This window comes from Artemia sp. Qi Xiang Cuo, chromosome 17 (genome assembly GCF_049724085.1).
Source record: "Artemia sp. Qi Xiang Cuo chromosome 17, ASM4972408v1, whole genome shotgun sequence".
In the NCBI taxonomy this organism is placed as follows: domain Eukaryota; kingdom Metazoa; phylum Arthropoda; class Branchiopoda; order Anostraca; family Artemiidae; genus Artemia; species Artemia sp. Qi Xiang Cuo.
Genome location: NC_142810.1, coordinates 37,689,110 through 37,977,467, shown reverse-complemented (window position 1 = coordinate 37,977,467; position 288,358 = coordinate 37,689,110). Strand labels below are relative to the sequence as shown.

Genomic DNA, 288,358 nt, shown 5'->3' with positions numbered 1-288,358 from the left:
ATTCTGAATCAGAATTTTTTTTTGTTCATATTTGAGACGGGAGGGAATATCAGAATGTCTGATATTTCTCCAGCCACGGCACCAGGGAACTTACACCGGATACCTCCTCCCTATGAACAGCCCTGGTAATGATGTCCTTATAGGCCAATTTTGGCTCGTGGTCACAAATTAACCTGTTCTACACCAGTGTGCCCCAATATTCCGAAGCAGTACCATCGATTACCTTAGAAACCACCCTCAAACCAATGGTAGCAGGTGTGTAAATATCCTTGAAATACTATAGCCTCTGGGGGGGGGGAGAATATTTAGGTTAATTTTGTGTCACGAAGGCAATTTACAATTTGGCACATCAAGTTCGTTTGTTTTTCGGCATGAGTCTGAAAATTTTCAAATTACTGAAATAAAAACCTTGATAGGAAACAGTGTTGCCAACTGGACATATTTCATGTCCAAAGGACATATTTCTATGTGCCTGGACATAATGACATAATAGGGCAAAAAATGGACACATTTCAGACAATTGGGACATAAAGTGGACACATTTTCCAAATTTATGAGGTAAAACAAATTACTTTCATAAAAAGATGTCACTCATCACCAAATGAGTGCTAAGACTTATATCTACTTATTTTTTAAGCTCTGTATTGTATTTTCCGGGGTTGCTTGCTCTTCCCTGAAGCAAACGTTCTGAAAATGCCTTCAAAATTCTTTCACCTATAAATGGTATTATTAGCCCTGATTTTTACTCGCCACGGTCAAGATAAAAGACAAGCTGTCGCCTTTTTCATATAAACTTGCTTCCGGCTTCCGAATGTCACACAAAAAGCTCAATGAAAAGTTAACAAAATGGAGCCTTTCGATCGTTGATGGTCTGAAATCAAAACAAAAGCCAAGTTGTCAGACACCCGGGGTAAATTCCTTCAGTTTGAAAATTTTCATCACGGGAAAGGAGCCGAGAGAAATTTAAGTAAGTAAAAATTTAATGTTAGAATATTTAGCTCAATTGTATATATATATATATATATATATATATATATATATATATATATATATATATATATATATATATATAAAGTTTAAACAGGGATAAAGTTTAAACTTAACCTCCCATTTGCATCAGAAATGAAATTTGACCCCCCCCCTAATGTGCAAATATATACCCTGAATTGGTATATATAGGGGTGGGGGTAAAATTCATATCCGACAAAAATGATTATTCTATTTGGAAAGAGCATAAAAATAGGCATCGAGTGGCGTGTTTATTTTATTCATATGCCATAATATAAACTGCGAAAAGTTTACCGACGGGTCCCCATGTCTGGTTTCCTTATACAGTATATAGCGGCGCGTACCGCATAATGCATAAGTACCTATATATACTTATAGTAGTTAATATATATAGTATAAGCCTAAAATTGGGGCTATTGAAGAGGAGATATGTTAATAAGACAGTTCCTATTTTTATAATTTGCAAAAATTGTAGTAATCAAACTTTGAAATCGATTTCACTATACTTACCCCCCAGCGCCTCTAATATGCAAACGTGCAGATAGACGAATTGTATTATTCCCATATGTTTCACTGTTTCTTGCTTTCGTCAGCATTTATTTGATTTACGGTTATACTAGTTGAAAAAAGAGTGATGCATGGCAAAATGCATAGAAAATAATTAATTTTTACTATATTTTTGCACATTAAGGAGGGAAAGCATAGTGGAATCACTTTAAAAATTATATATATATATATATATATATATATATATATATATATATATATATATATATATATATATATATATATATATTTGAGGAGGGGACAGCTCTTTTCATATACGGAATAATTTCTGTTCGTTTTAAGTTTTAATATTGCTCCTAACTTTCAGATAAAAAAAACTTGTTTTTTTTATTTAATTTCTGAACGCTTTTGAGTTAATGCAGCTTTGATGTTGGCTCACTGTACATGAATTATTATACCGAATAATGATTTGTATATTAATTTTACTTTTTTTGGTAAATGGCTTTCGCGTACTTTTGATCTGACGTAACTTACGAATTAACTTACGTAACCCCTAGTCAATACCTCGCTCTTTACGCCAAAGTTCAAATTTTCTTCCAGTTTTCTAAGAATGGCCCCATAATCACAAATGCCATTAATTAGAATAAATAGCTCGGATGAAACTAAAAAAAAAAAAAATAGTGCAAAGAGCGAGTTAATGACTCGGGGGGGGGGGCCCAATTATGTACGTATTAATTTCTGTTTGTTTTAAGTTTTGGTGTTGCTCCTTACTTTAAGTTGAAAAAATTGTATTTTCATTTTATTTCTTATCTTTTTTAAAAAAAATGCTGGGGAATCCGTTGCCCCCTTCATAGCAATGTCCCTTCCTCTATGGAAAGATCCTCCCACGTAAAATCTGACCCCCCCCCCAACTACCAGAAAAAATTTGCCCTGAAAACTTCTGCATACCTCCCAATAACCAATATTATATATAAATATAGGACTTAGTTCATAACTTGTTGAATGTCCCCCGGAGATTGGGGGGGTCATCCTCAAAGACATAGTTATTGTATTTTTCGAACATGCTGAATAAAATGGCTATCTAAAAAATTATGATTCGGTGACTTTGGTAAAAAACGATCGGGGGACGGGGCTTAGTTGCCCTCCATTCTTTTTGGTCGCTGAAAAAGGGCACTAGAACTTTGAATTTCCGTTCTGAATAAGCAAGTCCATCAGTTTTCTGGTCTGCCCTAAGAAAATGTAAGGATGCCAAGGGTAAAAAATACAAGGATCTTTGTGATTTTATGCTAACGTTATGTGGCCTGCCACATTCTTCAGCAGCTGCTGACTGAAAGACAGTTTACGCGCCTTAGTAACATCAAAACTAAATTACTTAACGGTCTTCTAATGCAAACGACCACTTGTTTAATGCATGTCAAGCAACTAATTTGGCGTTCTGGAACGTTTCTGGGATCCTGGATTATACATTTTGAAATGCCCAAGAAATACTCCGATTAGCAAATAGCTAGCAAAAGAAGGAATAAGGCAGACTTGCTGAACATGATTTTCAAGATGAATTATCGCTAGAAGACTAATCTTAAGCTCCCACTTATTTTTAGCTCCCACTTTTATTCCCAATTATTTTTAGTGTTTACTTGTTTTTTATGAGTTTTGTGCTTGTATTAAATGTTTTTTTTTGTTTTAAATATATTTAATGTTGACTGGCCGCTTTGAAAGATGTTTCCAAAGCGTCTTTTGGTCAATATCCCAATTGATACGAAAAATAACCTCTAGGTTCTGTTTTAAGATGGACATGTTTTGGACATATTTAAGACGAAATATGGACATATTTTGGCTAAAAATGACATAATTTTGGATACTCAGGGGACATATTTATGGGCCAAAAACTTGGTAACCCTGATAAGAAACCGTTTAGAATTTGAATCCTAAAATCCACGTTAGGCCAATGCACAGATTGCACATAGAAGTCAGTTAAATTTTTAAATGAGCGAAAAGAATCGGCAGTTTGTTGAGCTATTAAAAAAGCCAGGGAATGATAATTGCGTTGATTGTTCAAGCAAGAGTAAGTTTTCTTAGTAGAGCCCATACTTCCTGGGTTGTGAGCTTCTTTCTAGCCTAGGCTAATTCTCCTTTTCATTTTGTATAGGCTAGTAATAAATGAAGTGGAGTAAAATTTATCAATGATAGAGTAGGTCTATTGGTAAATATTTAGTAGTTGATTGCTTCTGAAACAAACAGACTAGTAGCCCTAGGCCTAAAATAAAAATATTGGCTTCCAATAGCCTAGACCTAGCCTAGATTTCTTATTTAGCCTAATTTTCTTTACAAATATCATGGTTGCTGTTCTGACAATGCACCCTACTAATATTGAGGATGTTCCTATTAATCAGATTAGGCCTATCATATTCTCTTCCATTGTTATCCTTTTTTCAAATCATTTTGAAATAATATTATTGCCCAATATTACAATCAATCACATGCAAAACTAGATTTTATTAAAATGAGACTAGGCTACAGAAACCTGTTTAAAGAAGAACCTAGCCTATGATGTGTCCAAGATTCAAACAATAAAGAAATATTTTATTAGAGCTATGTAGCCTATGGGAACTTCAGGGGATAGGGTACATTGTCAGAAAAGCAACCATGATATTTTGAAAGAGTTGAGCTCTAAGTGGATAGGCTACCTTGAAAAATCTACTAAAGCTAAGTAGAAACAGTGTACAAAATTAGAGAATGGCTGCCCCCTCCTCCATTATACTTTCTGGCTGAAGGGATATAAAACAGAGATTAGCAATGCTAGTTTGGACTTTCATGTCTAGTGTTGCATCATTTACCCTTTTTTTGATATGATAGTACACTTCTTTTATTGCTATGTTTCCTTCAGAAGTGGTCAACTACTAAATATTTATTGAACCATAGCTTCTTCTGAACTAAAGACTTGTCTATTAACAAAACTTTTACTTCATTAAGCTAGAGCTAGTCTTGAACAAAAAAACTTGTTTGGGCTTAAAACCCTGCTAAAATATATATTTTCAAAACTAGATCCCTAGGATGGTTTTGCAAGATTCCTGGAAACACTTTCCTGCTTAGAGCATGAAAACTAGTGGAATACAAATGCTATGGCATATATAGCTTACTTGCACTTTGGAACAGGAAATGGCCTTTTCAGTTGTGGCACATAAATTGTATTTTGCAAATATAGCCATTTTCTTCCATGTTCCTTGGGCTGCTTAAAAATTATACCAGAATTGTGGTTTTCAGCTCCAATTTCCATGGCTTGTCTAGATTCACTTTCCAAAAATGCAGAAAGTATTTCTAAGTTACAATTTCCCAAACAGAAAGTTATTTATGTGTATCTTCACCAACAGTAACACATGGAAAGTGATTTCAAATCTACTTTCCAAGTCATGGAAACTGTCATAATGAAACAGGGAGCAAAAATCAAAATTTTAAGGTTAAATATATTTTGTCAAACCTTAGATAGGTATAGATCTGTCATCCATACAATCTTCTAAGCCATAGAAGTATAGAAAAGGTAAATATAGTATCTTGGTAACACCTTTCCAGGGTATATTTTAGGCCTTGGATTCATTCCTGAAAGTCTCATTCCACTCAATGCCTGTTTAAGTCAGCCCTTATTCCATTCAACCCAGTAAAACTAACTTTTAGTAAAGCACTTCTCTTAAGCACTTGCTTATTGAACCCTATGGCCAGCTTTTGAACAAGTTGTAACTAGTGCAGATTAGAAGCTCAGAAATTATTCTTGTTTTGTTTGCAGTTTCCAGCTTATATTGCAAATTCATTCCCAAGCTCAAAATCATGTCTGATATTTTAATAACAAAAAGGCTTTATGTGAAATCAAAGTTTTTTTAGCAACAGCTTTTTGTGCAAGGATTTAGAAGAGAAAAATAAATAAAATAGGAATCAAAGAATCAGGAATGTATCCAGGTTTTTTTTTGGAGGGGTTTTATAAAAGAATTTGTTTGGTGGAGGGGGAAGGTTTACTAAAAAGGCTTTAAAAAACACATTAAAAATTGATTTGTGTTCACTTTTTGTTATGTTTTTACAAGTTTGACAAAAATTTCAGGGGGAGGGGATCAAACCCTCTACTTCCCCTAGATATGGCTTTACAAAGAATATAAGTCAATAACCAGATTATTTAATTGCAATAAGTTTATTGCACACATCACCTTAGACCTTAGTTCCTCCAATGCCATCCAGGGCACATAGGGCATCAGTGAGACTCTACCATTCTTCTTGAAGCTGGGCAGCAGCTACTGACAGTTGTTTTGAGTTGACAAGTCTTACTACTTTGCTGTTAGCATTTCAGAGTATGAAGGCAATGACAATGATGAACAGGAAGGGGGACTACACACATCCCTGCTCAACCCCTGAAGCAATTTTGAACCATCTTGTGTTACCAGTACTGGTACAAATGCAGCATCTATTTCTTTGTACATGGCCATTGTAGCAATGAAATTTTTACTGTGGTTATAAAAGAAAAGGGACTGGGCTTAATTTTGATTATAAATATTGACCGCGTCAAATGTAATATCGTACCCTAAAAGCTGACAATTTACACTTTATGGGTTCTCCGATAGCGCCGCTTATAGCGCTAAAGATTGTGTCAACTAGGCTAGCGCTGCCCTCAATCAATGGGAGAAAATAGAATATTTAGACATATAAATGTGGCCTTTTTTTTCTTGAGCTATCTGGAGATCCGATTCTCTGGGAACATCCTTGGAAGTTTTTGCAAACTAATTGCCTGTTACTAGACTAGATGCAGACATATAAAGTGAAATAAACACAGGTAAAAAACAATAGATTTATTGGGACTTACATATTTAGGTGCACAGCAGTGAGTCACTTGAAACAACAACAATGGTGACAGAGATATAACAATCAAAGAATTTCCCAGATCGTACTCCGAGTAATTCTGTCTAAGCGGTCCTGATTCTCCAATACGAATATATATAAAAAGCACTTTTACCCCACTATCAAATGTATTTTCTTTCCTCCTGCGCTGCGAAAACTGGGTCACAATTGGTTCGAGTGGCCCCAAGGATGCGAACCCTTCGTCCAAAAATATGTCTTAAATATTTTTGATGATTTAGATGCACACACGGTTCTTATCGTTTAAACTTCCTGCAAAAGTGACTGCACTTTTTCTCTTTGCTGATTAAGGACTTTAAATTTTTGAAACTAGATTTAACTTAATTAGGGGAAGTTGGAATTATCTTTAGAAAGAAGGAACTTTATTTTGGTATTTTAAATATATCGCATTTTGCTCATGGTACATATTACCCATGTACCTATTATGACTTGCTTGCCTTTGGGCTTTTGAATGTTTGTAATTTATTAATTATTTCTTCTACATAATTATTTTATATTTATGTTATGGCCTAATCAGGATTCCTAAAAATTTTCTCTATTACTTTTCTTATTTTATTCCACATCCCTATCTAAAATTAATCTACCGGGCTAAGATTATTCATGGTTCCAGGCTATCTACTATACTAAAGATTTTTTTTTTCCTACACCTAACACTAATTACTTTTACATTTCCAACAAGTTTGGGGCTATTCTACCTTCACAGATTATTTTTTGAATTCACTTTTTACAAGGTTTTTTTTTATTTTGGTGTTTATATGGCACACCATTTTCTATCTACGCTACATTAAATGAATAGCTCGACAACGCTACATATAACTATCTGTATATCTAACATTACATACAAAAATGATTTAAAACATACAATATTGGGTTCACCCTATTCACTGGTAACATTAGAACACTTTCACTGGGGATGTTTTACTACGCAACGTTGATGATGGGATATTGGGATTTTCGAGTTATCAAAGTTATTAAGAAGTAACATATGTAAATTCACATCTATTTCAGTACCTTTGAGTCTTTTTAGCGTACTCAATCCTTCTGTTGTAAATTATTTTCCTTCACTCTTTTCGTCTTGGCAAAATTTTTGAAGCGCTTACGTTATGGTTTCTTCATGGGACAGTTCAAGCACGATTGTGTTCACACGTCAGGCTTTCTCTAATTGTCAACTGGGAAATGATGTTCCAACTACAGGTGTGGGAATATGCCATCAGAGTTCATTATCACCTGCTTTTTGATAATTCAAAGGGTGCCTTATCTTTTGGGATATTTTGAGGCACATAGAGAATGTATTCTCGTATAAAATTGTTCTTTTGTGTCTCTTATAAACTTGTTAGCTCATGGCTTGCGTCTATTAACCTTTGCGGTGATTCCTTGGTTAATCACGAGGGAATTGAAGTTTGGATTTGGACGGGTTGACTTCAAACTATAGTGACTCCTTCAACATATTGTCTTTGACTTCTGGGAGGGGCATATTGTTACTTGCATGATCACTGGGGCTAATTTTGGTTTCTAGGTCCTTTTTTCAGAAATTATCTCGTACATTTATGGCATAACAGAGATATGAACTTTCCACACAGAGGGGATAGGATGGATTCTGAGAGATGGTCGAAAAGGATTCAACGTGTGAATCTGTGTTGTATAAATAATTTTCGGGATCATCAAATATCATCACTATACAGTTAAATGGTTCTAGGGTCCATAATGATTGTCAAAGGCGATATTTATGTATTTATATCTTGTACTGATCGATGGGGTTCTCAGCATTTATGTGATTATATAGTTTGATAAAGCACTGGATACTGAGATTCAAATATAATTTTACCTGATACGTAATATGGTTTGTGGTCGAAGAAACAATGATCAAAGGTAACTGTTGTTTTCGTAGACGAAGCTGGGATGAAAATTGCCTGGAGTGTATCCTACCGACCGCGCCATTTGTAGCGATGAAATTTTTACTGTGGTTATAAAAGAAAAGGGACTGGGCTTAATTGTGGTCATAAATATTGACCACTTCAAATGTAATATCGTGCCCTAAAAGTTGAGAATTTACACTTTATATGTTCTCCGATAGCGCCGCTTATAGCGCTAAAGATTGTGTCAACTAGGCACGTACCACCCTCAATTAATTGGAGAAAATAGAATATGTAGACATATAAATATGGCTTCTTTTTTCTTAAGCTATCTGGAAATCAGATTCCCTGGGAACGTCCTTGGAAGTTTTTGCGAACTAATTGCCTGTTACTAGACTAGATGCAAACATATAAAGTGAAATAAACACAGGTAAAAAACAATAGATTTATTGGGACTTACATATTTAGGTGCACAGCAGTGAGTCACTTCAGACAACAACAATGGTGACAGAGATATAACAATCAAAGAATTGCCCAGATCGTATGCCGAGTAATTCTGTCTAAGCGGTCCTGATACTCCAATACGAATATATATATATAAAACACTTCTACCTCACTATGAAATGTAGTTTTTTTCCTTCTGTGCCGTGAGAACTGGCTCACAATTGGCTCTAGTGGCCCCAAGGATGCGAACTCTTCGTCCGAGAATACGTCTGAAATATTTTTGATGATTTAGACATTCACACGGTTCTTATCATTTAAACTTCCTGCAAAAGTGACTGCACTTTTTCTCTTTGCTGATTAAGGACTTTTCATTTTGAAACTAGATTTAACTTAATTAGAGGAAGTCGGATTTATTCTAAAAAAGAAGGAACTTTATTTCGGTATTTTAAATATATCGCATTTTGATCATGGTACATATTACCCGTCCCAATAATTAATGACGTCCTGTCATTATGACTTGCTTGCCTTTGGGCTTTTGAATGTTCGTAATTTATTAATTATTTCTTCTACATAATTATTTTATATTTATGTTATGGCCTAATCAGGATTCCTAAAATTTTCTCTATTACTTTTCTTATTTTATTCTACATCCCTATCTAAAATGAATCTACCGGAATAAGATAATTCACGGTTCTAGGCTATCTACTATACTAAAGTTTTTTTTTTCCTACACCTAACATTGATTAATTTTACATTTCAAACAAAGTTGGGGCTATTCTACCTTTACATAAGATTTTTTGAATTCACTTTTTCAAGGCTTTTTTTGCTGTCTATATGGCACACTACTTTCTATCTACGCTACATTAAATGAATAGCTCGACAACGCTACACATAACTCTATCTGGACACCTAACACTACATACAAAAACGATTTCACACAATATTGGGTTCACCATATTCACTGGTAAAATTAAAACACTTTCACTGGGGATGTTTTACTACGCAACGTTAATGATGGGATATTGGGATTTCTGAGTAATCAAAGTTATTAAGAAGTTACATATACAAATTCACATCTATTTCAGTACCTTCGAGTCTTTTTAGCGTACTCAATCCTTCTGTTGTAAATTATTTTCCTTCACTCTTTTCGTCTTGGCAAAATTTTTGAAGCACTTACGTTATGGTTTCTTCATGGGACAGTTCAAGCACGATTGTGTTCACACGACAGGCTTTCTCTAATTGTCAACTGGGAAATGATGTTCCAACTACAGGTGTGGGAATATGCCATCAGAGTTCATTCTCACCTGCTTTTTGATAGTTCATAGGGTGCCTTATCTTTTGGGATATTTTGAGGCACCTAGAGAATGTATTCTCGTATGAAATTGTTCTTTTGTGTCTCTCGTAAAATTGTTAGCTCATGGCTTGCGTTTATTAACGTTTGTGGTGATTCTTAGGGTAATCACGGGGGCATTGAAGTTTGAAATTGGACGGGTTCACATAAAACTATAGTGACTTCTTCAACGTATTGTCTTTAACTTGTGGGAGGGGCATATTGTCACTGGCTTGGTCACTGGGGTTAATTTTGGTTTCTAGGTCCTTTTTTTCAGAAATTATCTCGTACATTTATTGCATAACAGAGATATGAACTTTCCACACAGAGGGGATAGGATGGATTCTGAAAGATGGTCGAAAGGGATTCGACGCGTGAATCTGTGTTGTATAAATAATTTTCGGGATCATCAAATATCATCACTATACAGTCAAATGGTTCTGGGGTCCATAATGATTGTCAAAGGCGATATTTATGTATTTATATCTTGTACTGATCGATGGGGTTCTCAGCATTTATGTGATTATATAGTTCGATAAAGCACTGGATACTGAGATTCAAATATAATATTACCTGATACGTAATATGGTTTGTGGTCGAAGAAACAATGATCAAAGGTAACTGTTGTTTTCGTAGACGAAGCTGGGATGAAAATTGCCTGGAGTGTATCCTACCGACCGCGCCATTTGTAGCAATGAAAATTTTATAGCTGCGGTTATAACATAAAAGGGACTGGGCTTAATTGTGGTCATAAATATTGACCGCGTCAAATGTAATATCGTGCCCTAAAAGTTGAGAACTTACACTTTATATGTTCTCCGATAGCGCCGCTTATAGCGCTAAAGATTGTGTCAACTAGGCTAGCGCCGCCCTCAATTAATGGGAGAAAATAGAATATGTAGACATATAAATGTGGCCTCTTTTTTCTTGAGCTATCTGGAGATCAGATTCCCTGGGAACGTCCTTGGAGATTTTGAGAACTAATTACCTATTACAAGACTAGATGCAAACATATAAAGTGAAATATCCTCAGGTAAAAAACAGTAGATTAATTCGGATTTACATATATATATGCAGAATAGTGAGTCACTTTAAACGACAGCAATGGTGACAGAGATACAACAATCAAACATAGGCCCAGATCGTGCGCCGAGTAATTCCGTCGAAGCGGTCCTGATATTCCATTACGAATATATATATAAAAAGCACTTTTACCCCACTATGAAATGTAGTTTTTTTCATTCTGCGCTGTGAGAACTGGCTCACAATTGGCTCGAGTGGCCCCAAGGATGCGAACTCTTCGTCCAATAATACGTCTCAAATATTTTTGATGATTTAGACATTCACACAGTTCTTATCGTTTGAACTTCCTCCGAAAGTGCCTGCAGTTTTTCTCTTTACTGATTGAGAACTTTTCATTTTGAAACTAGATTTAACTTGATTAGAGGACGTCGGATTCATTCTAAGAGAGACGGAACTACATTTCGATATTTGAAATATATTACAATTTGATCATGGTACATATTACACGTCCCAATAATTATTGACGTCCCGTCATTTTGACTTACTTGCCTTTGGGCTTTTGAATGTTCGTAATTTATTAATTATTTCTTCTACATAATTATTTTATATTTATGTTATCGCCTGATCAGGAGTGCTAAAATTTTCTCCATTACTTTTCTTATTTTATTCCACATCCCTATCTAAAATTCATCTACCGGACTAAGATTATTCATGGTTCTAGGCTAACTACTATACTAAAGATTGGTTTCTTTTTCCCTACACCTAACACTGATTACTTTTACATTTCCACCAAGGTTAGGGCTATTCAACCTTTACCTAAGATTTTTTTGAATTCACTTTTTACAAGGCTTTTTTTTTGCTGTCTATATGGCTAACTATTTTCTATCTAGGCTGCATTAAAGGAATAGCTTAAAAACGCTACACATAACTCTATCTGGACGTCTAACACTACACATAAGAACGATTTAAAATACACAACATTGGGTTTACCATATTCACTGGTAAAATTAAAACACTTTCACTGAGGATGTTTTGCTACGCAACGTTAATTATGAGATATTGGGATTACTGAGTAATCAAAGTTACTAAGAGGTTACATATACAAACTCACATCTATTTCAGCACCTTTGAGTCTTTATAGCGTACCCAATCCTTCTGTTGTAAATTAATTTCCTTTACTGTTTTCGTCTTGGCAAAATTTTCGAAGCGCCTACGTTATGGTTTCTTCATGGGACAGTTCAAGCACGATTGTGTTCATACGACAGGCTTTCTCTAATTGTCAACTGGGAAATGATGTTCCAACTACAGGTGTGGGAATATGCCATCAGAGTTCATTCTCACCTGCTTTTTGATAATTCATAGGGTGCCATATCTTTTGCGATATTTTGAGGCACATAGAGAATGTATTCTCGTATAAAATTGTTCTTTTGTGTCTCTTATAAAATTGTTAGCTCATGGCTTGCGTCTATTAAACTTTGCGGTGATTCCTAGGTTAATCACGGGGGACTTGAAGTTTGAATTTGGACGGGTTGACATAAAACTATAGTGACTCCTTCAACATATTGTCTTTAACTTCTGGGAGGGGCATATTGTCACTGGCATGGTCACTGGGGTTAATTTTGGTTTCTAGGTCCTTTTTTTCAGAAATTATCTCGTGCATTTATGGCATAACAGAGATATGAACTTTCCACACAGAGGGGATAGGATGAATTCTGAGAGATGGTCGAAAGGGATTCAACGTGTGAATCTGCGTTGTATGAAAAATTTTCGGGATCATCAAATATCATCACTATACAGTCAAATGGTTCTGGGGTCCATAATGATTGTCAAAGGCGATATTTATGTATTTATATCTTGTACTGATCGATGGGTTTCTCAGCATTTATGTGATTATATAGTTCGATAAAGCACTGGATACTGAGAATCAAGTATAATGTTACCTGATACGTAAAATGGTTTGTGGTCGAAAAAACAATGATCAAAGGTAACTGTTGTTTTCGTAGACGAAGCTGGGATGAAAATTGCCTGGAGTGTATCCTACCGACCGCGCCATTTGTAGCGATGAAATTTTTACTGTGGTTATAAAAGAAAAGGGGACTGGGCTTAATTGTGATTATTTGAAAAAAACTACGTTTTCTAAAGAGTTAAAGAGGCTGAGTTACAAGGTCGAACCTTAAAACGTACAGGGATTAGGAGGCACAGTTGGGGCTGACCCCCCAAACCCCGCTTTCGCAGCCTTTAAATAAAAAAAAATATTTAAACTGAAAGTAAGGAGCGACATTAAATCTTAAAACGAACAGAAATTATTCCGTATATGAAAGAGGCTGTGCCCTCCTCAACGCCTCGCTCTTTACGCTAAAGTTTTTATTGTTTAAAAAAAGAGTTGTGAGAAAGTCAAACTTTAGCGTAAAGAGCGAGGCGTTGAGGAGGGCACAGCCTCTTTCATATACGGAATAATTTCTGTTCGTTTTAAGATTTAATGTTGCTCCTTACTTTCAGTTTAAAATTTTTTTTTTTATTTAAAGGCTGCGAAAGCGGGGGTTTGGGGGCGGCAGCCCCCCAATTGTGCCTCCTAATCCCTGTACGTTTTAGGGTTCGACCTTGTAACTCAGCCTCTTTAACTCTTTAGAAAACGTAGTTTTTTTCAAATAATTTCTGCACGTTTTTGTACAGTTTATTACTTATTTTTGCTTGACTAACTGTTAGCTGATCGTGTCAGGAGTTGAAGTTGGGGGCTGCCGCCCCCCAAACCCCCGCTCTTGAACATTCTTGTGTTAAGGCTTTTAATTCCTGAATACTCAAATCACGTCGTACAGGGTGCCTCCTAATCCCTGTACGTTTTAAGGTTCGAACTTGTGACTCAGCCTCTTTAACAGCCCCCCCAACTGTGCCTCCTAATCCCTGTACGTTTTAAGGGTTGACCTTGTAACTCAGCCTCTTTAACTCTTTAGAAAACGTAGTCTTTTTCAAATAAAAACAAAAAAAAGTTAATAAATTATTTTTTATTAAAATATAAGCGCCGAAATTTTCATAAAAAATCAAGTCTAAACTGTTTATCTGTATTATTTTAAAAAAAATAATGTTTTTCGTAAATGTAAATTCGGGGGATAATTTTTTCAGTCTGAAAATATCAAAAGGCCCTAACAGGTCAAATTCTGCTTCGAATGAGTCCTCATTCAACTGGATCCGTTGCCAACTGTGGCCTGTAGGCATGGCTAAGGAAAAAAAAGAAATGATGATGAATTTTAAGTGGCTATATTTGGTTTTTTGAAAACAGGGAAGGAGTGATCGGATTGAGCTGAAATTTCGAGGATAAGCTCCCGGGCCCTAGGAAAGCTTAACCTCTAAATTTCAGCCCAATCGGACAACGTTAAAGGGGGCTGTGGTGGGAGGGTCCAAACTTCCGGCCCAGTTTACCCCATGAAGATAAAGTCGGCGGAGGATGAAATTTTGCAAGTTTCTTAGTTTGAGCTTGGGCTACAAAATGCGATTACCGCCGTCTCTCTGCGACCTCTAGGACCTGAAATCGCTTAAAATTGTGGTGGGTCGCCTCTTTATAGAGGCACAAGTGTGCCTCCTTGATCATAAATATTGACCGCGTCAAATGTAATATCGTACCCTAAAAGCTGAGAACTTACACTTTATGTGTTCTCCGATAGCGCCGCTTATAGCGCTATAGATTGTGCCAACTAGGCTAGTGCCACCCTCAATTCATAGTAGAAAATATAATATGTAGACGTATAAATGTGGCCTTTTTTTTCTTGAGCTATCTGGAGATCAGATTCCCTGGGAACGTCCTTGGAAGTTTTTGCGAACTAATTGCCTGTTACTAGACTAGATGCAAACATATAAAGTGAAATAAACACAGGTAAAAAACAATAGATTTATTGGGACTTACATATTTAGGTGCACAGCAGTAAGTCACTTCGAACGAAAACAATCGTGACAGAGATACAACAATCAAACAATTGCCCAGATCGTGCGCCGAGTAATTCCGTCTAAGCGGTCATGATATTCAATTACGAATATATATAAAACACACTTTTACCCCACTATGAAATGTAGTTTTTTTCCTCCTGCGCTGTGAGAATTGGCTCGAGTGGCCCCAAGGATGCGAACCCTTCGTCCAATAATACGTCTTAAATATTTTTATTATTTAGACGTTCACACGGTTCTTATCGTTTAAACTTCCTGCAAAAGTGACTGCACTTTTTCTCTTCGCTGATTAAGGACTTTTCATTTTTGAAACTAGATTAACTTAATTAGAGGAAGGTGGAATTATCTTTAGAGAGAAGGAACTTTATTTTGGTATTTTAAATATATCGCATTTTGCTCATGGTACAGCCATGATGAGATTTACTATTTTCTCTGGCAATCCAATGTGGGATAAAATCTTCCACAGGTTTCTTGATTGATTGAATCAAATGCTTTTTCAAAGTCTATGAATAAGATCACCAATTTCCTCCTCTGTTAATTGCTCTCTTCAATCAGCATTTGCATAATGAAGATAAGGTCAGCACACACTCTCCTAGGTCTAAAGCCACTTTGTTGCTTGTGGAGGTATTCATTTTTGTCTGAAAAGAAACTGCCTACATGTGAATAATGTAAAAACTTTTATGTGTCCACAATATATTTTCTCTTTCTATGGTGACCATAATTCTTGACAAGCTCTTGTGTCAGTTTTCATTGCATGGTTTTTTGAATTTAGGGATCCCTGATGTGGGTCAGACAATTTTTTTTCCCTTTTATCAGAGCAACTAAAAGTTCAAGATCTGAAATATATTAATTTCTATTGTAAGCAGTAGCGTCAGTTTGGGAGGGGGGGGCAGTTGTACCCAATAATTTGGAGAAAAAAATATTATATAGCCCATGCCCCTTGACTCCCTGGGTGATTACCCCTCTTCCCCCCACCAACCAATAAAAAGGCTGGAGCTACACCCCTGAGTATAAGGACATCTGGCAGTAGCCTACATATGTCAAAGTTCAAACCAATTTGGTAGCTAAAAGATAATACCTTGCAATTGATCATCTATTATTTTTTTCAAATATAATAGTTGCTACCATATAGTGTAAAGCCAGGTCTCCTTATGGCTTAATGTAGCATTTGGCAATAAACAAAATTTTACTATTATTTCCAAGAACCGGGCCAGAAAACTTAAATTAACCAATGAATAAAGACCATTTCATTTGGGTAAAACTTGAAATAAATTGTTTTGACTTAAGATTTTACTTTTATTGCTGAGTAAAGGATTGAGTTCAGCTATAAAGTAAAATTTCCAAGAGGCTGAGTTTAATGGATGTGGTATACATGGCATTTAGCGAAAGTTCAGATAAATCTTAGGGGTTTGAGTAATGCAATAGTGTGTAATGCAATATGAGATCTAACTTTCAAAAAACAGTAAAAATTGAAATGCATTTCAAATTTCATCACACTTAAGTTTCAACACTAAAAATTCTTTTTTCTTTGAACACAAGTATCACTAGTATTAATTATTGAATGCAAGAAATTTGTACAGCTTGTATGTGAATGAGCAATGGATTTGGTGATGCATGGTTCTTCCTTTGCTTCCACGCCTTCTGTTTTACTGTGAGATCTCATAACATTTTTGAAAGTCAGATCTCATTCTACCAGTAAATATCAATATTCTGATAATTGCCATGTCCAAGCAAATTTTGATTAATTAGCCTATATACAGAAAAATTTATGTTAGTTTTGTTTTGAATTTGGGAAAAATGGCTCAGGCTAAAATAGCTCTAATTGCACACCATGAACCATATAAACTTAAAAAGAAATAAGGTTTTCAAATAAAAGTAAAAAACAACACTAAAAATTAGCTTTAGCTCTACTTTCTCCTATGCAGTGATGGCAATAGTATAGGTTACATTAGCAAGTCAGGGTACATAAAGGAACTCAAGCAAAAAAAAAATCAAATTCTTTATCAGATTTATTCTGTTCCCCTATGCCTAGACTGCAAATAAAACAAATCAGGGAGTTTGTACAAAGATGAAGGTTTTAAATAGTTTCAACAGGGTTGTGAGTACACCAAAATCAAGACATAAGGTTCTTGTCAGGCACAAACAACAATAATTGACAGCGGTCAGCTTGGCTGTAGTTTGGGCAAGGTTCTAACACTGAAAGTTTCTGTCTTTGTCACTAAGGCAATTGCCAGATTGTCAGGCAAAATTTCCACAGGAACTTAAATGGAGCCCTTTTTAAATAACCTATCCCTATCTCTGTCAAGTTTTAAAACCCATAAGCAAAATTCCCAACATCCTTAAGTGACTAAGCACTGACTACTTGGTGACATGAATTACAAAAAAAATGAACAAAAGTTCAAGGGTAAAATAAATCAGAGTACCTTTGACTATGAAAGGTAAAATGCTGGAAGTTGACTATAGTTCAAGCATAGTCAGTTAAGTCCAAATTTACTCTTAGTCATATTCTACCTGATAAAACTAATAAGGATAACATTTGATCTCCCTCTCAAAATGCACCCAAGACAGCCCATAGAAAAATGTTTGCCAACTGAACCATTTCTGATGTCCTTGAACTGAACACCTCAATAACAGAAGTCCCAGTCTATTGTATTAATAAACGTTTATTTATTGGATTTATGGAGATGCTTCCAATTGGGTTTTCATTATTTGTGCACTTGTTTCTCATCAACAGTTGGTTCTAAATAATTTTTGAGACCACACTGGCTAATCATGATAAAACAAAATCGCGAAGAAAGGAAGAAATCAAGGACAATTAACAGCCAGTGAAAAAATTGAAAAATTATGGAAATATTTTGGTCAAGACCTCTGCTTGACCATCCTTAGTGCAGAATTAAACTGATAAAAATATAAAAAACCAAACTTTAAAAAAAACACAGAACTAAAATTGGATGACCCTTTTTCAGTAATTGTGAAAGGGTAACTGAATAAAAATCACAAGTCTAAATGGCATTTCACAATTTTATTTTACATAAAGCACTCTTAAAGGCTAATCGCTTTCCAGTTAGATTATTATCAGAGATTCTATTTGATTGCACAATATAATTTTGTGGATGTATGTAAAAACGATCAGAATTAGCAATTTCATCATAAATGGGACTTAGAGAAGTTCTATTGACCTTTTGGTGAATGTGCTTCACCTAGGCATTTGCATTTTTCCTCCAACCACTCTCCCTGCATAAAAAGAGGAGTTTTTATTTCTTTGGTTGACCAAGTAATAAGAATATGCTCGGAGCCTCACATAGTCTCAGAACTGAACTATATTAAGGACATTTTGTTTTGCAATGGCTACCCCATAAAAATACTTGAGACCATTATAGAAAAAAGACGAAGAAAGGCAGAAAAGAATGCATCAAATCCACAAACCCCAACAGATATCGTCCCATTGGTGGATGATAAGAAACTTTTCACTGTTCTACCCTACATTCCAAAATTGAGTACCAAACTGAAAAAAATCCTCAAAAAACACAAACTTAATGACACCTTTAAAAATTCAAATACTATACAGAGCTTTTTCAACAGTGGCAAAGATAAAACTAGCCCCATTCTGGGTAGTGGTGTTTATTCCTTGTTCTTGTGGCTGTTTTTATGTTGGTAGAGCCCAAAGACAATTGGGGGAGAGGTTATCTGAACATAGATCCTCTATCGAAAAAGCCATGAGGCTACACCAAAGGCCTGAGGTTTTTGATTCCGCCTTCGCTCAACATGTGTATGAAAGTCCAAACCATTTCATTTTTTTGACAAAACCTCCATTGTTGCCCCCGTTAAAGGTCTCACGTAAGTTTTCAGGAAGGTAGTTGAAATAAAAAAAAAACACATTCACCAAAAGGTAGCTCTCAATAGAGACACTGGAGAAACTTTTCTAAGTCCCATTTATGATGAAATTATGAATTCTGATTGTTTTTACATTATCCACAAAATTATATTGTGCAATCAAATAGAATCTCTGATAATAATCTAACTGGAAAGCGATTAGCCTTTAAGAGTGCTTTACATAAAATGAAATTGTGAAATGCCATTTAGACTTGTGTTTTTATTCAGTTACTCACACTGTTACTGAGAAAGGGTCGTCCAATTTTAGTTTTGTGTTTTTATTTTAAGGTTTGATTTTTTATATTTTTATCAGTTTTATCCTCCACTGAGGATGGTCAAGCGGAGGTCTTAATTTAAATATTTGCATAATTTTTCAATTTTTTCACTGGCTGTTAATTGTCCTTGTTGTCTTCCTTTCTTCATAATGCCAGTTGGATACAAAGCAGAAAATTAGTCTGAAAGCAGAAAATCCAGGTATCTTTGGGGGGGGGGGTAAGTCTATATTGTTTAGTTGAGAACAGGACAGAAACTAGACTGCTACCCAGAAAATATTGCTACCTAGCACTTTGGTGCTTTTGCAGAGCAGAATTGGAGCAAATTTTAATAGGGAAAAATAGTGAGCACCCCAGCCTGATGTAGCTCAACGTCAATTTCAAAAGCAGTTCAATGGATACCATGGACCAGATATAAAATGAAGGTATTACTAACAATATGACAGTCAATCCCTCAAAGCCAACAATTTTAGGAATACATTTTTGGAAGACTTGCCCCTCTTTCACTGACTTTACCCCCTCCCGCTCTAAATCTTGATTATAACCAAGAAAAGAAAAAACACAATGCAGAAGAAAATGAGGAACAGGCACAGACACTGATTACTCACTAAAAATCAAACCAGAGCAAAGTGGCATGTTCAAGAAACAATACAAACACAACATTTAGGAGTTAAACACACAATGTGCTAACCATAAAAAACGTCTGCCAGTTCTAAATCACACTGTTCGAGTATTCTCCTCTTATTTGCGCTCCAATCCTTGAGTATGTCTGTCCTCTTTGGCACACACAATGGGTTTTTAGACAGAATAGAGTAAAAGTATAAGTAAGTATGACAGCACTAGACCCTTAAGGTCCAAACCAGCAGTGCTAATCTCCATTTTGTGGCCCTTCGGCCAGGAAGAATAGAGGCAGTCCAAAAAGATGCTTAAGCATTATGTTTCATGAGGGTAAATTTCCTTTTGTTTTTCTTTTCTATACAGGGCCAATCTGGTTACTCATCATAGGCAGTGCAGTAGCGCTGCCTCAGTAAAGAACAGTGTTGGTACAATGTATTTTTTTTTTCAAACCATGGCAGTTCGTATCAAAGGAGTTGTCATAGAAACTGTGAAAAGGGCTCATTCGATTGGAAATTGGAATGGCTGGTGCCCTGTTTAATAGTCGAAAGTGATTGGAAGGCACCTAACATCCCTCTCATGCCCACCATTTCCCCAAACACATTCAATCAAACTTTTGAGATAGCCATTTTGTTCAACGTAGTTGATTTCCAGATAGAAATTATGTTTTGAGGAGGACACTCCCCCCATAGCCCTCAGAGCAAGGGTTGTAAGTTAGGCCCCGGGGGCGAAAAAAGTTTTCATAGAAAGCTTTGTCGTAAGAACTTCAAAAGGCTCATTCGATTGGAAATTCAAAGGGCTATTTCCTTTTTTGATAGTCAAAAGAGATTGGAGGGCAACTAATCCCCCTCTCACGCCCCCCGTTGCCCACAACACAACTAATCAAAATCTTTCTATAGCCGTTTTATTCAACGTAGTTGAAATTTCTGAAAATTATGTCTTTGAGGATGAGAACCCTCTCCCCCAACAGGCCTCAGGGCAAGGGTTATAAGTTATCCCCTGGAGGCATATAAGGTATTCATAGAAAGCGTTGTTGTAGAAACTTCAAAAAGGGCTCATTCAATTGGAAATTGAAATGGCTAGTGCCCTTTTTAATAGTCGAAAGTGTTTGGAGGGCGACTAACCGCCTTTCACGCCCACCATTTATCCAAACACATTCAATCAAAATTTTGAGATTGCCATTTTGTTCAACGTAGTTGAAAGTTCCGAAAATTAGGTGTTTGAGAATAATAACCCCCTCAGAGCCCCAGGGCAAGGGTTATAAGTTATGACCTGGGGGCATATAAGGTTTTTATTGAAAGCTTTGTCGCAGAAACTTGAAAAAGGATGCATTCAATTGGAAATTCAATGGCCTTGTGTCCTTTTTAATAGTCAAAAGAGATTGGAGGGCAACTAAACCCCCTCTCATGCCCACCTTTTCCCCAAACACATCTAATCAAACCCTTAGATAGCCATTTTGTTCAACCTTGTTGAAAGTTCTGGAAATTAGGTCTTTGAGGATGACAACTCCCCCCTCCCCCACAACCGCCCGGGCAATGGTTGTAAGTTATGCCCTGTGGACATATAAAGTTCTTATAGAAAGTTTTGTTGTAGAAACTTCAAAAAAGGCTCCAGAGCCCCCAGGGCAAAGGTTGTAAGTTACGCCCTGGGGGCATATAAGGTTTTATAGATAGCGTTGTCGTAGAAACTTTAAAAGGGGATCATTTAATTATAAATTGATAGGGCTATTGCCCTTTTTAATAGTCAAGAGTGATTGGAGGGAAAGTAACCCCCCTCTCACACCCTCCATTTCTCCAAACACATCCAATCAAAATTTTCAGATAACCATTTTGTTCAACATAGTTGTAAATTCTGGAAATTAGGTCTTTGAGGATGACACTCCCCCCCCCCGGACCCCTCAGGGGTGAGGTTGTAGGTTATGCCCTGGGAGCATATAAGGTTTTTACTTAAATCTTTGTCTTAAAAACTAAAAAAAGTGCTCTTTAGATTGTAAGTTGAAAGAGCTAGTGCTCTTGTTAACAGTCGAAACAAACTGGAGGGCAACTAACCCCCTTATTACCGTTATTTAGGGTATATTAAATTTTAATGTATTAGAAGAGGGTGTGATAGTGAGTATAACCAAAATAAAACATTACAATTTTTCAACTTTTTCAATAGTCGAAAGTGATTAGAAGGCAACTAACGCCCCTCTCACGCCCACCATTTCCCCAAACACATCCAATCAAAATTTTGTTTTAGACTTTTTGTTCAACATAGTTGAAAGTTCTGGAAATTAGGTCTTTGTCAGTGTTGTCATAGAAACTTCAAAAAGGACTAATTTAATTGCGAATTGAGAGGGCTAGTGCCCTTATTAATAGTCAAAAGTGATCAGAGGACGCCCCCCCACGCCCATCATTTCCTCAAACACTTCAGATCAACGTTTTGATATAGCCTTTTGTTAAACGTAGTTGAAGGGTCCGGAAATTATGTTTTTGAGCATGACAACCCCCTTACAGCCCTCATGGCTAATGCTGTAAGTTCTGCCCTGGGGGCATATATTGTTTTTATAGAACTTTTTGTCATAAAAAGTTCAAAAGCGCTCTTTCGATTAGAAATTAAGAGGGCTATTGCTCTTTTTAATAGTCGAAAGTAATCGGGGGGAGAATCGAACCCCCCCCCCCCTCTACGCCCATCATTTCCCCAAACATTTCTGATGAATATATGGCCGATTTGTTCAACGTAGTTGAAAGGTCTGGAAATTATGTCTTTGAGGATGACATCCCTCCCCCCATAGCCCTCAGGACAAGGGTCGTAAGTTATGCCCTTGGGGCATATAAGGTTTTTATAGAAGGTTTTGTCGTAGCTGCTTCAAAAAGGGCTCATTCAATAGGAAATTGAGAGACTAGTGCCTTTTTTATTCGTCAAACATGGTCGGACGGCAAATTTCGATAGAGGCATTTTGTTCTGCCCGTCAGAAAGGTCTGAAAATTATGTTTTTGAGGATAACAAATCCCTCAAGCCCTAAGAGCAAGGGTTGTAAGTTATACCCAGGGGACATAAAGGGTTTTTATAGAAAGTGTGATCATTTAAACTTTGGAGGGGGCTCATTGGATTGGTAATCACACGCTCTAGTACTCTTTTTAAGAGTCAAAGTTATCAAATGGCAGCTACCCCCTCCCTCCTACACACATGTCGTACTGTGCTGAAATGCGTCAAATAGAAATTTTGATCCATCAATTCTATTCACAATGGTTAAAATATAATATTAAAAAGCTTGTGGGGTACAAACAAACTCAAGAGAATAGGGGCAGGGTTGTAATTTTTGTCCAGTGGGTATAAAAAGTTCTTATGGAAGGGATGGTTGTTTAACTTCAGAAGAGGCTCAGTCTTCCTCCCAGAAAAAGATTATTTGAATATAAAACGAACAGAAATAATAAAAAAAAACTTTTTGCACAAAATAGGTTTAAAAAAAAATAAAGAACTCCATTAAACCAGAAATGAAAAAAAAATAGAATCAAATAATCTACCAAGCATACAACTACCACAAATCAGTATAAAATATATTAAACCCAAATCAAACAGAAATTAAAATAAGTCAAACTCAAAACGAGCAGAAATTAATCTGAGTAGGGTTCTAAACCCTATGCTTTCTAAAAGCTAGAATATAATTTGTGCTTAACTGAAAAAAATTCTTTTAAATTTTTTCACTTTTATAACTTTAAGAAACAAAAAATTAATTAAGATTTTAAGGAATAAATATCAGCATATGTATATTAAACTGACAATGCACATTTTTCAGTAAATTTTTTTTAAATTTTTTTCAGTAAAGTACAAATTATATTCTAGCTTTTAGAAAGCATAGGTTTTGATTGTTTTGAGTTTGACTTAGTTTAATTTCTGTTTGGTTTGGGTTTAATTTATTTTATACTGATTTGTGGTAGCTTTATGCTTGTTAGATCATTTGATTCTATTTTTTTTCTTTTTTGGTTTAATTGAGTTCTTTACTTTTTTTTAGACAATCATATTGAGAAAATACTGTTTTTTATTAATCATGAAAGAAGAACAAATGTTTCCTTACATTTCACCAATAGGGCTCTCCGTTGGCCCTAGACAACTCTGCTTTTCCCTAATCCCCCCTCCTCTTAGATCTCCCCTTCTTTGTTGTGCTTCAACAAAAATTCCCATTTACTGCAGTCAAATTTCCCATTCGTCAGATATTGAGGAATCCCCCCCTCCTTACATATAACTGAATCTTTAAATAAATACTTGTCATTTTATGTATGACATATTGATTTAGTTTTTAACGTTTGTTTGTTGTCCTTTGTTGCTTCTATATTTAGTGGGTTTTTTTTTCTAACCTTATTTTGAAAGCAAATTCTGCTCTATTAGAGCTGGTGATAGACTTCGAAATAAATATTGTCCTACCTTATGTTAAGAGTACAAGAGATTTATTTATTTAAAGGGGAATACAGTATGCAAGCTTTACCTTGTTAGATTGATCATCAACCTGTTGACAAAGTATCAACTTGCGTTTAGCCTGTATACAAAAGACAATATAGTATATATTAACTTTAAGCAGGGTATGTAATTACATCTTGAACAATATTTTGTTTAGTATTTAGTCAAACTCATATATCACGCCAAAGAAAAGTAATAGGAAAACGATTTAAATGCCCCTCAGTTGCCACACTCTAGCTTCTACTATCCAGCATGATAGGACAGTTTTCGCCTCCAACACTTTTAACTAGGCCTAATTAAATACTTGATTAAACTTATGGGATGAAATTGAAGTGAATCTATTCAGAAAATAACAGCAGCAACCACATCTAGAAGTATAGTAGTAGATTTATGTCCAAGCACTGGATAATCTGCAGCTTGAATCATTACAAGATAGGCGTGATTAATTAATAATGTCTTTTAGGAAAACGTTGAAGACTAAGTAAATTAACCTTTTGCTAGAGTGTATGTCTAAATAAATCTAAGTTTACATCAGACTAAACATGGGGCTACCCAATGCTTGATATGATGCCGCTGTTGTCAGTACTCGGTGGTTTTTCATTGGTGGATCAATAGTCTTGGAAAGTACTGATAAAACCTTATTATTTGTCTAATCTAGACATGTCTTCAGTTTTCCTGTGGGAACTTTGGGCTTCTCATATAAAAGGATTTCTGTATTTTTTATCACCACTCTCCTTGAAAAACATAAACAGGTAACATCTTACAAGAAAAAAAAGTTATTAGGAAGTAGAACTGAGATTTCATTTTCTTACTTTTTGTGGCAACCAATTGCAGATTCACCTTGCCTGGCACCAATGGTAGACAGAATGACTGATGTTTCTAACACGGTTTGTCGGAAACAGTATCTTTTGCAATCTTCAGTCAATCCTTTTCACAATGGTGCCTACATTGGTGGAAGCCATCACAATTAAAGAATCCAGTTTTTCTTGAATGCCTGCCAGAGATTCTTTCTCTACCACTAGGTCTCTTTTTTTCAAGTTGAATGGAGTCACGGGCAGGGTTGGACACAGAATTAATGTTTGGTGGAGCACCAATGAATTTTGGTCTCCCCCACTGGTATTTTCACCCTTCCATCCATTAACTAGTGCATTTTAAGATCTAATGGGAGGCACATGTTCCTGAAACCACCCCCTAAACTATCCCTTGTGAGGACTTCATGGGATATGATTCAGATTGGTTATTGTAGCGTCTTTTCAATTAATTTTAGCTGTCATTTATTCAAGCAAAGCACTTTTGAGTTTCAGCATTAGGTATTCTGATTAGATTCCAGCTTGCTTTTATCATTATCCCACATGTGGTTGTATCATTTATCAGTATCTCTCTAAAACCAATGTTGGCATAAAATGGTTGAATTTGAATGTCTAATCTGCGTTCACATTCAAGACATAATTATTTACCCTAAAGATAGTTTAATTTCAAGTCAAATAAAATTCAAAAAGTAAGGGAATGGATCCTGGAATAGTATACTCGCATTGCACTAACCATTATCTTATTGGTATTGTTTATACCACTGGCATCTGGCAAGCTAATCACCCCTTTTCTTACATACTGTAACTTATGTATACTCATTTTGTCATATAACCTACTTTTATATTATTTTCATGAAGGATTAACATGTTTTCGTTTAACTATGTCGGTATATCATTCTTCTGATGTAGACAGTGCTCAAGTCTGTATATTTGTTGTGTATTGTACATGTCTGCAAAACATTTGGAAACGAGGAAAACTAGTTACTATATTCTTTAAAAAAAGTTGTCCCCTGATCTTGGAAGATGGCCAGGCATTAGAAACTGGTTATCTTATCACCATTTAATAAGAAATTTAATATGACTCTCAAAGACAACTTGAATGTGTATATCCCTCTCTGGAGGAATCTGGAAGGTTGCCAGCTATGTCTGAACTGCTAGTGCTCAAAGAATCAATTCTACCAAAGTCAGCTTGGAAGAAATAATTGGAAGAGCCCAACAAATTGAAAGCTTCCTTTAAGTGTTGTTGCAGTGATGACCTAAATTTACAGCACATCATGACAAGGAAGTTCATTATTCGTCAAAGAAAGATCACTTTTTAATGTGCCAAGGACATCGAAATATAACTTTTTTTTGCCTCCTGAACCTATTTCAAGTTTACTACTGTTGCCGCATTTAACTGAGAAATTAAATTAGCAAAATTAATTAGTTAAATTTGACAACACTTTTCGCCAATAAAAATTCTAACATTAATAATCCACTGATTCCCAAACATAATTACCCTTCTTAAGCTTTTTGGTGCCATGTTTTTGTTGATTTTCACCCACTTTTTTTTTATTATTTAGCGCCTGCTACTATCTAAAACTGCTTAACTGTATCTGGAGGTCCATCTCAGTGAAAATTCAATTCCTGATTTTTCCTTAGTTTTTAAGATATATGGTGGTTGTTTAAGCTTCTATTTAAACAATTCAAACGATCAGATTTCCTTTTTACTGCCCTTGATACTTTAATGGGTCAATATTACCAGTGGATACTTTAATGGGTCATGTCAGCTAATTATAAAAGTTAACCACTCATGAGGGTGAAAAAGAAAAGGGGACCATTAGGAATTAATCCACATGGCAATGCTGGACTGGAGTATGCTCACCTATAATTTGTCATTTTCAATCTCAATATCCCGTTTTTTTTGTTTTTTTTTAATCTTGTTTGAGCTGTCTCCCATTATTTCCCATTCTTCAGTGGTCAAAATCATAGCCATTGTTATTCATATCCCAGATTTTCTTTTGTCACTGATATCTGTCGAGATTTCAATAGTCTTTAACAGGTTAGGTTATATTGAGGGGAGGAAGAGTATCAAGATTTTGAACAACCCTTTTCCCGAAATACAAGAATTTGAAAAAAATTCTCCTTTTGCTAAGCAAAGGCCAAAAACAGTGAGTCGTGTTGATATTAAGTGCTCTAAAAATGAGCGGGCTTTCTAGCCATTTATTTCTCGCTTTGAACAAAAATTAAATTTGAATTTATGTCCGTTTGACTAAATACCAGAGTTTTTATGCAAGATTTTCTCAAACTTTCCCCAAACGTTAGTTGTGGAGCTTTGAAATCAATCTAAGAGGAAATCTGTTTTGCCATCTATCTAAATATTCGAAAAGGATCTGAAGCAGGTCCTTGCTAGCCAAGCGCCAGCGAAGGTTTTTTGCCAGTGACATTTAAAGTGAATGCTCATCTTTCAGGTGTGGAGTATGCATCATATAATATAGGGGTATTTTTATGTCCAACCTGTGCTGGTCTTCATAGAGGACTTGGAGTTCATCTCAGCAAAGTAAAACACTTAAAGCTTGACCACTGGGAAGACAGCCAGATTAGAAGATTGGAGGAAGTTGGTAATATTAATGCAAACCGTAAATATGAAGAAAGGGTTCCTGCTTGCTATAGAAGACCTGGAGAAGGCGATTCCAGGTAGGTACTATAAATGAGTCGTACAGAACCGGAATGCTGATCTTAATTCAGGCATGGCCAGAAGTATATTTAATTAGGATTTCAACTGTTCCACAATTTAAATACTTTCGCACCGACTTATTAACCATGACTATCATGATTTAGTGTCCATGTATCTGAGAAATTAACTCCAATTAATAGCACAAACTCTCTTAAGTTGAGGAAGCTTTAAATATTTAAACTCATGGACTGCGCAAAAATTTCGAATTAAGGTTGATTTGCTGATGTTCTCCTCGATTTTTACTTCGCATGACACACCTTAAACATCCTTAGAAGAGCATTAGCAGGTTTTATTTTATTTTACATTTTTTCTTTTCATTTTTTACATTTGTACGGAAGCTGTATATTCTGGTATTTTTAAGGTGCCCACTTGTTGCCCTCAGAAGTGCATGTATGCACTTTAAAAATTTGTAATTGTAATCAGTTTTGACTATATAAAACTTCAAATGGAGTCGATGCTACTGAAGCTTATTTTATGAACCCTGGTTTCTTAGAATTGGCGAATATCAGAATTGTAGAGCCGAAAACTATCCTCACTGGAAAAAAAAACTGAGCATTACTTGGTTTATTAATGACCACCTTAACCGAAATTTAAATTTTATGCCTAATATAAGTAGTCATAATCCTGGGTAATATTGAAGTAAAGCAACTTCAACGAAATTTTTCTCCAAATCAATTGGTTGTGTTATTTTCCCTCTTAATGAGTGTTCTGTAAAATATAAAATTATTTTATGAAAATAAATCAATTAGCATTGAGTCTGTTTTAGCTAAATATCCTTCTATGAGCATCATTTCCTTCTTCTAATTTTAATGACCTTAAACTGGAATTGTTGTCTTAAAGTTTTATCTTAAATATGATCTTTACTAGGGTAAATTAATTAAAGTATCTGAAATTTGTATAAAAATAAGTAAAATTGAGATAAGAAAGCATCCACAATCTTTTGTGAAACAAATATTGCTCTTCCTCTATAATATAGCCCCATAAGATGGTATGATAATTTTAAACGCAATTTTGGGGGAATGTGTTATCTTGATTTGACCTTTATGCAATAGATTGGGACGTCAAATCCTTTAAACTTTGCCAATTATTCTAAAATTATTCCTCCCTCAGCCTCTGGTTATCATTTTCATTCCAATTAATTGGAAAGTGAACAGGTATAAGATGAGTTTTAATTTGTTGTAGGACCAGACACGAATTTTTATTTATTTTATTTTTTATTATTATTATTATCTCTCCTCCATACCTTACCCTGGCATTTGGAGGGTATGTAGTTGTGTTAATTTTTTGTTAACAAAATGACATTAGTAAATGCTTCACCCAGCGCACATATGTATTTCGTGGGAATTTATTTAACAAGTTACCTTACCTGTCGACCCTGTGACAGCTTGGATGAAACCCTGGGCCTTGTTTCGCCAAACAGAGCTCAAACCAGTAAGCCACCTTTGGTCTATTTGTGATTGCCAAAACAACTTTTTTTTGCATTTTAGGAAATTTGTGAAAAAATTTTTACTTAAATGTCATGTATTTATTTTTATTTTCCGTATTTTTTTTTTTTTTTTTTTTTCAATTTGTGTGCAACTCGTTGTGCTATATATTTTTTTTATGATGATGATTCAAGTTCGTTTATATTTTTTAGTGATAACTATCCTGGAAATAAAACTTTCCCAAGCTATACTATTTTTCGGATTGAAGTTATACTTATCAAATGGAGGTAACAAACATTGCCTTTGCCCAAACACCATGCTAAAGTACTTTAAGTTTTGAATGCTTAGAATTTTTACATTTTCAACATCTTTTTGCTTGGGCCTGCAGATTCTAAACATGTCGCGTTTAATGTTTATGATTTTCCCCTAGTGACAGCTGAACATGAAATATGATTCTTTATCCCATGCTTAGTTTCATAGATATTCGACCTGTCACACCGCAAAGAATGCTCTATATACAAGGTGTACATTTTATTTGTGATGATTATTCTGTACAGTAACAATGATGTTAGGTTAGTTAACAAATTTACCAACCTGTTTTAGTCTTTCATATCCTAGTACTTCTACTAAGTACTCATTGCATCAGGAAGGCACCTGCAACAAACACAAATGCGCTTGCTCCTTTCCGTACGAAATCGCTGAAAGCTTCACTATCTACGTGACGCAAGATGTCCTAATTTCCTTTGAATTATTTCTTATGACCTCTTGCCACCCGATTCAGGAACGACCTGTTTTTTTGGCCCAAAATAGATGGCTAAAAAGCTCCATTTTTGTCAATTTATTATCCCTCGTCCATAAAAAGTGGCCTAACCATCTCAACTTTTTCTTTCATTGTATTTCTAAAAGAGGGGGGGGGGGTTGAAATACATTTTGTACTGCAAACTCTTGATATACTGTCGTTCAAACGGGTACCTAAAACTATATTTACATTGTTCATCTGGAAAATATCTAGCACATTTTCTGAATCTTTCGAAATGCCAAGTCCTAGGGCTACACTTTACTGCTGTCATCACCGTAGCTTCCAATACTCTAGTCGTAGGTCAAACAGTTATGTTCATATTCTTTGAAAATTTTCTCAACTGCGAAAACTCACCTGACGCCTTGGCTATTTTATTTTTAACTTCTTCACTATATTGCTACCCAGGTATGTATCCACTTACTTGAATTTCTCGTTGCCTTACGGTCAGCTCTTCATCCTCATCTATTCTAGTCTAAGCAAATTATTTTTTCTTAACATAAAGTTTCATGCCTATTTTTGCAACCTTAACCCTCAAAACCTCCAAAAATGTGTTCATTTCGCTGACAGTTTCAAATAGGCCATTCAAATCATCTACATAATCTAAGTGTAGGAGAGTTTCACCTTGTGGTTTGATAGAATGTTCTCCCATACCCTTTGGTGTATGTTTTTTTTCTTCAGATAAAGTCTATCAAAATAACCTAAATGTACTAGCATAAGACATAATGGTAGAAAATTTCAAAGAAAGTAAGATAGTTGATATAACTAATTGGTAATATTTATAGGGCTGCAGCTGAAACTTTTCTCTGACTGATAATTTATTGCATTTTTTTTAAGAATTAAAATCTAATCTGCACAAAGTAGGCTAGTTAATTTCGAGCTGGTGGGCCTATTGGTTAAAGAATTCCACTATATTTACTCTCCCCTACATTTTAAGAGCCTGAAAAAGAAAGTTTATAGCTGTTTATTTTTGAACAAATTCTCCAATTGCTAGATTGCGATGGTGATTATTCTTTTCGGCACTAGCACCAGTTTCAACTCTTATAGGCCTCCCATACTCCTTGGGCAGAACCTTCACTAAAACTGCTTAATCTGCTGAACCGAAGGATTGAGTAAATCAGAAATCAGCTGAGTCGTGCAAATAACATCATGCAAACTGGGTAAACAAACAAAGCATTCTCTTTCGGTTTTAAAGAAAAATTATGGTATAACTGATGAAATACTCAACTTTGTCAGTGTGTTCTTTCTTAATCTTGTATAATCACTCATCCTTACTACCCTCGAGAAAGGTTACTTTTTATAGATGCTGGCTCGCCTCAAGCCGTGCGAACCCATTTTTCAGAAATGATGCAAGTTCGAAAGTATCAGTAACCTAAAGATAAGTTTTCTAGACTTGTATTACTTTAAGAATAGAATCGGAATACATGTCCTGAAAAATATCATTTTTTTGGGGGGGGGGTCAATTAAATTAATAATACTCATAGCAAAACAAAAAAAAAACTAACTTATAAGAAGAAACCAGAAAAAGTCGCAAAGGGGAGAGGTAAAAAAAAAGGCAATTTTAGATTTATCAGGTTTTCTTATTTTATTTTTTGTGTGTGTGTTTGTTTGTAATGTAGGGACGAATGCTGCTTGTACACAAGAAAAGACCAATGAAAAGGTCTCAACTGGTATTGGTGTTTGTGGTTAGGCTGGTAGTTCAGGGTCTAAAGGGGGAAAAGTTTTTTTTCGAAAATAGATCGTTGATCTTAGGGTTTCCAAGTTTATTTCTTTTAAGGTATGGGCACACAGAAGACCAGTTCTTCGATTTTCAAGAATTAGTTTTCTTGTACAGTTGTGAAGAAATGACACATTTGGTATCAAGTGCCATATTTAGAAGGCCCTAAATGATGCATTTAGGACCAGAAAGCTGGTAACCTTGTTCCGGAGTACCAGTGTCTGTTATTTATGTATTTGTTGGTTGCAAAATTTAACCATGTTAAGTTTATATCTGATTCTGTTTCCTTTTGTAGTGTTCTCAGGGATCAGTGGATAAGAGCTAAATATGAAAGGGAAGAATTTATTTATCCAGAGAAGCAAGTTTACAGAAGAGGCTTTATGGAAGGCTACCTCATGAAAAGAGGTAAGGACGGAGACCAGTGTAAATCTCGGAGGTTTGTTCTACAAGAATCAGAGGACTCGCTGAAATATTTTATCAAGGAGGTAAAATATATTTACATCCGTTTTAAATTGTGACGAAGACCACGTCATCGTTTTATATTAATTAAAAAATCGATAAAAATCAAAGGAAAGAGGGTAGTTTTTCTGAAAACGCAAGAAGAGGACAACTAACCTAACATCTGTATTTCAAAGGCTAATCCAATATTTTTTCTCTACTACTAAGTAATATCAAATTTGAAATACAAAAATCGTTGAAAGATTTGAATTGATGAATTTTTATATTATATATTTAAAAACATTTTTAAAATATATGCCGCCCGGGTGTTTTTCCTTTCATTTTGCTAGAAAATTAAAAAACATGGGCTTTTATTTTTTCTTTAAATAAAAAATTGAGGGACGGTTTGTCTGCAGGGACTTGTAGTTCTAAATTTTAATATAAAAGCTGGTATTGATTGTTTATATACTAAAAAAATCGCTTTTCGCATTAATTTAGAATATTATGGTTTGTTTAGTTTAGACTTAGTGCTCAAAGGAATTACAAGACCAAAGTTTGTTTGGAAATCCCTCTTTCCAGAAATATTTTCTAACACAAATTGTTTCTTAGTCGTTATTCCAAAGTTGACCAAAGCTATATATCCAGAATCATCGGAAAAATATGATATCTTCCCATCAGTCAATATGAACCTGAAAAGGAACGTGTGTTTGTTTTGGTTATTTTATGATGTTTATGCTGCTACCGTCATATCTTGAGTAAATGTTATCCACTTGGTTTAAAGTTTAAATAGGATTCTGCTTGCTTGTACAAAAGTACGCTGAGTAAAAAAGCTAATGGTTCAGTTCTAGTTGAGGGGCTTCTTGCTATCTTGCAAGTAGCTGAGTGAGATGAATGAAATTTTTAGGGATGAATGTTATTATCTCTACCCTTTCCTTCTTTCTAGGGCTTAGCAGATTACATAGATGACCTATCTAAACTTTGTCAGAACCTTTAACCTTAGTCTTGGTTTTTCACTCTCTTTTTCATTGACTCTACATGTTCGAAATTGTAATTCTCATTATTTCAACTGGATTTTAAGCCATATCAAGGCTCTTTTCCTAAATTCAAGAAAAAGATGGTTGAATGTTTAAAAACTTATAAATCAATTTATATATCAACCACACCATTGACTGTAAACAAGATACACTCTCAAAGTTATGGCACAAACATGGTATCTTTTAATCAATTAGTTAGCTATAAAATAAAAAAAATAGAATGTGCTCAGCACAAGAAAAGTTTGTCAACGAGCACAGAAGTTACGAACACAATTGTCAAAACCCACAAGCTACGAATTGTTAAAAGTGCGAACTCGGTACAAAGCTTCAAGAATAACATTGTGACCTGGGTTAAACTGTTGTCAGTTTTGGAAATTTTACAGCCGTTTCTCTTGGGAGTCGTGATCTAAAAGGGTCAAATGAAGACAGGAGGAAGTCCTTGTAGATGGGAGGGAGGGTGTAGATGGGAGAGTTTGAGGGTTGAGCCAAATTTCAGGCTCAGTTTTTCCCAAAGCAAAAAAGGGGGTCAAGTTCAAATGCTTTTAGATAAAGTGAAGCAAGGCAACTGGGAACCTCCGTAGATGGTTTTTAGTGATTTCTTCTGGACCTCCTCAATTTTATCATTTTCTTCTTTTGTCAGAGCAGAATGCCAAACAGGGTATGGGTATTCTAATAGTCCGCGGATGAACATGCAAAAAATTAATTTTAGTTTTTCCTTTGAAACCCAGAATTTTCTAAGAGCTTTCAGTATCTGGATAGCACTTTTTGTGTTTTTACAATTAATCTTGTATTGTTATGCCAAGTTAAATCAGAAGAGACTACTACCCATAACAGGATAGTGCTATTGCTGAGGAGGTTTGGGCCTATAGGTGGTTCGAATTCAGGTAGTTTTTTTAAGAAATGAAGATGTCATTACTGAGCATTTATCTTTATTTGCCACCATATTCAGTTTTGGTGCTTTTGAGGCAACTTGATCAATGCAATTGGAATTTTGGCTTTAACCCGCTCCACCGGCTACCTCAGCTAAGGAAAGATCATCTACATTTTTCCATCTTGTCTGCCCTGACCGCTAGTTCATTTATCATGATAAGGAAGCATAAAGGCCGGATCTCTGTTTCTTGTGGGGCACCAGTGAAAAACGGCAAAGAAAAGAAAATTTATTTATATATTCTGTAGTTTGTTTTCTGTTTGTTAGAAATTTTTTTACAATATTCATAATATATCCAGGAAAAAAAATCGCCATTTTTTCCAGCAAAATCTTGTGATCAACGAGATCTGTTTGAAAATTTATTTCAGTTAAATTTATCCATTTTTCGGGCTCGTCTGGATATTTTAAAATGAAACCAAGTAAACTAATGAGATAGTAAACAATTGAGCACTTCGGGATGTTACTAAATTGCTGCTTATCACGTACTTCTCATGATATTTTTTTTTTTTACCCTAAAGCAAAAAACTCCCATAAACTCGGCTGAAGATCGATGTAACTGCCATCGGCAGTATCTCCCTTTACCTTTCCTGTATCTCCCTTATATCTCCCTTTACCTTTCCTGTGCTCCTTAATACGAAATCCATCAAAATAATCCATATAAAGGGAGATATATAGTCATCCTTCATCCTATATGAAGGATGACCTTCGTATAGGATGAATAGGAACAATTTTTTTTTTTTTTTTATTTTACATGCCACTTGCTTTCGAAAATGGCTGGGATAAAAATGCCTTGGTATCAAATGGCTTGGAAATGGGTTGTAAGTTATGAGCTAATACTCTAGTGCCCAATCTATAATAAATTAGCAATATCCTTTTACAGATGGCATTAATGTAATTTTTGTTCTCTTTTTAACTTATACTTGAAATGAAATCGTCCTTGAAAACTTCATTATTAATCTATTTTTACAGAAGAACCGTTGCTCTTAATGGAACTTTTACGTGATAGGGTTTTTTATAAAAAAATACAGCTGAGGAGGGGGATAAGGGTCAAACTTGCTCTAATTTTTACGTTGATTTCAAATTTTCAATTTTGTATCGGGATTTGACTTAACTGCAAAAAATAATTTTCGTGTAAAAGTTGAGTGAATTTAAAAAACGGAGTGAAAAATTAATTTGGTATCCATAAAAATCATGCCAGTGAATTCCTCTGTATCAGAGAATCGTTTCTTCAGAGAATAATATAAAGGAAACATAAACGCATAAAATTTGAAATATTCGCCAAATGTATTTTTAATCTAATCTGTTAAGAAGTATAAAAAGCAACAAAATTAAACTGTCATAGCTCCGAAACTAAATCTTTTGGGATTTAATGTTGTTTGACTTATGTACAACATTGAATTATCCTCTTCGGGGAACTTAGGTCAAGACCCTTTATCTTTTCTGGGTTTCTGTTAATTAATTATGGAAAAGTTGACATCAATATCCTAAATTGTGAATCATAGACAAGATTAAACCCAACATTAGCCAGAAAAAATACATCCGATCACCCCTGTCACCAATCACCCCTCCAGATGGGGTTGTTGGATTTTAACCAAAGTTGGTGGGAAATAAAGGCTAGTGGCATATTATGCAGGCCAGCTGTGTCCTAGCCTGTTGTACGTTTTTTGTACAACAATAGTACAGGAAAAATATAACCTCCAATAAAAAGTCAGAAATCTCCCATCAACTACTAGATAGGTAAAAATACTCTTCTCTCCCTTAACAAGTATCTAGCACAGTGAAGCTACTGACGTTGTTCTTTACATAAGTGCATATTTTTTTTTTAATTAATCAATTGGTTGATTGATTGGATGCGAAAGAGATAAAGTGGAAAGTCTAAAAAAAAGTTTTCTTGATAATTTTGATTTTTTTTTCCGATTTTTCTGTGAATACCATTGTCAATGAGAGATCTGAGAAACAGTGTGTTTGGCAGGGCCATATCCAGGATTGTTTTTTCGGGGGGGGGGGGGGGGGGGTAATCAATTTTTTTAGGAGGGGGGGGCTACACAAAAAAAAACTCAAAGATGCATACAAAATTTGTTTATGTCCATTTTTGTTACGTTTTTACGATTCAGACAAACATTTTTTTTTAGTGGGGGGTCAAAACCCCTAACACCCCCCCTTCCTGGATATGGCCTTGGTAGTTGGGTTTATGCCTTGAAACTTAAGCTTAATTCTGAGGGGAAAATCATCAGTGCCATTTAATTGTCTTGAAAAACATAATTTCTTTTCAAAACAATGAATAGGCTCAAAAACATGGATAATTTTATAATTTGTTGCAATTGGACATCCTTTAAGCTTGTTTTGAGTTTTTCTAATTTAGCTCGATTACGCCATATTGTCTGTGGTCCTGGTAATTTTTAATTTCCATTTGATAAAGGACCAAAGATCGGGATGTGTTTAGTTTCCCATGTTCTTTATCTTGCATTCCTTCTTGTTATTTAAATCTAATACCTTTTACATATTTTCAGAGAAAGGAACCAAAGACAGTCGTTCGAATTTCAACTCTAAATGTCTACTTTGCCCCTGACAAAATTGGTATTCCAACATCCTTGCAGTTCACTTTTCCTCATGGATCAACTACTAGACATATCTATGTGTATCATGAAAACGCGGAAACCATTGTTCAGTGGTATATGGCACTTAGATGCGCCAAATTGAACAGACTTATGGTAGCTTATCCGAGTGCCTCTGAATATATCGTAAGTTTAGCAGTGGTCACTTAGGCCATTTGTCAAACATTTTTTCTGATTACGTTTTGGTAGGAAATCAAGATTTTTAGGGGGGGGGGGCTAAGCTACCAAAATGCTTTTTATTATTCCGTGGAGTAACACTTTAGTTGGGTCTTTTTTTTTCATTTTCCATATACTGCTGGTCTTAGTTGATTACTAGAAAGTGGTAAGTTTCTAATCTCTGTAGTTTTTACGAAAAGTATGGCCTCGGGTCTTATTGATGAATTTGAAATTATATTTTGGGAAGCTGGGTACTATTTGTGCCTGGGACCAAAAAAAATAGTTTTCCCTTGTCCTTGAGCCAGAGCCTATAGCTTGGGCTGAAATAAAGTTCCGTAATCTATTTCAGAGAGGACTATCCGAAGCTGTTCCTTCAAGCTTTCATCTCTGGAGCCATAATTCTATTTCCTAGCGGGAAGCTTCAATCAAGCTGGAAAGCAAGCAGGTAGTAATTTCAAATTGGAGTTAAATAATAATTTTAAAGTTTTAAACTGTGCTACGGTTTCCTTGAATCATCGACAAAAATATTTCCTTAGAATAATGAATAGAACTATTTAGACATAAACAAAGTTGAATTTCCCACAGGTCCCAAAATGCTGCTGGATATTCTAAGCTTTAATAGGTCGCTCATGGGTAAAAAAAAAAATACTGGAGTTTACTCTTTGTTCCTTGCTCAATAGTAATATTAGAAAGCTGGCTTGTGGCAAGAAAATTAACTTTTGAACTAATAGAGATACATTTTTTTTTATGCTTACTGATAATCCTTGAAGAACTAATAATAGTATGTAACATGATTTTTTCTTCTTGTACAGAAATTTGCTCATGAGATACACCAATTTGTAAATTCAAAGGGTTGACCACTTCTTTTCGACATAACACCTTTAAATTAGGTGTTGTTTTCTTAGACCACACTGTCGTTGACCACTTCATTGTTGTAATACATATCGGGAAAAGTTTCGGATAAGGACTTGGCGCAAAAACGAGATAAGGAAGGAGTTGAGGCAAAAACAAGCTAGATGAACTAAGTGGACCATAGCCTTTCCACCATCTCCGTCTTCTTGTCAACTTTTTAACCTTTAATGTAGACATGTTCTACCTTGTTTGAAGCTGAATGACACAAGTATTTCCAACCTGTAGTATTGAAGGAGCAAATTTGGTATATGGTCTTTCCAACAACCCCGCCGCCTCTCGCCCCCCCCCCACGCTTTTTGACGAAATTGGTTATACTGCACCTTGTTTGAACCGTAATCACTCAAATATAGTCAGTACGTATGATTCGAGACTCAAAATTGGCCAATAGCAATCAGTACAAGGGGGCCTTGGTCTTGTCAGCCCGTCTCCCGGCCCTGATCCCACCATCTGTTTTTTTTTTGTTTTTTTTTCAAAAATGACATGTTTACCCTTGGCTTACTGAAATCAGGATCTTCATTTTATAGTTGAAAGTAGAAAGTGGGTTACCTCTCCATTATCCTCCCATCCCTCCTATCCTCGACTCTTCAAAAAAATGCGGCGGAGAGGGGCTGGAGCGGCAAAGAACCCACTTTCTTTCTTCAATAATACTGAAGAAAATCCTATCGTAATTGTGGTTCAAAAACCGCGTCAAATTCCTGGATTTTTACTAATAAGCAGGCGGTGGGGAACGACTAAATTTCGTTTCCCAGTCATGTGTATTGAAAATCCTTTTGAAATTCTGATTCAAACAAGTAAAAAGCTAGGAATTTGACGCGCAACCAAAAACACGCAAGGATTTTCAGTTACTATTGTTGAAGACACAATGAATTCTTGGCCCCACCAGTCCCACTCCCTACTCTTTTTTTCAGAATTTAAGGCTTTCTGTTCCTTACTTTAAGTGGAATCATGGAGGGATTTTCATTATATTGTTGGGGGCATAAAATAAGGTCGTTACCCCTCCAATATCCCCTAGCCACTCGCTTCCCAAACTTAGTAGCAGAACGGTAGGCATGGTGACCCCCGTTTGAGTCAGGGGCCCTTTAATGCCCTTCCACCGTCTACTCTATAAGCTTTAAGGTAGACATGTTGCATCTTGTTTGAACCGAATCATGTAATGGCTTTCAATCTGTAAAGTTTGAGGACAAAGTAAGATAGTGTCCTGCGCAGCAACACCCACATTCTCCCCACTGTCTACTTCCGACTTTTTATTAGAAAAGTAGATACGTTGGAACGTATTTGAGCCAGAATCAATGCATGGATTTTGAATATGTATGATTAGATAATCAAAGTGAACACCTGCCAGCATTTTAGCATGAAGATAAGCATTGTGCATGCGATTTCAAGCGGAATAATACAATGGTTTTTAATCTTTATGATTGGAGGACCAAAGCGAACCCAAAACCCCTCCAACACTCCCGACATCCCCTCTCCAAACTGTTGGTAGAAAGATAGCTATATTCCACCCTGTTTAAATTGAAAACATGCAATGATTTTTTATCTATGTGATTTGAGGGCCAAAGCGGGTCCGTGATCCTTTCAACACTCGATTCTCCATCCATCTCTTCACCAACTTTTTAGTAGAAACTTGTGTATATGACGCCTTGTTTGAAGCCGAATCATTCAAGATTTTTCGCTCTTTACGATTGGAGGTGCAATACCCCCCCCCCCTCAATTTTTTAGTACAGAGGTGGTCATGCTTTTTCCATCAATCTGCATGAAACTTGTAGAAGGAATATGTTGCTCAAACGGGACATGGTGATGACGACTTTCAAAGGCGTGTTCCATAGCTGTAGCTTTTGCACCGAAGTGCTCAGATAGAGTTGAAACGTGTTCGGGCTAGTATATTTGGCTAAGCAATTAGAGGGAATGCGTTTTCCTTTTTCCTTTCCGATTTAAATGTCTTGATTCACTAGAAAGTTGATAGACAACTACCTACATCCGAAAAGTCTAAAAGGAAATTTTAACCTGTCCAAAGTTAAGTTTCATTGTTCGGGGATTTCTCCTCTATCACGGAGAGTGAATCAAACGAGAATCGTTAAATCAGATCTTTTGGGGGCGAAGTGTTTCAAACGTTCGAATTGATGTTTCAGGTCAAAGTACTTTTAACGAAACTGAAAATTTTTGTAATTAAGTCGAAATGAAAATTTTGAAATCGGGTAATATTTTTAATGAGACAATGAAAAAAAACTTTTTAACGAATAATGGTAAGAATCTGAGGATTTTGGCTTCACATCTGGAGGCTTTTATCAACGGGAAAAGACTAAAAACTTGGCTTAAACAAGCATATAAAAAAAGGATGAGAAAAACATGAAAATAACACAAATGCTGTACAAAATAAGTTGAAAATTGAAAGTAAAACTCATCTAAATAAAGTCCAATTGGGTACTTCAGTCAATATATCGTAATGCACAAGATAGGGCAAGGAAGGATGTCTGATATTATAACTATCTTCTGATATTGGAGTATCTAAATGAAGTCCAATATGGCATATCTTAACTATCGCAGTTTGACAAAACATGACAATTTAACTTTGGAAATGATCCTAGTAAGATATTAAATAAAAAAAAAAAGTTTTTTTCAATTGAAAGTAAGGAGCAACATTAAAACTTAAAACAAACTGAAATTATTACGTATATTAGGTGGATCGCCCCTTAGTCAATACCTCGCTCTTTACGCTAAAGTTCGAATCACAAATCCCTGAATTACAAAGGCTGTTTAATTAGAATAGATAGCTCTTTTGAAAGTACTAAAAAAACTTCAGCGTAAAGAGCGAGGTATTGACTAGGGGGCGAACCCCCTCATATATGTAATAATTTCTGTTCGGTTTAAGTTTTAATATTGCTCCTTACTTTCAGTTGAATAGACTTGTGTTTTTTATTTAATTTCTGATCGTTTTTTAAATAATGTTGGGAAATCCGGCGCCCCATTTCATAGAAATGTCCCTTCCTCCAAGGAAAGATCCTCCCACGTAATCCCCTTTTCCGACCCCCCCCCCCCACCCAGAAAAAATTCCTCCTGAAAACGTCCGTATACTTCCCAATAACCAATACTATATGTAAACAATGGGTCAAGTTCATAACTTGCAGCCCTTCCCCTGGGAACTGTGGGGGACTAAGTCATCCTCAAAGACATATTTATTAGATTTTCGACTATGTTGAACAAAATGGCTATCTCAAAATTTTTATTGGGTAACTGGGAAAAATGAGCGTGGGAGGAGGCCAAGTTGCCCTCCAATTTTTTGGGTCACTTAAAAAGAGAACTTAAAACTTTTATTTTCCTTTCGATGAGCCCTCTTACGATATTCTAGGACTACTGGATCGATACGATGACCCCTGGGGAAAAAACAAAAAAAAAACAAACAAACAAATAAACAGACATCCGTGATCTTTCTTCTGGCAAAAAATGTAAAATTGCACATTTTTGCAGATAGGAGCTTGAAACATCTACAGTAAGGTTTTCTGTTACGCTGAGTCTGATGGTTTCATTTTCATTGAGATTCTATCACTTTTAGGGGTTTCCCCCTTTTTTCGAAAATAAGGCAAATTTTTTCAGGCTCGTAACTATTGATGGGTTAGACTAAATTTGGTGAAACTTATTTATTTGAAAGCAGCATTCTTTTGATGTATCTACTGGTATTAAATTTCCGTTTTTTAGAGTTTCTGTTGCTATTGAGCCGGGTCGCTCCTTACTTAAAGTTCGTTGCCACGAACTGTTTGATTCAACTAAAAATATTATTTTACGCTGGATTTTTACTTTTTACTTTTTCTTTATAGTCAATTCACGAATTGACTAGGCTTGCCGAAAAGAAATTTTTCAAATGATGTCCAATATGGATGTCTGATATCTTAACTATCTTGTCCTGCCTTGTACATGTATGTGTCATATTAATAGAAATACCATGTTGGACTTTGTGTAGATGCTAATTTTTTTTTCGTTTTTTTTTTGTATTTTTTTGTATAGTGAATGTATTTAGTTTTTCTTAATTCCCTCCCACTCTTTTATATGTCTGTACAAGCTAATTTTTTGTTGTCGTTTTTCCTGTTGGTAAAGGCTTCCGGATGTGAAGCCGAAATAGATTCGGACTTTTAGTATTATTGGTACATAAAAGTTTTTTTTGTCATTGGCTTATTAAGAAAGTTTGCCCATTTTTCAATATTTTATTGCCATTTTGCTTTAATTGTTGTATATATTCAACTTTGGAATTGAATTCCGGGAAGGGGGGTCGAGAGAGAGGGAGATAGTGGTAGGTATAAAAACAAAACGTAAACCCCCTTCCTCTGAAGCAAAATCTTGTGAGCGGGCTGGCTGCACTATTATTGCAAAAAGAATTTGAATAGGGACTAGAATTTGTTGCAATGCACAAAAACGTTAAGGTGCTACTTATATTTTGTCTATGGGGCAGGGCAGTACAGAAGCTTGAACCTCATAGTCTAAATTCTAGTTCCTCTTCGGTCAGAGGCAGCTAACGCATTGATGTTAAATCTTTTATAGCTAGCCGAAAATGTGATGCGTGATTTCTTAAAAGAAGGATGGCTCACCAAATCTGGCCCGAAACAGAGTGATGGCTACAGAAAAAGATGGTTTTCATTAGATAGAAGACGCCTTATGTATCATGAAAGTAAATTAGTAAGTTCACACTTTTTTAACCGTTTCTAGGGTGACAAATCACTTATTATCAGCGGTTGGTGTCAGATAGAACTTGTTCCCTTAAATTAGTGAGACATCTCAGTCTGCCATATGTGCAACCTCTCAGTGTTTCTCTAGAGGACGCTGTGTGGACAATAATTGGGTTGATTCATAAAAAAAAAAAAAAAAAAAAAAAAAAAAAAAAAAAAAAAACAGCAATGCCCAGAGGCTATATCCTATAAGGGACTAGACACAAAAAGACAGAAGAAGGAAAAAAAGACGAACGAAAGGAGCTTGAGTTTATAAAAAAAAAAAATAAAATAAAAAAAAAAAAAAAAAAAATGGGGACATATTAACAACTGAAGATAGCAAACCAGTCCATCCGAAATTACTACTCGCTGATTCTATTTCACAAACACTGAGGACTCAATTATCCAAATTCTTTGGAAGGGTATTGCATATGTATAAACACGAATTCCTGGAAATAGGCTTTTACTTGTAATCAACAAGCTGGCGTTGGAGAGGCGAACTCATAAACATATGCTGAATTATATACGCCTTCATTTTGCCCAGATTTATAATAATAATAATATATTTCGAAAACAGGCTTGCGCCTCTATCTACAAAAATTTAAATAATCAAATGCTTTATCACTATAATGTTTGTCAATTTTGTTCTTAAATGCATTGACTGAATCTGAGTTAACAGTGTCTGATGATAGTGCATTCCACTCGGAGACAATGCGGTTGCTGAATGCCCATCTCCCAACATCTCTTCTGAAACGTTCTTCAGTTAGCTTAAACTCGTGACCTCTCAGGTTATTATTCTTGAATGTTATTATCTCTTCTGGAGGGATGTTATCGTAGTATCTGTTGCATATTTTGTATACTTCAATAAGATCTCCTCTTAAAAATTAGTATGAGAGGCTTGGGAGCGATAGTTTTTTCAAGCGGTCTTGGTATGATAAGTCTCTAAGTAACGGAAAGAATTAAGTAGCCCTCCTTTGGATTTTTTCTATTGCATTGCTGTCTTTTTGAAAAAACGGTCTGGTTGTTGTATGACCATATTTGATCATTGGTCTCACTAACGATTTGAAGAGTATAGAAATCAGTGTTGAGTCAGTAAGAGAGAAATTTCTTCGAATAATTCCCAAGACTTGTGATGACTTAGAGATGATTGACTCGTAGTGCTTGGTGAAAGTCATATCACTCTCTATTGTCACTCCCAAGTCTTGAGCTTCTTCTTGTATAGGTATATGTTGTCCTTCAAAGCAGTAGTGCCGAGAAATGTGTTTCGGGGCTAGCCGAATATGACTATTTTTTTCTGTATTCACATCCATGCTCCTTTTTTTCATTCATTCTGCTGTCCTGTTCAAGTGTTGCTGTAGTATTTCTGTATCTTCAAAGCTTGTTATTGCGCGAAAGATTTTTGTGTCATCTACATAAAGCAGTATCTCTGAATCTATGTTATTTGGGAGATCATTTATGTAAATATTGAACAGTAAAGGCCTCAGAACACTACTTTGAACTACTCCACTTGTGACTTTTGTCTCGTTGCTACAAGGTATCCCTCCAGTCTCACTTGCGGTGATCATCCTTTCGGGATGTTAAGAACCCACTTTAGAATAGTATCACTAACACCAATAGACTCTAGTTTTCAAAAAAGTTGACTTTGTAAGACTTTATCAAAGGCTTTTCTGAGATCTAAGTATAAAATATCTATCTGCATCCCACTATCCATATATTTTCTCCAGGTGTTTGTAGCGACAAGTAGCTGGCTTTCTGCTGATCTTTTCTTGAGGAATCCAAACTGTGCGGGTGAAATGAGGCTCCTTTCGAGTATGTACTGTAATATATTATCGTGGAGTAAAGATTCTAGTAGTTTGCATGTGATACAGGTTAAACTGATAGGTCTGTAATTACTTGGATCTGATTTGCTTTCTTTTTTGAAGAGGGGTATCACCGCTGCTTGCTTCCATTTATCAGGCAGGTTCCCTGTTTGTAGCTACTTGACAAAAATGTAGTGCAATGGCGCTGCAATTTCTTAGGATGTAGGCCATCTGGACCTTCTGATTTGTAAGGGTTTAGATTTTTTAGTTTTTTGTAGACCATTTGTATTGTCAGTTCTATTTCTTCAAATTTGCCTACGACTAGTGGCTGACATTCCTCTTGACTTTCATCTTTGTCCCTCTCTGTTGTGAAGAGTGTGGAAAACTGCTGATTTAGTAGATTGGCTTTAGCTATTGGGTCACTGATTGTTAAATTTGTTGCTGAGTTTCTAAGATCGGGAATAACCGGCTGTTCTTTTCTTTTTGAGTTCACGAAGTTCCAAAACGCCTTGGGGTTGATCTTTGAGTTTTCGGCTACTTCCCTCTCCTTTTCGCTTGCTTCTTGTCTAGTGGCTTTCCTGACTTTGTTGGTGATTCTGCAATAATTTCTACGATTACTTTCGGTATCAGTCTGCTTGAGCGTCTCCCAGGCTTGCCGCTTGGTTTTTATTAGGTCAAGGATGTCTCGTTTTAGAGGCGGTCGTGTAAATAATTTGTCTATTGGTACATAAATGTTTGTGAGGTCTATTATTACGGATGCAAACTTTCTGTACATGGCATCTACTAGATCTGTGTTATTTAGTATTTCAGTCCAGTTGAAAAATTCTAGCTCCGTTCGCATGGTATTGTAATCACCTTATGAATTAATCCACCTCTCTTTTTTTCTCGTAGTTTCGCAATAATCACCTCTAAATAAATTGTAGCGTGGTCCGATTTTCCAACAGCAGGACCTATAGTAAGTTCTTTTATTAGTTCCGTATTACTGCATAGGACTAGGTCCAGTAGATTTATGTACGCCTTCATTTGCCCAGAATGGAATTAAGGAAGTAAAATTTACTTCCTTTAAAGTGATACTTCGTCATACTATTTGCGAGGAAAATTGTGTAAGGGGATCGGTCGCAATTGCTGCTGTTAGGCGTTGGGAACAATTTTAGTTTGGAACTGGGAAAAAAATATTTAAGTGTTTCAGATTGAAACAAACAGTCTGAACAGTAAATAAGGTTTACAGTGTACAAAAAAAAAATATAGAGATGAATTGTAAAACGTAAAATTAGACAATCGGGAATCGTGTATTAGGCGCACTCAAAATTTATCAGTGGATTTGTTTAATTAAGAATTTTTTTCGCTGATAATTGCTAGTGTTATAATTGTTGGTGTTTGTTAACATATTGTTAAGTTTTTTGGCAATTCATTCTTTTTTTTGTGTGTGCGTAAGGGGGAACCTTTAATTGTCATTACTGTGTACATTTTTAAGGGCTGACTCAATTTAATCTACTGGATGTGAAGCCAAAATAGTCGGACTTTTATTACTATGGATACAAAATAATCTACTCAATTCAACCTCCGAATTCCCGTCAATCAAAGAAGTTTGTAAAATTATTTGTTTAGCGCCTCCAACAACTCCTTCCTGGTGCGATGTCTGATTTGGTTCAAATTCACGATTTAAGGCTATTTAGGGTCTAGAATTCCAGCGCCAAAATTTTGAAAGAAAAAAAAATTAGTCTTCTGTTTTGTTTCCTCAAACAAACTTATCAATATTAGATAAATCACAAACAATTTGTAAAAGACCGGAGGTCTGTAGCTTCATTTTCTCTGAAACCCATGATAAAGCCCTGTTAAAAAATGAGTGCGCTCAAGTTATAACACATATGCCTTTAAATCCATCTAATCTATCCAAAATCACATAGCTTGTACAAATGTGGCAGATATCAATGGCTAATCGAATCTTTTTTTTCATAGGAACCTGTTCCCAAAGGTGAAATCTTTTTGGGACATCGCTCGGAAGGTTTTTTTCTGCGTCTTGGTTCACCTTCTGGTTTCAAAGAAGTCGGTTTCAGCTTCACATTAACTACACCAGATCGCCAATACCTTCTTTCATCCGAAAAGGATGAAGATAGATGTCAGTGGATGCGATGGATTGATTATGTAATTGATCGTGAAATCACCTTCGAAGACTCAATACTATGGGACAAAATAAGGCGACGAAGTTGAATGCTATCGTAGAGATTTTTAGCCTTATTTCTCTATCGCATGGCGGCTTTTTGCTGAATATGTTATGCATTAACAATGCTTATAAATTTAAACCTGAAAAATGTTTATAAGGTGGTTTTGTTCTAAAAAAAATGTTGATTTGTTCATCTAGTTAGTGCAAAAAAACAAACAAAGTTAAGTCTGATTAGTTAATCGATTGTGAATTATAACGATTATAATCGATTTATTAATTGAGCAATTAATCACTTCATCGATTAAGTCGGCTATGAATAAATCTGCACTAATTCGTTAAATTAATGAGAAAAGAGAGACTATTGTCCTATAGTTCGTGTTAAAGAGTGTGCTTTAATTCCATTGAATTATTTCTGTGGTGTATTTTCTTAAGCCAGTCACATTATTCCTTATTTTTGTTGATAAAATAGACCCGTCTTTTCGAATCTTGGCTAATTAATGTTGAATTATAAATTTAGACAGAGAGGGAAATGAAATTTCTGGGGAAGCAATTAACTCCGCCTTACAACGACTATAATCGATTAAATTAATCGTTTAATCGATCAAATTGGTTATGAATAAATCTGCACATGTTAGTTGAATCAATGGCAGAAAAGAAATTGCTGTACTATACTCTATGTTAGAATGTGTGCTTTAATTCCATTGATTCATCTTTGTGGTGAATTTATGACTAGCCAGTCACGCTATGATAAAACAAATATTTCTAAAAATCTATTTCTAGATGAAAAAAAAGCCCACACCTTTTTAGAGCCAGATAGGCTTTTTTGTGATGAATATTTAGCCAATAAAAAAAAAAAAAAAGTTTCCAATTCTCAATATGTTTTCTCTGTGGTTAGAATGTTAAGAGTTTCAAAGCCATAGAGCCAAGAAAAAAAGATGCAGCTAACTCCAGTCCTAAAAAATTGTTGTATGCGTTCTTTTTGCCGGTATCCGTGCTTGATTTCGTTTTCATTTCAGAGAAGAGATTCATTCCTGAAAACATCATAATGATAGATATATGGGTCGCTCAGTTGCAAAATTGATTAACCTCATTAAAAATCAAAGGCATTTAGGAAAGAATTGCTGGTTTTTGTTTTGTTTTTCTGTATTTCAATATGTAGAATTTCGCAGTTCAGCGAAACATTACTATGAAGTTATTCAAATCGGTTCAAAAAATGGTGGTTCTATGAGGAGGGTGAGACTCGTTTTCAGGTTTTATACTATGCAGGATTTAGCAATATTATTATCCTTAAAAGGGTCTGTTATGCTTATCTCGTTAATTTTTTTTTCTTTTGTGAACCCGTTTAGAAAATTGAAGCGGTAATATACGCATATAGCGCTTATTTAAAGCGTATATAATATGGATGATTTTCTCCTACGGAAGAAGGTCGAGCAATGTCTGGGGTAAGGGAATTGGGTAGATGGAGGAGGGGGATCTGAGAGGTTCATTCTTGTGTTTAGCTCCATTCACTTTATCTGACGCCTGCATTGAGTTGATATCAGGATGTGCGACCAGTGTAAGAGCATCTACTGGTGGGATTTGGCCCTATTCCAGTAAGACCGGCGTTGGTCTTTGAGTTTGACGCCACTTTCCAACTCTGCTAGGATAGGGTAAATAAAGATCCACCTTTAGCAAGCAACAGCCAAAATTTTTCTATTTTAATTCGCATTTTAGATGTTGCTTACATCAAATGCAGATAAAGGTAATGCCACTAAAATCAAGAAAAATAGGAACGTTCAATTGATTTGGCATCTGAACGACTCATTTATTTCCAAACTGTCTTTAGACCATGCCAACAAAATGAAATGTAGATACAATGACACACAATTATAACATACACTCACAAATAGACAATATTTTAAAATAAAAAAATAAATAAATAAAAACAAAAATACATTTTGAGTTTAACCACTTCCCATGTTCCAGAGAAACTCCCATGCCCATCCTAAGTTCCTAACTGGAATGACTGCGATGTTTTGTCAAAACCTCAGTTGTACACAATTGACCTTGCCCATACATTTCCTGTTGTTAATGCTTTGAGAAAGAATGTAGCCTTCAATTTTCCTGAAATATATAGATGCAAAGATGGTTAAATGTAAAAGTTGTAGTTTTTTTTAGGTGTTGTAGATTATAATTTTGTACATTAGTTTTTAATTTCTGGATAATTTGATGATTATTTCAGGGCAAATTGGGATTGTTTCGGTAAGATTCCGCATTGTTGAGCTTATAGATGAAAAGTATTGTATTTTCCACTGAGCACAACAAGTTTTTTCAGGCTCAAGTGAAATCCGTCTTTTCCAATTGTACCTTCTCTGAGAAATAATTTAGAGACAGTTTTAGTGTTTCTGTTCTGTCCCCTGAGAGACAAAGTCAGATGTTAATTAGTCGGACTTTGTTTGCTTGGTAGTACAAACTGAGAAATGGTTAATAAGATATCTGAACAATAAATGTATCTTCAGTAAGAGCTCTTCTAATTGTCTATAAAGTTGGAAGAAATATTCTTTAAAATTCATGAGTTGATTCATTCATCTATCCAAATAGCGATATGCTCTTTAAGTATAATATTGTTTTAGGCGGACTAGCAGCTTAAAATATACATTTAAAAAGCCTATGCCAATACCAAGGATAGGTTGATAATTCATGAGAACCTAAATAGCTGTTCTAAAGACGTGAAAGAACCTTCTTTGCACCTGATAGACCTCCCTGCACCAGAAGAAGGAGAAATAAAATAAATTAGCTTAAGGCGTATAACTCTTAAGAAAATTTACAGCTTATACTTTTATCAGGAAATCTGCTGAACTTTAACATTTGTTTATATGCATGGTCATATTTGTATAGAAGTTAATTTTTTATTTTATTTGTTTACTTTTGCGGAGATGACTTCCATAGACCTGATTAAATTCAATCAAGAGAAACAAAATTCAGTTAATTGATTGTCAATTTAGGCTGTGTTTCTTAAATTCAGTTTTAAAGCCCACGAGACAAAAGCGATCGCTCTAGGTCGATTTTTTCGAAACCTCTTCCTTTTACGCTTTTGGTTCGTAAAATGCTTGGAGGTTCTCTTATTATTTTTTTTCCAGGTCGTGGAATAATAAAACGACCTCTTGATAATGAAATTGTTTTTTGCCGTTGCTTAAAGACATTAAAAAACGTTCTTATTAAAAATTCAAGATCGGAAATATTTCATCACTTTCCCTAATTTTTTTTTGCCCTTAAATGCATATTTAAAACTACATGTCTTCATGTTGTCGTAAAAAAAATCGTATTGCTGGAACTATCCTCTGGACAAGGCCATATCCAGGGGGCTACCAGTCTTCATCCCGGCCCCGAAATTTTTTTCCGGCCCGTTAAAGCGTAACAAAAATGCATATAAACAAATTTTTGATGTGTTTTTTAAGTTTCTTTTATACCCCCCCCCCCGTTCCGAAAAATATCCTGGATACGCCCTTGCTTCTAGATATTCTCAGAGCTAATAAAGTTCTTGTGTTAAAGTCATCGTAAAGTTGTATTAAGACTCAATGGAAAACATTCGTTTAATGCCAGTCTGAACTCTACCTTGAATCTATTGATGTCCCTTTACCAATCAACAAAGATGCTTTGATCTTCAAAGCATCCAGGATCTATACTACAACGATACAGCTACAATGGTCTATCAGCTGCGACAGCGCTTATTATACAACACCGAAGATAAAGATCTAGAGCGTATCATTCTGAACTAAATCAGTTACAACTGCAAAAGGAAACCTAATTTTTGTTTACAAAAAAATGCCTCCCTTACAAACTAACCATTTCTTTATGGTTTTGGCAAGTACTGTGACAATTGTTGGATTACAAATATTTTTATGAAGTTCTCAAGTGACAGTAAAGTGTATCACTTTTAGTTTATTTTTGACGGTCATAAAAATTAATTCCAAGCAGGATACATAGGCACATAACCATTGTAACTTTTTGTAACTTCATTTTTATACAATTCTGAAAGAGTTATGCCAGCTTTGCCTCCCACAGAGACTATCTGTGTTGGCTTTACCTTAATTATTCATGGCTCTCAAATTTTTATCATTTCCGCCTACTGAAGATGAAACTTTGATATGTAGCTCAAGGAATAAGGTTTGGGGGGAAAAGGTGTCGATTCTGATGCAGGGTAAGAACAGCGAATGGGCTTACCGGGTAAAAACTTGGGATTATACGTTATTTCATATATTTTCGTGCGAAGTGTGTCGAAGAAGGAAACAAATACGTTTGGTGCAGAATTAAATGTTTATTGAAGCTGAACAACAGATTAATTACATCCTTATATGCATCTTCCTGAAAGTCAGGGTTTGTTCAATTTCACCAGTAAACTGAAATTTGTTAGAGGGCCTATTCTTGGATTGTTGTATAATATTACAAAAAGTGTTACCTATAAAAATAAAAAAAAATTAAACGCAAAATCCTCGGAAACATACATTTAATTAAAGATGACGTCTATATTCTTTTAAAGAGCATAAACAGATCTAGAGATAGTAGTTATTCTTGGTAAGTTCATAGACTAGTTAGACTAAAACTTGATTCTATTGTAAAATAAGGTTTGTGACTATTTTCGTCTTTTTCTTTCTAGTTGATTTCGTTTGGTACATGAGTTCCACCATTTTTGTTGACCAAAGTTCAAGTTCAGTAGCTTAGTAGTTGCCCCCATTTGATACTACCAGGTCAAAACTAAGATTACTATTCATATTATTCTTTCGCAAACCAAAAAAAAATCTATTTTAAGTGATTTACAATACATAGAAGATACATTGTTGCAAAAGTGCATTTGTCCTTTATTATTTAGAAGATTGTTTTGTATGTGTGAAAATAGAAAAATATATATTTGGGGCTTTACATTTTTTTTTTTTAGATGTAAATTGTAAGAATAAAATATTTATACTTTTATCATGTTTGAAGTCTCTTTTTTTTAGTCTATCATTAGGTTGTTTTTACTTATTTGCTTCTCTTTTTAGGGTTGAAACCTTTCAAAAAGTTTTGAAAGGGCTCAAAACTTGATATATATCGTTGCGTAATCTATAAAAACGGGGGATCGTAAAAATAAATGCAAGTTGATTTTTTTTTTTTTTTTTTTTTATGAAAAGCGTACTGTTTAATACTGAGCCAGAAAAAATGCTCATATAGTTATTTTTTCTTCTCTTTGCAATTGAACCCAAAAATAAGGCTTCTGGCTATATTTCCCATGCTCCAAAGTCTCTGGCTAAAATAACGCACATCAAATTATATTCTTAAATAAAATAGTTTCCACAAGAACATGGTTGCAATAGTTAAAAATGGAATCATGCAGCTTTCTTAATTTTTCAGGAGAGGAAAAAAAGCTAAATTCTGAAGAAAACATTATTCAAGGATTTAGGGAACGTTTTCAAAACTTAATTATCACTAATAATAAATAATTTCTTATTATTCTTACATTTCTTATCATTATTCATAATACTTCTAAAATGGTAGAAACCAAAGAATTTAGCCTCCAAAAGGCTTATAGTGAAATATATAACAAGGGTTGATACTGCAGTCTGTTCTATACTTGGAGTAATGCAAATTGCTTATAATGTTGGCTCAGCCGTTGTCTTGGAGCAAAAATAATAATAATCAGTTATCAATGATAACTGAGTTCTGGAAGACGCCACAAATTTCCTTAAAAAAAAAAAGAAAAACGCTTAGATTTTCCATTGGTGGCAAATGTATATGACCGAAATAGATTATTTTTTTTTCTTTCAGTGTGTATACATCCAAACATCAAGTGTTTGTTATGATAATATTATTGGAAATTTCTTTGGCGTCCCCAAAGAAAAGATGCATAGGGATCGCTAAAAACAGTGTCATCTAGTGTCAATAATATTCTAAGATTTTTGGCTACAGTGCATACTGAATAAGGGTTCGGTTGAACTGAGATTTGGCGCAATTGGCTAATTTAGCATTCAAGTTTATGAGTTTTAAGTCATTAAAATTACTTTTCCATTCAAACAAAGCTCGAAACAGTTGAAAAAAATAAGCACAAACTTAAAATATTACCCTTCAAAAATACAGTGTTCGAAAATTTAGTAGATGTTAGTCTTTTTGAGAGGGAGGTGGGGTGTGAAATCTTCCCTGCAGTATATAACTCTTTCAACACAAGCTGATTAAACGCTTACTGCCTGAAAAAAGGCAAATCTTTATTTTTTTCAGTTTTATCCTATATTAGTGGGTAATTAAACTGGCTTTGGCAATCTCAATATTGAAAGGGATAAAAGTCTTTCATCATATACTTTTACAATATTGATGTTTGGTTGGCTCAAAGCCATTTACAAGCCAGCAAGCTACTCCAAAAGTTCTTGTTTCAATTTTCCCAATAAAACCATTGGGAGCTTATCAACAGTAACCGAAATTAAAAAATCCAGTTTTAAAAACAAAATATGGATTATAAGAACCTTTTTTAAGTTGATTCCAAACGCTAGTAGTACAACAATTTATTATAAATCCACGTACAACCTCTAGTAAAACTAAAGCCAAGCTTACAATGAGATGCTTTTTTATTTGATGAATTAGAGTTGAAATCATACACCCAGTTCATTTATATTCAACCAAACACATGATTATCATTACGTTTCATAACCCCAAACAGCATCCGTATTCTTTTGTTAATAAAAAGCAAAATTAAGTAAATCATATAAAATATAAGCAGAAAGGTATATTTCATTAAACCAATCCATATATTATATTTGGAAGGTATACTGATCCAGCAGCAATAACTCGGATTTAAACTGATCAAAATTGTGTAACTTCTTTACAATTGGACTAAGCTTTTTTCAAAGCTGAGAGGCTCTACCTAACTGAGCAAGATTCCTAATTGAGACCAGGATAGGGGCCTCACTTGTATTTCCCTTCTAAGTATCATGATGATGAACGTCAATCCTCTGACAAAGTAAATCTGAAAAGAAATGTGGAAGGTAATAAAAACAGCGTTAACATAAAACCGCGTAAAGCAGTTTCCGGGTTTGTATTAACATTCTATATACTGGTTCATAGACTCCTTACACTGGTCCGTGAATGCGTAGATCTAATAGTACTATTCTGTTTTTCGCATTCAAGGTGAAGTGTCAAAGGCAAGTTTTTGAGCGAAACTGACAAACAGTATAAAATGTATGGATATATCAAGGAAATATGTTGTAATTGTAAACGCTTGTGAAAGAAAAACATGTTTTAATACATGACCGTAGTCTAAGGATAATGGTTTGGAGGTTATCAAAATTTAACCTACGTTTAATGAAGCCCATAATCTCAACTAAGTCTTACTGACTACTCTGTTAATCATGGAAGTGAGAATTTTTCAGGTAGAGCATCACACATCAAGGCTGTATCGTCAGTAAATGAAGGTGTAAGGACTAAAAAATCAATTCAGGGCCCACAGCTCTCGAGTATCATAAATTCTTGGATAAATACAGGTTTTAGAATATGTGATATGACGGGTTAAACCAAAATAGATTGATGATTCACAAGATCATTCTCATTACCAATCCGGAAAACAGAGTTTTTACCCATCAAAAAGAATCAAAACTTACCTTTTTGAAAACTGAATAAATTACTACCGGTCCACCTTCTTTAAATGTTTAAATAGGGTTACATGTGCTTTACTTGTACTTGCAGCAGGACCAGGCGTTTTTTTTACCTCATATGGAATCTGAAATTTAGATGTTTCGTGGGAGTTATATATTTCGTCGTGAATGACTGGTTTCAAATACAATTTTCGTATTCTCCATAAAAAGGTCAAAAAGAGAATCATCCTGTGAATTTATTAAACAGGAAGTTACATCTATACTAATAGTAGTAAAATGTTTAGAAAGAGTATCATATACCTTTCAGAATTATTTGATGTCCAGCCGCTACCAACTAATGCTTCGGTCGGAAATAAAAGACCGGTGTTAATATCTTGCCTTTGGCGACCTTCCTGCTTTTAGAAGTTACCACCTACCAAACGTTTCTCTAAATTTATTTTTAACTAATTTGGTCAAAATGTTTCTCAAAAATTTATTAATGACGTCCCTATATTTTTGTAAATTTTTCAGGAAATTGGAAAGTAAATTGGATTAAGTCTAAAAGCATTCTTCAATAGATACGAGCTTAAGACAGTTTCAACGGTTTTATAAAAAGGGGAAATACATCCCCGACAGGAATGTGAATTTCACGAGAATTATGCTATCTATTTTAGGTTTACTCGGAATAATTTTTAAAGGTTTAGGTTTCGGCTCATGTCCCCCTCCAAAAAGCTAATTTTGTTAATTCCCGAGAATGATGGTCACATATATGTTTGCTTGTTTTCTGTTTGTTGCTGTTTTTCACCGAGAGTTATTTTGTCTGAGAAGTTGCCAGAAGCCGCCAAAATATGTGTCTTAAAGTCCAATTTTTTACCTATCCATGAGAAATCCCTCTGATGTGTACTTACCTCCCCCCCCCCAACTTCGTTTCTTCTCAGAGAGTAAACTTGGAATAAGCTTAGAATAGGGGTTTTGAGGTGCCGGTGGCCCCCCTCTTATTGTGAAAACGCTTAATTCTAAAATTGAAGATAATGCTTCCTAGCTTACCTGCTCGGCTATTGAGGGGATAGGGAGTGAAAGCTTTCACTAAGAACAAGGTTATTCACTTTTCTATTTCAAATCAGAAATATAAATCCATGAAAATGTTAGGGGGGGGGGCAGATTTGACGTTTTTTTTCAATGGAAATACCAAAAAAGAAGTATTTTTGAAATAAAATACCAAAAAAGGCATTTTTGAAAGTTTGGGGGAGTTACCAGATATTTTGGGAGGATGGGGCGCTATATATGATAAGTGAATTTTATCTGTAAGACAAATACATCTAAAACAAACACTTGATTATTTTGAATATTGAAAAAAAGACAAGACAACATTTATCGTAATAAAAGGAAAACTGAGGGGCCAAAGTTTAAAGTCATAACCCACAAAAACTACTGAAATATGATGGGCTACTATACACCTCAGTGTCATTATTTCTGCTAAATTTTACTTTTTACCTCGTTTATCATGTAGATCATGCATGAATTATCTAAAATAAGAGCAATGACAACAATGCTTCAAGAATGAAGGCTATTGTACTGTATGGACTTTAAACAACATGATCTTCAGTTCAATTTTTCAAGTGCAAATGGTAAATAAAGCAACGATGTTTTGCATTCTAATCTGTTTTCAGGAGAGGTTTAGTTAAGTCTTGACATAATCGTCAAGAGGGTTAAGGAGGCGGCAGACCTCCTTACAAATGAGATCTTTCATCAATTTTTGTTTGAACCGATGGCCCCAGAGAATATAAAAATTGGCCCATTAATAATTTTCAATATCTAATTTTAAGCCGTAAACAAAATTGTGCCTCAATAAACTACCGTCTGTACCAGTTCCCTCAACAAAAAGGTGGATTTTTCCATCCAGTTCTACTCTGGTCGAACTTCAGAGTTAAACCAAGGCTTTTTATCAAGTTTAACAAGAGATGGATTAGAGGAGGATGGAAGCAAAACATATTTTCATTGAACAAATCCAGCTCAAAAAAACATAATTCATCCACTGTAATTACGTAATATTTTAGTGACATCTATTTGAATATAAAAAAAAGTTTTTCAGTCTAACTTCTTATGTTTTTAATTTGGGGAAAGTTAGTTAAGAACTTCGAAGAATAAATTTGTTTGCTAAGTTTTTTTCACCAGTTGATTTACAGATCCTTGTGAGCTCTTTGGCATTCGGATATTTTTGTAGAGCTATATTCTGGTGACTCATCCTCCAGCTTCAAACTATGAATTATAATTTATAACTCACACAGATTCCTCTAAAAGCCAAATCAAGCAAGACGCAGGGTGAATGTAATTCTAGCCATTTTGGCTCGATTTTGTGAAAAATCCAAGTTTTTAGTGTCTTTCCAGAATGCCAGTCAAAATTGAATATTTGCCAGCAATGAGTGGATCATCAATCAAGGGGATGCCAAGGTAATTTGGTATGCAGCAAGAGACTTAACCACAACAAAGGTACCTTCTAGGCTATTCTTCTTGGCTGAAAAGGCTTTAAAAAAAAATCATAGCAGAAAAGAGATGAGAAGAGTGAAGCTCAGAAAAGAGACAAGAGTAATATGCAGTTTTCACCATAATATAGCCTAGCTAAGATGAAAGTGAACACACCACTGATGCCTTTTTGTGCTCTTTCATAATTCAGTAATTGCTTCTGGAAGAAGTTAACATTTTAAGCCCTTAATGAGGCCTCAAAGGTAAAACATTCCATAGGCCTAGCCTAGTAACCAGAAGTTGAAAAACATGTTTCTAAAAAACTGTATAGGCTGGTAGACTAAGACAAATATGTGGGGATTTTTAGAAAAGCCTGAAATCCCTCAAAATGATCTTACAGTAAAATCTGTGTGTTAGAAAAGTGAAACCTTGCAAAATAGATCTTCTGCTTAAATGGAGTACAACAAAATTGTCTTCAGCTTCACAAATTTGCACAACTTTGGCAGAATGGTGCTGCCTCATATTTTGTATTTTGTTTTGAGATTTCTATTAGCCTATACAGCATTGGAAGTGCCAATTAGACCAGCTAAGCCCCCCCCCCCTAAAATTCAGCTCATGAGCACCAATGGTTCCAGAGAATAAACTAAGCCCCAAGAAAGTCTTAAAGTATCTCCCTCCAAAACACACTGTCCTTTGATGAACTGGGACAAGCTTTGTGTTATAAAGTGAGACTTTCAGCTGGTAATCTATACTACACATGAGGCACAAGGAAAATGTTTGGTACAATCCCTTTATATGGGCCTCCTAAAGAAGTCCAACAAGAGATGCTACAGTCAAACAGCAGAGACTCTTTAAAAAACCCCTTTTTACAAGATGATTCAAGACACAACTGAGAGAAATACTTTGTCTAGCATGATTTTAATTGCATATATGATATTAAACTGTGGTTTTTTGGAGTTTAGATGGGGAAAAAAGTACCTAGGTTAGGTTATGTATTTAATATATGCAATGCTTCTTTTTGTGCCATAGGAATTCATGTATTTTCTTTCTTTATTTTTAGGGGGGGAGGGTGAAATATTTTGCTCCTGAAAACATAGAATGTTCTTTTTTTGGCAAATCCTGAATATGCATTTTTGTAGCACTAAAAAATAACATAAAAATCAGCAACAACAAGGCTACAAGGAGTCCAAAAAGTAACTGCATGTGCATGCAAACAACAAGATTGCTCTTAATTGGCACAGGTACATTAGCATAATTTCTGCTGTGGTGCCATTAATATGTAAGAGCCATATTGTGTTTTCAAAACCTAGAATTTAAGGGAAATAGATTCAAACCAAAATTAAGACAAAACCTTTTTTTTTTGTAAAAAAAAAAGTTTCTTGTAAGCTTAGCTCAACTTCTTTCCCAGATGGCATAAAACACCAGATCTAGAATTTTAGTAGCAGAATTCTTACTCTCTTGAAGTCAATACTGTATTTCTCATATTTTTTTTGATTTGCTACTACTACAAACACCTTTAAAATATAAACACTATAACAATCCCCCTCCCTCTCTATTGTCTAAATACAGCCCTATGGTATATCCAAAAGTTTCCTGATTTTGTTTTATATGACATTTCAAATACAGCACAATACAACATTTCAAATTAGGGCATGGAAAGGTCCATAAATAGCTTGCTAGGATTGCAGTTTAAGACCTGTAGACTTTAAGCTGTCCCATGTTTATTTATTAGATTGTTTCAGCTCTTTTTTTATTCCCTAAATCAAGCCACTGCACTAAGATAACAATTCTAGAAGCAGTTACATAGTAACAGTGACTTTTCCCCTGCAAATTCCACCAGGTTCAATAATTGGCTCCTGCAGTGACTGATGAAAAAGGTAAGATTATTTTGAATCCATTGCTGAATTTTGTGACCAGATTGATGCTTGATGGTACAAAAATTGACTTGACTATAGGGGAAGTTGTTAGCTTCTTTGATCATGGCACTATTATCAGTGCTAAAGAGATTTTATAAAGGTAGCTGAATATTCAGAGTCACTGTATGAAATGGTGGTTGGTGTTTACCCCTCCCCATCCCCTAGAAAATACCCCCCCGGCAGAAAATACCCCTGTGGAAAATAAGGTTTTCCAAATTTGAGAATCCTATTTGAGTTTTGTTTTTTATTTTCTGTAGGGAGAAGGAATTTTGGTGCTTGTGTATTGTATGCCACTTGCTCAAGTTTATGCAATGTAAAACTTGAGAACAAACCAGTTTCTTCATTAGTTTGTTTTAGCTTAGCATGAGACAAGACAAAGACAAGTAACAGAATAGATGGGAAATATATACTTTGGGCTATATATTTGCACATGAGGGGGGGGGGGAGAGTGTAAAGTATTTTACACTTTGAAGTCAGAAATCTTATTCTTATTTCATAATATGCAGAATAGTTAGAATTTTTCATGAAGAGAGAGCCAGATTTCCCAGTATTATATAAAACCAATCAGATTTTTTTTTTGTTTAAACAACAAGTTTTTCTAGCTGAAAGTAAGAAGCAACATCAAAACTTAAAACAAACAGAAATTCTTCAAAAACTCTTCAAGCTAAAGTTGTTTTTTTTTGTCCTAATTCCTAGGAACAATTCCTGAAACACAGAAGTATTAAGACTATAAGGAATAATCAAAAGAATATGTATATTAAACTGACAATGCATGATTATTCAAATTTTTTTTTTAGTAAAGTCCAAATTATGTTCTGGTCTTGATAAGACATGGGTGTTGTCAGCCCTACTCCTTTTAGTTTTTTTTCGTTTTCAGTTTGATTAGGTTTCTATTGTTATTTCTGTTTGTTTTGGGTTTCATTTATTTATTTATTAATACCAACAGCGGTAAGCTATACAAAAAGCTTGTTGCACTAAGGAATAACATAATAAGGCAACGATAGATCTTACATAATTTATTAATTGTTTAATTTATTTATTAATGATGATTTGTGGTAGTTTTACACTTGGAAGGTAAGAAAAACAAACTTGTAAAATTTGACAATGCCTTTATCTGTAAAACCTTAAACAATAAGAATTTTTTGGTTCCCAAAGCCAATTACCCTTTCAAAGGAAAGCTAAACCTTCTTGAACTTTTTGGTTCCATATGTTTTTAAGCTTAATTTTGATGATTGTTTGCATACATTTTTTTTCTTGATTTGGCGCCTGCTGCTGCCAAAAATTGCAGAAGTTTATATGAAAGTCTTTTCAGCAAAAATGAATATGTGGTTTTTTTCTGAGTTTTTAAGATATTTATGGTGTGTAAATTCTTCTTTTTCCCTTTCCTTAGCACTTTTCAACGAAATTAAAGAAAAACAACAACAAAACTCAAATAAATTTCTCAAATTTGGAAACAATATTTTCCTCGGGGGGGGGGGGCGTTTTTTCCTGAGGAGTAAGTGCCTAGAACAGTATGAAACATGCAATGGATGAAGATAATGTGCTCAATATATGCAAACAGCTAAATCAGGTTGCACAGGACAATCTGTCTATTCCTACTTTTGTGATCTTCTTGTCATCTGAAACCCCATCATTTGGAAACGCAGTTTCAGCCATATTATTCTCAAAAGTGAATGAACTCTCCAAAAACGGATGGCTTCCTAGAGAGCATGACACATTCAGGCCCATTCTGGCTGGCAAGAAATGATGCCAATGTAACACCTATCCTAGCCCCAGCTTCATTGTATTCAGTTGTGTTAAAGAACTGTCTATCCAATGTGTCCTCATCTAGTGCCCATAAGAACTTTTGTCAACCAGCTGTGCCGTGAGGCCTCAGGCGAAATCACTGAACTTAAAAAATTGTCACCTGAATGTAAACTTGTTTTTAAAACGAACGTGCAGCAAATAAAATAGCCAAGATCAAGAATGATAAAAACAGTGCTTCTGGTATTTCAGTAAGTGTACAATCTCCACTATTTATTGGTGTCCTGAAAGTATTCTGACTGACTACAATGAGGACCAAGTCAAATCTCATTGTTCCAATCTATGTAAAAGTGTCTTAGTGTGGAAAGTCTTGGGTATTTAAGGTCTATTTCGAATCAAAACAAGGTTTGGATCAGTTCTTGAAAGTGTCCATGAAAGTTGAATGCAAGAAGCTTTTTGCACAAGAATATGTTTTGCATGTCACAAAATTGGACATCTGGCCTCTCAGTGCTCAAACCCGGCGCTCTGTTCTCGATGTCTATTGCTTGACCATACTTTGAACAGTGCATCCTCATGTAAAAAAAAAAAATTCTGCCTAGAATGTGAGGCTGCCAGCCATATGTGCTATAGCATAAAATTATTCAAAAACAAGAGTCAAACGGCAAAGCCCACAGTATAAAATGGACTCACCTACTCTCCTGCAAGCTGTATCTCTTTTACCATGGAATATAAATGGTGGACTTTCAGTTAAACTTCCTGTAATAAAAGGCTTGCTGTCCAGTTGTGATATTCTTAAGTCATAATTTAGGCCTTCTAAAAGTTAATTCTAGTTTTGGGAATTATTTGGTGCCAGCTGAACGATCTGCTTCCAGAAGTCGCTTATTATTTGGTATTGCGACCCTTGTTAAGTGTTCGTTCTGTACAGTTCGCTATGTTACTCCATACAGCAAAACGTATGTGTACTTTGTTTTGTGTTTTGATCCTCTTACCTTCCGCAGGAGTCTAAAGCTGTTATTAATGGAGTTTAATTAAAGCCGTTTATTTTTGGGAGGTTATGTTGTTTCAGTTAGACATCTTCTTTTCTTTTTTTCCCTACTTGGTTTTCTTAATATTGCTCTCTAGCTGCTGTTGCATGTTGTAACTTTGCCTTAAAATTGATCAATATTAGTTGTTTTGTAGTAGTAATTAATTTTAAGTAAATGACTATGGTACAGGTGGAAACAGGGTTGACAATAAGGGAGAAAGGGGGCTTAGAGTTTCCTGGTGTTTGTAAAGGAGTTTCTTGGTGTGTGTAATCAAAATTTAAGAAGGGTATTCTCAGGTCACATTTTTTGCTATCAGTTTAGCTAATTTAAGCACCTAAAGGAAGGATAATTTTTTGAAATTCTTGAAAATAATACGGAAAAGAATATTGCTGTCAACACTGCTTTATCCGATTTTCACTAGGCCAATGTTTTTTATTTTTTATGTATTTTATTTATTCAAGAAGATGTTTCTTAATATTTTTTTTCCTGTTCCAGAACGCTTCTTTATAACGGCTCTCGTTTTCGAGGTCAACAGAAATCAAAGGGGAGTTCGTATGATGTTGAAGTGGTTTTACAGGTTTGTAATGCCATTATTATTATCCTGATCATCTACGACTGTTGGTTGTATTGTTATTCATGTAAAAATATGGAAGCTCAGCATAATTACCATCCGAAATCATGTTTCTTTAACCTATAAGCAAAATCAAATTTTTGTAGACAGGGAAGGATAAAGTTATTCCTTAATATTATTGGCGTATATAAAAGGATAGGCATGCAAGAGTAATTCCCAGGGCAAGATTCCCCAAGAGCCAAAAGAGCCAAGAGCCAGGGTAATAGGCCTATCATTAAATACTTCGAAATGTGAATATTTACTCTTCAACGCTGTTAATCCCCCTGCTACTCCCCTTGCTTGCAACACCTTTATGGTACCTAGTGTCCCTGTTATCAAATGGCTTGGTATTTCCATATGTGAATCCGTAGGAAGCATCCGGCGTAAATTTATTTGTGATTCGAAGGATAAGCTTAAAGCTGGCTATGCGAAAATAGTTGCAAACCGTGGACGTTTTAATAGGCATAGTCTTGCTAAACTCTACTGTAGTTTCTGTGACCATGCGATTTTATCCGCTTCTGGGCTGTATCCGCTTTTTACTAAGCATGATCTGAAACAAATAAAGGTTAATTATTTTAGATACTGTAAGTTCCTATTGTATTTGCCGCTTGCTGTGCGCAATAGGCGCCTTGTTGGTCGTTATGGTGCAACAGCAATTCTGTCCTCGCTTGAAACGGTGCAAGCGAAGATTAGTCAGGATACTAGTTTTCGGTTGGGCCCACATCACAGTCTTATCCGTTTTTTTTATTAGTGATTATATTTGTGGTTAGATCTTTTTCGTTGTTCTTTTTCTTTTTTTTTTGTTTGTATTACTCCACTATTTTACATTTATTGTACAGTGGGTTAAAAATAAAATAAATAAATAATATTGGTATCAGACTTTAGCTGATGCTAATAGTTTTGAAGTCATCATGAAAACAGCCATACAGGAGGGTCACATTACATAGTCCAGAGTTGTAAATTGCTTTTATTCTACCCTTGAAGAGAATTCCCCCTTCTCCTTAGTAAAATCCTGTAAAGGTCTTAGTATCTGTATGGCTGGAGAAACAATTGAACAAGCATAGGATCTAAAAAATGTTGCAAATTACGTTTTATTTTTCTTATTATCACTGACGCTTCAGTGGAAATCTTCCTGAGTAAATTTGATTCTTTTATGGTTTATGACATGGTAAAATATTACATTTAAGTATCAAAGATACGATGTCTAAGTAATATGTTATGTGTTCCGATAACATTATAAACAGAAATTTACTAATTTATGTAGTTCTAAACTTTCAACTGAATTTGATAATGAGTAGTATATGTATTCACTTATTGAGTTCATATCAAATAGATTTCTATGTTGTATCTGTATGATTGAGGTAATAATAAACTAATGGACCAGATATTCTGAATTTTATAGATATACTGAAATTGAACGCTATAAAAAGCATTGGTCAATCAGTTTTATTTGCAAACATAATATAACGGAAAAATTTCTAAAATTCCCATTAAAATGACGTGGCGGTATATGACGTAGCATATTTGCAAAGGCTGAAGATCCAGGTTGCTTATGATCTTGTCCGAGCGAAGGAAGGGCCGTTTAAGACGCAATTCTATAATCGTATCTATGATATCTAATGGAAATATGATATTATTCCTATTATACAGTATGGTGTTTCATGCTTTCCTTTGTGTCCGACGTAAATGTGACTTTAATTCCGTGGAATAATTGTTTTTTTTTTCAGTATGTCGACGAAGAGAGGTCGTATTTATGTGGGTATCTGAAAATCAAAGGTCTAACTGAAGAATTTCCGTCCTTAACAACGTTTTTTGATGGAGAAATTATCAGTGCAAAATATCCATTTCTTACAAGAAAGTGGGATGCAGACGAAGAAGTTGATAGAAAACATTGGGTAGGTCTTCCTTTTTTTTTGAGGGGGGGGGGGATTATAAGCAATGATATAGTAGTTTGCTCGCTCTAAAACGAAAATCATCTCTGTGCATAAACTCTGTTGTGATCATATTAGATAAATAATTTTAATAGGTAAGTATATAATTTCATTGGCTTGGTTTTTTAGTTAGAATCTGATATAATTATTTAATTTAGAATTTTCGCACTTCTTTATTAGACTATATTTTTTGTAGTTGATTTTTGCAACTCTGTGATTGCGTCTTGGGGTCGTTCCTATAGCCTATTTGACAAATTTTCATTTTGGATAGCGTGTCAAATAAGAAGTCCAATAAAACATTATGCCCTTCACAGTTTTTTTATGGCTTTGCATTTTAAAATGTGAATATTGTGTAATTATCGACTTCGAATTGAAGACCGACTTGGGCCTTGCTATTTTATTTGGCAGGTATTAGCATTCTTCGTTTAAAATGTGAAAGAACCGCATTTATAGGTCTAATTTTAAATTTTCCTTGGCTCATTTGGATCAGTCATAGCAGGATCTTGTGTTCTGGTATCTGCTCAAATCCAGTGGAAGGGATTACACAAGGAATCTCCTATTTAATGGCCGAGCTTTAATACCTTTATGTAAGATGAGTGAGTAGAGAGGAGGTTCTCTCCAAGAACATTCTGGGAATTCGATCCTGGCCATGCTATCTGTTGATGTAGACGCCATCTATTTCAAAGTTTGAAAGATAAGTCTACCAGCAATTGAGGCCAAACAGAATGTTGTCGATTTAACATCAGGACTACTAGCACCATTTGGAGTGTAGCGTCTGGCGACTTCATTAAAAAAAACGAAAATTTTAAAGAAAATTGAGTATTTGATATGGTTAATATACAATGCAATAAGATTAAAGCTGAAATCTCTCTTGATGCAATAAGATTAAAGTGATAATTAATCTGTTTTTTTTATTTTTAAGGATAATTTAAAGTCAAAATCGAGTTCACATAAACTGAGTCTAGGCTACCTTTGAAATAATCTTGGCTGGTCAAGTAGGCTAGTTGATTTTAAGCGGGTCGGCCTACTGGCGACGGAATTCTGGTTTCTCTATCCTCCCCTGCATTTTAGGAGTAGGTCTACCTAAGAAGGGGATTATGCAGCAGTTTTGGGTTAAACAAAGTCGCAGAACTCTAGATGACGCTGTTGATTTGTATTTTTTAGGCTCGTGCCAATTTTTACTCTTATAAGTTTTCCATGCTCTTTGGTCAGAAGTTCAAATCTGACCCAGCTGAAAATTAGAGGAAAAAACATATCTTTAGTGGAATAAGATTTAAGATCTTCGAAAAAAATATCTTAACGAAGTCTTGAAATCCCTTGCTACAGGGTGGGCTGCCATTAATTGAAAAGGCATTATATTACATATAATGTTTCTTAATAGAAACCAGAAAAGCTGAACAAGGGGTTTTTGGTTTTAAGGCAGTTTTCAATTGTTACCAAAATATTTGATAGTTGTAGTGACTTTTGAATTCGCTTTACTAAAGCCGCTTTGGTGACACCCCACATTGCATTCTTGATGCAAAACCATGTTAAAAACTACCCTTTTTGACTCACATTGAGATAGAGCTGCTCCTTATTATGCATGCACATAACGACAGAATGGAATTAGGAGCCCTGGCCTCCCAAAAGTATGCCAAAAACTTGTTTTGTCGACTTCATGCTTATATCTGTATGGTTCTTAGGCTAAGGCAACCGCAATGCACAAAAATGAAGGTCCAAGGGACCCAAATGTACAAATAATTAGGTTGGGGATACAAATAACTGTATCTGAAAACCTTGGTTTTTTATTGATGTAAAACTTATTTATAAAATACCGAAATCGGAATCTAGACACCGAAATCGTTGAAAAATTGTCATCTAGTGATTTTTTTTTCTTTTAGTTAATAATTCCGCTCGACAAAATCTATCGCACAGGTTGATGTATTGCTTTGAACTGTCTTAAATACATCTGAAATCTATATCTTAAATACATCTGAAATTCGCATATGGGGCCGTAAGCCGTATATATTATCACTTCGGGTACAGTCCTATATATTATCACTATCACTTCACTGTGGGTACATTATCACTTCACTATATATTATATATATATATCACTATATATATTATATATTATATTATCACTTCACTTTAGGTACATTATCACTTCACTATATATTATATATATATATCACTATATATATTATATATTTATATTTTATATTATCACTTCACTTTGGGTACAGTCCTCCTCGGTGGTATCTTCATTGAGTACAATCTCCTTGAACAGAATCGTTTTACTTATGTTAAATGATGAATGAAAAAGCATTGGATTTTATTCTGCTTGTAATACTTTTCTTGATTGACCAGTTCAAAATCGTATTAATTTCTTTGATATATATTTTCCAGCCTTAGTACCTTGATTGAATGATTTTGTTTCTACATGGGTATACTATATTGTAGCTGAACTGACACATTTATTGGAAAGTTAGGCGATTTTATCGAAATGTGGCAAAGATAAAACCGTTAGAGCTTACTTACTAATATTTTCTAAAAGACCTAAGATCCATCATAACAAAGTAAACAGAAAACAAATTGATAATCTAAAAAACAACCAATACACAGAAATCAAAATAAAACTAGGTCTTGTATTATTCAGCTGATAAATTCAGTATTAAATCTAAAAAAGTTTTAGTTTTTAAAATAAAATCCGAGATATTGAGTTAATATTTTGATGGATCGATATTCTTATACGGAGTAATTCGATCGTGTGAATAACCCTTCACCTTGACTGTTTATATTATTATTATTTTTTAGGAAAAATTCAAGCATTTTGGCTACAGCAAGTCCTTTAATTCAGACTCGTTTGACTATGAAGCCACAAAAGACACCGACTTTGTCTATATGCGTTGGAAGGAACATTTTTTGGTACCAGATCACACAATCAAAGACATCACTGGTGCTTCCTTTGCTGGTTTTTATTATATATGTTTTCAAAAATCAACCGCCACTATTGAAGGATATTACTTTCATCGAAGCTCAGAATGGTATGTTTAAGTGATCTTAAAGTGAATTGAGAAGGGGGAGAAGGGGGGGGGGGCTCAACATCAATACAAAGAAAAATCTAAAATAAACAGAGTTATATGGAGAGTATGGGAAATTACTAAGGAAATTGGAGGGTATTAAAGGTGTTTCTTGGAGGCACAGTCGAAAACAAGAAAAAATTGCATTTTCTGGTCCAGATTTTTCTAGGGAGCTATCTTCAACGAGTTTAGGTTGAACTCGACTTCTCCTCTGTCCAGATATTGTTCTTCAACACTTACTAGGAAGGTATTTACGTCCATATTCAGTTTGAACTAGTACAAATGTGGGGAAATTCTAGTCTCACATTCACAGTCGGATTTTACGCTTTAGGATAGTCTTTCTTGACAAGTCAAAATTTAAATTTTATAATGTATGTGTCTATAGATTTGCTGTTGCATAAATTACTTACAACAAGGAATATTATATTTGTGGTTTCGCGTATGAGAACAAATATTGCGCGGTGGGATTTTATCAAGTATGACAATTACCTTATATAATTTTTAAAATGTTCTTTCAGTGAGATTCCTAGGTTCTGTAATATTAAGACGGAGCGAGACCGTGCTGTATATCAAAGGGGTGCGGCCGTGAGAAATGGTTGGAAACCCCCTAGTTTAAGACTACATGATACCTTAAAAATGATTTTGCGAGGCCCTGCGACGCCTGATCGTCTTGAAGATAATGTATCCCTTAACGAATTCTCATAGGGACTAGCTGTCCATAATATGTGGTTTGACTGGGAAATTTGACTGAAAAGACTGTGAAATTTTACGTCGCTTTTGTTGGCGTGGTTGTCAATCAAAGGAGGTGGCACCATGAGACACTCCAAAGTGGCCACATTACTCCAATAATAATTCTTTTGAACTGATTTTTAGCGTTTTCTGAGTTGTTATGCTACATCTAAGGAACTGCCCTTTCCTAAGAGAAAAGAAAATTTTTCTCCGTTTAATCGAAAAAACAAAATTTAAACTTTTGAATGATGTAATTTTCATCGAAACAGAACATTCCTATCTCCGGTACAAAACAGGGGAAGTTGAATGGTTTTCTAAGATCTTCGGGAAAGTAGGTGTTGGCTCTGTTGTTTATTAGAATTTGTTATCCATGCCCCACAAGTTGGGCTAAGACCTCCCAATCAATTCTAGATAGTTTAGCACAATAACTAAAAAAAAATTATAATTGGCGTGAGAGAGTATTAATGCTTGTCCATCAATACAGTGCGCGGTTTTACGTACGTGCTTTCTCCGGGGCAATATTTCAATTAAAAAACAAAACACATTGGGCTCACATTGTACCTAGCTGCAATGGGAGTTTTGCAAAATCAAGTGTTCTTGTAAGCAGGAGCAAAAGCAACGTTTATGCTCTGACGAGTGTATTAAGCTCATGGCACATGCTATGTTCTTCTACCTTTTAGACCTCTTAGCTGAAAGATTGCTTCTTAGGTAATTTGATTTGAAAATTTAGAAAATGGAATTTGTAGTAAAGTTAAACTCTGTCGAAGACTTTGAATCAAGTTTAATTTACAAGAAGAAGTCTGGGGATTTCCCAGGTTTCAGTAGACAATGTTATAACACCAGTTTTTTTTTTATTTACAGTGTGTTTACCATGCACTAATCTTTAGGATTTTAAAAAAGTGTTTATTTTTTAATCTGAAGCCAGATACCGTCTTCACTGACGTTTTCGGACTATTGGCTGCTTAGCAGTCTTTTATTTTTTCTAGAATATTTGAGAACAAATATACAACAACAACACTGTGTTGCCTAACAGTGGTCCTTTTTTTACAGTACGTAAAATTACTTCGGAAAGAAGTGATGGCCTGTATCATCTGTATGTATGTGCTCTTGATTTATCAAAAGCTTCTGGGTCACTTATGCATTCTCAAACCTCTTACTCCCTGATTTCAGGGATACTAATTTTTATATTCTTCGTCCTAAATTCTTCGTAAGGCAATTTTTTTTTCTCCTTCTTATAACTGGCAATGTTTTTTATTCGAATTCTCGTTCATGTGAGACAGGGAAGGGCTCATCTCCTTCTGTTTTCAAACTGTAAGGTCTCTTGCTCTTTAGCAGTGATCTCACATACCTAGCTTACGCGGACGGTATTCTCCAAATTATTCAAAGCGGGAAGGGTTTTTTCTGTTTATTTTGCTGCTTCTTCTCGTTTCACTATTTGACTTTCTCTTAATGTTGATAAATGTGAGTTTCTTTTAATGGTAAGGTTTTTCCACATCGCCACTTATTTGTAATAATGTTTCTATACCCCTCTTTGGGCCTATCAGCTGGTTGGGAATTACGATTACAAATAATTTACGATCATTTCCTTTGCGTTGGGTTTCTGGAGATAAGCTGAAACTCCAGACTAAGGCTGAAAAAAATTCGGTTATAGAATGAATTTAACCGTAAAGCGCTGACAGATCTATGCGACCTGCTGTAACTACTCTGTGTTGTTTGTTTCTTATTTTTATCTAGAAATAATATCCATGTCCTCTGTTCAGTCTATATTTGGTGTTTGAGATTTTTACAGTATTTGCCTCGGCGGTATAAGAAAAAAGAAACTGTACAGTTTTAATACTCCAGATATAAGGGCAAAGCTGGCTTTGCTATAGAAGGGGCTGTCTGAGTCTGTTATTTCAAATATTGGACCATCTCATGGTATTTTCCCATGATTGTATTGTTTTTCATTTAGGTTTCTTTTTTCCTTTATATTTCTTTATTCTGCTTTGATTGGTGTTTTATAGTAGGCTGTAAGCAAATTATTATATCAAATAATGAATTATATACACCTATGCAATTGGAAAATGAAGATCCACTGGGAGACTTTTCCCTTTATTTCATTGGCTTTCGAGGAAAGTGTGAGACGCATTTCTAGGTTTTGACTGTGACTACTTTTGTGTGTTCAAAACATGTATGAAAATAAAAAGCAAAACTGTTAAACATAGAAGCAGTATACGATTATTTCTCAAAGGAAGAAGTTCATTAGCTTTATCTTCATACTCTTTTGTTCTTTTTTTAATTCTACCCAAAATCTACAAACAAATTATTCTTGAAATGTATCTTAGTTCTTCCTCTTAGTTTAAGCTTTATGGGCTGTCAACATTTTATCTTGTCGTTTTTCCCTCACACTTTATTCGAAATTTGTTTCGAGCTAATCCCGTCTATAGGGCTGTGGGTACTTTTGTTCCCCCAGAAAGCCTGTGTTCAAACCTGACCTTTAATTTTTATTATATTACACAGAGTTAGTTGCCTATGTCTTTACTATGACAATATCTCAGTTAACTAGTTGAATTATTTTTGTATGTACTAGATGTTTATGATACAATTGCTTTTGCAGGTATCAATCTCTGACATTGAAACATGTACCCGACCACAGTACCCAAGTATTTGAATTTAGATGAGAAACAAATGTAAGCAGATGTGATATTTTTCATATGTATAAAACATTGTTTAAAAAAAGAAAGTATATAATTGTGTCCTAAGTTTGATTTCTTGTATTATAAGTTCTGGAGCATTTCACTCTGTTTCGGTTCGCCGTGTGTCGCCTGGATGAACTGTTATCAGTGGCAATTGTTCTGAATAGGAATTTGTCACACAATCGAAATATAATCGCATTATAGCCCATTCGTCATAAACCACAGAATTTGCCCTTAACAGAACGTGCGTTTCCTTTACATACTACCTGTTTCTACCAATGAGACTCAGGATAAATATAACCCACCAATAAGGATATTTCCGTTGAAAGATAGTCCACATTGACTATTTTTCGTATTTCAAAACTACAAAATCGGAGCAGGAAGTTATTACTCGAAAAGGGGTTTAACACATGTTATCTTCTCAGATGATACAATAGCATACTGCTTTGTTCCTTTAAGGCGACGAACGGCGAATAGAAAGGAGACACTAGTAAAAAAAAGAGCCCACAGCTTTGAAATCCTTGAAATTTTCATCTCGTTCATTGTAGTCTTGTAAATGCTCAAGATACGATTGCTGATCATGTGTAAATTTGAAAAGTAAAATACTGTTGATTTTTTTTCATGTATTTTTTGGGACCTTCCTTAGGACTTCGTTTCTTGTGGTAAATTCAGACACTCTTGAAAAAATCGTTTTATAACTCATTAAAATAGCTGCTTGGCCTGGAAAACAATTGTATTTTTTTTTGGCACGAAAAAGGGCTAGCTTTATTTTTCAGTCCAGTTTGTACATTCATTTGACTAGTTCCATTTTTTCCTGAAGAAAACGTCAAAGTAAAATTAAAAAAAAATTAATATGATGCAGTCAAATGATGGTCAAAATAATTTTAGAATAGTTATTATAACGCATAGCGGCAGTGGGGAATACCTTTGCATGAATGTCACTATCCGTAGTCTGTACAACACTGTTTTCACAAGCCGAGTGACCCTTTTACCTGATTGTCTGAATTTGCTATTATTATTTTTCAAGAGTGTATTTCAGCTTTTCACAAGCCAAATAGATCCATTTTACAAATTACATGTAACCTCTCATAATGTTTTTGCAGTATCTTTATCAAAATACAAGTCCATGAGAAAATCTTGAATATCCTGTGCATTATAAACATGTCAAAATAGAATAGCAGTGAAGCATCGATCTCGCGGGAAGCTGCCAGGAAAAACAGTCACAAGCTAAGAGGCTCAACCAGAATGATAAAATCCTGGTATTACTGAATCCCCCTTGGTCCAATGTGCTTACATTCGACCATTTGAATGTTTCCGAGCCAAATTCCATATCATTTCACTTATTCATTCATTCAATAAAATAAATCAGGAGTATGTCCTCAACCAGAATTTTGGCATTGAGTTCGAACTTGAGTCAGAAACTAGAGGGGTTTTGCCGCCGTCCAATTAAAAACTTTTAGCTAACATTGTTAGAGAATATCTTTAACAAATCAAATACTTGTTAGAGAATTTAAAGCGAAATATTTCTGTCAGCTAACAATTCTGTTTCCTCCGTCCAAACAAATGCCTGTTAGCTAACGTTGTTAGCAAACAATTGGACAACAGAGAAACCCTTTAGTGTACGCAAATTCAACCAAAAAGAGTTCAGAGTTGCAAGTTTTTTTTTTTTTTTTAATCTAAACTAGTTTACCTTTTCGGACCAAATACGCTGGTCACATCCAGCCATGAGTTCCGCGCGGAAGCTAAATTGAGCCCGTGGGACGTTGTTGTCACCTTGTTCTGGTACGTAACTACTTGGTGAGTTTCCCACTTTAGTGGCGGAAAGCTAAAGTGCTGAAACCTCTTTAGAGCCTAAACGAGTCGTCAGCTTTACAACAATCCTTGCACCACTGGACTTCCTACAGGTCTGTTTCTCCGGTAACCAGGATCTTCGCCTGGAATTCAAACTAATTTGATCCAAACGATTGATAGATTTGTTGATTTCAGTATTCAAATCACCAGTTCAAACTTCAGGCTAGTTCGCATACTCTTTGCAGCCACCCGGAAGCTCTGGGATGAAGCAAAACTTGGTGGTATCCAACAGTCACCTACGCAGGAGATAATTTCAGAGCGGAAGATTCTGAACGCCCCCAAAATAGACGACTTGTATTGTCACTTCAATGGGGTGGACTTGGCTCAAGCGCCCCCCCCCATCCCACACTTGCACACACATGTTCACTACCTATATATATATATATATATATGGTACACATCCTGCATTTGGTATTTCAGATTATGCTCTAGAACAGGGTTTGGTCAACCCAAATTATCTAGTGGGCCACTTTGGAATCGCATCATAACTCCGCGGGCCCTATATAAAATTATATATCCCATATTAGATTTAAATCTATTATAGATATTTTTTGGAGTGACAAATTGAAAAATAATGAATTTTTATTAATTATTTTTACTACTATTTTTACATATAAAGATAAATAATATAATAATAATGATACTAAATGCACATAGTAAAAAAATATAATACTAAAAAAAAAAAAAAAAAACGAAATGAAAAAAATAAAATTAAAAAAAAACAAATAAAAAAAAAAATATTTATTTCATTAGTGCGATATTTGTTTCTCCACTTTTCAACTTAGCTTTTTCAAGTCGATCTCAATTTGGGTATTTGCACATTGTAATTGGTGTTGAAGGTTAGTGTCCGTTATGTTTGAGCTGTTTTGTGTTTGGTCAATTTCATTTTCGAAAAAAAAAAACATTCGCAGGTGTAACTTGAACCAAAAGCGCTAACAACTTTTTTTGCCAAATTTCTTAAACTGGATAATTTTTCTTTTTTGACGTAAATGTTTAAAAAAATCTTTTTTTGATTCTGAATTTTCAAACATGCGTTTTAATTCATTATCGCACTGTATGTCAATCAGACCCATTTGGAGATATTCTTGGACAGACTCAATTTCAATATGAAAAGGAGATGAATATATTTCATAAACTTTGGTGTTTTTTTTTTTCCAACTCTTAAATTATTGAATCGGCTTTCAAAAGCATCTGTAATTTTTCTAATTTCTTTCGCATATTTGATACAATTGTTAAATTTGCATTTTTTAAATTCTTTCAACATTGGAAAGTGGTGAGCATTATTAATTTTCAATTTTGATTCAAATAACAACAATTTCTTCTGAAATGCTCTGATGCAATTAAATGTATCAAATATGAGGTTATCTTTTTCCTTGCAATGATATATTTATTTCATTGATTTTGTTGACAATATCCACTAAAAAGCATGAATCCAATAACCACTCATCATTTCTTAATTCTGGCACACACCTTTGTTTGTCATTCATAAACAAATCAAGTTCTTCTCGTAACTGATAAAATTGCTGTCAATATCTTCCACTACTTAACCATCTGACTCGACTGAAGTATGCAACATCGCCGTATTCAGAACCTAATTCTTTCAGAAAATCCTTAAATTGTCGAAGCGCAAGTGCATGTGATCGAATGTAATTCATTGTTTTTATAACTACTTGCATAACATGATACGTCGACAATACTTGGGCTATACAACATAATATAATAATACTTGGGTTATGTACGTCGATAAACAACATTGTTAAGAGTGAAACATCGAATCTGTGATGTTCCAAGATGTGCGACCATCATGAGGGCACAGAATATAAAAGTGTGATGAATCTCGCGGGCCGAAAAAATGTTTAAGGCGGGCCGCATGCGGCCCGCGGGTTGCCCACCCCTGCTATAGAATGTGAAAGGTTGAAGATATCCGGTTTATACTGCATAGGAGGGGGGGGGGACATTGGATTTATACTACCACACACACAATGACCTACTTCTCTGTATAAATATAAGCAATCAAGACCTGACTTTTTAAAATTGTATATTATAAAGACTGGCACAAAAAGAAAAAGGAAACAAGCGACATAGTGTAACTTTACGAAGCACAAGGCAAAACTTTGTACCGTCACCAACAATCTACGACAACAATAGAAATGAAACTTAAAAATACATAGCAAGTAGCAAATCTTTGGCAGAAATAACTTTCTTTTTTTTGTTTTATTGTTCGTATGATAGAAAGAAAAAAAAGTAGAACGAGATTACGCAAATATTCATGTTAGATTCAGATTTAACTGAAAGGAGATGTCAGTTTATTTAAAGCAATAAACGCAATTTATCGTGTAATTTTCTTTTCCAAACCTGTTAAACTACAAAAAATAAAATTACTAAGAAATATTAAAATGGCTTTTAGAAGGACTTTTCGTTATCCACTCCCATCTAAAAAAAAACAAAAACAAAAAAGCCCCCCCCCCCAATCACAAAAAAAACATAATTAGGTGCACACAGGCCTTTTTCTGGCGGGATGGGGTTACATGGGAAGTTTTCCTAACCAATTCTTTTTAATTTCATAGAGCTCTTTAGGACAAGTTCTATAACAGATGATACTTATCCGACACACAAGATCAGTCCCTGAGACAAAAGCTAGTCTGCAATTCGAACACTAAAATCTGACAAACTAATTTACATAAATAATCTTTAAAAATTTGACCAAAATAACTGCATGATCAAGAAAACTATAAACCAATCAAACTTAAAAAAGTAATGATTAGTGATACCTCTAACAAAGTTAAAACAAAGCCTAGGCCAGAGCTTAAAAAGGAAGAAAAATAGATTGCGACAAAAAAGCGCTTTTTAAATTATCGTAATTAGTATTTGTTGAGCCAAGTTCCTTCCACCACTTCCCATGAACAATTCTGGAAATTTTGATCCAAGCTATTCCCAATCCTAATTTTGGGCTAAAGTAGACACATTGTGCAACAAAGAAAGGGAACAAGGCAAACTTTCAACTGGGTATAAATCTGGATGAGTAATCCTTTACATTAAGAACGACGAACCGTTTGACGGCTCCTGACTTAGGAGTCAGGAACCAATTCTTTGATGACTTGTAAAAATGACAACTTCTGCTAGCTTATGAGTCTCACTTGAGCCCAACCCGAGGATAACAAACAAGTCGGGTAGAAGCAAAATTACTTCAGTCTAAGTTTCTTTTTTGTTTTTAACACCGAGTACTTGTTTGACTCTTAAACTTGATTAATTTTAAAAATAGAGATTAATACAAAAAAAATATTTTGGCCTTCAAATACTCAATATTTTGTTTTAAAGCAAATTTCGATAGCAAAGCATCAAAAAATTTCAAACCTTTGTTTTCTTCGTTTTGTTTCTCCAATCAGATGATGGTATATTGAAATAAAATGATAAACAGATCCTTTTTTAATTTTCTCCTTTTTTAATTTTAATTTTCTATCTGATTCAGAAATATTTTTCTGAATCAGATAAAGAAGGCTTGCACTTTCTTTCTCTCCGTTTGATCTACATAGCTCGAACCCGATTCGGAACTTCATCAAATCACGGAAATTATTACCTTGTTTAAACAATATTCAGCTCTAGTAAGAGAACACGGAGATACAGAAACGAATAGTCTAGAAAAGTGGTTCTCAAATTTATTTAAATACTGCACTCCTTTTTACCCACAAAACATTTTAGGTACCCCTTCTCAGTTACGTTGGCACTCACTGTACGACACTTAGTACGGCACCAAACTAAAGCTAAATTTTAAATAAAATTGCCAGTCTAGAGTTAAAGGGTTGTTTTATTTTTTGTTGGCCAGTCGCGTATCCCCTAAGAATTTTTCCGTGCCCCCAAGGGGTACGCGTGCCACAGTTTGAGAACCACTGTTCTAGAAGAAGCCTAACAGTTTCTTTCCTAAATCACTAAATCGATTTATTGTTGCCCAATAATTTTTCTGATATAAATTAGATTCTACGAATAAACCTGTAACTGACATCTTCTTCATTCCAACTGAACTGAAGTTCAAACGGATAAAGACACAAAACTGTTGTAAAGCTGAATGTTTCTCTTCAAGATTTCACTGCAAGGACCCAGAACACGCTCGAACCTGAGAAAGAAAACCACAATTACCAACTGCTAGCCATATTTTCAACATTTTGGGAAATTTAGAAATAATATTACCTTAAAGCATAAAACCCATTAGTGAAATGGTAATCAATTTGTTTAGTGTGGAGCTGAAACAATTCCTGATACATTGTTAGAATTAGCAAGGATTCAAAATACGCATACCACTTAATAATACCTTTAGGGCACCTCTGGTAGATCTGGTCTTTTTCATATCTCCCATCTTTGTTGTCATATCAAAAAACGAAGCGTATCCAACCAAAGGCTATATTAAATGCCTTAAAGTATAGCAGCCATTGTTTGTTTCCGATGTACTTAATTGTAACAACAATTTGATTCTGTCTATCTCCAAGTGATTGCTACATAAATACTTGGTTGAGGGGTAGATGACTACAGTTTTTATTCTATGGTGTAGAAACAAAGCGTTAATCAGCAGCATTTTTGTCGGCAAGGCCGAACAAAACTTTCAGTTATGTTTATGTAAAACGAAAAAAGAAAAACAACTTCAAGACTAGAAACAGGTAAATAGATCTATAAGGCTTCAGCTTGCAAGCTAACTCATTCACTTCTTCAACTTCTTTGAGACATTAGTCAACCTGCTTATCAGTTATGACTTCCTGTTTTCTATCTCCTTTTCAGCCCGCTCTTTTTTTATCTGTTTCTTTTTTTTGTCTTCTCGTGTTTTCATGACACTCTCTAGTAGGGAATTGGCCAAGGCGATGTCAACAGAATCCTTTAAAGCTACTGCTCTCTGTAAGCGATCAGTGGTCTCTTTCAAGAGGGCATCAACAATCGTATGTTTTGTTTTTCAGAGGTCCCCTTTTGTTGCAATGATTCCTCAAGTCTATCTAGCTTTTTTTGCTAAAGATATCAACTAGGTTCAGCTCCCTTTCTTTCTTTTGGTCTTGAACGCTTCATTCAGAAGCTTGTTCTTCTGCCTTGCTCTCCACATAGTCTTAGTATTTTGAACAAGTCAACCTAGCCAACGGGAATAGGAAAACTTCCGGGTTTGCCTCCATCTGCGTTGATTTCGTCAATCACACACAGCTTCGCATTCAGGACTCTTTCTGACATGGAGGCTCTACCTAACAGAAGAAGTCTTCCCGAGACCGAAAAACTCCTCTCTACGTAAGCCCTGCCATGCGATAATGTCAACGCAGCTTTTACAAGCTTCGACAAAAGCGTATATTTTCGCCCACCAACAGCACCCGTCATAGAGAAGATTTGATGCCAGTAATGGTCGACGCTTGATGGCGTTGGTTCTACTGCATTCTCGGCTTGTAGCAATATCCACTCACTTCTAACATCATCAACACTTACTCCTATTGGGGTCTCTAGATGCTGCAAAACTATATCTGAAGATTTCTAGCTCTTTTTGTTTCCGTGGGATCCAGGCACCTAAGCGTTTCTAGAAGGCTATTAGAAGAGATGGGGCATTTTTTGATAAAGTGTTTAGCAGCTGCCCTTAAATGCCTTCATATCCTTTGACGGAACCCTTGTTTTTCCCCCAAGGGGAGTTTCTGAGCATCTAACACAAGCTCAACCTGCTCACCTACAATAGTGTCCTTCGAATAGTTGTCCAAGTTCAAGCAAACATTTCAAGGTAAACATTTCATCAGCAGACCTGAAAATGTCAGGTTTCAGATGTCTCGCTAAAACAGTGAGAAGTAAGTTTTTCAGATCAGTGTGAAGAGCGTGATAAAGGGGTTCATTCTTCTGAAACGCCTCTGCGAATTTCATAAAAAGCTCAGACAATGAATGCATAAATTCGAGTTCTGCAAGCATATATTTCCTTTTTAGGTAGCTAGCAATCTTGAGGTACTTTGTTGACGTTGACGATTCTTCAAATGTTTCTTTGATGGGACGTAATGGGACAAATACTTCAAGAATGCCGGCCACTGGTCAATTGCTCAGCAAACAATAGGACCCACTTGTTACATGCAAATATGTGTTTCTAGCGTTATAAGTTTTACTACATTTCAAATTATATATATTTTTCTTATCATATTAGGTAAATGATCTTTCCACCGATTTGTGCGACTGTGTTCGACTGGTTGCTTTAGTTTCTTCCCTTCAGAAGAAAAGATTAAAATATGTGAAGAGGCCTCTTAACCAGCACCAGTCGCTTGAAAATGTGACAACAGCCTTGAATGCAATCACTGATGATGGCATTCGTCCGACTTACTATACCTGAATAAACCAAAAAAAAATATACACAACAGATTGTAACTGTAACGGATTAAGATGGATTGCAACCTGTTTCTTGTGCTTGTCCAACAAAACATGCTGATTCAAGGTGTAGAAGGCTTTACAACAGCCAAGATTTTTCTTGCGTATTTTGCAGTAAAAAGAAAACTCATCATCACCAATCCTACACCAATTGGTTATCTTTCTGCCACTCTTGTCTCCTTTAGTTAACCTGGAGCAACAACATTTGCATTTGCACATTGTCTGTCCTAAATAAAAAGAGAATCACTGAGTACAAGAAATCATGTACTCAGAGAAAACACTGAGTACATGATTTTTGTTATCTGAATATTCCATTCATGGTGCTCTCCTCTTCTTACTCAACCTGCTATTAGTTTATACACTAACATTTAGAGGGCAAGAATATTTAATTTGTACCATTGGAATATAAGTCAATTCAAACAAATTCATGCTGAAATGGTTCATTTGATGAAGCTACAGGAAACTATCTATCCTTGAACGTTACCATGATACGACCAGTCCATCCCAACCACAGGCCAATGTCACTCTCTATCCTTGAACGGTACGACAATATGACCCATCTATCCCACCCACCATATAGCCTAATTTTGTGCTGTCATTACCTGCCAACGTTTACAACAGTTAATAGACACTTAGGCCACAGACATAGTTCCCACCGTTTTGTTGCTTCTTTCTGAACTGCAACAATGTAACCCAGTGACCAGTACAACCACATTTGTGGAGAAGCTATATTATCTAAAGCGGGTCCTTCAAATATATCATGCTTCATTTTTAAAATATAAAATGCTCCCAAATAGGGAATTTTAGGGACTTTTGGGGGAGTTAAGGGACTTACTGCATAAAAAGGGACTTAGGGAGTAATTCCGAGCCCTGCAATTGGTTTTATCGCCATATAATACAATAAGTCAAATATTCGGCCGGCAATTATTATATTTCCTAAGAAATAGACTGAGAGGCATGAAGATACGACAAGGGCCAATACAAGAAGAGGAGATAGAATGTTCTTAGCAGTGTATTATTTATTTATTTTAAGCTTTAAATTCTGTTGGTTCTACAAAGCTAGGAGGAAACGGGGGAATATATCGCAGCCTTCGGTTTTCTGGCAGGCTGGCCCATTTATTGGCGCCTTTCCTTTTTGCATCCAGAAACAGAAGAATAGGGGGGTAGTAGTGGTCTACCGTACCCATTTTCCTGACTTCCTGCCCAGTTTTCCAGAAAACGCCAAGTGTAGACGCACTTTAATAGAAGACCACCCACACTCATTCAAACAAGATATTATATTTATACGATTACGCTGTTTGAGTAAAGAGCGATGTGGGCATATTTTATTATTATTATTTTTTTTGGACCAGGGCACTTCGCATTGAAGGAGTTGTGATAGAAACTTCGAAAAGGGCTCATCCGATTGGAAATGGAAAGGGCTACTGCCTTTTTAAAAGTCGAAAGTGATTGTAGGGCAACCAGCGCCCCCCCAGCCCATTATTTCACCCAACACATCCAATCAAAATTTTGAGATAGCCATTTGTTTAGCGTAGTTGAAAAGCCCGGAAATTATGTCTTTGAGGATGTCAACCCCTCCCCCAAAGCCGTCAGGGCAAGGATTTTCAGTTATGTCCTGGGGGCGAATAAGGTTTTTTATAGAAAGAGCGGTCGCATCAACGTCAGAGGAGGCTCATTGAATTAATAATCAGATGTTCTAGTGTCCCTTTTAAGAGCTAACCCCCCCCCCCCCCCACGTCGTATTTTCCCCAAACGCATCCAACAAATATTTTGCATTTTCCCAAATGCAACCACGGAGCACCGGGGTTGCTAGAGGAGGGAGGGGGGGGGTCGAAGTTTGCTTCCTCGCGAATGTGTGGATTGTCAAACCCTCAAAAGTACTTTATAATAGCAATAATAATAAAAATCACCAGAAATATGACCAGCCGACATTCCAGCTTTACATGTTCACAGTCATAAATTGTTCCTTTTCCATTTTCTTGTACAGATCATGAAAAATTACATACGAATATACATTTTTTTTTTTTTTTACAAAAAAAGTCGCCCCCCCCTCTCCTAGATTCAAATGCTTAGGACAGTATTCTTTCATATCCAACAGGTGGGAAGGGAGGAGGATCACCCCTCCCACAGTTGCTCCAATTCTGAATAATGTTTTTTCTCAGAGGCTTCTAGCAATCTGTGTACTTTTTTGTTTCCTGGTTAAGACCTGTTTTAATAAATGTTATAGTTTGTAGATATTTTTTATTTACTGAAAATTAAAAAAAAGAGGTTGTATCCGAAACCACTTAAAGAAAAGAAAATTCCCCTGAACTTTTGAAAAGCTTGCTAGTTCTGTTACAATACAACGTTAGTAGATTTTAGTTTCTAGTCATGTTTTGTCTAACCTACTTTTTATAGGGAAACTAATCCTTGCGCCAGCTTTCAGCCTCCAATAGTACTGGTCGAAAACCTTGTACGATTCCATTTGATTCAATGTACAATACGCCTACCATTTTTACCAAAAGCTGGGAAGTATGGTGGTGGTTGTTAGAGAGACTAAAGACACACTTTGGATCTTCCAGTCACAAGGATTGAAAATATCAGCACGACTCCAGTTGAAATAAGATGTAAAACGCTTATATTTCTGCTAAAAAGTCATAGGCTTGAGGGGCGGGGGTCTCTGAGGAGAGAACGAGGGGACTAAATTTGGGTGTCGAGCGTTAGCCATTTTTAGAAGTTAATGTGACTAAGTTTATTGCAAAACTACGTAAACACGTCCTTCATCCTCATACAGTTACACCCACGCCATTAAATCCTGTACACTTAAAACCCTATACAATTAAAACCCTTTTATAATTTCCTTTGCTGTTCGTTCTACAGACTAGATGAAACTGGTCTCTGAAGGGACCATATGATATATATATATGAGAAAAGCAGACAAAGAAAGGTTAAATCTTCCAATACCACTCCAAAGAGAGAAGTCTTAGATCTTTTTCGTTGATATATAACAAGAGATAACACGCTAGGACCTTCTCGTCAGAACAAGGGAAAGGAATCCTTCATTCAACACGAGTAAGAGATGAAATCTCAGTGCAAAAATAAATAAAATAAAGCGTTCCCTGAAACATTCTTTGTTTCCAAGGGAACGCCACAAACCGAATGAGTAAAATAAGACTAAAATAGGACATCTTGCAACCTCACAACTAATTTTCTATGACTCATTCTATTTTTAGAACAAGATATTTATATAGTATCTTTGTGCCTAAAATCATAGGGTCTACCTTGAAAATAGTAGTGTCATTTTACTGGAATGGGGGGGGGGGGAGTGGTAAAATAGACATTTAAGTTGTTTGCAAGACAGTTTTTTAAACTTTAACTTGGATAAAAACTGTAAAAATACTATGCATAGCTGAATAATTTGGATTCATTTGAGCATATACAACAGTTATTTGATCTCAATCTTAGAAAAATATTATTCAATCAATAATTAGATCAATGCAACATTTTTCCATCCCTCAAATGAACACTACTGGAGATCAAGGCCCTTTTATTCATCAGTTTGGATTAACTGCAAGGGAGAGCAAACAAATTTAGTCCAGCAATACAGTACACAAGTAGACGAGTGCATTGTTTCAAGGTAGAGTTACATGAAAATGGGGAGGAGATTTCAAATCTTGAAATAATTTCATCATTTTCCGCCCTTATTTTAGGAGGACAACAACAATTTAAACTAAAAGTACAAATTTGCGCAAAATGTCTTGAATTTCTTCCATCTACATTTCACCAAAGATACTTCTTACACCACATCCATGCTGCAGAGGGTCTAGCTCTTACAAAGGTCAGAAGGTTTTTTTCCACGCAGGATGTTCCCAAATTTTCAAGAGGTTCTTTTTAGCCAATTTTGGGGGACTTAGATTTACACCTCACCACGCCAGCTGGTATATAAGGCGGCAACAGTGCAGCTTCGCACAACGACTTTACCAGATTTTCGGGACTATGATCTTCTAGGTATGACCTCAAATGTTCAGTATTCTTTTTTAGATAACGTCCAAGAGTCACTGTCTGCCGTCCACGTACGCTGATTCCCGGAGGGACCCAACACAAAAATCATGAAGTAGGTGACCTTTGGTCATTCTCACTAGGTGTGCCCACTAACGCCAACTAATGCTTTTAAGTTTATACGTCTCAATTGAGTGTTTCGTTTTTTAACGAATAAAGGCGTTGGCGATCTTGTCTGTTCATTTTTGATCAAGGATGGGTCCACAGTAGTTATTCTCAAATCCCTGAATTCACTTTTCAACCTGCTTAGTCAACGCCCATGACTTGTACTCGTACATCAGAACGGAGAAAATGTTGCTGTTACAGAGCTTAAATATTAGTCCCATGGATTAGGCTGCGTTTCTCCACACCTTCCTTAACTTGTCAAACGCGTTTATTCGTGCAAATTTGGGGGAAGAGGAAAATCTTTCCCTTTCTACCCCTGCCTGAACATAAGCATGGCTCTTCCTAACAAGGCATGACAAAGGTCACATGACATTCAGCCATTATCTGATTGAGTATTCTATCTTTCATCAACGAAAGTTCTTCAATGCAAAACCTGTCCAGAGAAAAGACGTATGCCTAGTATGTACTTTTTTCAAGTTTTTAGCAAACCTATTATCATGATTTTTTTTATTGTTAAGTTATCTTTAGCTTAGATAATTTTTTTAATAGCTCGATAACTATTTGTCTTTATAGCAGGCTGCAGATAACCGACGTGTCTATAAAAAAAACAAAAAAACTATATTTTCCACTAGTCATTACTGGACAACTAGGAGAAATAAAAACCGATGCTGCCGAAGCTGCGACACAAAAAAAGATCGTATGTCAGCTGTATTAGATTTCCAAAACCAAGTATTTAGGGGGACCCCCCCCCCTCTGTGGGCAGGTATAAAAGCGAGTATATTCCAAGACAGCTAAATATTGTAATCGTTTAAACACTTCGTTTTTTTTAGCTGGCTTGCTTTCAGAAAAGATGTGAAAAAGAGCAAAGTTTCCCTTCTGTCAGAATATTCGGTTCATTGCATGGATCTAGGAAACATTAAATCTATTTGGTCTTCTTTTAAAAGTATAGATTTCGAAATTTATTATGATGTTTGAAGTTTGCTCCATGGTTCCCAAGATGCTCCCTAAATAAAAAAGAAAATAGGAAAAGACATATTAACATTGTTTTAATGGCATTAAAACTCCAAAAAAAAATAATCACAAAATGCACGCATACTGGGTAAAATTAGCATATTAATTTACTTAAGGCTCATTTACAACGGGATTTCCTAACGCCCAGATATTAGCTAACGCCATACCGATTCAAAATGCAATTTAGTTAAATCCTGAAGCGGGCTAGATCCGACGCCGATATGTTCGACCCCTTAAATTTAACGACGGTCGGCTAATAAAAGCACCCAATTATAGACCCTAAACCACATAGAATAAAATTATATGGGAAGTTAACAATATGGTGAATAAATTCTATCCTAACTAGTCAATCAGATACATCTTTTTATGAATAGGTTAGGCACTAGCTAAAACCTCGTTTTTGGCTAAGGCTTTCAATTATCAACTTGGTGGAAGTAATGTAAGACCTGAGAGCCATGGCTAATTAAAGTAAAGCCAAGATATATCTGTAGAGACATAAGAGTTATGTGAACCATTTGAAGGCAATTTGAGACCAAAAAATGATTCGAAGATTTATGACCAACCATTTTCACAGGACTTGCAGGCAAGTGGGCAACTGAGATCGCAGCGGGACGACCAAGATTCTTAGGTTGACTTATGACTGACAAATCTGACAATGTCCAATGGACTTGTAGGCAAGCGGGCAACTGAGATCGCAGCGGGACGACCAAGATTCTTAGGTTGACTTATGACTGACAAATCTGACAATGTCCAATGGATTTGTAGGCAAGCGGACAACAGAGATTTTTTTTAAAACTCTGAGCTTTGCCTATTGGAAAATCTCAGTATTTTGGTAAATCTCATTGTGAATGAGCATCCAAGAGGAAAACGGTTTTGACCCCTTGATTTATCTTACTGTGCATTGAAGACGATCCCTTTGTTTATTTGATTGAAATATTTGCAAATAGTTATTGCATTCAATTCATTGTATCACGATAAATACGTTTTTTGGTTCTATTCATATTTAATTAATCCCCAAATGTTATTAGACCCATATATATGGGTATAATATATATTTTATTAGACCCACAATATATATATATATATATATATATATATATATATATATATATATATATATATATATATATATATATATATATATATATATATATATTTGTCTGTCCTAAAGAAAACATAAATCCTAAAGAAAACATATAAATTTCTTCTAACCTGGCTCTGTCAAGTTTTACACATTTCAATGTGCCTCTGGCAACTACTGTAGCAGCACGGGGTCGGTCCAACAGCAACGCTATTTCTCCTACAAGAAAAGACACAATTCACCAACAGCCTCTCATTTCAAAGTAAAAGTGCAATAAAATGATTAAATAAAATAAGAACTAGCAGCTTTGCTAAAAAAAATTGAAGAGAGCAATATAAAGTGATCTGATAGACCATTTTTACTATCAGAAGGGGGAAATAGTCCAGGGCTGAAGGAGGAGAGACGGAACGAACATGACTCAAATTTTAGACCTCAGACTGAGAAGTTCCTCGGCTGCTGAAAAACTGAGAAGGAGCAGTGACTTTACAGATCACCCAGTAAAAGAATAAAGTTAATAAAACCAATTCTTGTCTTCGTAGATGTGCAAAACCAAATAGCATAACCCAGGGTAGGACAGAGGTTTTTTCAAGTTAAAAAGTGGTAGTTTTGTTCGATATGTGTGTATTTTACGCCAGCTTTTAAACAAGCGATTTTTACTAGATTAATGGTCATGTTCAGCTCTTTTCACGTTGACTTATTTTATTCTAAGAACTTGACTAAAAAAAAAAAAAAAAATTTTTTAACACTGTATTTATAAAACTACTTACTAAAGTAGGTTTAAGTTCTTCCAATTTGAATTAAAACACTGCCTAAAATCTTGGGTAATGGAATTTTCTTCTTTAATTTTCTCCAAGAAATAACTGCGTTTTCAGTAAAAAAAAAAGCAACTGTTATTCACGCGCGCATTCTTTTAAACACTGTAAGGAAACGCTACATCTACATAACCTTTTGAATTTTTTAACAGAACGAATATCTGAGAACTATTTTCATACCCCATTTAGCTAAAAACAGCCATACAAAATTCTAAGAAATGGGGTACAAGAACTTTCACCCCCTATGATTAAATGTCTCCAACTTTCTAAGTTTAATTAAAAGAAATTACACACTTCGTTTCCTCAAGAAAAAAGAAAAGTTGCTCAAATGACAAGCCCTAAATTACTGATTCTTTGAAAAGGTTAATAAGATGAAAAACAAACCTTTTCAACAAGGAAAAATAAAATTCTTTAAACAGCGCAGAAAACATTTTTTTTTTCAGGGTCTTAAAACGCAATAAAAAAAGCGAAAAGTCCTGGTTTCTTTTGCCAGAACCTCAAAACATTTAAATCAGCCAATAATCTTAATAATCACTTTAGTTCTATTTCAACACCCCCTCCTGTCCTAGGCAACCTCCCCAGGTATTATAACCCCTTAAATTTCCCCCAATACTTCATCTTTGAACAGCGAAAACAGAAAATAAAATTTTGGTACCTATCCCATAGACATCCTTGTTACACTTCACAAGACCGCTTTCCTTGATAAATTATCAAGAGGTCTTTAGCAGATATTTTTATGAAATCGGAAAAACCGCTACACCCTCTTATTGCTGGAAAAATGGATACAAAGTAACTAGGATAGGTGATGAAAATTGATTGAAAGAATAGGTAACAAAATTACTCTTGGCGACGTTTCACCGATTACTTTAACTGTTAGTTTTTTCCATATTTTACAAGTTTCTTTTTATGGATACTGCTAAAAGTAGAGATTATATCTAATATTGGATCCCTGCATTTTGGTAGTCTAGGCAGCACTTCAATAACACCATACCTTACTCATTTAATAGGCACAAATCTATGACCCGGTACGCTCCTAAACTAATGAACCAAACATTAAGAATATTAAGTAAAACTAGTCCTAAGTAAATAAGTCCACTTACGTAAAACTAACACCATAGTTTTCTGCAAACAAAGAAGAAAGGGAATATTCTCAAATTCCTATCTAACGACGTGATTCACTGAAAGGGTTCAAATTATGCAAAATAACAGTTAATTTAATATATACTACGGAGACGCATAGAAAGAAAAGGTACAGAAATTGCCGTCCAGGTTTCAAATTTTAACAACATTATTATAATGATTTCAAATACGAGGCTTGTCAGATAAATGCCAGAAATTATGTCTGGAACATCAAGTTTTAATCAATTGTCATGATTTTCATCCCTTCAATAAATAATGTCAAATTTCAGCCAGATCCGATAATTATTTTGGGTATGACATCCACTTAGGACAAAGAAGCTTTAGAAAATGTGCTTTTAAATCAATGCACATGTACAGATGAGTGTACTGTCCATGGCAAAATTTAATGAACTATTTTATAAACAAACCCCACCAGATTTAGCCACAAACAATTTTATCCTGTTTCCCCAACCAGAAAAAAACCGGCTCAGCTGGAAAAGAGTTACCTACGACATTCGAGTCGTTAATGAAATCACGCTCATTTTGAAGGTTCATAAAAAGATGTTTTTTATAAAAAGGATCCAAGCAATAGAACTTAAAAAATGTCGAATATAATACCCCGATTCAGGCTGTGCGCAGAGTTTTTTCGTAAGGGAGAAGGAATACTAAAGACGGAAAAAAAAAATTGACAACTTAAATGAAAATGTATGTATAGACTGCGTGCCAGTCCCGAATCATTAAAAATTAAAAGTGCGTTTGTGGGCACCCGTAGTCATGTTTCCTTTTTTGGGAGGGGGAGGGGGAAGAAGCAATGAAGAATTTCTAGGGGAAGGAGGCGAAGTTTTGGAATATGCCAGAAGAGCCAATTTTTACGGAATGCAAACAAAACTGATTCATTTATCTGCAAAATCTTGCCATAAGGGCATTGACATCTAGCAGTGGTATAACGAAGCCGCACCAGTCGATTCAGAAGTGTTTTTGACGTCTGAGGCTACTAGCACCTGACTAAACTTTGCTCCCGCTGGTTATCTTCACCAGGAAACTTGTAGATGGAAGCATTTAGCAAAAACTCCATCCTAGGGTAAACAATCACTTTCCTCAATAACTGATATTTGAGCTGATACCTTAAAATTCTATTGACCTAACGCTACTAATTTTTTAACATATTAAAGAGTTGGTCCAGAAAGCAGTAGTTTACCCTAAGGTTAATGGACAAGTAAAATCATCCTGAAAACAAAGGTCCTAATCGTTAAGACCTTTGTTAAACAAAGGTCCTAATCATTACGTTGTTGAATGTAATGTTGTCCATCAAGGATACAAGTAAACAGGTCCCATACCAAAACTTAATTACTGCAGTCTCGGTCCGAACTGTCAAGTAGATGGCAATATTGAAAAGTTCTGAGCACGGAATATAATTTTACATGACATATTTTTCCGATTCAAAATTTTTGAACAACTGTCTTTAAAGTATTCCAATATCTTTATTCCTTTAGGGAAGAAAATGTCTTCCAACTATTTTTCTATTCTTATCTATTTTTCTAATCACGGTAGCAATATACTCTTGATTGGTGCCGCGGTGAGTTTTTAGTAGTAGTAGTAGTAATAGATAAAAGTCCCTTTCAAATAATCAAGGTTACTTCTAGACATACAAATCTATAACAGAGTGGCCAAAATTGCCGGGCCCTGCCTCACTGCTCAAGAATCTATAATGGTTTAGTCTAATTTTTAGAGCCATACCCTCCCCCCCCCCCCTCCAATTTTTAGTACTGTCTGATGTCGCTCTACCACAAACTAACCACTACCATCCCGCCCAGCCATCTCTCCGTTCCACCTCACCTCCTCTTGACTATATCCTACCACTCACCGTCATTGTTTACCCCGCAGAAAAATGTAAAAAAAGAAAATATATATATATATTGATTCCAACCGAGACTGAACCATAGACCTACATCATGAAAAACACACGTGAGAACCACCATACTGTGAAACCATGTACACAGATCTTATTTAAACTATAATTCAAGTACATGAATGACCAAACTCCTCCCCTCCCACCCTCTAACCAGCCTTCTCCTGTCAAAACGGGTTACATGTATCAAAACGAAGCACATAAATGACACAAAGCCAACACCCTATCTGGGGTGAAGGGGTTTGACCCTCTCCCGCCCCCCCTCCCGAAAAAAAAAAGAAATATAATTGTCCAACTCGTAAAAACGTAACAATGTTTCATTTAAACAAATTTTTGATGCTTTTAAAAGTTTTTTTGTACCCCCCCCCTCGAACAAAATCCTGGCTACGGCCTTGCACACAGCAAGGTTTTCCCAAGCCCTATGCACTTTCCTCCTATGCCTCCAAGAATGGTTTTCTAAGGTTTCTTTATAGAAGTTTTTCTATTATTCCATGTTTCCTGGGAGGATCCGCCATTCTTGTGAGCTGTCTGGTGGCTGATTAGCTCCACATTGCAAAGCGTATTGCACTGATTTTCCCACACTATCTGGTGCCTATTCAAGTAATATTTCTATGACTGTGCCTCAGCATCACTATATGAAAAGGTACAGCCCAGCATTTACAGAGAGGGAGTCAGGTCGGGTTGTCACAGTACATTCGGCCCGGCAATAAAAGTAAGTAAGTTGTCACGTAGGAATTGTCATATCAATAAAACATCTTAACGCCTGAAACTTGATACTATATATTTCCGTGTTTCATGTGAAATTTAAAAAATTGATACTTTTCTTCATAAATATCGTTACACGTTCTTCTCTCAGATCAAAGTTTCTCAAAGTGTTTCAGTAATGAATTTCATTATTTTAACTATGCAATCTCCTGTCTAAAATGAAAAAACTACTGTTTGTTTTGGCTATCCTCGGAGATTTGGCACACAAGCTAAAATCAATTTGTTCTGCATCAAGTTATTGGCACATAAATATCCATCACTGGGTCTTCTAGTAAACAAGTTTGTTTTGTCGAACGTTACGAAAAAACCACAGAATTCGGGAATTTTTTTTTTGTTAACGTTAAAAGTAAAAATAGAAGAAGGAAGGGTATTTGAAAAACTCAATTGTTTCAATTCACTAACGCAAAATATTTTTTTTTCCTTTTTTTTCTCTTTTCATACTTGATTTGAAGCTTTTTATCTGACTTCTTTCACGAATTTAGGTAGCACATACAAGTCTTTATTGCCTATTTGATTCCTGTAATACTTCTACGTATCTAGATGACCCGCCGTTTAAACAAAAAATGCCTTGTTGCATTCATCTGCTGCACGAATGAAGACCCCAACTGCAGGTATTTACCTGCAGCTGGTAAATACCTAACTCCTAGGACAAGCAATTAGTCAAACCAGTGAAGCAATTAATTTGGTCAAACTATTAATTTAACAAAATAAAACGATCTTTTCATTTAAATATCTCACAACTTACCCAGGTTAATAAACAATTTAAAGTAAGAATATGTCAAAGGTATTTTAATGTATTTACGATAGAAAGATTGAATGCATTTCTCATTTAATAATCTGGCGGAAGAGCATTGACTTCTCACACTAGAATCATATATATTTCATTCTACTTACATATTCATTCTACTTACACATTGCACAACCGAATAAGCTTCTTTATTTTGCAAAAAGTATAATATAAAAAAACAGCAACTCCAGGAGTACATACGTCATTATAGAACAGACAAGCCGAAAACATATCATTAAGTAAAAACATCGAACCATTGTCGAACAGAAGATTTTACAGTGGACAAGACTAAATAACAGAAACTGCGTATTAAAAGCTCATCACAGCATTAAGCCGTTTGAAACCGAGCCCCTTACGAACAATTCTTTCGTTGCATCTTGTTTAAGCTTTACGTTCAAAATGAAATATGCTATTTTGCGACAAGATCACAGCTGTAACTTCCACCAAAAGACAAGATACTTATTTTATTCAATAGTTTTGGATCCATTCATTCACTTTTTATCAAAGAATGATCTTAATTTGCTTAAATAATAGGACAATTTTCCAATTTTTGCAAGCTTTTCATCTACACTCACCTTGTTTTGAATCTAAAAAAAACCATCTTATATTGAAACCGGAAGAATCCTTTTGAAATAGTAAGAAAAGTAAAACATCAAAAACTTCCACGGGGAACATAAGCCTTAACCCACCTGCTTTAGGCACCTAGCAAGAAATCATTTTCGGAATCCAAATTTACACAAAATGGCCTCTCTTTAGACAAAAGGCTCAAAAAGAGCCTTTAAATCCTTAATAGTCTTAAATAAGCCTTGATTCGGCTTCCGCTCCAACACAAGTTCTTGAAGCCTTTCTTTCTTCTTACAGTCGAACTCGATAATATTAGTACCATATTACCCAAGCAATAACTTTACTTAAGGTAATTTATGCAAATTTAACCAAGTTAATAACTTTACTTTATAGGACAAAAAATTAGAGATATACAGACCCCATAATTAAAGGAAACAATATTCGTAGTGGTCTATAGATGAGCCCAGAAGTGATACCACTGAACTCATGCCTGAGGCTCTAAAGATAAGGACAACACTCCTAGATAAACTTCATTAGATTTACTGAATTAACACAGAAATTTCATAACCGGTTTACCTAGCACCTAGATCCGGTGAATGACCTACATTTTCCTGTCAGGACATGATAAACATATATTCAACCTTGGAATGGTAAAATTGACGTAATCAGAGAATGAGCACTTAAGTAAACTCTTTTACAGACTAATTAAATTTTGTGATATAGTATTAGACTTTGCTTGATAGCATCTATAACCTAGGCGAAGTGTAAACACTTGTGTCCTTGTATTAATGGGAATGAGTGCTTATGTCAACATTTGGCCCCTCCGAAAACTTTTTCCTCCCCACCCCCCCCCCACAAAAAACGAAAAATAAAAAACGAATTTAAAAATGAAAACAATAACAAAAAATAAAAACAAATTTAAAAATAAAAAAAAACGAGAGGAATATTAGAAGCTACAGTGATGACAGTGGTCAAATATGGCTCTGAAGTATGGACACTCCGAGAAGCGGATGAAGATTTGCTAGACGTTTCCCAGAGAAATTGCTTAAGGCTTGTTCTGGGTACCCAGCTGACTAACCTTATTTCAAACAATAGGCTATAGAAAAATGTGGTTCAATATCGGTCTCTAGGGCTACAATGAAAGAAAGGTTGAGGTCGCTAGGGCACGTTTTGCGGATGAAGGATGATAGATTGCCGAAGATTGTTCTTTTCGGCCAACCGTCTAGGTCTAAACGGAAAGCAGGTCGTCCTCGACTGGGGTGGGAGGATCTCATAACGAAAAATTTAAAGGAAATGGGAACTTTGTGGTTAGGTGTAAAAAGGGAGGCTTTAAGTAGATTGGGATGGAGGAGGAGCGTCCTTAGCTCTGTTGGCCTCAGGCGGATTGGTGCTTCGGTGAGTAGTTAGTAGTAGTAGTAGTAAGAATAATTTATGATCTTTTAGGACGTATTTTTTTTATAAGAAATATTTTTGGCTTTGGAAGAAGTATTTTTTTTAAAAGAAGTATTTGTATTTTGTAAGAACAATCTCTAATTGTTTAGGATGTATTTTTGCTTGTAACTATTTTTTTGTATTGTAAGAAGTATTTTGTTTTGTAAGAAGTATTTTGTATTTTGTCAGAACAATTTGTGTTTTTAGGATGTTTTTTTGTTTTGTAAGAATTTTTTTGTTAGAAGTATTTATATTTTGTAAAAACAATTTGTGATTGTTTAGGATATATTTTCGTTTATAAGAATTATTTTTGTTTTGTAAGAACTGTTTTTTGTTTTGTAATAAGAATTTGTGATTCTTTAGACTAAGTAATACTTTTCAAAAGGCTTTAATGTATCATTTCTCTCATAGGGATATCGTATCATCGCCCAAAATATATAAGAACTTTATTATTTTTTACTTTATGCATATCCCCAATACTAAGCAATACTTTTCAAAAGGCTTTATTCCATCCTTTCCCTCATAGGGCTGTCGTATCTTCGCTTAAAATATATGCGACTTTATTAATATCAGTTTTATGCATACCCCAATAATAAGCAATACTTTTCAAAAGGCTTTATTATGTGCCATTCCCCTCGTAGGGCTGTCGTAGGTTCGCTTAAAATATATACGACTTTATTAATATAAATTTTATACATACCCCAATACTAAGCAATACTTTTCAAAAGGCTTTAGTGTGTCATTTGCCTCACAGGGCTGCGTATCATCGCTTAAATATATATGAATTTATTAATTTAAACTTTATGCTTACCCAAATACTAAGCCATACTGTTCAAAAGGCGTTATTGTATCATTTCCCTCACAGGGTTGTCGTATCATCGCTTAAAATATATACGACTTTTATCAATTTCGAATTTATGAATACCCCAATACTAAGGTATACTTTTCAAAAGGTTTTATTGTATCATTTCCCCGATAGGGCTGCCATATCATCGCTTAAAATATAGAAGACTTTATTAAGTCCGACTTCATGCATAGTCCAATACTAAGCAATACTTTTCAATAAGCGTTATTGTATCATGTTCCACATAGGGCTATCGTATCATTACTCAAGATATATATGACTTTATTAATTTCGACTTTATATATACCCCAATACTAATCTATGCTTCAAAAGGCTTTATTCTTTCTCCTCATAGGGCTGTCGTATCATCGCTTTAAATATATACGCTTTTATTAATTACGATGGTATGCATACCCTAATACTCAGCAATATTTTCAAAAGGTTTTATTGTATCATATCCCTAATAGGACTATCGTATCATCGCAAAGAATATTTACGACTTTATTAATTTCAACTTTATGCATACCCCAATACTAGACAACATTTTTCAAACAGATTTATTATTACATTTCGCTCATAGGGCTGTGGTATCATCACTTAAAATATATTCGACCTTATTAATTTCGACTTTATGCATACCTCAATATTAAGCAGTACTTGTCAAAAGGCATTATTTTATCATTTCCCTCATAGGGGTGTTATATCGTCGCTTAAAATATATACGACTTTATTAATTTCGTCTTTATGCATACCCCAATCCTAAGCAATACTTTTCAATAGGCATGAAAAATCACGAGTGGCATATCTAGAAAGCTTGGAAGGTGATTGTGCAGAAATACAAGAGGTAGCACACACCCAAGAGATGGTTGTTTATCCTATGAAGGAACATGATAATAATTTAGTAGGGGAAGTGAATAATGATGATATTAAGTTTGTATTCAAGAATTTAAAAAGAGGTTCGGCTTCAGGTGTTGATGGTGTACCAATAGCGTTATTTAAGAATTTTCTTTCAATTTCATGTCGACATTTGTTTATGGAATGATGGTCTTGGTTCCCGTGATCTACCAACAAATTTAGTAAGCCAGGTACGATTTATCTTAGAGGGTCAAGAAACTCTGTATCGGCAAGGGCTGGTTTCAAATTCTACTACATTGAATCATTATAATCAGGTTAAAACTAGTTTCGGAGAGGAAATTTATTTTAAATTTAATTTACCGGCCATTATTTTAAGTCGATGGATACAGCTTAGGGCGAATTGCCTTCCAATTCAGAGCAGGCAAAAGGTGTTCGACAGGGGGGTAGTTGATCCTGAAGGTTTGGACCATTTTCTCCGAAAATGCCTGGTGCTCTCTGATTTAAGGGAAAAATACTTACATGGGATTGTTTTGCTGCTTCCTGGTATTCTACAAAATAGTAATCCAACCACAATATTTCGTACTGGTGCGTAGATGGAGAAGGGATTAGAAAGAAAGAAAAGTTTATAGAATTAATTACTATTTATTATATAGAACTACAATTATTTTCTCGATAAATTACCATTGGTATTTTTTGCTATGTATCATGTTTCTGTGTGTTATAATTTGTTCTGTTCGTAATTTTTTGTGTGTATATGACTCTTGGGCTTTGGAAATACATGATCTATCTATCTATATCTATCTATCTACATTAAGCATTGTCATTTTTAAATTTGTTTTTATTTTTTGCTATAATTTTGATTCTTAAATTTGCTTTTAGTTTTCGTTCTTTTTTTTTTAATTTTTAATTTTTCTTTTATTGTTCGTTTTTTTTTAAATTGTTTTATTTTTCGTTTTTTCCTTTTTAAATTTATTTTTATTTTTCTTTATTTTTTCATTTTGAAATGTTTTCGTTTTTCGTTATTTTTTCATTTTTAAATTTGTTATTTGTCTCATTTTTAAATTTGTGTTTTATTTTTCGTTTTTTTGGGGGAGGGGGTAAAGTTAGGGGAGGGGCATTGGGGCCCTTTGATGTGGGGCATGGATGGCCATAACTTCCCTCTAAAGGAAACCGGTTACGCAAATTCTGTACTAATTCGGTTATGCTAATGAGGTTCGTCTGGGAGTATTGTCCTTATCTTTAGAGCCTGAGGCGTGAGTTCAGTATTGTGACTTCTGGACCCATCTATAGACCACTACTAATATTGTTTCCTTTAGTTATGGGGTCTGTAGATCTAGAGTTTTTTGTCCTATAAAGTAAAGTTATTAACTTGGGTAATTTTACACAAAAAAAAAAAATTTAACCAGCTTATGGATTCCTAGATTTGAACAATAAAACGGATGTTTCGAGAGACATGCTAGGGAAGCCACCGGAAGAGAAAAAGAAATATTTCTCTCCTATACCCCCGTGTTAAAAGTAGGCTATGCTATAATTCCACTGATTTATTTTTGTGGCGCATTTTCTTGAGCCAGTCACACAATTTATTTATAACCCAAAAATGAGCATTAGAAATGACACTTGAGTATAATAGAAAATATGAAAGGAAAAAATAAATCCTTACGAAATATGAATTCATCACAATTCATTCAATTCAGTTTATTACGAAATTCATTAAGCATATTACAGAAAGTGAAGAAAAATAGCCCGGTCTTTCTATGCATTGTTGTATTTACCCGTATTTGTTACGTCAAAACCTGAGCCAGTAAAAAGAACGTAAAACCCGATCGGTTCTTTTTGAAGGAATTTTAAACCAGTAGAAAGAGCGAAACGGTTTTGAGTCACAACATTTTTTTTTACAAGTAAATTCTCTGTTTCTCTTGCAGGGCAATAGCCTTTTATAGATGTGTCGTTCATCCAATTGTTCCGCAAGAAGTTCCAAACAACATCGACAGACTGAAGTGTAGGATACAAGCTGTTGATGCCATAGCTGTTGAACAGATTAAGACTGTTCAACTGAATATTTAAAGATCAAATCATTCATTTAAACAGAAATTTCGATGTCTAATAATTCAAATAAATTATTAATAACGGAAGTATTATAATTATTAGTTAGCCTTGCACTTCCTATTTATAGTTATTAGTAGTACAGGCTTACAGTGTATAATAATACCTCTTTAGTTATTTAGTAATCAAAATGCTCAAGCTTTTAATTAAGAACTGAATAGAATTATAGTACCAATTATTCATTGAACAATATGAGTCTCTTTTCCTAATTATGAACTGTATGACTAATAAACAAGAAGTACTACCCCCCCCCCCCCCCCAAATCAACTTACCGAAATAATCCGAGGGTCCAAGTAATCCAACTTCAACAGGGGGTTCTGCATCCCCTGGTCCCCCTCTATGTTGGAGAACAACAGCTGTTCCTTCAACTATTATAAAGAAGTCGTCACCGGGCTCCCCTTGTCTAACAATAGTTTCACCGTCACTGAATGAAACTGTTTCTAAAACATCTGCAACTCGGAGCCTTTCCCATTTATCCAATGCTTCTGTAAAAAAAAAAGAAGTGAGAATATTTAATTATAGGTTCAATTATATGCTCTTACACTCTGGGGTCCGCAATATTCATCCAAGGGGGGGGGGAGAGAAAACCTTAAAAATAATTGTGAAACATTCCGACAATTAATTATTTTTACTTTTTGTGCCTTTTTGGACGTATTAGGGGGAGAAAAAACAAATGCACGATCTATCCCCTACCCCGTTCACATGATCACCCATGCTCGTACGTTCACCTAGCTGTACTGACCTTTCAAGGAGGAGGGACAGACAAACGTACCGTGTTCTAAACTAAGAAAAAAGGATCCATTTTCTTCTATCTTCCATAAGAGTAACAATATACGGACCACGGCCATGAGGGAGAGTCAACACGTTTGAGTGCGCCTGGTGAGAGACGAGAGGGGGGAGGGGTGCTAGCATTTCAGATTTTTCGCAAAAAAGGCTCCATATTTTCCCGAAGATTGCAAAAAAATTTAGTTTTTGGTTTTCTGGGGAACCCTCCTTGGAATTCTCTAATAGGAACTGACGATTCTGCTATTATTTTAAGCAGCTTCGTGGATTAATAAAAACTCTCTTGAACAAAATAAATTGATATACAAAGTATTTAAGGAAAGGTGCGATGACGTATTGAAGCTGCACCGAAGCCATGCATTTGGACTCCACTTTGTTCTTTTTTTTTCGCAATCCCAGTCCTAATCAGTCCAACTCCATTTTGATACACGTCTGGGCATTGCTGAAAAAGTAAAACTCAAAGGATTTTGCAATAACCTTGAAAAACCAACTTAATTTAGTTATCGTCATACCACAGCAACACGTATACAACTTCAGTAAAGTATAAGAGAGACAATGTCATATAATACTGCATAATCCAGGACGACCCTCTCCCTCAAAGTAAAATCTATTTCTAAATATGCACTTGTTGAGCCATCCTCCCCCAGCCCACTTCTTTAACTCGAGTTTTCAGTTGGTTTACCTCTATAACTCGAACTATGCCGAAGTCGGACCATAGATAACTCGAAGAAAATCGTAGTCCTGTGAAATTCGAGTTAGCAAGAGTCGACTAATCCAGGGCAACCTCCTCCCTAAAGTAAAATCTGTTTCTAAATACGCACTTGTTGAGTAATCCCTCCCCCAACCATTATATTGGCCACCCCTTAGGGCGGTGCACTCCCAAAAATCAATGGGGCATAAAATTAAAAGAGTTTAGAAGGTAAGTTATTAACGCCAAAACACCCATACACAAGGTATGCAGAGAGCGGTGTTACAACGTCATCAGTTGGTACATACTACATAATAATTTGCTTACCACTTAAAAATTGAAGGCAGAGAATATGAGATTTTCCATAACCTGAAACAAACATAAACAGCTACTAAGAATCTTCCGCTTTCAGTAAAGGACCAGTATACTGTGGCAAAATTCCTATTATATTTATATAGATGAATATCATGATTTTAAGCATAAAAATGCGTAACTGTATCTTCATGGTTCCGAGTTGACAAATTAGGGCTTCACAAAGAAAGACTAAAATTACCTTAATTAAGACAAAGAAAATAAGCCATTTTTTCAAAACTAATACTTCTAATACTAACACCTTAGCAACAATAAAATTGGAGAAATGGTCACAAATGTTTGCCTGAAGAGACTTCTTACCCTATTCTCCTGTACACTCACCTCTGTATGTTACTATAACGCAACTCTTTTACTTTGTTTTCGCTGATCAGCTATTCTATCGTGCCCAGGGAAGAAAAGGAATACCTACAAAACGAGCTCTCGCGTAATAATCATTCTACTGGAGCTGTCTATCGCACCCCGTAAGTTTAGTTTTTACAGTGTTATTAAATTACCCCTAAGCTGGCATGGCTTTTCTACAATAAAACAATAGACCAATTCCGTGACTGCTCTCTTAAACCTAATACGTAAATTCAAGAAAGCGAGGCTTTTGGTTGGCAATGAACGTTTTGATGAAATATTTACGCAGCCATTTAAGCTACATCTCATTCGGTTAAAACTTTGGACCATTTTATAGAAATATTGGGCATGTTCAGGAAAAAAAAAATTAATTGACCTTCATGCGCTTTGATGTGGCAAAGAAAAAAAAACCATAAACACCGTAAACTTGGTATACCTCCTTTATTTTAAACGCAGCAAAATTGCCACAAGGCCTTCCATTTATCTAAAAATATTCAAAATGGTACCAGCTATAACAAATTTGCCAGTCCATTTGCCCAAACTCACTGAGAAAACTTTCATTTCGTTATATTCCCTTTCACTAGTCAGATATGAATTTCTCTTTTTATTAAAGCCAAGAGATACAGGGCAAAGATTGATCTTCTCTTGGGAATTCCAATGAGTGTGACACAACTAGATTATTGCAATTCAATGAAAATTATTCTCTAGAATATCTGGTTCGTTAGATTGATTGGTTCGCTTAATAGAGCTAAAATTCAGAAGAGATGATAACAATGGTCATGCTACTATTCATAATGGAGGCGTCTCCATAGTCACGAGTTTCATAAGTGTTCCTAATCGAATAAGCGTAATTTTAAAGTTTTAATTTCAGCGAGCTCGAAACAAGAAAAGAAGCTCCAAGAGCTTGCACAATGATTTTTTTTTTTTTAATAGATTTTAATCCTTTTTTAGTATGCCTGACCAAACATGAGAGCCGTTGAGTTTTAATTAAGAAGTATTTTTAAAGAAATATAAAACTTTAGCGGAAACAGTGGGGGGGGGGGGGCCTCATACACGGAAAATTTTTGGTCGTGATAAGTTTTAATTATCCTTGCTTTCTTTAATTTTGGAAAAATTATTGTTTATTTAATAATAAGATTGAATGAAAGAACAGATTTACTAGGAGTAAAGGCTGATTTGAAAATGTTAATGAAAATCGTTCCAATCTTTTTTTTTTGCCAATAAAATAATTTTAAACCGTTTGAAACACATAAAGTGGATCCTTTTTTAACTCGTTTTCCTCAACTCATCATCTTTTCTGTGCTTTTGTCACATAAATTTGTGACATAAATTTGTCATTTTTTTTTTACTACTTCCGAATTTTCAATTACTTCCAATTTTTATCAGCATATGTACTACCAATGACAATAGAATAGTTCAAGATCAAATTCTTCCTCTTGTTAACTCTCCTTCCCAGCCCCCAGCCCAGCACAGAATATTTTTCATATATCGTCCGCTGGCTGTGATAAGAGACCCCTCAAGGTTGAAAGCCGTGAGCATAAATAGGAGGAGTTTCAAAAAGCATGACTAGACGTCTTTTGCTGCAAGATTTAACCGAAGTATTAAACTGGTAAAGAACCAAAAATTGAGTACAGCAAAAAGTACAAAACATACAATATTTCGCAAGACTTGATTCTATGTACCACTGCAAGCACAGTGTAAGCTAGGTTCGGATCTCAGACGAGACAAAATTTGTCTTAGAGAAAACTAAAGACTTTTTTGTCTAAAAGAAAACTAAAGTCAAAAATAATAAATGTAATTTTTTACTCGTTTTTAAAATGAACTAAAAAGTAAAAAAAAGAAAATCTTGAAAATCTATGAATATAAGTGAGAACAGGGGATATATATATATATATATATATTATTCAAGTTCAGCACTGGACCACGCTAGTCTGACTAGTTCAGTAGTTCATTTGAAACAAACACATTCAACTGATTTTTACAGCCTTACCTTACCTGATACAGAATAGATAAGCTTTCAAATGGGCATAAATTCATTTATTTATAGACAGTGAAAAAAAAGGTACAAAAGTACAGATATTTCGGTCACATATCCGGCGACCTTCTTCAGTAGAAACACTAAAATTATAAAATTGAAACAAGCATATGTATACACAACAAAATAAATAGTTTTTCGGGTCATTCACAAAATAATGAACTTTCGGATTATTCACTAGATTATTTTCAGAGGGAGAGTTCACTGACAAAGTTCATTCAAAGTCTTGATGTAAATTTTATCCTTTAATGTTGCCCAAATGTAAAACAAATTTCCAATGAAGGTGGCAAAGCCTTCCGTGTATTCAAATTGCAAACCAAATGTTGAGTTTATAGCTGATAACGGGGTTGGTCTCATTTCCCCATATGTACGATGTATTTTCGACGTAACAGCTTTCATTAGATGTTGTTTTCTTAGACCACACTGCCTTTCTATGACGAACAAATAAGCTTTCAAATATGGACTTTTGTACCTTTTTTCACTGTCTAAATAAATGGATTTATCCCCATTTGAAAGCTTATTTGTTCGTCATAGAAAGGCAGTATTTTTCTGAGAAAGCAACATCTATGAAAGGTGTTACGTCGAAAATGACATAGAATGTGAATAATATTTATGATCCTATACTTTTTTTTATATATAAAAGTATAATATTTCTTATAGGTTAAAGAATTAATCTTAATAGGTTCAAGAATTTCTTAATGAATAGGGATGGCTGAGGGGGGGGGCTGTATTCTGTCTTGTGTAAGGATTGATTTGCGGTTCCTATGACGTTTATTTCTTATTTATTTATATGATTGCATTATTTTTATTATTATTTTTTTTTTCCATTATATATGTGAGTAAGTTTTTTTCAATATATATATGAGTGAGTAAAATAGTGAGTCCTGCCACAAACAAATCTGTATAGATTTTCACGTGATAGGTCTGTTTGATATGTTTTTTTTTGTGAATATTGATATTTAATAAAAATGAATTTTCTCTCTCTCTCTCTCTCAAAAAAAAAAAAATAAATAAAATGCACTTGGGTAAAATAAAGCATATACGGAAGTTTGCCTTTCTTATGGAGCAAAGAACAGGAACAACATAAAGGAGCCAAGATGAAAAAATCTGCTCCATTTTTTCCTCATTTTACAGGGAGGGAGATAAAAAATTCTGTCTTGTGTAAGGATTGATTTGCGATTCCCATGAGGTTTATTTCTTATTTATTTATATGATTGCATTATTATTATTATTTTTTTCATTATATATGTGAGTAAGTTTTTTTTCAATATACATATGAGAGTAAAATAGTGAGTCCTGGCACAAACAAATCTGTATAGATTTTCACGTGGCATGTCTGTTTGATATTTTTTTTTTTTGTGAATATTGATATTTAATAAAAATGAATTTTCTCTCTCTCTCTAAAAAAAAATAAAATAAAATGCACTTGGGTAAATTAAAGTACATACGGAAGTTCGTCTTTTTTATGGAGCAAAGAACAGAAACAATATAAAGGAGCCAAGATGAAAAAACCTGCTCCCTTTTTTGCTCATTTTACGGAGAGGGAGATAAAAAATTCTGTCTTGTGTAAGGATTGATTTGCGATTCCCATGAGGTTTATTTCTTATTTATTTATATGATTGCATTATTATTATTATTTTTTTTTTCTATTATATATGTGAGTAAGTTTTTTCAATATATATGAGTGAGTAAAATAGTGAGTCCTGCCACAAACAAATCTGTATAGATTTTTACGTGGTAGGTCTGTTTGATATGTTTTTTTTTGTGAATATTGATATTTAATAAAAATGAATTTTCTCTCTCTCTCTCTCAAAAAAATAAAAATAAAATGCACTTGGGTAAAATAAAGCATATACGGAAGTTTGCCTTTCTTATGGAGCAAAGAACAGGAACAACATAAAGGAGCCAAGATGAAAGTATCTGCTCCATTTTTTCCTCATTTTACAGGGAGGGAGATAAAAAATTCTGTCTTGTGTAAGGATTGATTTGCGGTTCCCATGAGGTTTATTTCTTATTTATTTATATGATTGCATTATTATTATTATTATTTTTTTTTTCCATTATATATGTGAGTAAGTTTTTTTCAATATATATATATGAGTGAGTAAAATAGTGAGTCCTGCCACAAACAAATCTGTATAGATTTTCACGTGGTAGGTCTGTTTGATATGTTTTTTTTTGTGAATATTGATATTTAATAAAAATGAATTTTCTCTCTCTCTAAAAAAAAAATAAAAATAAAATGCACTTGGGTAAAATAAAGCATATACGGAAGTTTGCCTTTCTTATGGAGCAAAGAACAGGAACAACATAAAGGAGCCAAGATGAAAAAATCTGCTCCATTTTTTCCTCATTTTACAGGGAGGGAGATGAAAAATTCTGTCTTGTGTAAGGATTGATTTGCGGTTCCCATGAGGTTTATTTCTTATTTATTTATATGATTGCATTATTATTATAATTTTTTTTCCATTATATATGTGAGTAAGTTTTTTTCAATATATATATGAGTGAGTAAAATAGTGAGTCCTGCCACAAACAAATCTGTATAGATTTTCACGTGATAGGTCTGTTTGATATGTTTTTTTTTGTGAATATTGATATTTAATAAAAATGAATTTTCTCTCTCTCTCTCTCTCAAAAAAAAAATAAAGCATATACGGAAGTTTGCCTTTCTTATGGAGCAAAGAACAGGAACAACATAAAGGAGCCAAGACGAAAAAATCTGCTCCATTTTTTCCTCATTTTACAGGGAGGGAGATAAAAATTCTGTCTTGTGTAAGGATTGATTTGCGGTTCCCATGAGGTTTATTTCTTATTTATTTATATGATTGCATTATTATTATTATTATTTTTTTTCCATTATATATGTGAGTAAGTTTTTTTCAATATATATATGAGTGAGTAAAATAGTGAATCCTGCCACAAACAAATCTGTATAGATTTTCACGTGGTAGGTCTGTTTGATATGTTTTTTTTTTGTGAATATTGATATTTAATAAAAATGAATTTTCTCTCTCTCTCTAAAAAAAAATAAAAATAAAATGCACTTGGGTAAAATAAAGCATATACGGAAGTTTGCCTTTTTTATGGAGCAAAGAACAGGAACAACATAAAGGAGCCAAGATGAAAGTACCTGCTCCCTTTTTTGCTCATTTTACGGAGAGGGAGATAAAAAATAGGAAATCAGCAGGGATAGAAATAGGTATCATATTTCTGTTCTGTTCTTTTTTTTTCTTCTTTTTTTTTTTTTTTTTTTTTTTTTTTTTTTTTTTTTTTTTTTTTACAGAAACATGGGCAGTCACACAGAAACAGTGGTGATGGTTATTTCAGATCTGATACCGGTCATTCAAATTTGATATTTCTCATTAATATATATATATATATATATATATATATATATATATATATATATATATATATATATATATATATATGGTACTAGTGCATTAGATGGGCCTTTACAATGAAACCAGTCACGAAAAATCCATTCCAGAAGGGTTCATTCAAGAGACCGCTATAGAGCAATGCAATGCATAGCGTGGTTTTCATTGCGTTTGATATTTAAACTGTTGTTTTTTGGGGTTTTGAGGGGGGGGGGAAGGTACCTAGGTTAGGTTACGTATTTAACATATGCTATGCTTTACACCTCCCCCCCTAATGTGCAAATATATAGCCCAAATTTGTTTCTAAACTATTATATATTCTTCCTTTTTTATTTTATTTCATTAGCATTAACCATAGTTGACTTTTTAGAAAGGCCCATATAATGCACCAGTACCAAAACAGTAAATATTTTCCTCGTTAATTCTTTTTTTAATCGTTAATGAAGGCTTTTTGCAGCTTCAAGTTTATCTTTATTATAAAAGAAAGCAATTTCACAAAAAATTATTTTGAAGTACCCTTCGGAAAAACAGTCAGAACCAGGAAAGTAATCTAACCGAGCAAACAAATAAATCTTTATGGGACAAGAACTAAAACAAGAAAATGGAATAGCAGTTCTAAACTAGATCAACAGGGAGGATAATAAACAAATTACGATCAAAGTCACTGGAGATGGTTTTGTTTCCCTCGGGTTTTGTTTCCATCTAGCAAATGGACGAACAGACTCCTCCTCTTTTAAACTTTCCGTGGTTGTCAACAGATAAAGAGCAATCTTAACATATTAGCTAATAAAAACAACTTCACATTTAAAACTAGAATAAACATATAGAAAGTGCAAAACCCAAAACACAATTTTTTTTTAAATATAGAGAAACGGTTATGATATTTAGAATAAGACAACGGAAAAGAAAAATCTTTTTTCACTAATAATAATGAAAGTCTGGATATTTCAGCTTCATATCTGGAAGCCTTTATCAACGAAAAAAAAACTAAATTAAATTAAACAAAAAATATAAAGAAAAGAAAAAAAAGGAAAAAAACTGACATAATAATAATGTACAAAGAGGAAAATTTTCATATTGGACAACATTAAGATGTAAGTTTTTGATCCTTCGTGTTTTTTTTTCTTTATATTCTGTCTAATTTAGTTTAGTTTGTTTTATTATCTTATTTTTTCCCATTGGTAAAGGTTTCCGGACACGAAGCTTAAATATTCGAACTTTAATTATTACTAGTGAAGAAAATGTTGTCCTTTTCTTTTTCTACACTGTCTTATTTGAAATATTATACCCAATTTTCAACAGTTTTCCTTTCATTATTAATATAGAAATTATTTAGATTCCCTCTTCACTCCCCTCAGCTTTCACTTTCTTCAAATATTTTCTTAGGAAATCCTCCTAGCCAATTCAAAGACATTCTGCTTTTCACTTTCCCAGCTGATTACCTAAAAGGATAATTTTTAGCAGACCATTGTCATTTTTCCATAAAACGTGAACCAGCACTTCTAAGTTTTCTTTCATCACAACCTAATACAGTGGGATGGGACTAGATGGTTGAACAGTTTATTGTTTTATGTTCAATGAGCACTTCAAATGAGAACTTGAAATTATCCTTAGGCAATTTCTTTGGGAAAGCATGGTAGTTCGTTTCCCAACCTGGGGATCCCATAAACAGGGGGTCATAGCCAGATGAAAGGAATTAAAGGTTTAAAGGAATTAAAGGAAGAAACACCCTGGGCCTTGGCTATTCTACTTTTTGCATCTTCACTGCATTCACTTTCCTTATGAAGAGACGACTATTTATATAAGTAAAGCTATCCTTTCGGTCAATGTTCTCTTTACCTAACATCACCTCTTAAGCTTCATTTATTCATAGTTCACGAGATTTATTCTTTTCAATATTAATTTTCCAACCTATTCTCTTGCACTCGGCTATCAATCCGTTAACCCTTCATATCTCTGGCAACTCAAGTTACTTAACATCACAGTTATACATTCCTAATTTAAACGACTTGGTCTTAACATTAATTTTCCAAGCCATTCTTGCACCCTCAACTCCCTAAATATCAAAAACATCCATTATTTTGCTGCCACTTTTATCAATGGCCCTGAATACCAACGATGAGTGCAGGCCCCAAGGGTGGGCCAGGACAATATTTTGGTATGTCATCGACAGAACGTGCATCCATCCATGAGAGCGCTAATCGTTTGTTTTTTTTTGAATTTTCAACATTTTATTTCTTTCTTTTTTCCGTGACTTTTTAATTTTCTTTTTAACTAGCGCAATCATTTTATCTGACATAACGTTAAAGGATAAAACATTCTCAAAGCTTTTTCATTTGCTGGATCAAATATTTGTTCATAATCTATAACAAACAGCACCAAATCGGTCTGATGACTCAGGCAAAATCTCAATTACTAATCTAAGCAAAAATTCGGTTATTCTGTTATTCAATTCGGCTATTCTCTGAAAAACTGAGTACTTCACTTAGTACAGGAAGTATCGTTACACCAAGTAATTTGCACGGTGCAATGGAACGCAGTGTCTGTATTCTATTGAAGTTTTCCCTTGTGTTCTATTTTTTCTTGGGGGTGGGGTGAGACACGAAGCCATTTTTTATTATCGTTTCTCTTTTTTTATTTCTTTATTTATTTTGTCCTTTAGGTTTTACCGTGAGCCCCTGTTTCTTCAAAGTCCGTGTTTTCGTTTAGTACAGTCTAGCAACTTTTATTGAATTGACGATATTTGTCACATAACAAGAAGCGCAACCTTTACATGTTCGAAAAAAAGATTTGCAGCTGTAAAACATTAATAAAACGTTGAATCTTTTACATCAAAGAATTGGTGAACTGAATTGGCAATTAAGAGGGTTGATTTGAAGCTAAAGACTTGAATCTAAGAATTAGACCATTGTAATGGCAAAAGAAACCTGGAGAAATCTGGGGAAGGTAAGCAGGAAGGGTGTGGGAAAGCAAAGGATGGCTGGCTCCCAGCCCTACATTGCACTTCCTGGCTAAAGGGCCACGAAACGCAGATCAGCACCGCCTATTTGGACCTTGAGGGTCTAGTGCCATCATACTTACTTACTACTTACTTAATGGCAAAAGAAGTCTCAAGATGAAGAGTAAATACCCAGAAAGGATCTCCTTCTGCGCAGGGAGTTAAGATTTCTCAAGCTAGTGTTTGTTTTCGCTAAGTTCATTTACTCATGTCGGCCTACTATTACACCAACAACTAACAACTCACTGTGGCACCAATCCGCCTGAGGCCAACACAGCTACGCACGCTCACTTCCATCCCAATCTATTCAAAGCCTTATTCTTTACAGCCTTCCAAGAAATTCTAACTTCCCCTAAATTCTTTCTTACGACTCCTCCCCCCCCCCCATTCGGAGACGACCTACTTTTCATATGGCCCTAGATAGCTGGCCAAAAAGAACGATCTTTGGCAATATGCCACCTTCATCTGCAGAACGTGTCCTAACCATCTTAACCTTTCTCTCATTATAGCCCTAGAAAGTAGGATACGACCACATTTTTTCTACAACTTATGATTAGAAATACGGTCAGTCAGGTGGGTACCCAAAGAATCCGTAAAAAATTAATCCACTAGATTTCACTAGAATCCACTAGATACATATTTCATAAAATGCTAATTAATTTTACAACTAAGATTGCCCGTCTTATACATCATAGAATACTAAAGATCCCGATTTCGTATCCAACTATTTTTAAAGGTTTCCTTTCAAAACATTATCCCGAAATCTATACACGGCATAGATACATAGTAAAGATTTAACTTTACGACAGTTCCTCTTTCAGTAATATCTGAATAATACTACATCATTGTCTTTACTCATAACATCAACAAAAGCATTCATATATACCCTAATGTTCTCTATCAATCCAGCCAGAACTCAATTTACAATAGTATATCAATAAGATTAACCAAATAGCCGTCTTACTATTTGCAAAAATGCCACCCCTCCCCTACCCATACATTTTTACAAACATTTTTTTTTTATCTTCATTAAAGACAGAAAAATTAAAATCCCTAATCCCCCATCCAATATTTTAGCGAATTGAGAACGGTAGTCACCTGAATTCGGCATTCAAAATGTCAATACGGGGAGTGTCACAACGTTCACGAAGTTCCAAAGAAAACAGAACTTTTGAAATATAGGATTTTAAGACAGACGAATCAACTAAACATAATCAAAAACTGGATATCCCAAGGAATTCCATTGTTGTCATAGGCATAAATATCGGCTTAAATTATTAGCTTTTAATTTTCTTTCGTATTAGTTTATTCCACTGCCTTGAATACCTTATACCAAAAATACTGTTACACTTTTTATGTTATGGAAAGACAGCGCAGTTTTCTCTGATGTCTAGGATGCTCGATTCCAATACTCAAACCAAGGCATAAAAAATAATCCTATTGTACCAGCGAATTGATGATCCGTTTGGCAATGAAAGGCCCGGGGTTCGGTTCCAGCTGCAGCAAAGTAGGGCATGAGGCTTGCTACCTTTCCCTGTAAAAAAAAACAGCAACTGAAACATCGATTCGACGCCCTAAACACCATCAATGGCTCTGGACGATCTTTCACCTTTTCATCGTACATCGATATTGGTTCCAATATTACAGGCTACTAAAATAAACCAATCAAAATATTCCTGTTAACTCACCGAGAATGGAGACCTTAGAGAGAAATTCCTCATACATTTTCCTTTTCCTGATTGTGGATCCCATCAATATTCTTCTATAGGAATCCCTGTCTAATCCCCAGAGTTTTGTCGCTGTCCTGGCTTTAACAGTTGCAGCTCTGGGAGTTCCATAAATCAAAGCCAATTCGCCGAAGGAGCCAAATTCTCCGATAGTTGTTACCAATTGCTCATTGACAAATACCTTTAAAAGAAAAAATTGTGAGATATTTCCTTGTAAAAATGAGCCTGAGTTGGAAAATTGCCAACGATCTACAGAATAATCGAATAAAGTTCAAGGAATGCAAGGATTTTAGTTTATTTATTTGGCATTACAAACAGCGTAAAGCACAGTGCACGTCGCTCAACAAACAACGTAAATTGGCTTAGACAGATCACTAAAAAGCAACCACAACCACGAGACACACCATGATATTACAATGATGCATAGAATGCAACACAACAGTCTAATCAATTAACAAGGAAAAAACAATAAGGAGAGAAAAAAAAGAAGAAAAACCCATGACAAAGTTAGAGCGCTATGCAAAGAATGAACGGACTTAAGCAAAATAACGCATTGCGAATTGAGCACTTGAATATTTAACGATCAGGTGATTCAAATATAACTATAGGAAAAAGCTGTTCCTCTCATCATTCTAATCAATTAACAAGGGAAAAAGACCAATAAGACGAAAAAAAAGCAAAGAAAAATCCAGGACAACGTAAGAGCCCTATGGCAAAGAATGAACAAACTTCAGCAAAATGAAGCATTGCAAATTGAGCACTTAAATATTTAACGATCAGGTGATTCAAATATAACTATAGAAAAAAGCTGTTCCTCTGTTCAGTCTAATCAATTAACAAGGGAAAAAGACCAATAAGACGAAAAAAAAGAAAAGAAAAATCCATGAAAACGTAAGAGCCCTATGGCAAAGCATGAACAAAATTTAGCAAAATGACCCATTGTGAATAGAGCGCTTGACTATTTAACGATCATGTGATTCAAATATTACCATAAAAGGCTGTTCCTTTGCTCAGTCTAATTAATTAACAAGGAAAAAAGACCAATAAGATGAAAAAAAAAGAAAAGAAAAATACATGGCGACGTAAGAGCCCTATGGCAAAGAATGGACAAACTTTAGCAAAATGACGCATTGCGAATTGAGCGCTTGAATATTTAACGATTAGGAGATTCAAATATCAAACAGTTCGTGGTAATGAACTGTAAGTAAGGAGCGACCCGGCTCAATATAAAACCAAAACTCTAAAAAAACAGAATTTTGGTACCAGCAGATATATCAAAAGAATCAGATTTTTATGCTGACTTTAAATATATAAGTTTAATCAAGTTTAGTCAAAAGTCTTGAGCCTGAAAAATTTGCGTTATTGTCGAAAAAACGGGGAAACACCCCCTAAAAGTGATAGAATCTTCAAACCATCAATGAAAATCAAACCATCATATTCATTGCATTAGAAAACCCTACTGTAGAGGTTTTAAGCTCCTATCTACAAAAATGTGGAATTTTGTATTTTTTGCGTGTTTAGTTTTTTTTTTTACACAGGGGTGATCGTATGGATCCAGTGGTCCTAGAACATAGCGAGAGGGCTCATTCAAAAGGAAATCAAAAGTTCTAGTGCCCTTTTTAAGTGAACAAAAATATTGGAGGGCAATTAGCCCCCCTCCTATCCTCATTTTTTCCCCAAAGTTGTCCTATCAAAATTTTGAGATAGTCATTTTTTTCAGCATAGACGAAAATCCAATAAATATATTTCTGAGAATGACTTAGTCTCCCACAGTTCCTGAGGAAAGGGCTGCAAGTTATGAACTTAACCCATTGTTTACATATAGTATTGGCTATCGGAAAGTATACAGACGTTTTCGGGAGGGATTTTTTTCTGGTGTGGGGGGGGGAGGGTGGGAGGATCTTTCCATGGAGAATGTTTTCATGGGGAAAGACATTTCTATGAGGGGGGGGGGGGCAGATTTTCCAACATTATTTAAAAAAGATCAAAAACTAAATAATAAAAGTTTTTTCAACTGAAAGTAAGGAGCAACATTAAAACTTAGAACGAACAGAAATTATCACGTATATGAGGGAGTTCTTCACCTAGTCAAGACCTCGCTCTTTATGCTAAAGTTTTTTTTTAGTACTTTCAAAAAAAACTATCTTTTGTAATTAAACGGCCTTTGTGATTCAGAAGTCATTCTTAAAGAATTGGAACAAAATTCGAACTTTAGCGTAAAGAGCGAGGTATTGACTAGGGGGAGAACCTTCTCATATTCGTAATAATGTCTGTTAACGAAAAATAAAACGAAAAAAAGAAAAAAAAAATCCATGACAACGTAAAAGCCCTAAGGCAAATAATGAACGAACTTAAGCAAAAGGACGCATTGCGAATTCCGATCTTGAATATTTAACGATTATGTGATTCAAATACTACTATAAAAAAAAACGACTGTTCTTCTGTTTAGCCTAATCAATTAATAAGGAAAAAACACCAATAAGGAGAAAAAAAGAAAAGAAAAATCCATGACAACGTAAGAACCCTATGGCAAAGAATGGACAAACCTTACCAAAACGACGCATTGCGAATTGAGATCTTGAATATTTAACGATTATGAGATTCAAATACTACTATAAAAAAAGGCTGTTCCTCTGTTCCGTCTAATCAATTAATAAGGAAAAAATACCAATAAGACGAAAAAAAAGAAAAGAAACATCCATGACAACGTAAGAGCCCTATGGCAAAGAATGGACAAACCTTACCAAAACGACGCATTGCGAATTGAGATCTTGAATATTTAACGATTATGATATTCAAATACTACTATAAAAAAAGGCTGTTCCTCTGTTCAGTCTAATCAATTAATAAGGAAAAAAGACCAATAAGACGAAAAAAAAAGAAAAGAAAAATCCATGACAACGTAAGAGCAATATGGCAAAGAATGGACAAACCTTACCAAAACGACGCATTGCGAATTGAGATCTTGAATATTTAACGATTATGAGATTCAAATACTACTATAAAAAAAGGCTGTTCCTCTGTTCAGTCTAATCAATTAATAAAGAAAAAAGACCAATAACACGAAAAAAAAGAAAAGAAACATCCATGACAACGTAAGAGCCCTATGGCAAAGAATTGACAAACCTTACCAAAACGACTCATTGCGAATTGAGATATTGAATATTTAACTATTTTGAGATTCAAATACTACTATCAAAAAAGTCTGTTCCTCTGTTCAGTATAATCAATTAATAAAGAAAAAACACCAATAAGACAAAAAAAAGAAAAGAAACATCCATGACAACGTAAGAGCCCTATGGCAAAGAATGGACAAACCTTACCAAAACGACGCATTGCGAATTGAGATCTTGAATATTTAACGATTATGAGATTCAAATACTACTATAAAAAAAGACTGTTCCTCTGTTCAGTCTAATCAATTAATAAAGAAAAAAGACCAATAAGACAAAAAAAAGAAAAGAAACAGCCATGACAACGTAAGAGCCCTATGGCAAAGAATGGAAAAACCTTACCAAAACGACACATTTCCAATTGAGATCTTGAATACGGAACGATTATGAGATTCAAATACTACTAAAAAAAAAGGCTGTTCCTCTGTTCACTCTAATCAATTATTAATAAAAAAAGACCAATAAGACGAAAAAAAAAGAAAAGAAAAATCCATGACAACGTAAGACCCCTATGGCAAAGAATGGACAAACCTTAACAAAACGACGCATTGCGAATTGATATCTTGAATATGTATCGATTATTAGATTATAATACTACTATAAAAAAAGTCTGTTCCTCTGTTCAGTCTATTCAATTAATAGTTAAAAAAGAACAATAAGACGAAAAAAAAGAAAAGAAACATCCATGACAACGTAAGAACCCTATGGCAAAGAATGGACAAACCTTACAAAAACGACACATTGCTAATTAATATCTTGAAAATTTATCGATTATGAGATTACAATACTACTAAAAAAAAAGGCTGTTCCTCTGTTCAGTCTAATCAATTAATAAGGAAAAAAGACCAATAAGACTAAAAAAAGAAAAGAAACATCCATGACAACGTAAGAGCCCTATGGCAAAGAATGGACAAACCTTACCAAAACGACGCATTGCGAATTGAGATCTTGAATATTTAACGATTATGAGATTCAAATACTACTATAAAAAAAGGCTGGTCCTCTGTTCAGTCTAATCAATTAATAAAGAAAAAAGACCAATAAGACAAAAAAAGAAAAGAAACATCCATGACAACGTAAGAGCCCTATGGCAAAGAATGGACAAACCTTACCAAAACGACGCATTGCGAATTGAGATCTTGAATATTTAACGATTATGAGATTCAAATACTACTATAAAAAAAGGCTGTTCCTCTGTTCAGTCTAATCAATTAATAAGGAAAAAACACCAATAAGACGAAAAAAAAGAAAAGAAAAATCCATGACAACGTAAGAGCCCTATGGCAAAGAAGGGACAAACCTTACCAAAACGACGCATTGCCAATTGAGATCTTGAATATTTAACGATTATGAGATTCAAATACTACTATAAAAAAAGGCTGTTCCTCTGTTCACTCTAATCAATTAATAAGGAAAAAATAAAAATAATACAAAAAAAAAGACAAGAAAAATCCATGACCACGTTAGATCCCTATGGCAAAGAAGGGACAAACCTTACCAACACGACACATTGCGAATTGATACCTTGAATACTGAAAGATAATGAGATTCAATTACTACTATATAAAAAAAGGCTGTTCCTCTGTTCAGTCTAATCAATTAATAGGGAAAAAAGACCAATAAGACGAAAAAAAAAGAAAAGAAAAATCCATGACAACGTAAGAGCCCTATGGCAAAGAATGGACAATCCTTACCAAAACGACGCATTGCGAATTGAGATCTAGAATATTGAACGATTATGAGATTCAAATACTACTATTAAAATAGGCTGTTCTTCTGTTCAGTATAATAAATTAATAAGTAAAAAAGACCAATAAGACGAAAAAAAAGAAAAGAAAAATCCATGACAACGTAAGAGCCCTATGGCAAAGAATAGACAAACCTTACCAAAACGACGCATTGCGAATTGAGATCTAGAATATTGAACGATTATGAGATTCAAATACTACTATAAAAAAAAGGCTGTTCCTCTGTTCAGTCTAATCAATTAATAGGGAAAAAAGACCAATAAGACGAAAAAAAAGAAAAGAAAAATCCATGACAACGTAAGAGCCCTATGGCAAAGAATGGACAAAACTTACCAAAACGACGAATTGCGAATTGAGATATTGAATATGTAACTATTATGATATTCCAATAATACTATAAAAAAAAAGGCTGTTCCTCTGTTCACTATAATCAATTAATAGTGAAAAAAGACCAACAAGACGAAAAAAAAAGAGAAGAAACAAAAATGAAGAAGTAAGAGCCATACTGCAAATAAGGGAAAATCCTTACAAAAAAGACACATTGCGAATTGAGATCTTGAATATTTAACGATTATGAGATTCAAATACTACTATAAAAAAAGGCTGTTCCTCTGTTCATTATAATCAATTAATAAGTAAAAAATACCAATAAGACGAAAAAAAATAAAAGAAAAATCCATGACAACGTAAGAGCCCTATGGCAAAGAATGGACAAACCTTACCAAAACGACGCATTGCGAATTGAGATCTTGAATACTGAACGATTATGAGATTCAAATACTACTATAAAAAAAGGCTGTTCCTCTGTTCAGTCTAATCAATTAATAAGGAAAAAAGACCAATAAGACGAAAAAAAGAAAAGAAAAATCCATGACAACGTAAGAGCCCTATGGCAAATAATGGACAAACCTTACCAAAACGACGCATTGCGAATTGAGATCTTGAATATTGAACGATTATGAGATTCAAATACTACTATAAAAAAAGGCTGTTCCTCTGTTCAGTCTAATCAATTAATAAGGAAAAAAGACCAATAAGACGAAAAAAAAAGAAAAGAAAAATCCATGACAACGTAAGAGCCCTACGGCAAAGAATGGACAATCCTTACCAAAGCGACGCATTGCGAATTGGTATCTTGAATACGGAACGATTATGATATTTAAATACTACTATAAAAAAAGGCTGTTCCTCTGTTCAGGATAATCAATTAATAAGGAAAAAAGACCAATAAGACGAAAAAAAAAGAAAAGAAAAATCCATGACAACGTAAGAGCTCTATGGCAAAGAATGGACAAACCTTACCAAAACGACACATTGCGAATTGAGATCTTGAATATTTAACGATTATGATATTCAAATACTACTATAAAAAAAGGCTGTTCCTCTGTTCAGTCTAATCAATTAATAAGGAAAAAAGACCAATAAGACGAAAAAAATAGAAAAGAAAAATCCATGACAACGTAAGAGCCCTATGGAAAAGAATGGACAAACCTTACCAAAACGACACATTGCGAATTGAGATCTTGAATATTTAACGATTATGAGATTCAAATACTACTATAAAAGAAGGCTGTTCCTCTGTTCAGTCTAATCAATTAATAAGAAAAAAGACCAATAATACGAAAAAAAAGAAAAGAAAAATCCATGACAACGTAAAAGCCCTATGGCAAAGAATGGACAAACCTTACCAAAGCGACGCATTGCGAATTGAGAACTTGAATATTTAACAATTATGAGATTCAAATACTACAGTAAAAAAAGGCTGTTCCTCTGTTCAGGCTAATCAATTAATAAGGAAAAAAGACCAATAAGACGAAAAAAAGAAAAGAAAAATCCATGACAACGTAAGAGCCCTATGGCAAAGAATGGACAAACCTTACCAAAACGACGCATTGCGAATTGAGACCTTGAATATTGAACGATTATGAGATTCAAATACTACTATAAAAAAAGGCTGTTCCTCTGTTCAGTCTAATCAATTAATAAGGAAAAAAGACCAACAAGACAAAAAAAAAAAGAAAAGAAAAATCCATGACAACGTAAGAGCCCTATGGCAAAGAATGGACAAACCTTACCAAAACGACGCATTGCGAATTGAGATCTTGAATATTGAACGATTATGAGATTCAAATACTACTATAAAAAAAGGCTGTTCCTCTTTTCACTCTAATCAATTAATAAGGAAAAAAGACCAATAAGACAAAAAAAAAGAAAAGAAAAATCCATGACAACGTAAGAGCCCTATGGCAAAGAATGGACAAACCTTACCAAAACGACGCATTGCGAATTGAGATCTTGAATACTTAACGATTATGAGATTCAAATACTACTCTAAAAAAAGGCTGTTCCTCTGTTCAGTCTAATCAATTAATATGGAAAAAAGACAAAAAACACCAAAAAAAAGAAAAGAAAAATCCATGACAACGTAAGAGCCCTATGGCAAAGAATATACAAACCTTACCAAAACGACGCATTGCGAATTTAGATCTTTAATATTGAACGATTATGAGATTCAAATAATACTATAAAAAAAAAGGCTGTTCCTCTGTTCAGTCTAATCAATTAATAAGGAAAAAAGACCAATAAGACGAAAAAAAAGAAAAGAAAAATCCATGACGACGTAAGAGCCCTATGGCAAAGAATGGACAAACCTTACCAAAACGACGCATTGCCAATTGAGATCTTGAATATTGAACGATTATGAGATTCAAATACTACTATAAAAAAAAAGGCTGTTCATCTGTTCAGTCTAATCAATTAATAAGGAAAAAAGAACAATAAGACGAAAAAAAAGAAAAGAAAAATCCATGACGACGTAAGAGCCCTATGGCAAAGAATGGACAATCCTTACCAAAACGACGCATTGCGAATTGAGATCTTGAATATTTAACGATTATGAGATTCAAATACTACTATAAAAAAAGGCTGTTCCTCTGTTCAGTCTAATCAATTAATAAGGAAAAAAGACCAATAAGACGAAAAAAAAGAGAAGAAAAATCCATGACAACGTAAGAGCCCTATGGCAAAGAATGGACAATCCTTACCAAAACGACGCATTGCGAATTGAGATCTTGAATATTGAACGATTATGAGATTCAAATACTACTATTAAAATAGGCTGTTCCTCTGTTCAGTATAATCAATTAATAAGGAAAAAATACCAATAAGACGAAAAAAAAAGAAAAGAAAAATCCTTGACGCCGTAAGAGCCCTATGGCAAAGAATGGACAAACCTTACCAAAACGACGCATTGCGAATTGAGATCTAGAATACTTAACGATTATGAGATTCAAATACTACTATGAAAATAGGCTGTTCCTCAGTAGAACCCTATCAGGAGGTCCTGACCCTCACCCCTGCTGCCATCTACAATTTAGTTTAATGCTGACGGGACATAATTTATTCAAGGATTATCGATCGAGTCTAATGTGGGTGTGTCAAGGTCAATCGATCTGTTGTTGTTTGGTCACGTGCGAATGACATGAGGGATGATTTACATAATCGATGGGGGAATTATTGATTCACGAGCGTGGGGAACTATGAAACAATATGGTCATAGAGTCCCTAGGGAGAAAGATTACATAATCACTCAATGACCTCTTTTTCTAAGGTCGATTTATTTGATGTTTCTATGTGTAATAACTCGGGGACGAAGGTTGCACATGCGCATTGAATTCTAACGGGAACAATGTTATTGATCTAGGACTCGAGGGGGACGTGAATTTCCAAGAACTTGATTGCATAATCAATCGGGAATTTTATTGATTCGATAACGGGAAACAGTTAGATCACGTGTTTCCTTCTCAGCCAATCAGCGAGTCGGTTACATACTACATCTCAGCCAAACAGCGAGTTGGGTAAAAATTATCCGCGGATGGGAATATAAGGAAGGGCTTTTTTATATAGTTTTTTTATTATGTGAATAGAATTAAAAGGAGTGAGAAGAAGAAGAACAGTTTTACTTTATTCATTTGGATATATATTTGTGCGTGTTGACGATGGCGATGAGTGGAATGTTTGCCCTATTAGAAGTTGATAGTGGGGCTGATGATAATATTACAAGAGCACCTAACATTGCGGTGGAAATAACGAGAGGATCACGGCTTTGTCTGGAATGGGACGAAGTATATGCAAGATATGTGATATCCTTGAGCAAATTTAAAATGGAAGATCAACTATGTTTCGCTGCAAAAGTTGATATAGCGCATGTGAATAGACTTCAATGTGCTTTAAGTGCATTAGTGAAACATATTGAAGACAATAAACAGTATCGTTAATTGTACATGCTCTGTATTATTGATGTTGTTGTTATAATTATTCAATAAAATTGTTTCGAAATCGAAAATGTTCCCTTTCTTTTCTGGTAAGGGATAACGAATCAGGGTCAGTCTAGAGTCAGCAGTTGGAGTGAAAGGATTGAAAAATGAATAAATTTGAGAAAGAGAGAATTAGATCAAATCTAGTGTTTATGGAAAAAAATTTTATTTTTGTTTATTATTTTCCATAGTTCTATCTTAAAAACCTGTTATTCTATTGTCAGGGGAAAATTGACCATTTAATGATGAGTGATTCCCCCCCCCCAGGGGACGCGGGTAGTTAACGGTTTAATGATGTTTAAAATGCTTATACTCAATTTAGGTAGAGCGTTTTTTGAAAAAGGCAGAATAATATTGTGGATATAATTTTGAAAACATTGACAATGGATTCAATGTAGATGGGCTCCCCCATCATTCGAAAGAGGTAACGTCACAGAGCTACTACTCTCTCCCCCATTTCCATCTCGTTGAATTTATCGAACGAAGAGGATCAGTTTCGTTTTAGCTGTGAGTGAGTTGACATCGGAAACCGAAAAATGTTCTATATATGTCCATTTTGCATGTACACTCTTGGCAGTTGTAATCAATGTGAGAATTGTACAATTATTGATGACTATAGTGAAAACTGTAAATTATGTAATCATTGTAAATTACATAGAGGCTATGCAGTACAAATTAAAGGATGTAATTCATGTCTTGAGGAGGTGTGTGACTCTCATCCTAGAGGGCACCTGTGCTCCAATTGTCACTATGATAAATGTGATCAGTGGGAGAATACTTACCCCGCTATGATTGGAAAGAATCCCAAACGTGATTTCAGTTTATTTCTACGAGATTAGTATCGTCGCGGATTTAAATTATTCTGGGAAGAGGAATCTGGTCTACGATTCAACTGTTGGGGTAACAAGACAATCTGGTTTCTACGTCATCGCTGTGACGACACCACCTGCTATGACTATAAACCAAGTGATTTTTATTTGACTGTGACGGAATATGACTCGCCACTTGAAAACACTGTTTGAGATATTGCCTCAAATAGACAGATTGAAACTCTTGAATTTCATAATATGAATGTAAATAGTATCATTGACTATACAAAGAGTTATGACAGGAATGAAGTTACATTGCACTTTAGAAAATAAGACACTTACTTCTAATTCAATCAATATCAATATACAGCGAATACAAATGAGTTATCGAAAGTTGTGGTTCGCGATACATGTCAATAAATCTCTGATGTAGCACTCTAAAAGATAAGAGTGAAAGATATTGCTGTATATATACATTTTATTAATAAACAAATTCACAAACATTTTTTAAACACTTTACTCTTAGGGCATTGAAATCAATACTATATAGGTCTGAGAGGATATTTTCCACTAGAAAGTCATTCAGACGGGGATTGTCAACATAAATGTGGAGAAACTGCTTGTAAGTATAGCCACGACATCGGAATACAAAATATAGTAGTGCATGGAAGCCACAGCTTTTATTCGTTAGATCCTGCACCCTCTTTCGATTTTGAATAATAGTTTTCCCACTGCTGTCAATATAGTTGCTGATGTGGGGTGTGTAGAATGTATAGGGTAGACCAAGAGGATCAAAAAATTCAATCGTCTTCATTGTTTGATAGATGCACAGCCAATGACCCGTCAGCACAGTCGAGAGACTGCTATTAACAAAAAACAAGGTATTGTTAACACGTTTAATTTTTCCAAGAAAGTCCGATGGCAGACAATAGGATTTGTACTGTGACATGTAGGGGTCAATATTAAATACATTGATTATTTGACTGGTGTTCTAGGCGCCAAATCTGGTACAACAATACCTTCGGGAGTGATTTCCCAATAGGTTTCATATCGATTTAGTGAGATTAGGGCAATACTCTCAGCCAATGGGTCGGCAAATGTACACTCTAAACGCACACTCCCCGTACGTACTATACTCATATCCTGTGTACCCGACAAATCCAGTACAATGATACCATGTGTTTTAGCAAACATATCTTCGGTTATACCGTTTTCAAATAGTTGAGAGTCATGATCTAGGGTTTGCATGGTCAACTCGTACAATGTTCTATAGGATCTATCAAATGATAGATTGTAGAGTGGGATACCGTTTACTTTGCACACAAGAGATGAAAGTCCAAACATCTCGAATTTATGTGGACCTTCTGTCCAGGATCCTATTGCACTGCTACTCCTTACAAAGGCCAAAGCAAGGTTTGAAGGAATTTCACCACTGATAAAGGATGAGTCGGTGAAGGTGTGTTACCCTAGGTCAATATGACGTTGAGTGGTGAGTGTCTGAGGAACAATTAGTTTAATGTTATTTCTATTTACTCTCAGTTTTTCCACAGCCAAATCAACAGAATTCAGGAAATGTTGTGTCCGTATATGAAGTATAACCGATGTGAGGGAGAAACTCACATCAGGATTGCCAGCAAGTTTTTTTCTCAAAATGAAATTGGAGGGTGCAAGCGTTAGTTTTATATCCACTTTAACATTGGGCGGCAGCCATTGGGGTAAATTAAATATTTCATGATATATTTTTCCAACTAGATGTAATTCACTAGTTGTAGCATTTTTAAGTGCATCTGTACTATCAGTATTAGTAATATATTCATATCCATTGGAGGTGCCTCTCAAGTCCTTGTATGACTTGGGTGTCATCAGCATGAATTGCATATAGCTTGTATAATTTGAGAGATTGTTGCTTGTGCTCACCAGCGTGCCATTGATGTAGATACTAATTTGACGAAATAAATTATTTAATATACAATTTTCATAGGATATTCAATCGCCCCGAATCGTCATTGAATTATTGGATTTCAGGACTTTCATTTGCAAATCTATAAATGTTGAAGACATGTCCATAAAGTAGTCTTCATTGGAATAAATTTGAAAGTGTATATTATCGGAGAGGGGTTGTTGGGGATAAAATTGTTCATAGTATCCATGCTTGACACTCACGTCGAAATTTTCAGCATTGAATAGATTCAATGAGGTGGTTGAGAATCCTTATTGAAGATTGAAGGCTGATAATCCTTATGTGGTAGGTAGGACATATTAGGAGAAGAAATTAAGTTTCGATCTAACATTTTTCTTCCTGGGGCTTTTGGTTACACTACGTGTCGGCTTTTTCCTTCTTTTCTTTGACAAAGGGGATATCTTACGTTTCCGACCTGAGTAGAGACTGATGAGGGATGCGTTGTTTCTTGTCCTTTTTAAACCTTTACCATTCTGTTTCAGTTTCTCGCCAAGGGTTCGCGCACTGGACCGAAGATTTTCCGAAACACTTTTTTTAAAATCCTTGCCAGAGCCCCAATCTTATAGTGTAGAGGATGCAAAATCTGTCGCAGCCGGTACAAGATATTTTCGAGCCAGTGGTAGTGAAGAGCGAAACAGCTTAGCAAACCAACTGCCAATACCATAGCCAGACATTGACGAGCGACCTTTATAATAGTCCATTCCATTGCCCTGTTGTCTTGGGCCAAGAGTATTAACATAGCAGTCAATATCAGGACAAGTGAATACCACTTTTTTATTAGACATCTTGCTGTTGAATGATGGGTCGAAAATGGCATGTAATCACAGCCAAACCCTTTGAAATTGCTATGGAATCACCCAATTCGGTTCTTAGTGTTAACTTAAAGAGTTCCAAATAGGAAGTGTTTACGGGGATATACTGAAGATGCTTTATATTGTAGTGATGAATATGTTCTTGATCGGTTTTTCGTTCAAGAACTCGTAGGAGGGGAACATTTGAATTACCAACCCGAGATGTTTCCACAAATGAAGCATAGAGAAATATACAAGTGTCTGTGGATAAGGCGGGCGGGTAGTCAGCGAAAATGAAATTAGTGTTTCCCGCACTTTTACCATTGATTATATTGAGCTTAAAGCCAAGAAAATACTTTATGCTATCATTGAGAATAATCGTTTCACTGGAAATAAGTGAACTTATATAAATCGTGCCCTCCCCCATCTAATAGTTGAAATGAAATGCTCCCTTTTTATATCCGGACAGTCTTTCATTAATGGTACGAGATAAATCGGACATTCACGTGGTTTCCTGATCTGGGCGTTCAATTGATTGATAATTCATACAATAGATTTTTTTAATTTGTTCTTGATCACCTGGTGGCGGTGGCCAATCATATGGTCTAATTTTTATTTCATATTTACGACCCTTTCTCAGGATGTCATAGGTATTTTTGAGAATATAGTCGACAAGAGCCACTTCATACTTTCCATCGAAATTGATGGTGGGTGCGAGGTTCGACCAAAAATCACTTGTTCTAGAATTATAATCTTAGAGATTATCAGAAACATTTGACATAAAAGTCACGGATAAATCATTGGGAATTATCAATGTCTTCAGCAAGGATCTAAGAATCAAAATACTTGTAGTATCCAATAAAGCGACCAAGCACCTGTTTCTGGCCATGGCGCGTACGACTCTTTAATATCTTTTCAGTTTGATAAATTTCACTAGTGTTTCTAACTCTTGGCGGTTCATATTCATAGAAACTGCCGAGAATCTCATCATCTTTGGTGTCTCGTAGTCGATAGGTCGTGGGTGTAGTGTCCAGAATTTTGTACACATTAAAAAGTTCAGTGCTCCATAAATAAGTCCCTTTTTCAAAAATATTGGTGGTTCTATTAATTCGAACAGTATCACCAACATTGAATTTCTTCTTCTTTTTCTCTTTTTCACCCTTGGAGTATTGCTTTAGAAAAGCATCAAATGTATTTTCACTATAATGAACATCCGTTGGTGTAGAGTTGGACAGAGATCGATGGGGTCGTTGATTATAAATCAACATTATTTTATTTAAATCATGAATAAAAGCCGGTGTATTTTTAAATGTGCAATATCTTGAAATTAATAGACGAATCGTTCTTATTAATCGTTAAGCCTATGCAGCCTTTATCGCACTGTGACTATGATAAAGTATTGTATTATATTTCAAAAGAACCTTTTGCACATGGGGATTAACAAATTCACTGCCACGATCCAATTGAATTTTTCTATATGAATCCTGTTCAAGAATACTTTCAATGGCCCTAGCAACTTCAATACCTCTCTTTGATTGCAGTGGAATGGCGTATGCATAGCGACTAAAAACACTGATTGCCACTAGAATATATTTGTAGGGGACATTGTGACGTCGTTGTAGTGTATCTAAAGTTAAAAGATCCGTTTGCATTATATGCAGAGGGAAAAAGGCTTTAGTTTGTCGATATTGTTTACTGCGAAGTCTATGATTTCGATGCAGTGTGTAACTCGGTTCATTTTCTAGATACTCTTTTGCATTTTTCAATGTGGTGGTGGTGCCTGGGACAGCTTTGGAAAGCGTTTTGGGAGAACTTAAACTCCCCGCTTCGCCAATATTTTCATAGACACCTTTCAAAACTTCATCCATTTTGAGCGTAAACATGTAGTGTAATGTCCACTCCCCTTTTGCACACTGGCGAGCGAATCAATTCGTCTTCGCTTTTGACTCGCAACCACAGGTGATGCAAAATCAGTGCTGTTGCTGCTAGTATCTTCAAATATTGAATCTTCTTCTTTTTTAAATGGTGTTGTTGTTGGTGGACTATATTCTCTTAGTTTCTTTAGAATTTGCTTATTGCCAATAAGACTTTTGGGAAAGTTTATTGCACACAGACAGGTGTATAGTTTATTATCAATTGGTAAGAGTCCTTTGCGATTCGCCAACGTATCACAAATTAAATCAACTAGATTATAACTTTTCCCCTGTATTATAATTTGTTACCCTCTGCAGTCGACTTCAAACTGATGCTGATCGGGAGTTTCCAACGTGAGATAAGATAATACTCTTTTACTCTGTTCACAATAGGTCAGTGGCAATACGTTTCCAATTTTCATTACGTTCGAATTCAAGTCCTTCTCCTTTGGTGCTGCTGCGGAATCTTGAGGAGATGTTTGCTGTGTAGGGGGATCAGTGACGACGGTGGCAGGTCTCTCACGAGAAGGTTTATGTTTGTCCACACGTTGCAATGCATCTTGAAGTAAAAGCAGTTTTTTGTCATCGGCAATATTCTCATCGTTAATGAATTTGCTTAGATTGTCTTCAAAATGTTCGATGGGCGAGAGGACAAGTTCAAATGGTGTCAATTTATAGGGTTTTGCCATTCCCTCTCTAGAGAAAACTGTTTACAAGTCCTGCAATTATCGATAGTAAAAGTGTGAAAAAGCTACAGCCCGCCTGAAGGAGCCGTGTTCTTTTAATTTTTTTTCCCATGTTTTTTAAAGCCAATGCGCGTACAGTGGAAAGATGTTTCGTTGTCTTTTTTATAAAAACAAATGTCAGTTGAAAATTGCCCTCACTTAAATTTAAACAAAGTTCAGATATTAGATTAATTATATCATTGTCAAACCCAAGTTTGAGTATATCATTCCTAATCAACCGTTTTGAAGTGCTTAAAACGGAAAACAGATGCCGTTGTTCATGTAGTTTCTTCAGTGTCATAATGGCGACTAATAGTCTTTTCTACTGTTCACCGGAAGATATACTGTAATTTCATTGTTGAAAATGTCTGTGACTACACGTGTATCCTCGGGTGTGCTCTGATTAAGATCAAGCAAAATGTAACGGTTGGGTTTGCTTGTCGCGTGTGTGTACGCTGACAACATAATTTTTGGGGGGCGGGGTTATTTCTGTTTTTTGAGCTTTCTGCGCGCGATATAAACACGAACGACTCGATAGATAATATAGACGGTGCAAGTCAAAGCAAAGGTTCGCACACATTTGCTCTGATGAAACAGATTGTGTAGAACTATGGTAACGGAACAGTGTTCATGGTGGGAGCGAACAGTTAACAGTTGTAGTATTTAATGTGAGAACTGTTCAATGGATTCAGCCAAATCATCAATAATCAACAAGAGTTCGATTCAATACTATTGAAAACATCAAGTCCTCGTATGAATTGTATTGGTATGGATGTGTCAATAGCTTTTATTTTATCATAGGACTCCTGCCAAATACTATAGCAATAGTAGATTTTTTTCTGTTTTTCCAAAAACATTTTATCGCAATTTTGAATTATTCTAGTTAAAAGCGTTGTTTTCCCCGACATTGAGGGACCACACAGAAACGATCTGAAGGGTGTTTTAAATTGATACATGCTGCTGACAACAGTCGGACTACAACTAACTGTAAATCGTATGTGCTCAATGAATAAGTAGCAATAATTTTCCCCATGGATCTATCTATTCAAGAACAACAAAAAACAATATTTCATGGCAGCATTTATTTCGACACTGCATGAAAACAAATATTTGCAGTCAACATGAACAACGATAAAAATAATAACACTTGTTCAATTGACAAAATTTCTCCGATGGTCAACATGAAAACTAGATTTGTTCAGCATGAACACGGGGAAACGATAAAAATTTATAAATAAGAAATTTTTGTCTTTTAAAAACACTTTTCTGTACAACACTTTATTTACAATAAAAAAAAAACACTTTTTGTATATCATCAACAAAACTTTTCTGAAAATCACTTTTTTTTGTCAACTTAAGCACTTTTCTATATAACAACACTTTTTGTACAACAGGAAATAAAGACACTCAGGGAACAATAGCACAGTTGAACATGATGAATTTAAAGGTGTGTGGGTCCCCCCTCCCCCCGGACCGCGGGGGCGGGACCCCCCCCCCTGGGCGGCCGCGGGAAGGGACCCCCCCCCTCCCCCCCGGGAGCGGCGGTGGAAAAAAAAATAGTTGTCATCACTGCTACTGCTACAGGTTAGTTGTGGTTGGGTTAGTGCTTGGGTTAGATGAGGTTGAGTTAAGGTAGTGAAAGGTTGGTTAGTGGTTAGATTCAGATTAGGTTAATTTATCCAGACCAAGTTGATTGCGATAGTCAATGCATTCAACTCGATCTGAAATACGGTAGTGGCCGTGGGGTAGAACACTCACACCATTCTCGAGCACATAGACCTTGTCGGATATACACGACATTACATTCTTTTCCACTCTCACAGTATAATTTCTATACTGTAGAGAGCGAATTGCAAGCACTTGTGCTCTCGGCACTAGGCTACTTTCTATACAGTCTCTGTACACACTCATGTTAAAATTGCTCTTTACAAAATGTGTAGGCACCCCTTTACACGCCTTCTTTTCTTCCCCACTATGAGTTTCCACGCAATACACTTTGGGGCCCGGGAACACCCCCCTGGATATAAAATCACTCCCCGTCTCTGATTTTAATTTTAATAGTTGGTTGGGGGCTTGAAGTTTCACCAGCTCGGGGTAGAGGGATGGATTCTAGTTGGTGACATCCATCTGTGAGCTGATATGTTCCCCCATTTGTAAATCACCCAATAAATCCAATTCAGTCCCATTTACCTTTAACAGCAGAGAATCTGTATCACCATAGTAAACTTGAACCTCCCCCTCCCGTGGCCATTGCACCTTGCACACATTGTAAAAGAACGACAACATGAGCTTTTTTGAAATTTCTAGTACTGAACTACCTCCTGCGATATTCTTGTTCAGTACTACATTTCGCTTTCGCCTGTGTAGAAGAACCATGCCGGCCTCTATGCTCGTGAATGATGTAAAATTGGGGTCGGCAATAATTCGTGCACACTCTAGAGGGTCAGTCACGACGTCACAGGGAGATCTGTTCCGTACGCTTTCACACATTTTGCCAAACGCTGAATTTAGAATGAGCTTATACATTTCCTTCTCCACCTTTGAATTTGCCCTAGAGCGTTTATCGAAAAAGGTGTCGATAAACGTTTTCAAGTAGGGTCACTGATTGAACTGTAGGACCCTGTGTATTTTAGTGATCTTGAAACCATTGCTCACCATCCAGTGCAAAAGCACATTATGAACAATAATATTCTGTTGAGGGTCCAAATCAGCAATCAGTTTATTTTTAGCGGGAGTCCAGTGCATACCCATATCCCCAACCAATGAACGATTGTAGGAGCTCAGAGATTTCCTGCTCACTGGTCGAGTGATACAGGGAAAGACAAAATCTTTGACAGAGTCGTGAAGCACCAGCGGAATGTGACCATCAACTTCAAAGAACCATCTTTGTGGCCCATTGTCCTCGACGGTGGTAATGTCGGGGAACTCACAAGGATTCTCAAGCCCTTGATAGTTCCCACACGGCAAAGAGTAGTGTGACATGGCCGAGGTTTCCAACGCGTTCTTGTCCACCACCAATTCCGTTGGCTTGGCATCGGGTCTTGGGCCGCGCGGATAGGTTTTGTAGATACCGGCCCCTTTAAAAACATACCCCCCCCCCCTCAGGGACAGCGCAAACATAAGGTGTTGATCTCTGTCAGTGCTTATGCCTAGGTACTCACTGCTAATTTTTAAAATTGAATACATTACTAAATGGGGTTTAGAAAAATAGTAGCCTATATCTAACCCGAACTCTGAATAGATTTGGTCTATGTTCTTACAGACTATATCCAACAGAGTTAGAACGTCACTGGCCAAGTACAGTCTACACTACTCCCACCCATTTTTACAATCCCCCTTGGACCACACCTTCTTGGCAAACTCATACTCCTCGGCTGTGCATTCACTGTTGGTCAGTTAATTGTAAAAAGCTTCAATTGGAGGTAGTTTCTCCTCACTTAAGCGTGTGCCAGAACAGTAATAATCGTATGCGTATATACCTTTGCAGGTCAACAGGTCATACATTTCACTGTCTGGAAAGTGCTGTTTAAGCAAGGGAAAGCTATCAAAATTGTCGCTTTTTTGCACTTGAATAAATTTACTCAATGCCTTGGGGAAAAAAATAAAGGAATCTAAAAAACTGATTTTATTACAGCACGTACGCCCATTATACACTGCCTGCCATTTAAGCTCGAGAAGCAGCAACTTCTCAGCTGATTTGGGAATTATGTTATAGGTAAATGAACTATTTACCCATGGACAATCTACTCCCCCTCCCTCCCTATGCATACGTGCCAGTGCCGGTAAAATAAATTTCAAATCATAATTGGAATTATGAATAAAAACAGGGATAAAAAACTGCTGACTAACATTTAAATTACACGATCGATGCTCAACTCCTCGAAAATTACTCCCCCCCGACGCGCTGGCCTGCCCTACATGGTCATGGGCGCGTAATGTGTACCGCCCCCCACGGGGCCCGGGAGTCCCCGTATCCACCTCGGCAAACACTACCTTACCCACCCCACCTAGGTTTTGATTTTTAATCGCGAGACGATACTCTGCAGACAACACCATTTGATAATGGGTATTTCTCAAACTAGAAATAGCACCATTAGCCGTGCCAATCAGTTTAGTCAATGCCTTGTCCATGCACTCCCGCTCATCCAATGTTTCTACTATTTCTAACAACCGCATGGTGTTAGAATTGTCTCTTTGCGCGTGGGCGTAGGACACTGCAATAGCCTGATGTTCTTTGACTCGGTTTGGATATTGTGTGTCGTTCACCTCCACCAGCTTAGCTTCACAATCCAAAGATATTTTGTTGCACTGGAGAAGGGTGTTCTGGAAATTTTTGAAGCGTAGAATGGCCCTATCCCCTGAAACCGTTTCCACTGTCTGGTAGCCATATCAGCTACAATGCTTCATATGAGCCCGTAGTTTTATATCACTACGGAATCTAGAGAGGCATGTCGGACAGTAGAAACATTCCCCCCTATGCTTACCCTCCCCCAGAACTCTACTAATGTCAGTGATAGGGTTAAAATGGCCGATTGTGTTCGGTTCACTAGGTGGCGTGTATAACAACCAAACCCAGTGTTTAACCAAATCAACTGACGGACCCCTTACGGGGAAGACCACCCCCTTCTTTTTGAAACGAACCCCATCTTCAAATTCAGTTTCATACTGTACCACAGTAACGCCGATATTTAAGTGTGCATTAGCCCTTTCAAAAATATCAATAGATCGAAGCGTTACTGGGTATTTCCCCTCTAAACAAGAAAAATCTACAACTGGAAAAACGGACCCCTCCTTCCCATGTACAGCCCAGTGATCTAAATTCTACTTGGTAGCGTCATCTGCTAGAGGCTGAAAGGCTGAGATGAGGAAAGCATATCTGAAACACTTTTGACCTGTTTCAAAACAAATCCGCTGGACACCACGACAACCTACTAGATCTGGATTATATTTTAAAACTGTATCCCTTTCATACCCCCCACCTGCCTCCCCTCTTAAAATAAAATCTTTCTTAAATTTACAAATATTAACACTTAAATTTTCAACAAAAAGAACCAAAGACCCACTACTGTTTTCATTAAAGTTCTCGAGATGCGTTATAATTTGATCCACCCAATCCATGAAAACTCCCTCAAAATTTTCTAAATTTGAATAAACCAAACGCATCTCGGAATGTACAAAATGATAGTAAACCTCACTTTTTCCCTCATTTAAATAAAACACCTTTAAAACAATTGAAACCTTAATTGAATCCCTACCTCCCCACAACTGAATTTGATTCTCCAGAAGTGCACGAATTTTATCTACATAGTTGTGTACAATTTCTATAGGGTCATAAACAAAATTACCAGACAAAAGCGAATTAAAAGGATCCCCAAATGGTGCGGTGAAAACAACTATATTATTTAAAATTCTGTTGGACAGCTGAAAGTCTGGGAGAGTTGTTCCCCCCTCCCCCGCGTGGATAGTTCCCCCTCCCCCCAGCGGTTCAACAATATCTGGCGAATGCTCCACTTCAGTTGTTCGAAGTGGAGTCGTTTGGGTATAGGAGGTTGGAGGGTTCCCTGTAAAATAAATTAAAAATTTAAAAGTGTTTGGGCTCAAGTCTACCAGCTCAACTGCGCGATAATCAACATTTAAAAAATCACCTAAAAAGTCATCAATATTATCTGGAATTTGTTATAAATCATCCCATAGTGAATTGTTGGGGGACTCCACGTGTGCCTCCTCTCCTTCTCCAACTGACGAGCAGGGGGGAGATGGCGAGTATGGAACCAGGACAACCTGTAAGTGAAAAATAGCTTATTTTCAAAGTGTTCAAATCATCCCTACTGCTTTTAAAATTTGGATTATTATTGCTTAATAAAATTTGGTTAATTCAACTTAATATAATCTAAGATATTACAAGTAAGGCTACAATTTGGTCGTTTATTTTCAAAGTGTTAAAAAAAATTTTTTTCGGCGCTCCCCCCAGCGCCCCCCCCCCTAACCTTGCCCCACAGTGCTTCCCGGACCCTCCGTGGCGCTTTCCGGAGCCACAACGCATCCCTGTGGCACTTCCCTGACCCGTGGCGCTCCCCCCAACGCTTCCCTGACTCGTGGCGCATCCCTGTGGCTTTTCCCTGACCCGTGGTGCATCCCCCCGGCGCTTCCCGAACCTTACCCCCCCAGCACTCCCCGGACCCACCGACGCATTCCTGACTCCGCGGCTCCCAGTCGTTTACCAAATTCCCCAAAAAAATGGATTGTTTTACGATATAAGTCGTTTAGCCGACTCCCCAAAAATGTTTCCTATTAACCCAAAATAGCCAAGATTATTTTTAATAGCGTGACTTTTCTGTTTCCAAGCGTATTCTCTGGGAAACAATACAATTAAATTCAAGAACCTTTAATTCATATTCAGGAATGTCTCCCCATGCAAAATCATGGCGCTTTTGTCTAGACAATCATTACCCAAATTATACTTAGGCCTATGTGTAAGAGATTGCAATGCTATAATCTCTGTCCAACACAAATTGAGTGGGGGAAAAACATTTTTTAAAATATTTGAAATTTTAATTTTAAAATGTTGAAAAAAAGCGAAAAGCGAAATGATGGAGGAAAGGGATAGAAACGAATCAGCTTTTGAAAAACCGTGGTCTTTAGTTGATAGCCTCCTCATAGAAAATTGTGTTTAAATAAAACGGCAGTTTATAACGCAAAGGCAGTTTTCTATGAGGAAATTATGTCCGGGGTATAGTATCCCTTTTCGGCTTCACTACGAGCCGATTCAGCAGACTGCGGAATGTATGTGATAACAGTGACCTGATTTAAAAGGGGGGGGGGGGGGCCCAGTTACTGGAATATATCTTAAAAAATTTTACTGTTATTAAATAAAAGTTTTACTTCTAGGCCACTTAAAACTATAATATTCTAGCAAAAATAGCATTTTGTGATAAAAAGGTTCTCAAAGAGTAAACTAGAAAATTAGCTAAAAATATTATTATGAGATATCGGCGAAGAGATAGCAAAGATTAGAAAAGAGTGGTTTCCTTGCAAAAAATTATATTTAGATATGTAATAGGGGTTAATATCTCACAGAGATAAGTTTATATTGGGATTGAAAAAGAAAAAAATGAATAAATAGAAAGGTAGGAAAAAATGCATACATTTTTATAACCCGGCTGCACTTGGGTGCCAGATGGCCCGGGTAGTGCGGGTTGGAGAGTGGACGGGGCGGCGTCGCTATGTTCTTGCGCGACTGGGCCGGCTATTTCATGATCTTGCATAGCTTCGGCAGGGTTGCTAGCCGTCCACTCTCTCTTTAACTTAAACCCAGGCTGCATTGGGGCTGGCACTGATGGGGCTGCCTCGTCATCTCTGGCTTTCTTTGGTGGAGGGGGCACGCATTCTTCATAGTTGGCCTTAAAAAGAAGAGAAAAAATTAGTTTCAAAATAATTTTCCCCCTTTTTTTTACAGAATAAAAATTAGTACTCCCCTAACCTAACCTAGCCATAATTTTGTCTAGAAAACATTTGTCTCAAAGAAGCCCCTCCCCCCCCATTTTAAGTAAAGCAAAAGTTAAAATTTACAAGAAATATACTAAACTCAGGAATCAAAGTCAATTCAATTTAAGCATAATAAAGCTATTTATTCTTTTTCTTAAAAATTACGGGCCCTGGTCAGTAAAGCAAAAGTCAACTGTGCGAGGAAGAAGCTATGATGTTCATTATTTGAAAATTATCCTTTTTTCCGTGAGATACTTTGGTTAAGCCGCTAACGTAAGGATTATGGGGCCGGATGTACTTTTAAAGGGGTGACAGTAATTATCACCTGTTTAAATCATAGCGGAAATGTTTAAGTCAAGCTAGCGGCGGCTTAAATAGAAACGGTTTATTAATAGCTAAGGGTTGTCACTATAGATAGAAATAGAGAAAGCAAGAATTATATCGATAAAAAGAGTATTATTTCTATTGCAAGAATTAAAGTCGTAAGGAGTGGAGGGTTTAGATGGTTAAACAGAACATATTTTATAGTCTTCTAACGACTATAAAGATAGCATAGTGGAGTTTGTATTAGAGTGGGAGGCGGGGGGGGGGATTTAGCTGGAAATATAGATGGAAGGATAATTATTTCTTTTTGCGAGACTTTGGGATTGTAAAACAATGGTGGGGTGGGGGGTTAGGTTTCGAGGGTAAAAGAATATATTTTATGTTTTCCATTGATTATAATGATGTTTGTATGGTTTGGGGGGGGGCTATTTGGGGTAAAGGAATATATTTACTTTTTAGCTGAATATACTGGAGGATGTCCAAGGAAAATTCGTTTGAAAATAAAAAATGTACTTACATGGTAAATTGAAGTTGCCAAGGCTTCAAGTTCATCAAATTTATCCATTGTTGTTTACACAGCGTCAAAATACTTTCTGATAATTGAATCACATTGCATGCCCGTTATATACGAAATCTCAAGGGTGAATTGTTATGTAACGGGGAAATCATATGTAACCAGCCCTCTGATTGGCTGAGAAGGAGGATGTATCCGACTCTCTGATTGGCTGAGAAGGAAACATGTGATCTAACTGTTTCCTATTCCAGGACACCTTGACATTCACCCCTAGCATGCACTTGTCCAAAAACAACAATAATAAATAAATCCCTCAGACCTAAGATTAAAGAAGCCTTAATGTTTCCTAATTCTCCCCTTCGTGAATCAATAATTCCCCCTAGCGATTATGTAAATCAATTTCTCAGGTTAAGCTAACCAAACAATAATGAAGCTATGTTTGTTTCTTAATTACCCCCTTCGTGAATCAATAATTTCCCCTAGCGATTATGTAAATCCACTGAAATTCACTTCCCCCTCGAATCCTAGATCAATAACATTGTTCCCGTTAGAATTCAATGCGCATGTACAACCTTCGTCCCCGAGTTATTACACATAGAAACAACAAATAAATCGACCTTGGAAAAAGAGGTCATTGAGCGATTACGTAATCTTTCTCCCTATGGACTCTATGACCATATTGTTTCATAATTCCCCACGCTCGTGAATCAATAATTTCCCCTTCGATTACGCAATCAAGTTCTCGGAAATCCACTTCCCCTTCGATTACGCAATCAAGTTCTCGGAAATTCACTTCCCCTTCGATTACGCAATCAATAGCATTGTTCCCGTTAGAATTCAATGCGCATGTGCAACCTTCGTCCCGGAGCTATTACACATAGAAACATCAAATAAATCGATCTTGGAAAAAGAGGTCATTGACCCCATTACGTAATCTTTCTCCCTAGGGAGGCTATGCCCTTATTTGGGGTGCGAAAAAGTTGTAGGTGGCAGCAGGGGTGAGGGGTGGGGCTCAATAATGCATCTCTACTTTCCTCTGTTCAGTCTAATCAATTAATAAGGAAAAAAGACCAATAAGACGAAAAAAAAGAAAAGAAAAATCCATGACAACGTAAGAGCCCTATGGCAAAGAATAGACAAACCTTACCAAAACGACGCATTGCGAATTGAGATCTAGAATATTGAACGATTATGAGATTCAAATACTACTATAAAAAAAAGGCTGTTCCTCTGTTCAGTCTAATCAATTAATAGGGAAAAAAGACCAATAAGACGAAAAAAAAGAAAAGAAAAATCCATGACAACGTAAGAGCCCTATGGCAAAGAATGAACAAACCTTACCAAAACGACGCATTGCGAATTAAGATCTTGAATATTTAACGATTATGAGATTCAAATACTACTATAAAAAAAGGCTGTTCCTCTGTTCAGTCTAATCAATTAATAAGGAAAAAAGACCAATAAGACGAAAAAAAAGAAAAGAAAAATCCATGACAACGTAAGAACCCTATGGCAAAGAATGGACAAACCTTACCAAAACGACGCATTGCGAATTTAGATATTGAATAATTAACGATTATGAGATTCAAATACTACTATAAAAAAAGGCTGTTCCTCTGTTCAGTATAATCAATTAATAAGGAAAAAAGACCAATAAGACGAAAAAAAAGAAAAGAAAAATCCATGACAACGTAAGAGCCCTATGGCAAAGAATGGACAAACCTTACCAAAACGACGCATTGCGAATTGAGATCTTGAATACTGAACGATTATGAGATTCAAATACTACTATAAAAAAAGGCTGTTCCTCTGTTCAGTCTAATAAATTAATAAGTAAAAAACACCAATAAGACGAAAAAAAGAAAAGAAAAATCCATGACAACGTAAGAGCCCTATGGCAAAGAATGGACAAACCTTACCAAAACGACACATTGCGAATTGAGACCTTGAATATTTAACGATTATGAGATTCAAATACTACTATAAAAAAAGGCTGTTCCTCTGTTCAGTCTAATCAATTAATAAGGAAAAAAGACCAATAAGACGAAAAAAAAAGAAAAGAAAAATCCATGACAACGTAAGAGCCCTACGGCAAAGAATGGACAAACCTTACCAAAACGACGCATTGCGAATTGAGATCTTGAATATTTAACGATTATGAGATTCAAATACTACTATAAAAAAAGGCTGTTCCTATGTTCAGTCTAATCAATTAATAAGGAAAAAAGACCAATAAGACGAAAAAAAAGAAAAGAAAAATCCATGACAACGTAAGAGCCCTATGGCAAAGAATGGACAAACCTTACCAAAACGACGCATTGCGAATTGAGATCTTGAATATTTAACGATTATGAGATTCCAATACTACTATAAAAAAAGGCTGTTCCTCTGTTCAGTCTAATAAATTAAAAAGGAAAAAAGACCAAAAACACAAAAAAAAAAAGAAAATAAAAATCCATGACAACGTAAGAGCCCTATGGCAAAGAATGGACAAACCTTACCAAAACGACGCATTGCGAATTGAGATCTTGAATATTTAACGATTATGAGATTCAAATACTACTATAAAAGAAGGCTGTTCCTCTGTTCAGTCTAATCAATTAATAAGAAAAAAGACCAATAAGACGAAAAAAAAGAAAAGAAAAATCCATGACAACGTAAAAGCCCTATGGCAAAGAATGGACAAACCTTACCAAAGCGACGCATTGCGAATTGAGATCTTGAATATTTAACAATTATGAGATTCAAATACTACTATAAAAAAAGGCTGTTCCTCTGTTCAGGCTAATCAATTAATAAGGAAAAAAGACCAATAAGACGAAAAAAAGAAAAGAAAAATCCATGACAACGTAAGAGCCCTATGGCAAAGAATGGACAAACCTTACCAAAACGACGCATTGCGAATTGAGACCTTGAATATTGAACGATTATGAGATTCAAATAATACTATAAAAAAAGGCTTTTCCTCTGTTCATTCTAATCAATTAATAAGTAAAAAAGACCAATAAGACAAAAAAAAAGAAAAGAAAAATCCATGACAACGTAAGAGCCCTATGGCAAAGAATGGACAAACCTTACCAAAACGACGCATTGCGAATTGAGATCTTGAATATTGAACGATTATGAGATTCAAATACTACTATAAAAAAAGGCTGTTCCACTGTTCAGTCTAATCAATTAATAAGGAAAAAAGACCAATAAGACTAAAAAAAAGAAAAGAAAAATCCATGACAACGTAAGAGCCCTATGGCAAAGAATTGACAAACCTTACCAAAACGACGCATTGCGAATTGAGATCTTGAAAATTTAACGATTATGAGATTCAAATACTACTATAAAAAAAGGCTGTTCCTCTGTTCAGTCTAATCAATTATTAAGGAAAAAAGACCAATAAGACGAAAAAAAAAAACAAGAAAAATCCATGACAACGTAAGAGCCCTATGGCAAAGAAGGGACAAACCTTACCAAAACGACGCATTGCCAATTGAGATCTTAAATATTTAACGATTATGAGATTCAAATACTACTATAAAAAAAGGCTGTTCCTCTGTTCACTCTAATCAATTAATAAGGAAAAAAGACCAATAAGACGAAAAAAAACAAAAGAAAAATCCATGACAACTTAAGAGCCCTATGGCAAAGAATGGACAAACCTTACCAAAACGACGCATTGCGAATTGAGATCTTGAATATTGAACGATTATGAGATTCAAATACTACTATATAAAAAAAGGCTGTTCCTCTGTTCAGTCTAATCAAATAATAAGGAAAAAAGACCAATAAGACGAAAAAAAAGAAAAGAAAAATCCATGACGTCGTAAGAGCCATATGGCAAAGAATGGACAATCCTTACCAAAACGACGCATTGCGAATTGAGATCTTGAATATTTAACGATTATGAGATTCAAATACTACTATAAAAAAAGGCTGTTCCTCTGTTCAGTCTAATCAATTAATAAGGAAAAAAGACCAATAAGACGAAAAAAAAGAGAAGAAAAATCCATGACAACGTAAGAGCCCTATGGCAAAGAATGGACAAACCTTACCAAAACGATGCATTGCGAATTGGGATCTTGAATATTTAACGATTATGAGATTTAAATACTACTATAAAAAAAGGCTGTTCCTCTGTTCAGTCTAATCAATTAATAAGGAAAAAAGACCAATAACACGAAAAAAAAGAGAAGAAAAATCCATGACAACGTAAGAGCCCTATGGCAAAGAATGGACAAACCTTACCAAACCGACGCATTGCGAATTGATATCTTGAATATTTAACGATTATGAGATTCAAATGCTACAATAAAAAAGGCTGTTCCTCTGTTCAGTCTAATCAATTAATAGGGAAAAAAGACCAATAAGACGAAAAAAAAAGAAAAGAAAAAACCATGACAACGAAAGAGCCCTATGGCAAAGAATGGACAAACCTTACCAAAACGACGCATTGCGAATTGAGATCTTGAATATTTAACGATTATTAGATTCAAATACTACTAAAAAAAAAGGCTGTTCCTCTGTTCAGTCTAATCAATTAATAAGGAAAAAAGACCAATAAGACGAAAAAAAGAGAAAAGAAACATCCATGACAACGTAAGAGCTCTATGGCAAAGAATGGACAAACCTTACCAAAAAAACGCATTGCGAGTTTGAGATCTTAAATATTTAACGATTATGTGATTCAAATACCACTATAAAAAAAAGATTGTTCCTCTGTCCATCCTAATCAATTACCAAGGAAAAAACACCAATAAGGATAAAAAAAAAGAAAAAAAAAAGAAAAGTCCATGACAACGCAAGAGCCCTATGGCAAAGAATGGACAAACCTTACCAAAACAACGCATAGCGAGTTTGAAATCCTAAATATTTAACGATTATGTGATTCAAATACTACTATAAATACTACTATAATTAGCCTAATCAATTAAAAAGGAAAAAACACCAATAAGGAGAAAAAAAGAAAAGAAAAGTCCATGACAACGTAAGAGCCCTATGGCAAAGAATGAACAAGCCTTACCAAAACGATGCATTGCGAATTGAGACCTTGAATATTTAACGATTATGTGATTCAAATACTACTATAAAAAAAGGCTGCTCCTCTTTTTAGTCTAATCAATTAACAACAAAAAAACACCAATAAGGAGAAAAAAAGAAAAGAAAAGTCCTTGACAACGTAAGAGCCCTATGGCAAAGAATGGACAAACCTTACCAAAACGACACATTGCGAATTGAGATCTTGAATATTGAACGATTATGAGATTCAAATACTACTACAAAAAAAGGCTGTTCCTCTGTTCAGTCTAATCAATTAATAGGGAAAAAAGACCAATAAGACGAAAAAAAAAGAAAAGAAAAGTCCATGACAACGCAAGAGCCCTATGGCAAAGAATGGACAAACCTTACCAAAACGACACATTGCGAATTGAGATCTTGAATATTTAACGATTATGAGATTCAAATACTACTATAAAAAAAGGCTGTTCCTCTGTTCAGTCTAATAAATTAATAGGGACAAAAGACCAATAAGACGAAAAAAAGAGAAAAGAAAAATCCATGACAACGTAAGAGCCCTATGGCAAAGAATGGACAAACCTTACCAAAAAAACGCATTGCGAGTTTGAGATCTTAAATATTTAACGATTATGTGATTCAAATACCACTATAAAAAAAAGATTGTTCCTCTGTTCATCCTAATCAATTACCAAGGAAAAAAACACCAATAAGAAGAAAAAAAAAAGAAAAAAAAAGAAAAGTCCATGACAACGCAAGAGCCCTATGGCAAAGAATGGACAAACCTTACCAAAACAACGCATTGCGAGTTTGAAATCCTAAATATTTAACGATTATGTGATTCAAATACTACTATAAATACTACTATAATTAGCCTAATCAATTAACAAGGAAAAAAACACCAATAAGGAGAAAAAAAGAAAAGAAAAGTCCATGACAACGTAAGAGCCCTATGGCAAAGAATGAACAAGCCTTACCAAAACGATGCATTGCGAATTGAGACCTTGAATATTTAACGATTATGTGATTCAAATACTACTATAAAAAAAAGGCTGTTCCTCTGTTTAGTCTAATCAATTAACAACGAAAAAACACCAATAAGGAGAAAAAAAGAAAAGAAAAGTCCTTGACAACGAAAGAGCCCTATGGCAAAGAATGGACAAACCTTACCAAAACGACACATTGCGAATTGAGATCTTGAATATTGAACGATTATGAGATTCAAATACTACTATAAAAAAAGGCTGCTCCTCTTTTTAGTCTAATCAATTAATAGGGAAAAAAGACCAATAAGACGAAAAAAAAAAGAAAAGAAAAGTCCATGACAACGCAAGAGCCCTATGGCAAAGAATGGACAAACCTTACCAAAACGACACATTGCGAATTGATATCTTGAATATTGAACGATTATGAGATTCAAATAATACTACAAAAAAAGGCTGTTCCTCTGTTCAGTCTAATCAATTAATAGGGAAAAAAGACCAATAAGACGAAAAAAAAGAGAAAAGAAAATTCCATGACAACGCAAGAGCCCTATGGCAAAGAATGGACAAACCTTGCCAAAACGACACATTGCGAATTGAGATCTTGAATATTTAACGATTATGTGATTCAAATAATCCTATAAAAAGGCTGTTCCTCTGTTAGGCTGTTCCTCTGTTTAGTCTAATCAATTAACAAGGAAAAACACCAATAAGACGAAAAAAAGAAAAGAAAATACATGACAACGTAAGAGCGCCACAGCAAAGAATGAACAGACTATAACAAAATGATGCACTGCAAATGGAGCACTTGAATATTTAACGATTAGGTGATTCAAATAATACTATAAAAAAGGATGTTCCTTCAGCCTAATCAATTAACAAGGAAAAACACCAATAAGGAGAAAAAAAGAAAAGAAAAATTCATGACAACGTAAGACCCCTATGGCAAAGAATGGACAAACCTTACCAAAATGACGCATTGCGAATTGAGATCTTGAATATTTAATGTTTTAAAAAGTAGACAAATGAGTGAAGATTAATCAAAAGTTCGTAGTAGATTAGGAAGGGAATCATAAATTTTGACATATACCATTAAATAGTGAATCTTATCTTATTTAACCTCTTAGTTTCAACAAATAATCTAAAACTTTCCCAGTGGCTCACCACAACCGACCATGATGGTGGCACGCCATTGCCCCGATGCCTTTGAGGGGTTGGGATGCTGGAACATTTTTCAAATCATGCCGCTGGTTTTCCGTGTTGCTTTAGGAACTACAAATTTGTGGATATTTAAAAAAAATCTGTCTCATATTCTATTTGCTACCAAATTAATTAGGTTAGAAATAAGTGATCAGTCCAAATTAGATTCATCTTGGTTTTCCTTTGCAAAAAAATATAGAACATTTTGTAGACACAATTCTCCAGTTTAGCCAAAAATAGCCTTGATTGTTATACTAAAAACAATTTCCAACGGAAGCTTTTCGGAAACTCTTCTTGACTTGTTTGTGATATTGACGAATCCAATTATTTCGTAATTCATAAAAAGATATCATTTGGCCTATACAGAATGACGTTCTGGCGGATTCAATTCACCAAAAATGTTTAGCTCATACATACTAGCAACACAAATAAAGACTAAGTACCACAGGATAAGAGCACATCTGTATTTTTTGTCTAACTTCCACTTATTTAAGTGTGTTGCAACAACTAAAAATATGATCGTTGAGAACAACGAAACCGTTGAATACACCATACCTAAAAAAAGAATTTTAAATGATGCAAGGGTAAATCTGTAGAATATGCAATCATATTGCAGCTGGATATTTTAAAGCTAAACTCTTACAAAATTTTTTTAAAGTCCTTAACTTATTTTTAATTGAACTCGTAAACTTTCATTCTTGAGCATTGAAATTTGACATAATAAATGAAAGTTTTAGCCTTAGGGTAAATAAAAACTGTAATTTCTTTGTTCTGCACTTATTTTATTAACTACATTGAATTTAATCATGATGGGTTGGATAATAGAGTGTATCAGAGAGCCTCAGTATACGCATTGTTGCTAGCTAATTAAAAAGGGCATTAAAGTTCCTAGTTCCTGTTCGAATAAGCCTTTTTCAATTTAATAGGACTGTAGGTTCGATAATAATAACAATAAAAAAATTATCATAAAAAGAAATAATAAGTTAACGAACAAATTGCATATACTTTCACTTTCGAAAAATTCCGGATATTTTAGAAAGGGATTCGAAATCACGGCGTCGATGTTATTTAATAAACTGAGTTTCATGGTATAATTTTCCTCAAGATCACTTGTTCTTTTGGGGGTGTTTCCATTTTTTATTAAAATCAGGCAGATCTGATCTCAGGATAGTAGCTTTTGGCAAGTAACAGCAAAATTAATGAATCTTATCTATTTGGAAAAATTGTAAAAAAACCGATTCTTTTGATTTTTTCTGCTGGCAAAAAACCTAATTCCACATTTTTGCAGATATGAGTTTTAAACAACTACAGTAAGGTTCTCTGATACGCTGAATCTGATGGTATGATTTTCACTAAGACTTTACGACTTCTAATATTTTAAATCAGCATATAAATTCGATTCTGTTGATATATCTATTGGTATCAAAATTCCGTTTCTTAGAATTTTTGTTACTATTGAGCCGGGTCACTCTTACTATACAGTTCCTTACCACAAACTGTTTGATAAAGTATAACCAAAACTTCTATTAATAACTACTTGACTAACATAATTTATGATGAACTATATCGATCCTTTATGTATTGCTTGCTACCGCTGCAACCTAGATGAAATCTCTTCTTTGTTTGATGTGAAATTACAAACAGGAAAAAGCCTATGGCTTTTTCTTAATTGGAATAGTAAGAGACGACCTAGCTACAAACTTTTTTTATGACATCATTGATCAATCTTTAACATGAAATGAGCTTTACTGTAATGGTTTGTTCTTTACTAGGTTTCAGCCATCTCTACGGCCATGATACTGATGGAAATTACATAATATATATTTATGTTTCAGTTAACATGGGCTAGGTCTCGTTCTTTATTGTAAAATTACTCTAACATTCTAAATATTTTTGCAGTTTACAGAGTTTTGCACTTTTTTATCATACCTTTTGCATTGTAATAATAAAAATACTGTGATCTTAACTATAGTGAAATTGCCTATGCAAGTTAGTATAGGGAAGAGTTCGATCTTTATTATATTTTTTAACTTGTGTGTAGCTTGCTTGATTGAAACCATTATGTAACCATTATTTTTTAAGGAGTTCTGGGTTTTCATATTTCTTAACATTGGACGTGATCGTCTCTTACTAGGTTGCTAGCTACCGCTGCAACCCAGATGATTGTAGAATCTGATGAAATCTATGCTGTAAGAGATCATAAAACAGTTAATTATCTTTTTATACATATATCATATGGTCTAGTGGTTTAGGATAGTGGGCTTTTAACCAACTGGCTTGAGTTCGAATCCCGGTGTAGGAATTATTTTTAAAACAAAATCATATCAAATTAATTAGCTAATTCGACAAGACACAGATAATTAAGGGAGAGACTTCGTTCTTTACTATAACAACCGTTTCGTTTTATGCTATATCATTACAAACAGGAAAAAGCCTACGGCTTTTTCTTCTTTGAAATAGTAATAGACGAACCTCAAGCAATCAAGTAGCTAACTAAGTCTAATGTATGCAGTGGTATATCATTCTAATGATCTTCTTTTCATTTAATCTTGATAAGTTGGTTCCTTACTGCAAACAAACAAAAAAGTCAACCCCAGAGTGAACAGACATTACAATGAATAAACAAAGAAAATAACATCCAAATTAAACAGGAAAAAACCATATATGGAGAGAATTTCCCCCTAAATCAGTCACTTTTGGGTTACACAGACCCAGAAGATATTTTCAATTAGTAACATTTTCGTTTTTTTTTCTTCTTTATATGCCGCATTAGACAAGGAACTTTATACAGGGAGAAAGTAAAAATTTTAAAAAATACGACAGTACAGGTGAATTATACAAAATGCAGGATATCCAACCATCCATAATAATAGGCGGTAAGTGAAGAGCTGCCTTTGTTAACAGAGATGATTTGTTAACAGAGATGATTTATGATGATTTCTTAAGGAACATAATTAAAATTTCTTAATGTAATAAAAATAATTTGTTTTAATTACAAAAGATTTTTAACCCCATTAATTTCCATTAAAATGAATCACTGAACAACTCTCTACGATGTTCCAGTGCCAAGCTATCTGTTGAATTACTAACCTATACTATAATTAAGTGGCGTATAAAATTTAGTATAGGCAAGAGGTCGTTCTTTATTATAAAACCTGATTACAAACAGGAAAAAGCCTACGGCTTTTTCTTCTTTGAAATAGTAAGAGACGAACCTCAAACAATAAAGTAGCCAACTAAGTCCGATGTATGCAATGGTTTGTTATTTCAATGATCGTCCTTTAATGTAACAGCAACCCGGATCAATTAACATGGGTTAGAGGTTGTTCTTTACTATAAAATTTTAATGCTATATTATTTTCAAGGATATCAAAAAGAATTTGACATAATTCAATATCCGTCGGATAGAGCTTGCAGATATCAGGGTGACATTGCCAAGTAACCTGCTGCCCAATTTTTGGTTTTGAATGTTTACTCAGATGGTTATAGGTGACTTCAGCCATCATAATTTCCTTGTCAGATCTAGATTCAGAGCATTTTTCAATAGTTGTCTCGTACTTTTCAGGACAGTTTGTTCCACTTCACAGAGAATTTTTTGCCAAATATTCAGTAGAACTAAAAGAACTGTTTAAAACACAGTTAGAAATGCTTTTTTCTTGAGTCGGTGTTCCAGGAATTTGTTCTAAATCATTAGTCTTACAAACACATATACTAATAACCCTAACAGGCTCGTTTTCGCCATAATTGAAAAACATTGCTTTTCCTTCGCTGTTGATAGGTATGCTTGTATATATATTTTTATTGCTGCTACATAAACTGCAATTGCTCCTTCCAAAATTAATATACGAATTTTCAAAGAAGTACACCTCCGTATATTCACTGTGTTGTCGAACATTTTCCATTGCATCTATAAACTCTTCCGCAGTTGCCAATCCATACCTTGGAAGCTTTTCATTAAACTGACAACATTTCTTTTGGATATTACTATGAAGCTTTGCCAAAGAATTTCTAGCCGAGTTTTCAACAGCATCCGCTCTTTCAAAGAGAATTTTAATCTGTAATTTTGAATACTTTTCGTGATCCTGGTAAAACATGCGTAAAATGTTTCTCAATTTACGAAGATCAGCCTGCATTTTTGCCATCTTCTTGTATTTCTGAATGAAATTTTTCCCTTTGTCCTTATGCGTTCTTCGGTACAACCTCGCAGAGAATTAAATTTTTTCATTATAGCTTTTGTCACCCCAGTATCTACCCATTATTCTGGTAGCAACTTTTTTCTTATGTTTGTTTCGGTAATCTTCATCATTATCATACCGTTCCTTGCTCTTTTGTCTAGCCTGCTCAATTGTTGCTTCTCTATAAAGTTTATCATTATGATAACTCTCCTTGATCTTTTGTCTAGCCTGCTCAATTCTTGCTTCTCTGTAATATTCATCATTATCGTACCGTTCCTTGCTCTTTTGTCTAGCCTGCACAATTGTTGCTTCTCTGTAATCTTCATCATTACCATACCGTTCCTTGATCTTTTGTTTGGCTGTCTCAATTTTTGCATGTCGATAATCTTCATCATTGTGATAACACATCTTGCTGTTTTGTTTTGCTCTCTCAATTATTACTTCTCGTTACGCCTGGTCGGTTGAATACCTTTGCTTTTTTCTTTTCAAGTTACTATCTCTGTTGTTTGTGTAGTACTGTTTTTTCAACTTGCGTGCAGCTTGCTTGATTGAAACCATTATGTAATTATGAATGAGAACATTTACAGTTCTGACGCTTCTTATATACTAATTATGACGTCACGGCGTAGATTTTATTTCATGATGACGTCATGGCACAATGATATTATTTCATGACGTCTTCGGAAACCACAACATAATATCGTGTTTTTCTATTCACGTCATAGCTCTAATATAAAGCTATGACGACATTCATGATTTATCTGGTAGGGTTTCAGACAAGGTAATTCTAATGATGTACTTTTGTTTTGATCTGACTCTATTTTTAGGAGTTTTGTTATATTTATTAGCATTGGATTGATCGTCTCTTACTAGGTTGCTAGCTACTGCTACTACCCAGATTCACATATATATTATTTATGAGAGGCAGCCTGGCCGAGTGGTCCAAGGCACTGGTTAGCCACCAGTCTCTTCGGAGGCGTGGGTTCAAATCTTACCGCTGGTATACGATTATGTTTGAAATACTGCAGTGTGAACAGACATCAAAAATGCAGTTTTTGGTGGAAAAATTCATTCACTTTTAGAAATAATTTATTTAAGTTACGAAAGGTTATTAACCCAATCAATTTCCTTTAAAATGAGCCATTGAACAACTCTATACGATGTTCCAGTGCCAAGCTATCTCTGGATACAAAAGAAAAAAAGAAAAAATATCCCGTTTAGGCAGAATGTTGTAGTAGCTGCCACTTTTCTTGATTTTCAAGCCAATATATTTCCCTTGCTGTTCAAGCCAAGGGACAGAAAGTTTCCTATACAGGGGTTTCGGACAAGGCGGTTCTAATGGTGTACTTTTTGTTTTGATCTGACTCCTCTGTTAGGAACTATGGGTTTTTATATTTCTTAACATTGGACGTGATCGTCTCTTACTAGGTTGCTAGCTACCGCTGCAACCCGGATTTTACTGTAATACTGTAATGGTTTGTTCTTTACTAGGTTTCAGCCATCTCTACGGCCATGATACTGATGGAAATTACATAATATATATTTATGTTTCAGTTAACATGGGCTAGGTCTCGTTCTTTATTGTAAAATTACTCTAACATTCTAAATATTTTTGCAGTTTACAGAGTTTTGCGCTTTTTTATCATACCTTTTGCATTGTAATAATATAAATACTCTAATCTTAACTATAGTAAAATTGCCTATGCAAGTTAGTATAGGGAAGAGTTCGATCTTTATTATATCTGTGGAAAAGAAAGAAAAAAAAATATCCCGTTTAGGCAGAATATTGTAGTAGCTGCCGCTTTTCTTGATTTTCTAGCCAATATATTTCCCTTGCTGTTCAAGCCAAGGGACAGAAAGTTTCCTATACAGGGGTTTCGGACAAGGCGGTTCTAATGGTGTACTTTGTTTTGATCTGACTCCTTTGTTAGGAACTATGGGTTTTTATATTTCTTAACATTGGACGTGATCGTCTCTTACTAGGTTGCTAGCTACCGCTGCAACCCGGATGAACAACTATCTACGATGTTCCAGTGCCAAGCTATCTCTGGAAACAAAGAAAATAAAAATAAAAAAAAATATCCCGTTTAGGCAGAATGTTGTAGTAGCTTCTACTTTTCTTGATTTTCAAGCCAATATATTTCCCTTGCTGTTCAAGCCAAGGGACAGAAAGTTTACTATACAGGGGTTTCGGATAAGGCGGTTCTAATGGTGTACTTTTTGTTTTGGTCTGACTCCTTTTTTAGGAGCTATAGGTTTTTATATTTCTTAACATTGGACGTGATCGTCTCTTACTAGGTTGCTAGCTACCGCTGCAACCCGGATTTCAGCTTAAATTCGATGATCGAGCCTTTATGTAATGGTAGCAACTTTTTTCGGTAATCTTCATCATTGTGATAACACTCCTTAATCTTTGTATATCCTGCTAAATTGTTGCTTCTCTATAAAGTTTAGCATTTTGATAACGTTTCTTGATGTTTTGTTTGGCTGTCTCAGTATTCACATGTCTATAATCTTCATCATTGTGATAACGCTCCTTGATGTTTTGTTTGGCTGTCTCAATTTTCGCATGTCTATAATCTTCATCATTGTGATAACGCTCCTTGATGTTTTGTTTGGCTGTCTCAATTTTCGCATGTCTAAAATCTTCATCATTGTGATAACACATCTTGCTGTTTTGTTTGATTACTTATCGATACGCCTGGTCGGTTGAATACCTTTGCTTTTTTCTTTTCGAGATATTATCTCTGTTTTTTTTTTGTAGTACTGTTTTTTTAACTTGCGTGCAGCTTGCTTTGATCTAACCATTATGTATTCATAAATGAGACTATTTAAAGTTTTGACGTTTCTTATATAGTAATTATGACGTCACGGCGAAATGATTTTATTTCATGACGTCATTGCACAATGGTATTATTTCATGACGTCTTCAGAAACAACAATATAATTCGTGTTTTCTATTCACGTCATAGCTCTAATATAAAACTATGATGACATTCATTATTTATCTAGTAGGGTGTTCAGACAAGGTAGTTCTAATGATGTACTTTTGTTTTGATCTGACTCTATTTTTAGGAGTTTTGGGTTTTTATATTTCTTAGCATTGGACTGATCGTCTCTTACTAGGTTGCTAGCTACTGCTGCAACCCAAATTCACATATATATTTATTTATGAGAGGCAGCCTGGCCGAGTGGTCCAAGGCACTGGTGTTAGCCACCACTCTCTTCGGAGGCGTGGGTTCAAATCTTACCGCTGGTATTATGTTTGAAAGACTGCAGTGTGAAAAGACATCAAAAATGAAGTTTTTGGTGGAAAAATTTTTTCTATTTTAGAAATAATTTATGTTAGTTACCATGGATTTGTAACCCAATTAATTTTCTTTAAAATGAGCCATTGAACAGCTATCTACGTTTTTCCAGTGCCAGGCTATCTCTGGAAACAAAGAAAAAAAAATATCCCGTTTAGGCAGAATGTTGTAGTAGCTGCCACTTTTCTTGATTTTCAAGTCTATATATTTCCCTTGCTGTTCAAGCCAAGAGACAGCAAGTTTACTATACAGGAGTTTCGGATAAGGCGGTTCTAATGGTGTACTTTTTGTTTTGATCTGATTCTATTTTTAGGAGCTATGGGTTATTGTATTTCTTAACATTGGACGTGATCGTCTCTTACTAGGTTGCTAGCTACCGCTGCAACCCCCCCCCCCCCCCGAAAAAAAAAAGAAAAGAAAAGAAAAGTCCATGACAACGTAAGAGCCCTATGGAAAAGAATGGACAAACCTTACCAAAACGACGCAATGCGAATTGAGATCTTGAATATTTAATATGTGATTCAAATACTACTATAAAAAAAGGCTGTTCCTCTGTTTAGTCTTATCAATTAACAAGTAAAACACACCAATAAGACGACAAAAAGAAAAGAAAAATACATGACAACGTAAGAGCGCCACAGCAAAGAATGAACAGACTATAACAAAATGATGCATTGCAAATGGAGCACTTGAACATTTAACGATCATGTGATTCAAATACTAATATAAAAAAGGGCTGTTCCTCTGTTCAGCCTAATCAATTAACAAGGAAAAACACCAATAAGGAGAAAAAAAGAAAAGAAATGTCCATGACAACGTAAGAGCCCTAGGGCAAAGAATGGACAAACCTTACCAAAACGACGCATTGCGAATTGAGATCTTGAATATTTAATATGTGATTCAAATACTACTATAAAAAAGGCTGTCCCTCTGTTTAGTCTAATCAATTAACAAGGAAAAACACCAATAAGACGAAAAAAGAAAAGAAAAATACATGACAACGTAAGAGCGCCACAGACAAGAATGAACAGACTATAACAAAATGATGCATTGCAAATGGAGCACTTGAATATTTAACGATTATGTGATTCAAATACTACTATAAAAAAGGCTGTTCCTCTGTTTAGTCTTATCAATTAACAAGGAAAAAACCAATAAGACGAAAAAAAGAAAAGAAAAATACATGACAACGTAAGAGCGCCACAGCAAAGAACGAACAGACTATAACAAAATGATGCATTGCAAATGGAGCACTTGAATATTTAACGATTATGTGATTCAAATACTACTATAAAAAAGGCTCTTCCTCTGTTTAGTTTTATCAATTAACAAGGAAAACACACCAATAAGACGACAAAAAGAAAAGAAAAATACATGACAACGTAAGAGTGCCACAGCAAAGAATGAACAGACTATAACAAAATGATGCATTGCAAATGGAGCACTTGAATATTTAACGATTATGTGATTCAAATACTACTATAAAAAAGGCTGTTCCTCTATTTAGTCTTATCAATTAACAATGAAAACACCAATAAGACGACAAAAAGAAAAGAAAAATACATGACAACGTAAGAGCGCCACAGCAAAGAATGAACAGACTATAACAAAATGATGCATTGCAAATGGATCACTTGAATATTTAACGATCATGTGATTCAAATACTAATATAAAAAAGGGCTGTTCCTCTGTTCAGCCTAATCAATTAACAAGGAAAAACACCAATAAGGAGAAAAAAAGAAAAGAAATGTCCATGACAACGTAAGAGCCCTATGGCAAAGAATGGACAAACCTTACCAAAACGACGCATTGCGAATTGAGATCTTGAATATTTAATATGTGATTCAAATACTACTATAAAAAAGGCTGTCCCTCTGTTTAGTCTAATCAATTAACAAGGAAAAACACCAATAAGACGAAAAAAGAAAAGAAAAATACATGACAACGTAAGAGCGCCACAGACAAGAATGAACAGACTATAAGAAAATGATGCATTGCAAATGGAGCACTTGAATATTTAACGATTATGTGATTCAAATACTACTATAAAAAAGGCTGTTCCTCTATTTAGTCTTATCAATTAACAAGGAAAAAACCAATAAGACGACAAAAAGAAAAGAAAAATACATGACAACGTAAGAGCGCCACAGCAAAGAAAGAACAGACTATAACAAAATGATGCATTGCAAATGGAGCACTTGAATATTTAACTATTATGTGATTCAAATACTACTATAAAAAAGGCTCTTCCTCTTTTTAGTATTATCAATTAACAATGAAAACACACCAATAAGACGACAAAAAGAAAAGAAAAATACATGACAACGTAAGAGTGCCACAGCAAAGAATGAACAGACTATAACAAAATGATGCATTGCAAATGGATCACTTGAACATTTAACGATTATGTGATTCAAATACTACTATAAAAAAGGCTCTTCCTCTATTTAGTCTTATCAATTAACAAGGAAAAAACCAATAAGACGACAAAAAGAAAAGAAAAATACATGACAACGTAAGAGCGCCACAGCAAAGAACGAACAGACTATAAAAAAATGATGCATTGCAAATGGAGCACTTGAATATTTAACGATTATGTGATTCAAATACTACTATAAAAAAGGCTCTTCCTCTGTTTAGTATTATCAATTAACAAGGAAAACACACCAATAAGACGACAAAAAGAAAAGAAAAATACATGACAACGTAAGAGTGCCACAGCAAAGAACGAACAGACTATAAGAAAATGATGCATTGCAAATGGAGCACTTGAATATTTAACGATTATGTGATTCAAATACTACTATAAAAAAGGCTGTTCCTCTGTTTAGTCTTATCAATTAACAAGTAAAAAACCAATAAGACGACAAAAAGAAAAGAAAAATACATGACAACGTAAGAGCGCCACAGCAAAGAACGAACAGACTATAACAAAATGATGCATTGCAAATGGAGCACTTGAATATTTAACGATTATGTGATTCAAATACTACTATAAAAAAGGCTCTTCCTCTGTTTAGTATTATCAATTAACAAGGAAAACACACCAATAAGACGACAAAAAGAAAAGAAAAATACATGACAACGTAAGAGTGCCACAGCAAAGAATGAACAGACTATAACAAAATGATGCATTGCAAATGGAACACTTGAATATTTAACGATTACGTGATTCAAATACTACTATAAAAAAGGCTGTTCCTCTGTTTAGTCTTATCAATTAACAAGGAAAACACACCAATAAGACGACAAAAAGAAAAGAAAAATACATGACAACGTAAGAGCGCCACAGCAAAGAATGAACAGACTATAACAAAATGATGCATTGCAAATGGAGCACTTGAACATTTAACGATTATGTGATTCAAATACTACTATAAAAAAGGCTCTTTCTCTGTTTAGTCTTATCAATTAACAAGGAAAACACACCAATAAGACGACAAAAAGAAAAGAAAAATACATGACAACGTAAGAGCGCCACAGCAAAGAATGAACAGACTATAACAAAATGATGAATTGCAAATGAAGCACTTGAATATTTAACGATTATGTGATTAAAATACTACTATAAAAAAGGCTGTTTCTCTGTTTAGTCTCATCAATTAACAAGTAAAAAACACCAATAAGACTAAAAAAAGAAAAGAGAAATACATGACAACGTAAGAGCGCCACGGCAAAGTATGAACAGACTATAACAAAGTGATGTATTGCAAATGAAGCACTTGAACATTTAACGATTATGTGGTTCAAATACTACTATAAAAAAAGCTCTTCCTCTGTCTAGTCTTATCAATTAACAAGGAAAACACACCAATAAGACGACAAAAAGAAAAGAAAAATATATGACAACGTAAGAGCGCCACAGCAAAGAACGAACAGACTATAAGAAAATGATGCATTGCAAATGGAGCACTTGAATATTTAACGATTATGTTATTCAAATAATACTATAAAAAAGGCTGTTCCTCTGTTTAGTCTTATCAATTAACAATGAAAACACCAATAAGACGACAAAAAGAAAAGAAAAATACATGACAACGTAAGAGCGCCACAGCAAAGAATGAACAGACTATAACAAAATGATGCATTGCAAATGGAGCACTTGAATATTTAACGATTATGTGATTCAAATACTACTATAAAAAAAGCTGTTCCTCTGTATAGTCTTATCAATTAACAAGGAAAACACCAATAAGACGACAAAAAGAAAAGAAAAATACATGACAACGTAAGAGCGCCACAGCAAAGAATGAACAGACTATAAAAAAATGATGCATTGCAAATGGAGCACTTGAATATTTAAAGATTATGTAATTCAAATACTACTATAAAAAAGGCTGTTCCTCTGTTTAGTCTTATCAATTAACAAGGAAAACACACCAAAGAGACGACAAAAAGAAAAGAAAAATACATGACAACGTAAGAGCGCCACAGCAAAGAATGAACAGACTATAACAAAATGATGAATTGTAAATGGAACACTTGAGTATTTAACGATTATGTGATTCAAATACTACTATAAAAAAGGCTGTTCCTCTGTTTAGTCTTATCAATTAACAAGGAAAACACACCAATAAGACGACAAAAAGAAAAGAAAAATACATGACAACGTAAGAGCGCCACAGCAAAGAACGAACAGACTATAACAAAATGATGCATTGCAAATGGAGCACTTGAATATTTAACGATTATGTGATTCAAATACTACTATAAAAAAGGCTGTTCCTCTGTTTAGTCTTATCAATTAACAAGGAAAACAAACCAATAAGACGACAAAAAGAAAAGAAAATACATGACAACGTAAGAGCGCCACAGCAAAGAATGAACAGACTATAACAAAATGATGCATTGCAAATGGAGCACTTCAATATTTACCGATTATGTGATTCAAATACTACTATAAAAAAAGCTGCTCCTCTGTTTAGTCTTATCAATTAACAAGAAAAACACACCAATAAGACGACAAAAAGAAAAGAAAAATACATGACAACGAAAGAGCACCACAGCAAAGAAAGAACAGACTATAACAAAATGATGCATTGCAAATGGAGCACTTGAATATTTAACGATTATGTGATTCAAATACTACTATAAAAAAGGCTGTTCCTCTGTTTAGTCTTATCAATTAACAAGGAAAACACACCAATAATACGACAAAAAGAAAAGAAAAATACATGACAACGTAAGAGCTCCACAGCAAAGAACGAACAGACTATAACAAAATGATGCATTGCAAATGGAGCACTTGAATATTTAACGATTATGTGATTCAAATACTACTATAAAAAAGGGCTGTTCCTCTGTTCAGCCTAATCAATTAACAAGGAAAAACACCAATAAGGAGAAAAAAAGAAAAGAAATGTCCATGACAACGTAAGAGCCCTATGGCAAAGAATGGACAAACCTTACCAAAACGACGCATTGCGAATTGAGATCTTGAATATTTAATATGTGATTCAAATACTACTATAAAAAAAGGCTGTTCCTCTGTTTAGTCTTATCAATTAACAAGGAAAACACACCAATAAGACGACAAAAAGAAAAGAAAAATACATGACAACGTAAGAGCGCCACAGCAAAGAACGAACAGACTATAACAAAATGATGCATTGCAAATGGAGCACTTGAATATTTAACTATTTTGTGATTCAAATACTACTATAAAAAAGGCTGTTCCTCTGTTTAGTCTTATCAATTAACAAGGAAAACACACCAATAAGACGACAAAAAGAAAAGAAAAATACATGACAACGTAAGAGCGCCACAGCAAAGAACGAACAGACTATAACAAAATGATGCATTGCAAATGGAGCACTTGAATATTTAACGATTATGTGATTCAAATACTACTATAAAAAAGGGCTGTTCCTCTGTTCAGCCTAATCAATTAACAAGGAAAAACACCAATAAGGAGAAAAAAGAAAAGAAATGTCCATGACAACGTAAGAGCCCTATGGCAAAGAATGGACAAACCTTACCAAAACGACGCATTGCGAATTGAGATCTTGAATATTTAATATGTGATTCAAATACTACTATAAAAAAGGCTGTCCCTCTGTTTAGTCTAATCAATTAACAAGGAAAAACACCAATAAGACGAAAAAAGAAAAGGAAAATACATGACAACGTAAGAGCGCCACAGACAAGAATGAACAGACTATAACAAAATGATGCATTGCAAATGGAGCACTTGAATATTTAACGATTATGTGTTTCAAATACTACTATAAAAAAGGCTGTTCCTCTGTTTAGTCTTATCAATTAACAAGGAAAACACCAATAAGACGACAAAAAGAAAAGAAAAATACATGACAACGTAAGAGCGCCACAGCAAAGAACGAACAGACTATAAAAAAATGATGCATTGCAAATGGAGCACTTGAATATTTAACGATTATGTGATTCAAATACTACTATAAAAAAGGCTCTTCCTCTGTTTAGTATTATCAATTAACAAGGAAAACACACCAATAAGACGACAAAAAGAAAAGAAAAATACATGACAACGTAAGAGTGCCACAGCAAAGAATGAACAGACTATAACAAAATGATGCATTGCAAATGGAACACTTGAATATTTAACGATTACGTGATTCAAATACTACTATAAAAAAGGCTGTTCCTCTGTTTAGTCTTATCAATTAACAAGGAAAACACACCAATAAGACGACAAAAAGAAAAGAAAAATACATGACAACGTAAGAGCGCCACAGCAAAGAATGAACAGACTATAACAAAATGATGCATTGCAAATGGAGCACTTGAACATTTAACGATTATGTGATTCAAATACTACTATAAAAAAGGCTCTTCCTCTGTTTAGTCTTATCAATTAACAAGGAAAACACCAATAAGACGACAAAAAGAAAAGAAAAATACATGACAACGTAAGAGCGCCACAGCAAAGAATGAACAGACTATAACAAAATGATGTATTGCAAATGAAGCACTTGAATATTTAACGATTATGTGATTCAAATACTACTATAAAAAAGGCTGTTCCTCTGTTTAGTCTTATCAATTAACAAGGAAAACACACCAATAAGACGACAAAAAGAAAAGAAAAATACATGACAACGTAAGAGCGCCACAGCAAAGAATGAACAGACTATAACAAAATGATGCATTGCAAATGGAGCACTTGAATATTTAACGATTATGTGATTCAAATACTACTATAAAAAAGGCTGTTCCTCTGTCTAGTCTTATCAATTAACAAGGAAAACACACCAATAAGACGACAAAAAGAAAAGAAAAATATATGACAACGTAAGAGCGCCACAGCAAAGAACGAACAGACTATAAGAAAATGATGCATTGCAAATGGAGCACTTGAATATTTAACGATTATGTGATTCAAATACTACTATAAAAAAGGCTGTTCCTCTATTTAGTCTTATCAATTAACAAGGAAAACACCAATAAGACGACAAAAAGAAAAGAAAAATACATGACAACGTAAGAGCGCCACAGCAAAGAAAGAACAGACTATAACAAAATGATGCATTGCAAATGGAGCACTTGAATATTTAACGATTATGTGATTCAAATACTACTATAAAAAACGCTGTTCCTCTGTATAGTCTTATCAATTAACAAGGAAAACACCAATAAGACGACAAAAAGAAAAGAAAAATACATGACAACGTAAGAGCGCCACAGCAAAGAATGAACAGACTATAACAAAATGATGCATTGCAAATAGAGCACTTGAATATTTAAAGATTATGTAATTCAAATACTACTATAAAAAAGTCTGTTCCTCTGTTTAGTCTTATCAATTAACAAGGAAAACACACCAATAAGACGACAAAAAGAAAAGAAAAATACATGACAACGTAAGAGCGCCACAGCAAAGAACGAACAGACTGTAACAATATGATGCATTGCAAATGGAGCAATTGAATATTTAACGATTATGTGATTCTAATACTACTATAAAAAATGATGTTTCTCTGTTTAGTCTCATCAATTAAAAAGGAAAACACACCAATAAGACGACAAAAAGAAAATAGAAATACATGACAACGTAAGAGCGCCACAGCAAAGAATGAACAGACTATAACAAAATGATGCATTGCAAATGGAGCACTTCAATATTTACCGATTATGTGATTCAAATACTACTATAAAAAAAGCTGCTCCTCTGTTTAGTCTTATCAATTAACAAGAAAAACACACCAATAATACGACAAAAAGAAAAGAAAAATACATGACAACGAAAGAGCACCACAGCAAAGAATGAACAGACTATAACAAAATGATGCATTGCAAATGGAGCACTTGAATATTTAACGATTATGTGATTCAAATACTACTATAAAAAAGGCTGTTCCTCTGTTCAGCCTAATCAATTAACAAGGAAAAACACCAATAAGGAGAAAAAAAGAAAAGAAAAGTCCATGACAACGTAAGAGCCCTATGGCAAAGAATGGACAAACCTTACCAAAACGACGCATTGCGAATTGAGATCTTGAATATTTAATGTGATTCAAATACTACTATAAAAAAGGCTGTTCCTCTGTTTAGTCTCATCAATTAACAAGGAAAAACACCAATAAGACGAAAAAAAGAAAAGAAAAATACATGACAACGTAAGAGCGCCACAGCAAAGAATGAACAGACTATAACAAAATGATGCATTGCAAATGGAGCACTTGAATATTTAACTATTATGTGATTCAAATACTACTATAAAAAAGGCTGTTCCTCTGTTTAGTCTCATCAATTAACAAGGAAAACACACCAATAAGACGACAAAAAGAAAAGAAAAATACATGACAACGTAAGAGCGCCACAGCAAAGTATGAACAGACTATAACAAACTGATGCATTGCAAATGAAGCACTTGAATATTTAACGATTATGTGGTTCAAATACTACTATAAAAAAGGCTGTTCCTCTGTTTAGTCTCATCAATTAACAATGAAAACACACCAATAAGACGACAAAAAGAAAAGAAAAATACATGACAACGTAAGAGCGCCACAGCAAAGAACGAACAGACTGTAACAAAATGATGCATTGCAAATGGAGCACTTGAATATTTAACGATTATGTGATTCAAATACTACTATAAAAAAGGCTGTTCCTCTGTTTAGTCTTATCAATTAACAAGGAAAACACACCAATAAGACGACAAAAAGAAAAGAAAAATACATGACAACGTAAGAGCGCCACAGCAAAGAACGAACAGACTCTAACAAAATGATGCATTGCAAATGGAGCACTTGAATATTTAACGATTATGTGGTTCAAATACTACTATAAAAAAGGCTGTTCCTCTGTTTAGTCTTATCAATTAACAAGGAAAACACACCAATAAGACGACAAAAAGAAAAGAAAAATACATGACAACGTAAGAGCGCCACAGCAAAGAACGAACAGACTATAACAAAATGATGCATTGCAAATGGAGCACTTGAATATTTAACGATTATGTGATTCAAATACTACTATAAAAAAGGCTGTTCCTCTGTTTAGTCTTATCAATTAACAAGGAAAACACACCAATAAGACGACAAAAAAAAAGAAAAATACATGACAACGTAAGAGCGCCACAGCAAAGAATGAACAGACTATAACAAAGTGATGCATTGCAAATGGAGCACTTGAATATTTAACGATTATGTGATACAAATACTACTATAAAAAAGGGCTGTTCCTCTGTTCAGCCTAATCAATTAACAAGGAAAAACACCAATAAGGAGAAAAAAAGAAAAAAAAAAGTCCATGACAACGTAGGAGCCCTATGGCAAAGAATGGACAAACCTTACCAAAACGACGCATTGCGAATTGAGATCTTGAATATTTAATGTGATTCAAATACTACTATAAAAAAAGGCTGTTCCTCTGTTTAGTCTAATCAATTAACAAGGAAAAACACCAATAAGACGAAAAAAAGAAAAGAAAAATACATGACAACGTAAGAGCGCCACAGCAAAGAATGAACAGACTGTAAAAAAATGATGCATTGCAAATGGAGCACTTGAATATTTAACGATTATGTGATTCAAATACTACTATAAAAAAGGCTGTTCCTCTGTTTAGTCTAATCAATTAACAATGAAAACACACCAATAAGACGACAAAAAGAAAAGAAAAATACATGACAACGTAAGAGCGCCACGGCAAAGAATGAACAGACTATAACAAAATGATGCATTGCAAATGGAGCACTTGAATATTTAACGATTATGTGATTCAAATACTACTATAAAAAAGGCTGTTCCTCTGTTTAGTCTCATCAATTAACAAGGAAAACACACCAATAAGACGACAAAAAGAAAAGAAAAATACATGACAACGTAAGAGCGCCACAGCAAAGAAAGAACAGACTGTAACAAAATGATGCATTGCAAATGGAGCACTTGAATATTTAACGATTATGTGGTTCAAATACTACTATAAAAAAGGCTGTTCCTCTGTTTAGTCTTATCAATTAACAAGGAAAACACACCAATAAGACGACAAAAAGAAAAGAGAAATACATGACAACGTAAGAGCGCCACAGCAAAGAATGAACAGACTATAACAAAATGATGCATTGCAAATGGAGCACTTGAATATTTAACGATTATGTGGTTCAAATACTACTATAAAAAAGGCTGTTACTCTGTTTAGTCTTATAAATTAACAAGGAAAAAACACCAATAAGACGACAAAAAGAAAAGATAAATACATGACAACGTAAGAGCGCCACAGCAAAGAATGAACAGACTATAACAAAATGATGCATTGCAAATGGAGCACTTGAATATTTAACGATCATGTGATTCAAATACTAATATAAAAAAGGGCTGTTCCTCTGTTCAGCCTAATCAATTAACAAGTAAAAACACCAATAAGGAGAAAAAAAGAAAAGAAAAGTCCATGACAACGTAAGAGCCCTATGGCAAAGAATGGACAAACCTTACCAAAACGACGCATTGCGAATTGAGATCTTGAATATTTAATATGTGATTCAAATACCATTATAAAAAAAGGCTGTTCCTCTGTTTAGTCTAATCAATTAACAAGGAAAAACACCAATAAGACGAAAAAAAGAAAAGAAAATACATGACAACGTAAGAGCGCCACAGCAAAGAATGAACAGACTATAACAAAATGATGCACTGCAAATGGAGCACTTGAATATTTAACGATTAGGTGATTCAAATAATACTATGGAAGGTTGTTCCTCTCTTCATTCTAATCAATTAATAAAGAAAAAAGACCAATAAGACAAAATAAAGAGAAAAGAAAAATCCATGGCAACGTAAGAGCACTATAGCAAAGAATGAACTCAGGTCAAATAATGACTAAAACTAGAGAACAAAGTAATTCCCTTGGTCTATGCATTAAATTGATGCACAATAATCATACCACTGCGCCATTATAGAACTAAAGTGAAAGGATTTGAAACTTATACAGGCATTTGGGAATATAGAAGGTCACGAAAGTAATGATTCCCCTTAATAGCCCCTCTCTGTATGTCCTCAGTTCTAGGCTCAACTGTAACATTAAAAATCAACCATTTGGGGAGTTAAAGGCAGTCTATTCTAAATGAGGTAAGACAAGAGATTTACATTAAACTAACTCAAACATCTTTTCCAAGTTAAAAGGCAAAATTAACACTTATTACGGCGCCAGAAAGATGGCATTTGAATTTGGAACCACTTTGAAAACAGATACTTAGACAACCTATCGGACAGAGAAACGAGTGAATAATGAAATACAACGAGTTTACTATCACTGACCCACCATATGGTGGCTTAAAATTCTTCTGCAGGATACTTGAATCGCATGCACTAGACCAGTGGTCGGCAAACTTATTAGCCAAAGAGCCAAATATGAACATTACAATAATTAAAAAAAAATTCCACTAAATTAGTAGTATTCCACTAAATTAGTAGTAAATTAAATAAAACTAAATTTCGTACTCAATAAATATTTATTGATGCAAACAATATGCTTGCATCTCCTTGGAAAGTTTGAGTAAGTCAGATTTGTATGTTGTTGTTTTGAATTTTTAGCATGATTCCATGTTCTCATCAATAAGACGACGTCTTAGTTTACTCTTGATAATGTTCTTGCTTGAAAAACACTGTTATCATATATATATAAAACCGAAAAGGGAAAGAACAGCAAACGCGAGCTTTTTTAGCTGATCGTAAGAGTCAGGAATACTATTCCAAGCATTGGAAATGATCATGTCTTCCTTCTTCAGGTCATTCAAAGCAGACCATGTGTGTTGTGAGATCATATTTTTTTTTCTTCTGTAATATTTCCAATTCAAGGCAAAGACGTTTGAATTTGGAGCGTCATATCTCCTTGTTTTATAAATCCAGCAACAATATTTCAAAGCTACCAATCAAAGCTACCGAAGCTACCATTCCTGAAACTTGCTGAGAAACTTTTCCCTCATATTTCAAATTATTGTTTTAGATGCAAGTCTTTTGTTTTTTATTGAACTTTCAGCCAAATCTTTAATTCCAGCACTTTATTATTCAATGGAATTATAATGATATATATTAATTAAAATTCTGACTTAAAGGGAAGAAAATAGTCTGTAAGAAATGTGAGATTTGAAAAATGTTTCTTCAAAAAATATACGCAACGATTCTTTCAACTTGTAATACCGCTTATTATAATACACACAGTTTAATCCGCTTGAGACTTGTAGGGGTTTTAACGCTTGAAATTAAAACGCCTGGAAGGGTCTAGCGAAAGTATTTTTGGTATTTCCTCCACTTCGGGATTGTTCCAAAGTCAAACTGATCGCTGATGAAGCTTTGAAGACACTATTAACCCCCTATACGTCTCCCGGTGAAGGTAATCAGTGCGAGCGAAGTTCTAATGAATTACTCTCACCAACTCAATTTTGGCAAGGGTCGGATTGAAAGCTGAAACTGCTAGGTCAGAAAACTTCTGTAGAGACTGAGACGGTTCCGTGGGATCGTCACCACGGGATGATAACTTATAAAACGATGTTCAGAGGCGGTTAAGTTGAGTAATATGAGGGTATGGCACCCAGCAGAAAAGAAAACAAGTAAAGTCAATCCACGGGTCTGGTGAATTGAAACTTAAAAACAAAATTCAATCTTCGAATATTATAACTCGAAATGGCTATGAAAAACTGAACAAAATAGCTACCTCAGCTATGCTGTAGTAATTCAAAAGTTTGTACGTTATATATTGAGAACTTGCCGTTTATTAAAAAGCATTTTGTTGCATTAACTGTTGATTGTGTATACACAGACACGTTTTAACTATTGCAGGCAAGCTGTTAAATCAGTGCAGAATAAAAAATCAGTTGTGCTTTCGATCAGTGCAGAATGTTGTCCGTTTTTTCAATGGTTAAATAATAAATTATCAAACTTCTTTAATATATCTAAGTAAATTAGTGTATTAAATCGAATATTCTTTGGAGAATATTATTTAGGATTCCGATTTATAGAGACTTAGCTTACACTGAGTTAGAAGAGGTCATCATCGGCAATTAATACTTTGAAGTTGATACTATAGGAGAGTGTTCTAACCTTATTTGAGAAACTTCACTTGAAATTAATGCAAGAAAGTGAAACCATGGAATCTAATCGGAGAAGTAATTTCTTTTGAATTAATTTCCACGAATTTATTGATTTGATCAGTCACTTAAACACGCAGAATCAATTCTAAAGCTTGCCTTACGTAGTTTAAATATTTTGTTACAATAGAACACACCTTTAAACTAATTCAAGACTTCGCCAAAAATCTTTTGTCGAAGAAGGATATTCGAGCCACGTGAATTACACAAATCGATTTGTATAATTGTGTCGTGAGTCTTGGGAGCTTACAGTTAAACATATTACCAAGAGATATCTGAATTTCAGATGCCAGGTGAGGCTGAAAACGCCTGGTCTTACTACAAGTACAAGTAAGCACAAATAGATCTGATTTGTATTTCTTTTCCTTCAAGATGTAGAGTAGTAAGCCAAGAACATAGCAGTGACATTATGTCACTGCCCTAAGTATACCTGTTTAGACTCCGTCTATCTGGTATCGGAGTCCATGCAATCACATTATAGAAGCCAAGAGTGGACTGACGTGTCACACATGTGTTATTCATTTTTTCTTCACGCCACTTCGTATAAGGACGACCGTAGAAGCTTGGTAGGGGACTGAATTGATCAGAAATTGAAAATTCTATTGCCCCCTTTCAGAGCCAAGAGAGTGAAAGACAATCGGTCCTCCTTCCATACCTTTTTTACCCCTGGGTAACTCTGTAGCCCCCTTTGGCATCGGGTCGCAAAATGTTTGCATAAAGGGAGAGAGAAGACAAATTTTCAGAGGCGTTTGCCACTTGGAAGCCCCATCTACTGCATTCTGCATTCTGGTATATAATAATGATACCATAACATAACTCATCACCTTTCTTTCAAAACCTTTTTTGAAGAAAAAAAATGTTTTAGTTAATAATAAAAAACCAGCCATCCATGTCTTAAATAGGATAATGAGTTCAAGGTCCATAAGTTCAAACCCACACATAATAAAACTGAAGATACAAAAACAGTGCAATTCCATGCCTGTTTGATAATCATAATTCTACCCATGTACCAAGGGAGAGGGGGTGAGGTTAGTTATAAGGACAGTTTCCATCCTAAAAATTTAAAAATAATGGCTTTAATAATTCCTTTTCTCCAATCTTCAAATCTTCCCTTCTTCAGAAAAAAATCTCCCCAGAAGGGTTGGACAAGGGTGAAAATGACACTTTTGTATTTTTTTTTCTCCCTTTCCTTTACTAGGAAGTAACTTTTGTTTACATGTGTCTACTGTGGACATCTATAGTTTTTCATTAATTATTTCTTTTCTTAGCATTTTGACTCAAAGTTTTAGTTTTTTCAACTTTTTTCTTCTTTTGCCAACTGAAGATCTAATTTGGCACTGAAGATGTCTACATCATACAAATCAATTTTATCTTGTCTCTTTATCTTTAAACAGTTAGTCGATAAAAAGTATACGGACCTCCCCATGTAAACAAACTTCTCAGTTTATATATATTTCGACGATAAACAGCATCAATTTAAATGGCAGAGAATCGGTGAGGGATTAAAAGTGTTACTTATCAGATAAGCATTTCTATAACAGACAAAGTTTACCACTTGATTTCAAGCCTATTTCGACATAATTCGAAACCAGAACTCGAGTTTCGAACCGAGGCACAACTAGAGGACCAAAAGGATGGTCCTTGAGCTCGAACTTCACTTGATTAGAACACGGCTCGAATTTAATTCAACTCTTCATTCGCTCCTATTTTTATGCACTGCCCTATTCTTTGGAAATACTCTCAAGAAACCACCTTAGTCAGGAGCTTTTCAACTTGGCAACGATGATGTTGCAAGAACGGGTTTTAGCGCCTTTGTGTTTTAGCCCCTCAGTGACCTTAGTCAGGAGCTTTTCAACTTGGCAACGATGATGTTGCAAGAACGTGTTTTAGCCCCTCAGTGACCTTTGTCAGGAGCCACCTTAGTCAAGAGCTTTTCAACTTGGCAACGATTATGTTGCAAGAACGTGTTTTAGCCCATCGGTGATTTGAACAAATACTCAGGTTTTTGATCATACTCTGGTGGATTCTCAATGCAAACTTAACTTTTGAAGGTAAATTAAAAACTAAAGAATTCTACATATTCGAAATCAGCCTAAAAAGTAGATTCTTTTATTCAATTATTTGAAAAAAACTACGTTTTCTAAAGATTTAAAGAGGCTGAGTTACAAGGTCGAACCTTAAAACGTACAGGGATTAGGAGGCACAGTTGGGGGGCTGCCGCCCCCCAAACCCTTCGAATTCGCAGCCTTTAAATAAAAAAAAAAGTTTTTTAAACTGAAAGTAAGGAGCGACATTAAATCTTAAAACGAACAGAAATTAGTCCGTATATGAAAGGGGCTGTGCCCTCCTCAACGCCTCGCTCTTTATGCTAAAGTTTGACTTTCTCACAACTCTTTTTTTTTAACAATAAAAACTTTAGCGTAAAGAGCGAGGCGTTGAGGAGGGCACAGCCCCTTTCATATACGGAATAATTTCTGTTCGTTTTAAGATTTAATGTTGCTCCTTACTTTCAGTTTAAAGAACTTTTTTTTTATTTAAAGGCTGCGAAAGCGGGAGGTTTGGGGGGCGGCAGCCCCCCAACTGTGCCTCCTAATCCCTGTACGTTTTAAGGTTCGACCTTGTAACTCAGCCTCTTTAAATCTTTAGAAAACGTAGTTTTTTTCAAATAATTTCTGCACGTTTTTGTACAGTTTATTACTTATTATTGCTTGACTAACTGTTTGCTGATCGTGTCAGGAGTTATTTAAAAAAGAAACTGAGTTTCTTTTTTAAACTTTAAATTCAGTATATAAATAATTTCCTCTGGCGGTGAATCGAACCCGGGTTTTCCGCCTGACAGTCAGGAGTCTTGACCACTGGACTAAAGATACATAATTATAATTATTTTTTAGTAAAGTGAATTTATTTTTTAAAGCAAGCAAATCCCCATAAAACTTGATATTTGGTTTTTGGAAAACAGGGAAGGAGTGATCAGATTGAGCTGAAATTTCGAGGATAAGCTCCCAGGAAAAGTTATCCTCTAAATTTCAGCCCGATCAGACAACGTTAAAGGGGGGTTGTGGTGGGAAAAATTAACATGGGCTATTATAGGAAAACGAGGTTTTTAGTAAATGTAAATTCGGGGGATAATTTTTTCGGTCTGAAAATATCAAAAGGCCCTAACAGGTCAAATTCTGCTTGGAATGAGTCCTCATTCACCCGGATCAGTTGCCAACTGTGGCATGTAGGCGTGGATAACAAAAAAAAAAAGAGAAATGAATTTTAAGTGGCGATATTTGGTTTTTTGAAAACAGGGAAGGAGTGATCGGATTGAGCTGAAATTTCGAGGACAAGCTCCCGGGCCCTAGGAAAGCTTAGCCTCTAAATTTCACCCCAATCGGACAACGTCAAAGGGGGGCTGTGGTGGGAGGGTCGAAACTTCCGGCCCAGTTTACCCCATGAAGACAAAGTCGGAGGAGGATCAAATTTTGCACGTTTCTTAGTTTGAGCTTGGGCTACAAAATGCGATCACCGCCGTCTCTCTGCGGCCTCTAGGACCTGAAATCGCTTAACATTGTGGTGGGTCGCCTCTTTATAGAGGCACAAGTGTGCCTCCTTGATAAAGTCGGAGGGGGGTGAAATTTTTCAAGTTTCTTAGTTTGAGCTTGGGCTACAAAATGCGATTACCGCTGTCTCTCTGCGACCGCTAGGACCGGAAATCGCTTGCGGGCTTTTATAGGAAAACGAGCCCGCGTTTTCGCGGGCTAGCACGCTTATAGCGGGTTCTTATAGGAAACCGAGGTTTTTCGTAAATGTAAATTCGGGGGATAATTTTTTCGGTCTGAAAATATAAAAATGCCCTAAGAGGTTGAATTCTGCTTTGAATAAGTCCTCATTCACCCGGATCCGGTGCCAACTGTGGCCTGTAGGCGTGGCTAAGAAAAAAAAAAGACATGATGAATTTTAACTGGCTATATTTGTTTTTTTGAAAACAGGGAAGGAGTGATCGGATTGAGCTGAAATTTCGAGGATAAGCTCCAGGGCCCTAGAAAAGCTTAACCTCTAAATTTCAGCCAAATCGGACAACGTTAAAGGGGGGTGTGGTGGGAGGGTCGAAACTTCCGGCCCAGTTTACCCCATGAAGATAAAGTCGGAGGAGGATGAAATTTTGCAAGTTTCTTAGTTTGAGCTTGGGCTACAAAATGCGATTACCGCCGTCTCTCTGCGACCTCTAGGACCTGAAATCACTTAACATTGTGGTGGGTCGCCTCTCTATAGAGGCACAAGTGTGCCTCCTTGATTTGGCTCAGACTCGACCACACCTAATTGGGGCTTAGACCAATTCCTGAAAGCTATTTATCTAGCTTAAAAGCTTTCCAGGATGGTGTCACTTATAGTGTCTTGACCGTAAACGTAAGTAGTTGTTCAGATAGATAGTTCCGTCATATTAAATAAATAAAAGGCACACTTTTAAAAATCCTTTGGGATATACAAAATTCATTAATTTTAAATCTACCAAAAGAGGAGAAGTGCCCCCAAAAAGGGATACAATCTTGATTAAAAATAAACACTTTGATATTCAACGTGTCTGAAAACTCTAGAGCTGAATTTCGATCTCCTTTCACGCAAAATTTCGTAGATTTCCTGAGAAGGATGATCAGGATGCGTGATTTTCTCTCTTTCTCTTTTTTTCACAGACGATCGCATACTCGAGTGGTCGTAAGTTATCAGGTGACGATTCACTCGAAAAAAAAAATGAAGTATAAACTATATGAGCCCTTTTTGAATGATTCGATTAATTTATTACAAAATCTAACAATAACAAATAATCGAATAACAAAGATATGGCGCAACAGAGAAGTGCCAATTTCTACCACAAAATAACAGTTCGGCAAAAATAGGGCAAAACACGGTTGAGCAAAAATTCTGAGACAGCCAATCTGTTCAGAGCTACCACAAAGATAATTTACAGCTTCTGTGTTTAAGAGGCATTAGTGCAGCAAGTTGATGTATGCGTCCCGACCAATATATCCATTCTATACAGAATAAACGGTTATTTATGGACAGCTTATTCTGTAATACTAAGATTTACAAAGTAGTGTCAAGTCCCAAGCCAGCTATCAGGGGGAACACAGATTAATTTTTTCTTAGAGTGGAAGAGTATGTTTCAGTCCAAATTTTAAAAAGATGCCTTGAAAAATCCCCTAGCATATGGGTCCGCTACATTATTAAGAAACGAAGTAAAAAAAAATAAAAAAAAATATGGGAGGTTATTTAAACAAAGATAGAGAGGGAATTTAACTCCTGAACTACCCTTCCTTGGAGGGGTGCATTTAGACCTGGCATGTTAAATGGGTTTTGATAGAGGGAGTGACAGCAGCCGTCGTAATTTAGATCGGTAGTTTTTAATAGAAAGCATCAAAGAATTGTGATAAAGCGTTGACATTCAGCACAAAAAGCGGAAATTTAATGAACGACAGACCTCCTTATATTGAGCAAAATATTAATTTGTAACATAAAAAATAACTAACTAAACTAGCCTTTATTCTTCATCCAGTATTTTACAAAAGCTAAAAATAAGTGGAAAGAACAGGGATCGAGGGATACGGCAGCCCCACTCATATTTAGGATAAACCTGACTATGTCTTAAAAAGTCAAAAGAAATAAAATACATTTATGTGTAGAATTTTTCCTATGAAATTAAACAACAACATTAAAACTTCAAGCAACTTAGAAGTCTACGCATGTGGGAGGCTGCAATATCACCAACCCCATTCGTCTCTTTTTTTCAATGCTCTAACACAGATGGAATGCTCTAACACAAGGACAGCAAGATATAAAGTATATATCCTTTTATCATATTGCTAAGAAAATGAAAGGGCCTTAAGACAAAGAGCTGTTAGTTTTACATTGGTTTTTAAGTTAGTTTAAGTTACTCTTTACTTTCATTTGTTTAAAGTAATATTTGTATACAACAGAAATTGATTTGCTGATCAGCAATTAAGAGCAACGCTATTGCAACATAATTATCCTTAAGATGCAATCTTTAATCTCCTTTAAAAAGACTTCCAACCGTTTTATAAGGGGAGAAAGGAAACTGCCAAGACTAATTATATCATCGCCATTACTGGCGTAAGAATAATTAGGATAAATAAGATAAGTAAGAACACTACAAGTCAACTTTACCTCAACTTCACCAGAGTCGATGACGTAAAAATTGTCACCTTCATCTCCTTGCTGGATAATTTTCTCTCCAGGTGACGCCGAGACTGAGAACATGGCGTCAAAAATGTCAGATCTTTCGTTTTCATCCAAATGACAAAATAAAACATTCTTGTCAATTGAACGGGCTAAGGCTTCCATGGTTTTGTAATCTTTTGGAACGATCTGCAAAAAGGGCATAAATTATTTTTACTTAAAAAGCATCGAATGAAAAGGAAAAAATAGAAACATAATAGTGGCTTCAATTCGAGGAGGGGGCATTTTCCTTCATCCCAGGATTCCCCCTAGATTGTGGAAAACAACCTTTATGGTATTTTCATTTGAAACAGCTTTTTTGGATATTTTCACGGAAAAAACCCCCTTCTCATATTTTAAAAATACATTCTTCAAAATTTTGAAAATAGCCCCTCTCCTTCTAGTTTCGGTGGATTAATGCCGGTGAAAAATAGATAGAGAAAAAGCAGGCAGCTGCAAGACAGTGAGTAAAAAAGCATGAGAAACAAGGAAGTGTAAAAACTGTCTAAGGGTTCATGATTGTATAACCCTATGAAACGATCTACAGAAACAAAGAGCGAACAGAAATCTAGTATCCAAGAAGAAATAATTGTGAATGATTCAAGAAAATACTATTTTACTTTATTTAATTTTGAGTGTCGGTGAGATGCTAGTCAACAGCTAATCTGAATACCATGACGTTTCTTATTTTTGTAGGCTAAAAAGCGGATTAGAGAAGTTTTCCCAGAGAGCAGATATAAGACCAGTCACCAACCACTTGGTGTTTGAATGTCCAAAAGAGAGCATGCGTTTTTCTCTCTCGTTTTTTGTCCAAAAGCGAGCGACTATATCTCATTGGTTCATGGTTGATCTCTTGGGGACCGCCTAGTAAAGAACTAACCCTAACCCATTGTAAGCAAAATCTAAAATCGCGTTAATAATAATAAAAAAAAAAAATGTCGAGCAAGGAAAAAACACCATTCAGAGATGACAACTATTATTTCGATTAATCTTAATTATAAAAGTCGTTGCGAAAATAAATTCATAGGAATTTCGAAAAATAGCCTGAAAACCCCCCAAAAATCATGTCGGATCAAAATAAAGGCTGTACTATCAGAATCACAATAGCCGAAAATCCTATTTAGGAGAATTACAGTCCCCTTGCAGAGCAACAAGGAAAATCACTTTCGCACAGGAAGCAGTAATGTGCCTCCATTTTTTCTTTCCTTCTTTTTTTCCTGTCACCGCATTTGAGACGCTGAAACATCATAAAGAGACGTTTAAGGGCTCATTTGAAAAGGAATTGCTATATGTAGTGCCTGTTATAAGCACAAAAACGTAATATTAAAATAAAATGTAATTTTTAACAAAAATTGCATCTTGATATACAAGATGTGACACACATCTTTTGAGAAGATAATCAAACAGTTCGTGGTAACGAACTGTAAGTAAGGAGCGACCCGGCTCAATGGTAACCGAAACTCTAAAAAACAGAATTTGATACCATTAGATACATCAAAAGAGTCAGATATTTTAATGCTGATTTAAAATATATAAGTTTCATCAAGTTTAGTCTTACCCATCAAAAGTTACGTGCCTGAGAAAATTTTCCTGATTTTCGAAAAAAAGGGGAAAGACCCCCTAAAAGTTATAGAACCTTAATGAAAATCACGCCATCATATTCAGAGTATCAGAGAACTCTACTGCAGAGGTTTCAAGCTCCTGTCTACAAAAATGTGGAATTTTGCATTTTTTGCCAGAAAAAAGATCACGGATGCGTATTTTTTTTTTTTTTTTTTTGTTTTATTTTTTTCCAGGGGTGATCGTATCGATCCGGTGGTCGTAGAATATCGTGGGAGGGCTCATTGGAACGGAAATTAAAAGTTCTAGTGCCCTTTTTAAGTGACCAAAAAAATGGAGGGCAACTAGGCCCCCTCCCACGCTTATTTTTTTCCCAAAGTCACCCGATCAAAATTTTGAGATACTCGTTTTGTTCAACATGGTCGAAAATATAATAACTAATGTCTTTGAGGATGACTTAATCCCCCGAAGTCCCCGGGGGGAGGGCTGAAAGTTATGAACTTTACCCGATGTTAACATATAGTATTGGTTATTGGGAAGTAAACAGACGGTTTCAGGGGGATTTTTTCTGGTAGTGGGGGGGAGGGGGTCGGGGGTTATGTAGGAGGATCTTTCCATGAAGGAAGTTTTCATGGGGGAAGGGACATTGCTATGAAGGGGGTGCCAGCATTATTTAAAAAAAAACGATAAAAAATTATATAAAAAAGTTTTCCAACTGAAATTAAGGAGCAACAACAAAACTTAAAACGACAGAAAAAATGACGTACATTATTGGGTTCACCCCCTAGTCAATACCTCGCTCTTTAAGCCAAAGATTTTTTAGTACTTTCATAAGAGCTATTTATTCTAATTAACAGAATTTGTGATTAAGAGGTCATTTTTAAAGAATTGGAACAAAAATCGGACTTTAGCTTAAAGAGCAAGGTATTAAATAGGGGGCGAACCCTCTAATATGCGTATTAAAAATATATGAATATAGAAGTTCGTTACGTAAGTTAATTCGTAAGTTACGTATATTTATTACTAATAAAACGTTCGTAAATACAATTAAACAAGTTTCGAGAAAGCTATTTAACCAAATACAGGTAAAATTAATATTCAAATTTTGTTTTAATTATTCATGTATGGTAAGCTAAAATTAAAACCTGAATTAATTTAAAAACGTTCAAAAATGAAATAAAAAAACAAGTTTTTTAACTGCAAGTAAGGAACGACGTTAAAACTTAAAACGAACAGAAATTATTCCGTATATGAAAGGTGCTGTCCCCTCCTCAACGCCTAGCTCTTTACGCTAAAGTTTGACTTTCTCACAACTCTTTCTCTACAGAATGAATGTGATTGCAATTTACAAGAGATAGTCCAGACACACAACAGGTTGAAAAAAAAAAACTATTTAAGATACGTATTTTAAGAAAGAAAATAAGAAAATATTTATGGAAATGTGTACTGAAAGCCATATTGCATCGCATTGAAGCCACTGAGCCCAAAAACTATAACAACTGTTTTTGTTTCTTGTGAAAAATTTTACTTCCAGGCTTTTTTTAATATCTGGATTTTTCCGAACCGCTGGCATTACTATGTTCTAAGATTTTCTGTAAGATTTCACGTCATCGAAAGTTAACAAAATCCTTAAGCATTTTCTCATTATGGTTTTTCAGGTCAGTCATTTGTGCGTTTTTACTTTTTCTGGCAGCTTAAATCTCCGCTGGCACTTTTAAGGCTCAAATGGAAAGTCAGGCAAATTTAATTGTCTTTCTTTCGGGAAAGTCTAACCTATGGAACAAGATGTTTTTCTATGCCGCCTTTTTCTGAAAAAAAAAACAATGAAAATGGTATTTTATTATGGTTGCTCCCTTAGGAGCAACCTAGTAAAGATCGAACACCAGCCCATTGTAACTGGAAATTCAAAAACGTGTTTTGAAAAAAAAAATGTAATACAAGGAATACTCTAAAAACCAGTCTATGACGACACTTCAAAAATAAATGACGATATTTCAGAGAATGAGGTAGCGGAGTCATAAACATGACACCATACCTTAGAGAAGCAACTTTTCATAATTAAAACAAAATCTCCCAGTATCCTATGCTCTAAAAATGGTTATGGAGAATTTTACAATGGGAATTTTTCAGCAAAGGTGAAATTTTCTGGGGGGAGGTTTAATCTATTTCTTCTATAGTTGGTCCACCAGATTCTTGAGGTCGGTCAGGCATTTCTCCAGACGTACTTTCAACCCCTTGATAAAGTTTTGTTATTATAGGCTGGCATATATTTTCAGTTCCTTTTTGCTTGTCTTCATATTCTTCTTTCTCAGCCAACTGATTGTCATCCAGCCATTTAATAGTCTCATTACAGGTACCTATGACTGTGTTTCGGTCATCTTCACTAATCTTGTTTTTTAAATCTTCACCTTCTATAATCTGTTTAATATTGAAACAATAGGCTTCAAGGGAATTCTTAGCAGAGATTTTATCCCTTTGTTTCTCATCATCGGCACGATAACGCTCAGCATCATTGACCATTCGCTCAATTTCATCCCTAGATAAACGATCTTTGTCATTAGTGATCGTGATCTTACTTGATTTACCCATGGATTTTTCAACAGCGGCAACATTTAAAATTCCGTTAGCATCAATATCGAATGACACTTCGATCTGAGGTACACCTCGAGGGGCTGGTGGAATTCCAGAGAGCTCAAATTCTCCGAGAAGATTATTATCTTTTGTCATGGCTCGTTCTCCTTCATAAACCTTAATCAAAACTCCAGGCTGATTGTCCGAATAAGTAGTAAAAATCTGAGTTTGCTTCGTAGGAATGGCTGTATTCCTTTTTATCAATGAAGTCATAACTCCTCCAGCTGTTTCAATACCAAGAGAAAGAGGTGCAACGTCCAACAAAAGGAGATCCTGAATTACTTTGGACTTGTCACCATTAAGAATGGCAGCCTGAACAGCAGCACCGTAGGCTACTGCTTCATCAGGATTGATTGACTTATTGAGTTGTTTTCCGTTAAAAAAGTCTTGTAGAAGTTTTTGCACACGCGGAATACGAGTTGAGCCTCCAACAAGAACAATTTCATGGATGCTTCCTTTGTCTAGTTTAGCATCCCTGAGAGATTTTTCAACTGGCTCCATTGTGCTTTTAAACAAATCATCACAAAGTAATTCAAATCGAGCACGTGTAATAGAGGTATAAAAATCAATGCCTTCATGCAGAGAGTCTATTTCAATACTAGCTTGGGTAGAGGCTGACAAGGTTCTTTTCGCTCTTTCACATGTGGTCCTAAGTCTTTTAAGTGCTCTTGCATTAGTTGAAAGATCCACTTTATAATTTCTTATAAACTCTTTGACGAAGTGGCTCACTAGTCTGTTATCAAAATCTTCTCCACCCAAATGTGTATCCCCTGCCGTTGATTTTACTTCAAAGATTCCATCTTCGATCACAAGAATGCTCACGTCAAAAGTACCACCACCAAGATCAAAAATGAGCACATTTTTTTCAGAATCGTGTTTCTTATATAGGCCGTAGGCAATAGCAGCGGCGGTCGGCTCATTAATGATACGAAGAATATTAAAGTTTGCGATGACACCAGCATCCTTAGTAGCTTGTCTTTGGGCATCGTTAAAATAGGCAGGTACAGTGACAACAGCGTCACTCACTGGTTCTCCAATATAAGCCTCGGCGATTTCCTTCATCTTGCTAAGAATCATTGAAGAGATCTGCTCGGGCATGAATGTTTCTGCCTTGCCTTAGAATTCAACTTGAATTCTCGGCTTGCCATCTTTATTGACTACCCTGAAAGGCCAATGTTTCATATCTGATTGAACTGAAGAATCTTCAAATTTTCTACCGATTAATCTTTTGGCATCAAAGACTGTGTTTAAAGGGTTCATGGTTCCTTGATTTTTAGCAGCATCTCCAATAAGACGTTCAGTATCTGTAAATGACACATAAGATGGTGTTGTTCGATTACCTTGATCATTGGCAATGATTTCAACTTTACCATGTTGAAAGACACCGACGCAGGAGTAAGTAGTTCCTAAATCAATACCAATTGCAGGTCTTGTAGTCATTTCTAATATTTCTTTTGAAATTGTTTTAAATAGCAAATGAACCCAGTTTTGTAGGACAAACTTGCATGATAAATTACATCTTTTAATTCTTATAATAGTATTAAGAATTACATACAAATAAATCCTAATGAAGTGAAAATTTTTATGCATTTAAAATTTCAGTAGTAGCTAATAGGGGTGAATATCCAATCCGGAAAAAATTTCAAAACCGAGAATTTATTCGATGACATCATATTGCCTTAAGATACCAACTCTTTTGAATATTTAATGTTTCACGATGTTCACTGTCTATGATCCATAGCTATTTTAAATGATATAATCGCGTCTCTAGAGATCTTATTATAAATTTGTAGTTACTTTTTAGATTCGAATGCTATAGTTTGCATTCGAGATGGCAAAACAACTTGCAAAGTTCTATTCAACAATCGAAAAAGTAAAAATACAATTTAATTACATGATGACTTTAGTTATGTGTTTTGTTATGACGCTATTTTAGTGCAATTTTATGTTGTATGCAGAAGCTTTACAAATAGTTTGCTTTCTACCTGATGACTCCACTAGATCTGTTGCTCCAAAACATCTTTAGTCGGATTTATCGCCGCTGCAGCTGCTTCAGAATAGTGCAGCTATGTCAAACTGTCTTAAGAATTTGGGGTTTACAGCGTATATTAATCTACCATTGCGAATATATATAAACATACGAACCTCGGAGCAAACTCTTCAACTATGTTTTATTGTAATTTGTGCTGCACTGGTGACAATTTCGTCTGCTCAGTTTACCCGTTTGAAGCTAAGATGTTGTTTCCAACTGCGAAAAAGGTACGATGTGCCTTGTCAATGCTGCATTTTATATAATTAATTTAAAGACCATTGTTACTAATAAGACTCATTGATTCTTATTAAATCCTTTATGTAAAACCCCCCAAAAATTACTGCATTTTACATAATAATGGATAATTATAAAAAAACCTAATTCACAAACACTATTTATGATGAACTATATCGGTCCTTTATGTAACCTTTTATTTACACTGTCTGTGTTTTTAAGATGTAGTCTTTAGTACGAGTAAGACACGCATTTCCCTTTATTACTACAGCTAAGTCCAATGTATGCAATGGTTTGTTCTTCTAATGATCGTCTTTTAATGTAATTTCTGAAAATGTTTGATATGAAATTACAAACAGAAAAAGCCTATAGTTTTTTCTTAATTGGAATAGCAAGAGACGACCTGGCTACAACCTATGCTTATGACGTCATTGATCAATCTTTAACATGAAATGTGCAGTTTTTCTTAGAAAAATTAATTATATTTTAAAAACTATTGGGTTTAATTACAAAAGGTTTTCAACCCCATTAATTTCATTTAAAAAGAGTCATTGAACAACTCTCTGCGATGTTCCAGTGCCAAGCTATCTGTGGAAGAAAATAAAGAAAAAAGGAGGCTGTTTAGGCAGAATGCTGTAATAGCTACCACTTTTCTAGATTTTCAAGCCAATATATTTCCCTTGTTGTTCAAGCCAAGGGACAGAAATTTTTCTATAAAGGGGTTTCAGACAAGGCGGTTCTAATCGTGTACTTTTTATTCTGATCTATTTTTAGAAGTTACGGGTTATTGTATTTCTTAACATTGGACGTGATCGTCTCTTACTAGGTTGCTAGCTACCGCTGCAACCCAGAGGATAATCTTTTTTTACAGGGAAAAGTAGCAAGCTTGTCACTCAACATTGCTGCGGTGGGAATTGAACCCGGTCCCATGTTGCCAAGCAGGGCGAATTTCAAAGGATGTATGTCTTATATTATCATTATAATATCATGTTATGTGATATTATATTCTCAGGTTATATGATATTATATTCATGTTATGTGATATAATTCCCTTGTCAAAAGATAGGTGTGTTACCACCTTGCAAATGAAGATGCAGGTTTTTGTCAGAAATTGCGTTGTATTACAAAGTCATCTCTTATTAATTAACAGAAAGACATAAAATGTGATGAACTTAAGCTGGCCGTTCTCTAATATAAATGTTCTTTGTTTGTTGTGAAATTACAAACAGGAAAAAGCCTATGGCTTTTTCTTAATTGAAATATTAATAGACGACCTGGCTACAACCTACGATTATGACGTTATTGCTCGATTTTTAACATGAAATATGCAGTTTTTTGTAAAAAAAATTAATTCTATTTTTAAAATAATTTGTTTTAATTACAAAAGGATTTTAACCCCATTAATTTCCTTCAAAATGAGCCATTGAACAACTCTGCGATGTTCCATTGCCAAGCTATCTGTGGAAAAAAAAGAAGAAAAGGAAAAAAAGATGCCGTTTAGGCAGAATGCTTTAGTAGCTGCCACTTTTCTTGATTTTCAAGCCAATATTTCCCTTGCTGTTCAAGCCAAGGGACAGAAAGTTTCCTATATAGGGGTTTCGGACAAAGCGGTTCTAATGGTTTACTTTTTGTTTTGATCTGACTCTATTTTTAGGAGTCATGGGTTATTATATTTCTTAACATTGGACTTGATCGTCTCTTACTAGGTTACTAGCTACCGCTTGTTACAGAAGGGTACCGGCTCCAAAGTTTAACGTTTTTGAACTAAGGTTCACCTGAGTTCCGTATAACTATATACACTCATACAAATGGTCGATACAAATATATATATATATATATATATATATATATATATACGAGGTCGAGGCCGAAGGCCTCGACCGAGTCCGTTGATTTTGAATTGAAGTTATCAAGTATTTTGGGCAATAGGTTGCATAGGTTGCGTCAAGACTGGGCTGGGTAATTGTAGACAGAGAAAAGCCAAGACAGATAGTCCAAGTAATTGAGAGGCAAATGTTTAAATTGCTGGGGCACGGGTAAATGGCAGGAGTATGAATGACTCTCACTCTCTTATTGGACACATACTTGTCAGGTTAGTTTATATATATATATATATATATATATATATATATATATATATATATATATATATATATATATATATATGTAACGCTAGCGAAAACCCTATTTATTTTTTGTTTACTGTTCGTTGACGACACAGCTTTGGTGGCCCAGTCAGCCGAGGGACTCCAAACACTCCTGAATTTAGCTGAAGCTTACCTAGAATCGAAGAAGTTGAAGCTAAACGCATCCAAGAGAGATTGTCATTTTTCACAGTAGGAAGCCCGACGGACACCATAATTTCTCAGTTACTGATAATGGCGTGTCAATAAAAGTAGCCGCCAGATACAAGTACTTGAGATTTGTGGTCGCAGCAAATAGGAACTGGACCGAACACATTAAATTGATGATTTCACGTGGAAAGGCTACCGCTTTTGCTCAACTTTGACAAAAACACATAAGGGGAATTAAGAATATCAAGATGAAGATACAAAGTATCTTTTCATGGCTAAGTCTTGCCAGTTGCAAGTTATGGTTGTGAGTTGAGGGGGACCGCTATGGTGAGACACTCGGAGTCTCTGCAATTTATGCATTTAAAAAGGTTCTTGCCCTAGAAAATAATTTTAGTAGTTTATTCCTTAAAGGTGACCTAGGCTTACCGAATCTGCGTCACTTGAGAACTATACAGATGATAAGGTTTACTACTACTACTACTAACAACTCACCGCAGCACCAAGCCACCTGAGGCCAACACAGCTACACACGCTCCTCCTTGATCCCAATCTATTCAAAGCCTCCCTTTTTACGCCCGCCCATGAAGTTCCCATTTCCTTTAAATCTTTCTTTATGACGTCCTCCCACCCAAGACAAGGACGACCTGATTTCCGTTTAACCCTAGACGGTTGGCCGAAGACGCTTCGGCAATCTGTCATCCTTCATCTGCACAACGTGCCCTAGCCAACTCAACCTTTCTTTCATTATAGCCCTAGAGAGCGGTATTGAACCACATTTTTCGTATAGCCTATTGTTTGAAATACGGTCAGTCAGCCGTGTACCCAGAACAATCCTTGAGCAATTTCTCTGGAAAACATCTAGCACATCTTCATCCGCTTGTCGTAGCACCCATGCTTCAGAGCCATATTTGACCACTGTCATCACTGTAGCTTCTAATATTCTAATCTTGGTTTGCAGACTTATCTTCCTTTTTTTTCCAAACTTTTTTTAACTGTGAAAAAACACCATGAGCCTTGGCTATTCTACTTTTGCCATCTTCACTGCTCCAACCATATTTATTAATAATACTACCAAGGTAAGTGAAGCTGTCCACCTGATCAGTCTTTTCATTACACAACTTTACCTTTTCATCTTCACTTATTCCTAGCCTTAGTGACTTAGATAAGATAAGATAAGTTTTATTCTTCATTAAATACACATACAATATTAGATGTTATAAATTCCTCAAAGGCTCATTGGCCTGTACAAAGAGGGAAGACATATGAATTACATACTCAAGGATAAAAAACAAAATAAAATTTAAAATGATCACTTACTCACATATGAAGGAGAAGAAAAGAAAATATAAATAAAATAGAAACTATAGAAAAAATTAGAATAAATAAACTAAATTAATTAATTATATTAAATAGACTCAAAAAAAAAAAAAAAAAAAAAAAAAAAAAAAAAAAAATCTTACTATAAGCGAATTCCTGTCGTCGAAACAGACTGTAATTATTAGACTGTAATAAAATGGGCTTAGTCTTAGTCTTTTAACATTCGTTTTAAGCAGTTTTCCTGCATTCCAAACTCGCAAAATTTCTGTAGGTTCCTTCATTGCGCTCACAATTCAATATTGAAAGCGTAAATCGTCAGTTTAACATAAGTTTGAGTAACTCTTGTCTTCCGATCGGATTCCGTGGTTTACAATGGACTTTCCTATACTCCTTTAAGATAAAGTCCATCACAATAATCCCTAAACAGGGGGATAGTACACAACCCCGCTTAACTCCTGATTCAATACAAAACCAGCTGCTTACCTCATTTCCTACCTTAACCGCATCAGTGTTATTCTCGTACATAGCACTAATCACTTTAATGTATTTGTCTGGTATACCATACAAGGATAAAACCTTTACTAAAGCTATTCTATCAACAGAATCGAACGCTTGCTCATAATCTACAAAACTGAGGACCAACGGTGTTTGAAAACTCAGGAACTTCTCAATTATTAACCTAAGAGTGAAAATTAGGTCGACACATCCTCCACCTTTTCTAAAACCGCACCGTCCTTCTCTTAAAACTTTGTCTACGGCATCTCTCAGTCTAAAAAGTACCATATTAGTAAGTAATTTACTGCCTACAGAGACCAGACTAATGCCTCGATAATTACCACACTCGCTTTTATTACCTTTCTTATAAAGTGGCTTAATTAAAGTTTTCCTAAAATCGTTATGTACTTCCCCTTTTTCAAAAATTATATTAATAATCTTAAGTAACTTATTTCTAACCTCAGAGCCACCATATTTAAGAAACTCATTTACCACCCTATCAGCGCCTGGAGCCTTATTATATTTTAGTCCTTTTAGTGTGGTCACATATATTAAGTTTGCCCAACAACCGTCTAGCGAAGGCGGCTTACAATGAGATGTGGAATACTTCTGAAGCCCTTAGGAATTTTCTTTGCAAGTGCAGCAAAAATTTTCTGTATTTTTTGTTGTCTAATAAAATTATCTATCTTCTAAAAAAGCAAAATGGCCAAAACAAGTTGAACCCCAGCTGGATATTTCTGGATTTTCATGGGCATTGAATAAGGGCCAGGGTACCCAAAGTAAACCTGACGATTTCCTTGGTAAGTTTGAATCGCGCCTTCGGGACCAGGAGATCCGGCTTTGGCTTATTGGTGTAGAGAAATATAGCACCCTACGTGTTTGGAATCAGATTAAAGTAACGTATGGATGGTAAGCAAATGGAAGTGTAAGCAAATTGTGTGCCACTGCGTAGGGGACACTAGGAGTCATATGACGAAGATGGCTCAGAAGGTAGGTGTGTTTGTCCCCTTTGCGGGGAGCATGGGGATGGACTGGAATATTTTCTGAGTAATTAATTAAACAAACCTTTTTGCACAAAATAAGTTTTTCAAAGAAAAGTAAAGAACTCCATTAAACCAAAAATGAGCAAAATAAAATCAAATAATCTCCTAAGCGTGAAACTACCACAAATCAGCATCGATAAATAAATGAAACCTAAAGCGAACAGAAATTACAATAAATAACGGAGTCAAACTCAAAACGAGCAGAAATTAACATAAGTTGGGCTCAAAACCCTTATGCCTTCCCAAGGCCAGAACAAAATTTGCACTTGAACAGAAATTATTCCGTATATGAAAGGTGCTGTCCCCTCCTCAACGCCTCGCTCTTTGCGCCAAAGTTTGACCTTCTCGCAACTCTTTCTCTACAGAATGAATGTGATTGCAATTTACAGGAGATACTCCAAACACGCAACAGGTTGAAAAAAAAAACTATTTAAGATAGGTATTTTAAGAAAGAAAATAAGAAAATATTTATGGAAATGTGTACTGAAAGCCATATTGCATCGCATTGAAGCAACTGAGCCCAAAAACTATAACAACTGTTTTTGTTTCTTGTGAAAAATTTTACTTCCAGGCTTTTTGTTAACATCTGGATTTTTCCGAACCTCTGGCATTACTATGTTTTAAGATTTTCTGTAGAGAAGAGCTGCCGACAGCCAATGCTGCCGACAGCGAATTTTTCTTAATGATAATTTGCATTAGGAAACACAATGTTTTGTATTGGGTGTAGCACATTTACACCTTTATAATTTTTTCTCTTCTACAAGATTAATGGCCCAACATCTCTCGGGGAGCAAAGAAAATGAGCACGTCATCGAAAGTTAACAAAATCCTTAAGCATTTTTTCATTATGGCTTTTCAGGTCAGTCATTTGTGCTTATTTTACTTTTTCTGGCAGCTTAAATCTCCGCTGGCACTTTTAAGGCTCAAATGGCAAGTCAGGCAAATTTAACTGTCTTTCTTTCGGGAAAGTCTAACCTATGGAACAAAAGATGTTTTTCTAGGCCACCTTTTTCTGAAAAAAAAAACATAATGAAAATGGTATTTTATTATGGTTGCTCCCTTAGGAGAAACCTAGTAAAGATCGAACACCAGCCCATTGTAACTGTAAATTTAAAAACGTGTTTTGAAAAAAAAATGTAATACAAGGAATACTCTAAAAACCAGTCTATGACGATACTTCAAAAATAAATGACGATATTTCAGAGAATGAGGTAGCGGAGTCATAAACATGACACCATACCTTAGAGAAGCAACTTTTCAAAAGATACGCGCGTTATATCATTTTCCATATGAAGATGCCGTTTCTGTCAAAAATGCATTTATTTTAACTTTACATTTCGTTACTGCTCATTCACAACGAGATTTTATTAATACCAAAACTAAGCTAGCGCTAATTTTAGCCAATCAGAATCCTTTGTAGAATTTTTGGGCCAATGAAAAAACTATGCAAAAAAATCTGATTGGCTCATTTTAACACTAGCGAAGTCCAGGTATTAGGCAAATCTCATTGTGCATGGGCCTTTTTTTAAAAAAGGCATCAGATGTGGCAATGTTCTTCCAAATGGACCCTCTCCTAATTTCATTAAAAGGATATGATTTTCATAAGCCCTTTGGTGAGTATATCCTGTTTTGCTTCTCATTTTGGGGATTGAGAAGGAACTTTCAGGAAAAGTTTTCTTTTTCTGGAGCTGGGATGGAGGCTACTTAAAATTTTTTGGGGAAGTTGCAAACTATTTTCGTCTATTTTCCTTACAAGACCGTATACAGCATGGCTTTTTAATCGTTCTACAGGCTCTTTGACTAGTTATAAAATAAAATAACAAATATTTCTTATTATAATAAAAAAGGGAAACTAAAAAATACAAGAGAGCACTTTTTGTGGACAGAAAGTGTGCAAAATATTGATACACATTAGATTGACATGGTCAGAGGCACCAAATTGGGCTATGGGAACGGAAGCAATTACCCACTACATTCTTTTGCCCCCCTTAGATTATGAAAAATACCATTTTTAATATTTTTATTGAAAATACTTTTTTTGGCGTTTTTGCTGAAAAATTGCAAAAACAATGATATTACCATCCTAAAGTATGAAAAATACTTTTTCTTCTAGCCCCCCCCCACATTTTTTGAACTGGCACCCCTAGACAAAGCGATTTGGGATTTGCAACCCAAAAATAAAAGCTCTAGATACTGAAGAAAAACAATCTGAATTATGCAATAAATCAATGAGCATCACAATAGTATCATATCCAGAAACTCACAATTAAAAAGAAACAGGAACTTTCTCAATTAAAATAAAATAGGAAAGGGATTATTTTTAAAATTGATATGATAAAAGGAAAAACCTTTTTAGCAGGTGAAACAAGAAAGCCTTACGAAGCTCCGGCATAGGATTTTAATAAGAAAAACGTTTGAGTCATGTGCCATCATGCTAAATAAGGACTAGTTTCAAAATTTATGATTACTTTTTTCTAATTCCTTCAACTTCTTTGTGCTTTTTCTCGGTTATTCAAAATGATTCAAAATGAACAAAACTTAATGGATTGCAAACGAGACTCGCTAGATAGTACTTTTTAATCTTTCAGGTCATTTTTAAGGGCCAAGGACCAGAAAGTGCTTTCAGATCGCGCATAACAAACGGATCATGGAAGTGTTATATTTTTAGGACCTGGCCCCTGGACTAGACTTTAGCTAAAATTTGACGAAAAATCAAAAACACGATATACCCATTAAAGCACTTGTTTTATTTCATGAAATGAGGATCTCTACCTGACAGTAGTAACCATGCTTTTATAGCTAAAAATGAACTAATCTGTCCTGGATAGAAGAGATGAAAAATGTGTTTTAGTGGATTATTTAAACATAACATATTTTCACAAGTTTTAGTCTAAATGGAAGAGTAATTTTTAAATATTTAAAAGAAGGAAGACTAATACAACATCTGTAATTACGAATTGACTGTATTTGTTGTATTCTAGCAAGTTTTTAGTTGGCCATAGGGCTACTGAAAATTTGGTTTTGCGGGGCTTGGGGTAACGACAACTCCGAATTATCCAGGACCGAAAATGTCCATTTTAGCTTTAATCGTTTTTCTTAGGTTTTTTATTTCCTTTTATTAAAATATTTGCGACATAACAAGTGCGTTCATTGAAAAGCTTTTAGAATAATATTTGATAATAAAAAAAAGATCAATTCATCAAGCCAATAAGCTGAATAAGCTTACCATTAATTTATTCGGCTCTATTTCAGGTAGTATAATATTATTACAATTTCACTTAGTATGCCAAAACTTGATCCAATTCCTTTAAATTGTTTTTGTTGAGTTTCAGCAGTTTTTTTAGTCATCCGCCTACCAAATCGGCTTATTCTGCAAGACAACCCACAAAGGAATGCGAAAAAGAATATTTAGGATGTCCCAAAAGCCGCCAACTTTATCTTATTTTTGCGATTCGAAGTTGCTCGCAGAAATTTGCAGGATAATTAAAACAAAATCTCCCACTATGCTCTAAAAATGGCTATGGAGAATTTTACAATGGGAATTTTTCAGCAAAGGTGAAATTTTCTGGGGGAAGGTTTAATCTATTTCTTCTATAGTTGGTCCACCAGATTCTTGAGGTCGGTCAGGCATTTCTCCAGACGTACTTTCAACTCCTTGATAAAGTTTTGTTATTATAGGCTGGCATATATTTTCAGTTCCTTTTTGCTTGTCTTCATATTCTTCTTTCTCAGTCAACTGATTGTCATCCAGCCATTTAATAGTCTCATTACAGGTACCTATGACTGTGTTTCGGTCATCTTCACTAATCTTGTTTTTTAAATCTTCACCTTCTATAATCTGTTTAATATTGAAACAATAGGATTCAAGGGAATTCTTAGCAGAGATTTTATCCCTTTGTTTCTCATCATCGGCACGATAACGCTCAGCATCATTGACCATTCGCTCAATTTCATCCCTAGATAAACGATCTTTGTCATTAGTGATCGTGATCTTACTTGATTTACCCATGGATTTTTCAACAGCGGCAACATTTAAAATTCCGTTAGCATCAATATCGAATGACACTTCGATCTGAGGTACACCTCGAGGGGCTGGTGGAATTCCAGAGAGCTCAAATTCTCCGAGAAGATTATTATCTTTTGTCATGGCTCGTTCTCCTTCATAAACCTTAATCAAAACTCCAGGCTGATTGTCCGAATAAGTAGTAAAAATCTGAGTTTGCTTCGTAGGAATGGCTGTATTCCTTTTTATCAATGAAGTCATAACTCCTCCAGCTGTTTCAATACCAAGAGAAAGAGGTGCAACGTCCAACAAAAGGAGATCCTGAATTACTTTGGACTTGTCACCATTAAGAATGGCAGCCTGAACAGCAGCACCGTAGGCTACTGCTTCATCAGGATTGATTGACTTATTGAGTTGTTTTCCGTTAAAAAAGTCTTCTAGAAGTTTTTGCACACCTGGAATACGAGTTGAGCCTCCAACAAGAACAATTTCATGGATGCTTCCTTTGTCTAGTTTAGCATCCCTGAGAGATTTTTCAACTGGCTTCATTGTGCTTCTAAACAAATCATCACAGAGTAATTCAAATCGAGCACGTGTAATGGAGGTATAAAAATCAATGCCTTCATGCAGAGAGTCTATTTCAATACTAGCTTGGGTAGAGGCTGACAAGGTTCTTTTCGCTCTTTCACATGTGGTCCTAAGTCTTTTAAGTGCTCTTGCATTAGTTGAAAGATCCACTTTATACTTTCTTATAAACTCTTTGACGAAGTGGCTCACTAGTCTGTTATCAAAATCTTCTCCACCCAAATGTGTATCCCCTGCCGTTGATTTTACTTCAAAGATTCCATCTTCGATCACAAGAATGCTCACGTCAAAAGTACCACCACCAAGATCAAAAATGAGCACATTTTTTTCAGAATCGTTTTTCTTATATAGGCCGTAGGCAATTTCAGCGGCGGTCGGCGCATTAATTATACGAAGAATATTAAAGTTTGCGATGACACCAGCATCCTTAGTAGCTTGTCTTTGGGCATCGTTAAAATAGGCAGGTACAGTGACAACAGCGTCACTCACTGGTTCTCCAATATAAGCCTCGGCGATTTCCTTCATCTTACTAAGAATCATTGAAGAGATCTGCTCGGGCATGAATGTTTCTGCCTTGCCTTGGAATTCAACTTGAATTCTCGGCTTGCCATCTTTATTGACTACCCTGAAAGGCCAATATTTCATATCTGATTGAACTGAAGAATCTTCAAATTTTCTACCGATTAATCTTTTGGCATCAAAGACTGTGTTTAAAGGGTTCATGGTTCCTTGATTTTTAGCAGCATCTCCAATAAGACGTTCAGTATCTGTAAATGACACATAAGATGGTGTTGTTCGATTACCTTGATCATTGGCAATGATTTCAACTTTACCATGTTGAAAGACACCGACGCAGGAGTAAGTAGTTCCTAAATCAATACCAATTGCAGGTCAAGACCTGCAATTGGTAAATTTGTGCTTTTTGTGCTTTCTTTGTTATGCATATGACCACTGACTGTTAAATAATTTTTCGAAAATGGACTCAAATTTCACCAGCATAAATATCACTATCAATCTGCAAATGTTTTGAAACAAACTCAAATAAATTAAGATTGGATATAGGTATATTAATGTATTTTTTGGGGTGCCTGGAACTTCCTAGTCTGTTCCCACGTTGCCATGGATCTTTTTGAAGTACCCCCTCCCTAGCATTAGGAATGAGGAGAGTGGAATTGAATTATCAGATCTGGTCTCAATTTGCCCTAGATCTATTCCAACTATCCCCTCCGATGCATTGATTACGAGGGGTGAATTCAATTTATAAGTGTGTTTCCACTTACTCTAGACAGCCTTTAACTACCAGCCAGGAATTTATTAAATATAGGCACATCTTAAAATAAATCTTTGACATACCAATAAAGTGTAGGTCAATGACCTAGCCAGACATTCTCATGGTCATTTACAGAGATCATTGTGCCTGGAAGTTCATCTCTTTTGTAATATCTAATCTTCAATCAGTATAAAGATACACCAGGGCCACATTAAACAATCGAAGCCTTAATTAGGAATACGCTTACTTTTTTCGGATAGTTGGTGGCTTCTTCTTCTGTCATTGTTTCAGCAGAGATGCCTCCCCTTCTATTCCTTGCGGGAACTGGAGCATTATTTAACATGGGGGATTCTTCGGTGTCTTCTGGACTAAGAGCTGCCCTCCGTTTAGCATCTTTGGCTGCTTCCTAATAAAACAGAATCGTCATTCAGAATTCGGATTTTTAACACCCATGATAGCCTTTGGTCCTCATAGATCAGTTATCTAAATCGCATATATTATTACCAGCGGAAAATTTATTCTGAATACTTGGCCAAAATGACCCAAATCAGTGAACACAATTTCCAGGTTATCAGCGTTGCCAACGCGATACAATTGTACCGTTTTAGGTAAAATTTAGAAGTGCTTGTACAATGCGGTAAGTTTGGAAACTTTTTGGTATAATACAAATGTTCGGGTACATTTTGGTTGTTTGCTCTTTTCTGACTCGGATATCTGTTTAAGTTTTAGTTTATGCATAATTTTACTTCTGGTTACCAGAAAGATTTAACAAGTTGTTCAGAGCCAACAAATTATTCTCTTGCGGTATAATTTTAGTCAGAAAACTGGTACAGTTTATTTCAAAGCGTTGGAAACGCTGATCAGCATTTTAAGAAAGCCAGTTTATGTGCTTGATGATGTAGTACCGCCATTGAAGAAGCAAACATTGGCAAATTTCTTATCTCTTTTTCTGATTTTTTTTTAATTTTGGCTTTACAGTTATAGGTTTAATATTAAGTCCATATCTTGATTCCTAATTTTACTAATGTTACCTAATTTTACTTCTGGTTACCAGAAATTTTTAACATGTTGTTCGGAGCCTACAAATTATTCTCTTGCGGTATAAATTTAGTCCAAAAACTGGTACAGTTTATTTCAAAGCATTGGCAAAACTGATCAACATTTTAAGAAAGCCAGTTTTTGTGCTTGATGATGCAGTACCGCCATTGAAGAAACAAACATTGGCAAATTTCTTATCTCTTTTTGTGATTTTTGTTTTTAATGTTGGCTTTACAGTTAGTTAGGTTTAGTATTAAATCCATATCTTGATTCCGAGTAATTTGCTATTATTATGGATACTACTCTTAACTAATCCAGAAATAACAACTTAAAAAAAATATTTGTAAATGAACGAAGTGGAAAATCCTTTTGTCAATGTGAATGATAAACGTCAACCTGATTGAATTAAATACAAAGTCTTGAATTAAAATTTTTTGCTGTAAAATTTATTTTGCTCCCTTGGGGAATTGTGGCAATTTGCTTTAAGGTTTAAAAGGTTTGTTTGCCTTGAAAGGATAGCACAAAATAATACACGAAACGATAAGTGAGGAAAATCTCTTAAGATATGACAGATTTGGGTTTGGACTGCGAAAGGGTTAGCGTCAATTTGTTGTCCCTTGTTGGTTCACATGTTTTAAGCACATTTATGTTAGAAATAAGTTATGGAATTTCAAAGCTATTAATGAAATCTTGTAATTAAAAACCAAGTAGGTGTTAGTTCTTCTGCACAAATTTCAACCAATTAGTTTTTAACAGTTCTAAGGTTCTAGGCTGTTGCTTGAAATGACATATACAGGCCCCCCGCTAGATTTTTCTGTGAAAAATATGAACTTCATAAACTTTTGATTCCAGTTTTTATGAACTAATTATGAACCTAAATTTACGAAATCTGCACCTCAGAAACTGTCGGTGGACACAAAAACTGGCAGTTGATGTTTTCATCACTAGTGTACATATTCTTCTTCTTCTTATTTTTTTTTCGTGGGTTCAGTTAAATACTTTTCGTTTGTATAAAAGTACAAAATACAACAGTACAAAATACTCCACTCTACTTGTTCCTTTTGGCAAAATATGACAAAATTAAGGACGAGTTTAATTTGTTTACCCTGCTCTGTATCCGCTCGACCTTTCTGGGTGCCTCATCTTCTTCGCACATATTCCAGCTCAAAGTCTTGATCATACTTTGTGCAAGGCTTATTTGTACAAAGTCTTTGGCATCTATGGCATTTTTCAGCTTCTTGAAGAAGCCTTTCTGCTACGTGTCTCTTCTTCTCAATCAAATCTTTTTCCAGGTGTTCAATGGTCTTCTTCTCAGATAGCATCCTATTTTCTCCTCTTCTTCTTTCCTTTTCGACTCCTCTTCAGCCTGTCTAGATCACTCTGATTCCAGGCACAGTTTATAGCTCTGGCACACATTTTGCCCCAAATTCAAAAGTTCTCTGGTAATAGCGACTAACTCAGACCTGTTTTCAAACTTCTTTAGAGCGTCAGAGAATATCAGTCTAGCATTGAGCGTTTTCACTTTCATCGATGATTTGTCTTCGGTCATGATCCATCCTGACCGGGAAAAATCACGTTCAACATTCCCATGCGACCCACAGAGAGCTGCTTTTTCTATCTCTGAATCAAGGGGATGGTCCGTCCTTGATGATTTTTTAGACTAAAAAACCAAGTTTCATCAAACATCAATCCTCGATGAAGTCATGTTCTTAGGCAAACTCGGTTCCAGCTGGAGCAAGTTCCATTCATCACTGGCAGCTTCAGTATTCACACAGAAAGGCATAAATAAAACTATTTTCGCAAAGTCACTTGTTCTTGTATTAGGATTTGAATCATCCAGCCACAGGCACTGGAAATGCTGAAGGGCATTTTGACCTAGTGATTTCTCATCAATATGACGGCAAACGGCCAGGTAAGCAGTTCTGGCACTACTCCTGAAGTTCAGAGCATCAACTTTTTGTACTTTCGACAGGCGTTCTTCCACGCCTCAACGCATGCTACTTTATTGGATGGAAGAATATCCCAGGTTGAAAAAGGAGAGCTCAGAAAAAGTTTCAAAAAACTCTTTCACATTTGCTTTGCTTGCCCTTTAAAAGGAAAAAGACAGCAACCGCAAGTGCTTTCCAGCTGATAACAAGAAAAATATAAACTTTATGAACATTTTTTTTTCTAAATTATGAACCCAGTGGGGGGCCTGAATATGTGTTTCTTATTTGATTGAAAATGAGAATTTGAAAAAAAATATTTATAAGTGAATTAGTAAGAACTTTCATTGTCAACATGAATGAATAACTTCAGCGTGAATGAATTAGTAACAACGCTAAAATATCTGATGTTTTTTATAGGTCAGTGATTGATTCATCAATGAATGACACATTGTACAGAAGAGCCTGTGAAATAATGAATGCAATATTGCCCTAACAGTAATTTCAAATCATTCCATAGTCGGTCTTCGTTTTGTATTACGCCTCTTAACTTCAGTTATCTTAATTTAAGAGCTGGGCACACGTAGCTGATTTCGGGAACCGATTTCAGCTAGGGTGTATTCCACGTCGACTGATTTTAATTAATGATGCTAAAAGGCGGGGCTTAGTGGCGTTTTTCGGTGATTAATCATCATTAATTACGTTCTAGATAAGGAATGTACCAGGGCTTTAGTGCTTTAGCCATGTAATTAATTTTATTTAATGATTATTGTAAATTAATCGTAATTAATGATGATTAATCACTGAAAAACGTCACTAAGCTCCGTCACTTAGCATCATTAAATAAAATCACTTGATGTGGAATATACCCTTACTGAAATCGGTTCCCGAAATCAGCGACGTGTGCCCAGCCCTTTAAAGCTGAATCTGAATGAATCTGTTCCCAAACTCGGGCGAATTATTTCCTTTTCCGATATAGCCAAAGATTCTGAAATAGATTGAGCCGGTCTCAGAAACAATTTATCATTTTTTTAATTATTTTTTATTTAGTTTACTTGATATGTGTTGGTTTTATTGAGCTTAATAAACTATCTATATATATATATATAAGTCAAATTCAATTTCACTGATATATCCGTAGAAAATTAAAAATTGTGAAAATAATCGGTACCTCCTTAGTTTTACACTAATTTTGTGAAAATATTGTTAGTTTAAGCTTCCACTACATTCGTAGCTGAGTTTCATGGCCGACTGTAACCATTAAGAAATAAAATTGTAGAGCCTGTCACAAAAAGTAGACCGAAAACGAGATTTCAAATAAGAATAGAAAAATCTTTTAGAAATTCTTATTTTGCTTATATTATTTGATTATATATTTTTTTCGCCATTATACGACTGCGTGTAAAAATGCATTAGTTCATTAATTTCTATTCGTCACGACCTTATAAAGATATTTATTTAAAAAAAAAACCTTAAAGGTAAAAGCAATAGAAAATTATTTTAAAATTCATTCATACTTCATGAAACACAAATTATAAACTACATAAAAACAAATTATAAACTTCATAAAAACAAATTATAAACTACATAAAAACAAATTATAAACTACATAAAAACAAATTATAAACTACATAAAAACAAATTATAAACTACATAAAAACAAATTATAAACTACATGAAAACAAATTATAAACTACATAAAAAAAATTATAAACTACATAAAAACAAATTATAAACTACATAAACACAAATTATAAACTACATAAAAACAAATTATAAACTACATAAAAACAAATTATAAACTACATAAAAACAAATTATAAACTGCATAAAAACAAATTATAAACTGCATAAAAACAAATTATAAACTACATAAAAACAAATTATAAACTACATAAAAACAAATTATAAACTACATAAAAACAAATTATAAGCTACATAAAAACAAATTATAAACTACATAAAAACAAGAAAACTACATAAAAACAAATTATAAACTACATAAAAACAAATTATAAGCTACATAAAAACAAATTATAAACTACATAAAAACAAATTATAAACTACATAAAAACAAATTATAAGCTAGATAAAAACAAATTATAAAATACATAAAAACAAATTATAAACTGCATAAAAACAAATTATAAACTACATAAAAACAAATTATAAACTACATAAAAACAAATTATAAACTGCATAAAAACAAATTATAAACTACATAAAAACAAATTATAAACTACATAAAAACAAATTATAAACTACATAAAAACAAATTATAAACTACATAAAAACAAATTATAAGCTACATAAAAAAAATTATAAACTACATAAAAACAAGAAAACTACATAAAAACAAATTATAAACTACATAAAAACAAATTATAAGCTACATAAAAACAAATTATAAACTACATAAAAACAAATTATAAACTACATAAAAACAAATTATAAGCTAGATAAAAACAAATTATAAAATACATAAAAACAAATTATAAACTGCATGAAAACAAATTATAAACTACATAAAAACAAATTATAAACTACATAAAAACAAATTATAAACTACATAAAAACAAATTATAAACTGCATAAAAACAAATTATAAACTATATAAAAACAAATTATAAACTACATAAAAACAAATTATAAACTACATAAAAACAAATTATAAACTACATAAAAACAAATTATAAGCTACATAAAAACAAATTATAAACTATATAAAAACAAATTATAAACTGCATAAAAACAAATTATAAACTACATAAAAACAAATTATAAACTACATAAAAACAAATTATAAACTACATAAAAACAAATTATAAACTACATAAAAACAAATTATAAACTACATAAAAACAAATTATAAACTACATAAAAACAAATTATAAACTACATAAAAACAAATTATAAACTACATAAAAACAAATTATAAACTACATAAAAACAAATTATAAACTACATAAAAACAAATTATAAACTACATAAAAACAAATTACAAGCTACATAAAAACAAATTGTAAACTACATAAAAACAAATTATAAACTACATAAAAACAAATTATAAACTACATAAAAACAAATTATAAACTGCATAAAAACAAATTTATAAACTACATAAAAACAAATTATAAACTAAATAAAAACAAATTATAAACTACATAAAAACAAATTATAAACTACATAAAAACAAATTATAAGCTACATAAAAACAAATTATAAACTACATAAAAACAAATTATAAACTGCATAAAAACAAATTATAAACTACATAAAAACAAATTATAAACTACATAAAAACAAATTATAAACTGCATAAAAACAAATTATAAACTACATAAAAACAAATTATAAACTACACAAAAACAAATTATAAACTACATAAAAACAAATTATAAACTACATAAAAACAAATTATAAACTACATAAAAACAAATTATAAGCTACATAAAAACAAATTATAAACTGCATAAAAACAAATTATAAACTACATAAAAACAAATTATAAACTACATAAAAACAAATTATAAACTACATAAAAACAAATTATAAACTACATAAAAACAAATTATAAACTACATAAAAACAAAAAACACTATGTTTCTAAACGTTCATCTTAAATGATTAGGATGACAGAATCGTTATTTGATGTACCCACTAAAGAGCATAAATGTGGTTTCACTGGTTTCAGAGTTAAACCTCTTTGGTATCCACCTTTACTGCTGTAAAAAAAAAGTCGAACTTATAAAGGGCAGATGACGTCGATTTGTATGAACCGTTCGAAGGTCAATCTGACCAAGTCCATAAAAAGAACATGAAATTTAAAAAGAAAATTCGTTACTCGTTTTGATTGCCATTAATAAATCATCAGGTGCCGGAAAATATCAAGGGACTATTTGGTGCTTACTAATGTACTAGACTAAGAAAAATGTTGAAATTACATTTCAGAACAGACTAAATCCAATTGGGTTCCAAAAACTCATTGAAGAAATTGAACTTTGCGTGAAAACTTTTACCTTAACAATCTAAACAACGGTTAGTTTAGGTAATATGGTTTTTTCGTTCCATAAATGTACCATACAATGCTATCATTCTATCAAACGAGTAACGGAAATTGGGGAGGGGCACTTGTCACTTCTAAATTTCAAAAAATACACTTTTTGGGATTTTTTTAACACATTTTGCCCCCCCCCCCTCCTCAACATTTTGTGAATTGGCACCACTACATCAAATAGAAATACAGAAGCTTTGTCTAAGATGGCGAAGCTTTGTGTTAGTTATGTAACATAGCATCATGTATATAACGTCAAGCTATGTAAAACAGTTTTAAAAACTAGCCAAAAACTGACAGCAATATCAAATAATATCGCTTTTAATTCAAAAAATCAGACATCATTTTCACTGCCTTAGAACCATGCAATTCACCTACCCTTTTAAATAAGTTGATGGTGAACTGGAGGGAGGGTGGGATTAGAGACTATGGGCCAAATTTTTTACCTTAGTACTCTTATCAACGAAATCAGTCAGTACAAATGACCAGCCAGTTGGTAAAAGCCATCCTTTCTTAAACAACTTGGTTAGTGGCACCTCTTGGCGGGGGGGGGGGCAATCAGGTTCATCAGTAAAGTGAGTCAGAGGGCTAATTGTCCCCCTTTCAAAGCTTGTTTTTTCAGTTCGATTCGTCATATGAATCATATAATATCGCTTGCAAAAAAAAAAAAAAGTCTCAGGTAATGCAAATAACTGAAAAGGCATATACATACATATATATATATATATATATATATATATATATATATATATATATATATATATATATATATATATATATATATATATATATATATATATATATATATATATATATATATATATATATATATATATATATAAATGAAGCATACAAAATTATCTAGACCTCAAATTCCATTTGTAAACCAAGATCTAAAACTGAAGTTACATCCAAGATCGTAAAACAGTTCCAATACGACACTGAGCATAAAAATATCCTAAATAAAATTAATAAAAGCAGCAGCGTAATTGCGAGAATAATTTTGATTAGTCCCATTGTTTGTAAAGAAACATCTTAATGACACATAATGAGATACTTTAATACAGAAAAACTGATTAGACCACACTATTACTGGCACAATGTTGTCAAATATTTGCCGAACTAAATAGGTTGAATGATGTAAGGTCTTTTTAAAAGCTATTTGAATAATACATTTTTAGACTCGATTTCGTTACAGTGAAAACATTGCAAAGACAGTCTTCGCTAGAAGATTTTTATTAGCTAAAATTCGATTATTTTTTTAAGGATTGTAAGTTTTTTTTCCTCTTATGGGAAATGGGGGACGAAACTCATCGGCGGAACCCATCACAGGTTTTCGTTGGCCAGGCGAAAATTATGGTTTCGTTGCATAAAATGAAAGAAATTTGCACTTTTCTGCGCTACAACCTAAATACGCATCAATGAATAACTTCAACGGAGGAGAAAATATAAAACTTAGTATAGTTCGTGGTAACGAACTGTAAGTAAGGAGCGACTCGGTCCAATAGAAACCAAAACTCTTAAAAAACAGAATTTTGATAACAATAGATATTATTAAATGAATTGTCTTTGTATGTTGTTTCCAAAAATATAAGGTTCATTAAATTTAACGCTGCACATCAAGAGCCACGAGCCTGCAAAATTTACCTGATTTCCGAAAGAGGGTGGAAATTCCCCCCCCCCCAAAGTCAAGAAATCTTACAGTGCATTAGAGGACCTTATTGTAAGGGTTTCAAGCTCACATTTAGTGCCCTTTTTATATGACCAAAAATATCGGATGGCAACTAGCCCCCCTCCAGTGGTGATTCCGGCATCTCTGGCCCTCGGGGCAAAATCTTCATTAGCACCCCTCCCTCCCGTCTCCAGAAAACTTTTTGGTCAAATTTAAAAAAAATTGTCATGAATCAACACAATTTTAAATTTATTTGAATCTAACATTTCTTACTTTAGCCTCTGCAAAACAATTAATTATCTCGCTAGGAATGGCAACGAAGATATAGGAAAAAAAAACATGAAAATTTCGAATTCAATTTGCTTTTATTTACTGACACCCTCTACTTAATTTTAATAAAAAAAAAAAAAAAATCAAAATTACAAATGATTGTAACCGTTAGATTATTTATTTGAAATTTTGCGCCTCTAAAATTCTGCACACGGGACAAGCACCCCCTCTACCCCCTTCACCTCTTTTTCCTTTCAGCCGTCAAATCAACAGTTTTATATAGCCATTTTGTTCAGCATATTTGACAGGTCCAATAAGTACACCTTTGGGGATGACATAACCCCCCACTGCCCCCAGAAAGAGGGCTGTAAGCTATGAGATTGCCCATTGTTTACATATGGTATTTGTTACTCGAAAATATACAGACATTTTTTTTGATGGGAAGGGGTATTTTCTACGGGGAGTATTTCTATGGGGAAAATATTCCGTGACGAGGGAAGTTTCCAGGGGTGAGCTTTGCACGAGAAATTTTACATGGGGGAATTTGCAAGAAAAGCTAGAAGAAATTCTTTTTATTTATCTTACATTTTTCTTTGGCGACTCAATTTCAGATGTGGAGATGTTGAAGATTTTCAGCAAGATTTCGGGGGAAGATTTTCAGCGGGATTGGAATCGTCTGTGAGAGTTTTCGTGGGGGGCAGGATTTTTCACGGAAGAAGTTTCCCATAGGGGAAATTACCACAGGAGATACTTTCCACTGAGGGTAGGGGGGAGGAAATTTCCAGCATGATTTGAAAACTATCAAAAAATTAATAAAAAACAATTCTTTTTGAGATGAAAGTATGCTAAGGATAATTTTTCAGGCGGAATCGTCTACAGAAAATTTATGGAGGGGAATTTCCAGCAACGATACAATTTTCTTTTTTGGGGGGGGGGGGGGGTCACAGGGGAATAGCTTTCGACGGAGGAACTTTTCGTGGGGAAATTTCCCATGAAGGGGGGATTTCCTGGAATTAAGTGAAAAACTATTATAAATTAAATTGAAAAAACAAGGTTTTTTCAACTGAAAGTAAGGAGCAGCATTACAACTTAAAGCGAACAGAAAATGTGCCATACATGAGGAGAGTTGCCCCCCCCCCTCAATATCCCAGTATTTACGCTAAAGCTAGACTTTTAGTTCCAATTCTGTAAGAACGACTCCTGAAACACAAGGGCCGTTTAATTAAAATCAGAACCTTTTTCAAAAGTAATAAAAACTTTAGCGCGAAGAGCGAGGGGTGGAGGAGGGGACGGCCCCCCTATATACAGAATAATTTCTGTTGGTTTTAAGTTGTAATGTTGTTCCTTACTTTCAGTTAAAAACTTCTTTTCTTTTTAGTTTTACATACAAAAAGAACCAATCCAGTATGTTGAATTAGATCCTACCGCACTTTCCTGAATCAATATCAGTGATTTTGTCCATTAGTTTAACTGTAAATTAGCTTAACTTGACAGAGGTTGTAAGAGGCAAGGGGGTTGGTGTTCGCTGTACGGAATATAGGCATCCTTATCTTAGCACGAAACTTTTTCCTAGGCCATAATTGTTTCTCTCTCTCTCTCTCTCTCTCTCTCTCTCTCTCTCTCTCTCTCTCTCTCTCTCTCTCTCTCTCTCTCTCTCTCTCTCTCTCTCTCTCTCTCTCTCTCTTTTAATGACCCTCTCATGCGATCTAACTGAGCCGAAAATTAGAATAGACTAAAAAAAATGTTTCTGTTCGAATTCACAGAACAGCTTTACACGTAACTGCAATTCCGGTTGAGTCATACGCTTATCGACAATGCACACAAAATTAAAATTGTAGAGAAATTCCGACTGCAACATGCCCTTTTCGTAGGCTACATGGAAATTTACTAGACACCGAGCCCTCCAACAAAGTTTTGTCTCACTGATATGGAGAATCGAACAAACCACTACTATTTTTATTAGTCAATTATTTGACTTGTTGCTCCTTCTTTGCAATTCAATAGAAAGCAGCAGTCCATTTTTTCATAAACACTTTTTGAATACAAATCAACTAGCTTACTCGCTTCTTACTTACAATTCGTTAACACGAACTGTCTGATTGTTTGATCGATTGTTTGATGATTGTTGTTGATCGCACCTGAACCCAAATTTAACATTCATTCGTGTCGAAAATGAACTTTACCCCCTTCCCTATATATACCAATTCAGGGTATACTCCAATTCTGGTTGTATATTTACACATCATGGATATGGGGGTGAAGTTCATTTCTGATTCCAATGAATGTTGAATTTGGATTCAGAATGCAATTCTGACTATAAAAGTAAGTTTGAACTTTTACCCCCCCCCCCCCCGCCTAATGGGCAAATATATACCCTGAACTGGTATATATAAGGGTGTGGAAAAGTTCATTTCTGATGCAAATTCATGTTAAATTTGGAATCAGGATGCAATTCTGACTAAAAAGGTAAGTTTATTTCTTAGCTACCTGAATAGTCCGTTAATATAAACATTCCCCAGATTACTTTTAAGACTTTCTGACTGGTTGAAAAATCCCATAAAAGATTCTGATTGGCTCAAATTAGCGCTAGCTAAATCATGGCATCAGTAAAACCTCATTATGAATGGACCTAAAGACAATCATTCATATAACGCACCCAATCAAAGCTGATCACAAATTTCGCTATTTTTTGTTAACAACTTATATTAGATACTTGGCAATCCGAAAACTAAAGGTCAGAGATAAACTAGAAGCAACATTGTTAAGTTTGTCTTATTTATGATACAACTCTAAAGATAAAATTCCAATTGAAATTCTTTTGTACATTCCCATCTATAAAAGAAGATAGCGCTTTTTATGTCAACTTAGGTACACACTTAAATGTCTAAACAGAATCACCTTTGTTTCAGGACAACCTAGATAGATGCTGTAAAAGTACTTGAATTCTAGTGGCTCAAAACAAATAATAACATTCAGCAAAATCAAGTCACTGCCTCCCGTGCTTCCATTTCATTCTCTATAAGACATTCTAACGCAATAATTAAGTCTCTCTCTCCCCCTCCCTCTCTCTCTCTCTCTCTCTCCCTCTCTCTCTCTCTCTCGGGAAGCAGCGGTACATCCCTCGAAAAAATTTATCCCTTTAAGCTCATGGTAATAGTCCCCGAAGCCGCCGCACCACGCCGAAATGACGGCGGCGAATGTGTGATTCAGTATCGGCGGCGGCGCTCCGCCGATTTTAGACCGGTGGCGCGCCACGGCGCGCCGCTTTTTCTAATTAAATATAATAATAAAAATTCCACTTCACCAAGCACGTTCAACCTCGATTTTAGTAAGGATTTTTAAATGGTTGGCTAAAAACATACAAGAACAATATGACAAAACAGGAATTTTTTGGGCCGTGCGGAAAGTGTTTATGTTCACCGTCGATCAGACCAAGTAGAATTCGCATTTTTAGCCACTAGACCCAGGGAAACCTATGTTGTGTTTATGTTTCACATCGCATTGTTCCTATAAAATCCCGTGTTTAGTCATTTCCTTCTTGTTAATGATTTGGGCTAATGTGTGTATAGCTTTCAAAGTTTGAAGTTCAAACTTCTCCTGTTCATCAAATACATACGAAAAGGAAGTGAAAAAAAAGAAACAAATAACAACATCGAAAAAACACTGTATACAAGTCAGATACCATGGCTTAACAACACCAACAATTTTAAATCAGCGGTTACATCACTTCAGTTACAATTGATGTAACAAGTCAGTTTGTTCACTCTGCCTGGAGCCATTGATCTTTTTGCAGTCACTATCAGTCCTGTCGTGCTAAAAAGCCGTTTAGCTGGGGCACTTGTGGCCGGAACAGCCAGAACTTGACGAGCATAAGCTGCCAGTCACGGGATCTGATACTAGCACTGGACCTTGGGGTCCCACAGAATGCCACAAATGGGCTTCTTCTTTGTATCTGCTGAAATAAGTTGTTTTATAAGGGAGAACAAACCTGCACCTTCACCATAGGGCTCCTGTGCACTACACTACAGGAGGAACTAAACTACACCTTTACCCTCTTTTCTTATCAACACGGAATAACCCTCCGAAATTCTTTACTGAAAGAAGTGGTCAATATAGAACGTTTTAAGTCAAAGTTTAAGGCGCCTTCAACTTCAGTGTGTTCTGCTAACTGTGCAAAAAAATGTAATTCATTTCTATAGATATATTTCTATACTAGCTCTAGATAATCTACAAAGTGAGAAACTACTGCAAATCAACATCGATAAATAAATGAAACCCAAAAACGAACAAAAATAACAATAAATAACTGAGTCAAACTCAAAACGAGCAGAAATTAACATAAGTTGGGCTCAAAACCCCTATGTCTTCCCTAGGACATAACATAATTTGCAATTTACTTAAAAAATATAAATGTTTTTACTTTTATAACTTTAATAAATCAAATAATATTAAAATTTTTATTAATAAATATCAGTAAATTCTTATTAAACTGAAAATACATATTAATCAGTAGTTTTTTCTTTGAAGCACACATTATGTTCTGGCCTTGTGAAGGCATAGGGGTTTTGAACCAAAATTATGTTATTTCCTGCGCGTTTTGAACTTGGCTTAGTTATGCATTGAATTTCCTATTCGTTTTGGGTTTCATTTCCTCATTGAGGATCATTTACGGTAGTTTCAAATTTGGTAGATTATTTGACTTTAATTTTGCTTATTTTTGGTTTAATGGAGTTTTTTACTTTTCTTTGAAAAAACTTATTTTGTGGGAAAAGCTTTTTTAATTAATTTCTGTTCGGTTTATATTGACATAGTCTTTTCAGGGAAAAAGAAAATAATACTTTAAATCTTTTCGTTTTTCTAGGAATTTATAGTTTAGCCTGCTATTTGTATGCTGGAAAACAATTTTCAGCAAAATTTAACAACATATACCCTTATAAGAATCTGGACACAAATAATATTTTTTAATTTAGTTTCATACCTCCTCTAGTTGACCTGAAATGGAAAACTTGATAACATTCGCAAAAAAATTTGTTTACTTTCTTTGATAGCTTGGATACACTTACGCTATTTTGATTTGGTCAAATTTTAAGAGCAGAAGAAGCCCTGAAAGATTGAACATAATACCCTCAGTCGTTCTTGGGATACTGCTGAGATGCCTTATTGGGAATTAGCATAAACACAGTGCATTTTGATTTAATCTTAAGGCAGCATTTACTTTTTAAACATAAAGACAAATGGGAAAGTGGGCGTTGGAGGGGGATTAGTTTCCCTCCAATCACTTTCGACTATTAAAAAGGGCATTAGCCCTTTCTATTTTCAATCGAATGAGCCCTTTTCGAAGTTCCTACGAAAACTCCTTCGATACCAAGTGACCTGGTCTAAACAACAACAACAACAAAAAAAGGATACATTATACCCACATCAATTTCTACTATAAAAATGTCAAGCCTTCCAATCACTTTCGATTATTAAAAAGCACACTAGGATTTTCGATTTCCAACCGAATGAGCTCTATTTGAGTTTCTACGACAACACTTTCTATAAACACCTTATATACCCCCAGGGCATAAATAACAACCCTTACCCTAAGGGCTGTGAGGGTGGTTGTCATCCTCTAAGACCTAATGTCCAGAACTTTCAACTCAAAATTTTGATTGTATGTGTTTCGGGAAATGGTGGGCGTGGAAGGGGTGTTAGTAGTAGTATGTTAACTTATACTTTGCTTAGACATATAGGAATCTCCATGTTATTTGCTCACGCCTCTACACCTTTTCAAAGAGAGTGAATATCACCTAAATGGAAATGCCTGTCTTGGCCAACCAGACAGGTTTCTGGGCCAACCAGACAGGTTTCTGGGCCAACCAGACAGGTTTCTGGGCTAATAGGTGAATGGAAATACTGTAGGTACAACATATACGGCAACCTAAATTGAATTTTGAGGGTCGATAAAGTGAAATTATGTCACTATTCTAGTTTTTCTAAACCAGTATCGCCTATAACTTAATATATTCAAAGATTTTTTGATAACTTGATTAGTGATTGGATTTGAATAAAAGGAATTCAAATATTTTGTCTATTAAATACACTGTCGTGTTGTAGCATTTCACAGTATGAATATCTCGTTCAAGGAGTAAAATAGAATATTTGCTCTGGATATTTAAATATGGAGAATTTTAAGAGAGTACATGTGACTATATTTTTTTTTATGTTACATTAATTTGCCTATAAATTAGACTGTCATGTTGTAGCATTAGGTTGATGGCAGAAGGATCTCTTAGAGTAGTTATAGTGTGATAGTGGGGGGCGAGTTGCTAGCGAAAACCCTGTGTGGTTGAATAAAAGGAATCCAAATATTTTGTCTATGAAATAGATTGTCGTGTTGTAGCAATAGGTTGATGGCAGAAGGATCTCTTAGAGTAGTTATAGTGTGATAGTGGGGGGCGAGTTGCTAGCGAATGTGCATTGACTTACCATACAGATTTCTGGGCCAACCAGACAGGTTTCTGGACCAACCAGACAGGTTTTTGGGCTAATAGGTTTATGGAAATACTCTGGGTTCACTTAAATGGAAATACCTGTCTTGGACAACCAGGCAGGTTTCTGGGCCAACCAAACAGGTTTCTGGGCCAACCAGACAGGTTTCTGGGCTAATAAGTGTATGGAAATACTGTGGGTACATCATATACGGCAACCTAAATGGAATTTGAGGGTCGATAAAGTGAAATTATGTCACTATTCTAGTTTTTCTAAACCAGTATTGCCTATAACTTAATATATTCAAATATTTTTTGATAACTTGATTGGTGATTGGATTTGAATAAAAGGAATTCAAATATTTTGCCTATGAAATAGACTGTCGTGTTGTAGCATTTCACAGTTTGAATAACTCGTTCAAGGAGTAAAATAGATTATTTGCTCTGGATATTCAAATATGGAGAATTTTAAGAGAGAACATGTGAGTATATTTTTTTTTTATGTTATATTAATTTGCCTATGAAATAGATTGTCGTGTTGTAGCAATAGGTTGATGGCAGAAGGATCTCTTAGAGTAGTTATAGTGTGATAGTGGGGGGCGAGTTGCTAGCGAATGTGCATTGACTTACCATACAGGTTTCTGGGCCAACCAGACAGGTTTCTGGGCCAACAAGACAGGTTTCTGGGCTAATAGGTGTATGGAAATACTGTGGGTTCACCTAAATGGAAATACCTGTCTTGGCCAACCAGGCAGGTTTCTGGGCCAACCAAGCAGGTTTCTGGGCCAACCAGACAGGTTCCTGGGCTAATAAGTGTATGGAAATACCGGGGGTACATCATATACGGCAACCTAAATGGAATTTGAGGGTCGACAGAGTGAAACTATGTCACTATTCTAGTTTTTATAAACCAGTATTGCCTATAACTTAATATATTCAAATATTTTTTGATAACTTGATTGGTGATTGGATTTGAATAAAAGGAATTCAAATATTTTGCCTATGAAATAGACCCGTCGTGTTGAAGCATTTCACAGTTTGAATAACTCGTTCAAGGAGTAAAATAGATTATTTGCCTTGGATATTCAAATATGGAGAATTTTAAGAGAGTACATGTGAGTATGTTTTTCTTTATGTTATATTAATTTGTCTATAAAATAGACTGTCGTGTTGTAGCATTAGGTTGATGGCAGAAGGATCTCTTAGAGTAGTTATAGTGTGATAGTGGGGGATGAGTTGCTAGCGAAAAACCCGTGTGGTTGAATAAAAGGAATTCAAATATTTTACCTATTAAATAGACTGTCGTGTTATAGCATTAGGTTGATGGCAGAAGGATCTCTTAGAGTAGTTAGAGTGTGATAGTGGGGGGCGAGTTGCTAAAAAATATGCATTGACATACCATACAGGTTTCTGGGCCAACAAGACAGGTTTCTGGGCTACTAGGTGTTTGGAAATACTCTGGGTACACCTAAGTGGAAATACCTGTCTTGGCCAACCAGACAGGTTTCTGGGCCAACCAGACAGGTTTCTGGGCTAAGAGGTGTATGGAAATACTGTGGGTACACCATATAAGGCAACCTAAATGGAATTTGAGGCTCGATAAAGTCAAATTATGTCACTATTCTAGTTTTTCTAAACCAGTATTGCCTATAACTTAATATATTAAAATATTTTTTGATAACTTGAGTGGTGATTGGATTTGAATAAAAGGAATTCAAATATTTTGCCTAGAAAATAGACTGTCGTGTAGTAGCATTTCACAGTTTGAGAATATTTACTGAAACTGAAACACATGGACTGTTTAATTAGCATAGGAATCTTTATCAATAATGCCGTGAAATCCAGAACCCCTTCCATGAAAATATCGTCCAAACTAACCCCCAACCCCCCCAAACTGGTCTTGGGAAGACATAGAGGTTTTGCACCTAAAGTCGGTTCATTTCTGCGCGGTTTGAGTTTGACTCGATTATTTATTGTAATTTCTTTTCGGTTTGGGTTTCATTTGTTTATAGATGCTGATTAGTGGTAGTTTCACGCTTGGTAGATTATTTAATTTTATTTTTGCTCAATTTTTGTTTCTTTACTTTTCTTTGAAAAACTTATTTTGTAGAAAAAGTTTTTTTTAATTAATTACATATAGTATTGGTTATTGGGAAGCATACAGACGTTTTCAGGGGGATTTTTTCTAGTGTGGGGGGGGGTATTCAAATTCTTCCTTGAGTAGCTACCACTGTGAGGGATCTAAGCCTTTATTCTCCCTTGATGCAATAGGCAATGGGATATTATAGTGAACATAGCTATAAATTTAATAACATAAAATATTTGATTCAAGATGTGATATGTATTAAGAACCTTACTTCTTTTCAGAGGTAAAGAGACGTATTGTTTAATTAAGAATAGGAAGTTTTTTTAAAAGTGAAAACAGCTTTAATATAGATAATATCTTATCAAAAATATACTTGGTTTAGCCTTTATCTAGGAATTCCGCTCTTTTCTTTATGTGTTTAAGTAGCTTGAAATTTAGGTCTTTAAGCTTGCAAGCTACCTACTGAGAAAACTGAAAATAATTTTTTATTTTAGGATGTTGTTGATCAAACCCCCCAGCAAAAGCGAGCAAAGTTGGATGTCACCCCTGACAGCAATGTGAGTTATAGCAAAATACACCATGATAATACCCCCTTGCACATTTTTGAAGATTCCAGTGCTACAAGAAAACAGATAAGGATGCTTATAAAAACACAAGAAAAAGATAGATATTCACTTCTATTTAAAGAAAGAGGTGAGAGACGCTATGCTCAGTTAAACAATGCAAGGAAGTATCCTATAGTGTTGTTATGCTAAATTTCCAATTGGTCTGTGAATGTTCGTTTCTAAAAGCAGTATTTTTTTGATTTCAAATAAAATTCGTTGGCTTTTTTAATTCTCCCACAACGCAAAGGGTCCAGAGATTCTTAGAATATAGTTTATATCCTAGCCCCCTGCGAGATAACCTATTCATCACTTGAAAAGCCCATATCTGAGGTAGTCACTGCTATATTTTATCAAGGAAATATCTGAATACATTTAATGTATAGTATGAATGGATTGCAAAAAACACGAAAGTACTACTACTAATAACAACTCACTGCACTACAAAAACATCTGATGTAGTCACAGCCATTTTTTATCAAGAAAATACCTGAATGCATTTAATATATAGTATACATGTCTTGCAAAAAAAACACGAAAATTCATCTGGTAGTAAAAATCCACAGAAACACAACACACTCTCAGTTAGTCAATTCTATTTTTTATAGGTGAAATATAAGAATGAATATAAGGTCTGTTGAGAATTTCATGCAAATAACACTAAAGTACTAATACTAGTAAAAACTAATTACACTACAAAGCCATCTGAAGAAGTAACGGCTATGTTTTATCAAGAACACATCAGAAAGCATTTAAGTTATAGTATGATTGGCTTCCAAAAAGCACGAAAGTACTACTACTAGTATCAACTCACTGTAACACAAAACCATCTGAGGTAGTCACGGTTATGTTTTATCAAGAAAATATCTGAATGCATTTAAGGTATAGTATGAATGGATTGCAAAAAACACGAAAGTACTTCTCCTAGTGTCAACTCACTGCACCACATCACCATCTGAGGTAGTCACGGCTATGTTTTATCAAGAGAATATCTGAATGCATTTAAGGTCTAGAAGTAATGACTTGCAAAAAACATTACAATACTACTACTAGCATCAACTCACTGCACTACAAAACCATCTGATGTAGTCACGGCTATGTTTTATCAAGGAAACTTCTGAATACACTTAAGGTATAGTATGAATGGCTTGCAAAAAACACGAAAGTACTACTACTAGTAACAACTCACTGCACCACAAAACCATCTGAGGTAGTCACGGCTATGTTTTATCAAAGAAATATCTGAATGCATTTAAGGTATAGTATGAATGATTTTAAAAAAGCACGAAAGTACTGCTACTAGCTTCAACTTACGTCACTATATCAACCTCTAAGGTAGTAAAGTCTATTTTTTATCAAGAAAATATCAGAATCTATTTAATGTATAGCAAGAAGAACTTGTAAACAAAATTACTATAAAACTAAGATCATAATATCTCTGCCCTAAAAAAAACTCAAAGATAGAAAATGCTATTTTTTATAAATTTAAAATATTAATTCAAATAATTTCTAGTATGAATGTCTTGAAAAAAACACAAAAGTATTACTACTAGTAAAAACTAACTGCACAACAAAACCATCTTATGTAGTCAATGCTATTTTTTATCAAGAAAATATCAGAATACATTTAATGTCTAGTATGAATGGCTTGCAAAAAACACGAAAGTACTACTACTAGTAACAACTCACTGCACTACAAAACCATCTGATGTAGTCACGGCTATGTTTTATCAAGGAAACTTCTGAATACATTTAGGGTATAGCATGAATGGCTTGCAAAAAACACGAAAGTACTACTACTAGAAACAACTCACTGCACCACGAAACCATCTGAGGTATTCTAGGCTATGTTTTATCAAGAAAATATCAGAATGCATTTAAGGTATAGTATGAATGGCTTGCAAAAACACGAAAATACTACTACTAGTAACAACTTACTGCACCACAAAACCATCTGAAGTAGTCACGGCTATGTTTTATCAAGAAAATAACTGAATGCATTTAAGGTATAGTATGAATGGCATGCAAAAAACACGAAAGTACTACTACTAGTAACAACTCACTGCACCACAAAACCATCTGAGGTAGTCACGGCTATGTTTTATCAAGAAAATATCTGAATGCATTTAAGGTCTAGTACGAATTACTTGCAAAAAAAACACGGAATTGCTACTAGTAGTAACAACTCACTGCACCACAAAACCATTTGATGTAGCCACGGCTATGTTTTATCAAGGAAACTTCTTAATGCATTTAAGGTATAGTATGAATGGATTGCAAGAAAAAAACGATACATCGGATAACATTGACCAAATCAATCTATTAGAATGAATAAATTCTCTACCATCATCCATTGTTGGATTTCTGACTATGAAAAAATTGTAAGTAAGTAAGTAGCAAACTCTTTCTTGAATTCAACTCATGGATACACAATACAGATATTATAAAAAAAATTGTAATTTCCAGACTTCATTTGCATGCAATAGATACCGAGAGTTCAATGACTCCTCCCCGCAATGACTTCTAAGGGTTTTATGACTCCTCCCCACAATGAATTCAGATGGTTTTAGGACTCATCCCCCTAGCCATAACTCCATTCAACCTTGAGCGAAGGTATAAAAGTATGATGAAGTATTTCTCTACTTAACAATTACATTAATAGCTTCCAAGATGATAGGACTGTATGACACCAAATTTATCGGTTTGAAAAAATCATCTTGTGGTGTTATATTTGAATGTGCATTTTTATTATTGTCTATGGAACACGAAGAAATTAACTGTTATTATTAGATAGTGAACTATAATATGTTTGAGTATGAAAAAAGCTTGTGGAGTACTACATTACGTCATATAAACAGACTAGGATTCTACGATAGTGATTACACAACTTGATAATACTGGTCAGGAACTGAAAAATGTTCAGGAGGAAGTCAATGGAATTTGAAGCTTTTTTGGGTTTGAAGCACTCTACGTAAAGGGTAATGTAACTACAGATAAAATTTTAATTCAAAAGTTTGACCCTAGGATTCTTATTTTCAATCTAGAAGAGTTTAAGTGTCCTAAATTTAAAGGGGTTTATCACCGTCCTGAAGACGAGTTTAGGCTCTTCGCACAGTGGATACCTAAGGACATATCTGATCGTGATAAATCCATAAGACATGGTAAAAACTATTCTATATCATGGGACCGTCGTTTCTGGACGTTTAAGAGTGAACTCATAAGTTCTATTGTTATGTAAATATGTGTTGTTTTTTTTTCTCAAAAAAAAAATATGTTAATACATATAAGCAATAAATATATTTAAGCTTAACCCGTCTTTATTATTTAGAATAGTTCTATTCATTTCATTAAATTATGAAGAAATTGTAAGTAAGTAACAATCGCTTTCTTGAATTGGCTTCCTGGACACAATACAGATATTTAATTCAAGAAATCATGATAAAATCGTCAGTAAGTGATAAACTATTTATTGTTTTCACCTATTGGATACACAATACGGAAATTTCATTCAAGAAATTATGAAGAAATTGTAAATAGGTAACAAACTCTTTCTTGAAGTCACCTCTTGTATACATAAAGCAGAAATTTTATTCAAGAAATTATAAAAAAATTGTTAGTAAGTAACAATGTGACAGTTTGTGTGCAAGGCAGAGCAATTTCGTCACCAATTCCACTATTTAATGCCCCCCTCCACCTCACCGCAGCAGCCCTCCCGCGGCGTTCCCCACCCCCGATGTTTGCTAGAATTCTTTAAGAATGACCCCTGAATCACAGAAACCGTTTAATTAGAATAAATAGCTCTTTTGAAAGTACTAAAACACTTTAGCATAAAGAACGAGGCATTGACTAGGGGGCGAACACCACCGATGTCTCTGATTGGCTCCTAAAAAAATGGTAAATTCCACTATTTAATGCCCCCCTCCGGCCAAACTCTTTCTTGAAGTCACCTCTTGTAAAGACATTGAGTGTACACCACGACGGCGCATACATAGTGAGAGAGACATGCAAAGTCGACAGCTTTATTTCCTTTTTTAAGGTTAATTTAGACGAGGTTACGTGCGCGCACATAACCTCGTCTAAAATAACCTTAAAAAATGAAATAAAGCTATGTCGACTTTGCATGTACTAATCTACCACTAAAAACTACCACTAATCAGCATCTATAAATAAATGAAACCCAAACCAAAAAGAAATTACAATAAATAATCGAGTCAAACTCAAAACGAGCAGAAATTAACATAAGTTGGGGCCAAAACCCCTATGCCTTCCTAAGGCCAGTGTGCGGGGTTGGGGGTTAGGTGGGAGGATCTTTCCATGGAGGGGGCTCTGGATTTCCCAGCATTATTTAAAAAGCTTTCTATGCTAATTAAACAGTTCATGTGTTTCAATTTTAGTAAATATTCTCAAACTGTGAAGTGCTACAATACGACAGTCTATTTTATACGTAAAATAATTGAATTTTTTTTATTCAAATCCAATCACCAATCAAGTTATCAAAAAATATTTGAATATATTAAGTTATAGGCAATACTGGTTTAGAAAACTAGAATAGTGACATAATTTCACTTTATCGACCCTCAAATTCCATTTAGGTTGCCGTATATGGTGTACCCACAGTATTTCCATACACTTATTAGCCCAGAAACTTGTCTGGTTGGCCCAGAAACCTGCCTGGTTGGCCAAGACAGGTATTTCCATTTAGGTGTACCAGGAGTTTTTCAATACACCTATTAGCCCGGAACCCTTTGTGTTTGGCCCAAAAACATGTCTGGTTTGCCCATAAATCTGTGTTTCATGTAAATACACATTCTATAGCAACTCGCCCCCCATTATCAAACTCTAACTACACTAAGAGATCCTTTTGCCAGCAACCTGTTATTACAACCTGACAGTTTATTTCATAGGTAAAATATTTGAATTCCTTTTATTCAACCACACGGGTTTTTCGCTAGCAACTCATCCTCCGCTATCACACTATAACTACTCTAAGAGATCCTTCTGCCATCAACCTAATGCTACAACACGACAGTCTATTTTATATACATATTAATATAACATAAAAAAAATATACTCACATGTACTCTCTTAAAATTCTCCATATTTTAATATCCAGAGCAAATAATCTATTTTACTCCTTGAACGAGTTATTCAAGCTGTGAAATGCTACAACACGACAGTCTATTTCATAGGCAAAATATTTGAATTCCTTTTATTCAAATCCTATCACCAATCAAGTTATCAAAAAATATTTGAATATATTAATTTATAGGCAATACTGGTTTAGAAAAACTAGAATAGTGACATAATTTCACTTTATCGACCCTCAAATTCCATTTAGGTTGCCGTATATGGTGTACCCACAGTATTTGCATACACTTATTAGCCCAGAAACCTGTCTGGTTGGCCCAGAAACCTGTCTGGTTGGCCCAGAAACCTGCCTGGTTGGCCAAGACAGGTATTTCCATTTAGGTGTACCCACAGTATTTCCATACACCTATTAGCCCAGAAACCTGTCTGGTTGGCCCAGAAACCTGTCTGGTTGGCCCAGAAACCTGTATGGTAAGTCAATGCACATTCGCTAGCAACTCGCCCCCCACTATCACACTATAAATACTCTAAGAGATCCTTCTGCCATCAACCTAATGCTACAACACGACAGTCTATTTTATAGGCAAATTAATATAACATAAAAAAAAATATACTCACATGTACTCTCTTAAAATTCTCCATATTTGAATATCCAGAGAAAATAATCTATTTTACTCCTGAACGAGTTATTCAAACTGTGAAATGCTACAACACGACAGTCTATTTCATAGGCAAAATATTTGAATTCCTTTTATTCAAATCCAATCACCAATCAAGTTATCAAAAAATATTTGAATATATTCAGTTATAGGCAATAATGGTTTAGAAAAACTAGAATAGTGACATAATTTCACTTTATCGAGCCTCAAATTCCATTTAAGTTGTCGTTTGTGATGTACCCACTGTATTTCCATACACATATTAGCCCAGAAACCTGTCTGGTTGGCCCAGAAACCTGTCTGGTTGGCCCAGAAACCTGTCTGGTTGGCCAAGACAGGTATTTCCATTTAGGTGTACCCACAGTATTTCCATACACCTATTAGCCCAGAAACCTGTCTGGTTGGCCCAGAAACTTGTCTGGTTGGCCCAGAAACCAGTATGGTAAGTCAATGCACATTCGCTAGCAACTCGCCCCCCACTATCACACTATAACTACTCTAAGAGATCCTTCTGCCATCAACCTAATGCTAAAACACGAAAGTCTATTTCATAGGCAAAATATTTTAATTCCTTTTATTAAACCACACGGGTTTTTAGCTAGCAGCTCGCCCCCCACTATCACACAATAACTACTCTAAGAGATCCTTCTGCCATCAACCTAATGCTACAACACGACAGTCTAATTTATAGGCAAATTAATATAACATAAAAAAAATATACTCACATGTACTCTCTTAAAATTCTCCATATTTGAATATCCAGAGTAAATAATCTATTTTACTCCTTGAACGAGTTATTCAAACTGTGAAATGCTACAACACGGCAGTCTATTTCATAGGCAAAATATTTGAATTCCTTTTATTCAAATCCAATCACCAATCAAGTTATCAAAAAATATTTGAATATATTAAGTTATATGCAATACTGGTTTAGAAAAACTATAATAGTGACATAATTTCACTTTATCGACCCTCAAACCCCATTTAGGTTGCCGTATATGGTGTACCCACAGTATTTCCATACACCTATTAGCCCAGAAACCTGTCTGGTTGGCCCAGAAACCTGTCTGGATGGTCAAGACAGGTATTTCCATTTAGGTGATATTCACTCTCTTTGAAAGGTGTAGAGGCGTGAGCAAATAACATGGAGATTCCTATATGTCTAAGCAAAGTATAAGTTAACATACTACTTTTAGTTGCCTTCCAATCACTTTCGACTATTAAAAAGGGCACAAGCCACTCCTATTTCCAATTTAATGAGCCCTTTTCAAATTTTCTACGACAACTTCTTTGATACGAAATGCCCTGATCTAAAGGAAAAAATAATAAATAATACATTGTGCCAACATCGTTCTTATATACCTCCAGGGCATAACTACAAAACCCTTTCCCTCAGGGTTTTGGGGGAGTAAACTCCTCAAAAAACATATTTTCTCTCTGGAAATCAGTTACACTGAACAGAATGGCTATCTTAAAATTTTGATTGAGTGTGTTCGGGGAAATGGTGGGCGTGGAAGGGATGTTAGCTGCCTTCCAATCACTTTTGACTATTAAAAAGGGCACTAGTTATTCCAATTTCCAATCGAATGAGCCTTTTTTGAAGTTTCTACGACAACTCCTTCGATACGAATTGCCCTGGTATGGAAAAAAAAAAAAAAAAAAAAGTACATTGTGCCAACATTTTTCTTTACTTAGACAGCTCGATTGCGCTGCCTATGACAACAACCAGAATTGCCTAATGATCTTTTACCTACCTCTTTTCATCCGAAAAATCACAAAGAAAAATGAACAGAATTTTAAAGTGGAAGGTAGAATTTTTGTTTCAAGAAAAATTTCTTCTTCTCCTTCCGATGAACCGATATACATGGCGGGCCCAAGATGACAGCATTTATTTTTAAGAAACAGATTAGCCGGGATGACGGTTGAAGCCCGGAGGTCGATATCGATAACCAAAAGAGAGAGAAAAAAACGGGGGCGTAGTAGTGACGCCGCCGCCGGTAGACTCAGTGGCGGCGTCCGCGCGCGGATGCCAGCTCGGCGGTGCGCCGCCGGTTTTTTTCGGCGGCACGCCGCCGATTTTTGGCGCGGCTTCGGGGTCTACATGGTAAACTCCTTTGCAAAATCATTTCATTTCGTTATTTTCGGAATTCAAAATCTTTTAGCTGAGTCTGAGCTATTTCGCTTATGGCCATTTTTTTCATCCCACCTCTTCTTCTCTCAGTGTGCTGAAGTTTTTAGTTTCCAAAAATTAATAGCTGCTACTTAGCCTATATATCATATGCATTTTCAAAGGGTTCTAGGCGTTTACCCCCTCCCCGGAAAATACCCCCGACGGAAAATACCCCCCTCCCTTGGAAAATAAGATTATAAATTTGAGAAATTTTATTTGAGTTTTTTTTTTGTTTCCGAAGGGGGAAGGAATTTTGGTACTTGTGAATTATGCGCCACTCACTCAAGTTTACGCTGTGTAAAATTCGAGAACACACCGGTTTTTTTGTTAGTTTAAAAATAAATTTGGGCTAGATGTTTGAATATTAGGGGGGGGGGGGTAAAGTAGAGTGGGTATACATGCAAAATGTCTTTGGTAAAATTATCCTGCATATTAAATAGATAGATAGAGAAGTTTATTTTAAAGCCAAAAATACGGCCATTAGCGCAGTAAAATAACATAAATGAAAGGCACAAATAACAAAACTTTGATCAGCGATCATCATAAGACACTTAGTTGAAACACAACATTAACCTAACAATAGTACTTAATACTTGGAAAAACGGTCATAAAAAAATAAATAAAAACAAAAAAAACACTCAACACTTGGAAAACCAATCAAATAAAACATTACATTTAATTTATACCGGGAATTTTTTTTTTCTTTTTTTTTTTTTTTTTTTTAACAAAATTTCCATATACATCGCTGTTCTTCTGTAATTTTTTAGTGGTCATACCTAGAAAGAATTATTTTATGACTTCAAACTGTCAAAATACTTTACTCCCCCCCCCCCCTTATGTGCAAATATATAGACCAAATTATATATTTCCCATATATTCTGTCACTTGTCTTGTTTCGCGCTAAGCTGAAAAAAAAAACTAACGAAGAAACCGATTTGTTTTCGAGTTTTACACAGCGTAAACTTGAGTGAGCTGCCCATAATACACAAGTACCAAAACTCCTTTCCCCTACGAAAATTAAAAAATTAAAACTCAAATAAAATTCTCAAATTTGGAAAGCCTTATTTTCCACAGGGGGGGGGATATTTTCCGAGGGGGGGCTATTTACCGGGGAAGTAAAGTATTTGGACAATTTGAAGTCAGAAAATAATTCTTTCTAGGTATATAGCCACTAAAAAATACAGAAGAATAGCGAGGTATCTGGAAATTTTCTTAAAAAAAAAAAATCCCTGTATAAAGTAAATGCAATGTTTTACTTAAGTGTTTTTTCCAAGTGTTACGAGTTTTTTTTTTTAAATGACTGCTTTTCCAAGTATCAAATACTATTATTAGGTTAATGTAGTGTTTCATTTAAGTGTTTTATGGTGACGGCTGATCAAAGCTTATGTTATTTGTGCCTTTCATTTATGTTATTTTACTATGTTCATGGCCGTATATTTGGTTTTTAAATACATTTCTCTATCTATCTACCTAATATGCAGAATACTTGTACCATACACATTTTGCATGCAGACACGATATACTTTAATCCCCCCCCCCCTAATATGCAAATCTATAGCCCAAATTTATTTCTAAAGTAACAAAGAAATTAACGAAAAAACTGATGAGTTCTCGAGTTTCACACAGCGTAAACTTGAGTGAGTGGCGCATAATACACAAGTATCAAAATTCCTTCCCCCTACGGAAATAAAAAAAATAAAACTCAAATAAAATTCTCAAATTTGGTAAGCCTTATTTTCCACGGGGGGTATTTTCCGGGGGGGAGGGTATTTACCAGGGGTATTTTCCAGGAAGTAATCACCGGAGGGGTAAACGCCGGCTACCCTTTCAAAAGAGGCCATAGCGCCTTACTATGCTGAAGCGTTTTTGTTGTAAATGTATTGTTAAATAAATAAACTCAGATCTGAAACAATTAAATTAAAAAAAAAGCTGTCACTGATGATAATATTAACCCATGTCGCTCTTTACTTACAGTTCGTTCCCTCAAACCGTTTTAAAAATCGCTTATGAAGTCTTCTTTTCCCATACAAATATCTTGCATAATTAATAACGATGTGCCTCTTGTTTTAAAAGCGGCTGAAAATCCTCGTTAAGGAGCTTAAAGTCAATCTCTGGCCATTATATGGGCAGGAAGTTTATTCAACAAATCAATAGACCTTGGGAAATTTTTGCGATGAACATTCTTATACGGAACTATCCTGGTGAAGGAATCAGTACAACGATATTGATATTCCCTAATAAAAAGGCATTGGTGCCCCTCCCCCAAACCCCGGGAAAAAAAGCATACACGGACATGGGCCTGGTGCAAAATGGGTCAAAAGTTGGAATAAAGGTATACATCTCAAATGAAACAACTGCTTAAATCTTACACACACGCAGGAGCCCCCCTCCCATCCAGTTAAGATCTCATCTGACGGTCTTTTTTTTTATATAAGTTGAGTGTTATACTATTTTGAAGAACTGCCCCCATCCCCTTTAATAAATAAATTCCAGCATGAATGCCAAAATTTAAATATTAGCCAATCTTTCGTTAATTTTGGCAATTAATTCAAAAATGCTTAAATTTCATCCCAACGACCAAGATACTTCCCGATCAAAGGCTTCGGGTATTCGCTTAGACTCAAAAATTTTTCGTATTCGATGAGCTAGACGTATTTATTGTTTCGCCATTTGGTCATTTACTGGAATAAGAATGCACTTGTGGAAAGTAAACTTCCCAGCTCACTCGAGGAAAATGGAAATTTACTTCACCAGCATATACTCATTACCGAGAACACACGTTTTATATTTCCAATTACCTGAATTCGGTTAAGTCACGTTTCTTTAGCGCACGTTGGGAAAAGTCAGGGAAACAGATAACAACCTAAGAGTAACCAAACCAATATTTTTAATAGGACTAAAATAAATATTGGTACAGGAGTAACTAGAGGCTGACATATAATAAATACGATGGGGAGCATTTCAGCTAATGCGGTGGAAACTTAAATTCCAAAAAAATCACGCTTCTCTTGGAAAGAGATGCGAGTCAGAAAATCGTATTTTGAGTAATTAAATCAGAAGTTTGTTTTGATTATGCTCAAGCCACTGAAAACTATAAGTCAATTTCATACCTACCATTTGGAGTCTTCAAGCAAATGGGGGTAAAAACTGCAACGAAAGAGCGGTCCCAACGGATATTGAAGTTTGCGAGATTATACTCATCCAAAGAATTTGTTCTTCGAGGCAATTGTAATTTATTAAAATTAGTTACTTTACAACTTATATACAACAATTAACGAGCATAAAAGGATTCAAACAATTTCAAAAAGAAAGACGATTGCAACCCCAAAATTTGGTCTGATCTTAATAAAAATCTGCAGTATGACTGTGTAATTTACACTTTACAATTAACTAAATAAAAAAAAAACATTTTTCCGTATTGAAGAAAATAGCGACATTAATGTTTAAATTGAATAGAAATTATTCCGTATATGAGGGGGGCTGCCCTCTCCTCAACCCCCTGCTCTTTACATTAAAGTTTTATAAAAGTCAAATTTTAGCACTAAGAGCGGGAGGGGGCTGAGGAGAAGGTAGCCCCACCCTCCTCACATACAGTATAGTTTCTGCTCGTTTAATGTCGATCTTTACTTTCATATGAAAGAGCTTTGTTTACTTAGTTTCTGTTCGTTTTTAATAAAATACCCAGGATTACCCTAATTCAAGGAGGGCTGCCACCCCCTCTAACCCGAAGACAGGAACGTCTTTAACGATTAGGCAGAACATTTGGAATATGTGTTAAGCCGTGATAAAGTTGTAGGAAATGATGTACGAAAGAATGACATTTTTTTTACAATTTGGAAGGGAAGGATGATTAATTTTGCGAAGAAGAGTTAGTGACAGTACTAAAAAGATGGAAAAAAAAACGCGACTAGGGAGCGACCAGTAATGATTTGTTGTCTACCACTCTTCCAAACCCCCGGAGGAGTCCTAGACCAAACGTCACAGGAAAGTCGTCCTTGCCTCATCGAGTCATGTGCCCCCAGTATCGCCACCTTCTAAGTCAAATTACGTCGGTTATTTAAGGTTGCTTGGTGAGAAGCCTGATCCTGGTGTTTGGTACTCTATGAGCCCAATAAATCGGAAGTTTTCTTTGCAAGCCATTATTCTAGACAGCTCTAGACAAGCTCCAGAATTCGCATCCATAGGTCATTATGGAGATTAAGTTGCTGTTGGACGGACGCAGTTTCAACTGCAGGCCTGTTTGGTAGGCTTGTGAAGCTAGCTCCTGAATGATCCGCTGCACATCTTCTGTGAAAGGAGTAGCGAGAACTATAGCATCGGCATTGTCTCAATCGCAAAGTTGTCTCTGAAGGTTTAACTATACCCCGCCGCAGAAGTTGCAAGATCTCAGAACGTAGTCGATTATAATGGATAATGAGATTGGAGATAGGAGGCATCCTTGTCTCACGCCCAATTCAACAGCAAACCATTCCGTCTGTCCCTTTTTAGTGTATACTGCGCATAACTGCCCTTAGCACAGGGTTTTGATCCTCCTTATAAATTTTCCAGAGATTCCATAAAACCAAAAAATTTCCCACATTGCTCCTTGATGGAAAGAATCATAAGCTTTCGGAAAGTCTATGAAAACTAAAATGATCTTTACTTTTGACGGGTAACTTTAAACTTTATGAATGTAATATATTTGAAATAGTCCAAAACTTTCAGCCGATTCTTTTCATGTACAAGTATATAATGTTATCATAACTCATTTTTTAGTGCTTCGGTTACTATGTTCAAGTAGCCTCTTTACTTACAATTCGTTATCAAGAACTGTCTAAAAAAGAAATTGGCAATTTCTGCCATTTTAAAGAGCAAAATAATATTATAGACCCAAAGAGGGCTAAAATGCTATCAAGTGAAAATTCAGAGACAACCAAATAATTTATGACTATCAATAATTATACAAAGCATCACAGTTGCTAGACTGTATTCCTGCCGGTTAGTACACTCATCCCTAACACAGTATAGAGAATATACAGTGCTCCCTAAGCATATTTCAGCTTTTACAAAATAATAGATAATTACAGACAATTATTTTTACCTTACTTGACTAAGCTGGTTCATTTGAGGCTTCGTCAATTTTTGAACAGTAATGCTTAATTTGGCAGGAGCTTTAAGATGAGCCAGAAACCTTTCTGTGGGTAGGGGGAGGGGGCACCTACCCACATCTCCAGACGTGCAATTTTTCATTTATGGGTTCTTCAGATCATAGTTGGTCTGATTGTTTACTAACAACTTAGTAGAGAGCATACCTCAAAAATAAAAACTCGTGCTTCAAATAAAATGTTTAGTGGAAGATGATGCTAATTGACACTAAGTCAAAAATGGTAACTATTATTGAGGTTCAACTTATAAATCATTTTTAATTACGAAAACAAAATATTTAAAAATAAAAAAAAGAGTCTATACCCACTTGAAAACAACAGCAAATCATAAGGAAGTGCACCCTTGGAATCTCCATAACCGACAATCTTTGACCAGAGATTTACATTCCCCCGTTTTGGAGACCTAGTGAAGTGTCCCATTATTTGTTTTCAGTAGCGCTAGCAGGCAACTGACAGGTCATGCAGAGATTAAAAGGGGTCATCTGAAAGCTGATTTTTGACATCTAGTTCCCTTTTTAAAGTGACAAATGAGGTCACCCCACCAAGTACCACTTCGGACCTATTTTGTGCTGCAAAATTATGGTTTGGGTCCAACAAGGGCCATAATGTCATCGATTCAATATAATCAAGAAGCTCATATTAAGAAGTTTCAGGAGAAGCTTCAAGGGCCACAGTGTCAGCGATTCAATATTGCTGGAAAGCTTCATCATTTTCAGATGATACACTTCCACACAGAGGCACATTTGTCTCTAAGACTTTCCTCTCTGCTTTCCCATTTAATACACCCCTTGCCTATTTTGAAACGCATAATACTATAGCCATCTGGCAGTATTAGGGGTAAATTAAGCAGGAGCCAACCTCCCTTAAGTATAGTTTACATTTACATTTATTCAAATAAGACAAGCAGAGAAAATATCAGCCCCTCCCTCCTCTTCTCAAAACCCCAAATTCGTCACTCTGCAGCTTCGACACATGCAATATCTCCAAAACTAAATCCTTTTATTAGTCTAAAGTCTACGTTGAAATACGTAAAAAGATTATTTTAAACTAGTTCATAGCAACAGAGTACGTTACGCGTTGGCCTACCAATACTTCGATTTTGTAGAAATGGGGCTTTAATTCTCATTGTGGCAATTTTTCCAGTTATTTGTTTCACTTGGCAACTTTAAGATTGCTCTCGTAATGTCTACATGATAGAGTTGGATAATTGAAATCTCGACCATCGATTTATGGCATAAAACAGAAGGTTGCATGTGTACATACGGTCTTTTCGTATTATTTCTAAAGGTACTTTCTAAAACTAAAACATTACCAGTATATAAAAATAATTTTCTGAGCCTAACTTCAATCAGTACAGTAAAGCTGATAATGCAGCGTTGCAAGTAAAGGGTTGGTCCTCATAACACCAAATTAATATGAACAAGAGGACAATTACCCCTCATTCCCCCATCCTTAACGTTCAAATGGTTACTTGGACTTTACTGAGAACTTATTGCAATAAAACACGTGCCCAACACATGTTTTTCGATTAAAAAAAAAATATATATATATTTTCAAGTTTTCAACCAATGATCTTCGGACCTCGTAGCCCTCACTGCTCCCCAGTCCTTGTTTTTGATGTACTGGTGAATTTGTGTGTGCAGTATTTATGAGTGTTCGATCTATTTAATGAGTAACGAAATATTCGAGCTTTACTCCGCCTTTGACAACTTTCTGTGCCCAATGCTTAAACATGTGAAACTGAAATAAGTTCAGCAGAGTCAAAATTCAACTGGAAATTCTTTAGAACTCCCACCAGATTCTGTGGGACGACAGGTATTAAAAAACGTAGCGTATACATTTGTGTAAGGATCTAAGAAAACTTTTTTGCTCCCCCCCCCCCCCACACACACACAATACAAAATTGGAAAGGATTTGCTACAAGTAGTAAACAAATGGATTAGAGTTCATGGAGGGAAGTAAACAGTATCACTCTGCAAAATGCTGGAGATTCGCCCCTGTCCCGTTCGTATCTGCCAGCAAACAGAGAGGTATTCCAGTCTCCTGTCTCCCCTGGCAAAATTCCGACTGGATTTCTTAGCCGTGAAACAAAACAGAGAAGACTTGCCAAATCTATAACCATGGAATGTTAATTTATCAACAGTGAAAATACCAGACCCCCCCCCCGCGGGCCTTTCATCAAATTTTTGACCCATATGCACGCACATTCTAGTCTAATATCCAATTTTTACCCCGGAGATGCAACTTCTACCCGAAAAAGAACAGTTTTAAGTGTGTGTATAAAAAATAAAAGCCAAGTATGATTTAGAATCCACAGATTACACGCTCTGCCGACATAATGAAACAAGGACCACTTCCGTTTATAATTATACATTAAACAAAGCATTACGCGTTGTTCACTTTGAATTCAAATGTCAACACTACCTCCATTTTCATATCCTCAAAAAAGAGCAAAGCATATCCGACATAAAGAACTAAAAGGACCGACAAGGACCTAACATATTACATAGGTCCCAATTCTGAGACCAACTGAAACCTTTTATTCCGGAAACCAACATTTCTAGCTTCTGTCTCGCGCAAGAAATAAATGAATCGTCAAAAGAAAAAGTTCAAGAAACCGAGGCGGACTGTAATATACCTGACAAAAGTAGATCATCAAGCTGGGAGCACGGATCGTATTTAACAAGGATGTAACGTTTGCAAACACAAAGAGTATGGGCAACTTACATGGGGAGAAACTAGCACTCATCTCGACAAAAACTAACAACACCATCTAGCATATGGCGTTTCTTCACATTATTTTCAACTTTGGTAATTGTGTCTTTTTCGAAGAAACTGAGATTAGACATTTACTACTACTCTAATTTTGCGAATTACTAATTTCAGTAATTTGACCTTATTATTACACTTCAAAAGGCCAGGAAAGGCCAAATGCTATATAGCACTGATGGCTCTCTTGTCGACATTAGCACCAATTTCCACTCTTATATGTTACCCATTCTCTTTGTTGCAAACTGAAAATATAAAAAAAGAAATACTTAACCAATTACAGCCTCAAGTAATAGAGTGTATCAAGTCCATTTTGCATGTTACCGAAGTCCAATATATAAACATTGGTGAAACCCAGCATGCTCCAATATAAAATAAACAAACTTTAAAATTAATAATCAAGTAAAATTTGAACGAAGAGGTTTTATAACAAACAGGACTGGAGCTAACACCTCAGACCTCAGAGCCTTCTATAGACCAGAGCGTTATTTGCGTTTTACTAAATGCAAGATATATAACCCTATTAAACATTTTCTCCTTTTAAAATTAACAAATAAAAATTGCTAAGATCCCCAGGAATGAATACCAAAGTGGATATTAAACAATCAATTTACTTTCGTGAGTTCTTATCATTAATCTTTCTTTTATGGTAATTTTCTTTCGTTTTTTTGCTGTTGTGGTTGATGTTTTGACAAATGAAAACCACATTGTTGAAAATATGTATCATTTTCAATCCAAACAACATTCAAGCCATTTTAGGTTTTTGAGAAGGAGGGAAGGGCTCAGGTAGCACAACGCTAATTTATAAACACCAATTAGCCTTGATTTTTTTTTTTTTTTTTTGCTGTATTGCTGCTGATGTTCTGAAAAACAAAAAAAGACTGCTGAAAATACAAAGCACTTGAGTATAGCGCAAACGACGTTTTCGTCTTCAGAATGCTTTGAGTGCGTTAGCCCTACTCCTGTTTGATTAAAGCTTGACTTAATTATTCGTTTCAGTATTTGGTCGTTTTAGTCTTGTTTATTCATTGATATTAATTTCTGTTCGGTTTAGGTTTGAATTATTATTTGACTTTTATTTCTGCTCATCTTTGGTTTTAATATAGCTCGTTAGCTTTCTTTGATTTTTTTTCCAAAGTTTTGAAGGAAATTAGAATATTAGTTAAAATTTTTAAATAACAATAATTGTATGCAACAAATTTAATAATTGTGTAACTACAGAATTTTGGGGATATTGGGAGGGGGAATTTTATTCAAATGGATTGAAAATCTGCATTATTTTTGGCCTTATATAGGGTTGAAGCCATTCTGACCCCCATCCTGTTACAACCTTGAGCATGGACGAAAATTGGTCCACAACTTTGTTATAAAAATTTTGTTGCGCTATTTTTAGTTGTAACTGCTTGATTTTTAAAATGCTGCAATTCGAGGCTCTTATTAAAAAAAAATATGTTTGTCGTTTAAAAAATAAATAAATATAACAAGACGTTAAATATTTACAACCAGATTTTTTTCCTAATTGATAACCCTGTTTTGAGATTTTAATTGAGGTGTCTTCATGGCCTGAAACTTTAAAGCGGATCATCGTAAAAAAAATCGAATTTTTCGCAAAAAGAATCAATATGACCATATGTTTCTTCAAAAATCTATTATCCTCGATATGCTCCCCGAAGTTCTTTCTACCTACTGTGAAACTTTCCCTGCGATCAGAGGAAAACTAGTTGACCCATCGCTGGGATTTGAGAATCAATAGAACTGGCATTTTTTCAAAATATTCCTTAACTCGTTTGGTTCCACAGGGATACCCAGTAAGTTACTAGCTCATCAGAGATAAAACATATTTGGGACTAATTTGGGTGTCAAAAAACCAATTAAACAATTTGCTTCCACAGGTTTTATCTTCTTTGATATCCACTTATCTCTGTCTACATGTCCTGCAAGTTTAAGCCAGTCTGAGAACAAAAAAATGTCGACCCCAATTTCAGCTGTCACGTATGTATACTACCAATCTTCGAATATTTTTATTCTCATCAAGGTCTACCTGACCAAGTCCAAATCCCTATAGATAGGTTACAAACCTATCAGAGACAAAAAAAAAATGTTATGCAGGCTATTATTGCCACCTGATCAAGAAACTTATAAATGTCATTTCCCAGCTGATTGGAGAGATGAGATAAAAGAAGTAATGGAAACTCATATTTTTTTGAACCTCACATACCATCGTTTTCAACCTGATTCGACAAGCTGTTCCTGAGATAATGCAGATACACTGTTTTGATAACTTGGGGACACTTTTTTTTTGTCTACATCACTACTCCACAAGAAATAGATTCTAGTCCAACACAGGGATCCTAGTAACAAAAATTTTAAACAGATTGGACATCAATTATTTAAACAATAACCCCCTGCCCCTACTCCCAAGACAAAATTCAATCCCCACTTCTTCCTCCTAAAACACTCCCTCAAAATTTCAACTCGATCCCCAAAACCATTCCCCGGATTCTGCAGATTCACCCTTTTCATCTCCCAACAACGCATAGTATCTTTCGATTTATCTTACTACTTAACCGTGTATATATTGTAGGTGGCAAAGAGGTTTACAGTGGGAAAACACTTAGGTGAATCGAATAAAAACTATTTTGCCCTCTCCCTAAAGTTCAAACTTGAGGTCCACTAGAATCCCCCAACACTCTCTCAAAATTTTGAAATCATAATCCAAGCCATTCCTGATATATTGCAAATACGATATTGTGATAAACGTTTAGCAACTTGAATAATTAACGGTCATTGCCCCAGGAGTCACTATGTTATCCCCTAAGGCATATTTATGAACAAAATTGTACCGTTTGATTCTTTTGAATAAAATGGCAATCTCAAAATTAAGCTCCCTCTTTAAGCCTCCAAAAGTGTTAGTAATTTCGGTTCAGCCTAGGTTTGATTTCTTCATTTATAATAATTTCCGCTTGTTTTAACCTTAAATTCGCCTCTTAATTTCATGGAATAAGCTTCATTGTTGTTTTTTATTTTTTTTACTTGACATAGTGGTTGTATACATTAATAAGTCCAACGTTGGCTTGGAAGTATTATCAATAGTAACGTGATAGTGTTGCAGCAACGTTTGGTTGGCTTCGGCAAAATTTGTTGCGGAAGCAACACTATCATTCAGTTTCTTATCCATCAGTTGAACACTTTAGTAGACAACCCCTCAAAATTGTTAAAATATTATGTCCGAAGAAAAAAAGAAAATTGATGACGTATTCCTTAAAGACGGTTAGAAAATAAACTGTTTCTTTATAAAACCAAATATGTTACATTTCCTGACACTGAAGCAATTTTATTAGCCTACTTTTAAAATGTGCCATTTTTACAAGCTAAAACATAAAACCTAACCAAATTTGCATTGCTATTTATATAACTGCAGCAGCTAAGGCTACGTTACTTTGTCTCTAAACACAACAGATACTATGCGTTCCCGGAAAAAATTTATTCTCTTTGTATTGCTGAGTGATTGCCCCATAAACACTTTACTAATCAAACAGTTCGTGGTAACGAACTGTAAGGAGCGACCCGGCTCAATAGTCACCAAAACTCTAAAAAACGGAATTTTGAAACCAATAGATACATCGAAAGAATCAGATTTTAATGCTGATTTCAAATATATAAGTTTCATCAAGTTTAGTCTTACCCGTCAAAAGTTGCGCGAAAATTTGCCTGAGAAAATTTGCCTGATTTTCGAAAAAAGGGAAAAACACCCCCTAAAAAGTTATAGAACCTTAATGAAAATCACACCATCAGATTCAGCGTATCAGAGTACCTTACATTAGAGTTTTAACGTTTCTGTCGGAAAAATTGAGGAATTTTGTATTTTTTGCCATGGGACAAATTATAGCTGTATTTTTATTTGTTTTTTTCCCAGGGGTGATCATATTAAGCTAGTGTCCCTATGAAATCGTGAAAGATGGTTTACTTGCAGTAAAATTAAAAGTTCTAGTGCCCTTTTGAAGTGATCAAAAAAATGGAAGGCAACTAGGCCCTCTCCCACGCTCATTTTTTTCCCAAAGTCATTCGATCAAAATTTTGAGATAGCCATTTTGTTCAGCATGGTCGAAAATATAATAAATATTTCTTTTAGGATGACTTAATCCCCCAAAGTCCCCGGGGGGAGGGCTGAAAGTTATGAACTTCACCCAATGTTTACATATAGTATTGGTTATTGGGAAGTATACAGACATTTTCAGGGGGATTTATTCTGATAGCGGGGGGGGGGGGGTCGGGGGTTATGTGGGAAGATCTTTCCATGGATCAAGTTTTATGGGGGGAGGGACATTGCTATAAAGGGGGTGCCGGATTTCCCAGCGTTATTTAAAAAAAAACGATCAGAAATTAAATAGAAAAAAAACGATCAGAAATTAAATTAAAAAAAAACAAGTTTTTCAACTGAAATCAAGGAGCAACATCAAAACTTAAAACGGAGAGAACTTATCACGCATATGAATCGTTTTGCCCCCTAGTCAGTACCTCGATATTTAAGACAAAGATTTTTTAGTACTTTCACAAGAGTTATTTATTCTAATTAACAGCCTTTGTGATTAAGAGGTCATTTTTAAAGAATTGGAACAAATTTCGAACTTTAGCGTAAAGAGCGAGGCATTGACTAGGAAGGTATTGACCCCCTAATATACGTATTAAACATATATGAATATAGAAGTTCGTTACGTAAGTTAATTCGTAAGTTACGTATATTTATTACTAATATAAATGTTCATAAATAAAATTTAACAACTTTCGAGAAAGCCTTTTAACCAAATATAAGTAAAATTAGTACGCAAATTTTGTTTTTATTATTCATGTATGGTGAGCCAAAATCAAAACCCGCATTAATTCAAAAATTAAATAAAAAAAAACAAGTTTTTTAACTGAAAGTGAGGAGCAACATTAAAACTTAAAACGAACAGAAATTATTCCGTATAGGATAGGGGCTGTCCCCTCCTCAACGCTTCGCATAGACATTCTTCTTCGTGCAAGTAGTTACATAACGAACATAAATAAGATGCTACGCAAGGACAGAGTTTTACAACTATTAAATAAAAAAAAAATTTTTTTTTTAACTGAAAGTAAGGAGTAACATTAAAACTTAAAACAAACAGAAATTATTCCGTATATGAAAAGGGCTGTCCCCTCCTCAACGCTTCGCTCTTTACGCTAAAGTTACTCTTTCTCACAACTTTTTTTGAAACAATAAAAAAACTTTAGCGTAAAGAGCGAATCGTTGAGGAGGGGACAGCCCTTTTCATATACGGAATAATTTCTGTTTGTTTTAAGTTTTAATGTTACTCCTTACTTTCAGTTAAAAAAAAACTTTTTTTTTTATTTAATAGTTGTAAAACTCTGTCCTTGCGTAGCATCTTATTTATGTTCGTTATGTAACTACTTGCACGAAGAAGAATGTCTATGCCCCAAAATTTTTCAGAAAGAATGAAAATTAAACTAATAATATAATAGAAATGTGGTAGCTGTGAGAGTAGTAGCAGTAGGAGCAGTCACACAATTATTTCCACATTGTGATATTACTCAGACTTGTAATCAACAATCTCAAAAATCTTTAAATACCAGCTTTAGCGAAAATCAAACACTATTTGGGAAATATGTCCTTAGTGCTCTTGAAAATAGACTTCTTCATTCCAATATTAGCCTCAGATTTATAAACAACAACTCCAGCAACCCTGAACTATCGACTTTGGTAGAAACCAAACAGAATTTGCGAAATATGTGCTATAGTGTTTCGATTTAAGACATGCAATTTTTTTCAAGTTACACTGCAATCTTTGTAACTTATAATCAATAAACCTTAATATTAAGGACCACTCCTTAAAAACTCCTAGACTGGTTCTGAATCGAAAGTTGTACGACACGTCTATACGTGCAAAGTTGGGAAGAAGGGGGATTTGGAGGGGACACTGGCTAAGGGCCAAACTTTTGGTCCTTCTGTCATACGGATTGAAACTAAATGTAAAAGTCAGATTCAAGTAACGGCGAACACGACCACCATTTGCTGAAATACTTACTCGACTTGTTTTGATATTGAACACTTGAATTTCAATATTAGTCGCAGATATGTAGTCAGCTCATAATTCCCTGTGAATCCATTTTGGAGGATATCAAGAACCATTTATGTGAGGAAGATGGGGTTAATAATAAGACAATAGAAAGGAAAGGAGCGTCAGAGCCAAGGGTCTCACTTTAGGCCCTTCAAAAAGATTGAAAACGCATGCGTGAATTCGTTTTCAACAACACGTAGCATTTCTTCGTTATTTAAATTTTCCTTTTTTCGTAATGCCACACTTTCTTTTTAAGGTTATGATATTTGATTCAGTAAAGACCTGTATAAAGCAGGATCTCCTTAAGATTCGTCAGAGCAGTTCAAACGATATTTTGGAAACTGTAAGCAAAATATTTCTACAAAATATATCCATTAGCCCCCTTCCGAGGGGGGGGGGGTCTACCTGCATCACTTTTTGCTAAAACGATACGGCAAACACAAAAGCATACAGCTCATTCAGGCAACCGATAGGCAAGGCCTAAAAGGAAGGGCCTAGGAATTTATGTTAGCTTTTCGGCCACTTGTATCTATTTGGAATCATCAGCCTGAGGGGCTATTCTACCAGAGCCATCTGTTGACTCCTTCAAGTAAAGAATGAACAGATGCATTAAACCTGAAGCACATTCACTAGATCTATAAATCATGGGATAATGAAAATGCAAACATTATAGCATTAATTCCTCTTATCTTATCGCACTAATTACCGGATATAAAATTGATAAGTCAGTCTTATATCTGGTGGTAAAAAGTTACCTTCACTGGAAAAACTTCTAAACACTAAGAAAAACAATGGGAAATTCAAAAAGTAGCTCATACTCAACTGGATCAAATATGGAAAATCATAAACAAGAACTAGAAGAGTTCAAACAAAAGTCTGAGGAAGATGAACTTAGGAGAAAAATGGAACAGCAAACGATACTTGATAATGCAAAAAAGAAAACAGAAGAGGAAAAATCCAAAGAGGAACTGCGGAAGAAAATCGAGCTGCTTGAAGTGAGTTTTTTTTCAATCTTTGTAAATCTATAACTTCAATGTTTCAATGTAGGATGAAAATTTGTATATCGTTCAATAGCTTCGATTCAGCTTAATCCATCTGCCAAATTACATAATTTGAAATTTGATTTATACTTTTCAAACAAATGGATATTAAATTGAAAATAGCCGGAAAACATTTCCTATTTTTTTAGCACATTTCGATCATTTTCTAAGAAAAGGCCAATAAACATCATAAAACTGGAAAATGGATAAATTTGGATCCAAGCATACAAGCATATTGTCCTTTCAGACCAAGTTACAGCAGTAGACTTCTCGCAAAATTTCCATGTTTCACGACGAAAATAAGATGGGAATATGTAAAATAGTGACTGGGTTGGAAGGTTGCATCCATGGAAAATGGTAAAAAACATGGAGTACGTAAAATAAATACGTACTTGTGAGCAATGAAGTCTCTGGGCCCATATCTCAATAATAAATGCTACACTGTTGACAGTTTTTTGTTAAATTTCACTCGTTTTGCTGTTTCAACGACCCTCAGCCATTCTCAATAAACCCCAACATGAGCACTGAGCCACAATTTTTGTGTCTTCCTAGCACCACGCAAGAGATATTTGTTGCCGCTGGTGGCAGTTCTGTGGCATTTGTTTTTGTTTCTATTGGCACGCATAAAGAACAGTAAGTTTTCAAAACTGATGAACAGCAATAAAAAGACAACTATACACACAAAATTGACATTTTCCTTAACTTCAAATACCAGAAAGCAATAATATTTGATTAGCCAGGAGATTCCTTATTCTATCGTTCTGCTCTTAATGTTTCTAAATAAGTTTTCTTAATATATTAAAATATTTAACATTGTAAATATCTTATATTAATTCCCCATTTCCTAAAAATTTAAATCACATTTCCTAATATATCTATATCAAAATATTTTAACTAATACCTGGAGAATCCTGACTTTTTGCTAAAATCTGAATCTCGGTCTTAATGTTCTAAATCACATTTCTTAATACTTTAAAGAATTTTAACGACATATGCCAATATTACTGGTGCCACCTTAACCAATGATGACATTTCTCGGCCAGATTCTTGATTTTTGTAGTTTTTTAACGCCCTTCGATTCGCTCGATTATTTGGTATCCTTTTCGACTTCGATTTCTCAGCATTCTTTTAGACAAATTCTTTACATCTGAACAACATCATGACCTCATTAAAACCTAGAGACTTGGGTGTAAGGAAAAACTGAATTTGGAATGAAATCGCTTTATTCTAGATTCTAATTCAATCATACGTAGCCTACTGAGCAAATTATTTTACTTGAGAAAATTAAAGAATTTTTTATATGTATTTATAGAACTGAAAAATTGAAAAAAAAACTGCAGTTAAAATAAAATCTTAAATTGATGAGATTTCCAGGAATTAATATCAATATATATCAAACATTCGGTTTATTTTGGCTAGTGCTTTCTAGCCATCTTGATTATTATAGTAATTTATTTCTCGTCCATATTTTAAAAAATTAAAGCAAACCGTTCAAAATACATATAATTTTCAATCAAACGCAAATGATGCAATAGATTTTAGAACTTGTACTGTTAGGGGAGGGAAGGGGACAGTAGCCAAACTCCTGTCTGTAGTAATTTTGTTTGTCTCAAGTTTGGCTTGAGCATTCAATTTAATTGTTATCGTTTTAGGATGTATTTATTCGTCTATGTCAGCACCTGTTATGTTTATGCTGGATATGATTATTTATTTCAATCTGTGTTCATTAAGGGTCTCAATTATTCTTTGATAGTAATTTCTGGTCGTTTTAAGTTTGAATAATTATAGAACTTTATTTCTGCTCGTCTTAAGTTTAATATTGCTCTTTATTTTCTTTGAAAAAATTCTTTTTCTGAAAGTGTTTTTAAAAAAATAAACTAATACAAAGCTTGGGCTCTCAGGTAGACCAAATGTTCCAGCTACGATCCAACTCGTTGATCATCTGCACATCTACCAGAAGGGTTGGTTGCATCTCGACCAAACTTGATAGGAAGCAAAAGCTAATTTCCTAGTTTTGCTTATGCGGTATTCAAACACAATCGTACGTCTATACAGTTGAGGTACAACGGGAATCCCTTTGTCATCAGTGTATCTACCAGAAAGGATTGATTGATCTCGACCAAGCTTGGTCAGAAACAAAAGCTAGTGTCGTAATTATGCCTTTTGAAAACCAAGACATGATCCGGCCTCTGTGAGGATGGAAGGGAATCTATTTGTGCTTTTTAGGGCCCCATGTCTGATTTAATCTCTGTGGGAGGAGGGGAGGGTCCTAAATTATTGCCAACAAAATATCTAGAAAATGGGTTTATCAGAGCTCAATCAAATTTTGTACAATGTAAAATTTAGTGTCCTAGTTGGGAATTTTGGGTATGCAGTTATAATCCAATTTCTATAGTGAAAGAGGACCCCCTCCTCTATTCCCCCTTCCCTTTTGAAGATCCAGACCCGAACCAATCCTACCTCTGTGGGTATTAAATTCCTGTAATTAAGAAATTTAACAAGATTGTTTGTTGGATCTCCAGGGCACACTTGGTGGAAAGTGAGAGCTGATTCCCATGGTTTGCCTTTTCGGGGTTTGAAGAAGAACCCACTCCAGCAGTGGGAGAGGATCCAAAAATTTTTATCATCAGGATATCCACCAGAAGAAGCTGCTGATGCCTCAACCTGACTAGATTAGAGGTATATCTTATGTCCTAATTCTGCTTTTCGGAGTGCCAAGACCAATCTGACCTTTTCAGGAGGTACTTTAATTCTGGTTATCACAGTATCTGCGAAAAGTAGTTGTTGGATCTCACCTCAATGTAGTCAGAAGTAATGATTAACGTCCGTTTTATATTTTTTTTTTCAGAGTCTAAAATAGATTCGAACTTTGACCTTTACAATATGACCTTGGTGTCCATACTTGATCGGATTTCTGCAGTGGAAAGACTACATTCTTGTCAGTTACATCCTTACAAAGGACACATCGGATCTAAATTTAGTTTGACAGGGAAGGCGACTAGGATTTTTAATGCATATTTAGACAGTTTGAGTTCAATCCAACAAACACTATGGCTTGCGCTGCTCCGCAATCGTCACCTATTGGTGCCACATACTCTGCCACATCACTGGACTTTTTGCACGGAAGCCCAATATACAAGTTTATATCCTGGCTCCACTAGGGAGAAATCACAGGCTCGAGTTGCTAATTTAATAGAGGTCAGAACCCCATCCCTTGATTTACACTTTCACTCAAAACTTATGCTCCAAAAAAATATATATAAAAAAAATTACAGTATAAAAAATTACACTAATTTTTGAAAAAAAGACTAACAAGTAATTTCTTTTTCAGGGAAACGAGAAAAGCTAGAAACCTCATAGAAAATATGGAGAGCAGTCGAGTTCATTGTGTAATTTTGTTACCCCTTTTGCAGAAAATTTTACTTTATTTCACAAAAAAATATATCACCTACAGCTTTTGATTCTGAGCAAATATTCTACCTCATGTTAGCCAAATACTCCTCTCCAACCCCCAAATTCTTTGCTTAGAGTTCGTCCAATTCCTCAAATAAGTAGATATTCGGTAATCGCATGACCCACAGCCTCAGGGGCAAGGGTCGTAAGCAATAGAAGATGTCATATTTACAGGTAGATTTCATAATGGATAAAGGGAGCCTTGTTTGGTCTTGTGTATGCGATTAATTAAAAAACAACTTTTTCCACAAAATAATTTTTTTTTGAAGTGAAGAACTCCATTAAACCAAAAAATGAACAAAAATAGAATCAAATAATCTACCAAGCATACAACTATCCCAAATCAGCATTAATTAATAAATAAAACCCAAAACGAACAGAAATTACAATAAATAACCGAGTCAAACACAAAACGAGCAGAAATTAACATGAGTAGGGTTCAAAACCCCTGTGCCTTCTGAAAGCCAGAATAAAATTTGCACTTTACTGAAAAAAAGTTATTTTAAATGTTTTCACTTTTATAACTTTAAGAAATCAAAAATTAATTAAGCTTTTAATGAATAAATATCAGCATATGTATATTAAATCGACAATACATGTTCATTTGAATTTTTTCCAGTAAAGTGCAATTCTTATTCTGGCTTTTAGAGAGCATGGGGGTTTTGAACCCTACTCATGTTAATTTCTGCTCGTTTTGAGTTTGACTTGGTTATTTATTGTAATTTCTGCTCATTTTGGGTTTCATTTATTTATTGACGCTGATTTGTGGTAGTTGTATGCTTGGTAGATTATTTGATTCTATTTTTGTTCATTTTTTGGTTTAATGGAGTTCTTTACCTTTTTAAAAAAAAACTTATTTTGTATAAAAAGTTTTTTAAATTAATTTCTGTTTGTTTTATATTGACATACTCTTTTTCAGGGAAAAAAGAAAATAATAGTTTCAATTTTTCCGGTTTTATTTTAAGAATTTATATTTTGGCCTGCTATTTGTATGCTGGAAAAATTTTTTCAGCAGTTTAAAACAACATAAATCCTTTTGAAAATCATGACGCAAACAGTAGTGTTTAATTTAGTCATAAACATCCTCTAGTTGACCTGATAAATAAAACTTAATACAATCACCAAAAAAGTATATCTATGGTCTTTCACAGCCTGGATACACGTACACTTTTTTGATTTAGTAAAATTTTAAGAGCAGAACTATTGGATACATCTCGATTCTTACACATACATCTTTATATACATCTTTGATTCTTAAAAAGGGTACTAGAAATTCTGATTACCAATCCAATGAGTCCCCTCCAAAGCATATACGACCACTCTTTCTATAAGAACCCTATATGCCCAGGGCATAACTTACAACCCTTTCCCTGAGAGCTGTAGGGGGAGGGGTGGGGGTGGTGTCTTCCTCACAGACATAAATTCCGAAACTTTCAACTACGTTGAATAAAATTGTTATCTCCAAATTTGGATTGGATGAGTTAAGAGGAATGATGAGCGTGGAGGGGGTCTAGTTGCTCTCAAATCACTTCGAATCTTAAAAACGACATTATAACTTCCAATTTCAAATCAAATGAACCCAATCTAAAGCTTATGCGACCGCCCATCCCATAAAAATCTTATATGCCCACATGGCATAACTTACAACCATATTCCCAGGGCACTGGAGGGGGGGGGAGGTGTCAGATCTAGAGACATTATGATATGTTCTTTGGACTATTTTGAATAAAATTGCTATCTCATAATTTCAATCAGATGCGTTTGGTGAAAAGAGGGTTTGTCGGGGAGGGGGGGGGGGGTCTAAAAGCACTCCATCACTTTTGACACTTCGAAAGGAACTAGAACTTCCAATTTTCAACCAAATTGGCCTCTTCTAAAGTTTATACAACAATCTCTTCCATAAAAACCTCAGATGCCCCACGGCATAACTTACAACCCTCGTCCCTAGGCTCTGGTGGTTTGTTTCAGCCCCAAAAGTCTTGTTATACGATCTTTGGAATATTTTGAATAAAATGACTGTCTCAGTTTTTTATTCGATATTTCGGCAAAACACGACGTGTAGAGGGGGGAGGGGATAACTGCCTTCTGATCACTTTGGTTCTTAAAAGCGGCACTAAAAATTCAGATTACAGATCCAATGAATCCCCTCCAAAGTATATACAACCACCCTTCATATAAAAACATTATATGCCCCAAAGGCATGAATTAAAACCCTTGCCCTGAGAGCTGTGAATGGGGGTGTCTTCCTCTAAGACATAATTTCCGGACTCTTCAACAATGAACAAAATTGTTATCTCTAAATTTTGATTGGATATTTTTGGGGGGATGATGAGCGGGGGGTGGGGAGGGCTGGTTGCTCTCAAATCACTTTTGACTCCAAAAAAGGGTACATTAACATTAAATTTCAAATCAAATGAGCCCCATTTGAAGTTTATGCAACCACCCATTCCGTAAAAAACCTTATATAACCCTAGAGTCATTGTTTTAGTTTTTTGGATTATTTTGAGCAAAATTGCTACCTAACCATTTTAATCAGATTCGTTTGGTGAAGAGGGGAAGTCGGGGGGGGGTGGGGCTAGCTGCATTTCATCACTTTTGACTCTTAGAAGGGAACTAGAACTTCCAATTTTTAACCAAATGAGCCTCCTCTAAAGTTTATACAACCATCCCTTCCATAAAAACCTTATATACCCCCTGGGCATAACTTACAACCCTTGCCCTTAGGCTCTGGGTTTTTTTTCTATCTCAAAATTTCTATTAGATGCATTTCGGGACAATACGACGTGTATGTGTGTGTATGTGGGGGGGGGGAGGTAGCTTCCCTCCGATCAATTTGATTCTTAAAAAGTGCAGTAGAGCTTCTGATTACCAGTCCAACGAACCCCCTCCGAGGTTTATGTGACCACACTTTCTATAAAAACCTTATATTCCCCCAGGGCTTAACCTACAACTCTTGCCCTGAGTGCTGGTTGGATTTATTATCCTCAAAAACATAATTGCTTTCTATAAAAAACCTTTTATGCCCCAAGGGCTTAACTTACAACCCTTGTCTTGAGGGTTGTGGGGGGGGGGGTCATCCTTAAAGACATAATTTCCAGACCTTTCAAGTACGTTGAACAAAATGGCTACATCAAAATGTTGATCGGAAATATTTGGGGAAAAGATAGGCGTAAGAGGGGGGGAGGGGGATTCTCCTGTCGATTACTTTCGACTATTAAAAACGGCACTAGCCCTCTCAATTTCCAATCGAATGAGTCATTTTTGAAGTTTCTACGACAACACTTTCTAGAAGAACCATATATGCCCCAAGGACATAACTTACAACCTTAGCCCTGAGGGCTCTGGAGGGGGGGGGGTTGTCATCCTTAGACATAATTTCCGGACCCTTCAACTACGTTGAACAAAATGGCTATGTCAAAACGTTGATCGTAAATGTTTGGGGAAATGAAGGGCGTGTGGGGCATTCGCCCTCCGATCCCTTTCGAAAATTAAGAAGGGAACTAGCACTCTCAATTTTCAATGGAATGAGCCCTTTTTGAAGTTTCTACAACAACACTTTCTATGAAAAAAAAAACTTATATATCCCCAGGGCATAACTTACAGCCTTTTCCCTGAGGGATGTGGGGGGAGGGGTGTTGCCATTCTCAAAGACTTAATTTCGTGACTTTTTAACTTCGTTGAACAAAATGGTTACCTCAAAATTTTTATTGAATGTGTTTGGGGAAATGGTGGGCGTGGGAGGGGAGTTAGTTGCCCTCCAATCACATTCGAATTTGAAATAGGCCACTAGTTCTCTCAATTTCCAATCGAATGAGGCGTTTTTGAAGTTTCTACGACAACACTTTCTATAAAAACCTTATAGGCCTCCAGGGCATAACTTACAACCCTTTCTCTGAGGGCTGTAGGGGGGTTGTCATCTTCAAATACATAATTTCAAGACTTTTCAACTACGTTGAACAAAATGGCTATCTCAAAATTTTGATTGGATGTTTGGGGAAACACAAAAGGGCACTAGCCCATTCAATTTCCAATGGAATGAGCCTTTTTTGAAGTTTCTGCGACAAATCCTTCGATTAGAAGTGTCCTGGTCTAAAACAAAAAAAATAAAAATAACAATAATACATTGTGTCAACATCTTTCTTTACTTAAGCAGGGCTAATGCGCTGCCTATGGTCCGCTCGAAACTTTCAAGAATCATTCTCTGGGCCAACAGGCATTTTGTTTTGGTATAGGGAGAGTTTTAGGGGGCTCAGAAATGGACCATTGGGATAGACTCATTGGGCAGGGCAGACCCAATGTAGATGAAAAAAAGAGAAAAGAACATAAAAAAAAGTTGGTAACCCAAAAACAGGAGCTGGTAAAGGGCCAAAATGTTGTTTCCTCATTGGTCACTTTATGTGGAAGGGGTGGTCATAGAAACTTTGGAGCGCTCATTTAATTTGAAATTAGAAGTTCTAGTGATATTTTAAGAGCCGAAAGTGATTGGGGAGCAATCAGCCCCCCTTCCCATGGACATTTCTGCTACCCGACCGCACATGGTATCAGATCTGAATTTTGAAATCACTATTTTGTTCCGAAACTTACAAAGGGCTGATAAGCATGCTTCCAGGGTAAACATTACCCACCCAACCCCAGGAGCAATGGCCTCAAATAAAGTAAATTACTCATAGTTCAAAGATTGTTTTAGCAGAAAACACTGTCATATTTGGTCTTGGTTGGCAAGGCCAAGATTCCCAGAGTTTTTAGGGTATTCTCAGGAAACAACACACTTACCTGGGTAAATTAAGAAACTATAACACCCGAATTTTCAAATTATTTGTAATATCTTAGGGGTGACTCGGGGAATCGAATTGAAACTTTCAGGGAGCGCTGGAAGGGGTAAAGGGGATCTCCAATTTTGACTTAGGGGAAGGGGCAGAGGTAAATTGAAAGACACCATGTGCATCCAGGCCATCAGCTTGGGGTGATTTCAAACAGCTAGGGTGATAGATTTGAAACTTTTGGGTACTGTTGTGAGAATGCAGGGAAGAGGGTAACACAAGAAGGATTTAAAATTTGTGTTGGGGGGAGGGGAAAGGAACTAGGCCTCTTTTTCCATCAATCTACCATAACACTTTTGCACAATAAGGTCCAATGGGACTTTAAATATTACGGATAGATTATCCGTGATATAATCTATGCATGGTTAAGTAGCAAGGCATTTCCAATATCTTGGAGACAGCTTAGGGTACACAGCAGAAAATGTAAGAGAGCATTGGGAAGTCAAATAAACGCCAAACTTCGATTTAGGAGAGGGGGCAGAGGTGAATCGAAATGAATTATGCGCATCCAAGTCATCAAAATAGCATAACTGCAATATACAGTGAATGACATGAGGGATACAATCAAGACTTTTTCGGTTCACTGGGAAAAGGAAGAGGAAACGTTGGGCAAGGAGACTTCAAATTTAGTGTTGGGGCAATGCGTGGTGCTAAATAATTTTCGTCTGTTCCACCAATATACTTTACACGATAAGCTCCAAAGGGACTATGCAAGACTATGCATGGGACTATGCTATAATCGGCGCAAGGTTAAGCAGCAAAGTAAATCAAAGACACTATTAATAGACAGGCTATTAAAATAACATATTTGCAATATCTTGAGAATGGCTTGGAGTATCAAGTTGACATTCTCAGGGAGTGTTAAGGGGTGAAGGGGACTTCAAATTTTGACGTAGGGGAAGAGGAAGAGGTAAATTGAAAGACACTATGTCCTCCAGGCCATCCGTTTTGGATGCGGAGGAATAGCTAGGGCGATGGAGGTACTGTTGAGGGTATGCACGAGATATCTGTGATACCTCAGGAACACCTTGGGAGATCAAGTTGCAACTTTCAGTGAGTGTTGCAGATCAAGTAGACGTTCAATTATGACTTAGAGGAGAGGGCGGAGATCAACTGAAAGAGAATAAGTGGGATAAGTATGTTTTGTCTCAAATCTGCCTAAAAATGTTGGTACTATTAGCCTTTGTGGGACTAAAATCTTTTTCAGGATGAATTAGATACTACTACTACTAACATCTCACTGCAGCACCAAGCCACCTGTAGCCAACACAGCTACGCACACTCCTCCATCCCAATCTATTCAGAGCATCCCTCTTTACACCCTCCCAAGAAGTCCCCATTTCCCTAAAATCTTTCCTTATGACATCCTCCCACCCTATTCGGGGACGAGCCGCTTTTGCTTCGGCCCTAGACGGTTGGCCAATAAGGACAATCCTTCGTAATGTGTCAGCCAGTAATATGGCCAATCTTATTTTTGTTTTGTCCATAAAATGATTTTCTATGAAAAAAATGCAGCTAACTTACAGTTTTTGCCTTTACACTAAACTTTGGGGAACTTCATGAAGTTTCAGATATAAATTTAAAAACAAAAATAATAGAGATACTTGGTTATTACTGAAACTAAAATCTTAAAAACTAGCATGCATAAAATTAGATTTAAAAGGGTCACAATCAGTGTAAAGAAAAATGACCAGGTTGAATGAGGCAAACCTTCCTCTCCTTTGAGCTTGGAATGTTAATAAAAAAATGACCCAAATATATAACTTTCTAGAATATTTTCTTCTAAAGACGCAGTTTAACCCGTTAAGACCCAAGAAAAAAAATGTCGGAGATTCTAGTTGTCATTTTCACCAGTTTTTTTTTTATAACATAAGTAAGCCAAAAGTACATTTATAGGTTTTTCCTGTTTCCGAGATACAAGCTGTCCTATTTATAGGACAGTGGGATCTAGTGGTATCAAGGTATACACGATTTCATCAAGTATATTTTTAATGCCAAAGATTGAATTAAATGCAACACAAAACCCAAACAAATTAAAACTTAGTGTGGTAGACGCAAAACAGCCAGTGCACAGGGTTACGTCACATTTCTCACAGTAGCTCTTTCTTGCAGTTTTCGCCTTGGCATCGTCGCTGCTTTTCGCGCTTCATTAGGAAGTGTCTTATTCTGTCATATCGGTTGCTGACTGGTGGCACAGAAACTGGTCTTTCTTCTAACATTGAATGCCTTGGTTCCCCTCTTCCGTAATTTGTTTTCAAAAGGGCTCGTGTGACCGCCCGTCTAAAATCTACAAGAGTCATTCCTTTTCTTTGTTAATCTCTATATTGAATAGTGTGCAAGCATTGACAACAGCCATATCTAACAGGCGCACGAACAGAGCCCAATACCATTTCTTTCCTCTAATAGAAACAGCATACTTGCTGACAAGCCAATCATGTAAATCAACTCCACCCATGTACCAGTTGTATTTTCTGAGTGGATGCAGCTACTGCACTGCCGTCTTTCCCATCTGTCCCTTAACTCTTCATTCAACCGGTCTTAGTGGATCTAGGCTGAGATGGTTGGATGCAACAGAGACAATGTTATTGCCCTGCCATTTTACAACCAATATTTCGTTGGCTGCATGAAATCGATAATAATAGGCTCCACGTTTCTCTTTCTTAAAATTCTTGTTGGAAGAGAAAGGGCACCTTTCCAATCGGTTTTCTCTAACCTTCCCAGTCGCCCGAAATCCAGCTTCTTTCAGATCACAAAAAAGCTGATGACTTGTAAAAAAAATTTATCAAAATATACCTCATGGCTGTTGCCATCTTCAACAATTTCCAGAAGTCTTATGACGACTCGAGACCCTAGGCCTGCTTTAGCAGTCTGAGATGGGGCACTAGGCTCCTTCCCCGAGTACAGATGAAACTGAAGGCAATAGCCATCCAAAGTGCATACAGCCCATAGTTTATATCCGAATCGAATGTGCTTGCCTTGGATGAACTACTTCAGGCTATGTTTCCCGTAATACTTCACAATCATTTCGTCGATGGATAGATGCTGAGATAAAATTCCAAACTGCTTAAAGTTTGCGTGGATTATGTCAAAGAGGGGCTTCACCTTGAAATCCCACTGATCTTTGAAGCTTTGAACTGTATCATTATCCACAAAGTGGATGTTCTCTCTTATCTTCATGAATCCATTTCTGGACATTGCTTAACAAAGCCAAAACCTCTACTGGTGTTTTTCCTTCTATTGCTTCTCGGGCTTTCTCAAGCGCCTGAGCCGCCCCCTCGCCAAAGTTTCGCCAAGGAAAGGTTCCTTTTTGCTTCCTCCATTTCGGACAGTTCGCGGCTCTGAACTGCCTCTTCTGTGGCCCACCTCTCGAAGTTGATGCACCCTCTTCTTCTGTGAGAATTATGTTGTCAATGTCTTCAAATTGTTTTTCTTCAAGAGGACCTGGTCTGAAATCTACTTCAACAGTTCCCGGAACGTCATTTACAATTGGAACCGCCGTGTCGTCATTTCCTTCATCTTCATCAGATGCTTGATTGGGATGAGGAGGCAGGACAACAACCTGAATATCTTCACATACAAATTCTTCGTCTTCTAGGAAGTCTAGAGCTTCGCTAAGTAAAATACAGGGGTTTCTTGTCTTCATTTTCAGAAATCTGGAAGACAAAGAAAAATGTATAGAAAATTTAAAAATATTTTTTCCATGGCGACTGATAGGCTAAAGCTGAAGGATGATAAGAACCCACATTATTATTGTTATTTTACTTATATCCGATCAAAAAGAGGAAAAAACGGATTAATAATAAGAGAAACAAGAAAAACACACATGGATATCACAAGTAAACTAAACGCATAGGTGAAAACTTGGAAGTAAATTGCAGAGAGAATTATGACTGAGACCAGAAAAAGCGTAGATAAAGTTTTCCCCAAATTGTCACACTGTGGTAAAGCTTTCTAATTTAGTTAATTATTAATATATATATTTTATATATAACGCAAATATATGTAAAATATATATGTAAAAATATATATGACGCAAATATGAAGTTTTCAAAAAACCACTTTTTAAGATAAGGATACAAATCGTGGAATGTGTGGGCTTGGAGGGAACTTGCTCAATAACCAATTTCCTGGCTAAATGCGTAAATTTACCAGAAGAACGTGGTTAGGTTTTTCATATATATATACCCCGATTTTTGAGACTGAAGGCAGACTTTTTGACTTGCCGGGTGAACCTCTGCCCGTCTGTTTTCTCATTAGAAATACCTTGGACTTTGTCTTATAACCGTAAGTGTCTAAGTATCTAATTTATATTTTATTGTTGTTTTATTGAGACTTGTGGGCTACTTGGGACAGCCAGTCCCAGTAGCCAGAATATATCTGATTTTATTATATGGTAAATGAATAAAAGAATTGTATTTTAGACGAACTCTCTACGATCCATTTTTAGCCTCTCGAACATACTCAGTCGGTACACCTCATTAGTTTGGTCATAGCCTAAGGCACGGTACCAAAGTTCAATTACCTTAGGGCCAGAGTTTATCTCCCCTATAAAGGGAGAATAAAGGCATCTAAGACTACAACCCCCAAATACAATACATAAAGCTTCATAACAACACCAAAGAATTTCATTTAAAAAAAAGACTAAAAAAAATCTCAAGTGAAATTAGCAATAAAAATGTAATCCTTGAAATTTCACGTACAAAAAGCAACCATTACAGCCCACTGTCCTATAAATATGACATCACAGTAAAAAACCATAAAACTTTGAACTTACTTGTCAGGTCTGTTGTTATTCAGGAATGCTGTTAAATATACAGCTGTCTAACTGCTTTTATAGCCACTACTGTCTAGGGGAACACTCACTATTTTTACTGAATTTTGAAAACAACCATTGTGCAATTATGCTAATTGTGACCTAAATAACATCACTGATCTGATAATGAATGATCAATTGACCTGGAAAAATTAACCTAGATAGCTTGGTCACCAGGGAAGCCTTTATCTTTAAAAGCAAATTGTTCTCAGTGTAAATTCAGCCACAAAAAATTTAAAACCAGCTGTCCTATAAATAGGTCAGTGGGCCGTAACGGATTAATGAGTTCTTACAGCAGTCCCAGTCCCTCAAGATTTTTTGGGAGGAGGGCGGGTGAGGTCGGTCACCAAGTATAAACTCTAGACCAACAGCTTTTTTTGGCTTGTGCTATTATTCCTTTTTTACCAAAACAGAAGACACAGATAGCTGGTTCTGTATTTGTTCTTCTTTTAAGAAAACAAAAACAGGGACAAAATAAATCAATTTTGCTAAACACAAAAGTGCACACAGAAAGACGAAACAAGCTAGGGATAAATAGCTTTCAACAGGGAGTGAGGCTCTCAAGATGTTTGAATAGGGCAAATTCAGCCATGAAAGATTTATAGCATCCTTAATAATAAAATTAATCATTTATCCTGGGACATTGTATCAAGTAAGAATATGGAGGACATACTTGTTTCTTCCATTTGATTCAATTTATTTACTAATATTTTAAGGCCGTATCCCGGGGGGGGGGTTGCCCGGTTTGAACCCCCCCCCCCAAAAAAAAAAAATTGACCGAGTCGAAAATTAGTAAAGCGTAGGTAAAAATCAGCAAAATTAGTTGAAAACAGAGCAAAAAAATAGTAGCCCCCCCCCCGAAAAAGTAAAAAATTAGTAACCCCCCCCCCCGAAAAAAAAAATCCTGGATCCGCCCTTGAATATTTTTCACTCTCTCTTCCTTCATCCTTATGTAACTGCATTAATATCTAAGTGTTTTCCAACACTTTTGTACATAATGACTTTGCAAGCTCAAATAACTACACACCAGCAGTGTACCGGGAGTAAAACACGATATATTTGAAATACCAAAATAAAGTTCCTTATTTAATTCGGACTCCCATAATTAAGCTAAATCTAGTGTCAAAAATGAAAAAGTCTTTAATCAGCAAAGAAAAGAAATTGCAATCTTTGGATTTCGCTAAGACAGTGAGCACTAAGAAAAGTGCTACGCACAATATTTTTAAGGAAGTTTAAACGATAAGACCCGTGTGACCGCCTAAATCATCAAAAATATTTAAGACGTATTATTGGGCGAGGGTTCGCGTCCTTGGGGCACGGGAGCCAATGGCAGGCAGTCCCTAGAGCGCAGGACGAAAGAACTGCGTTTGGGAGTAGGATAAATGTGTTTTTTAATTTTAATATGAAGTGAGCTCTGAAACGTTTAGTACGAAACTATTTTGGTCACCATTATTATTGTCTTCGAAGTGACCCATTGCTGTACAACTAAGCATGTAAGTTTAATAAATCTATTATCTTTTTATATGTGTTTGTTTCTCTTATATGTCTGAGTCTAGTCCGATAATAGGTAACTAGTTCGCCAGTCTCCAAGGTAAATGCTCCCAAAGGAATCTGATCTCCAAGTGGCGCTATAGGAGAAATCTCTATCGCCACGAGCAAATCTTTTCATTACCGCAAACAAATCTTCAATGGTACAAATGGCGCGGTCGGAAATTGGAGGAAAACTGCGAACTAGTTAGGCTGTTTAAACTTTGTAATTCAAATTTAATTTTCGGAGAGATACAGACATATAAGAAAATTGATTAGGCCTATAACCGCTAGGCTACAATAGGAAACCCCTTATATCTAATTGTATATAATTGCATACCCAAAATTAGTTTAATTAAATTTTAAAATAATTTTAAAAAAACGCAAAAAAAAAAAAAAACGAAAAAATTGACGATATAAATTAATTAATAATATTGCAAAATCTAGTAGCAAAAAATATATAGATTTCTAAATATATACCAGAATAAAATTGTCAATCAGATATTGAAGAATTTAATATCCAATTGAACCAGTTTGTACAATTAACAAAAACAGACGTTGAAGCATTAAAAGACATGCTCCTATTACGATTAAGAGGCCAGGCCTTAACCTTTCTAAAACAGGTCGAGCATACCATAGGAAGTAACGCCAACTTGCCAATAAATACGGTTGATGACTTATTAAAAGCATTCAAAGAGAGATTTATAGAAAGCAGTTCAATAAATAAATTAAAACATGGAGTAGTGAACTTTGATTTTTCACAAAATATAAGGGAATATCTGGATAATATACGCATTTCTGTAGAAGCAAAATACGGAAGTGGTTCTGGCAAACTGTATGAAAAAGTCATACTAAATACCTTTTTGCAAGGGCTACCCCCAAAACTATATAGAGTAGTAATATCCAAGAATATTCAGACGTTGGACCTTGCAGTCCAAGAGGTAGAACGACTAATTGAAGTTGATAAAATGGTTGATAATCATAGTCATAAAAAAATAAACCGCCGAGGCGACTAACCCGATACCCTACTATTAATGGGCTATCAGAAATCCCCAATTTTATTTTCAAGGTATAACTCCACAGTAGAAAAAAGAAACAAAACGACAGAACCCGCTAGGCAGAAAACAGTACGTTTTCAGCCCATTAACCCTACAATAATAAGGTGCTATAACTGCAATCGTGTTGGCCACATAGCAAGAGAGTGCCACTACGTCACCAATACCATACCAAGAAATGCTGTCGGTAATACGCAAAATTACGGTAACCATTTGTTCAGAAGAACAAATTTTAGCACCGGTCGTGCAATAGGCTATAGCCAGGGGGGATTGCGCCAATCAGTACCTTATAATGCGTACCAACCAAATTTGTATAGCCCTTTCCCCAACAGGCAAATTAATTACCGGTTTGAAAACCCAAATACTCGCCAAAGCCAATATAATGCGAGAATGCAATACAGAAATCATGAAAATTTGCCGATGAGAAATGAGAATTTTACAAGCCAACAGCACTGGCAATCAGCGCCAGCAAATGGCACTGACACGAGACATCCACGTTACCATAATAATACATGGCGAAGACAGGCAGACGTAAATATGCCTACGGAACCTAATACGTCTGAATATCTATTACAGGCACCGAGAAATGAAATAAATTTTCAGGGAAACGCTTCAGGCCCCTCAGAAACATAAGTTGGACCCCGAGGGTGCCAAGGATATTTAATAGGTCCAGAACAATACTAGTGCCTTCTTGTAGTGATATTATTAACAAGTTACCTATATTTAATGGTTTTTGTGTAGAAAACGTTTACTTTACGGCCTTAGTTGACAGTGGAGCTACTGTAAATATCATAAACTCTTGCGTATTTAATACGTTGCCTCTGCACATTAGGCGACAAAAGAACCCTAATAATCCCAATTTAACAAGTGTTACAGGCCATAAATTAATTGCAAAAGGGTCAATTTGCCTAAACGTAAAAAGAGACAACAGAACATTCATGACAAATTTTATTATATGCGATAATCTCCCATATAAAGCTATTATAGGGGCAAATTTTCTAAGGTCTAATAAACTACTATTAGACGTAGCCAACGAGGAGTTGGTATACCCAGCTAAGGTGGGGGAAAATATTTCTACCTTAAGAAATCGTAACAGAGGTTACGAAGATAAAATAACAGTAAACAAAATTTCTAGTGGTATAATGTCGAATTATTTGGAACCCCATGTCTCGCAAAGACAGGGCATAATTGGACATTTGTTCAATTATCCTGAGAAATATCTCAGAAATGAAGTAAATTTAAATAATAACAGTATTGAATCTGCTAAAATAAAAATAGGAGATATGCGACAGTACAGATCAAATGAAATTAAGAAAATAGTGGAATTGTTGAAAAACATAGTAAAACCCAACGTGACGCCACAAGATGCCGCAATGGCGCAGCATAGCGCCAGGATGAATCTAATAAACAATGAAAATGAAGAGAAATATTACGGATTTGCGATAAGGAAAACAAAAATCCCTCCCAAAACGATGCAAAAAATTCAAATATCACAAATGATCGAGCCAACAATTAGCAAATCAGAAATATGGTTTGCGACACCGTCTGAAATACCTGAAAATCTGTTATATGAGGAACAGATTATATCTTATGACAACGGAGAAGGTTTTATTTGGGTAACCAATAAACATGAAAACGATAAAATTACAATTAAAAAGGGGGCGTGTTTAGTCCAAATCGATGTTTTAACTGAAAACGATTTAAATACATGGGAAAATTAAAAAAGAAACCTAGTTAACGGTATTAAAACTTCAAATAACGAATATCCTGTGACTAAATCTCAATTTTTAAACAAATTTAAAATGGATCATATTACGGATATGTAACTTAATAAAAAATTTTGCTATTTATTATGTAATTTTAAGTATTTTTTTTCTGCATATTAAATTTACATCGGGATTATCCAATTTTACCAGAATTAATTTTTAACGACTGGTAATCCCGTCGGAAAACAGCCATATCGCGTGCCATATAAGCACAAAGAGTGGTTAAAGAATAAAATTCATGAATTAGAAAGGAACGAGATTATACGCCCAAGTATAAGTCCGTATAGTGCACCAATAATATTAGTGCCAAAAAAGAATGGAGATTTTAGGCTCGTTGTAGATTATAGGGCTCTCAACAAACAAGTAGTTAGCGATAAATTTCCTCTACCAAGAATAGACGAAATTCTTGACTCAATTTCAAGCAAAAACAAAATTTTTACTTCTTTCGACCTTACCCAAGGCTACCACCAAGTGAAAATAGCCGAAGAGGATGTCCATAAAACTGCATTTTCAGCATCCGAATATGGATCTTATGAATACTTGAGAGTACCATTTGGGCTTAAAACAAGTTCAAGCGCGTTATGCAGACCCCTATTGCACCTGGTAAGAGGATTAAAGAATATAATTCATTTTGTTGACGATATTATATGCGTGGGGGAAAACACTGAGCAGCACTTAGCAACTTTAGCTAAGGTGTTCGAGAAGTTCAGGCAAGGCAATTTAAAATGCCGGCCTGAGAAAGTAAATTTATTTCAATCCAAAATTAAATTTTTAGGAGTAGTAGTGACCCAGGGAGAGATATCCCCAGACCCTGATAAAATAAAATGTGTTGAAAACCTCAAGCCCCCCAGAGCTATGAAAGAATTAAGGGGAATTTTAGGACTTACTGGCTACTTTAGAAAATTTGTACGCAATTATTCCCAAATTGCGAAACCCCTCACGGAATTAACGAAAGGAAACTCCCATAGTGTTACCTGGTCCCAGGAAGCTCAAACTTCCCTAGACCAACTCAAAAAGGCGCTCACTTCTGAACCAATTTTATCACTCCCTGATTTCGAAAATGGACAATTCATCGTTACCACTGATGCTAGCTCAAAGGGCATAGGCGCTATCCTTTCGCAAATAATCCCAGTAAAAGACCCTAACCCTCTACAGGAAACACCCAAACAAATTGAAAAAGTTATATGCTATTCAAGTAAAACTTTATCAAAAGGCGAAAGTAGTTATTCCGCCACAAACTTAGAATTACTATCTATTATCTACCACTTGGACAAATATAGGCATTATTTAATTGGTAGAAAATTTATACTACGATCAGACCGTAAAAGCTTGCAGTATCTGCGCACATTTAAAAACCCCACGGGCATTTTAGCTAGATCGATTATGAAAATCCAAGACCTAGATTATGAATTTGAACACTTAAAGGGAAAACAAAACGCAGCTTGCGAATTTTTGAGTATATATCCAGAAAATAATACGTCTGAAACTGAAGAAAATGAAGTTAATGCTATCAATGCTAAAAGCAAACATGGATATAAGAAAAACAAAGTAAAAGACTCAGTAAAAGAAAATAAGATTAACTATTGTCCCCTGTCTTTGGAAAATATAAAAAGAAAGCAAAAAAAAGACGAAATGTGCGTAGCACTACTTGATTATTTTGTGAATGATGAGGCGTTACCGGATAAATTCAAAACTCTTAGAAAAGAGATAGATAATTTTTACTACGACCTTGATGAAGAAATGCTGTGTAGGATTGTGACTGCTGAGACACATAGAAACCAAACCTCGATAATACCTGTATTACCACAAAGCTTGATAGGGCCTGCATTTGAATATTTTCATTCGGACACAGGTGGACATTCAGGAGTTATGAAAACGTTCAATAAGTTAAAACAATACTTTTACGTACAATCGGCACTTACAAAACTTAAAGAATTTGTAAGTACATGCGAAGCATGTAATTTGAGAAAAAACCCCCCGGCTTATCCAAATCCTCCAATTGGAAGGGTCCCAGCAGCAAAGTACCCCTTCGAGATCATCTCATTTGACCTGTACGGGACAAATGGAGGCTTACCTGTTTCTAGCAGAGGCCATACGTGTATTCTTTTGGTTGTAGATCATTTTTCAGGATTTACTTGTGCAAAAGCTTTGAAAAATCAAGGTGCTTATGCCACAAGTAAGGAATTATCAATCTAATTTGTAAAATTTGTTATTCCTAATAAAATTTTTAGCGACAGTGGTAGCAATTTTATCGCAAAAGTAACAAAAGATTTAATGAGTTTCCTTAACATAGAGAAAATGGTTACAGCGCCGTACCATCCAAACGCTAATGGAAAAATATAAAAAAGAAATAAAATATTTTCGAACGTTCTAATTATTTATACTAAAGAAAATAGGAGCGACTGGGATAAATTCTTACATTATTTAACCAACGTAATCAACACTGATTATTCCGAAACAACAAAAGACAATCAATTTTATTTAATTTTTGGTCGATATTTTATAATCCCTTATTATTATATTATTGAATCTTGGAAATATTATAACGACTCAGAAGATTAAAAACAAGAATTCATAAATAGGATGAGGAAAACTTATAAGATAGTTATGCAAGAGTTGGAAAAATTTAAAATAAACCAAGATATAATAAACAAACAAAAATTTAAGTTTTATATATATTTAAAAGTAGGAGAATTCTTTTAAATAAGTAACGATGCGAACCCGGAAGGAAAAAAACTTTAAAACAAATATTCTGGACCGTACAGAATAGTCAAAAAATACGATAATGACTATACCTTTAAAATAGAAAACCCCGATAGCGGAAAAACTTACAAGGCGCATGTTAGCCGAATAAAAACAGCCAAATTTCCAGAGAGATGGGTATCCCATCCCTCTTCGACTGATTCGTCAGATTCGGAAAATGAGCCCCCTAGGTCAAGATTGGCAGAGCTAAAACCCTTCAATTTTAAACAAGATTATTTTGAAAACGAAAGTGATGAACAAAACTTTGAAGAATTCTTGGCTATTGAAAATCTAGTAATTCCAGAGAAAATATCACTAATACCAATAAGAATAAGAACGCCAAAAAGTCCAAAAAGTTATTCATTGGCGAGCGCGGGAGATCTATACTATACAATATCTCCAAAAACCCAATTCTTTCCCGATAGAATTTTGACCCCATGTCCCTCCCAAAGATGTCCAGACGATATGGTTTCCCCTGCAACACCAATCGAAAGGCACCCGTCATTACAGAACGAATTTAACAGAGCTGTAGAAACCCCCGGTATTACTGTAAAGAAAACTCCTCCCAAAGATTTAACTAAAACAAACCTGCGAGAAGCTATGGATTTAATAAATTTTCCCATAAAAACGAGTCAAAGTACACTGCCTGGGAATAAAACTCCAACGGATGACCAGCAAGGTAAATATCATGATATAACTGTGTCCAAGGTCAAACCTAAACACGACTGGACGTGGTCTTCCCGGAGGGACTCCCTATTGCAAAGAATGCCCCATCCCCCTGAAGACATGGCCTTCAAACAATGGAGGAACCCCGCAAAAACTATTGACTCCTCCCAAAACTCGCTTTAACCTTTCAACTACCCCGATTTGAGAACTCTAGGAGAGAACTTAGAGAACAAACCTTCGAATTCCAAGTGAGTAGAAATATACAACGGAATGGCAGGGGATACTACCCCACGTGCAACATCTCTAATTTCTTATCAGGATTCGTCAGAACCCAGTTCAGAAGAGTCTGAAGTCGAATCAGAGCAACTAGTAGCTAAAGAAATAGGGAAATCTAGGCCGACCTCAGCAGCCGCACACGGGAAACAAACGAAATTAAAAGTGCAAGATTTTTTTAAAAAAAAATACAAAAAATTTGACATTATTTCGCTATACAACCCGAAAAAGAAAAAACTGCAAGAAACAGAGGGGGTAATAACGACACAGTCAGGTAGAACCGTTAAAAAACCTGACAGATGGAAATATCCCTAATTAAAGAAAAGACAAATTTCAAATTTATGAATTTAACACCATAATAAATTCAAAAGTGTGCAAGTAAATTTAACCACTTCAATATTAATGAAAAAAAAAAATTAAAATACTAAGAGTAAGGTCAAAACGTTGATGATCACAGAAAATAACCAAAGGTAGGAAGCTAGTGGTCTACCGAAAACGACAACTCGCGAAGGACCAAGTTTTGTGGGAAGCCTGGGGAGAAACTCAAAGCCCATGTAGTTTTTAATTGTTGGGTTTTGGCGGTACCCTCGAATTTTCTATGAAAATTCAACCCAGGTCCAAACAAGAATTGATGTCATAAAAAACAAAACAAAAATTTTTTACTTATCGTTTAATTTATACCAATAAGAAGACTGCAAGGTGATGACGGTGATATCTTTACTAATGGTTTTATATTTGGATTAAGTCGAGGCGAAATCTCCTCTCTACAACGGTCATAAGAATTTTCTAAGATGTAGAATCCCTGCTGAAATTGCCTTCCACGTGAAGAGTGAAAAAAAAAAATTTAATCAAAAATAAATCAAATACGCCTAACTTGACTTAAAAATTCGATAATCTGACACTATTCATAGCTAGAGCTTGATCTGAATCGTGTTTCGGTCTATTTTTAGGTTTTTAGTGTTTAACCATCCTTTTTTACTTGCCGTTTTGTTAATTTTTCTTGCTTAAAATATCAGTCAATTTCTTATTTAACTATTCTAATAATAAATTCTTACTCAATTTTTACTTTAATTATTTATTAAAATATAATCTCTCAATAAGTTATTAATTAAAATTCAATTATCTCAATTAAACTAATTAGAACCTGATAATTTATTTAAGTTAGACTAAGGTTTATGTTTAACTTGAAAAGACTGTGCTTCATTTAGTGAAAAACGTTTATTTTTGTCAATTTTTTCTCCCGTTTCCCCCTTTTTTAGTTTATGCGAAATTTATTTGAGCAACATGTATATTAAATTATCCAATTCTGATATAGTGACTACCAAAAGGATTTCCTCCTGAAACTTATATTTCTTCACCCCCGTTAGACCCGTACAAATTTCCGCCAGTTTTCAGTATATTTTGATATAGCGACTTTTTTTTTATTATCTGAAGTAAGCACGACTAGTTCGGAGCGTTGTGTAGTTTTAAAATAAGTTTAGTTTTTAAACTATGAAATTAAGTAGGCTATACCCTGATATCTGTCAGCTTTATAAAATCAAAAAACAAAAAAACTACCAGTACAGAAGCGTCTAATTATATGAAATATTTTATCTTAGTGCAGATTATAATTATTTTAGGCCTACACATTGCTCATCCATGTGTTTCTTACTCGAGTAATATATGTACCAATAGACAACTATTGGTAACTATAACCAAACAACCTATTCGTACGTTTATATGTAGAATTTCACGGCGGATGTGAAATTATATCTCAATAATAATATGTAAAATTTTAAAGCCATTTAATCAGTTAAGATATATGTATTGAAACCCTGTGAATGTCCAATGGCGACTAAGTAAAACCCACACGGAATTCCCCATTAATTTGAAGGTGTTTCTCGCTTAACGGATTCTAATAAGACTTTAATATAATATTTATTTATTTAGTTCGGAAGGATTTGCTCAAACAATAGCCTTCTAAAAAGATATTGATGTCAGTTCTTCATTACGCTTATATTCTTTGCCAAGCATCAACTGGAATCTACGGAGGCAAGCTTGGAAATCCTGCATCTAATGACCTTATTCGAAAAGCGACTATGAGGCACCAATGTTGACTTGCAATTACGGAAAAATCCTGAGACTAAGAACCTCTGCATTTCAGCCGTTAAACCCGGAGCCACATGAAAACGTCTAAGCCAAGAAATAGGGAAGACATCAGAAAACTAGTGGGTATAGAGGTCTCCACTAGTCCTTGTTATGTCTTGTTCCCCCATTGTAGTATCGTTTGCGTAAAACCGTGTGGTTATGACGCTGCAACATGCGTTTCTTATACAGCACGGACTTGCGTAAACAGTGCAGGCATGAAAAAAAAATATTGTAAAATTAGACCTCAAACTTAATACTGTAGTGTATATTATGTGTATTCAATATCAATTTTTTCGTAATCCAAACAAATTTCAATACATTTCTGTTTTAGATTTTAATTTTGAGTACTAATCTTAGTGTATTTATTTAATTATGTCTAATAGCTTAGAAGTTAATAAACCAATTAATGCGTGAATTATTGTATGTGTATTTACTTAAAAGAACATTTGATTCTACCGCGTTGTTTTTATTACAGGAAAGTAAATGGACACTTTGGTCATTGAGTATTACAATAAACTGCCCAGTACAGATACGACCCAGTAACATCTATTTTATCATATCTCAACCAACGAAGAGTACTCACCATAACTCCAGGCAAGTTTCGTCCCAACTTCGTCTACGAAAACAACAGTTACCTTCGATCGTCGTTTCTTCGACTACGAACCATATTATGTATCAGGTAACACTATATTTGAACCTCAGTATCAAGTGCTTTAACGAACTATATAATCGCACAAACGCTGAGAAACCCATCGGCCAGTACAAGATATAAATACGTAGATATCGCTGTTGATACTCACTATGGACCCCATAATAATTTGACAGTATAGTGATGATATTTGAAGCTAAACGATATTAAACAATATTTAAAGTTAAATGATACTTAAAGACATTTGAAGATATTTGAAGATGAAATTAAAGACAATTTTAAGTTTAATTCTGAGAACTCCATCTATCAGCGCATGATAAACGATAATTGAAGTTAAAAGATACTTAAAGACATTTGAAGATATTTGAAGACGAAATTAAAGACAATTTGAAGTTTAATTCTGAGAACTCCATCAATCAGCACACGATAGACGATATTTGAAGTTAAATGACACTTAAAGACATTTGAGGATATTTGAATCAGAAATTAAAGACAATTTGAACTTTAACTCTGAGAACACCATCGAGCAGTACAAGATAAACGATATTTAACGATATTTGAAGTTAGATGATAGTTGAAGAGGTTCGAAGTTGAATTTAAAGACAATATATTAAGAGAGTCACTATAATATGACGACAACCCGTTTCAAAAGGCACAAATGAACAATTTTACGCGAGAATACATTCTCTATGTGCCTCAAAAATCCTAAAAATGATATGCTGAGAAGAAAAACACCAACACCTGTAGTGGGAAGAATCATTTCCCAGTTGACTATTAGAACGATATTTAACGGTCATTTCCCAGTTGACCATTAGGGAAAACTTACCGTATAAAGACAACTAGACTAGAACTGTTCCATGAAGAAACCATAACTTAAGTGCTTCAAAATTTTTGCACGACAAAGGGAGTAAAGGACAGTAACTTACAACAGAAGGGTGTAGTACACTAAGGACACGAAAGGTGATGAATAGATGTGAAGTTACATGTGTTACTTCCTAATAAATTTGACAATTCAAAAATCTCAATAGTGAAAGTGTTTTAACGTCATCTGTGAATATGTTGAACCAAATATTGTACGCTATAAATCATTTATGTATTTACCACAATTATAATTAGGTTTAATATTATTATTTTATTCATTTATCTTTTTGTATATAGTATTTAGTACTGAATATATAAATAAAAATCAAAAAAAAAAAGATAAAGAATTTCATATTAGAATATTCACAAACGTATTGGAAGAGTAAAAAGTGTACAGTTTTAGATATAGAAAAAGAAAAAAAAAAAAAAATATTTATTATAGTAGCTAACCTAGGACCAAAAATAATCTTAGTCCGGTAGATGAATTTTAGATAGGGGTGTAGAATAAAATAAGAAAAATAATTAAAAAATTTTAAAACTCCGGATGGGCAGTAACTAATGACGGGGCGTCATTATTTCATGGGAAGGGTGATATGTACCGGGAGTAAAACACGATATATTTGAAATACCAAAATAAAGTTCCTTCTTTAATTCGGACTCTATAATTAAGCTAAATCTAGTTTCAAAAATGAAAAAGTCCTTAATCAGCAAAGACAAGAAATTGCAATCTTTGGATTTCGCTAAGACAGTGAGCAATAAGAAAAGTGCTACGCACAATATTTGTAAGGAAGCTGAAACGAGCAGAACCGTGTGATCGACTAACTCATCAAAATATTTAATACGGATTATTGGGCGAGGGTTCGTGTCCTTGGGGCACGGGAGCCAATGGCAAGCAGCCCCTAGAGCGCAGGACGAAAGAACTGCGTTTGGGAGTAGTGAAAATGTGTTTTTTAATTTTAATATGAAGTGAGATCTGAAACGTTTAGTACCGCAAATAATCTCGGTCACCATTTATTGTCTTTGAAGTGACCCATTGCTGTACAACTAAGCATGTAAGTTTAATAAATCTATTGTCTTTTCATAAGTGTTCGTTTCTCTTGTATGTCCGAGTCTAGTCCGATAATAGGTAAATAGTTCTCCAGTCTCCAAGGTTAATGCTCCCAAAGGAATCTGATCTCCAAGTGGCGCTATAGGAGAAATCTCTATCGCCACGAGCAAATCTTTTCTATTACTGCAAAATAACCTTCAATGGTACAGCAGCACCAATTTTAAAAAATACCTTCTTTGTCTCTTCATTTATAAATCAAACAATATCCTCACCCCTCCTACCCAACAGTTTTGTGAATTCGCCTCACTATTATGCATAGTTGATTGGCATAATGACAAACTGTTTCAGAGTTTCAAGTATACCTTGCAGTTATGTTTATAATAAGGTTTCCAATTTGTATTCATTGGAAACTTGAAGTGCAATTTGTTCATAATGTGCTTTGCTTGCAAAAGTAAGTATATGGGAAAAAGTATTACCATCAGGTCTCCACCACAAACATGGCACAAAATCTGTGGACGGAGCGAGGTCGTCTTAGGGGGCAAAACCACTCTAAAATGTTCCTTAAGGAGGAGAGGATTGATACTACTTGTATAAACTTCAAAAAATTCTAATTAGTTTTGGTCAATGCTTAAATTTTTGGTCTACCAGCATACAAACATTTCTACATTCTTCAGCCCCCATATATAACCTTTAATATGATGTTATATTAGAGGGACTGCTACCCCCTAGACTTCCATACTTACAGTAAAGCTCCAGCATATATATATATATATATATATATATATATATATATATATATATATATATATATATATATATATATATATTCAACACATCAAAATGCAAGACTCTGCACCTTGGGAAGAAAAACCCAAACACTCAGTACCAAATAGAATGTAGGGATGGGTCCTGAAAAGCTATTTCCAGCAGTCACACGGGGAGAAATCTTGGTGTCCTGGTAGATGACAAGTTAAAATTCCATAATATTACACAAATGACTATTGCAAATGGCTTAACCAAAAGAATATTCACTAGCAGATCTCTAACAGTTACAACCAAGCTATACAAGAGTCTAGTTTGACCAAGGCTAGAATTTGGAATGTGTATTGCATACCCAATCAGTAAGTGGGTATACCCAATCAGTAAATCAAAAGTGGGTATAGAGTGGAACATAAAACTCTAGATAATGGGCTCTGTACTATCTTGGAATGATGTTGCTTTAAGAGAATGAAACTTCCAGGAATAAATTTAGAGTTTAAGTTAGAAAGGTTGAAATGAGAGAAAGGTTGAAATGGCTAGGACTTGTTCTGCAGATGAATGATGGCAGATTGCCAAAGATCATTTGTTGTTGCCCAGCCATCACTTTTACAGTACAGAAACTGCCCAAGCTCTTTGAAGGTGAAAACAATTTGAAGAAGGAAGGGATGGAGATTAATAATAAAAAAAAACCTCCTTTACAATAATTTTGGGTGTTGAACTACCCCAGGAGTTCCATTTATAAAACTCAACTACTTTCCAAGACGGCAAAGGCCCTTGATCTAGAATTTTACCAGAGTAGAATAATAAACCATGGAAATACAAGTGGGAGCTCTTGATAACATTTATATTTAGGACCTGTTCTGAACTAAACTAAAAAATAGCAAAATTATCACTTCATTACCTTCAGAAAATTTCTATTCATAAGGCTTCAGATTTGCTTCCAGCTTAACTGCCCCCAGGCCTCCTTTCCCCTCTTAATGCCTAGATATAGCCCTAGCCTAAACCCAAAATCTTGCTGATTCTTTCAATTTAGCTAGTCTTGCAGGGTAAGAAAGTTCCCACATGCTGGAAATCCTTTTGGTGGCATGTCTGCCAAAACTTTTATGTCTTTTTTTTAAATACAGGGAGGCTAGAGATATTCCAAATTTAAGCTTTGGTTGAACTAGTCCATTATACAGAAGACTAGCAACTTTAGGGGAGCAAGTAAGGATATGCAAATATACTAGAAATTACAGTACTAGGGTAAAGGCAGTGATAATTTGATAGTTTTTGTAAAAAAACAAAAAAACACTCCTCCTATTCTGAAAGACATAACTTAAATATTTTTGGTTTGAAAAAGGTTTCAGTATGTAGGAAAAACATCTAGGAATCTTAGTGTTTGATTAGAAGTTTTATCAAAAAAGGATACAAAACTCTCATTTTCTAAAATTGGACCATTTTCACCTACAAATTCAAAAGAACAAAAAAGTTAGGCTACCTGTTTTTGATGTTAGTTGGAAGCCAATTCAACATGTGTTGAAATACTTGGAGAATGCTTGTGGGTGGATCCTTGTGCATCTGACATGCCTATTCTTTTTATTTTATTTCTTAATTTCTCTTCAACTTTGTTTTATGTGTAAAATATATAACAATTAGACATATAAAACAGTACACATCTTTTTAACATGAGATCTCTTTACTTCAAGAGGATTTGGTTGCTCTGGGCTGGTGGTGTACTGCAAACTCTATGTTCATTAATGAAACCAAGTGCAATGCTGTGCACTATTTGTGTAGACTCCCTCAACATTACCATAACTTTGTTGATGGTAAATCAATTTCAAGTGTGGAATATGTTCGATACCTTGGGATTTGCTCTGATTCTAGTCTCAAATTTGACAAACATGTATTGGATATCACCCACAAGGCAAATTACCAATTACTACGTCTAAAGTGTACATTTTCTAAGTTTAATCTTTGTTCATTGATTTCACTTTATGTATCCACTGTATGTCCAATACTTGAGTGTTGCTCATGAGTATGGTATCCCCTTAATAAGAGAGATAGAGAGAGGGTTGAGAAAGTGCAATGTAGGACCACCAAACTCATACCTTACCTGAGTTATCTAACTTACCACCAGAGAATGCAGAGACTAAAGTTGCCTAGTCTTCAGTTCTGACGTGATAGAGCTGCATTGTTAGATGCATTGTTAGATCAATGCAGATACATTCTGCATTGTTAGGAACATTTATAATACCACCCCGGCTCACTTTTTCACTTTTACAGAACACAGTAGTACCTGTCAACACCAACACAAAATTTACCTACCATGTTCACAGAAAAGAATAGGCCAAGACTCTTTGTCTAGCTGAGTGTGAAAGACTTGGAATTCACTTCCATCAGAGATAGTTGCAAGTACCACAGTCCAATCTTTCAAAAGTATTTTAGCCTCTACAGATTTCTATACTACATCTTATCACAATCTGCTTTGAGAATATTTTTACTTTTGTATTAGCTGATTTGTGACCAGTATGTTTTGAGTTATTTTGTAGGCTTACTTTTTGGTATGTTTCAATTATTAACAGATATGATTCAGTTAGTTTGGTATGCTACTGTATGTTTCAGTTACTATATGTTTATGTTATATCATCAACATTGTCATAGACTTTTTTATAATTGTTTATTGCAACAAGCTTGTTAAAGCTTACCATATTTTGGTATTAATAAATAAATAAATATAAAACACATCAGATAGTGGAAGCAAAAAACTGAAAAAATTGTCTCAGGCATAGGAACAAAATTGGATAATCATATTGAGTATAATTGTGTGACCTAGGTCATATGCCTCTTTTATTTTTTTAACATTTTTACATATATGCCAAAAAAATAGATCTCCAAATGCTATCTGGAATGACCCAGTTCCTCTTAGCTTTAATGTTCCAGCAAAAATTCTTTTGTTGTACACAGTGAAAATGTTGCCAAGGTTTGGCCATTTCAAAGGTAATCTGCTATTTTAATCCACCTTAAAAATTTTAGTTTTGACTATCCTTTGTCTGGAAAGTCCTGAATCCTTGAAATATGCATGCCAAACTTAAGACTATCAGACATTTATGACACCAAGGAGTTTAACATTATTCATTAGCATTTTGGGTGGGATAGGGTCTAAAAAAACAGGAGTGGATATCAAGAATTTTAAGAAGTTTATTGTTATTATAATTGATTTGGTGGAATTTACATTTGTGTAAATTCTTAGCCTTGTCCTAAACATGCATAGGATGTTGATGGGGCCATTTTTGATATTTATGACATACTTCAAGGATCAGTAGGTAATCTACACATTAACACCTTTGAGGGAAGCTCTTACCAATTTCATTAATCAATACTAGATACAAGAATCATCCTAACAAGGTTCCTTGATGAATTCTACATCAAGTAGGGAGGAGACCAGATAGAACATTTTTGTATTTTACAACTTATGGTCTATTTGAAAGAAAACATTTACAAAATTTAGTAAGAGAGGGTCTACTTCAAAGTTATTCAGTTATAAATGAATTACAATGTTGAGATCAACTAAGTCAAATGATTAAAAATATGAACAAGGTGTGAGGCCAAGTAGTAGTTCCTCTGATGATGGAAAAATCTAGTATCTAGTATCAAATCAGTTAAACAACAATTTATTAGAAATCTCTTTATACGTGTTTTTTTTTAACGTGAAATATTGTTAGGAATGATGCTCATCAAAATCTCTTGTTGTTGAGAAAGTACCCATAAATTTGACAACTGTTTTTGTCAGAGGACTCTTGGATTTCAACAGCAATTGGTTTTACATGTTCAGTGAAGTTTTGATAGAGTCACCAATATTTTGACAGGGCCTGTTGCTGTCTGTTAAAAATTTTGACAAGGTTACTACAAGATATTCTCAAAAGAACTGAATCTCTTGATAGAAGCCAATATCCATGTTTGAGTTTTGCTGAAGGAAAATGTTTAGTTGGCTTTGCATTCCACTACATCAGACAAGAATTTTTGACACTTGGAACATAGTTTCATCAATATAATATTAGCTGCCATTTTTATTTGATTTTATTAAGAAAACGCCAATGTGGCTACATTTAAGATCAGATGTATTTTGATGCATTCTAACTTTTTTTGCTAAGAAATAACCAAGTAATGACAGTTTGAACATTACATAGTTAAAAAATTGTTGGGAACTCAATTTGTGTCAAAACCAGGAAACTGATTGAATTAAATATTCCTTTCTTATCTCAGTGCATTGGATGTAGTGTTCATGTTTTGCATTGTCAAAATATTACAACAGTTTAAAGAGACGGGGTTTCAAGTCACAACTAAGCTGAGTTATTGTGTTTTGATGGAAAATTTAAACAGTGGTTCCAAAATTGTACTGTCAAATCATCAGTACCTTTACCCTAGTCCAGTATTTGCCCTTCCCAGAAGGAAACATTATAAAATTATGTAAACAACTTTTAAAAATTACGAAATATTTACTAATATCATTTCTAAAACCACTTCACTTTACTATACCCTATCCTCTCTCCCTAATGTGCAAATATGTATGGTAACCTAAGTTACATATTCTCTGTGCATTTTTCATTTGGTTGATTTTGTTTGTTTGCTATTAAATTTATTTGAAGAAAAGAGTGATCTATGGAACAATGCATGGATAATACATAATCTGGACTATATATTTGCCCATTGGGGGGAATGGGAGGAAGTAAAATGATATATTTTCAGGAATAAGTATTTCAGAAACATTAAAAGTTGTTTTCAGAATTTTATAGTGTTTCCTTATGAGGAGGCTAAGCACTGCACTACTAGTAAAATTATGTTTTCAAAAACTACATCCAATGAACTAAAGACTAAAAACCTAAAATGAAGGTCAAATATTTTTCTCAAAATTTAGATTGCCTAGGCAAAACATCATTTGAGCAATCTTCTTAACCCTAGAAGTAAGGACAGCATATTTAGATACCACTGGACAACATATTCCTAAGAATAGCTTAGTCCCTGGCTTCATTTGCAAATGTTGTGTTCACCTAACTCAATTATATTCAAAGATGAGGTAATACACATGAGATTCTATCACTGAGGCAGAGACAAGGTGAATACACTACTCAAAGCCTTTTTTATGCTTCTTATAAATATAATGATTGTTTCACTCACAAATGCAACCCCTACCCTTTATGGTCCTACATATAGCCCTAGGATATAGGTTTATACAAAATTAAAAAATACAAATTTTTAACTTTAAAATTCACAGCATTTACATTGCCAAAATTCTTTTACAAGCAGTTATAGGCCACAGTTTAGATAGACTAAAAAAACCTCTTCACAAAGAGAATAAGGCATCATTAAATATTACCTTAATCTGCACTTCAGAGCAAATAAAGATCTATCATGATCTGTTACATGCTCTATACTTAATGATGTGAATGAATAACATCAAATGCATACCACTGGTACTTTCAGGGAACACCATTCCATTCAACATCCAATGATTTCTTGAACACTTCATTATTGGGTACTGAGACTGTTTTATTTGACATACCATTCCAGTGGTTTACTGCATGGCTGGAGAAAAACTGTTGTTGGTGCCAAGTTTTGACAGATTCTTTGAATGTCCCTCTCTTGTCAGTGCCAATATTTTGAAAAATCAGCAAATAAATTTGGGGGGGGGGGGGTCTTGTGAAATAAGCTTATGTGTCATATGCATGTGTTATGGGTTCTTAAGCAATATCTGTTGAATATATGACTTGGGCATAATTGATTTTTAATTTTTTTTTTTTATATAGGATTTTTTTATGATTTTTCTTGACCAATTTCTTATGCTAAAAAAACCAAATAGGTGTCACCTTAAGGTAAATCAATGGGCTTAAAATTAGATTTGCAAGTGAAATAGTTATTATCATTGAAAATAGCATAAAAAAGACATTGAGCAGCATGCTCATTTTGCCTTTACCTCAGTTATGGTATCCTATACACATATTTACCCATGATAGCAAGAAATCCCACAAATGGAATTTTTCCAACAAAATTTTGGTACTTAAGTATTATCAAGACCATACTCAAGAGCTTTGCTTTGTTTGATCTAATAAACTCAGTTTTTCTCTTGCATTTGGTTACAATTAGCTTCTTCTTTTGTGAAATAAAGTACAATGCATTTATGTTTTAATTAAATGTTTAATATATAGAGGTGGTTAGGTATTCAATATAATGGATTCTGGGTGACCTGTTTTCTGTATTTCTGGATAATATGTATGTACTGCAATTTTTAAAGATTGTTATCTCAACTATCTGGTCTACCTATATTATTCCCAAGATTAGGAGCCAAGATAAACATGTGTATATTCATATAGCTTAGTAAGTGAGAAAGTTAGTACATCACTTGATGCCTTATTTTATGCTCTATTAAAATTCAGTAACTACTTCTGTGTCAAATTTCCTTTTGAGCAAATACCCTAACACAGCCTATAGTAGCCTGAAGTTTGAAATGCATTTAAAAAATTGTCAAGCAAGAAAAATTCTCTATTTGTAGCAGATTCAGGAATAGTAATTATTTTTTCATTAGTGATACACTTAACTGTAAATATTATTTTGAAAACAAGTTTACATGATAAAAAAAAAGGTAAAACCCCTCAAAATGGTGTCATAGCAATAGCAATCTCACCTGGAACAACAAGGAAAATCACAATTTTTGCATGGGAAGCATTGATGTGTTCTTTTTCTTTTTTGGTTCTTCTTCTTTTTTTTTCTATGTTGCTAATAGGGCATTAAGACGTCATAAAGAGTGATTTAAGGCTTTGTTTAAAAGCTAATTCTTGTATCTATGCTAATTAGTTTTTAACTAGGCTATACAACAGTCTAAAACTATGGACAAGGTAATTAGTAAACTTATGGGGCCCCATTAAGGGCTCAAAATGGAATTTGCACTAGATTTATTCTTGAATTTGGAAAGAGCATTAAAAGGCATCAAATAATATATTTACTATCTTCCTAGGTAAATTTTATGAATATTTAATTAGGAGGGAGGGAGGGGAGGTGGTTGTAAAATAATTGTAACAGCAGTGACTTTAATATTTAAAAAGAGCATTGGACAAACAATCAGTTTACTTCTTTATATCCTGGATGAACTTTCAGTAAAATTCTACTTTAGTTACTTTTACCTATCTTGGAAAGGGGTGAGGTTAGGATAATAAAGCTTTCAGGGATGGGTCTACAGGCCAAAATATGTCCTGGGAAGGTATTTTGAAGTACTTATCTCCTCTCTTTCTCCCTCTAGAGGGTCCTGAAATTTGCCTACATGACAAGTCTACACCTATTGAAATTTTGACAAAACAGCATTTTACCTTAATTTTCAGTTGTCAGTTTCTTTTTCTCTGGCTTTAGTTCTGAAAATGCAATTCCTGTTATTTGAGTAGTATTTTAAGCCATATCAATGTTAATTTTCAAAATTTAGGAAATGTATTTACATATCTTCAAAACTCTATAAATCAGGATTGAGCAAAGGTGTGAAGCTGAAAACAATTTTTTTTGACTTCATTTTAAGCAGAAGATCTATATTACAAGGTTTCACTTTTATAAGACACAGGTTTTTAAAGGTCATCAAAGGTCAGGACCCTCTAGAGGGAGAAGGAGTGGAGGTAGGTACTTCAAAATACCTTCCCGGGACATACTCTAGCCTGTAGATCTATCCCTGAAAGTTTCAATTTCCTAACCAAACTCCTTCCCAAGATAGCCAAAAGTAGCGAAAATAGAATTTTACCAAACTTTCTTATAGGTAAGTTGTGACTTTAATCTCAAATGGTAGGCTAGCCTACCCTGGTAGCCAACTGTACCCTTTTTTTGGGCCTATTATGTTTCCTTCCAACTAGGCATGATTGTGCAGGATTACAAAATTAAACCACTGGTTTCATCCTAGATTACTAATTAGGGTAAACTAGCCTATAAAGTCAACTTACTCTTTCTAATCTCTGGAAGTATTCCCTTAAAAATCCCACTGGGTTTGTGGGTCTCACAACACACAGCTGAACAATAGCTTCTTTAAGGATGCCTTGAATATTATGCTTCTGGACATAGTCCTCACACTCCCTTAAACTCTGCTCTTCATCCATTTTAAATAATTAAAAAATAAACAAGAAGCAATGAAAGTGACAATAATATTCTGCTTCCTCCAAACCCTTAAGGGCCGGGAACATATATCTTTTTTCGGAGCCGATTTTCCGAATTGGCACCCAATTGTCCCAATTGTAAAGAAAACGGCGACGATTAGAGCTTGAAAATTTTTCTAGTTTTCGGTTCAAATTTACAAAACAGCGCCTTATTTCGTCGTGATCATAAAAAAATAGTGATATTCAACCATTTTTTTTTTTTTGAAGAAAAATCAAAACATCTAAACAATAATAAATAAATATTAATAACAAAGAATTTCACAATTTAACAATGAAAGAATTAAAAATTTCATTACATTTTCTAAATTAAATAGAATAAAAAAAAATAATAATAGAGGAACTAAGTAATAAGTTGAGATAAGTCATGTAACTATTGATAAATTGCAGTTGACTATTGATGTCCATGACTATTAGTTTAGACAATCTTGAGTAAATGACGTTGTTTTTGTCCCGCTATCGGTTGCCCACTTAGCTGCTGAAATCGGTGCGTGTGTCCAGTCCTTTTTTTTATGGTAATTCCACACTTTCACTCTATACTGTAAGCTTCGTAATCATGAATGCTTGGTCACCTTAAAGTAATAACACTCGAAACTCTATATTACATAATTGTAATGTCCCACATTGCTTATTGTGGACCTTTTCGGATTTTTTTTTTACCGAAATAGATGAAAAATAATTAGGTCACATAACTTCAAATTTGCCAAATACCTACTTTGCCTTCCCCATGGACTCGAAAGACAAAACTGATTAAATACTAAAGCATCGCAGAACCATATAAAGCAGCGGAGAAGAAAATTTACAATCATAATTCAAAGGTTCATAACCACCAGTGGCACATTTTACTTCTACATTAATAAGGTGATCGGTTTTATTAGTTATATTGTTTATTGATTTTTAATGTTTGGTTATTCCTTACGTTTCTATTAGTTAGCTAGCTTTTGTTTATGTTCGTAGAAAGACAAATGAAAACAAAAACTAACAGCTCTCCACTCTAATATAGCTGGAATAATTTTAAATGACCAGCCCTTGTGCTTTGGTAATATCATTGCAACGTAACTTGTGTTTGAAAATCGTGAACTCATCAAATCTTCCAACTTCATTCCTCTCTTTGTGTTATTATGACTTAAAGACTTAATAGTAGGCCAGCTCATTAAGAACTTCTAATAGTTAATTCTGAGAAGTCCTTGAAGCGATGCAGGAATAAATTTTGAAGACAGCGTGGATGATTTCAGTCGGTGGTGATGTGCCATTAAATCATTGGCGTATTTCAGTTGTTCGGATTTTATTCAACTGTTTTGTGGCTGTCTGTGCTGGAAAATACTCATAGGTTTGATTAGTGGTCCAACGTACAACGGAAAATAACTTATAAATAAGCAGTGAAACAGAAATCTTCAAAACAATACAACTTAGATTGTTCGATATGAATGGTAGTTAAACTGAAAAATTCAGAAATACAGAAAAATCGTTGAAAGTATGTAGAAGTCATTATTACATTAGCTTGAGGAATTTTGTGTTCTAACTCACTTGATGTCATGGTTAGACTTACACTTCTACTCTCAGGGAAAGAGGTCAAACAGTAAGTGTTCAGCTAATTTACCAACGGATTAAACTGTAATACTTTCCTCTTCAAATTTACCTGGGATCTATCCTGTTCATATTGAAAATTGTGTAAGCCCCCAAATTTTATCTAACATTGGGTTTGAAAACGGATGTTGTATCATTTTTGATGGTGCGCAGCGTAAGGGGGACAAAGTCTACAAATGCTTCACCTGAGAAAAAAATAATTCCGGTTCTGGCCCTGCTCCCTCATCTTAAGGTAAAATAGCTCCCAATTACTCCATTGAATCTACTGTCTCCCTTGTCTGAACTAAAATCTAATTTAAAAACCACTATATATTTGTTTATCTTCTCGCCAAAATCAAAAGTGGGCCATAAAATACTGTTTAGCAGCAAAAACGTGAAGGAGAAGCATACAAGGCTATGCTTGCCCCATGCTCCTTAATGTTGCAGTGCGTTGTAAGTAGTAGTTGCACTGACAGGTAAAGCTGATACCCATGAAACCCTTTGTACTACTAGTAACATGCCTTAGAAAACTCTTATTGCCAGAAAATGTGGCTTCTTTGAATATGCTTGGGGCTTAAGATGCTAGTCAACAATTTGATTAGCCTGAAACCTAGACCTGGCAGGAGTTTAATTTTTCATCAAAAGCCGGGTTCTACGTCGCCTTAGGAAGGAAGTATGCCTTATTGTGGATGAATATTCTGATCGTTTCAGGTTCAGACTAGATTTGAAAAACTCCTGCCGGCAGTGTTGAGCTTTGAATTTAAAAATGTTACCTGGTTTCACCATTTAAGGGTCTCTTTTTTATAAATTTCCGACACAGGCTTTAAAGCTTTCAGTCGGATATTAACATACCAGCACCGCTTGATATTTTTGGCTGAATAAAATCCACTTAAAACTATCCGAAATTTATTTAATAAATACATTTATGTAGTAACTGTAATAAAAATAAAATTGTATACCTAATTGAATGCACTTGGTAAATTGACTAAATTTACTTAAATAAGAATTAACTGAATTTTCTGACATTGAAATAGCATGACGTAATCTGTGTAGCTCACGCCAATTTTAAGATGCTGATATTGAATAACAGTGTGGAATTTCTAAATTAGGATAATTGGACTTCCTTAAGGTTCCTATTTTTAATGCTACCGGTTGCATTCAATGGTGCATAATTCACCATTATTCGTAATTCATAATTCAACCACGCCAACACACTGCCTTTTGTTCTACTGGGTTAGTAAGTTGCAACTAGCAGTTGGTTATATCCGTGTCCAATCAAGTAGACCCATGTCCTTGCATAAGATTACAATTTGATGAAGTTTTGTTTCCTTCGGGTTCAAATACGAGCTGGATAGGCTAGTGGGACAGGCAGGTAAGTTCCAAGTCACCAACAACCTGATAAGAGTAACTTGAACTCGTTACATAGATATATATATATATAGATCGTGTGTTTCAAAAACCCAAGAGCCATATACACACAAAAATTTATGAAAAATAAAGAAATCACCAACAGAAAAAAATACGAAACACACAGAAACATGATACATAGCAAAATATTACCTAATGGTAGTTTATCGAGAAAATAATTGTAAACCTATGTAATAAATAATAATCAATTGTACAAACTTTTCCTTCTTTCTAAGCTTTTATCTATGTACACACCAATACCGAATATTGTGGTTGGATTGCTGCTTCGTAACATACCAGGAATCAGAAAAACATTCCCCTTCAAGTATTTTTCCCTTAAATCAGAGAGCACCGGATACTTCCTGAGAAAATGGTCCAAATCTTCGTCCTCATCTGTACAAAGAGGACACACACACTGATCTTCAGGGTCAACTATCTATTTGTCGAACACCTTTTGCTCTGGATTGGAAGGCAATTCGCCCTAAGCTGAGTCCATCGACATAAAATCATAGCCGGTAAATTAAATTGAAAATAAACTTCCTCTTCAAAACTAGGTTTAGCCTGATTATAATGTTTCAATATTGTAGAATTTAAAACCAGGCCCCAGCCAATACTGAATTTCCTGACCCTCGAAGATAAATCGTACCTGGCTTTCTATATCTGTTAGTAGATCAAGAGAACCAGTCCCATCATTCCATAAGTAAGGCATTCCCACTCTTTCTAGTGCTGACTTAATTTGGGATGACCACGACGTTTTCGAACCATAATTCAACATCTGATAATAAGCTGTTCTTACTAGTCTATCTTCATTGCACATAATGAGCTTCAACCAAAATGAGCTTCAACAAAAATCAACCAAAACAGGCTTATATCACCTTTCAGAATCTGTGAATGAGTTGTCTGATGTAACCAAAACAGTCTTTTATAATACTGGAGCTAGAGGGACTCCAACTTCTATGCCGCTTCTTCACCCTAAATCTCTGCTCCATATTCTATGACTGGTAAAATTTTTGTATTAAATATGCTTTTATGCATTTTTAGGTTTTTAATTCCCATTATTGTCGGATTTATCAAAGCTGCAGGCATGACCACTTTGCCTCTAATAATTATTTCATCCATTTTCCGATGAAACAAATCCTAAATGTTTTATTATTTTACTTACATTTACTTCCTTATTATTAAATTTAAATTTATAATTATCTTCACCACTTGCTTTCCTTTTTTTAAAAATAACAACTTTACTCTTATCAGCGTTCAGCCTTAATTTTTCATCTGCAAATATTCTTCTATGAGACTCAGAAGCGTCTGCAGATCTTGCGGTGTACTAGCAACCAAAGCAATATCATCTGCAAATAATAATAATGATAGTTAAGGGTCCCTAGACTAACTTTCGGAGCCCATCTATTCTCTAGAAAATCAACAGCATCATTTATAAAAATATTAAACAATTTAGGAGAACATGTCTGCTTTTATAAATTATGGCGCTTTTAAAGTGATCACCATTTAGTGTTTTGGAAAACTCTTATTGATATTACTTGAAACCGGCTTAGTGTGAGCTAATGACGCGAATTTTTGAAGTTCAGAAAACTCTGTTCTGTCAGAACTTAACATCAACCCTTAGACAACGGATTTTATAATTTGGGTGTCACTATAATGTATACCAAAATAAAGAAAAATCTGTTTTGGAAATTTGACTAGTTCGTGTGCAAGATACAAAAATACGGGCAAATCTTTTAAAATGAAAAGGATCAAACAAATTCAGAAACATTTTCTATGGACAATGGATGGCCCAGGTCAGTCATATTTCTGCTTGGAGACCCACGTCTGTTGGAATGTAGATAGAGATGCAAGAATTGCGCCTCCAATCCAAACGGAGTATATGCGTTCAGGTCGGGCAACGATTTTAATTTTCATTGCGGATGGTGCAAGCATGGTCAATTCCTTTTGCATTCAATCAGCAATGCCAGGGAACATGGTAGTACCACCTGAAAGAGAAAAAAATAAATCCAATAAATCATACGTTATGCTAGAAAAACTCTCATAATAAATAAACTGAAAATTAAAATGAAATGAATTGAAAAATGGTAAAGCTTTTAATAAAACGGATAACACCGGTAAATCTTTACTTTTTTTAATATTTTTATTTTTTTAAAGTATTTACGGAAAGGCAGTTTAAATCATTTAAAAACTGAAAAAAATAAAAGGATTCTTTATAAATGAAAATTGTAATGTTTGCTCATTGATTGAAGCATTTCCACAGTCAATATTAATAGATGTTCCGTTCTGGCTTGCTTCAACATTAATTTTTTCCCGAAAGTGTTGCTGAACAAAAACAGATTTGTGTGTACTGCCGTAGTAGGTAGTAAATTATACTTGATCACATTCTGGGGCTTTCCCTACTGTTCCAGTGTTAACTGATAATATTTACTGACAGTTTTCTGCTAGCTCCTGAAAAGAGAAGAGTTAGGAAAAAAAACCGTCTGCTAACAATTTTCAGCAGCGACTAATTGGGTAGAATTAAAAATAAATGCAAGTTAAAAAAATAGTGTAGCCAAATGAAAGATTTATAGCCAACGAAAGACATATACGCATTAAAAATTGTAGCTCGTTAGAAGACGCAGGCTGTGAATGGGTAATTCTTGAAAGAAACCTGTCAAAATTTAGTTTTGACTCCAATAAAGAAAAGCTAAATTCATATGTAGCAAAGGCAAAGTGAAGTTATTAAATTAGCGAAAGTGCATATTATATTTCTATATCAAATAGCTTTACTAAACAGGCTTTTCAGTAATCCTCTCGATATTTTCTTATAATAGTTAGCTTGAACATTTATTTTAAACTGAATTAAAATTTTGATAAAATACCAAGCTTTTAGAAGAGACTGCCAACCTACAAAACTTTCATTTTTGGAATATTCTTTTCTGGGAATTTGAGGTATTGTTGAACTAGAGGAAGTGGTTTGCTACGCTCTTGTTAAATATTTTAATTAATGATAAGTAGTTGCTCTTGCCCCAAGGCCATCTCTAAATTAACTTGCCTTGTTTTTGGATGACTAATAAATTGACTTAGTTACCATCGTACTCCACCTTCCACCCCCACATAATTAGTCCTCGTTATAAAAAAAAGCAAGTAATGTTATTATTTTGAAGCTTGGTATCCTTTATAAGTTCCAACCTAATATTCAAGTGCCCCAACTGTGTTTACTTTACCAGTGATTCATATAGATTTTTTTTTTTTTTTTTTTTTTTTTTTTTTTTTTTTTTTTAACTGGTTGTCTCACGTTAGTAATCTATTTGATTTATATTAACATAGAAATTAGATGGCACTGAAGAGCAAGCTCTATCTTAAACTTGCATGTGTGTACTTAGCTCAAAGAAGGCTAGAACGTGAACAGCTCAAATGCCGAATCGATTAGCCCATGTTGGAAGCAGAAGCAAGGGAGAAATATGAATAAAAGATGAGTTTCTGGTTTTATTGTGATCGACTAATCTATTTTTGTATTGCTTCATGTTTTGAGCATTGAGGGTAGTATAATAGATGAACAATTTTAAATCTGGAGCTAGTCGAACTGGCTTCGAAGCAAAATATAGGGTCACTGAGTAAGCAAGTAGGCATCTTTTTTCAAAGGGGGGAGTGTTTAGGAGGAAGTACATCATCCCAAGGAAAACGATTAAGTTTTAAAAACACAAGAATTAATGTGAAATTTATACAAATAAGGGGGATAATGTAAATATCTTTAGGTTCTAGGAGTTGAGTACGTAAATGCAACGCCCCCCTTTGCGCACTTGCCATGGGACGTTAATGTACATTTTTTGGAGATTCCATGAACCATGGTGTCAGAAAGGCTCATAGAAATTTGGTGTCGCTGAATGATATGGCCTCTATAATATACACAAATACATAGATATATATATATATATAATATATATATATATATATTTAAGTAAAACGATTAATTTTTAAAAACACAAGAATTAATGTGAAATTTATACAAATAAGGGGGATAATGTAAATATCTTTAGGTTCTAGGAGTTGAGTACGTAAATGCAACGCCCCCCTTTGCGCACTTGCCATGGGACGTTAATGTACATTTTTTGGAGATTCCATGAACCATGGTGTCAGAAAGGCTCATAGAAATTTGGTGTCGCTGAATGATATGGCCTCTATAATATACACAAATACATAAATATATATATATATATATATATATATATATATATATATATATATATATATATATATATATATATATATATATAGATTTCCTATCGATTATTTATGATCTAAAACCTTAACTTACGGTTTTAGAGCCCCCCGTCGTGAAAACAGCTATACAATATTCGTATTAAACTCTACTGTATGATGTGGATCCTGCAATGAGTCCCATATTCTTTCATGAATAGTCAGTTGATAATGACGTGAATGCTATATCAAAATTAATTGTAATACGGAGACAATTTTACAAGTTTTAAGGATCCTTTGAAATACCCTTCTTGCTCATGCGCATGAATTTACATTTGGGAGTACTGAGCTTCTTCTTTCTAGTTAAATTTTCAGCTGAAAGTAAGGGACAGCGTTAAAACTTAAAACGAACAGAAATCATTACGTATATGAAGGGGGTTGCCTCCTCCTCAACACCTCGCTCTTTACGCTAAAGTTTTAGTACTTTTGAAAAAAGCTTCTTATTGTTCCAATTAAACGAACAAAGCGTTTCAGGAGTCGTTCTTACAGAACTGGAACAAAATTTAAACTTTAGCATAGAGAGCGAGGTGTTGAGGAGGAGGCAACCCCCCTCATATGCGTAATAATTTCTGTTCGTCTTAAGTTTTAATGTTGCTCCTTACTTTCAGTTGAAAAACTTGTTTTCTTATTTAATTTCTGATCGTTTTTTTTAAATAATCCCAGGAAATCAGGCACCAACTCCACGGAGAAATACCATCCCCACAGATATATCCTCTAGAAAATTCAATCCCGGTGAAAATTTACCCAGGACAATAACCCTTAACAACTCTACGCGTAAAATTGAGACGGAAAACAGAAAGTCAGAAATATAAAACCCAGTGTATAATTTCCTTTGACAAGTTCAACCTCTGGAAACTTACCTCCCCATTGAAAGTTCTCCAGTTAAAAAACCCCAAGCAGAAAACTGTCTTGCCCTCCTAAAATGTATGCATGTTTCCCAACAACAAATACTATGCATAAACAAAGGGCAATTTTTATACTTAATGACCTTTCCTCTGGGGATAGGGGGGGGGGGGTCATGTTATATCCAAAGGCATATTTACTGGGCCTTTGAACTATCATGAACAAAATGGTTATCTTAAAATTTTAATCAGACAAATTTTGGCGAAAAGGAGTGGGGAAGAGGCCTAGTTAGGGGGCAAAATCTTTTTGGTCAATTAAAAATGGCACTATAACTTCTAATTTCTGTTCAAATGAGCCCTCTCACGATGTTCTTGGACCGCTGGGTCAATACGATGGCCCCTGGGGAAGAAAACAAATAAACACGCATCCGTGATCTTTCTTCAGGCAAAAAATACAAATTCCACATTTTTGCAGATAGAAGCTTGAAACCTCTACAACAGGGTTTTCTGATACACTAATTCTGATGGTGTGATTTTCATTAAAATTCTATGACGGGGTATTTCCCCCTTTTTTTGAAAATAAGGCAAATTTTCTCAGGCTCGTAACCTTTGATGGGTGAGACTAAACTTAATGGAACATATATTTTTGAAATCAGCATAAAAATACAATTCTTTTGATATATGCATTGGTATCAATGTATCAAAGTTCCATTTTTTAGAGTTTCGGTTACTATTGAGCCGGGTCGCACCTTACTTACAGTTCGTTACCACGAACTGTTTGACTAGTATGTTAATCTTGTTTTAATAAGAATCTTACCTGAAAGTATTGTGTTGGCATAAAAGTTCTGCCTGATGTTGCATTTCATGATGCTATTGTAAGCAGTTTCATGGATACCGCAAGTTTCCATCCCCAAGAAAGATGGTTTAAATAGTGCTTCTGGGGAACAGAATTGTTCATTACCAATGGTAATAACCTAAAAAAAAAGAAAAAAAAAAGTAAAAATCCAAAATTCAAATACGAAAATATATTTGAGCCACTTTTTTTAGTTAATTGTAACCAATTTTTGACCTGTAAATGACTTTTTTGATCTTGTATTATCATAATTTCTAGGCACGACTGCTGTTTTTTACTCATAATTTAGCCGAGAATGACATTTTAGTCGTGTTAAACATCAATTTTTAACTTTAAACAATGCTGAATTTTTGGAGCTCATTATTTTTCAAAGAATGATGCTTCAGTCACCATGTAGACGAAACTCATACTTAATCAAACTCAAAAGTGATTTCATTTCACAGCCCATAGTTTAACCCAGAGTGTTCCTTAGATAACACATATATGTATTTACTGTAAAATAGACTAAATATTGAATACATATATGTCTATATAATGTTTCGGAGGTAATTACTTGGCTTAAAAAAAAAAAAAAAAAAAAAAAAAAAAAAAAAAAAGAGAGAGAGAGAAGAGGAAGAAAAGGACTGTCATCCTACTCCAGCAATTGAGATAAAATTGCACTTGAACGAGGCTTTAACCTTACTCATCTATACAGTTACCTACGACAAAACAGTATAACCGAACCGTCAACTAAATCAAAATGTCCAAATCCATGCAAAGTCGTCATCAATAAATGTAAGTCGTTGTAAATTTACAAGCAAAAGCACCTTAAATCTAGTTAAATATTTCCAAGTAGTAATTTTTCATTAGGGCTCATCTGAAGAATACCACCTGCCTTAACGGGTTGCGACGCTTTACTTTCTTTACCCGGCATAGTGGAGCGTCTACCATAAGATCTTTATGGTATCCCTATGTTAGGTAAAACTTGTTAAATACATGCATACTAGTAAAACTATTCAGAAAATACATACAAAATAAGATTGGTTCTATCCTTAAGGATTTCCCATGGGTCCCTGAAACGCAAAAAACAATTCTGGAACAACTTGAATTTGATATTTGAAAAATTTTGATATTTTAAATTTGATATTTGATTCTCGAAATTGCCATTATTAAAATTAAACAGAGTTAGAGGAGAATGGGTATTTAATATTAAAATCAAAATGCATTCCCACTACTTAATTGTTTTTAAACCTATTCAAATTATTGCATACATTGAGTAAAGTTTTAACCCGCGCCAATTAGGAAATAAAGCTGAAAAATCTCTATCAGTGTATATAGGCAAGTGGCCAAAGACAGCAGAGTGCATGTTTACACGGTTCGTTTTGACTAAGCACGTACCCAGAGGACTAATGGGCCTGTCCCCCAAATTATTACGATTTTCAAAACACTAGTAACCTTCTGTAATGTTCACACAAAATTTTTACGTTATTGCTTTGGAAAACTGGTTCCTGCCACCAAACAACACCACAGTAAGAACAAAAAGATCTAGCATAATTACTTGATTTTAGTGAATATTTCTCTTCTTTTTGCCATACCAAAAATTCAATATCCTCTAAAATGAAGTCGTAGCTACCACTCCCACTAAGCTGTAGAATTCTCTGATATTGTCCCTCGGGCAATTTCATCTGCCTTATCTGTGGATCGGGAAGCTGATAGCTCCTTTCGAGAGAAGTTGACCTTACTGCTGTGGCCATTCCGTGTTCAAAATCAAGAGCGAAATAAGATAACTTCTTCTTGATATTACGAACTATTTCTCTTTCTGGAGGGCATAACCTTGATATATTGGAACGGTATGAGATACACCATCTCCAGAATCAAGAACTATACCAGCTCCATGACCTTAGGCATAAAGAGAGAGAACAGCTTGAATGGCGACGTACTTTGCAGGGGTTTTTAAGGTTGAGGTAAAAATTTCTACAGTTTTAAGACTTGCTCGAATAAGATTTTTGTTACGAGTTTTCTGATGTTTCAATTTCAAATTTTTATATGCATTAGGGTTAAGATGGATAAGTGCCAAACACCTAATAAACAAGAATGTCATCTAAAATACTTTCTTAATTTCATACTAAGAATTTCCGTATTAGTCTCTTTCCAGTTCCCACGGCCGTACCCAGGATTTTTTTTCGGAGGGGGTTTTACTATTTTTTTTGGGGGGGGGGGCCTACACAAAAAAAAACTTAAAAAACGCATACAAAATTTGCTTATGTCCATTTTTGTTACGTTTTACGTGCCAGACCAATATTTCAGGGGGGGGTCACCCCCCCCTAGATAAGGCCTTGCAGATTCTGTCCCTGGTATCACCAGCGGGGTTGATATTAGAGCAAAATTTAAGCCATATTAAGAGCTTTTAACGAAAAGCCCCTCGTTTCTTTTAGCCAATTCTACGATTATTTCACACCATCATGAGAATACGCCCCACCCTCCCCTAGAAATTATTTCCTGAGGGCGGAGTTGATATCAGAGCTAAATTTAAGCCATATTCAGAGCTTTTACAAAGCTGCATCGTTTCTTTGACTGGGATGTTAGATTTCAGTCCCCTCTCCCAAAAAATTCTCAAAAATTCTCCCACCTTATCTTTAAGCTCAAGAGTGTGCTAGTCCAAGGAAATGAATGCCACCGTGGTAAACTATAGATGGCATATGGCAACTTCTGGCACTCTGATTATTCCAAAGACATTTACAGATATTTTCATTATAAAAATATGCTTTTAAATCCACTGATTTATGTTTTAGCAATCCACACTCAACATGATGCCCCCATGGCAATGCACGCCATGGTGGCAAACAATGGATGGCACACGACACCTTTTAGCTCCCCTCGGTATTCCTAAGACATTTTCAGGATTTTTTATTGTTAAAAATATGCATTCAAACCTTTGATTCGAGGTTTTTGCGAGCCTGGACTTTCATAATAACCTCCAAAACACTCCAAACCACCGTGGCATTAAACGCCTGCCATCCGCGTGGCATTGAGCAGCATAACTCGGCATTTCACTACCAGAACATGATACTCCATAGAAATTCACACCACCGTGGCAAACTATGGATCCATACCGCACCCTCTGATACTGTCATTATTCCAAACGCATTTACAGATATTTTTATAATAAAAAAAATACTTTTAATTGCAATGATTTATGTTTTACCAATCTACCCTCAACAAGGTGCCTCCAAGGCAACTCACGCCACCGTGGCAAACTATGGATGCCATATGGCACTCTCTGGCACTCTCAATATTCCAAAGGCATTTACAGATATTTTCATAACACAAATATGCTTTTAAATATACTAATTTACGTTTTAGCAATCCACCCTCAACAAGATACACCCATTACAATTCACGTTGCAGTGGAAAATTAGAGATGGCACACGACACCCTCTGGCTCCCCTCAGGATTCCTAAGACATTTTCAAGATTTTTTTCCTGTTAAAAATGTATTTTCAATCCATTTATTAGGGTTTTTCGCGAGCCTGGAGTTTCATATTAACCCTCAAAATACCCCCCCCCCCGATATTACACGACTACCCCCCCCCCCCCCCTTACCAGTCACGTAGCATTGAACAACGGAACTTAAAATTTCAAACCAAAAAATACGAAAAAAATTACGATTCTTTGTAGTGTTGTCTGGTGGTTAATATTGTCAGTGTTACGTCTGTTGATGTTTCAAAGTGCATTTTGGAATTTTTTGGCTTTGTGTCGTGATTTATCTTTTCAGTGTCACCTCTGTTGATGTTTCTAATAACAACTTGGATTTTTTCTCGGTTGAAACCTATGACTTTGGATTTTTTTTTGCGTTGTGCCGTGGTTTATCTTTTCAGTATTACCTCTGTTGATGTTTCAAAGTGCACTTTGGAATTTTTCTTGTTTGAAACTTATGAAATAAGATATTTTTGTAGTGTTGTTTGGTGGTTTATCTTGTTAGTATTACCTCTATTGATGTTTCAATGTGCATTTTGGAATTTTTCTTGCTTGAAACGCATGACAGGATATTTTTGTAGTGTTGTATCGTGATTTATCTTTTCGGTATTACCGCTGTTGATGTTTCAAAGTGCAATCGAAATTTTTTGGTTTTAATTTGCATTTTGTAATTTTTCGGTAGGCAACGTTTGAATAAGGATAATTTTGTAGTTTTGTGTTGTGGTTTATCTTGTCAGTGTTACCTCTGTTCATTTTTTAACAGAGGTAAGTGTATTTTGGATTTTTTTTGTTTGAAGCGTATGAATTAGGATATTTTTTTAGTGTTCTGTCGTGCTTTATCTTGTCAGCGTTACCTCTGCTAGTGCTGCAAAGTCAATTTGGGAATTTTTTCATTTGAAACGCATGACCTAGGATAATTTGAAGTGTTGTGTCTTGGTTTATCTTGTCAATGTTACCTCCTTTGATTCCTCCTTTGATAATTTAGGATATTTTGTAAGGTTGTATCGTGATTTATCTTGTCAGTGTTACCTCTATTGATGTTTCAAAGTCCATTTTGGAATTTTTTCGTTTGAAACGTGTTACTAGGGATATTTTTGTAGTGTTGTCTCGTGTTTTATACAGTCAGTGTTATCTGCTGATCTTTCAAAGTGCATTTTGAAACTTTTTCGTTTGAAACGTGTGAAAGGTTATTGTTTGCAGTCTTATGTCGTGGTTTATCTTGTCAGTTACCTCTATTGATTTTTCAATGTGCAGCATATCTGAATATTTTAGGTTATATTAAGTTAACTACTTTTAAAATAGGTTCCTTCAGGTTAGGTTAGTTTGGTCGGCCATTCTAACCTACCCAGAAGAAACTTACCCTAAAGCATCAACTGAAGTAACATTGACAAGATAAACCATGGCACATCACTACAAAGTTTTCCAACGAATGATTCCTACGAAAAACTTCAAAAATGCAATTTCAAACATCATGAGAGGTAACACTGAGAAGATAAGCCACACTACAAAACTATCCTGAGTCATATGTTTCCTACGAAAAAAAATACACTTTGAAACATCAATGAGGTAACATTCACAAGATAAAGCACGAAACAACACTTCAAAAAATATCCTATGTCATACGTTTAGAACAAAAAAAAAATTCCAAGTTGCAATTTGAAACATCAACAGAGGTGACACTGACAAGATAAATCCCGACACAACACTAAAAAATTCCAAAATGCACTTTGAAACAACAACAGAGGTAACATTGACAATATTAACCACCAGACAACAGTACAAAGAATCGTAAGTCATACGTTTCAAAAGAAAAACAATCCGAAATTCACTTTGAAACATCAAGAGAGGTAACGTCATACATGTCATACGTTTCAAATGAAAAAATTCTCTTTTTCTTTGAAAATTCTCTTTTTCCAAAATTTTCTTTCAACATTAGTAGAGGTAACACTGAAAATATAAAGCACGACATAACACTACAAAAAATCCTAAGTCATATGCTTCAAACGAAAAAAAATTCCAAAATGGACTTTGAAACATCAACAGAGGTAACACTCATAAGATAAGCAACTACAGAACACGACAAAATTATTCCCAGCCATACATTAAAGCAAAAAATTCCAAAATGCACATTGAAACATCAACAGAATGTAACACTGACAAGATAAATCATGACACAACACTATAAAAATATCCTTAGTCATACGTTTCAACTGAAAAAACTTCCAAAATAAACTTTGAAACATCAACAGAGGTATTACTGACAAGATGAATCATAATACAAAGATGCAAAAATATCCTCAGCCATAGGTTACAAACAAGAAAACTTCCAAAATGCACATTGAAACATCAATAGAGGTAACACTTACAAGACAAACCACGACACAACTAGACCCTGGCGTTACGCCGGCTAATCGACCGAACGCCGCCAACGAGAGGCCCGGTTGACTAACGGCGAAGTTTCGCAATGCTGGCAGCGCACCACACGCGTGCCGCCACCGGCAGAGGCGGCGGTGTTTGGCTGTCTTTTAATTAATTTTTCGGCAATTCTGTATTGCTTCAACCGCAAAGTCGGAGCTTTTTTTTCTCGTGTGGCTAACTATTTCGATTTTCCTGATTAGGAAACAAGCAGGGATTGTACTATCCCTGAATTTTCAGGGATTTCCGCGAAATTCTATGTGTCACCCCGAAAAAAAATTGGTTCACCGAATCTCCTAAAATCACCCAATGACAGTGCCTCCCCCCCCCGTGATTAATCACTAGTGACTATCCCTTCCAAATGTTACTTTTTATACCATACTTCTTCACTACTCTCTTGTTCTTTAATTTTCGTCTCTGGTGTTACTTCGCATATAAACCAGACAGATACAATTGCAATATACACGGTTCTTCACATATTGACAAAAGTATTGTCTTTATGAAATTAAATTAAAAAAACAAGTTTTTTGTAACTGAAAGTAGGGAGTGACATTTAAACTTAAAACGAACAGCAACTATTCTATATATGAAAGGGACTGTCCCCTCCTCAACGCCTCGCTTTTTACGCTAAATTTGTTATCGTTTTGAAAAGTAGAGTGGTGAAAAACAGTCAAACTTTAGCGTAAAGAGCGAGGCTTTCAGGAGGGAACAGCCCATCCTCAGGAGCCCCTCCTCAGCCTAGAAATAAATGCTATTTGTTGTAAGTTTTATTGTTGCTCCTTACTTTAAGTTAAAAAACTTGTTTTTTATTTATTTTTTAAACGTTTTTCAACTAATGCAGGCTCAATTTTGGCTCACCATGCATGAAAAATTAAAAACCCATTTTACATATTAATTTTGGCCGATTTATTCCGGATATGAAGGGTCGCCCCCTCTTCAATACCTTGCTCTTTACGCTAAAGCTGTTAGCATTTTTAAAAAAAGCTTCCTATTTTAAACAGCCCCTGTGTTTCAATTTTAGTAATTAGCCAAACTTTGCAGTAAAGAATAAGGTATTGAGGAGGAGGAAACCCTTTACATATGGCCTAATTTCTGTTCGCTTTTCAAATAATGCTAGCAAATCTGACTAACCCTCTATTAAATATACCCCTCCTCCTCACGGAAAAGTCCTCCGTGGAAATTTCATCCAACATAAAGTACACACCCCCCGTAAATTCCCTCCAGACAGCTCCTTCCTCGCTGAGAATCCCCCCCCTGCCTCTCTATAAAATTACTAGTGAACGATTCACTCTGAAACATTCTCCTTAGCATTTTTTCATAGGAATAAGACGTTAATCTCTAATCGGTTTCTCTATCACTCCAGAAATGCCCCCTTCCGTGGAAATTATTTCCAAGAAAAGAGAACGCGCGGAAAAAAGCCCCTGGATAACTCCCCCGGAACATCTCCATATAAAAAATTTGGCAAAGAGAATGTAAGACAATTCAAAAGCATTTTGCATAATAATTCTGCCCAAACCCTCATTTTAATATTTCCTCTAGAATATTCCCTCATCAGAAATTACCCTCCCAGAGGGAGATTCTCCACTTCAAAATCTACCCCAAGCTCAACCCCCCTCCAAAAAGAAAAATAAAATTGCTGTAAACCATACAATAACAAATACTATATGTAAATAATGGGCAAAGTTCACAATTTGCATCCCTTCCTCCGGGGACTTTGGTGGGTCATTTTATACCTAAAGACATAGTTATTAGATTTTTAGACTATGCTGAACAAAATGGCTATCTCGAAATTCTGATATGGTGACTTTGAGAAACATATGAGCGTGGGAGGGGACCTAGGTGCCCTCCAGTTTTTTGGTCTATTAAAAAGGGCACTAGAACTTTTGATTTCCGTTCGAATAAGCCCCCTCGCGATGTCTTAGGACTAATGGATCAAAACGATCACCCCTGAAAAAAGAACACGCATCCGTGACCTTTCTTCTGGCAGAAAAAAAATTCCACTTTTTTCCATATAGGAGTTTTAAATCTCTACAATATGGTTATCATATAAGCTAAATCTGAAGGTGTGATTCTCATTAAGATTCTATGACTTTTTGGGGGTGTTTTTCCCATTTTCGAAAATAAGGCAAATATTCTCAGGCTCGTAGCTTTTGATAGGTAACACTAAACTTGATGAAATTTATATATTTGAAATCAGCATAAGAACCGATTCTTCTGATGTATCTATTGGAATAGAAATTGGTATCGGTTTCTTATATTTTCGGCTACTATTGAGCCGGGTCGCTCCTTACTTACAGTTCGTTACAATAAACTGTTTGATGAGATTAAACCATTTCAAATGCAGTTTCCCAATTGCTATAAAATTCTTACATCATTCGTAGTCAAGAATTCTGTTTTTAAGTTGAACGGAACGCATGGGATGTACAGGTTCAGTAGGATTTTGAAATTGATAGTCAAAAGATTTTTTTCGACAGCTGAATCGTAAGTTTGTAGAATTTTGCTTTCTTTTGCTATTTTTATTTACATTTTCTTAATGTTTAATTCACAATTATTGAACCCCTGACAGATTAAACAAAATACAATCTTCTTTCTGAAAAATTCTACCCCCTCCCCCCAAAAAAACTTCTATCGAGACAAAATTTAGCTATGGACTATGAAATAGGTTGGGGAATTAAAGATTGAAACGGAAGTAACCCCAAAAACATGATTTATAAGAAAAACTGTACGTTATTGCCTATAGGGGGGGGGGGGGGGGGTATAGAGGACTATCATTTGTAAATGATAATACCTCAATTTTTTTAATTAAACACAGGGATGCCAAAATGCTAATTATTTTTTCATTTAAAGCATAGACGGAAGAAAATGATATCAAATTCCCTGGAAAACCATAGAAATAATATGATAGACCCAGGGCCCCCCCCCCATTGGGGCTTGTTCGGTGTCTTCGGTATTTTTGGATTTCTCATAGACTAATGGCCTAATTTGGCTTTTGTGTGTGCTCCCTTTTAATTAGATTCTTTGGATCTTATTGAATGCCACGGCGAATCTATTATCTATTATTTCAATTATTATGCAAGACATCTGAAACGCCAGAGCCACTTCTTTTCTACCAGATTTCTACTTCTCTTGATAAATAACGAAGAATACCACCGTCCAGCTTGCGACTTGAGAAGTTTTTAACTCATGAATAGGCCCGAAACTGTTGTAAATTCAATCTGGGATTTGAGAAAGACTGATAAAAACATTAATGTTTGCGGTCAACATTGATCGCGCTGGCGGCGCGCCGCCAACATCTCACCGGCGGCAGCGTGAAAAACTAATCGGCCGAGTGCCTTCGTTATTGGTGCGGCAGCGGGGTCTAGACACAACACTACAAAAATATCCTAAGTTATACATTTCAAACGAGAAAACTTCCAAAGATGCACTTTGAAAAACATTAACAGAGGTATCACTGACAAGATAAATCACGACACAACGCTACAAAAATATATCCTAAGTCCTATGTTTCAAATGAAAATATTCCAAATGTAATATTAAACATCAACAGAGGTAACACTGACAAGATAAACCATAACACAACACTACAAAAATATACTACGTCATACGTTTCAAACGGAAAAATTTCTAAATAGACTTTGAAACATCAATAGATGACAAATGCCACAAAAATATCATAAATCATATGTTTCAAATTCCAAAATACACTTTAAAACATCAAAAGAGGTAACACTGACAATATCAATCATGACACAACACTACAAAAAATATCCTAAGTCACATGTTTCAAAAAATAATTCCAAAATGCATTTTGAAACATCAATAGAGGTAACACTGACAAGATAAAACACGACAAAACACTGCACAAATTTCCTAAGTCATACGTTTCAAACGAAAAATTCCAAAATAGGCTTTGAAATATCCACTGCGGTAACTTTGACAAGATAAACCATGACACAGCCCAACAAAAATATCCAAAGTCAAACGTTTCTTACCAAAACATTCCAAAATGCAATTTGAAGCATTAAGAGAGGTAACACTGACAAAACAAGCCATACTACAAAAACATCCTAGGTCATATGTTTCCTACGGAAAAAAGGCACTTTGAAACATCAATAAAGTAATTTCTACAAGAAAAACCACGACGAAATACTTCAAAAGATATCCTAAGCCGTACGTTTCAAACGAAAAATTCCAAGATGCACTTTGAAACATCAACAGAGGTAATATTGACATGTAAATTGCAAAACAACACTAAAAAAATTCCAAAATGCACGTTGAAACATCAACAGAGGTAGCACTGACAATCTTGACCATCAGACAACACTACACAATTATCCTAATTCATATGTTTGAAAGGAAAAAAATTTCGAAATGCACTTTGAACATCAAAAGAGGTAACATTTACAGGATAAACCACGACACAACACTAGCAACAAATAACCTAAGTCATATGTTTCAAAGGACCAAAAAACCGAAATACAGATTGAAAGATCAACAGAGGTAACACTGACAAGATAAACCACGACAGAACACTACAAAAGTACCCTTAGTCAAACGTTTCAAAGGAAAAAGCTCCAAAACACACTTTGAAACATCAACAGAGGTAGCACTGACAAGATAAACCATGACACGACACCACAATAATATCCTAAGTCAAACGTTTCCAACCTAAAAATTACAAAATGCAATTTGAAGCACTAAGAGAGGTAACACTGACAAGATAAGCCACACTACAAAAATATCTGAAGCCATATGTTTCCTACGAAAAAAAAGCACTTTAAAACATCAAAGGGGGTAATTTTGACAAGATAAGGCACGACACAAAACTTCAAACAATATCTTAAGTCATAAGTTTCAAACAAAAATAAATTCCAAGATATACTTTGAAACATCAACAGAGGTAAATTTGACAAGATAAATAACGACACAACACTAAAAATTTCCGAACTCCACTTGGAAACATCAACAAAGGTAGCACTGAAAATAGTGACAACCAGACAACACAATAAAAAATATCCTAAGTCATACATTTCAAAGGAAAAAAAAATTCCGAAATACACTTTGAAATATCAACAAAGGTAACACTGACAAGAAAAACTACGCCACAACACTAACAAAAAATATTGGAAGTCATATATTTCAAAGGAAAAAAAATTCCGAAATGCACTTTGAAATATCAACAGAGATAACAATGACAAGATAAACCACGACAAAATACTAAAAAAAATTCCAAAATGGTCTTTAAAACATCAGCAGAGCTAACGCTGACAATAATAACAACCAGACATCACTACAAAAAATATCCTAAGTCATACGTTTAAAAGGAAAAAAATACACTTTGAAACAACAACAGTGGTAACACTGACATTATAAACCACAATACAGGACATTAAAAATATCCTAAGTCATAGGTTTCCTATGAAAAGCTTCCAAATGCACTTTGAAACATCAACAGAAGTAAAACTGACAAGAGAAAGCACGACACAAGACTTCAAAAATATCTAAGTCATACCTTTCAAACGTAAAAACTTCAAAATGCACTTTAAAAAATCAACAGAGGTAACACAGTCAAGATAAACCATGACACAGCATTACAAAAATATCTTAGGTCAAATATTTCAAACGAAAAACTTCCATGATGCGCTTTAAAACATCAACCGAGGTAACACTGCAATAAATTACGACACAACATTTCAAAAATATCATAAGTCAGACTTTTCAAACGAAAACAAACTTCCAAATGCACTTTGAAATATAATAGAGGTACCACTGACAAGATAAACCATGAAACAAGACTTCGAAAGTATCCTCAGTCAAATGTTTCAAACGAAAAACTTCCAAGATGCGTTTTGAAGTATAAGCCGAGCTAGCATAGACATGATAAGTCACAACATAGGTCCACCGGTTGTTAGGTTACCCCCTCCCACCCCAATGGAATTGCTCTCTAGGCTCTGGTTGAATCAGAGGCGAGGCTCTCTGATTGAATTGATTGCTACGGTCTTCCGCTAGTTAGGTTAGGGGGGGGGGGTCGGTTGGAATTGCTGTTGGAATGTCCGTTGGAATGATCCCTGTGGCGTGAATTGCTTGGAGTATCACGTTCTGGTAGTGAAATACCGAGTTCTGCTATTCAATGCTAGGCAGATGGTAGGGGGAAAGGCGTGTAATGTCACGGTGGTGGGGTGTCTTTTGTTGGTTATTATGAAAGTCAAGGCTCGCAAAAACTCAAATCAATGGATTGAAAGCATAGTTTTTAACAAGGAATGTCTGAAAACTGTCTTAGGAATCATGATTAGATGTCAGAGGGTGCCGCCGAGCAGCAATAGTGTGGCAGAGGGCCTGGAAATCCCTGGAAAGTAATAGCATTAGAAAATATATCCATTGAGGTTGTTCAAACTCTATAGGATGCTTAAAATGTTGATGACGGGTGTCGCAAGGTGCCGCAGAGCAGTAAGAGTGTGATGCTGTGGCATGAATTACTTGGAGTATCATGGTTTGGTAATGAAATCCACAGTTCCGTTGTTCAATGCCAAGCGGAAGGTAGGGGGGCAGATGTGTAATGTCGCGGTGGTGTGGTGTTTTTGGAGGTTATTATGTAAGTCCAGGCTCGCGAAAAAGTCAATTCAATGGATTGAATACACATTTTTAACAGGATAAAACCTTTAAAAATGTCTTAGGAATACTGAAGGTAGCCAGAGGGTGTCGTGTGTCATCCATAAATTGCCACGGTGGCGTGAACTGCCATAAGGGGGATCATGTCGAGGGTGGATTGCTAAAAGATAAATCAATGGATTTAAAAACATATTTTAATTATGAAAATATCTGTAAATTTTTTTGGAATAATGAGAGATTCAGAGGGTTCCGTAGCCCATCCATAGTTTTCCAGGGTGGCGTGAATTATCATGGGTGCATCTTGTTGAGGGTGAGTTTCTAAAACATAAGTCAATGGATTTAAAAGCATACTTTTTATTATGAAAATATCTGTAAATGCCGTTGGAATAATGAAATTGCCAGAGGGTGTCGTATGCCATCCATAGTTGGCTACGGCAGTGTGAGTTGCCATGGGGGTATCATGTTGAGAGTGGATTGCTAAAACATAAATCAATGGATTTTAAAGAATATTTGTATTATGAAAATATCTGTAAATTCCTTTGGAATAATGAGAGCGCCAGAGGGTACCGTATGCCATCCACAGTTTTCCACGGTGGCATGTATTGCCTTGGAATAGCACACTCTAGCGCTTAAAGATAAGGCGGTAGGTGTTAAAAGAATTTTTTCGGAAGTGGGGGACTGAAATCTAACATCCTACTAAAAAAAACGACGCATTTTCGTTGAGAGCTCTTAATATGGCTTAAATTTAGCTCTGATATCAATTCTGCACTCTGGAAATGATGGCTAGGGGGGTTTGGCGAATTGTCATGATAATGTGAAATAGTCATAGTCTTGGCTCGAGGAAACGAGGGTATTTACATTAAAAGCTCTTAATATGGCTGAAATTTAGCTCAAATAACAACCCCGCCCTATGGAAATTATTGCTAGGACCCCCACCCCCGCCTTTGTATTTTACATGGTTCTTTTTGCCTATTTTACGATCCTTCGTAAACCTTTATTCACGTTTTATTTTCGGGTTGTTGTGTTTTTCTATTTGCTGTTTTTCTTTGTTTTAGTATTGTTGTATAATTGTTTTTAGTAAAAAAAATTGTATGTGCAATAACCATAATCCTTTAGATTTATTGTTTAGGACGAATCTTAAATTAGCTAGGTGTTTATATAATTTGAGCATACATTTCCCCTTTATTACTAAAAATACCTTGAGAGCAATTGTCTCTGGAGATATATATTCTCCGAGTGCGTGCCAGTTCTCGCAGGTGCAGTAAACACGCCGTTTTAGCACACGTGAAAAATGGGAAATCTCCTTGTTTGTAATAGTTTATTTTTAAAATATATTGATCAGTACATAATACTGGGAATAGCAGTTTAGTCCTGTTTCTGTCCTGTTTCATTACCAGATTATGATACTCCAAGTAATTCATGCCACAGCACCACACTCTTACTGCTCCGCGGCCCCTTGCGACACCCGTCATCAACATTTTAAGTGTCTTCTAGCGTGTGAACACCCTCAATGGATATATTTTATATTACCATTATTTTACAAAGATTCCCAGGTCCTATGCCACACTATTGCTGCTCGGCGGCACCCTCTGACATCTAATCATGATTCCTAAGACAGTTTTCAGACATTCCTTGTTAAAAATTATGCGTTCAAATAATTGATTTGAGTTTTTGCGAGCCTTGACTTTCATAATAACCAACAAAAGACACCCCACCACCGTGACATTACACGCCTTTCCCCCTACCATCTGCCTAGCATTGAATAGCAGAACTCGGTATTTCACTACCAGAACGTGATACTCCAAGCAATTCACGCCACAGGGATCCTTCCAACGGACATTCCAACAGCAATTCCAGCCGACCCCCCCCCCCTAACTTAACCAGCGGAAGACCGTAGCAATCAATTCAATCAGAGAGCCTCGCCTCTGATTCAACCAGAGCCTAGAGAGCAATTCCATTGGGGTGGGAGGGGGTAACCTAACAACCGGTGGACCTATGTTGTGACTTATCTTGTCTGTGCTACCTCGGTTGATGCTTCAAAACGCATCTTGGAAGTTTTTCGTTTGAAACGTTTTAGTTAGGATATTTTTGAACTGTTGTTTCATGGTTTATCTTGTCAGTGGTACCTCTATTTATATTTCAAAGTGCATTTGGAAGTTTGTTTTCGTTTGAAACGTTTGACTTATGATATTTTTGAAATGTTGTGTCGTAATTTATTGCAGTGTTACCTCGGTTGATGTTTCAAAGCGCATCATGGAAGTTTTTCGTTTGAAACATTTGACCTAAGATATTTTTGTAATGCTGTGTCATGGTTTATCTTGACTGTGTTACCTCTGTTGATTTTTCAAAGTGCATTTTGGAAGTTTTTACGCTTGAAACGTATGACTTAGATATTTTTGAAGTTTTGTGTCGTGCTTTTTCTTGTCAGTTTTACTTCTGTTGATGTTTCAAAGTGCATTTGGAAGTTTTTCATAGGAAACCTATGACTTAGGATATTTTTGAAGTCCTGTATCGTGGTTTATAATGGCAGTGTTACCTCTGTTGATGTTGCAAAGTGTATTTTTTTCCTTTTAAACGTATGACTTAGGATTTTTTTTGTAGTGTTGTCTGGTTGTTATTATGGTCAGCGTTACCTCTGCTGATGTTTTAAAGACCATTTTGGAATTTTTTTTAGTGTTTTGTCGTGGTTTATCTTGTCATTGTTATCTCTGTTGATATTTCAAAGTGCATTTCGGAATTTTTTTTTCCTTTGAAATGTATGACTTCCGATATTTTTTGTCAGTGTTTTGGCGTAGTTTATCTTGTCAGTGTTACCTCTGTTGATATTTCAAAGTGCATTTCGGAATTTTTTTCCTTTGAAACGTATGACTTAGGATATTTTTTATTGTGTTGTCTGGTTGTCACTATTGTCAGTGCTAACTCTGTTGATGTTTTCAAGTGCAGTTTGGAAATTTTTAGTGTTGTGTTGGTATTTATCTTGTCAAAGTTACCTCTGTTGATGTTTCAAAGTACATCTTGGAATTTTTTGTTTGAAACTTATGACTTAAGATATTGTTTGAAGTTTTGTGCCGTGCCTTATCTTGTCAAAATTACCCCCTTTGATGTTTTAAAGTGCTTTTTTTTCGTAGGAAACATATGGCTTCGGATATTTTTGTAGTGTGGCTTATCTTGTCAGTGTTACCTCTCTTAGTGCTTCAAATTGTATTTTGTAATTTTTAGGTAGGAAACGTTTGACTTAGGATATTATTGTGGTGTCGTGTCATGGTTTATCTTGTCAGTGTTACCTCTGTTGATGTTTCAAAGTGTATTTCGGAGTTTATTCGTTTGAAACGTATGACTAAGAGTATTTTTGAAGTGTTGTGTCGTGGTTTATCTTGTCAGTGTTACCTCTGTTGATGTTTCAAACTGTATTTCGGATTTTTTTGGTCCTTTGAACCATATGACTTAGGTTATTTCTTGCTAGTGTTGTGTCGTGGTTTATCTTGTAAATGTTACCTCTGTTGATGTTCAAAGTGCATTTCGAAATTTTTGACTTTTCAAACATATGAATTAGGATAATTATGTAGTGTTGTCTGATGGCTAAGATTGTCAGTGCTACCTCTGTTGATGTTTCAACGTGCAATTTGGAATTTTTTTAGTGTTGTTTCATGATTTATCTTGTCAATATTACCTCTGTTGATGTTTCAAAGTGCATCTTATAATTTTTCGTTTGAAACGTACGACTTAGGTTATTATTTTGAAGTATTTTGTCGTGGTTTTTCTTTTAGAAATTACTTTATTGATGTTTCAAAGTGCCTTTTTTTCGTAGGAAACATATGACTTAGGATGTTTTTGTAGTATGGCTTGTTTTGTCAGTGTTACCTCTCTTAATGCTTCAAGTTGCATTTCGGAATGTTTTGGTAAGAAACGTTTGACTTGGGATATTTTTGTGGGGCTGTGTCATGGTTTATTTTGTCAATGTCACCTCTGTTGATGTTTCAAAGCCTATTTTGGAATTTTTCGTTTGAAACGTATGACTTAGGAAATTTTTGTAGTGTTGTGGTTTATCTTGTCAATGTTACCTCTATTGATGTTTCAAAATGCATTTCGGAATTATTTTTTGTGAAACGTGTGACTTAGGAAATTTTTTGTAGTGTTGTGTCATGGTTTATATTGTCAGTGTTACCTCTGTTGATGTTTCAAAGTGTATTTTGGAATTTGAAACATATGATTTAGGATATTTTTGTGGCATTTTGTCATGGTTTATCTTGTCAGTGTTACATCTATTGATGCTTCAAAGTCTATTTAGAAATTTTTCCGTTTGAAACGTATTACTTAGTATATTTTGTAGTGTTGAGACATGGTTTATCTTCTCAGTGTTACCTCTGTTGATGTTTAAAATTACATTTGGAATATTTTCATTTGAAACATAGGACTTAGGATATATTTTTGTAGTGTTGTTTCATAATTTAGCTTGTCAGTGTTACCTCTGTTGATGTTTCAAAGTGCCTCTTTGGAATTTTTCTCGTTTGAAATGTATAACTTAGGATATTTTTGTAGTGTTGTGTCTAGACCCCGGTGCCGTGCCAATAACGAAGGCACTCGGCGTGCTGCCAGTGGGCCACCGATTAGTTTTTCACGCTGCCGCCGGTGAGATGTTGGCGGCGCGCCGCCGGCACGATCAATGTTGACCGCAAAAATTAATGTTTTTATCAGTCTTTCTCAAATCCCAGCTTGAATTTACAACAGTTTTGGGCCTATTCATGAGTTAAAAATTTCTCAAGTCGCAAGCTGGAAGGTGGTTTTCTTCGTTATTTAGCAAGAGAAGTAGAAATCTGGTAGAAAAGAAGTGGCTGTGGCGTTTCAGAAGCCTTGCGTAATAATTGAAATAATAGATAATAGATTCGCCGTGGCATTCAATAAGATCCAAAGAATCTAATTAAAAGGGAGCACACACAAATGCCAAAAGTAGTATCGATATACGCAGTCCGAAACTTACATGGAAACTTACACCTGAGACACTACAGTTACACGTGGACATTGCAAAAAAAAAAGCTGGCAAGGTATAAAGTGGGCAAGCATGTTTTGAAACTATAGTCAAGGTTGTATAAGATAATCAGACTGGTTTTTGTTATTGTTGTCAATTGCACAAAGAACTGCACTTCAGCTTCACGTGCACATTTTTTTTAAAAGCTGGCAAGGTATAAAGTGGTCCAACATGTTTTGAGAGTATAGTCAAAATTATATAACGCAACCGGACTGTTTTTTGAGCCAACATCCGTTTTTTAGGGGGCCAATTAGAGACAGTGGAGGTTGCTCAATATACGGTAAGCTGATTGGTAATTGGTTATAAATAAAAGGACTGATTTTTTATTCGTCCTTGAGATTTTGTATAAAATCCTCATACCTTACGATTAAATTTTCATAATGATTTGATATATCATAGATAATACATTGAATATTATTAATTTTAAAGCAATGGATGCATCAATTTATGATGTGAGTACAGCTTAGTAAATTTCTTAATTTATTTCCAAATAAAATCATTTTACCAGCCCACTAGTAAATTCAAATTTCAGGGGGACATAGCCCCCGCCCCCCCCCCAACAATACAAACTCTACAATAGTATGAGTATACTCGCTAGAAAACGCAAATTACGCTCTTTTTTTCCCACTATGTAAACCTACACCCCCACCCCCTCCTATGTTTACGATTTTAATTCTATAGAAATAGTTATCTCGTTCAAAATGTCCCTTTTCCCAATTGTGCATCTGTTTTACAAGAAAGGCTCACTTTTGGTAAACAGGCTTTGCACGCTAGTGTTATCACAGATATTAAAACTACATGTGTTTATAATTACAGAAAAGGGTCCTTTTTTGGAACTAAACTTCAAACGTGTCGTATCTGAAAACAAAAGCTTGGTGATTACGATAGGTTTTGTGTAATTCTAGCCAGAAACTCAGAATTGATATACAGTCAAATCGTATTCGAAATATTTTCTTGGAAAGAAATTTAAGTTTTGTATAAAAAAAATAAAAAAAATTAGAGCGCTACAAATATCAGAATCGACTTTAGGGGGTAATTTATATTATGGGAAGATGTTTTTGAAATCCCCCTCCCCCCAAGATTTTACTTTAGAAGCTTTTTTAAATATTTCTAAAGCACTACAAATAACAAAATTATCTTTAGAGCACATTTTATCTGTAAAAGAGGGGTCATTATTTCCATACTAAATTTCTCTTCTTTTTTTAAGGAGGAGGAAAATTCATACAATAACTCTCCCCCCGAAATGAGACCAAGATGGAACGATACCACATCGATGCAAGCTGCAAGGCCCTCAATCATCAGATATGGTAGCTCTCTCACAAGTTCTCTGGACCAACCAGAACCATCTCCCGCCAGTACTAGCTAAACGCAGACTTCTAGGGAACCTGGAAGAAAATTCAAGAGGTACTGGATCCTTCCTCATGATGCGACAGTCTTACCTACTCAAGATTATGAAGGGACACCCTTCATGCTTTGCTAGGGACTTCAGGCATACAAGTGCAGTCTGAATTTGGAAATGTAGGTATTTTACCTCTACCTCATACCTGATTATTTACTTAAAAAATGCTAGGAGGAATTGAGTTTTGTGGGTTGGGTGAAAAATGGTACTTATTAAATATCCTCGTAAACAAACGACTAAAAAATGCTTCAGGGTAAAAAGGGTATTGTGTCTTTCTGAAGTTTCTGGGGCTGGGGTAACTATTTAGTTTAAATAATTCTAGGAGAAATTGAGTTTTGTGGTTGGGGTGAAAAATAGTACCTATTAAATATCTAGGTAAACATACGACTAGAAATGCTTCAGTATCAATAAGGTTATTGTGTCTTTCCGAACTTTCTGGGGTGGGGGGGGGGGTAAGTATTTAGTTTTATGGGTGGGCTGGAAAAATGAATATTTTTTTTAACTTTATAAAATAATGGTTATTTCACATAGAAAATAAACCTTTTTTCTATAGATTAATGAAATATCAGCGCCATCTTCATTGGGTCATGAAACATCAACAATTAGTGGACCTGAACCAATCCTCGCACCACCAATGGAGTTTAGACATGAATCTACATTAGTTCTAGACAATATGGAATGGCATAGGGGTTTTCTAAATGATTATTTTGGGGGCAAGGCCAGCCTAGACGATTTAACTTGTGACATTGACATGATGGAGGACCTAGAATGGACAGATAGCTTTATGCGTGAGCATTTAGGCGATGTTACTAGTGCATTTGAACCGGGTCCTCATAAAGAAATTCTGTCACAGGACAATACAGGCTGGCTTGATCAGATATCCCCAAACACCTTGGAATACATACTAACTGACTTAGAGGACTTCATGCCATCTCCATCCATTGTAATTGAACAGACTGGGGGTGGTGCTATTGACAATTCTATGTC

General features: G+C 35.1%; 5 protein-coding genes, 1 long non-coding RNA gene and 1 pseudogene across 9 annotated transcripts; 3 read left to right on the top strand and 4 right to left on the bottom strand.

Annotated features, from left to right (window-relative positions):
* Positions 1–3,440: 3,440 nt before the first annotated feature.
* On the top strand, positions 3,441–46,877 carry LOC148942171 (arf-GAP with dual PH domain-containing protein 1-like). The gene is made up of 6 exons (XM_089102982.1): positions 3,441–3,577; positions 27,451–27,676; positions 31,949–32,138; positions 36,564–36,794; positions 42,267–42,401; positions 46,189–46,877. Exons 1-6 carry the CDS (start codon positions 3,499–3,501, stop codon positions 46,438–46,440), a joined length of 1,113 nt encoding a protein of 370 aa, XP_088959108.1. The 5' UTR covers positions 3,441–3,498; the 3' UTR covers positions 46,441–46,877.
* Positions 46,878–56,075: 9,198 nt separating this feature from the next.
* Positions 56,076–70,188, top strand: LOC148942170 (glucose-induced degradation protein 4 homolog). Of its 2 annotated transcripts, none has more exons than XM_089103339.1 (5): positions 56,076–56,418; positions 61,610–61,691; positions 63,452–63,619; positions 66,452–66,681; positions 70,043–70,188. In XM_089103339.1, exons 1-5 carry the CDS (start codon positions 56,357–56,359, stop codon positions 70,104–70,106), a joined length of 606 nt encoding a protein of 201 aa, XP_088959465.1. In that variant the 5' UTR covers positions 56,076–56,356; the 3' UTR covers positions 70,107–70,188. The 2 variants fall into 2 exon arrangements, with proteins under 2 accessions (XP_088959465.1, XP_088959466.1); XM_089103340.1 differs by lacking the exon at positions 56,076–56,418 and adding an exon at positions 56,520–56,693.
* Positions 70,189–73,988: 3,800 nt separating this feature from the next.
* Pka-R1 (protein kinase, cAMP-dependent, regulatory subunit type 1) lies at positions 73,989–259,565 on the bottom strand. Of its 3 annotated transcripts, none has more exons than XM_089103733.1 (7): positions 259,354–259,563; positions 184,005–184,163; positions 166,243–166,443; positions 108,040–108,259; positions 96,026–96,238; positions 84,696–84,783; positions 73,991–76,083 (listed from the first exon to the last, which is right to left on the bottom strand). In XM_089103733.1, the coding sequence occupies exons 1-7, from the start codon at positions 259,504–259,506 to the stop codon at positions 75,999–76,001; spliced, it is 1,119 nt and encodes a 372-aa protein (XP_088959859.1). In that variant the 5' UTR covers positions 259,507–259,563; the 3' UTR covers positions 73,991–75,998. The 3 variants fall into 3 exon arrangements, with proteins under 3 accessions (XP_088959861.1, XP_088959859.1, XP_088959860.1); XM_089103734.1 differs by lacking the exon at positions 259,354–259,563 and adding an exon at positions 217,363–217,456; XM_089103735.1 differs by lacking the exon at positions 184,005–184,163 and having other exon boundaries at positions 73,989–76,083; positions 259,354–259,565.
* LOC148942169 (heat shock 70 kDa protein cognate 4-like) lies at positions 170,011–171,924 on the bottom strand. Its single transcript, XM_089103591.1, has one exon. It carries the CDS (start codon positions 171,580–171,582, stop codon positions 170,011–170,013), a length of 1,572 nt encoding a protein of 523 aa, XP_088959717.1. The 5' UTR covers positions 171,583–171,924.
* On the bottom strand, positions 181,477–183,378 carry LOC148942168 (heat shock 70 kDa protein cognate 4-like; the record flags this gene model as incomplete). The annotated part of the gene is made up of 1 exon (XM_089103590.1): positions 181,477–183,378. A coding segment is annotated over one exon (1,902 nt), but the record flags the coding sequence as incomplete, so codon positions are not given.
* Positions 224,556–228,306, top strand: LOC148942167 (uncharacterized). Its single transcript, XR_016143217.1, has 2 exons — positions 224,556–224,800; positions 228,177–228,306. It is a non-coding gene; the product is annotated as an uncharacterized LOC148942167 (long non-coding RNA).
* Positions 259,566–264,291: 4,726 nt separating the features above from the next.
* Positions 264,292–273,323, bottom strand: LOC148942165 (actin 302-like; annotated as a pseudogene).
* Positions 273,324–288,358: the final 15,035 nt, after the last annotated feature.

Coding starts and splice junctions, on each gene's coding strand:
- LOC148942171 (XM_089102982.1), top strand. CDS start 3,499: ATGAGCGAAAAGAATCGGCAGTTTGTTGAGCTATTAAAAAAGCCAGGG. Junction 32,139..36,563: donor TGAAATATTTTATCAAGGAG/GTAAAATATATT, acceptor ACATATTTTCAG/AGAAAGGAACCAAAGACAGT. Junction 36,795..42,266: donor CGAGTGCCTCTGAATATATC/GTAAGTTTAGCA, acceptor AATCTTTTATAG/CTAGCCGAAAATGTGATGCG.
- LOC148942170 (XM_089103339.1), top strand. CDS start 56,357: ATGCCAGTCAAAATTGAATATTTGCCAGCAATGAGTGGATCATCAATC. Junction 61,692..63,451: donor ATGTTGAAGTGGTTTTACAG/GTTTGTAATGCC, acceptor TTTTTTTTTCAG/TATGTCGACGAAGAGAGGTC. Junction 63,620..66,451: donor AAGTTGATAGAAAACATTGG/GTAGGTCTTCCT, acceptor ATTATTTTTTAG/GAAAAATTCAAGCATTTTGG.
- LOC148942169 (XM_089103591.1), bottom strand. CDS start 171,582: ATGCCCGAGCAGATCTCTTCAATGATTCTTAGCAAGATGAAGGAAATC.
- Pka-R1 (XM_089103733.1), bottom strand. CDS start 259,506: ATGGATGAAGAGCAGAGTTTAAGGGAGTGTGAGGACTATGTCCAGAAG. Junction 108,260..166,242: donor TCGACTCTGGTGAAGTTGAG/GTAAAGTTGACT, acceptor TTTCTTTTAAAG/GTATTTGTCAATGAGCAATT. Junction 84,784..96,025: donor TGGACCCTCGGATTATTTCG/GTAAGTTGATTT, acceptor CTTTTCTTGTAG/GAGAAATAGCGTTGCTGTTG.